The sequence below is a fragment of the Centroberyx affinis genome, unplaced genomic scaffold (genome assembly GCF_046629955.1).
Source record: "Centroberyx affinis isolate AG114_WGS23_722 - 3 ecotype Tasmania unplaced genomic scaffold, CSIRO-AGI_Caff_v1 ptg000168l_1, whole genome shotgun sequence".
NCBI classification, from domain to species: Eukaryota; Metazoa; Chordata; class Actinopteri; order Beryciformes; family Berycidae; genus Centroberyx; species Centroberyx affinis.
Genome location: NW_027278865.1, coordinates 41,245 through 325,485, shown reverse-complemented (window position 1 = coordinate 325,485; position 284,241 = coordinate 41,245). Strand labels below are relative to the sequence as shown.

Sequence of the window (284,241 nt, the reverse complement as noted above, 5' to 3'; positions counted from 1 at the left end):
ACGGTAACAAGGTCCCTTCAAAATGAGTTTCCAGGATCATAAGTTTAGAGGGTCAACATACCTTTGCAACTCTGAGGATTTTATTTTTCATTTTTGTATTTTCTCATATATAATGCATTGTAGATGGCACTGTACACATAAGACCACTGGACAAAAAGGTTTCTTCATCAAAAAGGGTTCTACTATGTACCTGGAAAATGACTGTTGTGATTATGTGCTTCCATCCCATCACTGGTATTGCTCACTGTAATATAAAAAAATCTGAAAAAGCAAATAAATAAATAAAACAGGTGACTCATGTGATGAGTCTCTCTTGTTAAAATAGACAAGGTAATTTACTTTAACATTTTTGTGGATTCATGCCATCCACCTGTCTTCTCACGCCAAAGGGCTTTAATCAAGGGATTACTTGGCAGTTTATGTCTTTCAGGGGTCATGAAAGGCCATTTTGAAAATGGGTGACCTCCTGCCACGCACAAAAATACAGTTCAAAATAGCTTCTAGTTGGGTGACATGGTTGTGCTTTGAATGTTTTTCACATCAGTTTTTGGAAAAACAGGGTTCAATGAGGATTGTAAAGGATCAAAGGCTCTCAAAGAAACTACCTCTCAAAGACTCAGACAGATGAAGTGAGTGGGTGAAAGACGATCTGTCTATCTATCTATCTATCTATCTATCTATCTATCTATCTATCGATCTATCCTCAGATACAGTGTAAAAGGACAGTGTAGACGTACAACAGACACTTTACAAGTCAGTCTACACATTTATGTATTCAGTAACTTTGCCAAGGTTTAGTTTAAAATCATTTAGTAAAGGTGAACTCACATCCTGATCTCCCTGAATGGGCTTGAAACAGATTTATTGTGCACAATATATGAAAGTGTGATGTGTTATCCACTTCCACTGCTCTATGTAACCTGTTACTGTCAGTTAGATGATAGGAGTTGGCACTTCTCTGGAAATGATTATATTGTAGAATTACAACATGTGGGTGGTGTGCACACATATTCACTTCATTTTCTGTATTTTGCATAATGCAAGATAAGATCCAGTTGATAAGTTATCCCTGCTGCTGTCACAGGATTACAGACAGCCAGTGGATGCGGTTTATAATCTCTAATATCAGTTCCTCTCTTACTGAATGCCGGTTTCCTTTTTTTGTGTTGAAATCTATACAGGGTAACTTGATGGGAAAATCTGCAGTCCAAAAACAATCTCCTGCATAAACCTCTCATTACAGCTTCATTGTCAGCCAGCACGTTTTCCCACACGTTATTAGCACGTTTCCTGAATGACATGTGATCTCTGCAGACAGGTGTGAGGCAGCATAGTCTTTGAAGAGCAGATTTTGATTGACATTTCATTGCAAAAACGTGATACTATGACACTGGAAGGTATTAGCTTAACACAAACATTTTCACACCTCTTACATTCACCCCTGCTATGGTTTTCCTGAAACAGCTCTCATAGATACATTTCTTCTCAGTGCAATCTATGGGCATCCTAAAATCTAATATTCCAACATTCCCAGCCAAGTGTTTATATGAATTCATTAGTTCATATCAGCAAAACACAAGTATTGTGGATGCTTATTTCTCTCCTTTATCATCACTGAAGTCACAGATTTTTAGATCAGTGTCTGTATCAGTGCTGTCAGAAAACAGGACATTTCTCTTTCCATGCACAAGGGGATGCTGTTACCACACATTACAACTCAAACCTTCTAATATGATGCAGCCCAAATCATATTTTCCAGACTATTGTGCCCAATGTGATGAATGTCTGTTCAAAGTAGACTCAGCAAAGTATGAAAAATGACCATAGAATTATATGTTTCCCCATCTCCTCTGCTTCAAGCATGTTTTTTGTTTTTTATTTTGGTGACTGCCTATTTCATAAGGTCCATTCATTTGAATACCAATAAACTTACTGTTACCACCCCTTCAACACTAGCAACACTATCTCGGAGACACTGAGAGGTGTTAACCGTTTATTTACATAAACCCCACTGGTGTCTGAGGGTGTGAATGGATGATGCATGTCAACATCGCACTTAAACAGTTATTATCATAATGATTGTTTAAATCAGCCACTGAGATTAGAAACAAAGCCCTGATTACTCCCCTTCCTGACATCTTAGAATGAATGAATGAATCAACAAACACATGGTTTTGGATTATGTGACCTTCCTCATTGTTTTCACAAAGGAAATGTTATCATAGATCCTACCATCATCATCATCATCAAAATCATCAAAATCATCATCATCATCATCATCATCACCACTACACCCCCCCCCCCACCATCAACTATACACACTGCTGTTAGCTGTGTTTAAGGTCTACTGCCTCTAGTCCTTGAACCTCATAGGAATGACATATGAATAGTTAAACTGTTTATAGTGTGCTATTCCCCTTCTGGTCCTCTATACCCCGTCGACCTCAACCCCCCTGTCCCACTCACACCCCAAATTTCAACTAACTTTGAATTACAAGCTAATAGGTTGCAAAACATGCTAATGAAATCAAAATGTTATGGTCTACTGCCGCCTCTATGAATGTAGGCTGCTGTATCTTAGGGCATGTATACCAAATTTCAAGAAATTTTGTCAAGCAGGTTACAGTAAGATATTTTTGGTAATTGGCCCCTTATGGTCAATTTGAAAACAGCTGAGCTAACAGCTTTTGCAGGTTCATGGTGACCTGATCAGCTGTTCCAAAGCAATGATAGGTTACATTACAGCAGCATTTCACAAGTTCATTGGTTAATAACAGCCTTGATGTTTGTCAAATTGCCCATGAACAAAAAAAACTCCATCTGTATGTTAATCTATTAAAGCCATGTTCTAAGTCTGGCATCAACAGGTTGAGATACAAACAAAATAACAACTTTTGGTAAGTAACACATAATCTAATATCCAGCAGGGCAGATTTGACCAGCTAAAGATATTTCTAGATTAATTTCAGTGGGGAATGTGTAAACTCACATCTGTTGGCTGCAGGTCAGGTGCAACATGCCTGAGGCACTGGACCACCACCAAAAGCCCCTACATTTGCAAAGTCTCACTAGTTTCAATGGGAATATGTGCAAAATGATGCGTTTGTTGTAAATAGTGCATCTCACCTACTTCAATAACAACTGTTTGGATAATATCCCCTAAATGTGCAAGTGACATCTTATCCTGGTCTGTTATTCAAAATGTGTTATTATTGGTGCTTTGTTGACGTTTTCCCATGCAAATCAACTACTGCGTGGACAAGCTGTAAAAGGAACGGGGACCTGCATAATGCAAAGTTTATTGTCTTGGTATCAGACATAAAAAAAATCAGCAGGGAAGAGAAGGAATGATAATGCCTACCAAAAAGGACAAAGAGAATTGAAACAGTTATTGAGGAACTTGAAAACAACTATTTCATTGTGGGCCTAAATATACTGGAATCCAAATGGCCAGATAAAGCAGAATTTTCCGAACAGCAGGTTAGATGCAGGCCTATTTCATAAACCAGTGACCTGCCACTGACTTAATCAAACGCTTGTGGGATCTGGATGAAATACACACCACTGTGGTTAAAAATATAACCGCACCAACTGGATTATCTCCCAAATGTGGGATATAGTGCCAAACGAGAAAAAAAAAACACAGATGCTGTCATTGGAATAAATTAAGAACCTTTTTTAACATAATTATGCACTAATATTTAAGTTTTTCTTATAAGCAATAATTGATAGTATCATCAGTCATTACAGATGTTAAAACGAGCGAGAGTATTTGCTCGCCTACGCGTCTTTACGCATTTGAAAGGGAGAGAGAGAGAGAGAGAGAGAGAGAGAGAGAGAGAGAGAGAGAGAGAGAGAGAGAGAGAGAGAGAGAGAGAGAGAGAGAGAGAGACTGCATGGAGGATTGTGGATCAGTCTATTGGCGCTCAAACGGGTTATTGCGCACACAGCAGGCTGAACTAGCAGCGGCTCCAACTAAGATCCAAGTGTGAAGGTGTCCTATTTCTGAGGGCTTCAGACAGAAATCAGAGCGGTTTTCAACGCTGCGTAAACTTGCATTTATATGGTTTCCTCCTCTAATTGGAAGCAGAAGTGATGCTCACCATGCGGATCGACTCTAACTCCGACAAAAGGTTGCCTGAACTGCGATTTTCTCATCTGAGAGCAGTTTAATGTGCTCTCCATCCATTTATTTCAGAGGATTAATCCTTCCTTCACTAACGATGGGTAAGCCATTATGTTTTACATAATTTATTGACACATTTTCTCCCTCTTGAGGCCCATTGCAGCCAAGACGACAGCTATGAGGTGATTTGATCAATTTATATTGCCATGGTTATTAGTTCCTAAAATTGGAGGCTTGGGCTTGTTTTATTTATTTATTTATTTTGCACGTAAAATTTGAATAAGTAGGACGAGTATTTATTTAAGTGGGCTATTCAAGTATCTATTTAAATATTTATTGAAGTCATATCTATTGCTTATGCCTTCTTATTGATTCAACACTATGTCTGAATATTTTCACACATCCATTAAAGTATGCCAGACTCCATTATCAATTCTTCATGCACTGAGACATCAGACTTAAAGCTGGTCTTCACTACAGACTCCTTCTGTTTGAAGAATGAATTTCCCAGCTTTACTTATTTATAAGTCTTTGAGCACACATTTTCTAACACTAGTCAGCCTTTTGATTGCCTCTCCCCCACTCTACCCCCAACAGGTTCTGTGATCTGGGACTGGAGGTTATCTTGTCTTCTTCTGCAGGCAGCTGTGTTGCTGCTGCTCAGCAAGGGGGAGAGGATGTGCCCCGCAAGTTGTCGCTGTGAAGGGAAGATTGTTTATTGCGAATCTGGCATTTTCCAAGACATCCCAGAGAACATCACCACCGGATGCCAGGGTCTGTCTCTGCGCTACAACAACCTGCTGGTTCTGTTGCCGTACCAGTTTGCTCATCTCAATCAGCTAATCTGGCTTTACCTGGACCACAACTCCATCGGTGTTATAGATGCTTTAGCCTTCCACGGTGTGCGCAGGCTCAAAGAGCTGATCCTCAGCTCCAACAAGATCACACATCTGCACAATAACACCTTCAGCGCCGTACCCAACCTGCGCAATCTTGACTTGTCCTACAATCAGCTACAGTCCCTGCAGCCAGGCCATTTCTACGGCCTGCGCAAGCTACAGAACCTCCACCTTCGGTCTAACGGTCTGAAACAGATCCTTGTTCGCACGTTTCTGGAATGCCGCAGCCTGGAGTTTCTAGATTTGGGTTATAATCGCTTGCGGAGCCTCACCCGCACAACATTCTTAGGGCTGTTCAAGTTGAAAGAGCTTCATTTAGAGCACAATCAATTTTCCAGGATTAATTTCTTTCTTTTCCCGCGCCTTACCAACCTCCAGGCCCTTTACTTGCAATGGAACCGCATACGATCCATCAATCAGGGCTCGCCTTGGACCTGGCATACACTACAGAAACTAGACCTTTCAGGGAATGAAATCCAAATGTTGGACCCAGCTGTTTTCCAGTGTATGCCAAACTTACAAATACTCAACCTTGAATCGAACAAGCTCAGCGGTGTGCCTATGGAAGCCGTAGCAGCGTGGACCTCCCTCACCGCTGTCAGCCTGGCCGGTAACGCCTGGGACTGCAGCCCCAGCATCTGCCCGCTCATGGGCTGGCTCAAAACCGCCAGAGATTCCAAGGACATCAGCATGATCTGCAGCAGTCCCAAGTCGGTGCAGGGAGAGCGGGTCGTGGATGTTGCAAGGAACCACTCGATATGTGTGGACATATTTGTGGTCTCCACCACTGCTCTGATCCTACTGACTTCAACCCCGGTTGTGAACATCACAACCCGCCCGCCGCCTCCCCCTGACCTTACAGACCCAGGTCATCCTGAGTCACCGGTGCAGAGATTAACCCCTCCGCCTGTCCCTCCCGGTGTGACGGACAGAAAGGCACAGACGGAGGCCACAGCCATGATCTCCACAGTGCCCATCTCCCCAGAAACCTCCACATCATTTATCCCAGAGCTACAGTTTGAACATATGGCCTTCCATAAAATCATTGCAGGCAGCGTAGCCCTGTTCCTGTCGGTGTCATTGATCCTTCTGGTTATTTATGTCTCGTGGAGGCGCTACCCCAACAGCATGAGGCAGCTGCAGGGGCACTCAGTCAACCACAAGCGCAGGAAAAAGACCCGGAAGCAAGAGCTGGACCTTAACTCTCAGTTGCAAGAGTACTATCTGAGTTACCATTCAAACTCAGAGACTATGGACTCTCTGGTGAATGAGACAAGGCCATGTACCTGTACTGTATCAGGATCCATTGAATGTGAGGTCTGAGCTGTCCACCTTTAAAGACAAAAAAAAGTGCAATTGCAAAGCAGAGGTAAATGGTTTTCCTTGACATTAAATGTTTTTACCTCCAAATGAGATGATTGATTCTGCAGTATTGAAGAAATACGTGTGTTTACACCTTTGGGGAATATTATGTGCACAGAAAAGCCGAATGGAGAATGGTGAGAACTAATTGCTACCCTGACTGATATACAAACAGTGGCAATGTCAGTCTGGTTAACTGTGTTTGATCTAACGTAACAACTGGAGCGCTGCTACAGTAAATTTCAACCTTGTAGAGAGTGTGACCTTATTCTTTCAAACTACAGTATATTGCCATAGAAGATATGAACCAACAAAAACACTTTCTACGTGTTAGTTTTGATTTGTATTATGTAGCTTGTAAAGCATTGAGGATGTATGTGTGTGTGTGTGTGTGTGTGTGTGTGTGTTGCAGGGGTGACCTCATGATCTGATGGTTAACTGAGTTCTGGTTGGAAGAATTGTGGCACCTTATTGTCACTGATACTGTATGTCCATAAATACTATTTACATTTCTCATACTAGTGCTGCATTTAAAAGGAGCACCACCACTGAAAAGCAGCAACGGAGGTATGAAAGCAGAGAGCATCTTGTCCTGAGATATTTTGCATGAGTTCATTGTCCTTAAATAAGATGCTACTCTCTCTTATACAATAAATTGTCCTAATTTCAATTCCATTTGGTATAGGCTACACAGACTAACAATATTTAAAACTCACTATTCTAATCTCAGGACTGATATTTTCCAAGCTGTAAAAAAAATCTGTTGTCAGGTCAAATGCAGGCCTAGATGTGTCCAATTAATGATGTTAATTTTCATAAAGAATTTTGTATTGACTATTCCTATCATTATGCATTGTTTGTGTAAAGACATAACAACATGGGTACTAGGCATTCTATGTAATAATGGCTGTGTAATTAAAAAAAACCCAACTATAATTTATGAGGAATGGTGTGCTGATGAATATATTAGTTTGTTATCGATGTAGAAAGTCTCATCCCTACATTTATTACTTGTGCTCTTGATATTGTAAATTTCACTGTATCTACTACAGCTGCAGCAGAGCGAAGCCAGCATTTTTTCCCATCACCGGTCTTGTCTACTGGCTGTCTTCTATTCTATCCTGTACTGGCACTAAGTGTGCTGTGTGTAGCTGTGCTGTATATCTCAGACTCAGGGTTGGGGCCCAGCGTCAGTCCCTGAGATACCACTGAGCAGCCCTCCGGATGGTTATCTGCTGTAGAAATCAGCTGTTTTCTGCGCTCAGTTTGAGCATAAACAGGTTTAGTTTTAATGTAAGTGGGGGGGTCAAGCAGGCGATGTCGTTCTTGCTGATCCACAAGAGAAAAAGACCACCGCATTCCAGTCCCTGAAACCAAAAAAGATTAAGAACCTCGGCTTTATATAATTCATGTATATGCTGTTGGTTCAGGAGTGTTGTTTTTCTGCTGCGAAAGGCAAGGAAGAAAAGAGGCAGGCTACTGAGAGACTGTGGGTGTTATGGGTCAAGGCAGTTTTTGCTGTGAGGATAATATCACCCACCTTGGTCTGTCTTCTTTCCCATCCCCTCCCTCTCTCCCTCCCTCCCTCTCGCCCTCGCCCTCCCTATTTTTTTCAGCTTGCTCACCGAGAGGAGAGAAAATTAAAGTGCGCGAGGGGACATATGTGCATGTGTTAAGCCAGGCAGGATTAGGCAGCTCCGGTGCCAGCATGTAAGACCCATTCTGCCTGTTTGTTATCCACCTAATCAAAAAGGTGCTTTTTTCTGTGCGAGACTCAATTGAAAACAATAATCCACTGCTTACTGCGATCCGTCTTCCTTTCAGAAGGCTCCTCCGCTAGACATTTATACCACAACTGTCAGTTACTCCTCAGGCCGCCGCTGTGAAGCTATATGCCAGTGTCAAGGTGTTTGCCTGTGAAGCAGTAGACCAGTAAACAGACACTTGATGCCATCTCCTTGTTATCAGTCATTAGCATGTGCACACGTCTTGTGCACAGCGTGTCTAAAGTATGTGACTGGTCAAAGGTTGGTCTGATGAGGATTTATGATCTCCATAATTCACTTTCTAAATATGACTCAGGATTTCTGTAGCCTCCAGGCAGGCATGAAGGCATGCTGCCAAGAGGATTTATATCCATATATTCTGTTTCCAGCACTTGCATATATGATGAATTTCTTTGGAGGGCCAATAGAAGCTTATGTCAGCCCATACAGCAATGTAATATGAATAGGACAAATGATTTGTTGATCTTATTTTGGCAGATATTGTAATTAGTATTTGATTTGTCATATTGTGACTGATGAAATGCAATTCTGTGTGTTTTGAAAACTTTGGGTGTTCTGCAGCTATGAAAAGAGTGCTGATTAGAGAACTGTGGACTGCGTCTCGCAGATCATTATTGAGGATATTGGGATGAAAAATTGTGAGAGTGCACAGTATTGACTTGGTACAACAGTAACACAAATACAAGCACATTCCACTGGCAGAAATGTAAAATGTGTACGCTAAAAGCGAAAAATGAAAAATGAAAAATGTCTTTTTGAGTTAATCGAGGTACCTGACCATAAGGTACTCCAAGGGAGATGATGGAGGCCAAAACAAATCACTGAAATCATGCCTACGAGAGGTTGCACTCAAAACATCCAACCGTATTTTTTTTCTCCATTCTTCCTGTAAACCCTCTGTGAAGGGGAACTGGCTCAACTCTCACTGGCAGACATAAAATTTTGATTCCCGTCTCTGGCTGGGGGCTCTTTTCCAAGGTAACATGTATACAAACTTCTGTTCATCTTTGCCACAGGTTAGTACGCGAGTGATTTCAAAAATGACACCATGATCCCAGTAAGCAAGATAAAATCTGAATCTGATTGGCTATAATCATCTTTCATCGCTGCTCCTTTGTTTTGTTATTGCCAGTACTTCAAATACAGAGCGGTCAAACTCTGATCGCCCGACTCCCGCCCATATTTCCTTTCTATCAGAGCCACAAAACATGAACTGAGCTCTGCTTTCCATTTTATGTCTTTAGAAGTAAGTAGGTTTAAAAAAAAAAAAATCATTGGCAAATCAATAGTACTAATGACTACAGCGTTCTATAGCTTCTAACTGCTTTCTTTAAGCAGACTTAATTACTCTACTCCCCATTGCTTTTGAAATGTAACTTACCAGTCTACCATCTAATGGAAGGGATTTTCATGGGTAATTGAGACGAAGAACTCCCAAATTGGACAAAATGAATTCACAAGAAGGATGAGAGTCATGAGAGTCATGAGAGTCATGAGAGTCATGAGAGTCACTTCTTTCTTTCTTTCTTTCTTTCTTTCTTTCTTTCTTTCTTTCTTTCTTCTGTTCTTTTGCAAAAATTAGCGTGTCATCACATCTACTTTTAACAGTGTATGAATTAGGGAATTCAACATGAAGCAGCATTAAAGCTATTACCTAGTCAAAATAATGTGTTCCAGACTGTTAAATCCAAAAGATTAACGTCAGTTGAAAATAGAGTCAGTGAAGTATGAAGAATGAGTATTCAAAGACAGTTGTCACATTCTGAAAAAGTTGCCCTGTCTCCTCAGCTGAAAAACAGGGGTTCTTTTTTTTTTTTTTACCTTTTGTGCAATGCATGTCACCTGTAAAATTAATTTGAATAGTAATGGTTTAAATCTATTGTTAGAAGGACTTCAAAAGTCCCCACAACCCCTCGGAGGACAGACAATTTTGCTCCTTTGCTTCTCTTTTGTTCAGGTCAAGGTGGGGATGGTAAGGAAGACCTTCCAGGCTGGATGGGTGTTGGAATCCCTGAATTTACCACTTTCTGACCATTTTGATATAAAAACCTCTTTTGGGTAATGTCATTGTCCCATAAGAGGACATTAGATATCTGGATGTTCCCTTAAAGCATCAGAAACAGCTTCCAAATGTTCAGTTGACACAAAGGTGAATCCCATGCTCAGATTATGTTCCATATCATAATCTTTCAGTCTCACCTTTCCTATTACTCCTCACTGTGCATAATCTACTGAAACAGAAATGTGAACATATATATAAAACAAAAGCAATAATTTAGATGTGTTTAGCATTTACCAAATGTTACGGGGTAAGTTATAGTTTGGAAGAAAGTAGTGGAATGTGGACATTTTCATCAGTCAACAAATATATTCATTGTCTGGCCACTCTGTGTATCTTTCTAACAATAGCGTTTTGTGTTCCTGTAACATTTCACAGATGGCGGTAATTAGTATTCACATGCAATGTGTGTCACAATAAAACACCTTTCTGATATGATTAAATCCTCTGTAAATTGCAGCGATATGACACTATAAGCACCAGTGTTGGCGAGGCTGCTTCAAAAAAGTAATTTATTCAATTTTAAATACTTTTCATTCAAATTAAGCTATATTGTTGTCAATTATGTTAAGGTGCATAAGGGAATGCAGTGATCTCAAAGCAGCTATCTTTCTTTGGCTTTATGCGTAACAATATCAAGAAATCATTTTCAGCATAAATTCAGTTTGACTTTTAAGATATGTATACATAGCACTATAAACAGAATAAATGTGATTCTGAAAGTTATTTTGCTATACTTTCACATGACTCATAGCTCATATGGAGTCACCTCCATCACTAATAAGCGCAGAAGCAACTAATCAAGTATCCATTTATTTAATATGCTGCTATTCATTTAGGAAAATATGTGAATCTTAAATGTAGTATCTTAAAGTTTGGCTCTAACAGATACTGTACATGCTGACTCTGTGATGCAACAGTGATACAGTGCTTTCTTTCAGATGTTACCTCATTATTTCATTATTTCTCTGATTTATTTCCCCTGTTTCTTCAACTGCTATGCTTCCCACACCAGGGAAATCAACCCAAAGCCAACACGAATTAAATGTATAAGATTTATAAGAAGCACATCTAGTCATATTGTTGTTTGCTGAGTAATAAAACATCACTCTGGTACATATAATAAAGACACTGTAGCAATTTCCATAGAGGATCCACTTTAGAGCTAAAAAAGAAAACTCATTTAATTCTAAAACAGAAGTTTCCACTCTTAGACAACGCCCCCGCCACACACACACACACACACACACACACACACACACACACACACACACACACACACACACCCTCTGCCCATCCCAAAGACAGTCTTGTGAGTTGACAGTATGTGACTGACAGATGAGCTGACTTGACACAAGTGAAATAAAAAAACAAACCAACAACAACAATGAACATCTCAAAAGCAAGAATGACACAACCTGCCCACGACCTTCTTGTATAACAAGCTAGTGGTTACCTGATCATTTCTGAATTATTATTACTATTTTTACAATGCATTATTCATAATTTGACATCAGATTAGGTATTATATTCGATTGTAGTAACCCCTAAACAGGTAAGGATCATCTCTCTGAATGTTTCAATCACAATATCCGCCCATTTAACAAGAGACATTGCTATTATAAATGCCTGTAAAATATTAGCATGATTATTTTCTCTACAGAAGTACCTCGGGCTCGTAGCTGTGGGCTATACTCCACTGCTGCATGAGTGATGCTAGTGTGTGTGCGGCGGGGGCATACAGTGCCACGGCGCTCTGAAACATCCTAATAAAGATAAAAAGCACCAAACCCGTCTTTATAACCATAGAGACTCTACAGTGAAGGTCGTTAAGGGGCAGGAAAGCAGTGGAACCAACTTGCAGAGTAATGAATGGATGGTGGATTGCCGTTGGTGGGATCACTGGAGTTTGACTGGCTTTTAAGACTGTAACCTCATGACTCTGGGATTTTCTCTACAATACGTGCCCTCTCTGTGACACCTGTGCAGCAGAATCTTCTACAGTGGTTTATTAAAGGGGCATTAAGTCATCTATGACTTTTATCAACCTCTACTGGCAACCGAGGATTTGTAACAACATTGACAGGCTGGCGCTTACTGGTGCTGCTTACGGTGGCCTGTAATTTACATAAATAATAAAGGCACAGTTTCGCAACGGGGATGAGTAAGCGGGCTAATGAGAGCAGCGATCCATCAGAAAACGTCTCGTGAAGAGGTGATATATCACCGGGTAACATAGTGCCATAGTAATACTGTGTTGTCATTTGTCATCTTTTGGCTTGAGAATGAAATGTCTTGAGACGCTGGTCAGTCACTCGTAGCACTGTCCTCTACTGCCGAACAGATGAGAATGAGAGTGGGTTGGTGGGAGAGAAGGAGGGAGGGAGGGGGGGAGGGGGGGGTTGTTCCAATACACAGTCAGGGCCGGGGAAGTGAGTTTTGAAAGGCAGCAGCACCTGGAGAAATAATCTTTGAGTCACTTGTATTGATCAACAACTCTATCAACCCCCGCAGGTATATTAGGGTCAGTTTGTGCTACGGGACAGTACAAATTGTACTAATAGCACCTTTGAAGTGAGTCAACATACACACACACACACACACACACACACACACACACACACTTATAGCACCTTTAAAGTGAGTTAACACACACACACACACACACACACACACACACACACACATACACACACCAGCTAACATATTGCCATTTCTCCAGTTTTTTTTAATGCTCCCTCTGTTGGAACAGAAAATGCTTCATTGATCCTCTTAAAAGCTAGATAACCATGGAAGATATGCCTTTCATTGAGAGTGCCTCTTTCCCTCTGATACACTGAAAACTCATAGTGCAATTTAGTGAAATCAACCCATCTTTATCCAGAAACACAATGTATATAGATGTGTTTATCAATTTCAACTTAAAAGTGCTAGTTATCTAGTTAGCTTCATGACTTAAAATCATGAGTTCACATCTTGTGACTTAAAATTATGAGTTGAAAGAACGCCTTATAAAGCATTCACTAAACTCAACACTGTTAGTTTATTAGCAGACTTCCCAGTATGCATTGCATTCGGTTTAACTCTCCAGAAACTCTTCCTTCTTCTGGTTTGAATGTTACAGGATAGAGACTTGTTATGTATGTATGTTTGGTGAATCATAGGTCAATTTCTGATAAAAAAATAAAAAATAAAACAAAAAAACATAATAAAATCTACTATCTATCTTATCTATGTATCTGGGAATTCACTATCAATTAAGTTTCTCTCTAATGCACATGGCAAGTACAATCCACTACACGTAAGTGTATTGCAGCTGCATGCTATATGCTGAACTGTGTATTAATCATATGATACAAGAGGAACTTCAACTTAAACCTAGCAAATGTTGTGAAAAAAATAAATAACACTGGATTTCAGTTCATCAATTAATGCATTCAACTTGGAAACACGAATCAGCATGACTTTTTGTTGATTGAACTTTTTGTCTTAAGTTCACTTAGTTAGCTTTTCTACATTAGAACAACTAACTGATGATCTTTGACCTAACTATTCAGTACTACTTCAGTCAACTCACAATTTTAAGGCAGCAAGGAAACTTATGTTTTTAAGTTGAACTGCCTTAATATTTTTTGCAGCAATGATTATCACCCTGTTTATTTTCTGTATGTGTGTAAATGTTTTTCATTGAGGGCTTCAGTCCCCAAATATCAAGCCAATTCCACACTGGAAAATGAGTTGCTATTCAAATGTCATCCATAGAATATGATTATTTCCCCAGAATTCAATGCTATATTTACATCCAGGGGAATAACACACTAATCAGTCTAAGTAATGATTTCTGTATAATCCTGTGGTATAATCTATAACTCATGAAATTTACATTTTGAATAAAGGACATTGCTGAAAAAGATGTACAGCATTCTCCTTCCCGTAGTCAATATAATCAACTAGATTTACAGTACATTATATACAGTTGTAAGCAACTGCAGATCATCATGAATTCAGCCATGACTGGGGCTTGAATTAGTTAATTAATGAATTAGTGGCAGGCTGATTAGATCCTTTCTTTTTGCTGTCTTCAGTTTACCCCTATTGTTCTGGAAATAATACCATTCGTCGCTGTTTTGAACTATTGAATGACATTATTTTGGTATAATTAACATGAATTCCATTTTAATATCTTATGCAATATGTAAATATGTTATGAAAATACATAATATTCATGCATTCTGTCCTTAATACGTTCATCTCAGTAATGTTATGATAATTTGTGTGGTCATGTGCTAGAAGTGTTGTCATAGCAAATTGCATTCCCTTGTTAGAATTTGGACCAGACATTAAAAGAAACAAGTGGCAAGTTTTAAACTGATTTTTGAATTTGGAATGAACTGTGCATGTTTGAAATGCCTGTGGCAGTAACCTTTATAGGCCAACTATGGAGCCTGGGAGTTGCTGTCCTGTAGGGAAAAAATTGTTTTGTGATAATGAAGTGTTAACTTGGGTGTACAACTATTACACCATATCTAGAATGTGCATTCAAATAGGATAAACAGCATGCAAATGATATAAAACATGCATGTAATAAATTCATATACAGTATGTGTAACTGCACCAACTGCTTCTCTGAGCTGTTGAGGAGTGTTGGGTAATACAAATCCTTTATCAGGTCTGTAAGATCCTCCAGTCTGAATATTTACGACGGTATAGCCTATTAGCTCTCAATATCCTTGTCATCCTTGTTGTTTCGTATTAACAATAACACCTTTAAATGTCAGTAGGCAGTGCAACTTTTGTACCTAAAGTAAAACCTGATTAAAGAATTTATTATGTCAAAATGGTTCAACTAAATACGTTTCTCTTCAATAAATCTGTAATTAACTAAATATATCAGTGCAATCAAGTAAAATAAATACCGTAAGTGGCACAGGTTAATTTGCTCACACAAATTATGAAATTGTGCTTAATAAATTACCACCGCAATTACAATCAATGCATACAATAAATAACTCCTCACCTAGACAAATATTTCATACATCAAAATAATACATTACATCTTCATTAAGTCCTTAAAGACAAAAGCACAGCGTTCTAAATAAAAAAGTTGTAACTTTGTGCTATTCAACCTTACAACCTCATCAAATCTTCTCACCATATGTGCACAATTAGTTATTAAAATACTTTATAATGAAGATTAACCCACGCAACTACTCAAGCACACTTCATTATCACACATCCACACACTTTTGATTGGAACTTATTTATAATAGCCATTACATTTCAGCTATAATATAATAATTGAGATCATCAGTATGTGTTGTTCTCTATGCTCTACTTATAAATCTTGCCACCCAGTTGTCATGATGTAATCCAACACTGTAAACATCTTCCACATTTTACTCCAAGCTCTTTGTTGTCTTAAGTGATGTTGCAAAAAGTGGTGTTGTGATTGCAAAGATTGGACATTCCTGCCCATCTATTACTTCTAATTGTGCGATATCTGGCATGTGTTTATCTTTTGTTTTTGGTGAAAATTGACAGCTCTCTTGATAATAGGCAGTCTACCCATGCTATACATTATATTGGATTATTGGTACAGGAAACAGTAGCAAGCATATGCAATGTAGTCGATGGAGGGTTCTCACAAGTGTAGTAATACAAACATGTGTGTGTCACTGCCCAGTGTTGACCATAATTGTCTGTATAGAAAAAAATCAAGTTCACTTAATTGTGACTCTGAACAAAGAACGAGGATAAACAGCATCAAAAGAATGCAACATTTACTCCACAAACTATTATTAATGTCTTGATGAAAATTGCCGCTACTGTTATGAAATATTATGTTGCTTTTAAGCATGTATGAGAATCCATTCGACTGGGCTTCAATTCTGCAGAAATAATTTCCTCTCCTCTCCAAAATGAATTTGTTGCTTTGTTTTTTGTTTTTTTTTCCTATTCTGTGTGATTGATCGTGGTACAACAGACAATAAAACATTACCTTACCCGCATTTTCATCATCACACTTTTTTCAAAATCTCACATCACAGTTGGTGGAGCGGGCTGTTAGTTGTTATTACAAGAACATTTTACTTAACTTTTACTTGAGAACAAAACAACGACTACAAAAAGAACACATCATTATAGAGAACTGTAATTTATTGAACTGACTGTCCATCTGCTACTACTATTACCTCTTGGGAATTATCCTCTATAATTCCCCACTTGCATGTGGGAAATAGCAGCTATCAGAGAGGCGGAGAGAGCAGAGAGAAAGAGAGAGCAGAGAGAGAGAGAGAGAGAGAGAGAGAGAGAGAGAGAGAGATCTGAAGTTCTTTATCACAGAATACAGTTTCCATCCCACTCCTCCTAGCCAGGCTTAGGGGACCGTGCTCTCCATGGACTCTCTCTGTGTGCCAGACTTCACTGGGTTTAGCACAAGAAGCACAACTTATTGGATTATGGGGTCCACCATCTATGCTCAAATTGCCGGCGGCTGTGTGTGTGTGTCCACGTGTTAGTGTGCCCGTGTGTGTGGTGCTTCTGACCGTATGTCTGTGTGTGTGTGTGTGGGGATATGTGGGTGGGTATCTAGTGCACAGGGGAGGGATGAGGGAGAAAATACATGATAAATTCCCTTTTAGTTTCCTATATTACATGCAGGATTTCTCATCCGGTGTTACCCTTTCATGTTCAGGGGTTAGAAGTTAAAGCAGGCCTAAGGATCATCTTTAGGGCAGAGCATCGTAAATGTAGCGCGGCTGTAAAGGTGTGTGAAGAAGACCTTTTTCTTGTTTGAAATGGCTGTAACTTCACCTGTCTAATTCCAGTCCTCGGGAAGTGTTTTGTCTGCGCGTGGCGGATAAGGGTTGGCACACATTCGTGGTGAGATGGACTCTACTGATGAAATAGCACTCCATCATTGTCCGTGCCTTGAGGGAATTTCACAGGGGAAGTCATTTACTGGCACCAAAAACACTCTCTATTTGTGTCCTTGGTTCTTATTCAATTGAGCAACCCCGCTCACCCTGCTTCACACATTTCAGCTTAGGTAGCACGGGGTGTTAATATTCTCTGAAAGCTTGTTCTGCGAAGTTGAAGTTAATCTTTCTTCTTCTTCGTCGTCTTCTGATTTCCAACCACAAAATATCACCTAGGAAACGACATCAATATGCTGTAAATGTCACATTAAAGCTGATGATAACATCAAATCCAGTGTCCCTAACCTTACTAGTTTTAATATGAATATTATTAGAGAATGAACGCATTAGGGGCAACCAATAGGAATTTTTCCCCTGCTGTGTCCAGCGCCATTCAGGCGTGTCCACATTGTGCTGTGCACCGCTTTCATGGCGGTGACTGGTAGATGTGCCCTTTCCTTAGTGAGTTACTCACTGAGATGAAGGATCATAGAGACTGGGGAGAATCTTTGCACTTGCCTCTTCATTATTTATTCTGCAGCGTGGCACATGGATAGCACGCTGGGTAGGCAGAGCTCCAAATGTTCCATGCCCGGAAAGAAGAAGTAATCGGTACCGTTAGACTGAACGCTAAGAGAACAATTAGAATGGAACGATGATTGGCAGCCAAAAATCCACCGACGCTGCTAACCCCGTACTCATTACTGGATGGTCGGTCTAAGTCTAGCACTACCCAGGCTGGTTACCATATGTTTATGATGGGTATAAGACATCTGTGAATAATGACCAATTGTAAAGGAGACGAAAAATCAATTTCACTGTCAGAGTGGCCGTTTAATTGAGAAGATTCAGAAGGGTATGAATATACAGTGTGGCCGAGAGCGAGCGAGCTGCATTCCGCTCACGTAGCTCTTTGAGGGGGTGAGTGACTGCCTCCCTCTGCCAGAAGCTCCATCCTTGTCCCAGTGGCGTTCCACCTTAAAAAGACGAATATATGTGCCTAACTGGCTCCCTGACATTGACACGCCGTGACTCACGCTGCCATGCTATTTCAGTATGACTGTTGGCAAGCCTTAGCTTTCCGTAGCCTCTCCCTTCCCTGCTTTGGTCATTTGTTTGCCTCCCCTGCTAGGCTGTTTACTTGTAATTTGGACATCTGTCAAGGTGGTTTGTTTGCTACCCTGTGGTGTGATTAGGGCCACCTTTGCCAAATCTAGGAAGATAGATGGGGTTATCACAAGTCTTGGCCGTGAGACAGAGCCAGAGTTTGGCCTCTTCTCATCTACTAAACTTAGTAGGACAATTAACAAAGCGTCGGGTGTCCAAAGGGATACTGCGAAAGAGGCACAACAAATTCAATAGATTCAGGTCAACGGTCACATATTTATTCATCACGCTTGTTAGTACTCTCCTTCCAACAGTCTTAATAGCAGTGTTTTGGTGCGTCCCAGCACGGCCTGTGTGCTTTCCACGCTCCCTCCTTGGCCTGTCGCATTCTGTTCAGCGCTGCGCTCTGCTGCCAGAACCTCGTTCTTACACCAGGGGGAGAGAGTGGGGCAATTAACCACCTGCTGGTAAAGAGGCCATACAGTATAGCCTCACACACACTCACACACTCACAATTGCAAACTGTAGTGCATGACGTGATGCCACTCATACTGGCTGCGTATTCATGAAGCTCAGGTATGAAGCTTGTATTCGCAAAGCGTGTGAGAGAGAAGCGGGCGGTGGTGATTTCAGATCTGCATTCTGATCGTGTTTTGTCTCGGGTGTTGCTAATTTGTTCAACTCCTTAATGAACATTATTGGCAGGATCGCATTAACCAAGCACTTAACTCTCCTAATGGTCTAAGTCATGCTCCAAGGATATCACGTGACCAAGTACATACACTCTCAGACGATCAATACTGAATAATTTCACATAGGATTTCTCCCCATCCAATTTATGCTCATTGGCAATCACCCTATTTCTGTTAATATTTGGATTGTCAGCCACCATGAAGTTTTGTAGTTTAATTAAGAAGTGACACAAATCACAACAGCCACTCATCTGGAGCTATAAAACGGCTTGAAAAAAATCTAATCTCTACATCTTGGTAAATCATTAAAAGCTGATAAGGAACTGTGGACTTGTGAACTGGTTCACATAGCACAACTCCTGACTTCTGTAATAAGTTTAATCATCAAAGAAAGGTTTTATTTAGAGCCTGAGCACTGCAGCGGCGGCAGTAGCTGCAGTGCTATTTGCAGCTCTGTCATTGTGTATTGTGCGGTTCAAATCAACATGTGTCTCGTTGTGCACTTTAATCTGTGAGCAGCAACCAGTGTGTTTTCATGGGTGTGACAAGAGGGTGTGTCAGGGAGGTGCTGGGAGAAATCTGCAGACTACTTCACACTGACAGAACTTAAACTGCTGTTGAACCACCACAAAGAATGTGCAAACGAACCACATACAAAACATTCAAACTATTTTGAAAATAGAGTGACGTCTAAACACAATTCCATAAATGAGATCATGGTACAGATACCTGGGTTTGTGGCAAAAGAAAAATATATATAGGCTATATAAACGATGGAAATGATGTGGTGGAATCAAGGGAAAAGATGAGAAACAGAGATAAAAAATAGAAAGTATGATTTTAAATTTATGACTTCTTGTAGTTTAAGCCATTCATGAATTAAAACTGTTGCCGACTAATTAACTTGTTGACTAGTTAAAAAAAAAAGTGGAACTTAAGAAATAGCTCAGTAACATAGTTGTTGATCTGCTCCCCAACACAGGCAGGTAATAATTAATCTCATTCATCAGCTACTGCACTTAAGCCTGTGATAACAAAAAAAAAAAAAAAAAAAAAAAAACAGACAAAAAATTTTTTCAAGTAACTATGCTAAATAACCTACATTATAACATGCTCCCATCTCCAAATACTTTTAAAAATGAGGTTAGAGGAATAAAACTTTTCATTAGGGCTGGCTTGATACTGAAGGCAGTTTGAAATGCTCTCAGCTTCAGGAGTGGCCAATCGACCAGCACTATGGACAGAGAGGGTGTGGCTGATAGTTACCTGTTCAGTTTCACCTGAGAGCAAAATAAATAAGCAAGCATTACCTGCACTGAAACACGGCCAAGCCTCAGGAGCTACACTGTCTTTGGATTATTTCTCTACTGAAAGGTAAATTGGAGTTACATTTATTTTCAACCTATATTTCACTATTGCTCAACAGAAGTCCATTTGGTATTCTTGGTAGTATGCAGCTGTCCTACTTGAGAATTAATTATTTTGTCTTACTGCTGCTCACTTTGCTCACATTGATATTCACATTCATTTTACCTCTGACTTGCTAATAACCTGGCAGGGAGAACCATTAAAACTTTAAGAGCAGTGCAGGTAATAATTCGACTGCCTTGTGCATGTTGGATTTTAGCCAAACAGGTGTAGCGTTATCATTACAGAACTGAGGTGCATGATAAAGACAACACAGCAGAAATGTTTTCATGGTCAGGAGATTAAATCAAAAAGAGAAAGCACAAACATTCAAATAAGGTAGACAGTTTCTGAAATCACATTCTGAGAATAATTTCCTCACTTTTACTTTGCATTTGCTCCCAGGGTCATAATGGAACATCTGTGCACAAGCGTGAGGCTTAAAGTGGCTGTGTTGTTTCTTTTAACAATTCATCTGAAAACAGGTGAGTCTGGTTTGATAACCAACGAGTGTGTTTGAGGTTTCTGCTAAATTTACTTGTTCTTTAATGTGTCTGTGTCTACATTAGGCCTTCAGGCAGGCCTATACATATTCTGAGCATGAAGAGTTGAGTGTATCTGCTCTCTAACACAATAGGTGTTTTACTATAAACGCCATAGTGTTGATGGGGCTTTGTTGGATCAAGTCAAATCTGTGATCCACACGGCAGATTGGCTTGTCTGACATGCTCTCAGTTATTGATGTGACAGTAATGCATCTGCCCTTGTGTGAACTGCATCACAGATGTCCAATGGACCATGGGCATAAAATGTGGCTGACAGCTACTGCTTTTAATATTCTTATTTCTTTCATGCCCACTGCTTGGTTGCAAAGGGTCAAAATGTTGTGTGCGTTCGTAAATTACTACTCTACGTGCCAGAGCGAATTCCCAATAGCATATTGAGAAGAGCATTATCTGAGCCCACTCTCTGACCAATGAGGAGGTGCAAAGGATTTGATTATTTGCAATGGTAGCTTAATGGTATCAAGCTTAGTGGTTGAGTGCGATGGCAAGCGAGCTGCAACTCCACATGGGAAATACAGTATGTCGTCCTTACTTCACAACTTGCCACTTTTTGCCAAAAGGGTTTATTAGTGTAAACATGTGACTGACTAATTTGAGTTTTTTTTATATTCCCATCATTATATCTGCCATCTGCACCCTTTTATAAATGCCTCTAACATATTTTGTTCTGTTCCAGTGGAATCAGAGGGATTTCAGAGTATTAAAATGAATTTACAAAAAAGACATAACAACTAAATTCTGTAGGGAATGTGTTGGATGTGAGATGGGCCAGGAGTAATGAATGGAGTCAACAAGGACGCTGACATGATTTACCAACATGGTCCATTAATGCTGCAAAGAAATTTAGCACCTATATGGGAAAACTGTGAGAGGAGGCTTGCTTCAGATGTCAGAGGTGTTTCCGTGACAGCACCACCAAGATAAACAACTGCAAGACTGTAAAATGTGTCATTGTGTTGCCACACAATGTTTTCAGCCTTGAGTTCTCCCTATAGAAACCAAGGCCTGTATGTGCCAAGCTTTCAGGAATGATGAACTGGGATTGCTGGTTAAAGTACATGACCACAACCAGTAACCACACATTTGAGGTCAAGGGTGTGAGTCGTATTGAACCAAATTCACACAGAGCGCTAACATACTGTCATTTGTCATCCAAGTACAACTTACATTTCACTTAATGTATTCGGTTTTGGTCCTGATTTTAGCGATGTACTCATAATTAATGAATCTCAAGAGTTTTAATTTTACACATAACTCTTTTTCACACAAAATAGCACTTTTATTTTTCTTCTGGCTCCAAACCCTCAAATAAAAATCTTCAGTCTTCACTTTGACTTAAGAGGCCAATTAGTCTCAGATCAGCACTCCTCCTCCACTCGGAGACTGTTTGTGAATACAGGCCTAGAGCTTGAATGCCATTGAGAGGGGAAAAAACATTAACATATTTGAGAAATTACTTTTTTTTCCCCCTTTTTTTTCTAATATCTTCTTTTGGTCAAAGTGGATGGTTATGTAAATTGCTTTCATTAGGACGGAGGAAGTGTATTATGAGGCTTGATTTGAATGTAATGTCCTCTGCGCCACTGAGATATCACAGAGGCGATGCAGGTGACGTCCACGGGCCCCCAGACCATCCAACGGGCCCAGGGGGAGAAAGTCGCTCTAGGGTGCACCTACACCCCCGGCTCCTCAGACACCGGAGAACTAGACATCGAATGGTCCAACGTCAGCCCGGACATGACCCAGAAAGACAAGCTGGTGAGTGAGGAAGGAGAGGAATGCTGTGAGAAACTTGTCTGGGAGGTTGGAGAACTGACTTAGGCATACATTGCTTCAGCATCTCAAACATTCGAGACTAGACTGATTAGACTTCGGGCTATGTTCTTACTAGCAATTCAGTGGAAAAACCTGCTCTGAAGGATTGTCCTCACTGAATGGGATCTTTGCATCTCAGATCTTATCGTACACAGGGGGCCAGACGCTACACTACGGTGACCCCGGCCTCTCCAAAAGGCTGAGCTTCACAGGAGACCCCAAGCTGGGAGACGCCTCCATCGCCATCTCGGATGTGAGGGTCTCGGACACGGCCACCTACCAGTGTAAAGTCAAGAAAGCGCCCGGTGTCGACATGCGAAAAGTCACTCTGGTGGTGATGGGTGAGGAAGAATTCCTTGACAGTCTGACACTCCTCCCTGACCGGTTTCTGTTTTACCCGTTCCTTCAGCTGCCCTCTTGTTCTTCTAAATATCGGTCTCACTCGTATGGAATGTTATTGCCTTTTGTAGTTTTCCTTCCCCTCTCGGTGATCATGCCCTTCTCTAGCCACACCTAGAGCTGCTTGTCTCTGTCACACGCCTAAAGTTCCCCCTGATGAGCTGAAAGCATTCCTCTGAAGAAATGCTATTTGATATGCTGGTGTTTATTTATATATTCGTGCTTTCTCTTCACTAGTTCGCCCATCTGTGCCAAAATGCTGGGTAGAAGGCGGTGAGGAGAAAGGCGGCACGGTCTCCCTGCGCTGCAAATCCTCTCAGGGATCCACCCCTTTGAGTTATGTGTGGAGGAGAGAGAGCGGAGGTGCCATCCCACCCACTGCAACGCAAGGTACAGAGGCAACCTGCTAGAAAAGCGACCTCTCCATAAGCAGGTGTACACATCAATAATGTAGTGTTTACTCTGGTATGTAATGTGCTAGTACTAAATGTTCTGTTCTTTCATTAAGACCCACAGACCGGGGAGTTGTTGATAAGGAATCATTCAGAGAGCAATGTGGGAAATTATGTGTGTGAGGTGAAAAATGCTGTTGGCAGAGAGCAGTGCAAATACACACTGCATGCATACAACGGTAAGTCTAATCCAACATCAATTATATCATAATTCCTAATTTTACTCTTCTTTACACTTTCATGCCCTAAAGTATCTTATTAGTTTCTCATGTATGAGTGTTTGCCATCTGCTGCAATTTTAAATTCCATGAAATGAAGCCAGTTGAAACCTCTATTTAAAGCTAGTATACAGTGCTGTGAACAAGGACAGCCGCAGTTGTTTGACACCTGTCTCTAAGCGTCATTTCTACTCTCCTAGCTACCAACAAAGCAGGTGTCATAGTTGGGGCAGTAATAGGTGCTTTGTTGCTGCTGCTGCTTCTCCTGCTTCTCATCTGGCTCCTGATTTGTTGCTGCCATAAGCGTCGCTATCAGAAGGAGGTTGCAAATGAAATCAGGTACAATATGAGAACTGATATGCATTTCAAACATCAATGAAAAACTTTAACACTTTATTTGGATATTCTAGTGTTGATACTCAACTATCAGGTGACAAAATGTAAATGTAGGTGACAAAACAAAGTGTCACTTGCCTATTTGCTGCATCTCCCAGACTATGTAACCCTGACCTTAGCTTAACTCCATTTTTAAACCTAAACCCAACCCTAACCTGACCCTATTTCTAACATTAACCCCAGCCCAGACACTGAATATCTATAGACTACCTCTCACACAATCACTTGAAACTCAGTAGACTTTTTAGTGACACATTACAGTCACTTGATAGGAAGTTGAGTATCAACATTAGCCTGTCAAAATTAAAGTGTGACCCTGAAAGAGGCTGCATCAGAAGAGCAGTATTTTGAGCGCTGTGCTGTTTCCTCAGGGAGGACGCCCCAGCCCCAGAGAGCCGGCCCTCCAGCAGAAACTCCAGCTTCCGCTCAGTGATGGGCTACCGCACCCACCCCGGGGTGGTCTACAGCTCAGTGAGGAAAGCCCTGCCCAGTAGGACTGAGTCTGGCCGCAGCGCCATCTACACAGACAGGAGCAACGGCACATCGCAGCCAAACTCTGCCGGGGAGAAACCTCCTCCCCTCAAATACGACAGCAGATATGGATACCCAGTGTAACAATGGGAGTTCAAATGCAAGCCCACCTGGGCTTGATAGACTTTTTTTCCTTCAATACAAAACTACATCTTGTAAAGAATACTGTATGTATGTGACAAATGGTGCAATACAATATACTGGAGTATAATGGTACAGACCCACTAGAGGCATTTTTTCAGCCGCAATTGCTAATTAGCTAGTTAATAGCAGAGTGCTGCTATAAGACTACTGGAAACTCGTAAAATCTTAACTCTGCCCTATGGACAAACATAATGCGCAACTGGCTGACTTTCATGATGCACTGTAAAACATATCATTGCCACTGTAAATAACAAGAGAAGGTTTGAAAAAATGCCTCCTCATACCCCAAGTCATTATTACACTGATTTTGCAAATGCTGTGTAAAGAGTGTGTGTGTATATAGCAAATAACATGATTTTTTCTTTTGATGCATATTGTTTTTTCCATGAGGCATAAGTAACTTGATATGTCATTTCTTTTTTTTTTTTTTAATTTGTACAATTAAATAAAAGTTTTTAAAATGAAAAACAAGTCAGTCAGCACGGCACCATCTGGCATGCCTTACAAAGCCCATCTAGGGTTCACTTTTGTTTCATGGCTCCGTCTCTAATTGTTTGAGCTTGTCTGGGTAGACAAAACATAATGTTTCAACGAGATACAAATACATCTCCTAGTATGTAGAATGTGACGTGTCACCTTTCTGGAAATGATTCAACTAAATGAGACTAAATTAGTTTTTATTTTTGCATCACCACAATGAAATCAGATAGAATTTCTAGGTTTGTACTTTACTAACACCTAATTTTTGTGTTAGTTAAGTAAAAAAAAAAAAAGATATATATAGGAATTTAATCTAAAACTTTACCAATGCACTGATTTTGTACAGATTGTTTACATCAACAACAGGGGAGGAGAATTATGTTTAAGGATCCATGGATGGTGCATGAAAAATTAAGACGGTGCTGAAACTTCATGTTCTGCTGTAGCCTAACCCTAATTTACAATTCAGATGAAAGTGCTTAAAAATAGTCTGAACAACAAGTACATCTAACAGTAACAACATCTTCACAGCCTATAGATGGAAGATGTATTTTCAGTAGTGTCACTGTGTAAATATGAATTCAAACTAAAAGCTACTCAGTCCGAATATCTGATTCTCTGATGGCCTTGTACAAGCAAATTCAGTTAAGACGAATTGTGGCCCCGATCTTATGTGCATTTGACTCCTTGCAAAGTTTTCATTTGAAGAACAAATAGCCACACACACACACACACTATACACACACCGTCATTGTAAATAAGAATTTGTTCTTAATTGACCTGCCTGGTTATATAAAGGTTAAATAAATAAAAAATAAAACACCCCACAAAGACACATACATTTTCTATCTGCCCACATCTCTGACTTTGCTTGCTTCACATGAAGACCCACTGAAAACTGTCAACATGTGTGTTAGTGTGAGTGTGTGTGTGTGTGTGTGTGTGTGTGTGTGTGTGTGTGTGTGTGTGTAAATATGTTTCTTCCTGTATGCCCAATTCAATTAAAGATGTGCTTATTCATCACAAGGAAAAGTTCTCTGCAGTACAAAGCCTTATCGTGCTTAATAGTTACACAAGCCTGTCATTTGATCCATGAATGAACTGGGAAAATAGATACAATGATTAATTACAAAAGCTTGACCAGCAACCTGAAAAGGAAACCAAGAAACTCAAGTTTTAACAGGGTTGGCATAGCAATTATTGAAAAAAAGCAAAGGCACTGTCCTCAGAGCCAAATGTACTTTCACATCTAGATTCAAAGAGCACTCTAGCTGGAAGGAGATATTTTTTTCATTGTGTCGAAAGGCAGAATCTGGCCTTGAATTTAGCTTTGCATTGTTTCGGTTCCACTGACATAAAATCAATTGGCTGTCATTCAGTAAACATGGTCATTTTAAGGAATTTAAGACCCCTTTGAGGGCAAAATGTGGTTTAGGAATTGGAAAGTCATATTCTTTGCTTACGTAATGAATGAATTACGACAATGCTCATTTTGATTACATAGTTTGTATGTAAAACAAGCAAGCAACACAAAAATAAAATGTAGACAGAGATTCTTAAAGTCAACATCTTGTTAAAAAATCCAAGTGAGTGCCCTCCATAGCAAAACTACAGTGATAAGGTGTTGCATTAGCAAGGCTCCTGAAGGTGATTCAAAGGTGATTGGCTTTCCTTATCAGGTAAATGTGTGTGATATGGTGTTTGTAAATATGTGGCCAAGCTTCAGGAATAACTATTTGCATGGGAAGGGCTTTAGAGTGTGATCTGTGAATTGGCTGTCATGGTGCGGTGATTGTCATACAGTAAAGTCACCGGATATTCATAATGAGCACACATCCTTCTCACCACATGCTGATGCAAATACATAACCACAACTACCTGTGGTAATTTCTGATGCAAAACATGTCTAATGCTTATGTATAAATCCCTCTCAGAGAACACAAAAATCATGCCATTCTTAGTCAACATCTTTAGGCAAGGGGTTAAAGCTAACATTTAAAAAAAAAAAAAGGTTTTCATCATCAACTACAGCCAAAGGTATTGAATCAGAAAAGCTATCGTAAGGTCTAGCAAGGAATAAGAATGAAAAGAGAAAGCTTGGGTGGGGTTTAAAGTGATGAAATGCTTCATCCGACCCAAGGGATCTTCCTCTGAGGTAAAGTTTGAACCTTTTCTTCCTCTAATTGCTTCAGCCCTCTTAACCCAGCTATATGCTTGACTTCATTTTACATATGATCACTCAAAATGCAGATTTTTACCTTTTTTATGTTTTTTCTATAACATAATGGCACATTTGAAATGAATTTATTTAGAACATTTCAAAAGCTTAGCGTGTGAATCTTTTCCCCATGCAGGCCGACTGACAAACTGTGGCTGATTCCATTCTGTGGTAGAAATGACGAATCGTGTAGTTTGGACTGTCTCTGGAATTATTGCATTCTTGTCTTTCAACACTACAAACAACACTTCAAAACACCACACTGAGCCGCTGAGTGGTACATAGAAAGGTATGAAGATTAAGTTATTCTAAAAAAAAAAACAAGAAAAAAGGTTTATATTCCAGCCATCTCCACAACATTGCTATAGGAAAAAGAATAGCATTATGCTGGGGAGAAATAAGTTGATCATCTGGGTCATGACGGGCTTCACGGCTGTCACGACTGTGTTCTTCAATCTATATATCTTCCTGATGAGTCTGTGGAGCTACAAGCAGAAGAAGCAGTGGACCCCCAGCGAGACCATCATCATCGCCCTGTCTGTGGCCAGCGGGGCCCACCAGCTGATCTGCTACTTCTGGATGACCATGGATGAGCTGGACATAGAGTGCCACATTGCCCAGAAGCCCTACTCAGTCATGCTCCTGTTGATCTTCAGCCTCAAGTTCACCATCATGTGGACCAGCGGCTTCCTCACCTTCTACTACAGCAACAAACTGGTGACCACACCCAATCAGTGCTACGCGAATTTCCAGGCTGCCATTCTCAAACACGTGACCCTTGTCGTTTTCCTCATGCCCCTGTGCGGCCTGGGGACCTGCTTGCCCATGCTAGTGGTACTCCACCCAGACAATCAAACCATAGAGAACAAAGACTGCGGGGTCATGATGCCGGACACCACCTCCGGCAAAGTCTACGAAACCATATATCTGGTGCTAGCCGACGTACTGCCGGGGCTGCTGATGATAAAGTGTTGCATCTCCATCTCTGCCCACCTGGCCGTCCATCTCCGCAACATGAAGGCCAGTACCAACGGAGCCCACGGCCCAAAGCTGGGCGCTCAGATGAGGGTGATCCGCATGGCTCTGTCCCTGGTGGCGGTCTTCCTCTGCTTCCTGGTGGTCGACCTGTACGTACACTGTCAGATAGCAATCAACCACGAGAACGCCATCGTGCTCAGCTTCTTCTTCACGTCCATCTACACAACAGTCAGCGCCATGGTGCTGGTCTACGGGAAAAAGACGTTCTGGAAAGCTCTGATCCAGGCCTACAACGTCTGCCTGGATGAGTATCCGTGTTTGTCTTGTCTAAAGGTGCCTGAAAAAAAGGCCAAGCCCAGCTCTCCTCCCAAAATTAAAAATTGAGTTCTGTGAAAAGTCGGTCTGTTGTGCTGAAATCAATTAACATTTGTCTGAAGTTGGACCAATTATTAACAACACTTTGAAATTGCTCTTTTGTTATGTGCCAGCAATTACAGCAATGAATATTGTACTGCTGTATCAACATTATTAAGATTACTGAGCAGCTTTGCATTTTGAACATATTGTCCAATTATTTTTTTCTTATATCAATATTTGTCTGACCTCACTGGTTGATGCTCCTCAGATTTTAAAGAGGGTTAGTTTAACTGTGCCAGCAATTTTAGCTAATTCAGAATGGGGAGGGCAGAGCTGTACGAGTCGAGTACTGGTCTTCACTGTGTGATCCTTGGCAGCCAGGTAACAACACACCACCTAAATGATGGGCTCATCAGACTGTACCTTGGCGTATGAATATTTCATGACAACAAATAATACCTGGGCCAGTAAAATAGATCCATAATAGCATGGTTGCATGGACATGATGTAACTCGGTACCCATCTGAAATGCTGAAAAATACATGTGACTGTGGTGAGAGTACAGAACATATTAATAAAACAAGAAAGTACTCACAACCTAAATTCTATTTTTTTTTTTTAGTTTTTTTAGTTTTTTCTCAGTCATGTTGCAGATGGTTTAAACTGCAAATAGGGGCGACAGTAGCCTGAACATTTGAAAGGCCAGCTAGTAACTGGAGGGTTGCCAGTTCAAATTCCTGCATCGGCTCAGAAAATCTCGCCGGGAAAGGCACTTAACCCCTGGCTGCTCCTGTGGAGCTGCTCAGTGGCCGGCAGCACCAGTGTGTGTGTGTGTGTGTGCTTGCGCTGGGCAGCTCCCAGGTGTGAATGTGTGTAACTGTGTGTGTGTGGGCGTGTAGCTGGGCGTTGCTGAAAAGTGCATTCAGGCCCAGCAAGCCTACCCTGAGTAAATAAAGGTTTTTAAAAAAATGCACCAGACCTCTTTGCAATGCTCCATTAGTTCATACCCTCTGGCACCACCTAGTGAGGTTCAAAGTGGAGATACAATAGTGCAGCTAATCCCACTCCACACAGAGGCTTGGGATCCCTCCAGCAGTTAAATGGACAAAGAAGGAAAGGGCATCTTTTCCTTTGATGCAGAGGAATTAAGTCATACCATTGCCTCTGGTTCTGTCCTCTCCCCCCCTCTCTCTCTCTCCCTCTCCCTCTCTCCCCCCCTCTCTCTCTCTCTCTCTCTCTCTCTCTCTCTCTCTCTGAGGAAGTTGTGTTTGGCATGACGGGCAAAAACAACTAAATGTGACTAATTAAATATTAGCTGACATGACAGCAAAACTCGCTATTGAATATCATCTATCTAGGGTCCTTTATTTATGAAATACTAATATTTGTGAGTTTGCAATCATCTGTATTTTGAAATTGCTGCAGAATGAACATCAGGTAACGTTTTGTCTCAAAGGACAAAATGTTTTCCACCAAGTGCCGTTTCCCATCCCAAGGTAATGGAAATTGTGTGAATATGACCTCGGAATTGGCACGCCAACCCAAAGTTACACACAGATGTTTTACTGGCCCCTGTCAGTTTGCAGGTCGCTGGAGAGACATCTGCACTGCTAATTAAAGTAAACTGGTTTCTCATGATGCAAAATATCCTTGGAGATTACAGTATAAACTCGTAAACATCCCTATCAAGCTACAGCTAAGTGTGGAGATTGTTTCCATGGAGACAAAAAAAAAGGATCCAACTAAACCTGGCAGTCGCAAAACTGCTTTCCATGCATGGGTGAACATCACAGTGCAGATCCTCAGACTGGGACCTCGACTAGTTTGCACTCCTGAGACTGTGCAGGGAGAGTGATATCCTGTTCTCCAGTATCTGACAGGAAGGAACAGACCATTAGCAGTCCAGATTAGCCCAACCAGCACCCACCACACTGCTGCTATAAACATCTCAAACTCCTCCCTGTAGACGCTCTCCCTAGATAACTGACTGCATGAGCATGAGCTATAGAGCCATTATTTTTCTGCTCCCAATTGTATTTCAGATACATCTATTGCCAGTTACATCTTTGAGCATGAATGGGTCATTTTTCACGCTATCAGCATCCAAATGACTGAGTTCCCCCTGAGAGCATTAAGACAAAAAATTATTCAGGATCATATTTAGGAGACCTTTCTAGAATAACGAATGTCACCTAAAATAAATAAAATACAAATTTTGTTGGTCTTTCAATGAGTCTTTATTTTTGTTTGGTCGACAGTCTCGGCTTGTTCATGAAAAGAACATATTATATTGTGTCATGCTAACATGACACAATATTTTGTATAAAGTTTCTATGATCCTTGTTAGGAAATGCATACTGTAAAAAAAGTTATTCCCTTGTAAACTTGCAATATCTAGAAATATAAAAGCTAAAATACTGGCAATTTCAAGGATTCAAATTGATCATTTTCAAAAGAGCTTGCATGCATAGATTTAGCATTCTGAAGGCACATAAGTTTTATTGCTTCTTAAAAAAAAAAATTAAATCGCAAATAATAAAACCGTATATTGAGATTAGATTCAAATTAATCTGCTTAAAAATAAACTATCTCTGTACACCTTGGGTGTGCAAAACAATGAAAATCTCAAAAGTCATTCAATAACAATAATTTAAAGTATTCAATAATGCATCAATAAAAAAAGAAAAAATGACATGTACCAGGACCTGAAATACAAAACTGATAAAGTGAACTCTGAAGGCATTTCTGCTTGTACCAGTGTTTAAGGTTATTTAAAAAGCAAAATTACTCCCACTGAACACATCAACGTGATGCAGCTGGGAAGCAAAACTCATTAGATCTAGTATTTTGTTCATCTGAAACATCAAAACAAATGCACAATCTGCATCACATTCATGTATGCCATCCAGTGTCTCTGAAACATCGCGGTTTAGAAAAATGGGTGCAGTCCTAATATTACCAAAGACCAGCATTGCTATGGATAAAATCAGTCAGTCACTGCCACAAAATAACTAAATCTTAAAATAACAATTACATTCTATACATTTTATTCCCTGCCCTTGCTCATTGTAAATAAAGGTTTGATAATGCCTAGTATCTAATGCAGCTCTCTCCTGTTCTATTATTGTGGAATGCCAGTGAACAGGTAGGGGGAAAATGAGTCATCCAGTGTCAATCCAACACATAAAAACAAAATACAACATTGCAGCATTGGTCATTCCTTTTCCCAGCAAGTGATATAGAAAAATACACCGTTTCATTGTACATCATTTTGACTTCTCTTGAGGAAAAAAATAAAGGATGGAATCACTGTTTTTCGTTACCTTTTCAAAAATATACAGAGCACCTCAATCCAAGGCTCTAGTGACCTTATGTACCACAGATGGTGTATCCATTCTTGTACTGTAGTACCGTCCTAAGACAATAACCCCACACATATCCTTCCTTGAGGCTTACAAACAAAACAAAAGCCGAATCCCTAGAACAAAGGACTTCTTGGAATTATTAGTAGCTTGTATCAGAATTATTTTACCGCTCTAAATCTCACATCCGTCCCACGTAGACGGTCCAGTATCTGTGCCGTATTGTGGTGCGCTACAATACCGCAAATTAAACCGTGCTTTCATCCCAGCCAGATGAGAGAATTAGCGAGACTTTGGGGCCTGTGAGTAGGTGTCTCCTTACTGGGGGCTGTGCTCGTACGAGGGGAACATAGACTTCCGCGTTTTAGGAGGCGGCGGCGGAGGCTTGCTCTCAATTTTCGTAGGTAGCGGAGGAATGAACTGAGGGGGAAAGGAGAGGAAGGAGAGAGTTCACGTTAGGGCTTTGGAAAAAAAAAAATATGAAAACAGAATATTTTAACGTTTACATGCCATTGAATATGCATTAGTGAGGGGGTGCTATTTTCTCGCTATTTTCTACCTCTGAAGAGAACTGGGGGTTGTCAATCTCGTGCGGGTGTTTCTTTGGAGGCATGGGTGGGGGTGTCCCTGGGGTGTCAATGATATTGGCGTCATTGTCACTCAGCAGCGACGAATAACCTGCGAGAGGAGAGGAAATAAAAGCATTTCAGATCGCACGTGTGTATGTGGGGATGTGTGTGTGTGTGTGTGTGTGTGTGTGTGTGTGTGTGTGTGTGTGTGTGTGACCTGATTAGCCAGGTAGACCAGGATGTGCTTAGACAGGGTTGGTAGGAATGTTACTTCTCCATTTGTGTGTGCAAGGTACATTTTTTAAAAGAGGAAATAAAATGATGATATTCCGTGAGGTGTTTGTTCAGATGTGTTACGCACTGGAGCTGCGCGGTGTGTGTGGAGAGGCAGGTAGCGGGCTGAGAGGGTTAGACAGGCTGAGCTGGGATGAGACGCCCTGGAACAGGGAGAGGGTAAGCCGCCGGTCTCCTAACTGTAAACTCTTGGGTCTCTGCTGCTTCTCTGGAGGAGTCTGGAATGAAGCCGGAGAACAAAAATACAGGCCCGCTTATAAAGCAGTCAAGCAAAATAGAGCTATTCCCAATTCACAACTGAATCACACGAAAAGCTTAATATCAGGATATGATCTCCGAGACTTGTAAACAACTTATGTATTCAGTTGCAGCATCCAGTGCCAGTTCTATGAGTGACAGTCTGTTGCACGCCGAGATGAAAAAAGCAGGAATTAAGTGTGCCTGAATCGAAGGTCTTACCTCATCTGCATCTGACTGCCTCTCCAGTAGGACCTGGGATTTGCTCACGCTCCACTCCTTCCTGTTCTTTCTACTGATCCTGTTGTCATCCTCTGAGCGGGATAAAACCGAGGCCCTGCGATCGTTGGGACGGGACAACAAGGAGCTGCTAGTGAATATCAGGGCAGAGAGAGATGCAAAAAGAAACACAATGAGAAAGACAAACAATACTGTTGGCATGCGCAAGACTTGGGAAAAATAACATATCACACTGTTTGAAGAAAGCGGTCCCTGTAGTGAAAGCAACACAGCAACTCAGGCAACAACTTGGAAAAGCACAAAAGCGTAAAGCAGCGGGGGGGGAAGGAGGCGGGGAGAGGACTGACTCTTGGGAGGAAATGCGGGACGGCCCGTCTGAGGACGCCGAGCCGCTGGAGAGGCCCGAGGAGGCGTTGGAGAGGGTGGAGACGGTGGACATGCGGCGCAGGGTAGAGGACAGGATGTAGGGCATCACCACCGAGCCCACGCGACTCTTCTTCCTCTCAGTGAGAGAGCAGGGCTGGGACACACAAATGGGATTAAGCATCATCGGGGGGGAAACTTGGCAGGGGAGATGCACAATGACAGGCAAAACACCGGTCGCAGTGGACTGGCTAAAGGAAGATTTATGGTCCTGCAGCAATATAATGTACACTCTGCTTTGAATGAGATGAGTTTGATAGGGAGGCAAGAGAGCCAATAGCTTAAGTTGGCACCCTCTTACATTAAATTGAGTTTGCGACTGGCAACTCACCAAGGTTATGACGCCATAATGCTTCTCCACTTTCTCCCGAAGGTCTTGGAAGCAAGTCACCAGGCGGTTGTGTAAGGGCTTCAGCTGCTCCGTTGACTTCTCTCCATGGAGGCGAATCCCATCTGCCAGGAGAGGGATCTAGAGGGGAGGAGGGCATTCAAATATTACAAAACGTGTCGTGCGTTCGAGGCCAGAGTCAATGACAATGACAGTCAAAGCATTCACCTGCAGGGCGATAAGATGTTTAAGGACCTCGATGCGCTCATGGTCCTCTGGGTGCTCATGGATGTAGGTGTCTGTAAAGAATGCCTACAGAGACACACACACACACAGGATGGCAATTGGGTAGCATTTGAATACACTCATCAAAGTAAATGCTTAAAGTATAGCTGCAAGCAACACTGAACAGGTTTCCACAGCATGACAAAGAGGCCAGTGGTTCCCTTACGGATACAATTACATAGCTCACATAGCAGGCCTGAGGCCAGTCAGACCTCCGGTTCATGAGAAAGAGATTTTCACATTTGTATTATTGTTAGCAGCTTTGTTATTCAGCAGTTATATTATTATTGTAGTTTAGCAGTTTTTAATAGCAGCAGCTTCTTCTCCAAAATAATGACCAAGTCCTGTAGAGCCAACTGCACTCCCCCTGAACTGTGTTTGGTAAGATATTTCAAGTAATGGCTTCTTTTCCAAATTTCACATAGGAATTAGTTGAAATGGCTATTTTCTGCAGACACTGAAATATCATCACTTGGCTTAACGGGTATTTTCAGTGGGATGATATTTACCCCAGTGATGAGTTTCAAGCATATTAATTGCTCTGTTGAAATTTGTATGGCAACTTGAAAAACTGGATGATAACTTGCCTCTTATTTGACCAATCTCTTAGCAGAGTATTGTATTTCTATTGTATTGCATATGTATTGTTAAGTATTTTATCTGTTTTGGGCAGTGAGCCCACACACCATGTGGTTGTTCATTATTTCCAGGTTACATCTGGCCTAGACCTGGACCTGGCCTGCTATGTGCCAAATTAGAAACAAAGTACTAATCTATACAATACTCCTACTCTTACTCCTACTACTAACTATTATAATACCACAGCACATTGTGTTAACCTCATTTGCTCAACAAATAAATGCAATGTACTCAAAAATGATCACTGAATTATTCTTGAAAATACAGGAAAGAGTCAAACCTTCTCATAGTTGGAGAAGCCGCCCATGACAGCAGGGTCAACGATGCCGCTGAGCATCATGGACAGCGGATGGATGGCCTGCGAGCGATCGCAGGCCTGCTGCTGCACCAGGTTGCTCAGCTTTTCATTGGCCATCTCCATGGTTTCTATGGCATTCTCCAAAGGACTGATTTCCTCCTGCCAAGTGAGACAAGGATTGCACAAGGATGTATAAAGGAGATATTTAAGAGGAAGAAAGGACGATAGAAAAGACAACAAAAGCAGCAAGATGGTGGTTCAAGTGAGCATCCAGGTTGCAGGACTTGCTTCTTACCACAGAGACAGATTTGACTTCGAACCATTTGAGAATTCCTGGGAAGCGATAGGCGGTGATGTAGGTTGTTCTCTCAATCCACATGGTCTGTAGGGCGGCATAAAACATGAAAATATATTAAGGGATGACATTTTAATATCTTTATTAGTCTTCAGCGTGAGGGAAGTGTAAACACAGGCCTGTTTATACTTGTAGAATTTATGAGTTCTGGGAGCCTGTTACTTAAACATAAAAATAAATTTAAAAAAACAGTGCTCACTGCAAATTCATTGTCTGGGTCCTTTTCACCTTTCCTGAAGGGCCTGGAATACTGGAACTGGTCCATTTCATTGGTTCTGTAATAGCTGGGAGAGAACAAGGAAGGACAGGAGTGAGTTAGCGATTCGACCAGGCGGAGTACAATAAATCCCAGGATCTTCATGAGAAAATAAATTAGCCATTAAGTGTTCTGGTCCGCACTTTAATATCTGCTCTGGAACCCCCTTGTCTTTAAACTGGTGCGGCACAGTGAGGACTGGCTTGACAGTAAAGCACTGGATGTCTGTGAAGTTCAGCTAAGGATAAAGACCACAGGCATTGTGGAATAGCAGTCAAAGACAAGTTGTATTGAATCATTTTGAATGCTTTATTCATCAAAAAACATCTCTTTGCACATGCAGACATTGTGCGACATATTATCTAAGGATACGCTGTCCTGGGGAGTTGCTGATGTTGTCCCCGGGGGGCGCGGTGCTGGTCATCCGGACTGCAATGGGGAACTGAGACAGCAGCTTCAAGCTGAAGTCTTCCAGCCACTCGTACTCCTTGCCGCGGTAGATGAAGATCTTGTTCTGTAACACAAAACGTGAAACACAATAAAATGGTAGCATTTCAATGATGCTCGAGATATACTGACTTATATTCCACATTATATGACAGGTGTGCTTCTGCAACGGCTCGTCAGGACGATATTTATTCTGACATTCTCTTGTGTCATCAAAAAGCTTTAACGTCTAGCTCTATGAAGCCAATAACCTTTATCAGCTTTATTGCACCTTGCCCCAAGAAACGTTTTAAAAAGCCAGCTCATTGCGTAAGCAGAGGTGCACGAGGGTTATTCTTACTCTAAATCTGTATTTATTGAAAGGGGTAATCATTTTCTTACCCTGAGGAAGGAGGGGAATCCAAGGCCATAATATCCCACAGCAAAGTACTCAGGCTGAGGCCGCATAGCATGCATTATATTTTCATAGAACTGGGCTTGCTGTTTCTGTGACAGTGGAGAAAGAGGATGGGAGGGATGTAGTATATCTTGCTTAACAGGCATATATGTTCCAATATATCAGCTAGTGGTAACAAAATGATGATATTATTCACAATGAATTCATTCCAATAACATTTTCAGAGAGTGGATCGCCTCATTGCGTTTTAGGTTATAATGAAAAAAAGGATTTAACGCGGCATAATCATAATAAACTATTTACAGTAAGAGTTTTATAAATAGATTGTTCATAATACATTCAGTGTGAGTAAACATCAAACACCAGTGCATCAGCAGGCACTGTCTGGGAGGAACTGAGTTGAGTAAAAGGGTTGACACTCTTATCTCTTCTCCATTTCCTCCAGTAGTTTTTTTCAACCAACTGTACGCAGGCTTGGAAAAGTTGGCAGGACATTCTTGTCTAAACCACAGTCAACGGACTAATTCTGTTACTATTAATGAGCTGCGATGTCATTTTGTTCACATCACAAAACAGTACGACTAATTACTATGAATAAGTCCTCTTACCAGCAGCTGGCTGAGCTCCATGAAGTCAAACATGTGGCTCTCGTGCATCTTGGCCAGCTGTTTGCCCAACTCAATGGCCTTCTCCCACATCTGAGAAGACGTGTGCATCACTCAATTAAAAACGGACATGAATCTTGAACATGAAAAGACAGCAGCACAGGCTAGACTTTGCCATCTGTCTCCAAGGGTTGTTCTGGGTGAAACCCCCCTCACTAGCTTTAGTCTATACTTTTATAGCAGCCCATGAGGGAGGTGAATAAACCAAAGTTTCCTATTCTGTGGCTGTGTGTGTTTAAGTTACTGCCTCACAAGTGTCACACTGCTAACAGTGAGGGGGGATTTCAAATGGAGAGGTTAATGCTCACTTTGCCCTTGTCCAGGTAACATATGATCTCCTGGAAGAGCCTCTCTTTCAGTTCCTGTTGGGTCCACACATGCTGCCCATCACGGGGAATCAGATGGGGTGCGCAGGGTTTGTCAGACCACTGAGGAAGAACATTACCATGAATCAACATCTCAAACAACAGCTCAAACATAAAATCTCCATTAAACTGCAAAAAAAAAACTGTGTATGACACCTCCAGTAATTCGGCATGTAGTATCAGAGTGTAGGCTGCCTCTGTGTAGTTCTCACAGTCCAGGTGCAAATCCCGAAGCTTGTACAAGTACCTAGTTACAAAAACATCACATCAGTTAGGCGCACAGTGGTCCAAAAATCAGTGCACAAACAGCATGTCTTCGGCTGACTCACCGGATGTAAATGTCCTCTCTCTTCTTTTCTTTGTAGAAATTCTGCACAAAAAAAAAAACAAAAGGTTTTTCTTCATTGCATATTCTTGAAAACATTTTGTCTCAAGCAATTTGCAGTGACAGCACAGGTGATAGTTATATGTAGATACCCCCCGAGCGTTAACCCTTCGGTCAGCTAATCTGGGTGCGGGACGTACCAGCACGTTGACGGTGCAGCTCATGCGGTGCTCGGGACTTTCGTCATGTGTGATGGTGCGGTACGCCAGGAGATTCTCCAGCAGGCTGCTGAGCAGCAGAGCCAGCTCCTCTCCCGACTGTGACAGGTATCTGTGGCGCCTGCAGTGCTCCAGTAACCTGCACACACAAACAATATGCTTCATAGACTACTCCCTAACTGTAACAGAGCTAATTCTGAGCTCTCAATTTCCCAAGGCCTGACTTTCTCCTGACGGGGATATTAGATTCTGGTGGAGGTCCTATAGGAGAAAAACATGGGATAGCAGCACTCCAAAAATCCCCAAAACAGCAATACCTGGTCTTAGTTTACCTTTTTTTTTTTTATTCTGGCCTTGCGTTTCGGCGTAAAGCCTTCATCAGAGCACCAAGGTCTTGCAGGGCTTTTACAATCATTTTGGATTCTACATCCCATCTCTGTGGGGTTTCTATTGATTAGAGATTTCTTGTATTTCCAACATCCATCTTGTTCAACTGGATCCTAGAGGACTGGTTTCAAAATACAACACAATCTGACAGAACTTTATTGTGTTTTAGAACCAATCCTATGTGGATTTCGTGTTACACAGGACTGGAGGATTTTTGATCGGTGCATAATACTACTAGAATCCGTTTTAGTATAAAGAAGTAGTGCATGTTTGATCTGCCTTACGTTTTCTCCAGCAGGACTTTGTACTGTTCGTCCCCTCGGCCTCCTTCTACCTCTTGATCCAATTTTGTTATCAGTTCGTTCTCAAACTGCAGATAAGAGGGGCATTAAAAACACATCACAAATGTCATATTTAGCCAGGAGTGAATTTAAACAATAATGCCAAAGCACTGAAATTTCGAGACAGCTCTTTACCATTTCAAATGTGCGTCCGGGGCTGAAGTTGTGCTCACACTGCATCATATCAAAGAAGATGGGGATGGTGGCTTTCCTCAGCTCGGGCTCCGGCACCAGCGTGGCCTCTAGAATGGGACCCACCATGGCAGGGATGAACTTCATTTTGTGGGGGCCTGAGGGACAAGCACAACATAATCATCCAGAAATATCATAGCATGATTTGAGAAGGCAATAAGCCGCGTCTTCATTTCTCAAACAGAAGACAAAACTAATAAAGCGGTAAACAAAAAAACAAGGCTCTGTGAAACTGGACAATAAAAAAATATTGTCTTGTTATTCTCCTTGTATTACCACCGGACACTGAATAAACAATTCCACAAAACTCTCTGATTATAGCAGTTTTACTGGGATGGTGCAAAACACTTACCGAGATTATACCACATATCTCTGATCTTAAAGCCAATGGCCTTCCTCATGTCTCCATATCTGTGGCAAATTAAATCAAATCACTTTGTAAATGCATGTTGAAGTGAAAGCAATGTTGATTTGTATAAAATCATACATTCTTCATTTAAATAATCCATTTAACGAATGTAAATGAACATACTTGTTCAGTATCTTATTTCGTTTCTCTTGAGAGAAGGACTCCAACTGCAGTGACTTGTGGATGAGGAACGCCACGGTCAAATGAAAGTAGTTATTCCACAGCTGCAAGGAGAGCAGGGTTTTCAAATATTAATAGCATAATTACCTTCTCATAACACTGGCTTTTGATTTTCTGTTGAATAAAAAATGTGACCTCTAACAAGGTGGAGGAGGAGGAGACCCACCTGTAGTTCGAAATGCGTCTGGTCCAGGAAATACATGTTGAGAACCTCGGAGTACTGGTTGATTGCCCTCAGGAAGACTTGCATCTGCAGCAGGTTCATGATCATCCAGTCAGCAGGGAATACATTTCCCATTAGGTCCTTAAACATGATGAATGTCTCCATCAGGAAGTCCTGAGGGCAGGAGCAGAGCAGTTGCATTACTGCATGTGTATGCACATTTTTGGTAAAAAAAAAATGTAATACCCAGAAGACCCACCAACAGATACCACCATGCTAACCAACCCAAGCCAATCCGAAGCACTGCTACTACATGTCAGGCCAATGTTATGTTACCACGGCTCAATGGAAGTCCAGTGACATCCTCATCATGTCAGTCCAATCCATTGCATGAAATGTCTATAATCAATATTCTCTTAAGGAGCCGTAAGTGGTCTGGCTGCTTTAATGCCTGTTATTGATGAGATGTTTCAGGACAAGATGTAGCCAAGAGGGGAGGAACCGGGACACTTACAATGATATCCTGTCTGGTCTTGAAGGTGCTGATATAGTGAGCGTAATGCATGTCATCCATTTGCTTCAGGATGGCCGTCATGCAGGCTAGATAGTGGCCCTGCCACAAAGGAGTCACACCATTACTCACAGGATTTCTCGGCGAAGTATCCCCTCAAAACACAGTATTTTACTCTTTGGTGTCTATTCACAGCACATATTCCTTGTTGTGTTGTTAGCAGATGAAGAACTAGGTGCACTCTGAGATTTGTGTATTAATAGTAACATTGCTATTGTTGATGTTTTTATTATTAATATTGAAATATATATAACCTTTATTTAACTAGGAAGTCACATTGAGATTAAAACCTGAAATCAGTAAGAATATGTTTCATCTGTATTGCCACTGTGCCTTACAATGAGAGGGGAGGATCTGTCCATGCTGATGACAGTGCGATTCACCCTGCGAAGAAGCCGTTCCATTATCAGCTGAACATGCCCCCGGGTCGGACCCTGCTCACACAAAACAACAGATACAGTTGCCACTAATTTCGTGGACATGTGGCAGAATACTGACAAATCAAACACATGATCCCTGTGTGTGTGTGTGTGTGTGTGTGTGTACTGGTTAATTCCAACTCCTCACCACGTCCTTGCGATCCAGGCTGTCCAACACAGTGCTGAGTAGTTGGACACAGGCTTCGTAGTCAGGCTTACTAGAGTGATCATCCAATTGCCCACTCAGCTGGTCAGTGACGAGTGGTAAAAGGACATCTCGACAATCTGCGGCAACAGAGGGGAGAAAACAGAGTGGCCATCATCTAGCTCATTGAAAACGTTGTATGTAGGTGTAATTTGGCGCTGGAGCTGCAATTTTTCCCTTTTCATCTCGTGTGAAATGTCATTATATTAAGTTGCCTGATCCACAAGAACGCCTACCTGGCTGCCTGAAAAGGTCACTCTCCACCATTTTACACATGCAGCCCAGCTTCTGACGCACAAGCTGCGAGTCAGGGATGCTCTCAATAAACTTGGTGAGAAGAACACTAGAAAATGTAAGAAAAGAGTTAAGACACAACAATGACAATTCTATAATTACATTTGACAACTAATAATTATTGTCATTTAGGACTAAGAAAAGCAAGCACGCATGCCAGGTTGATTTTATAGCAGCGAGAATTGAGAATAGCGCCTCCTTTACTGAAAAGTAAAAACATGATAATTTGCACTGAGACTTGACAGGTAATTATCATTTCCTATTTGTGCAAAAGCCTGGGGATAGTCACCTGAGCTCCACGGGATCAAAGACGCTCTGGATGTCATTAATGATGCTGGGGAGGTATTTCAATATCGCCCCCTGAAAAAGCCAAGCAGCAGGTCCCATCAGATCGAGGCATGGGGTAAAATATCACTCACTTCTCTTTGTTTTAGTTTTAGTTTTATTTCTTTAAAGCTCATTCTCTCGTAACATACAGTAAACCTGCAAATGTGAGCTGGCAACGTTTTCATCACCTTGCTCACACTGCCAAGTTCCTGCCAATAAAAGGTCAGGCAGCAAAAAAGCCAGTCAAACGTCCACAGTTTACCTTTATCTTCACTCCCTCGTCCAGCGGTCTGTCCATGAGAGTGTTGAAGGAGAGGAAGAGGGTGCGAATGGAGTTGAAGAAAGCATCTCCGTCCTCGCTGTTCCCGTAGAATCTGAGAAGCAACAAGGTCAGGCATCGCGTCACCCCAAACTACCCTTCTAATATCTGAGTGCGAACGGGATGCTTGCGCCGCGGCACCGCTCATACCTTAGGTAGAGGACCCGGGACTGTACAATGAACCTGAACAGGTACTTGAGAGCCTTGAGCGCCGCGTACAGCCTCTCGGTCAGGACTGGCTCCTCCGCGTGGCCCACGTAGTAGTTCAGCACCCGGGTCAGCTTCCTGAGAAAGCGAATGAGGCATCAGGCATCAAGGTCGGCCGGTAATTGTGTGCGTGGGCGGAGGAGGAGAGCAAGGAGAAAAGAAGCGATAAAAATACACAGCATGAAGGAGTGCGAGGTGGAAAAGTACAGAAGGGAGACTCACATGTAAGCCAAAGTGGCACTGAAGTGTTTGTTGATGTAGGTTTCCAGGACGGGGTTAAAGTGCTGGAACTTGATGTCCCCAATCAGTGTGATGATAAATACCTGATTAGAAAGAAAAAGAGGAAGCTATGTCAGAGTCTTATCTAATGATAGCATGGTGTGTTATCATGGCAGTGACACCTATGGGAAAAGGCATTGCCCACTGACAGTGTAGTATTACAGAACTAACCAAGGCATTGAACACAAGGGTATCATAGGTGTCCTTCTCTGAGGTCTCCATCATGATGTTGAAGAGGGCATCAAGTGTGTCCTGGAGAAACTGTGCATAAAACAGAAACCTATTATAAAAGGTGCCATTTAAAGGGCATTATAAAACATCTATAAAATATAGAAGCGCATTACATATTTAGTGCGCAATCTGGGAAGAAGAGGACTCACTTTGACGATCTCCCCTCCCTCGACCTCCATTAGCCTCTGCAGGTTCTGGTCCAGATCCTCAGGGTTAGACCTCCAGTTTAACAGGCCAAGTAGATCCACTGGACAACATCAACACATCAGAAAAGATAGATACAACAATTTGTCCATTAGAACATCATTTATGGTAATTAGGTTAAAAGCTTGAGATTTCAATATTGAAAGTCTAATCAAATCTGCTTCAATCAACATCAACACATCAGCAAAATTGATCAGCTAAATGAATTTCAAGGCAATCGGGGAGAGGGAAAGAACAAGAATGGTGGCATAGGACAACTTATCCACGGTAGAATCTGCTGCATTTCTTAAAGATGACTTGTGACGGGACGTCTCTTTTTAATTATCACAGATTCTATGCTCTGAGATTGGAAGATATAAATGGTGCCCTACGGTACCGTTCTGAGTGAGTTTAGTGGAGCAGGTGAGCGTGGCTATCTGGAAGCTGTCTTTAGTCATAGGAATCACTCCTGAATGGTGGAACTGCTTCCCTGTTTGCCTCTCCTTTTCCTCCACTTCAGCCCAGGTCCCTGGCAAGGTGAGATAAACCTTTGCATCCTCTGCCTTTTTCATGTCAACCTAAGAAATGCAGAAAATGGGGAATGAATCATGAAGCATATTGATCGATGGGGATGTAATTTCATATTTATTGATTGGGGGGAGATTCATGCATAATCCATCTACCCACTGTCAGCTATTCAAAGACACAATTTTTTGTGTAATTACATAAAAGCAATAAACAATACACTGCCCATTTTAAGGATGAGCTCAATGTATTAAAATGTATACAAATAGAAAAAGAGAGTTCTGCAAGCGCACCTTGTAGACGTTCAGGTCATGCCTGCCGTCTCGGAGAGTGGTCCCGTCTCCTTTCATGAGGCGGACGAAGGCCATGCCAAAGGGCTTCTCCGATTTGTCCCTAGCTGAAGGAAATACAGGAACATCACACCAGAACAGACCCACGCACAGCCCTTCTAGCCCTGTTTACCCTGGTGGAAGGATTACATGTAGCTGGTTGTCAGACAAATAAGGCACTCACAGTCCTGGGATGATCTGTGTCGAAACATCACCCTCAGGTGACAGCGGCACACATCTTCAATGGGAATTGTCACCTTGTTACCAGGGGGGAAGGGAAGAAAGTAAAGGGGATTGAGGAGAGTGTGAATACGGGATTATAAGCATACAAGAAGCACTATCTGGTGTGAGATTTGCATGAGTAGCACGTTCTGTGCCAATATCTACCCCAGAAGATTATTTCATTATATTTAGGCAAATCCATTTGAGGGAGTAATTGGAGAACTTGAGATATTACGGGCAAAGTACTGTGCTACTCTTGTCTTGTTCAAGCACGCGTGAGTCTTGTGCGTGAGCTTACCTTCACTGTTTCATTCCAACAAGGCTGCTTAACCTGGTAGTAGATGACAGACTTGTACTCTGTGATCCCATCATACCCGGCCCCAGGAAATATTGCTTTCTGCAAGAGTTTGCAAGAGGGAAGGAAATTTGTTTACATGATAACCAACAATATCAATTTACTCCAGGATTCTTTTGCAATCAACTTTGACCTACAAGAATACATATTTATATCAAATTTGCAAAAGATGTCTGAAAGGATAAATACAAACAAAATAAAAATCAACCCTGCAAAAGTATTATTAAGTCCAATAACAATGTATTTGGCATCGTACCTCCATTGGATTGCCTTCTTCATCATGCACACTCACTATGACCTCCACATTTTTCGGTGTCTTTTTTTTGCCACGATCAAACTCTCCCTGCAGCAAGGTCACATATATATCGTTCCTCACGTTTCCTGGAGAAGGAGCAACAGAAGATCAGGTGGATGTGTCGAGCCGTTTGTCGACCCTCACGGTTTTGTACGCAATTACAATGCACATGACACCCCACCCCCACCCCGCCCGCCCCCCCCGCCCCAGTGTCTGTAGTGCAATATCCGGCAATAAAGACTTTAGGCACCTGGGAGGATGATTTCTGGAAAGCCCATCTTCCTGACGATGGCCGTGGTGCGGTCCACAAAGTGCGGGTAGTCCTTCCTGACCTGACCGAGGTCTCCAGGGAGGAGTTTCAGGGTCACAAACAGCCCTGCCAGCAAAACACATGAAGAAACGCAATGAGGCAGACACAGAAAGCATAGACTCTGTAGACCCTCACGCATCATTTGTTTGCCCCAAAACAAAAAAAAGGTTGATGTAGAGCGAGCCTCTGTAAATCACAGGGGACGCAGTGTCTGTGCGCGCTTCATTTTACCCTGGCCTTTGTGATTGACCTCCCGAGTGGCAATGACTTTGTTGAAGACAGCAGTGAGCGGCTCGTTCTCTCCTATGACTCTAGATGGGATGAGCGGAGACATGATGAGCTGCCTCTGACGGATGTAGGTTTCCATAGCTATCCTGGGAGAGGTGAATCAGGATGAGAGAAAGAAAAATCTGCTGCTAACTCTGCTGACAGCTGACAAACAAATGGGTGGACAAGTAAGTTGCAGAGGCAATGCTAGGAAATCTGAGGTTAGGGACGATGGAACAGAGAGCAATAGGAACTGAGGCCTATAAAGTACAAACTTATTTATATGTACACATCAGTCTATACAATACAGGTTGGTTGAGTCATGCTATTACAAGAAAATATCAGTTTTCACCATATTTCACATCATAAAGGTTTTCACCATATTTCACATCATAAAACTTCCACCTTTCATTGTTCACTTTCCTTTGCATGGCCTTGTTGTTACCATTCGGGACTATTTTACCCATTCATGATAGAATGTATAAGTGGAACATAAGTTACAGAGTGTTGTGGCAATATATATACCAAGAGATTCACAAGATTGGAAACTTTGACAAGGTTTTCTGTGTTACAATGAGTCTCTGAGACACTCAGCAGAGGCAATGGGATTCTTAGACCCTTGCTATTTATTGTAGAGCAGAAAGAAAATTGCATGTCCAGGAAACTTTTACTCAAGCCTTTAGGGGACATAATTGAGTAGTACTATGCGTAAGCAGTGACTGTGCCAAAGTCTAGACTTGAGTACAGCCCTGCAGATGCAAAATGACTTCTGCATTTCAGGTCAGAAAAATGTCTCAAAAACCATGATTTAGCATTTAAAATAATCATTAAAACATTTGATGAACCTTGGCTGACGTTCATCAAAACATTCTATCCTACAGAAATATTTGTTTTGGTCTGTGACTTCTCCTGAGGTCACAGTGAACTCAGAAAGAGGTAAGAGTAAGCAAACATAGGTGAGGTGAAGGTTGCTGTCACCTCTGTGTGAATACGCTGACCACTGTGTTCATCTAATAGAGATGGATCTTGACTCAAACAGCAATAAGATGGACTTTCCACTGCTGACAAAGATGGATAGTGAAGTTTCACATGGGTCCTGAAATCATGGTTAAATGTGGTTTTGATGTTGACAATCAGTCAAGATATTTTGGGGCTCCTTCCATCTAGGGGCCCTGTGAAAGTGTATCATCCTCATCCCCCCACTGTGCGGCTGATAAGAACACACATCCTCGATGCCTGTCTTTGAGAAGCACCAACACACAGTATTGCAAAAGGTTTCATGCTCGTCCTTGAAATGTAACACAGGGAAGTTGAATTGCATCCCTTTAAAACAATGTGATGAAAAACAGCGAGCAAATGTAACTCAAATCCTATTCCAATTCCATTCCATTATTTGTAATCAATTGCATTAGGTTTCAAGGCAAGGTTGAGCCTGTTAACAGCATAAGCAGTGTGTGACAATATCAAAGGACTCACTGCTGAAAAGGAATGAAATGCTGTTTGTCCTCATCATCTGTCTTCCCATGGGCGATATCTGTTATGTCCATCACTGCAATGACAAAGACAATGGGAGCGTCACGGCATGGCAGCAGACTGTTGTCAAGGATAAGCTAATTTTCTAGTTGCAATGCAATTGTGTTGTTGTTGCCAAAACTACAGCAAGAGGAAGTTCCAAGTTTTAATATCTCAGAAATTTAATTTTCTCATTATAACTTTGGAGACTGTATTTTCTTCAATAGCAGAACCAGTTTTTGGATCTCACTCACCTGTTGCCTAGCACCATGGACAGCCAGAATAGTAAGACAGATTGAGGGTCCTTGATCTCCTGTCGGCAGTGGGTGACGCCGCTGAATTGTGCATTCCACCCAGCTCTTTTGTTAAATTGTTTTTTATTCCTGGCTACGAATAATGTGACTTCTGAGTTAAGCATTCCTACTGACTCTGGTTTCATTCCATTTGCTGGGACACCAGAGGAAACCATTTCTCATCAAACCCACTAATCATCTGGCCAAAAACAAAAAGACGGTTGCTAAACCAATTTCCACTGACTACTTTGCCAAGGCAGAGTTGGGGTATTTTCCAGGTCAGGAAGCAGGTGTTCCGATCTCATCCAGCACACAATCTTTCGTTTTTTTAGGCCTCAACATAACTACACATAAAATTGCAAGAATACATTTTTGTGTAGTTTGGTGATTTAATTTTTATGCAACTTTAACAGCTTTGCAAATATGGGGACATTTGAAAAGCATCTCACCAGCTACACCGAATGGTCTCCTTAGTCCTCCGGTGTGTTTCTTGCCCTCTTTGAGCTCCATGCAGCCCACTCTGATGATCTGACATACCAGGAAGAGCCGCTGTCTGATCAAGTCACTGCTACTCAGGTCCTGGACACAAACATGATGATTTATAGGAGGGATCCATGGACCAAATATACATTCAACATTCAATCTTTATGTGCATTCAGGCAATATGGCATATCATATGGCTGCAGCTGTAGAGGAGCCCAGTAATGTATTGGACCAATGTACCAAGAAGCAGTTAGTAATACAATGAAATGCATGAAATAAAGCCCTCAAACTTATCATTTCCAAACTGTTTATTGTTTATTGTCCTGGATGCTTGTGTAAGTCAACAGATTCTTGACCTATGAGCTCTGAGGAAGTAAATGCAATTATGTAATTCAAGCGTTTTGTCTTGATGAATGTGGTTTTTCATGTTTTGATTCACCATTTCCTGGCGGTAAACATGCAAGCTACTAGTTTTAGGAGGAGCACCCATCCATGCAAACAGCAGCAATATGCATTGGAGGCAAATGTATTAAAAATATCCAAGATGTGTCATGAATGTGAGCAACTCAGTAAAAACTCTATAAATTAGGTGCTATCCAGGGGCAAATTGTCTTCTTTGTCACAGATTTCAGGCAGCATTGCGACTGTTTTGCACTAAATCTAAAGCAGAGGGACTACAGTCAGTGCGGTGGGATTCAGTTACCGTGAAAAGTGCAGGCAGATTGTTGAGTTTCTCAATTTCTTTAGGCATGCCCATACTGTCCCAGCGCACCAGGAAGTTCTCACTGTATGAATTTAAATAACAATCACAGTTAGGAATCTGTCTATCCAATGCATATCTTATATAGAAATACAAAAATACAACAAAACTGACTCAAAAACCCATGCATTATTCTTGCTGGCGTATCTAGAGAAGAAATGCATAGCGTCAAGAAAATTTTGAGAAGCAATCATTTTTTTAATAATATGACAGTTCATTCATCCCTGTAGGGAGATTCTCTTTATGCTTGCTGCCCTCCAGGGAGGTCAGAGGTCATGGTCCGCTACAGAGCAGCAGCCTGCAGCTGGTAGGGATTCAGTGTCTTGAACAAGGACACTTCAGCAGGGTGGAAGCTTGCCAACATGGGGTTTGAAATGTTTTTTAACTGTGTTATTAACATGTTTTAAAACAAGCACGTAATCCCTGATAAAATGTGACCAGATTGGTGCAGGTTACCTTATTGGGGCTGTGGTAGCCTAAAGTCAGCCTATATTTGTTTAGATTGTGAAGTCACTAATAAGGATGTTCATGAATAGGCCTAATCAATGATCTGTTCATTTAGTCCTATTTCTGATCTTATATCAAATAGCATAATGTAAACATTCAGTGCTTGCTGGGTTTAAGAGTCAAACTCTGTTTGAATCTCTTGCCAACCCCCGGGTAAGAACCTGGGATCCCTGCATGAAGGTCCACTGCTGTACCAAGTGAGCTAAAGCACTGTGTGGCTGCCTCAGGTTCTGTATATCTGTATCCTGCGGCTCTATATGCGCAGTGGGGTTTCTAGAAATTTCTGGTCTGACCCTACCGACCGACAGAGTGACTTATAAATGTCCAACAATTAAACTAAGCTGAATCAAACTCAACTAAGATAAGCTAGTCATAGTTTAATCACTGAATAAAGAGAAAAGGGAGGAGCTAACCTGATGAATTCAGAGTGGTCAGGGTCGTAGAGAGACATGAGCAGCTCAGCATCTTCTCCGATGTTACATACAAAGTTTTTCAGGTTCATGAGGAGACTGTAGGTGTGGACTGTACTGAACAGGGACTGCCGCCTCATCTCCAGGTTTTGTAGCCGTGTCTGCAATAGACCATGGACACAGATGTTCATTGAAATGGACAGCTAACACTACGGAGGTAAGTGATTGATAGTATCAATAAAACACAATCATGCCTTCTCCTCCTGTATCCTGTCATCAATGCTGCGGGATGCGGTCTCGTGGGCCCGGAACAGACTGACCGTACTAGTGTAGTCCGGATCGAGTGTGTTTCCTGCTTCATCTCGCACCACCAGGTCCAACCCCAGAATCCTGAGCCACACAGAGCGTCAAATTGCCTCAGATGAGTTTACAAGGGCATAATCTTAGCGCCATGACTCAAGCACATAAAACTTTACAACAGCGTTTATGCCAGCATGCAATTCATTGCGGTACAGAAAGACAGTGGGATTCATACCGGTTTCCATAATCAATCTTAGCTGTGACTTTCTTTTTGAGCTCTACAAGGTCATCCTTGGGCAGCGTTCCTGACACTATCTGAGATCGATACTCGATGAGGCTGTAAGCCATCTGCTGAACATTCCTGAACAGCGTAGTCTTGTTCGCCTGTCAGGCAAACAGGTAGACACCATGCATTATCAACAATACATTCAAAACAACAATATCTTCAAGTAAAAGTGAGAGTCAAAGTGGTGAGGAGCAGAGTGGTGTACTGTATGGAAGCAGAGAGACTGATAAGAGAGAGGTAATCTACACATACCACATAGAGCTTGTGCCATATCTGTGCCCATTCCCGCAGAGTAGCCCCCAGCTCCTGCACCAGGGGTAAATCTGCTGGGATAATTATTTCCTGCTGGCTACCAGCCACAAGGAGAGAATAATAAGATGTTGGAAAAGTGGCGCATCACTCACAAATCATGTCATATCATTTGGACAAACTCAAGTGCATTCCTAAACATGATATAAATAGCTGGATCGTTTCCCTCCAAAAGCCAAGAAAAGCACTACTGAATCCTCACTTACTATAATTACAAGTGCGCTGTTACGTTATTGGCAAATGACAAGGTGGGGCGGCAAACCAAAAAGCAAAGTGGATTGTCATCATGCTGATATGATGTTTACTGATTCATGATCTCACCCTATTCCCTCAACGGTGGCCTCCTTTAAGTGGATGTAGGAAGCTGGGAAAATGCCCTAAGGAAAGAGTGAGTTAATAACAGTATATATTCTAACAATAAATCTTGTTATAGGATAATGTGGTGCTGATGATGCCCGTACCCTCTGTGATTTGTCCCGTAGTGTGTAGCCCCTATACCAGCCTGAGGAGATAAAAGATTGATACACATTACAGTGAGGGGGAGGGAGCGAAGGAGACAGGAGTGGTGACAGTACAGGCTGTCGTGAGCGCTATCTGCTAAATTGCAGACTCATTTACATTATGCATAACATATTGATCACAGTGCTGGTTAGTTCAGCATCTATTTTGAAGTTCCTGTGCCAGCTTGCTAGGAGAAGGAATAAGAGAGGGATATGTTGGGGCCTGTTGACTGTTCAGGCTCACTCACCTTCAAATGTCTCAAGTATGTGCACCGTGTCCCCCACCTGCAGACACAGCTCCTGCTCTCCTCTGGGATCATAATTGTAGATTGCTAAGGAACAAAGCAGGACTGTCTCATTATGTGCACCACACACACAAACATGCAGCAATTGTACTATTAACAAAAACTGTTTTGACTGACGTGTTTTGTTCCCCGTCTAGGTCCAGAAGATTAAGAAAAAGGCAAAATCCCATTTCAATCGCGGAATGCACAGAAGAGCGGGTCTGTTTTTTAAAAGGTTTTGGATCAGAGGTTTGCAGTCTCTCAGTGGAAAAGGAAACCAATTCATCCCCCTTTTTCCCAGAACCTGGACTTGCAAAAGGATCTTGATCTTTGATTTATTCCTGGTCTTATTCTTCTTAACTACCGGGTAAGTAGTGTGTTTGTGCAGCAGGCCTGTGCAACTCAAACTTCTAAAGCATTTTAATGATTCTAGATTGAAACTGATGCCCCGAGGCTGTGTTCAGCATTAGAGCAAATGGACTGTGCCGGAGCAGGTAGTTTCCAGGTTTGTCACAATATCGACAGTAAGGAACAGAGCTTTAAGGCAACTTACATCACATCTTTCCTTCTGCTATCACTGAGCCACTGAGGCCTCTGGTCAATAGTTACACTCTGCAGGGCCTGCTGCTGCCAACTGGGTCATCAGTGTGCCCTGCCCTTCCCTACATTCATACTCAGTTTGTTAACCTAAGAGCTTTCCTGGAGGCAGCTCTGTCTCCTTTTCAACTTTCCAAAGGACATGTATGGGAGGGATCACACAAGAATGTGTCTCATAGACACACATACACACACACACACACACAGCTAACCAGAAAGACGTTGCAAAAGAGAAACCCTCACAAACAATATTGTTGCAAAGGTCTTTGTCATGACTTGAGGGAGCTGCAATACCGCGCAGACACCCATTCTCACAGCAAGATAGAGGAAGTATGAGCAGAGCTCTGCCCTGACTTGCATGGTGATAATGCTTGTTGCTGGAGGCTAGATTTCACAGCACGCTTCAACTGGCTCAGCTTATCACACCTCCGTCTGAATACCAAAACTTGACGAAAAACTGAATATGACTAACCTTGTCTCTCCACGAGTTCCTCCTCATTGATAGATTTTTCCAGCTTTTCTAAACACACATTTGCACAGACAGGGATCTCCACAGGGAAACAATTATTAGTCTAAGACTATGCTTACTGCATGTTTGTGTAAGCAGCTTCTGGGCTCTTAAAATATTAGGCTAGGCCCATGCCTAGTACTGCATGTTGTTGGGACGATCCTCTGCACAGGTTCATCTGAATGACACCTTACTGTGAGATCCCTCATCCTCACAAGTTTTATATAAACAGAGATCAGAAACCTGGTTAAGGAGTTCAGAAACACCATAACACCATACGCTGGTTTTTGCTTGGTCAAAACGTACCTCACATCACTGGAATGGTAGCCTATGTCATATAATTAAAAACAAACAATATTGTGCCATTTTATGTCTTGTGCTTTGTTTTCCTTCCTTGTGTTTTATTTTATTGCATCATTTTGTGTGATGATTAATTGTTGATTAGTTAGACTTAGGTAGCCTCGTTCTCTGTAAAGTCCTTTGGCACATGCTTGTGATGAAGGGCTATATGAATAAATTAACTTGACTTAACTTGAGGAGAATGTTCAGGCCTTTAACACTAACATAATAATGTGAATGATTTATTTAATAGAGCTTATTGACATACTGTTAAATCTCATCAAAAAGAGTCTTCATTTTCACTTGGAAATCATTTGTGCTGCCAGAAACAATGCCTGAGTTAAATGCGCACTGAAGAAATGACATCTGCCTCTGGTCATGCCGAGAGTGACAATGGTCTATTCACCAAGTTGACACAGTGTCCGGGCCTGGCAACAGCATGGCAATATGCCAATGGCTAGAACCCAGTTGAGCATGTTGTGATGCCACACTGTCTAAACTAAAGGCAACAGTCTGGACCTTGGCAGCACAGCTCAGTGGTGCAACTCTATGACACACTATTTTCCACTTTAACTTGTAAACATCCGAGAAATACTGCGCTTAAAACTGTTCTTGTACGACTGCAATAAAACGTCCATCTTGGCAGGTTCGAGTTAATGTGCATACTAATGTTAAACCTGATTCACTGTGAATGGGTTATCATAGAACTGGATTAACCAATAATTAAAGAACACCACGGGTGAATGGTCTCAGCAGCCACTGGCAGCCCCTCAACATAAGAACAACTTAATGAGAAAGTATATGAAGAGAGACTGGGTGATGAAAACACAAAACAACACACAAAACAACTAGCCTATTGCAAATTCTGGCAAAGACAAAACACACAAATCACACAATTATGCTAGATGTAGAGTCTAGCAACCAACAGGAGCTTGAATATAACGTACTCTGTTTTCAAGGCTGATTCTCAATTATGAGTATGAAAAAAATAATCTTTAATTTAATAAATCAATGGATGAACAAAGCCAGAAGTGGGGCAGACATGTCTCATTGAAGGGTGCCATGCTGCAACCACAGATTTGGACTTTAAACAAAATAATAATAATCACCACCATCATCTTCATTGGCAGAAATTGTCAAACAAAGCACTTTACATACTAGATTATAAAACAAAGGCAAAGCAGAGAACATGAAAAGTGCCATAATGAAAAATGGCTTTAAGTTTTTAGGACTGAATCAATGAATGAGGAAGGCTATTACATGAAAACTGATTTGTCATGAATCAATATTCAAGAATGTACCATGTATCTGTTATGAAGCTTGTATTCAGGCATAATGGATTTTCAAATAATGTCATGTACTACCAAAAATGGGTAGAGGTATCTCTACACAAATCATTAGGTAAAAGCAAGTCTATTAAAATTAGTTTTTGAGCCAATTCTCCTCAGGCAGGCCATTCAAAACATAAAGGCCCTGATCGAAAAGCCTTTTGCCTTGCATCTACTGTCTAGACAGCCAAAAACGATCTGCACTAAGATCTTAAACTGTGCTCCAGCTCATAAGCCCTTATAGGTTATCAATAAATCATAAAGTCAATGATAAAATTCAAAGCTAATACAGTAAAAAGGCTAAAATTAGAACAATGTGGTCTCATCTTTTTATTCTGGTTAAAAACCTTGCCGCAACATTTTCACAGAAAGAGAGGAAATTACAATAGCCTTATCTAAATGAGGAAAAATAATAGCATAGATGTCTTTCTCCAGGTTGTAAAATGATTAAATCACCGTATTTTGAAATTATTTCTCAGCTTTCAAAAGCCTGACTGACCAACCATTTGGCCAGTTCATCAAAACGGAGAACAAGGTCAACACTTATCTCTAAATTACTGGCAGCAATCAGGTTTGACATTGGAAGATGAACAAACAGGAACATGATGATTGTGATCTATGGAGGCTGGGAAGCTGAACAATTTCAGATTGTTTTCATTGAGTTAGGAACAAATGAGATACCCGCTCAGCATGTACCATCTGCAGGGCGTACTTTAAGAGCTTTAAGCTGCAAGAATTTGTGGTTTTATTGGAAACTTATTTGGTATTGAGCATTTGTGTGAAAATGGACGTTGTGTTTTTTCTGCATGACATCATCAAGTGGAAGTTGTAACCCAATTAACACATCCACAATGCCTGATTATGAGCATAAGAGCTTCATGGCACATTCATGTAATGATGTTAAATAACATTCAATTCAATACAAGCCACTTAGACATTTTCAAGGCTTATCTCAAGGAATGTTTAGAAGGGCAAATTCTAGAACAAAACCCCATGATACAACATGCATTAAAACACACAATATGCAAACACTAGGGATTTACTACTGTCAGTTAAATGCAACAATAATAATAATGTCATATATATTAGCTTTATTGGCCCTCTCTATCAGTAACTGTGATAACTGGAAGTGACTTCCTGGAAAAATGTTTTGATCAATGTGCTCAATAAAGGTGGGGTCAAAATAAATACGGTGTATCACTGGTCCCTGATTGTACTGTTATGCTGATGCATTGTAAGTATTGTAGCTGTACTTTTATTTGACACTATTTTTAAACCTTTTTATACCATTATATGACCCCTTACAAAGCCATGGAATGTAGTTATGGATATGAATAATGTGAAAAAAGAGGTGCAATAAAGCAAACTAACCAAAGAGTGCACCGACCTTCATCTACTGATTATAGTACTTCACTTGAGCTTCTAGTACTTCATTTGTCTCCAGGAAGTGAAAACGGAGAAGCTATCCTGTTATGGTGGTGTCACAACATCACTATTAAAAATTGTGATATCTTAAGACCCATATTATCCACATTTCCCTGTTAGCTAGCATGATATAATTGATATTATCAGAAACCTTGGGATCTCCTCTGTCATCCAAAATTTAGTTGCCTGCATGTGAGCAGAGCTTGGCTTTACTAATCGGATTAAAAGCATAAGACCTGGTACAGGGTCCGATGGCGTTTAAAGGATTAAGTACAGTATTAGTGACACCAACCCTGTTTCTGAGGCGAATGGCAAGAGAATGGCATAGTCTACAGAAACAGAGCAACAGTTTTGAACGGCGTACCAGGATCTAAAAGGATTAAGACAGAAAACTCCCCAGCATAAGATGCTAAAAGAAGGTCATATATAACCAAGGGAGGAGTGTTTGTGCTGTGGAGTGCTCTATACACACCTGCAACATCTGAAAAAACATGTTTTCACTCATAACAGCAACTGAGCAGACTTTCTCTAAAAGCTGGGGTAAAGTCGCTGTGAGGATCCAGGTTCGATTACAGCCAAGACATTTTGAGACTAGGGCTCTGGTTCACGCCTATTCCAGCAGTCAGAGGATTAGCTGAATGCTAGGCGTATCCCCTGCATCCCTAGATACAGGGGTTTTCTTCATGTGAACTGCATCTGCTGCACACCAGGAAGCATGTTTGCCTGAAAGCAATAAAAGTGATTCCAGCTTTTCGACTGCACTCGGTGTTGAGTCAGTATGGTAACCACCCAACCTGCACCGACGACTGACTCACTACAGTACACTGGAAAGGGATTCCTCATATACCGTTGTACCGATTTACCTTGAGGGCGCGGAGGCCTACCTGATAGCATGCACACACACACACACACACAGGTGACTAGGCCACACCTCATTACAAGCCCTTGCAGCCCTAATAAAAAAAATCTTTCCCACTGTAAAGTTCTAAGGAAAACAAAACCAGTTTAATAACCATAATTCATTACCAACATGCACAAAAACCATTTCAGCCCTGTCTAATCACAGCCATTAGCATTGACACACCAATGCCCATACAAGTCACATTAGTCTCACAACAGCATGTGGGTCACAGCAGTGGTTGCCAAGCTGGGACCCCTGGGGGTCTTTGAGGGGCTTTCAGGGACCCTCCAGCAAAATGAGGATTCATTTAATTTCACTGTTACCCCATTCAACTCCATTCAAAGCTTAACTCAATGAGCGAGTGTATAAGACCCACTGTTATGTTGACTGGACTCCTGGTTTTAATGCCCCCACTTTTACCTCCCCACCTACAGTACAGTAGGCTAGGTGAAAAATCTTACAGGGTACCAGAAGGGGGTCTATAATGCGGATCTATTTCAGGGTCCTTGGCATGAAACAGTTTTTAAAGCCCTGCTTAGTTACAGTGTTTATCCCCCATGTATCAACAACAGAGTCGCACCCAACTTGACGCCACCAGAGCCCCCTTTCCCTTGAAGTTGGTGAAGTTGCAGAGAGCAGAGAAGTTGTTACTCACAGCGCAGCGAGGGTTCAAATAGCAAAACATCGCGGTCGAGCAAACTTACCGACGCCGTATTTCTCCTTTTTAGTTGGGATCCAGCGGGTCATTTCGGGGGAGAGAGAAAGTTGGCCGAATAAATAGATTAGTATATACAATTACGAAACGAGGACGGGCGGTGCACTCCTGCTCGTCCCGAAGTCTACAGTTCCGCCATCATGACTTAGAGACAGGGGGAGGGGAGAGGAGGGCAAACAAGGCTGGGAGAGGAGGGATAGGCGTAGACCAGACCGGAGCTTTCCAAACTTCCCCAAACACTTCCACATTACACCATGGAACTCATTTGGATAAAGAGCCTCACCCAAGCGAACCTGGCTGAGAAGTTTTTAGATGTTAGTGCAGAATTATGTAACTGTCTCTACTGTGGGTGGGGGGTCAGGAGAGTGGAAGCTCCCTACAAATCCTCTAAACTCAATGGAGGGAAATAAAAGTGAAATTTAAACTACTGCTCATTTTGCCTCCAGGACCCCCCGTGGTCCAAGCACCTCTCTTTGGGAAGCACTGGCAGCAGACAATGTGACAATCAAAAGCAGAATAATTAATTGACTCCTAAGCTCTAAATCGCTGACACTGTATAAATAAACAATTCCAAGGTTATTGTTTTTAATTTGAAATGTAATTGACTTGCAAACAGAACTCCAGGCTGCTGCTGTAGTTGGCTCCCATACATGTAATCCTTTCCAAAGTGAGAAAGCCTATATGCGCTAGGCCTGCTGGGACAGGTGTATATAAACCCATATGGGATTAGACCTATATTGTTCATACAAAGAACACAGTTACCTGTTCAGCATAGCATACTTATAACAGAAGTCTACCCAAAACAATTGTGTTCAACTTGATCTTGTTAATTGCTGGAATTTTCATGTCACTTCAACTGGGGGATTAATTGTCTAGACTATCATTAACTTTATGTGCTATTGTCCTGCATGCCTGGTCAGTATATCACAAATGATGCTCACCAGCCTTCCCCGCCCAATGAAGCCATTTACAGCTGCTGCCTGCGACCTGGTATCCCACTTAGCCTTTTGTCTGCCCATCATGTGTTTTTTTTTCTGGTGCCACTGGTCAGCCAAATGGTGCTGTCAATAATGTTCAGCCGTCCAGTGCTTTTGTTGTTCCCTCTGACAGCTTGATCTCTGTTCCTTTTCTTTGGGTGGCGTGAGTTTTGATGTGCCTGCTTTAAATCACAGCTTGCAGAGAATTAATAGTAACACAAGCGCATGGTTGGTGGTCAGTCGAACAGAAAGCTATTATTGAATCAAATTATTTTGCAAAGGACAAGGCTATTCAATGAACATATGGTAATTTGAAAAACAGCATAGGCTCACCAAGTGATAGCGGCCACAACCAAAATCAAGATTTTTAAAACCCTGCCTTTAGATAGTGTCGTCTTTGAATTATTATCTTTTCTGCCATAAAATGATATAATAAAAGGACTGTCGTATTTGACAGCTGTAGAATCTTCAAGGTTATGATTTGAGCTGGTGGACATGATTACTGTGACCTATTTTTGGTAGAGCTATAGGTGCTTACTGAGGCTTTCACTTCATTGTATGAGGCTTCAAATGTGCAGATGTCCTTTTCACCTCTGAGTGTCCTTATTCCATAGGAAATATATCTCACACTTCACGTCAGATGAGAAGAGATACTATTAGGCCATCAAAAGGGAAAACAATCAAATCTGCAAAAAGGAATACAATATTGCCATCATCTGACTGCTTTGTGCCATTGCATACAATATATTGTTATTCCTTGACAGAGCCTGAACATTTTATCACATCTTGTAGTGACAAAGGGTTTTAAATATATGCATATATGCAACAGCTTAATCTATTGCCTCAGTACAACTACTAAATCTTTAAAGATAAATATATTGAATTCAGCATTAGATTTACTGACCACCACCATGGTGTGTGTGTGTGCACACGTGCGCATGTGTGTGCGTGTGTGTGTGTGTGTGTGTGTGTGTGTGAGTGAATGTGTGTCTACTTGACAAGTAGAGTTCAACTCCAGAGTTCACCTAGAGTTGAATGTTCCACAAGCAATGGGAGTATAAGGCTGCGCCTTAGCAGAAACTCCCTGTTTCTGCTCTAATCTGTCATGCTCTAATGTAGATCAGGTTACGTTATGTCTCAGGCCTTATCATATTAAAACCCTCGACGAGGTGCAGCATTTTAATGATAGGGGAGCTTAGAAAGAGAGAGGCGCTTTGAATTCAGCACCCCTCTATCCAGTGCTGTTGCCTAGCAAAGCTCAGTGATTGATCTATCGGCTCAACTATGTGCAGATGCGTGAGGTTAACAGAAACAGGTGTACAAGTGGCTGCAGTGCCAGAATGGCTGAATATAAAGTCCAATTACTCTCACTTTCTGGCCACAAGTGAACAAGTGTCTTGTGATAATGGACTTTCATTGTTATTGAAATGAAGGTAGGTATGAAACTAGGGCATATAATAGATTAACATTAGCATTTTAGCATGATATACTTTGTTCAAATGATAATAAATGTGTTCCCTAAGTCCAATTATCGAATGACTAACATTACTGAATTTATTAAATTGGGATTTTCATGATGTGAGAAAGGACTTCTGAATGGTAGTATTGGTAATATTGGTCTCAGCCCTGCCTGAAGTGTTCGATTCCTGAGATAAAACAGACAAAAGGCCTAATGGATTGAAGGGTCCACTGCCAGGACTGCGTGATGCCAAAAGCAAATGGAAATGCCGCCTGCTAAATGAAGACCTCAGCATCCACCTGCCTGTCTAGCAGCAAAAACAGGTAATAGCCCTGGCCCTGCAATGCTGGGTAGACAGGTCATTGCACTCTCTACTGGGGCAGAATTTAATTCATGGTTTCACTCATTTTGGCGCAGGTATATCTAAACTCTCCTACTTTCCTGGTTTACAGCATGTTCTGTTTACATGTTTGTCCTCTGTCACTGTTTGCATATAGGAGGTCCTGTTGTCTATATGTGTGAGTATATACACATATACTGTGTAATAATGTCAGTTGTCAATATGTTTCTGCACTAATGCCACCAAGACAAAGCCCTGAAGTTAAAGGGGAATGCCACCCATTTTAAGAATTCACAAATATTATTTCTGTGCTCCAAGACAATTCAGTCAATGTCTATAAACTTGCACCACTCCTAAAGCTAGAAATCAGAGAGAAAACCCTTGAATGTGTCACGTCACCGGGATGTAAAATAATAATAAGAAAAAAGCTCCATAGACAATGAATGGGCCACTGAATTTGTGGAGCCATAAAATGGCAAGTTGAGTTGTGACCCTGAATAGAAATAAGCAGGTAAAGAAAATGAATGAAAATGATTCTGATTCTCATTTTGATGAGAGATACAGATTTTCAATATTATTTAGCACGGATATTTTTGTGTCTGTGCTTCACATCGGGACACAATATGGGTTGTCCATTGTTTGATAGAAGGAGAGGTTTCAAATACAGACATACACTGAGATGACATTGAAACATATGGTGTGTATGCATCTGTTCATGGGACCAGTCTTCTGCAGGTACAGCACACACACAAAGTCAGTCACATTTATGCACATTTATATTCATATTCACAACTATAACATCTCATTTCCAGATTTTAATGCATGAGAGAGGATGTGCCCTGGGGCTCCCTCATTTGTTTCCATCGACTCAGTGATGCATCCTTTGTTCCCCTTCAGTGGCCAGCTCAGTGCAGCGAGCTTGGATGGGAGCACAGAAGGCCATCTGAAAACTGTATGCTGTGTGTACACTAGAAACAAGCATCTATTTTTAGAGAGTGTAAAAGTTTTAAATGAAATGGGTGCTACTGTCTTCTCTCCTAAGCCAGTGCGAAGGCTCATTCGACACAGACTTTAATTGGGTGAGGGAGATTCCCGGAGATCAGCAGAGGGAGCCACAACTCTTATCTAACACTTCCTTTCTTTGTGGAAACAAACTGTTGGCTATGTGACAACCACAAAGGCTGACCACAGTGTGAAAACCCTCGCTGTCTGGAACGGGGCTGGAGCAGAGAGGAGTGGACGCCCACCTACATGTCCGGACCCATAATCAGGACGATGGCTTCTACTAACAAAGGTGCAACATCATTCCAGAGCTATGGGAAGCGTTGGTTTTCTGCTTTGTGATTCTACTCTCCCAATATCAATGCAGTTCCTGAATATCAATGTGTATTTGTCCTATGCAGGTACTACAGTGAGGCGCAAGGCTATGATGGACAGCTAGTCTGCTGTCACAGGACCCCTGGACACTATCAGCATTTCACATCAGCATCAACTTGATTATCTATTCAAAGGTTATCAGGTGGGCCAAAATACAAGACCAAACTTACAATCATTGTCTGACTTTCAGCCCAGAGCAGTGATGAAACACGGCGTATCATTCTGTCAGCTCCAGGAATATTATACCTCTTTTGTAGTAAGAGAAAGCTGATATTGTCCTTCTTCTGTAGATAATGTTTCATGAATCTGGGACCAAGCCAAACCATTGATATTGTATTGTAAAATGCTAGGAATACATGAATGCCAATAGGAAAATCAGTCATTTTTTATTAATCCCTGGAAGGCTGACTTTTAGGAAATACAAGGACTTAAGTTACAACATCATTGTCATTTTTAGGTGTGTGGGGATTTCATTTGCCAAGCCATCAAGTGCAAAACGACTAATGTGTTGATATTTTCCCTGTTTTCGATGCAAATGATCATCCCAAATGAGTCGTCTGCTGAAAATTTCATGTTGAACACAATCACAATAATCATATTTTATGTGGTGGGATTTTTGGCAAGTGTACAACACCGACACTCGTTTGTTTTGCCTCTTTACAGGAAACAAAGTTGCCGCCTACATCTCCTGCTGCACCCTCGATACTTTTTCATCAAAGTATCGTACTTTGGGGAGGTCTCAATGGGAGGCAGCGGCGGACCTGTTTCTCATATATCATTTTCCCACATGAGGGAGAGAGATTTATATACCGGTCCATTCACGGCAGATATGTGACAGATGAAGCTTGAATGAAACTCAATATGTGAGAAATAAATGTGATAGAAAAAAAAAACATCCTTCCTTTTGCTGGAGTCTGGGTCTGTGTCATGTGCCCAACACACACACACACACACACACACACATGCACAGCCCCACAAGCCTCCCCTACTGCTGCAAGCCATATGTGACATAAATGATGCATGCAGCAGGAACACCTGAGGCAACATCTATGTATCCCTCTGGTTCTTCTTCTGGTGATTTCTATTGTGCAGAGCTCTAACATGACTTCATCCTTCTGTCTGTCGCCTTGTGTTTGTCAAATTCAAACAACAAACCATCACTTCATCATTACAATCAATAAGAAAACATTTACAGTATTGTGACCTCTTTCAGCTGATACTGCGGTGTATATTTAAGTAAGTGTATATTTAAGCATAGCCTAAATTATTCCCATGAAGAAATTACAGTGATTAAATGGAGTGCTCCGTTGGACTCGCTCTACTGTTTCTGCGACAATAAGAGGGATAGAGGAAGGAGGATAATAGTCTAGCTAAGGGTGGGGTGAAGTGAGGACAGGGAGAATAGAGAGGGAGAGGGGAAGGAGACGGTAGCATCGCATAGTTTGGGGTGTTCCCTTCCTTTGACACATACAGGATAGGCTACATGTACAAAAGTGCAAGGATGTATGTGTACAAATAAAAAAAACATAAGATGATGCAATATTTCAAACACTCCACATCTATTCCTGTGTGTGCACGTGTGCGTGTAGATGTAGATGTAGATGTGTGTGTGTGTGTGTGGCGGGGTTGGGGGGCTCATTTGCGTGCCATAGGGATTGTATCTCTGCAGATGCCTGAAGGAAGCCCCTGGTCTCTCCACCTCTTTGCTGGAGGAAAGAAAGTCTGTCCTCTGTCAAGGTTTAGTGCAGTGAGATATTTCTCACTATGCTTCCCTCTCTCTCTCTCTCTCTCTGTCTCTCTCTCCCACTGTCTCTCTCTCTAATGAAATAATGAAATTGCTCTCTCCCGCTGTCCTCCATCAGTTGACACTTGGCCAGATTCTTTGGTGCAGCAGACTAGCTGAGTCATAAAGGTTTCAGTGGGCCCTGATTTATGAACAGTGATGTGGATGAGGGTGAGGCAGCAGGAAAAACACCGGTGTCAGCTCACTGATCACACACTGACTATAGGCAGAACGGGACAGAGACGACCTGCTGACTTATGAGATAAAGACAAGCACACCACACTAATTCTGCTTCCTACTCCCTTTTCATTTAGTCAATTCAAGAGAAATCCAATGAGGCTGCATGAGCAGTTAATGTTGTAAATCTGAGGGGTTATATTTCAGATTTGCTATGAAACTAAAATGACTCATAGTTGCTGATTTTGCCCGGTTTGCTGCAGCCCTCCCTCCCAGAAAATTGTGGACTGGCTTGTCAAGATGGATAGAACCAAAGGCTATTTGGCTGCCATCTACATACTTTCTCCATTAACCCCCATTAAAATTCTGGCTAGAGAGGAGCATTTTGTTCAAACCCAGACTGGAAAACAGCAGCCCCAGGCTAACTAGCAAGTAAAGAAAAGTCTACCCCTGCTTGTCAAAGTGAGACACAGAGCTTGGACACTGAATATAATTTTCTGTTAATGCTTTTATTTATGCTTAATGTTATTTGATTCGCCAGTTCATTGCAGTTGTGAGTGTTCAGACATATGAATAAAACAGCCTCGAGTCAGCATTAGTTTAACGTTTTTCAAGGCTTTATTGGAGTTCAATGCAGCACATCATGAATTCCACTCTCAGTGAGGATTTTAAGTAAGGCATTTCAAACTGGGTATTGCACATACTTGCTGTCTTATAGGCATATGTTGGTGACAGTAAAGCACACAGGTATTTGCAAACAAAACTCCACAAAGCAGAATTTGCACTCCAGACACTTCTCACATCCTGTCCTCTAAATCATTGTCTTCCATTGATTAGCTGTTTTATTGTTTGATTTCTTTGCTGGTACAGTATGCATGCTTGCGTACATGCACTGGCTCACTCATATTGATGATACAGAGGAAGTGTTCACCCACATTATTGCCCTCTGATTTCTAGAGATTTTCATCTGGCTTGCACTGGATGAACATTTCTGTATATAGAGCACCGAAGAAGACAAGACCCTTGAGATACAATGCTGTCAGGCATTATTCAGCATGTCAATCTAAACCTTTTTATCTTTTGCTTTTTCTTTTTTCTCTTCAGCCTCCGCCGCCTCTACTTCTTTACTGTCTTCGTCCTCTTTCTCACCTCCTGCATCATCCCCTTCCTCTTTGTGATCAGCTTCCTCTTCTCCTTCTGCAGGTTGACTCTCTTCTCCTCCTTCCTCCTCATCTTCTTTTGCTGCTTCTCCTGCCTCACCCTCTTCATTTGCATCATCAGTGGAGGAGGGATAAAAGTTAGAATTAGTTCACTACTTCTACACAAAAAATGCAAGTACAAATATCAACCAAACGTGAGAATAGCAATCAAATTGAAGTACCAAACTTACCTTCTCCATCTGCTTCTTCACCTCCCTCTTCCTGTTTTTCCTCCTGTTCCTCTTCTGCCTCCTTCTTCTCTTCCTCCTTCTCTCCCTCTGCCTCCTCCTTCTCTCCCTCCTGCTCCTCTTCCTCTGCCTCTTCCTTCTCTTCCTCCACCTCCTCTTCCTCCTCCTCCTTCTCTTCTCCCTCCTCCTCTTCTGCCTCCTCCTTCTCTTCTCCCTGCTCCTCTTCTACCTCCTCCTTCTCTTCCTCCTCCACCTCCTCTTCCTCCTCTTCCTGGGGAGGGCTGGCCTCTACCTGCAGTGCTTGGCTGGTAGATATTGTCTCCTCTGTGGAGAGCGGTGAACTGCGGAAGCGGGAGCTGAGTAGATAGGGGGCTGCGGAGCTCAGCTGAGAGTGCATGGAGAACTGAGGCCCTCCATACGATGGGGCAGTGTACATGGCTTGGGAGTAAACATTGATGGACCCTGGTCCTGCCACATTAAAACGGTTCTCTTCCCCTTCAAGCAGCTTCCTAATATAGATTAAGAAACACATTAGAAGAAAATAAAATGGTTAATTAGTTGTTTTAGAGGCAATCAGTCAAAGCCTTTATACAATGAAGATAAAATATATAAAGCATAGACACTGATAAGACACTGACCTATAAGCTGCAATCTCAATATCCAAAGCCATCTTCACATTCAGGAGGTCCTGATAATCTTTCAAGTAGCGAGCCATGTCGTTCTTGTTTGCCCTCAACTCGTCCTCCAGTTGACTTATTGTGTCCTGTAGAGAGAGAGAGATAAATTAATGTGTTAGTGGGAGATTATGGTGCTGGATGCTGAATGCATCTCAACTAATCTAACATCTTTTGGGTATTATTAACACTCTCAATTACAGTCAGATTACAAGTCAAACTGATTGGAATTGTCAAAAGATGTCAAAATTTACTGAAATCTCTTATTTTCATCATAGAGGCCAATGTTTACATGGAACCTATTCCTTTGTTTCAGTGCTCTCTGTTTCACTCTCTGACCTGCAGTGCAGAGATCTCAGCACTCTGTTTCTCCTCCACATCCTGCAGTTGGTTCTCCAGAGCTTGGTTCATCTGACGGCAGGCTTCAATCTCCAGCTCCCTGGCTTTGAGCAGCCGGCGGTACTCTCCAGCCTCATCTTTGGCATTGCGTGCACTGTCTGTGTTGCGAGCACTGTCTACTGTCATCACATTCATCTTGCCGCAGAACCATTCTTCGGCCGATTGGAGGTTGTGTTGTGCCAGTTTCTCATACTGCACTCGAATGTCGCGGAGGGCGACGGATAGGTCGGGTTTAGCCACCTCCATCTCCACTGACACCTGGGCGCTGTACTGTACTTGGACCTGCAGTTCCGCTATCTCGCTCTCATGGAGGCGCTTCAGGAAGGCCAGCTCGTCCAGCAGGGTCCCAACTCTTTTCTCCAGCTCGGCCTGGACCAGCGCGGCCTCATCTGACCCCTTCCTGGCATCCATGAGCCTGCCTTCCACTTCCTCCCTGGCAAGCACTTCGTCCTCATAGCGCCCCTGCAGGTTCTGCAGCACCCCCTCCATCTGGTCCTTGTGGTTCTGGGCAGCCTGCTTCTCATGACGGGCCTCTTCCACGGCGGCACGGAGCTGGCGGATCTCGTGCTCGTACAGCGCCCGGATGTTGGACGGCTCCACGTGCCTCTGCCTGAGGACCAGGAGTTCAGTCTCCAGCAACTTGTTCTGCTGCTCCAGTTCATGGACCCGCTCAATGAAGCTGGCGAAGCGGTCATTCAGGTCCTGCAGCTCAGCTTTTTCCTGAGTCCTCAAGGTTTTGAACTCAGAACTGACCTGTGCTGCCTGGTTAAGGTTTAGTTCGGCGGTAGTGGCAGACAGTGGAGCAGAAAACAGCATGGAGGAGCAGCTGGAGATGGCACGGCTGTGTGTCGGATAACTTCTGCGTGTAGACCCATAGGAAGTTAGTGGGGCAGAATGGCTGGAATATACGGACTTGGATCCTATTCCTCCACCTGCTCCATATCCTGCACTGCGCACCACCACTTTCCTCTTGTAGGAGGAAGGGAAATAAGGGTCGTAGCCAATGGAAGTCATGACTTGCGAGGCAGGCTGCTCTACGTCTAGGAATGAAGCCGGCTTGACTGCACAGTGGAATCTGCATTACTCTGGCTTTTATAGTGCCAGTAATGACTGTGACGTAAGCTGTTTTTTGTAGGCATGCTGACAGTAGAAATCGATAATGGTGCCAGGCAGCCAGTCTCAGCCAAGAGAGAGATGGAGGGAGGGGTGCGGAGGTGGGAGTGGGGGGTGGAGGGGGCGGGGATAAGTGTTGGAGCAACAAGGGACTGCAACAGACAGGGTCACTGAGGACAAATACAGTTTTGATGTATATTGTTCCCCTTGAAAAAAGCATAAGCTGTTACAACTGTCACCTTAAATCCTGACAAAGGCCTATCTCTGTCATGTACCAGTGCAAACTCCTTGAATAGTGCCTCTGCCAACTGACAGAGGAGGGGGGGAAAAACACCTTTTGTCAACAATGACACAGCTTTGCACCATTTTGCGTCAGCAGTCAGCTACAAGACAGAGAATTCATTAAAATATCATCATGATCAAAATATCCCAATAAAATGGCAGTTTATTTTTAGAACACTGCAACAGACCAAACAAATTCATCACAATAGGCCAATAAAAAACATTTCGAGACTCCAACATTTCAGTGATAAAAACTGCTCAGTCTTACAAAATAAAATGTTAAGCTCTGCACAATTTTACAGGATTCTAATCAAAGTTCGCCCCCTAGTGGTTGTCTGTTCACCATGCAAGTTACCCTGCATTAAATTATATTCTGACTCACTCACTAAATGTAGCTGAATATGAGATAGATTGTAAATTACAAAACACTGGTTGCTAGGGATCAACTTTATAGAAACATTTTCTGATTTACAGAAATGACATCTTAGTAAAAGTGATATCTGATAAACCCATTGACAGTCAAGTGCCCCACTGTACAAATAGCCTAGAGCATGGGATATGCTGTTTCATGGTTCAAAATCTTGATTTACAGGTTTTGGTTACCAAAGCCTGGGAATAAATGAATTCTTCCTTTCAGGATAGACTAGAAATCCTGGGATTGGTTGCAGAGAATAGACAGTCTCTTGAACAGGGAATTACGTTCCTTGTCTTCCTATTGGCCTTGATGTTGGCTACTGATGTGGTCACCTGTGCAGTCTCATCAGCCACAACACTGAGCGGTTAAAGGTGCTTTGCATAATCAAAATGCATATATGAAAGTCATATTTTCCAATTATACGTGATCTCTGTGTCACTGTAATGTGCTTTTATTTTTTAAATGCAACGACACAGTCATCAGAAGTATCGTGTTAAAAATTACATAGTTTTTCAGACCTGCCAAGTACAAATTTGAAAAGACAGAGATGGAATTAAATGCTTATTTTATATCCCTCCAATAAATAATGTGGTGTTGCTTTAGTCTGTTTTCATACACGCCAATCTTCAGAATGAGCAATATTTTTTCTCTCTTTAGTCTCGTACACATAACGAAATTAATGTTTGAATATGTGATATGAAATCAAAGACAAAGAGCAATGCCTTTTTGGTAAAAGACATTCAGTACGGCGTGCAGGATGTGTAGACGGCTCTGGGATGGTGTGGTTTCACGAAATATCAAAGTCTGTGATTGGCCACATGAATACACCCACAATGTATTGTCCAATAAGCGATGACCTTACTAAAGAGCGGGTAGCAGAAGCGTTGCTGTGATGCTGTGACGTTAAACAATACTAACGTTAACAACAACAAAGGATGATGTTATGAAGTTTTGAAATTACTTTGTGCCTCATTTCCCCATATAAACGCAGTTTTGTCACCGTTTACTGTCTTGTCAAAGTCACAGTATACACGTAATTACAATGAGGATGACCGGTAAGTCGTTTGAGCTTTACAAGTGATGGTCACCCGGTGAGGCTAACGTTACGTTAGCTAGCTCACGTTATCTGTCCAGCTGAGTTAATGTTAGCTTGCTAGCTAGGCTAGCCAACAAAATTGAACTATTTTATCACCAGGTGCCAGGTGTTCATTCTGTGTGTGTTTCATCAGGGATGAATCTGTTCGTTTGCTCAGGAGAGATTTGCAGGGCAGCGGAGAATCTAGCGTTAGAGCGGTTACCGCTGCAGAGCTAACCTGGCTAAGTTTTGACTGACATTTGGGCTAACGTTAAGGTTAGTCCCAAACACTTCTCGATCGATAAATGCTATCAAGTGACACGGCACCTTGCCCAATTCTCTGTCCAGATAGGGTTTCTTAGGAGACTCTCAAATACACGCAACTTAACGTTACATAAACTGAATTAGCATAAAACAGCAGGAGAATTGGTAGTCGAATGATATTGCTAAATGAAAGACTTGTCAATAACATTAGCTAGTCTCCGTAGGCAATTGTTGTCTGGCGATGGGACATTGAAAAGGCTATATTCAGCCTGTATATATTTTCTCTGTATATTTTCTTTTACATAAATTCAGTCATTGAATGGTCCATTTGCCTGCTTTCCACACACTCTCTCTCTGTGCCTAACTGTTACTACGCTTCCACACATTTCTGCAGATCCCGTGAAAAGTTGCTAAGCTTCAAGTTGGAAGATCAGCTTCATCGATATTAAAATGGTAAGGCCTCTTATTCAGCTAGACAGTGCATCCTCGGTGTGTTATGCATTTTACTTGTGCAGCCTATGGTTGCACTGACTATTCTTTAGCAGGCATTGCTCTTACTAGCTCCCTTTGCAATCAACCAATCCTGAGCTATATATCTTGCCTGGCCAAGGTTTTTGTCTTCTTTTCTTTCATGTATTTTTTTTTCCAGATCCGGATAGCAGCATTGAATGCTGCTTCAACAGCTGCTGATGAGTCTCAAGACCCGCTGAAAAGTAACAAGAGTCAGACTAAGGAGGCTCAGGTACAGACTGTTACAGACTATGCAAAATAATAATTTGTAATATTAGGCCTATCTAATTACGCAGACGTTTTCTTTCTTCAATTTGATAAAACGTTTTTTTATCCCTAATGGGTACTTAAAATAAGTTGTCTGTTTGTCGTCTGATTTGTTTTCTCTGTAGGAAGCCGAGGCTTTTGCTTTATATCACAAAGCTTTAGATCTTCAAAAACATGACAAGTTTGAGGATTCAGCCAAGGCCTATCATGAACTTCTCAAAACTCCACTGCTTAAAGAGGTAACATGTCACACAGCGTAAGCCCGATCCTCTTATCAGGGTGCCTGACAGATTGATCAAAATATTTACTTGCATTTACTTCAGTTTTTTCTCAGTTTTCATTTAATTGAAAAACAGTTTCACGATTTTGTAAACTCTACCCAATCTTTAAAAGCCATGATTTCAAATTTCCAATAAAACAAAGAAAGTTCAACTATTCACTGATCACCTATTCGGAACACAAAATTCAGTTGTCTGGTGGCACAATTCTTGCTCTATACAGGGGCCCTGTCTTTACATTCATATTTCTTGACAGCACTAAGATGAATCTGCATTGCACTTTGTTTGGTGCCGTATTTGATGCATCCTCTAATGTTTTAGGCCATGCCCTCAGATGATCAGAGAGTGGGTCTCAAGCATCCTGGGCTGATGTTGAAATACTCTACTTTTAAAAACTTGGCCAGTTTGGCTGCATTGCGAGATGACTTGGAGACGGCTATGGAATTTTACTTGGAGGTAAATCAATCAAAATACCAAAATAGCACCAGTTTAAGTGTCTATTGTCATACCTATGACTTGGACCATTTTGTGCAACAAAATGAAAATGCCTTTTTGACGCACATGAATTCCACTGTAGAGAGTGTTCCTATCCCATTTGCTGATGTGTTATTTTCCCAGGCTGTTATGTTGGATTCCACTGATGTGAACATGTGGTACAAGATTGGTCAGGTGGCTGTGCGACTGGTGCGCATACCTCTGGCCCGACATGCCTTTGAGGAGGGTCTGCATTGTAACTCAGACCACTGGCCTTGCCTGGACAACCTCATAACTATTCTCTACACACTCAGCGACTACACCTGTATGTCATACATCTTTATAAGCCTTTTTGCTGTGTATCCTCTCACTGCATTAGCAGTGTTCTTTTGAAGTTTGCAAATGGCTTAAATATTGAAAGGGGAGTACTATCATCTGTTTGTATTTTTCCAGGCTGTTTGTATTTCATCTCCAAAGCCCTAGAGAAGGATCACTGTTACACTAAAGGCCTGGTGTTGAAGGAGAAAATCTTTGAGGAGCAGCCCTGTTTGAAGAGGGACACCATGCAGATGTTCATGAAATGGTGAAGCCCGCTCACTCTGTATTCCTTAACTCCATCTTGAGAATTTACCCTAGCTGTATCTTTATACTTTCACATCAGTGAACCCGTCGAACCCTATTTTGTGTGCAGCGATATGTCTGTTCACTACGTGGATGTGGAGGAGGAGGAAAGCCGATCCATTGTGGACGAGGCTCTGGAGCTACGGAAACGCAGACAAGCTCTCTCTTACCGTGAACCGAAGCCTGACCTTGTCCTGGTTCAGCCCATACGCTGCTTCTCGTGAGTACTATCCAGCTTTACTCTCTGGTTGTGCTAATAGTTTTGAGCAGGGTATATAAATTAATTGGTGATATCTGCTTTTAATAAGAATTGAACTAATACGAATGAGCTCTTGTTTTGCTCCTCAGGTGGAAGCATGTGGGCGAAAGTCTTCTTGCAATGTACAGACATCAGACCACATGTGAGCCACCGCGCCCGAGTCTCGGCCGCAGGATTGACCTCTCAGAGTACCGCGACCCCAACTGCCTCCAGAACCTGCCCCAACCAAGCAGTCCAATCAGCACGGGCCAGACCACCGTGCCCAGCAGCAGCCCCAGCTCCTCCCTGCCCCCGGTGTCCCTCCCCCCGGTGTCCCTCCCTGAGCCAGCAGTTGTGCCCCAACCCAGCATTCAGCCTCAGATCGCCCCCAGCCAGGCCACTGTAGAGGTCACCACTACTGCTCCCCCTGTTGGTTAGTTGCTTGCAAAGGCAAATTACTAAATTGCTTTTTGTATGTATTGTTTTGTGTTATATTTGTAACTATAATCGTTGTATTACTGTCATACAGCGTCATGCATTTAATGATTTATTGTCTATACTGTACGTTCATAGCTATGGATACTTCACTGACAGAAAAAGTAAAGAAAGCGCCGAAGAGGAAACGCGTGATGGAAGATAGTGGCGAGACAGCCAAGCGACGCTCGGCACGTGTTCGAAATACAAAGTGCAAGAAGGAAGAGAAGATTGATTTTCAGGAGCTGCTTTTCAAATATCTACCGTCCAGGTAACCTCAAATCAAATATAGGTAGTTAACATCACTTCTTTGAGTTTAGCTTGGTTGGTAAAGCATAGGTTTGCCACGCCAGAGATCCTGCCGTCAATTCCATCTGAGCCGACACGCAGCCATTCTGTTCTTTTTACACTTTTCTATTTTTGCCGCAGCTGCTTGTGTCTGTGAAGTATGTAAATACACTATTTTGACTTGCGGGTGTATCTATACACAATGAAGACATAGAAAATCAATATATTTTAAGATTTCTTTATTTATTGCACCAAAATTTCAGTTTCCCAATTGAAACTAGTCAAATTCCTTCCACACTGTAAGTCAGAATGACCCTAAACAAGCTTCCAAATAATCTGCAGACACTGAACTGTTTGAATTTTTTTCAAAAACTAACAACCATTTCACATTTGCTTTTAGGCTAAAGAAATTTGATCCGGAGGATGATGATGAGAGCCTGAGTAATCTTGAGACACAGTGTAATGGGAAGGATGACGCACGGCTTCTCCATGGGAGTTGCTTGCCTGTGGACTCAATTGAATACATGGAATCTGGTATGTAGTGTATCATGGATATGTACGGACAATTCATTCTCTACTGGCATGTTGTGTTTTCTGTCATTATATTAACAAACTGTGCATTCCCTTTTGTAGAACAACAGGATGTTCACAACTTCCTGCTCAATAATATGGCCAATGGTGGCATACTGGACCTGATGATGCGCTATCTGAAAGCAGTGGGTCAGAAGTTCATGGAGGATTGGCCTCGGGGGCTGACTGCTGTGGTACTGGAGGTCTATCAGACCTGGAGGAAGCACAGCAGCGGCCTTCCTAACCCTCTGCTTCGGGACTGCAGCAACCAACACATTCGGGTAAAGGACAGAAGAAACAGTTGTTTAACTTCTTGATGAACTGAATTGGATTGGCAACATTTTCTGTTTCGGAGCCAATGAGCCAACTGAATTGGGTTGCAGATGTTAAAGGGCTTTGGTGCTATCTGGAGATCATTGGCTCATTGACTCCAAAACAGAAACATTTTGGGGCTCCATATTATAAGCAATAGACACAAAGTAACAAGATGGAATCTCTTTATTATGGTAGAGGTTGTTGCTTACTGTTGTTAATGTAGCTTATCCTGTCCCTGCAAGAGACAAACACTAGTGGATAAATGTAAATTCTCTCTCTAGCTGGAAGCCTCAGCAAAGACAATTGACTGTTCTGAACATCTCAGCATTGCAAAACATAGTTATTAGAATAATTCTTCAACTGTCTTATGGTTTTTCTCAGTATGTTCACCTATGAAAGAGCAATGTTTGTTTTACATGCACCTCATGTTGTTTTTGGCCTGGGTTAAAGTGGAAAGACACTTGATCCACATATTCCCAGCTACTCTGGGCTGTTTAAGGACTTAATCTGGACATCAGGATCCAGTTTTGAGCTGATCGGCAAACTCCCAGGGCCAATTCAGGTTTTTAGAACCATGGACCCAGACCTAGTTTTCAGTCAGATTGGACCTCATATTTTGCACCCATGATGACCTCTAATAAGTGATTACTTCTGTTACATATACAGGAAATGTTGGCAATGAGCTTAGCATGTATGGAGCTGCAGTTGGAGCAATGGTCACACAGCAAAGGGAAGACTGGTAAGTGCCAGTGAACTAGCCTTGACTTGGGCTTGCAACATCCATGTTACCCTGTGAATCAGGGCTTTACCCACGATGAAGTTTGGGGAGGGCTATGGAAGTCCAAAACTTGCATTGTATTTTTAAATATCAGTGATTAGTCTGAACGGGGTGCTGCAATTACAAAATAAGATAAAATATTTGTTACTGATTAGCTGAGAGGGGGAGCGTATAATTTGTGGGGGACGCCATGTTTACTGTTGCGTTGTTATAAATTTCTTTGGTCTTTTCTAGTGTCTCCGAGAAGGAACAGCATTGGTCCTGGCAGTGATGCAGCTGACACAGAGTTCCCTGGGCAGCACTTCCAGGGCGATCTGTTACTCCTGGCCTTAGGTTCTTCCCAGAGGGACCTTTTTGAGGATGACTGGCTGGATGTTATGGTGCGTGTCTACTGGCTCAAGGCACGATTCTTGGCCCTTCAGGTAAGGTTTTTGCTTGCCCTTTGATTCTGTGGGAGCTTACCTCTCAGCCATCTCAAGTTTGAGCTCACCTCAGATGGCCTGCTTCTCTGTGTGCTGCCTTGTTTTTTTCTCAGGGGGACATGGAGCTGGCCTTGGAGAGCTACGATGTCTGTACAGGCTTGTTGCAGAGCAAGCCGAAAACCCCAGAGGGAAAACATTACACCATCAACCTGCCTAACCTACGTGTAGATGCAGCAATCTCAGTGGAGGAGGTCAGTTTCCTGGCTGATAAAGAACTTTCAGATGCATAAAGTTGCAAATGTGTTTTTCTTTTGTCAATCTAATTCCCAATTCCTACACATTATAATAATACACTTTTGTCTAATTATTTTTTTCTTCATATTTTACTTGCAAATAACCTTACCATTGTACAAAGAAAAAGGAGGCAGTTCCACCTCTAGTATGGAGTGCACTATGCAGGATATGTTAACACTTTTGAGATGATGCTAACCAGCTTGTACTATCCACTAAACATACACAGTGTACTAAGCGTTAGTGTGCACCATAGCAAACTAATTCAATATCGTATACAACATGGTGACTGTGCAGCATTTTTTTGCATAACAGTAAATTCGTGAAAGAGATTATTTGCAAATATTAGTAAATTCCTTTAAGAGCTTCTCTGTAGCTGTTTTGGTTGTGGTTTCATGAAAGCTCTTCTGTCTCCATGGATAGATTGACAAGAGGCTGAAGTCTCTGGAGCGTTGTCAGTCTCTGGAGGAGATCCAGCGCCTCTTTGAGTCTGGGGACTTCGAGTCTGTTGTGCGCCTGTTGCAGCCCACTCTTAATTACGGCAGCAGGAGCAAACCCCTGGAGTTTGTCAGCTCAGCACCAGAGAGGCCTGCTCAGCTGATGCTTCTGCAGGTTAGATATGCTGCAAATCATAACCACAATAATATAAATTGATTCTCCATCACGTCTCCAGCACATGATATTGAATTGCACGGTTGACATTTTGTCATATTCTGCCCTACTCCCCTGTGGCATAGAACTCGCTGTTGAAGCAGAAGGACTACCAGCAGTGTCTGGAGTACACAGAGTTGGCTCTGAATGAAGCCCTACAGCAGCTCAACTCAATCCCAGCCAGCTCCCCCTCTGCTAAGGAGGAGTGGGTCAACACCATTGCACAGCTGCTGAATGGCATCGAGGTCTGCTTCACTGAAAAGCCAGAGCTTCTCAGCAGCGTCCCTCGCTTCTCCAGCATGGCCCGACTGGCTAACAACCTCATCCAGGTCAGGCGCGTGCTAAACACAACACTGTTCTTCGCTAAAGGAATAAATAAAGCTTTGTGGGATCTAAAACTAGTGTGTTGTTGTTGTTGTGTTTCCAGCTGATTGACCTTAGCATGGCCATTTCCGACGATCCCAAGGAGCCTTATTTCTTCTCAGTTCTGCCTTGGATTATCCTGCATCGCATTATCAAACATGAAGAGGCTGCTTTTGACTGCATGCTTCGACAGCACATCTCTGTAGGGGATGATGAAGGTTTGTTGGGTTCTCATTTTCAAGCCCACTGTTTATGTCTTGGTAGTTGTTACACTGGGTTGATACTGTTAAGTCTCATTCCCAGATGACTCGGACACTCCCATGCTGCCCTCCTCCCTGATGTTGCTGAATACAGCCCACGAGTACCTTGGCCGACGCTCCTGGTGCTGCAACTCAGACGGTGCACTCCTCAAGTTTTATGTGAGTCTGTTGTTACACTTTGGTTGAAGCCCTGATCAAGTAATGATGTGTATTGGGTTATAGTGCTGTCATTTTTTTCATAAATTAGTTTGAATGCAACCATTGCTTTTGAAAAAAATCCATATAATTTTCTTCACAACTCCCCCAGTTAAAAGAAAATAGGCTTGATTCATCGTTTTAATGCAGTGCTCACAGGGAAAGGCAGGTTCCACATTGAACAATAATGCAGCCTGCAACAGTTTCATGATAGTTTTATAAAGTTCTGCAAGTAATGTATTCTGCCTGAGTGCAGGGACCAAGATGCTCTTCTGAGAGTGCTGTTATATCTAGTGAAAACATTCCATGAAGCAATGCATTGCTTATATCATGTAGGCCTATATGCATATATGCCTTACATTTATTCAAAAATGGGATATTTTGATCACTGTTTCTCGTATGTTTTGTCAGTGCTTTCTCTGTTTATTGTACAGAGAAAATAGTGACAGCATTGTTATGAATTGCTATTGTTTCATTGTTATGCAGTGAAAGATAACTACCTCTATTGCAAACAGTAATCCCAAATCCCAATGCTTTGTAATTCCATTTGAGGATTTGGGAGGAAAGCAGGTCATATGAGGCTACAATAGCAGTAGTAGTTTAAATCATCTGTATGGATTATCTGAACACTTTCACCAAGCTGTATGCCATATGTTTGGTGTAGGTTCAAGTTCTGGAAAATGAGCTTGCAGCCTCCTCAAAGGAAGAGTCCCATCCCTACAAAGAGGAGCTGGAGATGGCATTGGAGCAGTGCTTTTTTTGCCTGTATGCCTACCCCAGTAAGAAGAGCAAGGCCCGCTACCTTGAGGACCACTCTTCTCCCCAGGTCAAACACACATCCTTCTTAATGTCACTAGTCATGCTTTTTGGTTCAGTGCATCATCATTTCTGACATGACAATTATATCCTTGCTGTCACAGCCATTCTACCATAGCTTGTTCCTGTAACGTTTGTGGCCTGCATGATATGGCGATAATATGCGATGTGCGATTCATTTGCTGCAGTAACCATATGACATGTAATATAACAATATCAGAGTGTACCATTCTTTATTCCCCCTGATTAGGTGTACTGCTAAGGCACATCTTGAAAATAAATATAGCCTATGACAGCTGTATCAAAAATGAAAGAAATTAAAAATTTTCATTAATATACATTAATATGTGTTTGGTCTGGCTACTACCAGAACATTCCCCCATTCCTTTGAGGCTTGGCTTCAAAGAAATGTGTCTTTCCTGGCCCCCTGGTCTCTTGTGTTTTTGCAGTGTATTTGTCCGGCCACTAGGTGGTTTTCATTCCCACAGTTGTTTGTTGGTACGTTTCTGACTAACGTTCTAACTGTAACGCAGTAATTGTGCAATAGCAGAACGCAAGAGAGTTCACTTGCCAACGCTGTTAGCTGGTTGAACATCTAAGTCATAGGATCCTGAGGAGCCGCAAAAACAACTCAGTGCACCATTAAACAAATTGATTCACTTTCAGAGAGCTTGAATTAGGTTAATTGTCTGTATCAAAATGTATCAGAAGTTCCCCTGGGCTTACACACTGGAGGGAAGTAGTAGGACCAAGTTCCTGTTTGGAACATTAAATCATAGTAGAAGTCGTAAAGATGTATTCACAAACACCTCCAGCTTTTTCATTGAACCCTTGTTCAGTATTTTTTGAATTTTCAGTGAAGATAGAAGAGTGACAACAGAGAGATTCAGTAGCCAAACAGGAGTTAGCAGTTGTGTCGTTCTGCATTAGGTATTAGACTAAATAACCAAGAGGCCCCATTACCACCCTTTTGCTCTGCCACTGTGTTTTACACTGTGATATACTGGACCGTGACATTAACATTTCCTGTGAAATTAATCTCTGTTTGGACTGCAGGTTGAACTGTTGTGGAGCAATACCCTGTTCATGTTCCAGTATTTCAAACCTAAGACACTGCCTGAGTTTGACAGCTACAAGACCAGCACAGTGTCTGCGGACCTGGCCAATCTACTGAGGAGATTCTCTGGCATCGCTCCCCAGAGTGACACTCCCACCCTCACCATGGACGAAGTGGCAGCCTACATCGAGGACACGACAACAAAGGTCAGTCACTGGGCCCACACCGAATGTTCAGAGCGCCAATGAGTTAGACATGCCAAATGAGTGGATGTTAAGTTAAGCTCTCTGTATTACCATGGTGTTTTTTTTAAAGTCATGCACGACCATTAAGTCACAGAATTGTACTTAAAGAAACATTGCATTTTGTTCTCTTTAAGGCCCCATGCCTTCCTGAGGGTGGTGCCCCTGCGCCTCCCATCATTAATGAGATCTACTACCTGCTGGCTGACTACCACTTCAAGAACAAGGAGCAGTCCAAAGCCATCAAGTTCTATATGCATGACATCTGTGTGTGTCCCAACAGGTTGGCATTCAGCTCATATCTCTAAACCAGTGTAAATACTTTAGCGGAAAAGAAATGCTTTGGTAATTCTATCCTATTTTCTTGCATCTTAAAAGTTTATATTTTATTTCTGCAATAAAGATTTGCAACATATGACCGATTTATATGAGTGTAAATGTGCATGTATCGGTCTGTCTGTTTTCTGGTATTACAATTCCAGATTAATAATCAGAATCAGCCAGAGTTGCCAAGTACAGTAAATGTTATGGAATCCATCTTGGTGGCATTGGTGCAGATGCAGTGTGTGTCTTCCATCAGGTTTGACTCCTGGGCTGGTATGGCTTTAGCCAGGGCCAGCCGTATCCAGGACAAGCTCAACTCCAACGAGCTGAAGAGTGACGGACCCATCTGGAAACACTCCCAAGCTGTGCTCAACTGCTTTAAGAGGGCCCTCGAGATAGACAGCTCCAACCTGTCTCTGTGGATCGAGTATGGTACCATATCATACGCCCTGCACTCCTTTGCCTCGCGACAGCTCAAGCAGTGGCGCAGCGAGCTGCCTCCAGAAGTGGTTAAACAGGTGAGGCGCATGTTAACGTCAGGCGTCAGGGAGTTTTTTTGTTGCTCCGCTGTCAGTTTGGGTTGCGTCCGATTTTGTGTCAGATTTTCCACCTCTGTGCGCTAAATAGATGTCACGTCCTGTCACTTCTGCTTGTTCCACATGTGAATTTGCTGTAGAGTAAATTGATCTGTCCCCTTGAGGTAGATCACTCATGAAGGCTCAACTGTGTGTGTGGTTTCAGATGGAGGAGAGGAGAGACTCCATGCTGGAGACAGCCTCCCAGTGTTTCCAGGGTGCTTCCCGTTGTGAGGGGGACAGTGATGAGGAAGAGTGGCTCATCCACTACATGCTGGGGAAGATAGCAGAGAAACGCAAACAGCCTCCGCGGGAATACCTGCAGCTTTACAAAAAGGTACACAACAGGGGTAACCCATGCAAAATGATATGAATTTCAGTGATGTGATACATAAGTGCCATAAACAAATATGTTGAGGATAATTCTGGTTATTTTCAACCTGGGTCTTATTTTCCTAGTTTTTGAAATTTTGAACATTATCAATCATCATGACGGCAAAAAAAAGGCCCAGGTTGAAAATAGCCTGAATTATCCTTTAATGTTGACATGATTGCAGACATTTCTCTAGCTCCCCCTGTGAGTGGTTTCATAACCCACCTACAGAAACAAAGATCACTACCCTCCCACCACCGCAAGATGTTTTCCATGATAGAAAAATGTATGAAGTTACTCATAGATCTTTTGTTCTGACTAGATCAGTGGAGGCAGCTGAACTTGTAAGAAACAGAGGGCCATGGAGGTCAGCAAAGGATGAGGGGGCAGTGTTAACACCGTGAACTCCCTATTGCAGTCATTTCCCTTAGTATTATCTATGTAAGGGTTATTTAGTATTGGCAATCAGATGAGTGTGTTGCTTTGTTGACTATCTCCTCTTATTTACAGGCAGCACATTATCTGCATGAGGAGGCAGCTAGGTACCCCCGGAAAATCCATTACCATAATCCTCCTGACCTGGCTATGGAAGCCCTGGAGGTGAGCTACCTGTAGCTGGTCATTCAAAGGGTTTCTAGTTGTGTCACATTGATGCAATGATTTATAAGATAAGTGTCAGAAACCATTCTAATTCAAATGAATGAATGAAAGACATAGACATGCACCTTTGGACCATTAACCCTCTCTCTCCAACGTCTCCCCTCCAGTTGTATTTCCGTCTGAGTGCCACCATCTTAAAACTGCTTGAGGCTGGTGAGCCTGACCTGGAGCACGAGGTCTTTTTCAGTATGCTGGTTGAGGCAGCCACAGGGCCATTTGCCAGGGGGGAGGAGAAGAGCATGCCAAGCTTGCCTAGGTCCCACGAAAAGTAAGCTACAGTAATATAACCCAGTAGGAATCAGAAAACACAACTGCCCATAAGGCCCAACATTCATCCTGGATCTTTCTGGTCCTTGATTCTTTCCAGGGAGAAGCCCCCCTCAATGATGGATGAAGACTCCCACTGTTCGTCAGTTTGCGCAGGAAATGTCCTCGGCTCCTCCCTTCCTTCAGTTGCCGCCCCAGGTCTGACATCCCCTCCTTACATGGCCACACCGGTCGACCACGATTACGCCAAACGCAAAACACTCCGGCGGCAGCAGTGGCAGCAGCAGCAGCAGCAGCAGCAGCAGCAGCAGCAGCATGAGGAGCAGCAGGCCGATGGTACAGTCCCAGTCCTAGACACTGCCTCTGGGGTTGGGCCCTTTGCCTTTTCTGCACTGGGACAGGAAGCCCACTGGGGGGTGCTAAGAAGGCTAATCACCACGCTAATGGCTTTGGTTTCAGTAATAATGATCCCCATATGCACTGGGTGATTGGGATGTGGTGAAATGGGCAATATGGCTACTGATTATTTGACTGCTTTGTTGCACCTAAAAAAGCAGTGGTGTTCACACAAACACAGGTATGAAGTCAGAGTTTGTCAGAGAGCATCCAGTGTGTGTGTGCTGGTATAACATCCATTTTAAGTCTCTGTTTTACTGTTGGTCTTTCTCCTTGTTTACTTTCCTTCCCACTCCTCTTGCTTCTTCTAATATTTTGCAATTGCTGTTTTGTTGTAATTTCCTCAGCTTGTATCATAGAGCAAATGCATCAGCTTTGATGAAACAGCATTGTCAGGTAGTACTGCAGGCTTGTGGGTTTTTGGTGCTAAAGGTTTGCCAATGACAGCCAAGCCTTGGTTACACTTGGCCAGTTACCGCACTAGACAATGATGACAGTAAACACAGATTTATCAAGAAGCACCTCTGCTGGATCATAGACTGACGAGTTCATCTAAGGTTGGTTTAAAAGTTGCAAAAGCCTGAAAATTTGGGATTTCATCTTTCTTTTACAAATCAGGATACTAGTTTCATGTGAACTATAAATTTTGGGTGTACTGGGTAAAATTACAGAACGTTTTTAGTATTACACAACCCACATAGAAATGTGTACATATCTCATAAAGCGGGACATGAAAGTTGGAAATGAACGCATTTGCATAATGGCTTCTTGACTTCATAGTTGCAAGCAATAATGTTTATCTAAAGCAAATTATGAGCTTTTTAAATTGTCGCACATTTACCATCCATTATGGAACCTCTTTTATATGCAGTGTTATCCAGTCATGACTGTCTTTTTTGCACATTAGAGACATTGTAAGTATACCTCAGAGCTTTTCAGTAGTGCCGCCAAGAAGTCAGAATGAACAGCAAGTGTTTGCTACATCTTTGATATTGAATGAGTATATTGCAGAGTCAATCATTTTATTCCAGTCTTAAGTCAATGCATCAAAGGTGATTGTGAAACAAAGATGCTGAGATGCTGTTGGAGATAACATAGCCCTGACCATTCTTTCCATGGAACAAAACTTAAGCCAGTGACATCCTTCCACCCACCCCATGCCCTGAATCATGTTTAGCTTGAATGTGCGAATAATGCAGCCATATTGCCCATGTTGCCAGTTTTGTCACCCTTTCCAGATTCCTTCCTACCTACCTACCTACCTGCCTGCTACCTCTCTGCCTGCTTGCTTCTACCACCTGCTTTGCCATTTATATATGCATGTAGATCTAATGGGGTGAATGTCTCCACTGTACTGGACAAATTCAGTCCTTTATCACAATCCACTAAATAGTGTGTCATGTGGTCACATTTTGTTTCGGTTTGGTGTTGGCTTAAACTTACAAAAAGACTTAAACTTCCTGGTGATATTTTAAATCTTGTGTGAATCCTGTGTTTGCCATTGCAATTATGTTCAATTAATGTGAAAATGCCATGTCAGGAAGAATGTGACTGGCCCCTTATTGGCACACATCTCTGAGACTGAAGGTAAAAAATAGACTACCATGCGCAGGTTTGCCTGTGGGTGACCAATCCCTCTGGCTTGAGGCCTGTTTGAAGCACATCATGGTGACAAAAAACTGTAGGGCCTGATTCAGACTCGAAGCATATCTACACCTGATTTACCTGAAACTGTGTATTTATCAAATCATTACGGTAGGAAACCCACCTTTAAAAGTTAATGTTATTGCCATAATACTGAGCAGTCCTGTCTTGATTTGTGAACATGAACTAGCATCCCCCAGAGCTAGAAACAAGAAAGCCAAGATGTTCTTGATGTTGCCGCTCCATTGACAGTGAAATGGGAGATCAGTAGTTAGACACAGTAACAGTAGCCAGGGTGATTTTCCAGAGGTATGAACACATTTCTGAGTGTCTTCATAGCCAGAGAAGCAGCTCTAGGTTTTGTCTGTTGATGATATCACAGATAATAATGGCCATTCTCCATTTTCTGGTTTGGGGGAGAGATGTTAATGTTCACAAATATTGATTGAGCTGTCTGAAAGCATCAGAATAACATTGTATTTTCTCATTTACTGGTCAGTCTACCAACAAATGTGGTGTAAATCGACAAATGTGCAAATCTGCCACTATGATCCACATACGATGCACTGCACATTTTGTGTGCTCTCAGAGAGAGATTGGTTTGAGTCTGAATCAGATTCTAGGTTATCAAGGGGAGTAGAATTAATTCTGTACTCAGTTGTCAAGAATGATATGTGATTTTTTTTTTTTTAAAGAAAATGTCATCATCTCAGTTTCTTGTCAATTCAGGGATACAGCTTTGCTTGATTATATTTTAAAACCAGCTCCCCATATCTTCAACAGCCTCCCCAGAGTTTGACCATGATTACTGCCTGCCCAGGTCTCCAATGTGGCTGGCTTCCCTGAATGGTACTGCTCTTAATACCCACCAAACAAGGCTATGTTTTCAGTCCAAAAACAGTTCTAAAAGAATACTGAAGTGCATTCCTATAGGAAGCACAGGTCACACAGTTATCAGTTTACATAAGTTCTTAAGTACCATAGTACCTACCAGTATCTTACCTCTGTAAACTATTATGTTGCTGCCATCTGTTTTGCACTGCCTTTTATAATTTACATTGGTGTTAATTTATTATTGTGAATCTTTCGAGTAGTCCCTTGTGTACATTCTCTGAAATTGCAGAGTCTTGTTGCCCTCCTGCTAATTCTGTTATTTACAGTCCCCTGCCAAGGACTTTTCTTGCTGAGGCTGCACAACGTGGCAATTAAGAGGAATGCTGGCATTTTGGTTTTGGGCTTGTTACAAAAACAAACCACCTCTCCTTCATAACAATTGAGTTTGTCATTAGTGATACAGTGATAGCGATGCACTAATAAGGATTTTTTTTCATTGCAATAAGGAATATTTTACATTTTTTGTATTTTAAAACAAGTCATCTATCAACAGTTTTAATAAGGCCCACACAGCATGCTGCCAAAGCATGCAGCTGTGCATACTGGATCATTGATTGAAATTCCCCACATGATACAATAATCTCTTATTTGGTAATACCACCACTATAAGCACTGATAGATTGAGCATCCCCACTAAATACTATCAAAATGTGAAGCTACATATACCCCCAATTGTTAGCAATGAAGATCACTTCACACATGAGTACCTTTTCCATGATATCCCAAAGGTTAAATTGTGTGTTTGGCCCTGGGGCCAGGCAGCTGGCCACATGACCCGTGTTGTTTTTGTGTTGCCTCCCTGGCAGAGCGCAGTCAGGACAGCGAGGTGGTGATGCTTTCTGACTCCAACTCCACCCAGGATGCCTTCACAGATCCTGCCAGCTCACAGGACAGCAGCCACAAGCTGGCTTCGGGGAAGGCCAGCTCCTCCTCATCAGAAAACACAACCCCTATGAAGGAAGGGCAGCCTGCAGCTGATGACACAGGTACACTGGCATGGGAATAGTAGACTTCACATTGATGCTTTGGTAGGTGATATTTGAATCATTCATAAATCTTTGATTTGAATCCTATATTAGCTTCACATGGAGAAAAAAGCAATGAGGGAGGACACGCTGGCATCCAGATGGAGGATAAAGTTATCCAGGAAGTAGTAGACCTATGTCGGTGACACTGCCTGAAGCTCCAGCCCCCAAGATTTCAATGGAACCCTGTCCTCATTCTCTGCCTGTCACAGCCACCCCTCCGAAGTCCGCCCCTTCTCAACAGGCCGCTCCTCAGACACCAGCCAGCGAGGGCAAGAGGAAACTAGAGCCACCCGTTGAGGTGGTGGAGGTGCCCAAAGCCCTACCTGCAGAGCGCACCGACCAGAGACGTATGTTAGTGGAAATGTGTGTCCGCGCTCTCTTCCTCTGCCTCGGCCGCTTCCCTCAGCACTACAAGAGTCTCTACCGCCTGGCCTTCTTCTACACCAATAGCAAGACCCATCAGGTCAGTCCACCCACAGAACTACCCTGCTAATTTACGGCACTAGCCCATTCTCATTGCTTTTCACAGGCCAACTCATCCATTAAACCCAGGCTATACACCTGTCATCAGTATCTCCTGCCATTAAGGCTGACATTTACAGAAGATATGTCTTTCTGTCTTTCTAAGAATTCTTACAATTCCATGAAAGTCACATTGACCTTTTGTGTAGCTTGTGTCAGGGACTTAAAGCTGCTGGGCCTACTAGTATTTTTTTTTTCTCTTGTATTTTCCTGTGTGCCTGTGGGCTCTCTGCAGTGGTACAGGAGGTGCTGAAACAGCATGTGTGTTGGCTATAAGGCTCTGTGGGCAGAGGTGTGTGTGGGTGGTAGCGCAGTGCTCTCTCAGCCAGTTTGGCACAGGGAGGTTTTGTTGAGCTTTACTGTGGTGGCATCCTTCTGTCAGCACTCTGTTTGTCAACCCGTTTTAATGCAGTCTTGGTCCCTACTCAATAAGGACGAGTTGGGGAGGGAAGGGTGCTAACAGTTTTTAGTTTAGTGTTTTATAATATCGGTATACATTTGACCCCAAAGTATATGCAGTGTCAGAGCATGTGTCTCATGGCTCCTGGCTGTAGCCTCTTCCTCGTTTGTTTGGACAAAATTGATTGAGAAAAGATGATCTCAGATCACAGTCAAGTGCTGTAGCTTTAAATGGTGGATAAAAGCTGATGTTTAGACCTCATTTAATGGCAGACAAAGAACAGATAACCTTGCTTGGTCCACTTTATAATGTTTGAGATTGAATCTTGAATCTTGAATCTTTTTCTTAATTAGCAGTCATGAGCACTACGGTTATTAAATTAAATTAAGATAATATAATCCCAGAGCGAAACCTTGATGTAGAATGACTTTTGATTGAAGCTTTTACAGTTGGTAAGGCTTTCCCCAATTTCTGCCTCCGGTGGAGTTCTCTACTGCCTAGATGAAAGCAAATGTGAAAGCACCCTGGCAGTAACTTGATGACACAATCGCTTGATGTGATTCTGTTGACACTGGTAGCTTAGCTACTCTCACAACTCCTCACATCCAGTGTTAAAAGCTTCTGCACCCCTTTTGTTCTCAGGGAAAATTGCTCTACCTGCATTGACTGGCCAGCGTAACTCTCACTACAAAGATGGAAGGAGAGAGAGCCTGTAATCTCATATTAGAAGATACCGGATTTGTGGCAGATAACATGAAGTGGTGTTAGCTTGCTATTTTTTTCATGCGTGGCACTGGTGTAGATACTGATTTGTGAGTCATCATACTGCGAAAAGATGTCTGCGTTTTCCTGATTGCAAATAAGCATAATTGTTTCATTTTCATTTTGCAGTAGTGCATGATTTAAATACTACATTGCTAATTTGCCTCGCTGTTGTCTATCAATCCTGACTCAGTCAGGGAGGGGTATCCCCTTGTTTTCCTATTTATATACATTTATATACATACAAATGTATGGGTTTTTTTTCTCCACAGAACCTACAGTGGGCCCGAGATGTGTTGCTAGGAAGCAGTGTCCCATGGCAACAGCTGAAGCACATGCCAGCACAAGGACTTTTCTGCGAAAGAAACAAGACAAACCTGTTCAATGTAAGTCATAGAGTTCACACCAGCATAGCTATTACTCTACTCTAAATATGTCATTATGTCACCACATATTGCTAAAGACGTTCGGAGACACCTGTCATCGCTGGGAGCATACGTGGCAGGCTAACAGTTACATTGTTAAAATCTCATTAACCACGTTTAGTGTTCTGCATAAAGCAGAGGTAATAGAGAAACAGGCCGTTTTTCCAAGTTTGCAGACCAACAAAGCTGTTGATATTGAGGATGTCCAGACCTTTTTTTGTTTATATTTCACAATGTGATGCATGCACTTGGGTGGCTTAAAAAACATAAAAAAAAAATGTCATACATTGTGAAGTCCTAACAATCCCCAGTCCTAGTTCATATTAATTTCCACTAACTCTCAAAACTGTAATTACTGCACAGCACTTGTATGGGTGCTGACAAATGCAGGGGGAAACACGTAGAGATTCTGTACAATCCCACGAGTCATTCATATCTATACCTAATGAATTATCTGTTTATTTGATTTAATCTCATCTCTCTGGCTCCCTAATTGATCAACAACCTTGATCTCTGTCATGGCTCATGCTATGCTACTTGGCTTGTTAACGTTGGCAACTGAACTGGTAGCAAACATATTAAATAGCTTATAGGATATTATATATTACAGTTATGTGAAAAACTCACTTCAATGGAAGGATTACCTGTTTCTCGATGGGATAAGAAATATTTGCCTATTTTGCCTAATTTGCTTATGAAACCCTTTCAAAACACACTGGAGAATGTCAAAACTGCATGGCGGTCATGCCAAAAACAAACTTGTTTTTCTTAGTTCCTAAAAAGTTGACATTTTGTAAGGTTTTCACCTGACCGCAACAATATACTCCTTGACACAGCACAAAAAGCCGTCTTTGAACCGGCTTCATGACTAGATGGGAAGGCGGCTTATTGGTGAAAAATGCTGGTCTGACCCTTTAACACAGAACTCAAAGCCACCGAAAAGCTGGCTTCAAGTCATCTTTTTTAATCTGTGTGAAAGCGGCTGTACATACACAGAAGCATTGCTTAATACAACAGTGTGCTTGATTGTAAAATGCCTATATGTGTTTTCTTACAATCATCAAAAGATTTAGCTATATATACCTCCATACATCACTATATGGTAGCAGTTCATGCAAACTAACAGATGAAAAACCCATGAACCAATGAAGTACATTCTTACATTCTTGGTTAATGATCTGTTTCTGTGTTCACTGTGAGTGCAGGCATAGAACATGGTTAGGTTTACTTTTTCACACAATTTGATGCACTAAAATCAGCCCTAATTGTGGATCACAAATACAAGCACTGCTATGAAAGGAGCCACACAGTGGGTGATTGTTGTATTGTCTGCCTCCCAGAATTACAAGGCCTCTGGTGGGTTCCAGGGGAGGAGATTACTGTCTGGATCTGTCATCTGTTCTGCATATCGGCTCATTTACCTCTTTTCACATTTACTTGAATGAAATCCATATGGAAGCACATATTACAGCTATTTCAGTGAGCACAAGAAATGTGTTTACTTTTGGATTTTGTTTAACTTGTGTGGTTTGTCATAGCCTGAATACTTTCACTTTTATTACAGAGCTGATAATACAGGCAGAGTCTCATATCAAGTCAGGACCTATGGCTATAGAGTCCAAAGCTGCCTCCAGAAAGCTTCTGGTAACAGATTGTAGATGCGGTGTGTGAGGGCCAGGCCTAACTAAGCTGGGGGAGAACTCTGCAGATCTCTGGCTCCCACTGGGTTCTCACAGAGCCCCTTCTGGAGGCAAACCTGCCGCCCTGGCATACCAACTGTTGGAGCTTTACTGTTCCCTTCAAACCAACTCCTCTCTCTCTACCACAGGGCACTGCAAACCGCCTTGAATATTAATCAAACGGGCCTGTTTTCTATGAGTCTAGTGTTTGTTCAGGACAGTCTATCAGTGACACTAACAGTAGAGTTGCTACAAGACAGGGCATAGCCTATATTTTCAACTTTAATTTTGTCTAGGGACATTTGACTGGGCATGCATCCTCTTCCAACAACACCCTGCTTCACACTCACACAGTTACTCACATTCACACCTGGGAGCTGCCCAGTACAACCAGTCTTCTACTGTTGGCTGCAAAGCAGCTCCACGAGCATAATAGGGGATTAAGTGCCTTGCACATGGGCGCCTCAATAGTAGTTGTTGAAGGAGGGGAACAGATTTTGCCAGCTGGAACAGGAATTGAGCCGACATCCTTCCAGTCACGAGTTCGGCAAGTCAATCTCAGCTGGGCCTACAGGTGAGTTTGACTTGTCTTTAGCATCACAATCACAATCAATCACTGTCAGTGTATGAATATATTGTGCGTTGAGCAGTCATCTCTGAGTGACAGAATGACCAAGTGAGTGCATGAGAGCTGGCACAAATTGACACAGACCGTGGATCACATCAACGATCTGAGAAGACACATGGCACCTTGATGTCAAGGAGACTTGTCTCAACAGAGTGCGCACCTCATTGAGCCTGTTGGTGAATACTCAGTTCCCTTATGTAGGTCATGACGCCCTACTTTCCTTCTTGTTTTGGCTGAGTTATATCAACTGGGCCTGCATAAAGTAACCTATATACTGCTGTTTTGAAATGATCCAGATCAGTTGAGGTTGTGTTGCATAATTTATTGCTGTTAGTCTTCAGCAGGAGGGCTTTTTAGGAGGGCTAGTGCACTCAGCTCACGATCAACTCACGATTGTTAGAGTACGGTTATTATTTGGAGTCTCAAATTGAAGTCATAGTAATTTGACAAATGTTTAGGGCTGTATTCAAGATGGTATGTGAATCAGTTTCTCTAAACGTGTAGGTGAGGTCTAGGTTAATATTACCACAGAGTCACAGGATAGCAAGGCTGGATCTGATGCTGTTGTAATGCTGGGCATAGTACTTGTCGGGGCAGGAAAACCATCCTCTTTGGTTTGGACCCTCTGGCTGTATAGGACTACTGCTGTCTGATCCTGCAGAGTCACTGTGTGCTTGTTCAGGCACGGTGTTGCCCCCACCCCCACCCCCCTTCCACACAGACATACACACGTGTGCTTACATATTCCTCCACCCACTCACACATTCACTCTCCTCCAAGCTCCAGAGAAAATGGATGTCCTTGTTGCTGCATTTCAGACAAACATTATCCCATCCTGGTCTTTTAACTTTTCAGAGAACGTGTTTTGAACTGTTACTGTCTCTTCAGGGCGAGCTTTCATGTTGGCTTTGACTACTTGAGTTTAACTTTGCTTGTAGGTAGGCCTCAGTGTCTTGTTATAGTAGGTTAGTGTAATCTTTTGGGGGACAGTTACACTTGCATTACTTGCATCACTTTGATGTATGACTCAAAACATTTTGTGTGTTCAGCTGTGCTATGTGCTGTAGGTGGAGCTCCACTCAGGAGAACCTTGTATTTTTTTTGTGAGGGGAGGAGTGTTAGCCAAATAAATACATGTGTTGAAGAAGTTGATATTTTGATTTGCATCTCAGAGGTTGACTCTGCCTGCCAGTATGTTCTCCTTGTCTCGTTCTACTCTGTTTTGTTGAGCTCAGCATTTTTCAGCATTTTTTTTTTGCCACTCGCACAACAGGAAGCAGGAAAAACAAGGTGTGTTTGCGTTTGCTTAGTATGTTTATGGTGACCAGCTGGAGAGACACAACCAGAGATGAAAGAGCGGAAAGGAAGGAGGTGAAGGCTGTTGTCAGTATGCTGCTGGCTGAGGAAATACTTTGTGTGTGCAGCACTATCTTGCCTGTACAGGCAGCACCTTTCTTCTCCAGCCTGCTTCGTTCTTGTTATTGGGGGATTTTACCTTTACAAACATGCTCTTTTTTTCCCCACTCTTAAACGTTTTTTTGTCCGTCCTCCTCTCTCTACATCACGCTACGTTGATCTGGTTTTGTTGAGCCCATTTTTCAGCCAGTTTGTGTTCTCTTGTTCTTTTCCTGTTGCTCTCTTGTCTTCAGGGTGATCATGCTCTACCCCTCCCCCTGGCTCTTATTCGCTCTACTCCTCTCCTCTATCTGTTGCACCCGCGTTGTTTCCTCATTACTCTCTCTCACTCCTCTGTTTGTGTATGTATTGTGTGGGTGTGCACTAATGGGCGGGAGTTACTCAGCCTGCCTCTGATTGGCTAGCAAAGACCTACAGGGATTGGCTGTATGCTGTGTATAGTGAGAGGGAAAAGAAGGGAGGAGGGGGAAAAGAACTCCAGCAGGCTGGGGTCAGGGGAGAGCGGAGATAGAGAGAGTGCGTGGGTGTTTTTGTTTTGAGATGGCAGGGTTTGAAAGCGGGAGAGGAACGAGTCAGCTTGTCTGTCAGTGGCATACTGAGCTTATAGGCCCTGACGCCAGCGCTGTTTCTCCTCTTGTCAACGCGGCTGCTATCCTCTCCTTCTTCTACTCCTGTTCTGCCGTGTGCAGCCGTGCTTCCCTCTTGCTCTCTCCTGCAGCTCTCGCAGCCCCAGCACCCAAATGCAGCCCACCCCTTGCTCTCTAAGCGTGAGCCGCTTTCAGGGTGGGGGCGCTGCCAGGGCTGCTGGTGCTGCTACCGCCAGCAGGAAACTGTCCAAAAGAATACTAACACAGGCGCCAGTGGAGTAGCTTTCCTTGGTGATGGTGAGTCGCTTTCTCTCTTTCCCACAGACCCTTGTGCTCACCGACTTGAGCACAAGATCATTTTAATCTGTTTGTATGAGTGGAGTTCCCCTGTGGTTTGCGAGAGTTGGTGTTATACTTGGAGTGGAGTATTTTTACTTGGCCTGTAGATGAGGAGAGGACTTCCCAGTGCTGGCAACACAGATGTGTATTTTCACTCTGCCTGGTTTTCGTCTGCAGTCAATAGCCTTAGGCGTTGTGTTGTTGCATAGAGATGGACCATAGGATCGCAGAACTAATTGATGCAAAAACAATTTCCTGTAGTAGTGTCAGCATTTTTCCTGATATATTCAGTGGTATTTTGCAGGGTAGTGTACCTTGATAGAAACTGACATGAGACGTTGGTCTGTGCAAGTGGTGATGTGAGTGTACTATGCACTCACATAGTGAGGTCAACAGGGGATTCATGGGTCATGTTCAGTGTTAGTGAGGGAAAGTGGTGCTCCAGCAGTATGATAAAGAACTGCAAAAGAAAATGACTTTTAAAGAGACTTCCTGGCGTTCCTGATCCATTGGTCCTGATTTTTCACATCAAGTAGCGTAGTAATGTTGAAGACGAATGTAGAAGGGTGGAAAATTAACACCAGCCACCTGCTGGTAATATCAGCAGGTAACCAGCTATCCTGGATGTTCTTCTCTTATCTAAAATTCTAGTTGGCAGGTAAAATAGTAAAATTGCATTTTGAATTTTGGAACTGGAGGGGCCTGTAGGGAAAACCGCTTCCTACTGTGGTTGTTAGGTTGGCAAAGAAAAAAACCCCCAATGTAATCTAATGTGAACTCATACTTGGCCCATATTTCTGCTTGTTGCCAACTTTTAGCTGAGGGCTGACAAGAGTGAAGCATTTCAGTGCAATTTATTTATAATAGCAGCCACAGTAATTTAGCTGCATTAGTCATTACTGGTTGCTACAAGACTCATTATCAGTAACTGTATGCAAAGCAGTTTCCTAGAGTTTATTAGTTATTCCATGGAGGAGGTTTTGAGCTTGTCTCTTCCCTGTCATCAGTGGCATACTGAGGGCTTCCCTGTGAGATGATGTTTGGGAAACACCCAGCATCTAGTCGTGGCTCAGGGTTTTACCCAGGGAACTAGAGGGAGAATCCCTTTTCTGTCCCTTCTTCTCTCTCACACTCTTCATCCTCTGTTTTGCTCCTCTTTCTATTATTTTTTCTTTTTATAAAAGATGGCCAGAGCATGAGAGTAGCACTAATGCTACCGTGGCATGCTGCAACAGTTATCCTAGTATGTTGCTGTTTGTAATGCTGGATTAAGTAAGCAATTAGGAACTGTGACATGTGAATATTCTAATCGCTTTCTTCATCTCCCACAACCAAACTGAAAACACAAATGCTTCCATTTGAACCTGAAAATTGGTTGGAGAAAGAGCAGATTTCTTTTTCCCCCAAGGATCCTCTTGTCACAAATTCATCACTTGTTCCTCCCACTTTTGCTATGCATCTAAATCTCTGTTTCCTAGGTCTAAGTCTCTGATTCCTAGGTGGTGTATCAGCCACATGTTTGTGCCAAAGCTGTTGCTCCAGATATCAACCAGTGGTCATATTTTCCTTTACAAAAAAGAAAAAAATATGCTTAAAATCATTGCGGTTAAAGTCTTACAAATCTGCTTTAGCTGTTGTGCTACAGCATAATCTGTGCAAAGCCATGGCTCTGCTCTCCCTAAACAGATTTGCTGTGGTTGGATGGTTCTCCGCTGAGGAACAACTCTCCTCCATTAGAGCTGTTTTTCTAAGTGAGCATAGCCCACCCTCGCCTTACTTGCCCTGCTCCTGTTGGAGGCTTTTGGTAATCTGTGCATTGAAAGGTTAGAACCTTCCCAAGCCCTGCCTGATTGCATCATATAATAATAAATCTTCTGTGTTTCACACAGGCGTTGTAGCCATGCTCTAGTTCTTGAGCATTTTTCTGACCACTGGCTCTGAAGCTGGATCATTCCACTAACCTGAATAGGATCCCAGTAACCCCTTCACTGAAATAATTAATGAACTTTCTGAGCAGGAAAGATGGAGTGCTGAATTATTCTGCTTTTTTGTTCAGGAACAAAAAAGTAGTAATCTCCTGTTAGAAACAAATGGGAGCAGCCAAAGAACTGAAAACCCTGAAAAATCACATCCCTGATTTATTATTTGTTAAGGAGAGAGGTATGATTTTGCCGGGATGTGAGATTGAGTGCCCATATTACATTTTGGATGGCCAGCTTTGACACCTTTTTGAGTGAATAGGCTCCAAGTCCATCCTCTGGAATGCGATTTGATTTGACAGATTTATTTAGCCTTTCTTTCCTGCTTGGCTCCTCTCCAGTGGCTTTGAAAATGTCATCTAACAATCTGGAGCTGTCGGTTAGGAGGAGGACTAGGCTCCCCAGTGCCTTCGATAGCTGAAAGAGCCATCTCATTTGTTTTGTTCCGTCCTGATATGGGTAGCTTTGCTCTGCCTCACACACACTTCTGAGGCCAGGAGCTCTACTCCGTACCATGTGCTTTATGACTGTACACAGCCTAGGCCACCATCTGCACTCACATCCATAGCTTTAGAGTGCAAAACCTCGCCCAGTTCACCTGCTGAGAGGACATGTGCTCGCTGAAAAGGTTGACTCGGCCGTCACAAAAACACCTCATCACTCTTTCTGCAAAGGAGGGGCTGTCTTTGTCGGCAGCAAGTCCGTTGTTCTGTTGCATTGCCTGGACAGAACTGTGCACTAATGAGGCTGCCTATCATGTCTGCCCAGAGAGAAAGCTCCCCAACCCTCCCCACCTCCCACACGGCCAGCCAGTCCACAGGATCTCTCCTGCAGCAAGTCTTTCCATCCCCTCATTAAGGCTTTCTTCGATGAATGCCATGTTTTTAGCTCACATTAATTCCTCTTGCCTTCTCTTCTCCTTTCTTTCCCTTCGGTTTTTCCATGTCTCCCTGTTAATTGTTTCCGTGTGTCATAGACTCCACGGTGCTTCGAAAACCTGCAATAATGGCAGAGCACAGGCTATAAAAATATAAATGTTGGGTATTGTCCAGATTAACCTGTTTGTTCGCTGATGGTCCAAGTAATACTGAATCGACGAGTCGCGTCTAGCCAATGACAGCTCGTCGTAGACTCCGTTCAGCCTCCTTGCCCACTGCAGGGTGATTTTATTAATGTTGGATGATGTTTTGAAACTGAGCCATGTTTTGAAATCAAGCTCCTGCTAAACTAAAAGTCAATGCCACACAAAAGCTTGAGTCTGTGCCATGTGCCGCTGTCAGTTTGTTGGAGATGCAATATTTTAGGTTATTCGGTTTTGGCACAGTGACAGTAAACTGATGATTTCGCTCTTCATTTGTTTCTCCTCCACCACCTCCAGGGCATCTGGCGTATTCCAGTGGATGAGATTGATCGCCCGGGAAGTTTTGCATCTCATATGAACCGATCCATCGTCCTCTTGCTGGAGGTGCTGTCTCAGCTCAAGGATCACGACACACTGCTGAAAGTCTCTTTCATGCTGCAGAGAACCCCTGACCAGGGAAAGTAAGGACCAATCTCTTAAAGTACTGCATTGGATTATATGTGTTTGTTCTATTACTTATCCTCTCTCTCTCGCTCCTTCTCTCTCTGTGCCTTGAAGGAAGTATTTACGGGATGTTGATCGCCAGGTTTTGGCCAAGAGAGCATTTTTCCTAACTGTAAAAGTCCTGGAGGACAGTCTGAACAGTCTCACAGGGGTAAGGAAGCAGAACTCACTATACACACTCTAAGAGCTGAGAGCAGCTCTGTGTTTTATGCTTTTGGCATGCACCCACTTTGTGTTGTGACAGGTTCTGTTCTCTCTCAGGTGTCTGAGCAGCCTTCCAAAGTGCCTGCGCCCTCCATGGGTGAGATGACCACAACGGATGCATCCAACAGGCCCAGTTCAGAGGACAGCAAACATGCGCTGCCTAAGAAGCCCGGGCTCACAGAGGGAGTCTGTGCCACAGGCCCTGACACCGGGCCCAGGGAGGCCTCCCAGGCACAGCTTGCCCCAGCCCCGCTGGCCACAGACAAGGGGGATAAGGCACAGGAGCTCCAGTCTGGGAAGGTGGAGGCTGCTGGGATTGAGAGCCTCAGAACAGGGCCAGAGGAACCCATGGAGCTGGACACTAGCCACTGGAGGAGGCCCTCTACTACTGCAGATTCTCAGGGCAGCCAAACGGAGGCTGAGGCCCCCCGGAGCGTTATGGAGCCTGGGGAGAAAGTGGCTGAGAGCAGCCGGACATCAGAGCTGTCTCTGGAGGAGCTAAGCATCAGCTCCAGGCAGCAGCAGCTCCAGGCCCCAGTACCGAAGGGTACAGTGACAGCCAGCGGGACTGATCAGGGCTTGTTGCGAAGGCCCAACAGGAAAAGAAAGCTACTGGAGGATGTGGAGTCAGGCAAAACCCTGCTGCTCGATGCCTACAGGGTGTGGCAGCAAGGCCAGAAAGTCATGACCTATGACCTGGGGCGCATTGAAAAGATCATGTCAGAGACTTACATGCTTATAAAACAGGTATACCGCTTTAAGATGTACAAGGTGTCTCTGGTATGCTTATATCAGATACAGGCCTGCAGGCAGACACGCGCATACACATATACGTACACAGAAGCTTGCTTATTTATTGCTGAGAACATAGGCTCTACTCTAATTTTTTAATAATTCTGCATTGTCATGCATGCTTGATATGAGCACTCCTAAAATAAAATGGGGAAACCCCTCTCTAAGCTGAATTAATAACATAACCCCCTCTGCAGAGTAGGGACTTTCCCTGCTTCATTCAGGTATCAGACACTACTGCAAACCAGGCTTATAAAGCATGGTTGTGTTATTACTCACAGTAAACCAAAGTCAACCTTTGCACATTGCTATTACTGTTTGAACAGATTGCCGACTCTGAACTCAGAAATGGTTCTGATACGTTGCCCCATTGTGTAGCATAATTTTTAAGAATATTATTGAAAGGCTTATTTTTGGAGACCCAGTAAGAGCCTCTCTCTGAATGAGTCACATTCAGTCACAAGGCTCCAGAGTGCTACCATTTGGTTGCATTTTGTGACTTTTCGTCAGGTGTTGATGCTAATCATTTTCTTTGGTCACGCCAGGGCCAGTGGCAAAAAGTACCCACTCTAAACATTTAATTCATTATCCACTCTGTTGTTGCATGCCCCATAGCCTCCAGTCCAATGATCCCCTCTTGGTGGGTTATCAGGTTTATGTAGACCATGTCATGAATGCATGTTTAGCAAGATCACATACATAAGCAAGGTTCCCAGTGGTTATGGAATTTCTATATCATGGAATTTAGAGAAGTGTATGCCACACAGGGAAAGTCAGGACATTTAATAAATTCTCTGGGGAAGTCATGGGATATTAGGGAACTGGATTACTTTACAAAAATATACCTGAATGCATTTTGCAACTTCTTTCACACATTCATAGCAATAGATGGTGTTTTTCTGCTGTTTTTATATATCGTATGGCCACTTCTCCGCAGCAAGCCCAATTTAAGTGGAAACCAGACTGTTTACCCCCCTGACAATTTTTCAGAGCTGAAAAACAACATTGACAAACTAGGAAGGAATTAAATTTTTAGGTTGGGAAAAGTCATGGAATTTTACATTGGGGCCACATAGGGAAACCTGTATGAGCTAGTGTTTGCTGAAATGTAAATCAAATTCCAAGTAGTAAATACTGCACTTAATACCAAATCTATGCTTCGGGCAAGGAATAGCCTTTAAAAATGAAGTAAAATCTTGTTGCAGAGATTTTGCTTTTTGCTATGTCAAGTATGTAAAAATGAGCCCCATCTCTACGAGATGATGAATTCGAGGTGGGGAATTTTGCCGAAACTTGAAAAAATTATGCATCTCACACCACTGCGTTTCCTCAATTGCAAAATGACAGTGATTGGACTAGGGGTTGCATCTTGCCTTTGGGTGCTAAATCAGCTTGCCAATGTCCATGTTAACCATTTTTGCCCCCATACAAAGCCTGTGTAATGGTGAAAGTCTCTATTTAATGTAATAGTGATGGTGGTGCCACAAAGTGAAAATGCTCAGTGGCATAGTGCCATCACATTGACAGGGATGCCTTCGTTATATTTCTCCGGAGCAAGCTTTCCATAGGAGTTTGAGTGTTTGGAAGTTACTCCAACTGCGCTTGCTGTGGCATTCATGGTGTCGTTACAGAGCAGCTCACATCAGCTTATATAGCCTTATTGAGCTGTAGATCAATGCTGACCCTAGGGAAGTTGCCATGTCATTGGCTATGTGTCATGTCAGAAAGCTGCAGCTGGAGTGGGAGGTAACAGGAAGGGCAATAGGCTAGGAAGAGTAGAGGAGGAGAGAGAAGAAAGCAGAGATAGGCCAGCTACTACAGCTTTTGTCCTATTTAGGTGCTTTCTTCCAGTTGCTATCATTTCTTGTTCACGTCAAGAGGTAACAAAGACAACATTTTCTCAGTCACATCCAGAAGAAAGAATAGCCAACCAGCTTGTTTTGCATGGCAGCTCTCTGTCATCAAATGAGCAAATCAAGTGCAATTAATTTGTCTGGGCATTTTCTTGCAGTAACTACAGATAGCTAATGAAATGTTTTCTCAGTCGGTTTTGTATTCTGTATGGTCTGCCGCATTTCATAGCTGCATGTAGTTATACTTTAGATCTGTCCCTTGCGTCTTGCCATTTAGATTTTTATTGTCATTTAGAATAGAACTCCTGCATATTTCAGTCTTTTTTCTTTCAGATCACTTTAGGGTACTAATCTTTCAAAGTCCCACTAAATCAGCACAGACGGAGCATTTTCTCCCATCAGAAAGTATTTGCAGCTTGATAAGTGAAGGATAAAAACTGCTCCAGCTCGCCCATTCAGAAGCTCAACCACACATCATCATGCTAAGAGCCCTTCCACATTTCACAACCCAAAGCATGGCCTCAGAATGTGTTCAAATGACAGCTCTCGGGCGTTATCAAACACTATCTGTTAATGACAGTGTAGCAGCTCCTCCACCATCTCTGAAAAGCCATGATGGTCTCCCAAATACTCCCCGAGGTTTCTCCAGGTCCAGCCTGTTGCAGCGTATCAGCTCCACTTCCATTCTGTAATAGTAGGAGAATTGCATTTAAAAACTGCATTAAAAGGTTATGTATGTCCAGTGACATTCCTGAGAGCTTAAGTGAAAGATTTTATTGTGGAGGAATACTAGAAAGATGTCTTCAGAAAATTAGCTATATTCAAACATGAATTATGTGATATTGATGTCACCACTGGCAAGTGGGTGTGGTTTGACGAGGAAGGTTTGCAGGGGGGATAGACATGAAGTCAAAACAGAGGGCTGCCCTCTGTGATACATCGAAGCTGGAGTCAGTCCATTTGACAGTTGCATAATTTGAAAAATAGCAGAATGGGGCTGCCGTGAAATCCCTCCCTGTGGGGCTCCCTGAACCACTGCATACAACAGGCTGCTTGAGGGAAAGTAACGGCTGTGTGAACAAGAGTACTACTAAGTGTATGATGTTCTGCTGTAGCTAAGCTCCCTAACTCCCACACAACACCACACATCTACTGGCTGTACCGGGTCCTAATGAGAGCCTTTCTCCACCGGTGCTATGATCAGTCAGCCATTTGCAGACTCTCAGAAGAGTTCCTGCTGGTTCCGACACAGTCAGAATCAGAAATTACAGGAATCTGTCTTGTTTGCATTGGTGCAGAGACTTGTTGACAAATCAGCACACGTGGTACATGGTCAACTGGACCACTCAAACAGTGCAAAGGGACTTATGATAGACCATAGGCTGCACATGTCACTCCAGAAATATACATATAAAATATACATTTTTCAAGCCGCATGAAATATAATATTTTTGCAGCTCTAGACCACGAGTATGCAGTAGTGCACTGGCTATACTGAATATAATGAGATGCATGAAATGATTTATGACATTGTGAATAATGAACATGTAGATATGTTGCTCTGCTCTCATCCTTTGCCCTAACTTCTTCATTCTGCCTGTTCTCCGGTCTCAGGTCGATGAGGATGTAGCTTTGGACCAAGCTGTCAAGTTCTGCCAGATACAGTTGGCCACTTCTGCCCAAAGACAGGTAAAACACTGTTAAACTCAGCTCCTCTGCTATCTTTCTCTGCCTCCACATTTTCCTTCTGATTTACACTTTCTTGTGCAGTGTAGCTGCATACTGTAGTGTCCATTTATGTCGAGAGCTAAATGTGTGTGCTATCTATCCTGGTTTATGCCAGATACTCTGATCTGTTTCATCTGTTTCCTCGTCTGACTGGAGTAGTCTTCCATAGCAGGGCTTTAAAAGAAGCTACTCAAAGGATGTTTATGCTGGTGGAGATGGTCCACAAAGCAAACAGAAACTTTGCTCTGATACTTATTTTAGCACCGGAATGGCAACTAGATTTATTCAATGACTGTCAACATCATGCATTACTTTTACATAGCCTTTATCCAAACTGCAGAAGAAAACATTCAGGATGACAGAATTTAATAAATGCTTTTTGTTCATGAAATTAGTTATAAAAAGAACATATTTTTGATTGTAATAGGTGAAAATTTAAAAAGGATAGCAGTGCTGCTTGTTTCCATTACCTTGGTTATGATTCAGCTGGGATCAGGAGCAGAATATCCAGAACAAACCTCAGTTATACACCTCAGTAGAATAGCAGTGTCAGCATTGTCCCCGCAACCTAGATAGTAATTTTAGATTACTGGACTTGCTTGTGATTAAAAGTTGTTGTTTTTTTTAACTTTACTCCTACAGCCAACAGCTATGTGGCTTCATCTTTGCTAAGAGTTGTATCTGAGAGGCTTGAATACAGTGTCTGTGGAGTGGTCCACTCCCCATGTTTAAGTTTGCCTTATTTGGGTGCAGTTGGCGCAGGAGACCTAAAGTATGGCTCTGTTGCTAGGAACAGTACAGGGTAGCTATTTAGTACAAACTGGGTCGAACAGTATTTGCAAATAATTCCTTTGTTTTAACCTATCTTGTGTACAAATCGGGTGGGGTTTGCCACATAGGAGAATACAATCAGCTCCAGAAAGTTTAGACGATCGGAATAAGGTACTGGAGTCAATTTAGTATACTTATCCGTGACTTTCCATACTTATCTTGACTTTCCAGGCACTATCTGAATTGTCCTGATGTAGTAAACCCCACCCATCTGGCATTCCAAGTAGATTAAAACAAACAATAAGAATCATGTGCGATTTCTATTTGACCCAGGATGCTATTTATCTCATAATATTGTTCATTTAGGGACAGGTATTGTTTTGTAATATCATAAATGTGGGGAATTAACCAGGCCGCATCTGTAGTAAAGTGTGCTAAACTGATGAGTAAGTGGGTAATTCCCAGACTTATTTAAGTCTTCCCTGCTCCAACCTGCCAGTGCTAAATATAGCCCAAAGGCTATGTGGCGTGAATGTTCCCTGTTGTCCTCTCCAGCCTCACTCCAGTAGTTGCCAAACTTGTTATTGGTTTCAACTGAGCATTGGTATGCTTGCTGTTTGTAATTTGCACATGAAATGCAAATCCACACATGATTTACATGGGAAGACGCCAGATAAAAGCATCTGAACTCATTAAACGAGGACGTGTCCGATTACACTGATAAAAGCTAATGGGAAATGCTCTGTTTGAATTTGCTGATTTAGCTAGTGCTAGACCAGTAATAATGACCACAGAGCTTTGTCTTTACTACTCATATTCCTTATCGAATCAGTTGCTCTGCCTCATCCTCTGTCACTGACTCCCCCCTTCCTCCCCTCCCTCCTCCTGCCCACACAGTCATCAAGGGTCTCTCTGCCCACATCCTGTTGTCACGGTGATGTTCCCTCAACCTCAGGCTTGTGAAAAGTCGCTGTGGGCAAAATAAATCTCTTTTTTCCCAGTTCAGTGATTATATGATTTTATTTTCTGCATGATTTATTTTTGTTTTCTTTGTTCTTTTTATTCTATTAATTTGTTTATCTACTTATTTTGAAGCATTTACACTTGGATAAGACACAACAAGGTTGCGTTTAGACTGGGCTCCTAGCCACTTTTATTAAACACGTGTAAGAACACCCACAAGGATTGGAACATGATTTTACTGAAACAGCTATGTGGGCAGTTTGGAAATCAGTTTCCAGTCAGTTTCCATTTTTTGTGTATTTACATTTATACTTAATTAAGACAGAATGTTGATGCATCTTCTATCTGCACTGTGATTTTCATGCCAGGTGTAAGTGAGGCCACAGTAGATTGGAAAAAATGATTTGAAGGCTTAACTGGACACACTCCAGATGCATCTTCAGGCTGCATTGAGAATTTACTGTCGGGTGTAAACGGCGTCATTGCTGACTGGTTTCAGATTATAAGTAATTTCCCAGTGGTCATTTGTGTTCTAAAATGACCTGGATACCCATAAGATATTGTGCTTCTACATGCAAGCTTGTTTTGAAGTCCATCAAATGGCTGCATTTGTGTGATTATTGTGCCGCCTACTCATGTTGGGGTTCGCATTGGGTTGTGCTTTTATGAAATGGGAACTGTGAGTTGGCACCCTGGAGTTCTCAGCTCGAAGATATGAAAAAGTCTTTGCCTGTGCCTCAAAAATTCAATAAACTACTTCATCCAGATTCGCACATTCCTTCAAGCCCCCGCAAGTGTAGAGCGAGGTCTAACTGTATGGTGCGGAAAATCAGCTGTGTTGTGCTCTCTGTTTTCATCCCTATTATTTGCTCCCTCAGCTAGATCTCATGTCAGGGAAGCATGTCAAATTTGAATGACCTGTGTGCTCATCATTGTCATGCCCTGAATCTTCAGAATCTGTCAATAATGGATTGAACATTCCAGAGTGATTTATTTTGAAAATCATTTTTCTTTGCTCCCATACTTTATTTGGGGAGATGGTGCAGTCTTTCGCCTGCTCTGCTGGCCCTCGTATAATTGGGCCTCCTCAGAGAGAGTTCATGGAGTCACTGTACTGCGACACTGGGCAAAGGCAGGCTTATGAATGCTGAGCTTTACTTATGGAAGAATATGGAGATTTAGCTTCACAAAGGAGCTCCATCATCAGTCTTATTTGGGGAGGCAATTTAATTAAAATGTTCGGTTGGCTGGTCTTTTCAATTGTGTTGGAAAGATGACCGAAACCGTAGATGACATCTACAGCGGTACTAATCTGATTTAAAGCCCCATCTCGATAATTGCAGAGAACCATTGTTTGATTCACATTTTCGGACCTCAGTCTTGCTGCCAGCAGCCTGCTCTTGCCACACAGTGAACGCTAGTGGAACCTACAGAGTGACTGCATGTAGTCCGCTGCAATGTTCTCAGGTACAGTGTTTCCTAATGCACAGGGTCCAACTGACTTGTTCGTGTCTTTGTTGCCGATGTTTAATTCATGAGATGTGAATCATCAAAGCTAGCGTTGGAACTCTGTGCATGCTTGTAGCTGCCGTGCCGGTCTGCTTTGAGCTGAGGGATCTGTTGCTGTCTAAGGTTTGGAAGGCTGCTCTGTTTGTTTGATTGTCTGTGCTCTGCTGTGTGAATCCCTCAGGGAGCTTCATCATACAGCTCTGACTCAGAGCACAATTTGACTTAAAATCCCAGCAGTGAGAGCCTGAGAAAAATGGTAAGAGAGCTCTGTTATTGCCAAATTATCTGGTGCTAGCATATTTGTTAAGCCTGCTTATCAGCTTTTACATGACAGTAGTAGACTATAGCCTTCAACATTGCCTATGGGCCTTTTGAAACCTTGACAAAACAATAGATCATTCAAATTAGATTTTGCTGCTGACATGGATCTCTCTGTGGAATATTTAGTATTGTCATTTACTGTCACTTCACAGTGTGTTTGGACTTGTATACATAATTATTGCAGTAGAATAATTCTGTATACTTCATTCTGATGCTATGAAGTAGGGTTGTCAAAAGTATCGATACTTCGATAAGTATCGATACCAAAAATTTGAAACGGATACAATACTCATTTGCAACGATACCAGCAGTGCTTTCTCTTAATGAAAAATCAAACATATTATTTCTCCACCTCCACTAGCCACACACACACACACACACACACACACACCCTGCACCGCTGCCCACAGCCCCTCCTCTCACTAGTAGCAGTCAGCTGGGTTGTTCCTCAGTCAGCAAACAATGCTACAGAGTGGTGCCGACGAAGGGGGGTAACATGTCAAACTTGGCGAAGCACCTTAAGGACCGACACGCCAGTCTATATAAAGAATTTCAAGAGGTTAGCGAAAGCTCCCGTTTCAACATCACTGAAGTATTAAACATTTATCATAAACGTTAACGTATCCTGCACATCATCCATTTTAGTTTAGCTAGCAAACCAAACATTAGCTATTAGATGCCCGGTTTTTGACCGGACTGTCCGGTTGTCCGGGCCCGGTCAGAAGGCTCGAGCGGACGTTGAAATGTCCGATTAAAATCATTCTGTCAAAAATAATCCACTAACTTCAGCCCTGCTGATTTTTCCCTGTCATTGGTGGGTATATATTGTTTTCATGTTAAAATTATATTTTAACATGAAAACAATATTTCAAAAAAAAGATTGAAAATTCATTTTTTTCCCCCGTGGTATCGAAAATGGTATCACATATCGATATTTTCCTGGTTATTGTATCGAAGTTAGAAATTCTAGTATTGTGACAACCCTACTATGAAGTCTACAATGCTTCTGTTTACTGGATGTTAAATTCATTCTTCCCTATTTCTTTAGCTAGGCCTACTTCTTAAATTTGGCCACTTTTCATACACAGAACAATATGAAGAAGAACTGGTTAAACGGGTTAGAAAGGCTAGTTCAACTTTCATCCATTTTAAAGGGAAAACTGTAGAGAAGGTGTATTCATTTCTTTTGACTGTGCTGCTCTGCGTTGCCATGACAGCGGCTGTGGGAGCAGGGCGGCTGTTGTCACAGGTTGTTTGTGCAGCTCTTGTGTTTATGAGTGGTCCTCAAAAGGACGCCCAGGAAAGTGGCACCGAGGGATGTAGTGTGGTCTAGTGCTGTTCTCCTCGCCAGCACCCCACACAGCCACTGAGTCCGGCGCACAAGTAAGCCTCCGAGCCCCTAGGGAAGACCTTGCAACATTGTAAAGGATATCATTGCTTCTAGCATAAAGAGCCAAGACTAAGATTGGTGGTGTGTACTGTGTGAAAAGTGCAGCGGTATCGACTGTGACTCATTCCATTTCTTCGAGTCCTGCAAAAGATTCTGCCTCCAGGGAAGAGGATGTGCAGTTCTCAGCTTTCTACCTGAGCAGGGGGAAGGTTGGCGCTGCAGATGGATCCCCAAGGTCAGTTGCACCTCTTCACCGCCACTACTCTCTCTCTGTCTCCAGCAGTCCACAGGCGATGCCCCGACCACACCTAAGTACACCAAGGAGCACCGCGACATCTTCTTCCCCGCCTCGCTGCCGACGCCGGTCCTGCTCAGCCACGCCGCCTGCCACCCGCTGTCCACCCAGGACGGCCAAGCCAAATCGGTGTACGAGCCCCTGAGCAAGTTGTCCAGACCTCCAGCCTCGGGCTTCCACGACCAGTCGCAGCACAGGAGAGCAGCCGGCCACCCTGCTGCAGCCATGGCCTTCCTACCACACACAGGTACAGTAGCCCACACTCTGCCATCTCTGACCGCCAGTTGGTTATTTTGGTGGTGTTTGCCATAATGTAATGTATAAAAACATGTGACCAGCAATCATTGCACTTTGGAAACCAAATGCTTTTTTTTTTTTAGTTGTAGTGCTGAGTCGTAGTTTAAAAGACATCTGTACTTCAGTTTATTTGTGTGTGTGGTGTTTTAATTCCCAGGTGTATCCTGTGGTAGGCTGATGCCTCTGCTTGAGTAGGAAGTGAGGCTTTGAAGGTGTCTGTGCAGTTTGTGAGGACTCTGCCTTGCTCTTAGTCTAAATGACCAGCAGGGGGCACCTGTGGCCTTTCACAGCTCGGTTACATAAACTCTAGACCCTGGCCTGGTTTTATTTTGCCTTTTGGGTTTTGTCAGTCCCCCAATTAAGAGTTTTAGAGAGCTGTCTCATCCAGATTGTGATTTTTTGTTTTGTTTATGTCTACATGAATTACTGGAGGGGTTGGAATAATCATCTCTGATGTTCATAATGAATATTTTGGTGGTGAATATGCATTTGCATTTAGTTTCATATTCACCACCTACAGTAAAGATGGAACCCTTAAAGCCAGTGTCTTCAGCCTGAGCTCCCCTAATATTCTAGTGGATTTGAAACATTTGGGGGAAAATAAAAATAATATACCAAGTTTACCTGTGATTTAGGGACCTTGAATCTACAATATGCATGCACAGTATTTGGTAGTGTTAGAAAACTCATTAACCTCTTTTTGAGCAAGCTTTCATTTCATTTCTGTTAGATGAGCACTGAGGAGCTATTGGTTTGGCTCTCTTTCAGCTCACAGTCATGGTCTTTCTAGGTTTACAGTGATATCTGGGAACTATGGGTTATTTAAAGCCCCTAACCCCTAGCTATAAGAGAGCCATGAATCTCTTAAACAGTGGATAACATGGCTAAAAGGAAGATATCAGGAATCTTGAAAGATTTATACATAGGTTGTTGATTTTGAGGGCTATGATCCAAAATAACCTTACATTACTTGAATTTACTCAAAATCTACCCCAATTCAAGCTCACCTGAATCTGGGCCATAATTTATATTTTTCCATGATGTATTACCATACAAACAAATAATGTAACATAAGCTTTTTCCACATCTGCAAACATAATCAAAAATACAAATTTAATAGAGATGTAACAATACATTCAGCTAACGGTTCAGTTCGATACACATACTGGGTTCACGGTTCAATATTATCAAAATCTTTGAGCAAAACCTTAATGAAGATAGTTACGACTTACATTTTTTTATTTCTTAGGGAAAACAAAAACAAAACAAAAGTTCTGTAAATGTAAAACTTTTTCACAGCTTTTTAATGCCAGCCAAAATAGAACTTAAGATCAAATTCATCCACAAATAAGCCCAAAGAGTAAAAAAAAAAAGTATACATCTGTGCAACCAGGGAAATTAGTCACTTGAAAAGTAGTACAAAGAGAAATAGTTACATTTATAAGACCTCTGAAACCATATTTATGATTCAAACTTGACATTTAACCATACAGAGGTGGCTGGAGTTTTTCATTGCGTTGTCATACATTGTGCAGCATGTTGCTAGTGTTACCTGTAAAGAAAGACTCTGGTACAGTTCTTGCCAACAGTTTTGTCTTGTTGTTGTTTTCTTCCTTAACTGGAAACCCACAATGTAGCCACACAGCAAACTTAAAACTTGATGAGACCTCTTATTTCTCAAGAGGTCCTTAAGTTTTAAAGTCTGAAGACCGTTGAAGGTTGTGCAAACACATATGCAAAAGGATGTGTGCATGACATGAACACACACACACACACATCAGGCATCAGGCAACACTGCACTGATGTGTACTATTGTAATGGTATAGGCAACGTTAAAGGAGATACTAGAGAGGTGGATTATTGTATTGTTGTAATATTCATTGATGTTAGACACATATATGCATACTCAACTCCTGTGCAGACTGTCAAAACAACTTTCCTCTTGGAGGATAAAGTATCTAAATAAAATCTAATCTAAAAAGCAGCATGACCCTCACCAATATGCTTAAAATGCTTAATTCTTGAATTCTACCTGAGGGGCAGAAGAAAGTCAAGCCTGTATAAGATAAAAATGAAGTAGCTTGTCTGATCACAATAGTTGTGTGTTTCAATTATTGCTTTTTGTGTGTGTATGTTTGATTTAGTTCACATAAACTAATTTCACATTGAAGATGGAAGTGAACTCAATACATTGAATCACTGCAACAGACCTTTAAGACCACTACTAGGAATCAAGGCTTGATACACATTATTTATTTGTGCTAAAACCATCAGCACTTATTCCACCATCTTTATGCTTATAGTCCATTGGATTCTACATCAATTACCAATAGTTAGGTTCTGCATATTTTGACTGTTTAATGTACAATAACTAGCAATTTTGTCACTGTTTATTTGCTGTGAAGTGCAAAGATAGCTTAAAAAAACAAATCCAAAGATAGTTTTGCTATCTTTGTTAGCGAGGGATCTGATTAGATCATTTATTAAAGTAAAATTGTGGTAATTTGTGACATTTGGGAGACCCATCTTTTGTATTCATTTTATAAAAAAAAAAAAACCAAATCCATACCATGTCCTACATGTATCACCTTGCCGTATTGTGACCGTGTGTTTTGTCCACAGAGGAGCGAGAGGAGCCCTCAGAGGGACTTTCATACCGACAGCAGGAGTCTCACCTTTGTCAACAAATGAAACTCGCCACTGTATCCCAAGGGCAAGAAATGACAGCAGGCTGGTACCAGGAGGAGCCTGCCACATGTAGCACCGCACAACTTTGCCCAGGTCAGAACCTCTCGGATTAGAGGTGGGGTAGGAAAAAGTGACAGGGGGATAAACGGATTGAATTAATATGACATTCCATTATCAAACGAATTCAATTGTCTAATTAGTAGAATTTTCGCTGACTTTCTAAACCTTCAAAATGTTCTGATATTTTGAAATGGCCTTCTTGTTTCATCTGTTTTCTTCTTCTGTTTTTTTTTGTTTGTTTTTTTTTCAGACCAGCCGCAGTATGCCAGCAATGAGCAGTCCAAGCTTCCAGACCCCAGCCGTATCCGCTCTCGTATCCCACCCAACATGCCAAAGCTTTTCATCCCTTCCACGGTTACCAAGTTCCCACCAGAGATCACAGTAACACCTCCTACGCCCACACTGCTCTCCCCCAAAGGCAGCATCTCAGAAGAAACCAAACAGAGACTTAAGGTATTCTGTCTGCCTCTAAAATGCAAATGCCTGTGGTTCTGTGTCTGTGTGTCCGTGTGTGTGCGCGTGTCTGCCTGTCTGTCTGTCTGTGTGTGTGTGTGTCTGCCTGTGTGTATGTGTATGTGTGTGACCATGCATAACCACATGCACAGCGCCGTCAGTCAGTCGAATGCCTGTCTGAGACCCAACAGTGCCCCCTGCTGTTTGTGCCCGTACAGAACGTCATCTTGTCCTCCCAGTCTGCAGCCACAGTCAAGAAGGACACGCTGAGCCAGCCGGCGCTGGAGGTGCAGGAGACGTCCAGCCAGGAGTCGTCTCTGGAGAGCGAGTCGGACGAGGAGGACGATTACATGGACATCTGAGCTTCCCGATGAAAAACCGACCGGCGCCCAGGCCGCGCTCCTCGCAGCTCGGCCTCTGACTTTGCCAACCCCCCCCCCCCCCCCGTGCCCCTGTCTTAAGATAACGGAATGGTACATGTCGCTGCAGCTAACGTGTCTTTGTTGATGCTATTGTTCTCTCTCGTGCATTAAGAAATGGTAAAAGAAAAAAAAATGTTAAAGAAAAAAGGCACTCCCGAACTGAGAAAATGCAGTATTCTCGTCGCCTGTCATGTCACTGTTTTGCTCTGGTTGTCAGCAGTGATGGTGGATGACAGGCGATGTCTTCGGTTTCACAGCATGTCTGTAACGTGCCATTTATGCGTATTGCACAGCAGCTAAAAGCGCTTTCCTGTACTCACTGAAAACGGGAAGCGCTATAAAAGAACAACTTATCATCTGTATGCTGGATCTGGCGAAGCGGACTTCTGGCCTGCGGAACCATCCAGTCCTTTGTTTATGCATCTTTTCTGATGTTGTATGCTAATTGTATCTCTAAGCTGCAGCTAAATCCTCGTCTTGAGAACTCTACATCTCCAATCTGAGGTGCTTCAATCCGGACTGATGCTCAGCAGCATGTACCTGCTGTCAACCACTTTGACCATTTACATAGGCATGATAATTTAATCTGCAAGGCACTTGCATTGATACATGACATATTTCAATGGACACAAAGGTGAAATGAGGACAATCAGCTGCATTCGAAGTTTGTCTGTGGGGCCGCTGCTCCACACAGCCTCCTAACCTGTAGCAGATTGGATATGTTTACACTTAACATTTGGGATGTCTTTCATTTGTCACTTAATTTTGTGCTATTTTTGTACTCACTGTATTTCTTGTAATATTTTGTCTGATATATATTTTTTCTTTTGTGTGCATTTGTAGCTAAGAGGAACAGTTCTTACCAGGAAGAAGTCCTGTCACCAGCATTGATCAGAATGATATGGAAAGGGAGTTGGTTTCAATTATTAGAAATTAGCTTTTGTACATATCATAATCCAAATATCTTTCCAATGTGACTGCTCTAATGGTCTGGGTATTGAGTTAAGCTGTGGAGGTGTGCGTGTGAGAGAGTGTGAAGGTTAGGGTTTGGGTCACTTCAATTCCAATCAACTCAGGAAACTATGGACAGGACTAGTTACTGGACACATTCATGTGATCTCTTTTATTTCCTGAATTCAGTGGAATTGAAATGCAGGCTGAGGAAAACCTTATAATACAGATGCCTTTCCAATGGAACCATTTTGGTAAATTCGTCAAAATTCTAGCTTAACTCAGAGGAAGACAACAGAATGTTTTTTTACAGATTGTTTTCTATAAAAAGAAGGATATTTACTGATTATGTTTCTTGAAAGCCGTCTAAAAAGACTTTTTAAAAAGGACACAAATGAATAACTAAACAGTATCACCCTTGACAAAACTGTTGGGAGTTTGTATTTTTTTGTTTATTTGTTTTTTTGTTGTTTTTTTTTGGTGTAAGATACTTTTATATTCTACTGCTGAGCTTCTTCTGGGAATGTATCATGGCTAAGAGGTGACTGGGCTCAAGGCTTTTGTTCTGCTCTGTCCCCTTAGCTCAGGCTACTGGAGGGGAACTGTTCTCTACATTTGGACTGAATGCATATAAGATGTCACAAACCAAAAATATATTTGAGAAACACGTACCTGTACTGTGTGCTGATTAAATTGCCCTCAAAGTCTGCAGAAAATCTTTCCCTGCAAGGGTCTTTTACATATATTTATCATGACTATTATTTAATTAATTTTGAGTTGGGTAAGATGCAAGTGTAATTTCCTTATGCCTCTGGCTGTTTCCATAGTAAATGTACTCTTTGAATTGTGTCTGCAACTCCCATCAGATGTGGATGGACAACATGGAAGGATCAAATTTCGTTCTATATAATCTAATCGAGTCACAGAGATGAAATACCTAACTTTTGGCCAACATATATTGCTATGCTATATTTGCCACATTCATTTTTAAATTTAGATCAGACAAATGCTTTGTTTTTTCCCCTCACTTGCCCATCAGAGAAGGCATTCATTGACAAAACTGTGACCTTAAAAAAGGTCTCTTCGTAGTCTACACTGTATAGTAACATCACTTCTTGATTTGCAAATTTCAGTAATGATCTTTTATGGCATGATATGAGCATGAAAGAAAACATTTTCTGACATTCATTTACAATTTTAGCTCATTTATTTCGGCATGATAATGATGGGTATAATATCCGTAGTCACAGTAGGGAAACGGTTATATGTAATTTGTCCATTTATGATACTGAAAGGACAAGAAAGTAATTGTGTTACCAAGACTACGTCGGATAAGATGCTGGTTTGTGTCTTAGCTTCTACTGCAAAATCTCTCCAGTGTGCCCAGGAGTGCGAGGAAAAACGTCTACGGCTGCCACAACTACAGTGCATTATAAGGGCTCTCATAAGGAATTATAATGCAATGCATCCATAATGCTTATGCTCATAAAACAGATATTTTGTAATCATGATGTCTTTACAAACATGGTCATAAGGAATTTTGAGTGAATTATAATTCCTTATGGGGGGAATGTGGTCGTCATAAAGTGTTAGTGCCAGTTTGACTATTTTCATCTATCAAACTTAAAAAAGTAGCAGTTAGAAAATTTCACAAACTAAGGAGCGTGATTTATGAGTAAATTATAGGGCTATTAAGGACCAGGAAAATAAATGGTATGTTTTCCCAACCACGGATGTAAGACCTGAGGTTTTTATTATGTTTTGAAATCATGAAAAGCAACATTCGGCTTCATTTATAGCCAAAGCAGAGTCTGGCATGTAAGCAGTGAGGTATGACATTATCTGAGCATGGCTTCAGTTCTTACAATATTAGAAACTCTTATAGTTTCACTTATTTGACAGCAGCATTCGTCTTTCAGTTCCGTTAGACTATGCTTTAGTCTGCTAATGCTCTCGTATCACCAAAGTGATTATGCCTGTGTGTGTGTGTGTGTCCTGATTTCACTTTCTGTCAGAAAAAAGGATATAGATTTCAAGAACTGGTTTGTAAAATTACAAGGCCTCAAATATGCTAATGACATTTGGCTGGAGGATTAATTTTGGATATTGTTGTTTTAAATTAACTTCAGTCAGGTGCAGCTCAGACCAATTGAGACTTTGTATAAAACTGAGAACCATGTTATTTAAATTCCATCAATAACATTAATATTTGATCCTGACAATGAATTCTCTATTAGCTGGAAGTAAAATACAGATAATATCCAAACAACATCATTTGTGTCAAGATGAAATAATCCTGATGATTAAAACTAAAATTAAGAACTATCCAAAAATGTTTCATTACAAGATGGGCATTACTGTAAGTTATCTTCCCCTTAGTTGTTTTTGAAACTTGAAAAATGAGGAAAAACATCCTCTTATTTCAGTCACCATGCCCCCCTATGGAGCTGTGGTGTTTTTCTTGTCCCCACTCGCCCCTGTAGCCGGCAGACCACCCTGTTGCCCACATTGACTTTGTGGTCAAAGGGCTTGTACACTCTGGTGTGAAGTCTCCGACACGAGGGAAGTCATTAGTCTTCATTAGCAACTTCCAGGAGTTTCTTATGAAGTGCTGTGAAATTGTCATTTGCCCCTTTGCCAGGCAAGCTAGATTTGAGGTTTGTTTTCTTATGTGGCAGACCAAATGTGTGTTCGCCCAACCCCTAGTTTCACTATGTGACATCACGCTCACTCCTAATTTGGGATGTCAGAGAGGGCATTTGAACACAATCTTTCTCAATTCTATCAACAAAAAGAGGTTTATTTTTATATCTGTTCTGCAAAGTCTAAATGGAATCTAAATGAATATAATAAAATCATATGAATTATAAAACATTGACCAAACTAGCTACTTTAGCTTGTGATTTCATCTTGTGAGCTCAAAAATTCATGCTGGTGTTTTTTGTTGCCAAATTATTTGTATTCATACCTTCAGAATCAAATACTGTGCTGTGCCAGTAGATTCACAGAAGATTGGACATGGGGCTATGAATCCGTTCTAATCACACCGCAGGATAGAAAAGCACAGGAACTGAAATTGTGATGGACCTGTGGTCAGGTAGACATTTCTCCTGTGATGTGTGATTGTTCGGTCTCCTGCGACATCAGGTTGTTTCCAGCCAGCGGCTGCTACCTCTACAAACCCCTCAAAGTGGCCAATTAAGCATCAAAAGGGCATGCTGCATGGCTAATGTGAGCGAAAGGTGTGAGATTTCTCGTCAGTCCACTCCAGGGGCTCTTTATTGGGCTGCTAGAGAGCCGTCTGATCCTTGGGACCTGGCTGTGTATTGGCAGCTGTTAACTGCTGAGCACAAGGGGATCTGTGCAGTTAAAGCAAATGGCCACAGACTGACACCTGGGAGGTAGACCATCCCTGCTGAAGGTGATCACTGAGCAGACAGGGAGAGACTCAGGTAAAATAGAGGAAAAAAGAGGCTTGTACAGCCATCAGTCATGGGGGTTTCATCTGAGTAGGGGTATCAGCTGAGCTTGTATCATTGCTTAATACTGAGGATATCTGTGGTTAGTTGTGAGTGTGCCATCTACTGTAGGAATCCTGCTATCATCCCTTTTCATTCACTCTTCCCTGGTAAACATTAGTAATGAGCAAAACTCATATACAGTATTTGACATCAGACAAGATATCGTCGTTGGCCCACTCAGTGTCTCACATGGGTGCGTCTGATACCCATAAAGAGGAGGAAATGAGTGAGGGCCTTAGACAAAATCCACCTGGTTTGTGGTTTGCCCTACCAGTCATAGTCAGTCTCAGAATAGAATAGAACAAAATAGGAAACTCTAATGTCCTCATTGAGGCAATTTGTTTCAAAACTTAAAAACAGTTACAGCAGACAACACTTATTTCAACATTCAGCACACAAAAGAATTACATGGTAAAAGTGGAATCACCTATTGAAATCAAATAGGCCTATTATACTGTATTATACTGTGTAGTAATAATACAGTTTCAGAGCTTCAGTGCTTTGTTGTCAACAACCCTCAGGTGACAAACACATATCAAGATAAAGTACATGCAATTTAAAACTGTACATGTCCAGATAAAATGCATACTATGAAGTGCACACTCCATAATGTAGCATCCTATTTAACTGCAGAATAGGTCAAAACATCATGAGTTAAATCATTTAAAAGTAGTAATGATCAAAATAAAAACAAGCAAGTTAAACAAGTTAAAGTGCATGTTGTTTGTAGTATGTAGGACTGGAGGGGATTAAATAGCAGTTTTTATGGCCCCAGCTTATCCACTGTGTAACGGCTGAAGGGATGAATGAGTTTCTGGTTGTATTTGTTTTAGTCTGTGGACATCTGAACCTGTGGCCAGATGGTAGAAACTCAAACTTGTGATTAAGGGAAAGGTTATGGGAAATGTCTATAGCCATCTCGTCTGCCATTTTGATCTCTCTGCTGCTCGCCTATGACTTTCCCACATATCTTTCCCATCCTACCCAGTCTTCTCCAGACTGCTATCTCTCTGACATGTCATCCAAGTCCAAATCCTCCGAGGCAAGCTGTTACATACGACAGCGGCCCCTGCCTTTGTCCCTGGGCCACGTACTGAAGCCTCACCAGTCCCACCTGTCACCTCCTGACTCGGCGTGTAATGGGATTGACACTGCCGCTGCTGAAATGTACACCTCGGCTCTGCCACTGACACACTCGCTCGCTAAAGCCGGACGGGTCATCTCCCGAGGATTTACCATCAAAATCTCTCAATTTCTTGTGTTATCTGTTCTCTCCTGAACACACAAAGAGCTGTGTGATCTCTTCTCCCCGTGAAAGGGTTGAAGGGGATCCCCAGACCCTGAGACCAGACCGCTCAGCGGTCTCTGGGAATCAGGAGTTTGCCCCTCAGAAGTGCTAAGTGAGGAGAGCCACACTGAACCTGTGATTAATAACTCCTCGACAACAATTGGCTTCACATAAGGAGGATAAAAACACATCGCACTTCCTCAAGGCCAAAGTTCTGCCACCAAGTTGGCTCTCCACACCAGGGGGGGATTACTGGGACAGTCCTGCAGCAGGGTTTTACCCCAATTCGGCATTTAACATGAGCTATGCCTTAGTATTAAAGTGGTTGTACAAGAGCTCTACATCTTTAAGTGCATCTTGTTGATGGCACCATTATTACCACTGTGCCATTATCCTGTTTTATTCTACATCGACCCAACACAGGACCCTTCAACAGACTAATCAATATTTTCACAGGCAAGACTCTCTGGTTGTAAACATCTCTTTATGCACACTTAACTGCTGATTCTTCAGATAGCTGCGCTCACTTAGAAAGTGGGGAAACATTCATCAGTCTATTTTGCTTTGTTGCACAAATTGCTGTTGAAGTGAAATTTTCGCTCTGGCAACCGAGCTGTTATCCATACAGTTGCTGGGAGACAAGCAGCAAAAGATGCCATTCTGTTAGAGAACTGAGAGCACAGAAGGTATTGTATGCAACATGCAAGCGTGAGAATACAATGAGAAAAGTAACTGGAAGTGTTGGGACTGTACTAGGAGAGGCGGCATGAGACATGAAAGTCATGCAAGTCAATTCAGATTTTGATGTCAAGAGTGGGAACTTGGTTCAGTTATTGTGAATGCAGGTCCTCTATGCTAATAGCTGCAGTGTTTAGCATTTGTTTTGCCTGTGGTAACAGGGTATGATACAGGCGGAGACAGCCTGTGAATGACACTCGTGGATTTGCCTGGCTGTGGATTGTGGGAGGATGGTTGGGTTGTTGTGGCAGGTCTTTATTCTCCCTCCCTCCTGTCCCATTCAAGGCTGACTTGGGCTTGTGGTGCTAACTGGCTGTTAATTGCTAGCCTATACACTGGCTTTCTCCACATTGAGAACCCAGGCCCTTCAGGGGAAACTAGCCTAATGAGATTATCTATCAGAGCAGGGGCTTGTCTAGACTCCCCAATACACAACCCCCGCTGCCGGCAGCCCACAGCCAGCACAAGACGCCCCCAGGTAAAAGTTACCTGGAGGAAGACTGCATGTTATCATCACGCCATTATGGGTTTACACAGAGTTTCCCACCCACTTCTCAATTTCTATGATGGAGAACAGGCTGAAGCTGAGTCATTTGGAAAAGTGTAAAGGTGATCAGATGTTAGGTTTTAGAAAATTTTGAAATTACTATAATTTTATGCAATTGGATTTGTACAATGATAAATGTGAGTGTTATGTTTCTATATTCAACAGACTCTCAGAGACAGAAAATACTCCTATTTTGAGAAAATAATGAATCCTTTCATGTAAAATGCAAAATAAAATGGATTATCTCACTTGAATGTGGCTTCTCCTGTATTTCTATCAGTTGTGTGAATGAATCATAATGGATATTTTACCACATTTCACGAAGACACTAAATGGGGGGTTTGTGTGCGGTTATGTCTGTGTGAATGATATTTAAGCTGATTTTGGTGCCGCTGGAAGCCCCGATCTGCAGCAGGGAAGCCCGTCCATATTTGTTTAAAAGTCTCTTAGCAGTTAATAAAGATGCATTTCCTCCGACCCCCTTCCTGTGGGGACGGTATCAAGGCTCTGTTAAGTCTCTTTGATTTCCAGCACCCTCCAATCACAGTGGGACACTGACTCATCATTGTGTCACTTCAAAGCCTGGGAATGGCTCTCCTGACCCCACCCACTGCAGGGCTCCCCTTAAAAGTCATGGACACCCCATCCTGCAGGACTGAAGATCTCTCACTTATCTGGTGCCACAAGACTGATTGACTTACACTCCCTGAACCACTGGATTTACACAGAAGGCAGATGAGCGAGGAGGGAGCGCAGACCTAAACCAACACTTTGGATATCATTGATAACTGGATTGCTGATCTGCACTCTGTGCATGAACCTTTTCCAGCTCTGCCTGTGCCGCCACTCAATCTGAAGAATGCAGTCCATCAGAGGTGAGTACAGTTTTCTGACCATCAAGACTTCATTGGATTTCCACTGGATTTTTCCATCAAAAGCCCCAATTTCCTAATTCGTTTTGGAAGGATTAGGCTGTAGTCTTCAGATTACTCAAATATCTTCACAGTTACTAAAGCATGGCTATGATGAATCTCGCTTCTTTACTAGACTTGAAGCCCAGCTTCAGCGGCCCCCCTCCATCCTCCATGGCTGCTGGCCCCGATGCCTATCTGCAAGGCAGCATCAGGATGACTCTGGAGGACCCCGACCTCTGGAAGTCCTTTCATGAGATAGGAACAGAGATGATCATCACTAAGCCGGGCAGGTAAGACGAGCAGGAAAATTACATTCACCAGTCAAAAATGTTGGAGAACTACTCCAGTGTCTAATGTGATTGTTTAAAACAGATATTTTATTGTCTGTGCTTATATTAACTCATGTATTCACTTCTGTTTTTTTCAGGAGAATGTTTCCACACTGTAAAATTAATCTCACCGGCCTGATTCCATGTGCCAAGTACATCTTATTGGTTGACATGGTTCCTGAGGATGGCTTCAGGTATAAGGTAAGACAACAAGAGATTTATCATTTATTTATAAAACACTAAAATCAGAATGTAATATTTGTAGTACTTTTTTACCACACAGTTCAAAAAGTGAAAACGAGTCAAAATTTTAGCCTTGATTTATAGCAACCATGGCATTGGCCATAGTTTCCCCTGAGTGCTTACTGGTATCCTCAGACAAGACTCAGCCCCATCCCCTGTTTATCACCCCCCCCACCCGACCCCCTCCCCTGACATTGCACATCAAAGGCTGTTATCTCTTCCTGTTTTTCTATCCCCTGCTGGGAGCCCACTGTACTAGCCCCCTATCTCCATGGGTGGTAGTGGCCAACCATCACTCTCCACTCCATCGTCCCCCTCGCACTGTGGGAAGGGAAGACGGTGCTCCTCCGTAAATCACCTTATTGTATGACAGATTAGCCTAATGATGCTTTGACTCTCTGTCTCCTTCCAGTGGAATAAAGAGAAATGGGAGGTGGCGGGAAAAGCAGAGCCCCAGCCTCCCTGCAGGACCTACCTCCACCCAGACTCTCCAGCCCCGGGGAGCCACTGGATGAAGCAGTCCGTCTCCTTCCTCAAGCTCAAGCTCACCAACAATACACTAGACCAGCACGGCCATGTAAGTAACATGAATCAAAATGGATTGCGCTAGCAGCCATTCCTCCTCATTTCCAAATTATATCCACCATGTACAGAAAGTGACTCACACAGAATGATTGACAGCAACAGATTTAAAAAAGCATGGTGCTTTTTAAAGGATAGTGGGTAATTTAAATCCTTGGTTGACAAATGATAACACTGCTACAGACTGGATTTTATTCCCCCACAAAATGGATACTTAAGGAAGTGTGCAGTGCACTTAAAAGTGGCTTAAAATGAAAGGACTCAGACCTTGATCCAACTCTTCCTCTCTTTGCAGATAATTTTGCACTCTATGCATCGCTACCACCCGCGCTTCCACATCATTCAGGCCGATGATCTGTTCAGCGTCCGCTGGAGTGTCTTCCAGACCTTCACCTTCCCCGAGACTTCCTTCACAGCAGTCACTGCCTACCAGAACACTAAGGTCAGTCTCCTTTTTAACTGCAAGCCAATGCCAGCTATTGGTGAGGAAATCACACATGACTGAGATTTACCTAACCTAATATAACAAGATAACTGAATTGATGTTGCCTCCCCTCAGATAACAAAGCTGAAGATCGATCACAACCCATTTGCGAAAGGTTTCCGGGATGAAGGAACGAATACAAAAAGGTTGGTATGGTAGTTTTCACATAGGCTGTTTTGTCTTGATGCTTGAATGACTATTAACCTGAGCATTCAAGTATTGCTTTAATAAACCTGATGTTTCTCTGCAGGCGTGCAAACAAGAACCCAGCCTGCCCTGAAAAGCGAGCCAAGACGACTGGCGCTCTGAACAGAGAGTCTGAAGAAGACAGTCCTCCAGGTACTGACTTTAGACTCTTCTTCTGCTCATGCTTTTTTGTGTTGTTGTGTTCTGTACTGTAAGTTGATCTGATGATTCGTGTCTGACATTTGTGTCTGATTTGTGTGTGGCAGATTTCTGCCGGTCGTCATATGAGGGTTACGAGGGGGAGGAAGGAGATCTGCCGAAAAGGAAAGAGGTTGATGCAGTCAAGGAGGAGCGCTACTCCCCTTGGACTGCTGAGAGGGAGCACAGTGTGAGGACTGAATCCCCTGCTGGGACAGACACCAGGGACATGTACAACACAGAGCAGCTTGTGCCGGCACCAGCCTCCTACCAGCCTTACAGGTGAGCACCACTGAAGTGATACACATCCTCTGACACATACAAGAACTTAGTCTCGTCACAGCAAACACGCCACAAATCACTGATGACATTCGCTTTGCTCTCCAGGTTCCATGAATACGGAAAGTCCCCGTCTCCCTCCTCCAGCATCGGCAGCAGTAACGGAGGATCGGGACGCAGCAGCTTTGAGTCCCGGGTCCCTGACGTCGCCACCGTCCCCGAGCACGAGTCTTCAAAGTCCCGCACGCACGAGATGGGCCCGTCCCCCTGCGGCCCCCAGCCCCTCCCCGGCCACCAGGACTACACCGGGGTGCTGAACATGACCATGGCCCAGGCCGGCAAGCCGGGGGTGCTGGGCCACCACATATATGGCCCCTACGGCGCCGAGCAGCCGCTGGGCCAGTGGAGCGGCCCCGGCCCCGCCCAGTACCCCCCTCCCCACCACCTGGCCGCCGACTACACCACGCAAGCCATGCACCACGGCTATCACCATGGCAACGTGGCCGAGTGGAGCCAGTACCCGCTCTTCTCCTATTCCTGCTGGTGAAGGAGTCTTCGGTGAGGAGAGATACTGTACTGACTGAGAGTGACTGTGCAGACGCTGCTGTGTGCCATCTTGCCACAATGTTGATCCAGTGCTCACAGCTATGAGAATGCATGCCCAGACACGGCCGAGGGCCAGACGCCTGCCTGTGTCAAGAACAGAAAGACTGAAAGATGAGAAGAAGTAAGGAGCAGCCTGTCACTGTCTTATGTCTTATGACTGGCTGCACTGACTGCTGCTGTCACAGCAGGTTTCAGTCTGCAGTGCTGACTGCAACTAGAGTGCAGTAGGCCTATGTCATGCTAATTGGTTGTCTTATTGTTGAATTGTCTATTTATTTTGTATTTGAATTGAAGTTCATCTCCAAGTTTAAATATTATTTTTGTAAAAAAAAAAAAAAGAAATTAAGAAAGAATGAATAAAAACATTGGTGTGCAATTAATTTCTGTCTTGAAATGTGATGTGATCTGAAAATAAAAACCTAAAAGTCACAATGATTTAGAGTTTTCTTTTGTGCACACAGACTTTCCACTGGATTTCCATATGTTTTCCATCACATTTTGATACACAGCTCCATTTACTGAACAATTAAAATCAATGAATGAATGAGAATAGAGTGCATGGTAACAGCTTTTCAGATCGTCCTGTGTTGAAGACAGCAGCGTCCTCTGCAGTAAACTTCTGAATGCCTGGTACTGGCCACCTCTGAAAACCAATACATCCTGTGGCTGTGTGTTTGTATTTCCTCTTTGTTGATCTAATGGGGACCACACTCTAGTTTCGACTGGCCCAGCATGCATTAAAGACCCTGCATTATTGTGGCTCTGGCAGGGGGAAAGGCTCACCTGCTGAGGTTTACCCACCGGCATCATAAAGCATTGCACGACTATCGTTCTCCATGTCAATGAGCGTTAAAAAGCATGAAAATGGGGGGCTGTTGGCTCCCTTTCACAACTGAAAAACACAAGGCTGCGCTCATCACCCCCACCCTGGGTGGATATGAGCTGCTAATGACTGTTGTAAAGGCCGGGGGGGGAGGTGGGGTGTCATCCTCCTGGTGTGATGTGGGCTTTTATTCAGCGCAATTCATTATCTTGCAGGCTTCTTGAACCATTAGAGCCATATGTCCGGCCCCTTTCTCCTTCGCCACAGGCTTCCCCCCAGCTGTATGATGCACACAGTTTTTATTTACACAGTTTAATGAGGAAAGAGAATGGAGATCCGTATTGGTTTCTGTGCCGCTCCGTCGCACTCAGGTCCCTCATTCTGGTGATTATTAGATGTGCTGATACAGTCTTGGGAGAGAAGGTCAGTGTAATGAAGTTCACATTCGGAGTAATTATATTGCTAAGATGTCAGCTCTTTCATGAAATCCAGTAAAAATAGGATCAGTTTGAAGGGAACTGGGAAGTTGAAATCCTGGTTCAGACATTAAAGAGCAGAGCGACTAGTGGTGCAGGATATTGTTTGGGGTTGAGCTGCAGCTACTGAGGACAATACAGAAAGGCTTGTCCCCAAGTTCTTAATGCACATAACCTGTATTTTGGTTTTGTCAGAACATGTGATCTTTCAGACAAAGAAGGGCTCAGTGTAAAATACAAGATTGTGTACAATTTCAGCTTGCTGAAACCAATAATAATATAAGCTGTGAATATTCAGGTGATACTCATGGAAAATGTAAAGGAGTTGTACTTCCCAAATATAACATTTAGGGTTAGACGAACTTGAGTTTTTTGGAACATCTGCACTCACAAATAAAGTGTACATTACTGTATTTCTTTCTGTGTGTATCCTAACCCTAACCCTAACCTGAACAATCTATTCTAATTTTACAGCCAAACCTCTATTAATGACAACATTCTCTACTATGTTTCTATGGTGATGCTCCTTGATCATACATAGCAGAATGTTACATACATCATTTGCACTCCAGAGTAAATTCATACTGATGCCAAGTAAGGACGCCTATAATGTTTTCTTACTGTTGCTCTCACCGTGAATCACTTAGAATTGGAGCATCAGCTAAATGCCTAAAAGGTGATGCAGCATGGAGGTTGAGCTGTGTCACAGACTGGGGCTGCGGGGTCAGCGCACTCCCCACATGGCCCGGAGGAATATGTCAAATGGTGAAGAGGAGCATTTCCGAGTGCAGAGCTCCTTCCACAGGTGACTCTTAACCTTCTTCGTTCATCGCTGCTCTGACTTCCTGCCCTGACAAGTTGACTCAGGCTCACCATATGCAGCCTACGCAGCAGGAGAAACAACACAAATGAAAGCAAGGGAGGGAGCACTCAGTAAAAAAAACTCCCTAGACACTCACATCCAAGACTCCATTGGGTTTAAACTGTGCAGCGCACACCAATGGGCAATTTAGGGCTTTTAATTGCTCTGATAATGGTCAAGCAAAGAGCAGCAGATCGACCTGCACTCAGATGTCTGTAAAGGCCGCTGACGAGGTTAAGTGCACGACATATGTCTTAACTATCCCCCAGGGGGTAATGGTTTCAGAATGAATAGATTGCTATTTACAGACGTATAAACATAAACATAAACATAAACATAGCAGATTGTTGAAGTAAGATGTCCAGCGCTGGTGTCAGCAGGCCCCAGCAGACAACTTGGAGGGGGCCGGCACAACAGTGTGAAAGAGAGAGTGGGGGCCACTCACTTAGGGCTTGTGGGGGGTAACAGATGTAGATGAAACAGTCTCAGAGAGGAAAGCAGCAGTCAAGCTTCATAAAGTAAATGGAGTGTAGGGCCAAATGGAGAGGAACTGGTGGAGACTGGGCGGGATAAAGGGCATAAGGCAGCAGCCGACACAGCCTGTTCCAGCCTGCTTAGTTACTGTCATTTCAGTCACAGCTCAAATGAGGAAGACAATGATCGCTGGGAATTTTCTTTTCAGTTGCATTCATGAAATTATGCTGAATTACACAAATATAAGACAGCTATGTGAAACATCAGTAAAGAGTAAAAGTACACTTTCTAGAACCCAATTAAAGCGCACACATGACAAATTCAATATATTACTAATTTTATTAAACTTCAAACTATGCCCATGGATAGGATAACTTAACTTGCATAATCTGACCCCATGTGTGACAGTGTGTTCCAATACATTATATTTTCCCGTTGAGACATAATTTTCATTATGTGAAAAAGAACATTTTGAAACTTTCCATAATTGTTACTTGAGTCTTCCCATGATACAGAAATAATGTATGCATAGTGGTATGGATGTCATAAAACTCTGCCAATACAAATATTCTAATGGAATTCTTTTGTGCGCTCTTTGGATTACGCCATGAAATGGCTTACATTAAAGTGATAGATCAATGAGAGGATAGCAATAAAAACCATTACCATAATGGTTTGGCTTCACCACACAAAACAGCTGTTGTAAATGTATATCATTAATTTACAAACATGGCAACATGTTGTGAGGTGACGTCTACAACCTGTAGCACCAATGCCTCATTATTCAGGTACCAACCATAATCAATTAAACAATGTTTTGAACTTAAACCTTGATATGAGAGGCACAATACCTAAGGCCCATCTCTATTAAAACAAAACAAAACAAAATGCACAATACAGGTTCAGTGTAGCCACAAAAACAAGGCACAATGTTAAAATTCACCACTTCATGAGTAACAGCTTAATGATTACTTTTAGGTGGATGTGTTAATACCTCCACTCTAGCTTTTGGCAAAAACCAGTAGTTGCCAGGCCCGAGATGTGAACAAAATAGTTTTAAAAAGTCATTAATGTCTATCCATTAATGTCAGAATTTGACAATTCAGTTATCTAGCTTAACGCTTTGATGGCCATTACAAAAGGTGGCAGCTGCAATTAACATTCTAAACACCAAGTCTGAAATAATTTTAGAAGAAAATCCTATATCAAAAATTGTATTTAAAAGAACAACCATGGGCAGCTCAGAGTTCTCCATGTTATCACATTATTGCATAGCCAGTATTGCTCACTGCCTCATTACTCAGTGACAAACAACGCAGGAACAGCTCCAGTGACAGAAAAGAAAATGAGGGATCAGCTATGAACAGCCATGTAAGCATTTACATGTGAGTAGGCCAAGGATTCATGGATTGAGTGTGATTATATAAGTACACATATTTGAGAAATAACAAATAAGTGTCTAAAGGCCATGAATGACACTTTGGTTCAGAGGCACTCAAAGTGGTCAACATGCAAGGAGGAAACAACGCTGCCAAAACCACTGTGACAAAAATGTGGGGAAAATATCCCCAAGGTACTTCTGCTTAGGACATGCTGAATAACAAAGTGCCTGATGGTCTCCAGTCCCCATAGATTTGTTTCCAACAATGCTGCCTCTCGACAGCTGAGACACAGATTAGTCCTCACTGGAGTCCTCCGAGTTGTCCATGTCCACGTCTTCCCATGAGGCCTTGGTGCGCTGATCCCAGCTTCTGGCCTGGCCAATCACAGCTGGGGGCAGCGGCACCACACAGGCTGCCAAGCCGGAGATGCGGTCCTCAAATTTTGTTCCGCTCTCCCAGTCATCTGTGTCGGTGTTGTACATGTGAACGTATTTCATCCTATTGCCTTTATCATGAGAGCGTCCTCCCAGTATGTAGATGCGACTGTCCAGCACCGCCACGCCTGGTTCTCCATGTCCAGCAGGGAGAGGGCTCATCAGAGACCAAGAGTTAGCTGCTGGGTTGAAGCATGCCACCTGAAAAAATGGGAAATGCATTACTCTCCATTACATAAAATTTAATCGACTTGATACATAAACAATAAATCGATCATTGATTTTTCTTGAACATCCCTAATCAATAATAAGCCTGTGAAAACGCGACACTCTGGCTCAAAATATACATTCAATAAATACATTCTTATTATTGTGTATTATTTAACCCACAAAGTTAGAAACATTGACTTTTCAGCCCACAAAGGCCTTCATCAGAATGTAAAATGACGTGGGACTAGACAGGCTATATTTTGTAGTTAGGGTTAATTAGAGACAGCTGTGAGTGATTTCCCCTAGAGATCAAGGCGTCCTGGTTGAGGGGGCACTGTGAGACAAAAATGAGAGCAAAAAATAAAAGGCATACCAAACACATTCAAATACAACAGCGTTATACAAAGAGAAATCTCTCACATAAAAACCCCAAGTATAAGAACTTGGGGGTTAAAGGAAAAATGACAAATAAGGCTATGAAACAAACAACAGGAATACAACATTTTAAATGTTGTTATCAAGTACACTGGGACTATTCGACTTTGTTTTTGGCTGCACCTTGGCTCACACCGGCGCGAGCGCTGCCTTTGGTCTGCAGCAGTAAACACTGGTGAAGAGATATTATACCTTAAGGACATCGCGCCGATATCCACGCTCATCATTGCTGCCGCCAATAACGTAGACTTGTCCGTTAACAGACGCCATGCCATGCCAGGCCCGCTCCACGGGCCCCTCTGCACATGGTGTCCACTGGTTGGCCGCAGGGTCAAAGCAGTAGGTCTCTCTCAGGTACGTCACGCCTCTGCGCCCGCACGTAATGTAAATTTTGCCGTCCACCACTGCTCCAGCATGGGCATAAACCTAGAGGAAAGGCTACACTAGTATTGAGGGAAATTTATGGCAAACCATTATGAAAAGGGGAATTATTCCTTATCACTGCTACCCAGCAGCAATGCCTCCAAGAGGAAAGCCCTTTAATCAACAACACATCAGTGGGTATGCAGCACCATCATGTGGATTGTGGCAGTATTACATTCATTTATTTTTTTACGTGGGCAATTGTTCCATCTTCACAGAATTTCTATTTTTCCATACCTCTCTCCTAAGGGCAGCTACGTATTCCCATGTGTTGGTGTGTGGGTCATAGCGCTCCACTGAGTCCAGTTCACAGCTGTAGTCCCGCCCTCCGATGGCATATATATGGCCGCCCACCACACAAACACAGTGGTCAGCATGCTGCTGCTGCAGAGGCTTGATAGAGCACCAGCTGTTGTGACGAGGGTCGTATCTGGGAAGAACAGACAAGTCTCAGAGCAATCCAGAAGAAATATGACTTGTCTACCTGCCCCTTCAATCAGCAGGAAGCAATCTGTGCACAAATAACAGCTCAAATCAAATCAAATCAACTGCGAGGAGCAACACAGAGCATGCTATCTGAATAAAACAAATCTGTTGATTACTTCTTATTTAAACAGTGTATGACATGTTTGTTTTTCACCCTCAGTAACGTCACTTTAACGTTAGTCGGTCCAAGATACAGACAAAAGGATACAAAATAATGTGATCACACCAACAGTTCAGATGTGCGATGGGACCTCACCTCCAGCAGCGGGTCTCGGCACGAAATCCACTGGTGTTCTTGTCTCCCCCGATCAGATAGACAAAGTTGTTGAGCACAGCGATACCCTGGTTGGACATTCGGGGGGCGTGAGCTGCGGTGAGGGTCCTCCACTCGCCCCAGCTCGGGTGGAACACCTGAAACAAGTCCTCGCTGTCGGTGAGGGAGCCCGAGGTGAACATCCCCCCAAAGCCCAGGATGCAGTGGAAGCTGGAGCGCGGCTGGGTGAGAGGATCCTGGAGGACGGGCTGCCAGATCTCCTGCTCGTGGTAACGCAGGGCGGCCGTGACCGACTCCTTTAGTGGACACTGGTTCAGTCTCCCGCACAGCCTTTGCAACACTTGTTTCTCCATCAGGCAGAAACGCACAGCCTCAAGCATCCTCAGATTGTCCTTTGAGACAGAAAGATAAGAAATTAGCTGAATGTGATTAGGGTAGATCAAGGTTAGACAAGTGTGGAATGCTGAAGAACACACCTCTCTCTTTCACAAATGTGCTAGCTCTGACAAATAACAGATTACGCTCAGTGGGACATGTCTACATTCATTCACTGGATTCTGTTTCCCTCACCTTTGTAATGAGGTTAAATTAGATCATTTTAAGTAATTCTGCGGCGATGTTACTGTCTCTCACATTGACTAAATGCATGACACTTAGCCATAACCCTTCTTTTCCCACGAGCTCAGAAAATGTGTTTCACTGGGGAATTGCTGACAAGAAAATATAAATGGATTATACTGCAGCAGAATCCCAGTCTCTTCACATCTACTTAAAAAGCAGGTGCATAGTCAAATAGAGTGGTTCCCTCCCTGTCCAGTGAATACTGTGAATCTGGGGAGCTGGAGAGATGAGTGCGATATGCAGACAAACCTTATGACCTACCTGCAAGCACACCTGGTCCGTCTCCACCTGCTCGGGACTGTAGTGGTAGTGCAGTGCCGCCTCATACACCTCATTCTCACTGTTCACCTCAAGCTCATCACTGCACAGCACTCTGAAGACTGTATCTGGGGGCAGCTGTCGGTACACCTCAGTCCGAGACAAAGTCTGGATGTTCCTAAGGATGTAGGAGTGGACCTTGGAATCAAGTTGCTGAAGCCCGTACAGATCGGCTAGTTTATGCATCTCCAAAATGTTGGTGTCATCCAGCCAGGAGAAGAGGAAGTCACAGCAGAAGTTAATGACATCCTCAATCTATAAAACACAGAAAGGGTACAGGTTAGCTCTGTGACCTCAAAAAGGGAACAACTTGACTTAAGTAGGCAAGAGGAGGAGAGCAAACAGCCTACCTGTACCAGAGTGGCAGCAACCAGGACTTCCTGCACATTGTCCAGGTCTAACTCGATCTCTGAGGTGTAGATGAAATCAAGTAGTTTTGTCATGGCCATATAGGTCACCCCATGTACCGGGATCTCCATCTGCTGTGTCTCCCGAAGCCCTCCAGCAAACATCCCCCTAGTGGAGAAACAATGCACTGTTATATGGCTTATGTTGAGAAGTGACACCATTAGAGCCACCTTTTTGATGGAAAGATTCAAGCAAGAAGCGGGCTGATACCGAAAGTAATCGCAGGAGGCAGCCAGAAGGATGCGGTGGGCTTGAATAGGCTGACCCTCTACCATCAGCACCACATCAAACAGGATGCCACTTTGCCTGAGAGACAGCAGGCCGTCAAGCAAGCTCCTGAAGTGGGCAGAGCTTCTGAAGGTCTGACGGCCGCGGTGGCTTGACGAGCCGGCGAGTCCTCTGATTGGACTCAGCTCACCATCCTCGGCCATTGCAGGATGCTGGTGTCTTGGCTTCATCACTTGTATCTAGCAAATGCTGACATCATCTTTAGTATTCTTCACATGCTAGTTATAGCTATAAGCAGTAGCTGTTGTTGTCATCTGACGTTAAAGAAAGACACAAGCAAGAAGGGGAGGATTAGGTTGGGTTGACATTCACTGACAAAGCAGCTAATGTTAACATAAAAGTAGCGTTAGATGGTTAGCGTGAAAGGTCAGTGCCTGATTTTTGAACTAGTCGCTGGACAGATCCATAATCAGTTATATACATGATTAACGTTATGCATTGATCTACAGTAATGTCAGAAAGACATGGAAATGGAGCGTTACATAAGCAACTAACGTTAGCTAGCCTGCTAGGTAGCTGATGTAACGTTAGCGTATTGCTTATGCAAAGAGCTAGGTTAGCTAGACAGTAGGAACTATAACAAAACGACTGAACGCAAATATCTAAAGCCTTCGTCAAGATAAGTTCTCAACAAACCCTTTTCACATTAAATGTTTGGTTGAAATAACACCACGTCCTTCGTAGAACGGTTAGCGGAGGGCCCAGGCATCTGGTTAGACAAATCAAAACAAGTATGTTTACTTTTTGTGTCAGGCTGTGGGCTGAAATGCTACTGGCTGTTGCTGTCACATTGTCCCGCCCAGCTACCCAGCAACAGCCAATCACGATGTTTATACTGTGTTGACGTTGGACATCATCTTCCCTTTATATTGTCTTGGGTTTCTGATCATGCACATAGACAAAATAAAGCTTTTGTTAAACAAATTTGGATACTGCGGCTCTCTCTGTCGAGCACAAGAGGACGCTGTTATCTGCTTGTATGCTGTCTTCCCTTAGGGCCATTTCAAAAGGGTCAGACAACTTAAATCTTGAAGACATTAGGCATAGACCTGTGGTGTCCAGTCATGTGTCATAGAGTTTTTCATTACCAATCAAACTCTAACTCTCTGCTGTTTTTTTTTACTGACTAGTTAACCCCTGCCTGGATGAAAGTGTGCTAGTGTGTGCCTGTGCATGTGTGTGTATGTGTGTTGTCACACTACGTATCATAAAAGTATACTGGCAAGGTTGTTAACCTATTTAAAAAAAAATGAATAAAAAATAAATAAATAAAATTGTGAAAATGACATTTACCAGATAATAAAATTAAGTTAATTTAATTCTTATCTAAAATATTAAAGATATAACTTTCATCTACTGATATGTCAGAATTGTTTTTATCAATCTTGTCCACTGTGTGTTATATTCATCATTTTTGCTCTTCTAATATTAGATAGGTCTACATCTAATCAGACTGTTCCCACATTGGTTTTCCACTGTTTGATAACCAGAACTCTGCGTGAGCTGCCAGATAGATTTCCTACGGCAGTCTGTCTTGATGCTCCTTTTTTATTGAGGCCTCCATATTGCTTTGCTTTTACAATCTCATTCATCTTCTGGCAAGATTTCAATTTGCATATATCATTTCCTGGCACAAAGGCTGGAGATGTTTCCACTTGCAAAAAAAAACTGTTGGAATTATCCATCACTTGATTTATTGTCTAGTCTAATATATATTGTATATAGTATCTCCCCAGTTTGGTTGTAAAGTTTCTTTTTTGCTTGGTTCCTCTCAGATCAAGTCTTTGGTTGGTTCAGAGTTTAACACTGTCACAACCTCTTTTGGGTGCTTTCTTTCTAATGTTAATATCACCCACTCTTTGTTATGTGTCCTACACTGAACTGACTATTTTAATTGTGGTACAATTGAAATAGTCATTAATCAGAAAAATAGGTCAGTCATTAGTCACCATCAAGAAAATTAATGCTGAACCTAATAACCTATTATAACCTAACATTTGTTTGATCCTGTGAAATTTGAAAATTCCATATACAGATACAAGATACAATATGTATTCAGTGAAGTTTCAGCTAAACTGGGTCTTGTACACCAAACTACTAAGCACTTAACATGGAAACAGGTTAATGTAACAGTGTTACATTGTGTATTTAAATCTCTCACCATCTCACTGAACCTACAGGACAGTTTTATAATGAATTTGATTACGATCACTACATAAACGCAAAGATATAGTCTACAAGCAGTATTTGAAGGCAGTATAAATAGGCAATTATGACAACAGTTATGATGAGTAGTATTTTTTCAAGATTGCTTTATTCCTTATAACACACCATGTTAACTACATGGATTTTTTTTCTGTTCATCAATCCCCATTTAAGTGAAAGGCAATATTGTCCAACGTTATCTGATGGTTATTGCTCTGTATCTCAGGAATAAATCCTCTAAAGTATTGCTATTTTGTAAGTTAAAGTGTTAAAATTGCTCATTAATCTGTTAAAGTCTCATAATGTGTTCTGCTTCCATGCCAGCAAACATCTTGTAATATAAGGTGTCACATTTTCCAGATGGTGGATATCTCATTTTGGAAAGACACAGTTCACTTGTTAATTGTTCAAGGAGAAAGTGAAATGATTTGTCACACATTACCTGCTGATGTGGGTGACGTCATCACACTAAAATATATAATAAATCATAAAGTTCGTAGGATTCTGCTGCTGTTGTTTCCGTTGTTGCTGTAACTTCGGTCAGTGAGTGAGAGTGAAACTGAGTTGTTTGTTTTTGCTGGACCTTCCTCAAGGTCACAGAGCGCCTGGTATTGCCATTATTGAGAGTGCAGCATTCCAGTACATTAGCAGCAGCAGTGGTCAGTCTGGTCTTATCAGGAAAAGGCCGTGCAGCCGCCGCACTGGTAGCTGAAGGAAGACATGACAAACAAATAAAAACAAAATGGGCTGCATTTGCACAATTAACTGTCACTCCACAATAGATTCTAAAAAGAGGATGTTGTCTAATGGCGGTTATCAAGACGTGAACTGGTCCATGACCTGAGCAGCATTTATTTTCTGGGGCAGACCTATTATGAGCGTCCAAATAAATGGCTGTTACATAAATCCAGCGATTGTTAAGAAAAGTTAACCTTTTCGGGCAAATAATTACTGAACAATGAGCCTGACTGTTTTACAATATCATGACTGACTATCCTTTATTAATGAGCGCCGCTGAGTCGCAGACAGGAGTACGCATGCTATGGGCACAACAGACACTAACAAGGACCGGGCTGGTGCAGCGGCTTGCTAAACAGCGAGTGTGGCAGCCATGCTCCGCAGCATGGCTCTTGTATGCTGCATCTGATAAGAGAAGGAACTGGCAGGCCAGAGGACAATGCAACTGATTAGTTTCGGACAGCTGAGCTCCAGTGGTGCCATTCATTCAGCCCACATCCCACCCAAGATGGTTTCCATGCCAACTACCTGCCATCTATGGTGTGGCAAGAGACTTGACTGGCTCCCTATGGCAGAGACGGCTTCATAATAGGATAAAGAAACTGTACTATTGATGTCACTGGTACAATTTTCCTGCATAGTGCTGAAATTTTACACCGGAGCCTTTGAATATATTTTCTTGTGTTCATTTGTTCTGCCGTTTAAAGTGCATCTGCGGCCAATGTACAAAGAGTGTATGTGAAAATTCAAATTTGGGCTGCTCATAAGGGACTGAGAGCTATGGAAGCAGGGTGAATGAACTGTGTCCAGCGTATTTCACAAACGCTCTGCTCTGTGAATAATAAGTTGAATGAATAGATGTATAGTGACTGAGGTATGACCCTGGAAGGTGTAATTTTGCTGTGGCTGCTTGGTGATTGCGAAGCATGCAATCAATTTTCCTCTGCGCCGAAATCCTATAACACAACAACTCCCCGGACTGCTGTTTGATGAAGCCTACCCTCACTCTAAGATGGCAGTATGGTGATTCATAATACTCCTCTAATGATAAACAGTGGGGTTTTTCTTCCTCCTTCACGATGCCGTATCAGTCAGGATTTTGGACAGATCTGCTGAGGAAATTTGGCATGATAATGAATCATTTTGGGGAAATTACAACTGCATACTACAGTGCATTTGTCTGGAAAAGAAAATATGGACTTCATACTGTGATTTGTATCCCTTCTCTATTCAGTGAGGAATCAGAAGAATTACAATTGCATGGGAAAGATTTGACATTGATGGCAATTTACAACCATAATGGTGGCTCCCAAGTGATGGGAGATCTAGGTTGCCTAGTCTCTGTCTTCCCTGGCCATGTTTCTTGCAAAGGTCAACAGCTTAGGCCAGAGTCATCTTTGGGGTTGGACATTTCCATGCCTCACAGGGGAGCTAAAGAAAAGAAACCAATGTCACTGAGCTTAAGAACACAAACATTTAACCCTCCCAGTGGAATGTGCTGTTCTGCAAGATGATCTAAACTAGGTGTTGACAAGTCAAAAAAGGAAGAAAACATGAAGTTAAACCACCCAATTACAACTAAAGTGATTTGAAAACACGTTTCTCTCTGTTTCAAGTCCTTTTTGAATATTGTTGGGAACCCTTTCCTTTTACCGGTGACCCCACCTGCTTATCCCTCAATGCTTATTTAAAGATTGGGTGGTTGGACATCTTTATGACTTCCTCTAGAGAGACAGTCTTGTGGAAGGCGGATGATCAGGTATTTTTTTCATGCATGTGGCAGGAAAATGACATTTCCCAGCGGACAATATTACACAAGACTGCAACAAGCGGCCTTGGTGGCTGCAGATAGCTGGGATGGACAGCTCTATGACAGCTATACTCAAAGGGGAGGTTTGGTCTGCATCATAGAATATATATGCCTACACTGCTGTAAATAATAGAATATGAGAGGCTATGGAAGTATTCTCATGTCTCATGCATTAGTACCTGCTATGCTATGCTTGTGTATCTGCACTGAAGGCTTTTACATTGTCTCTGAATTAATATATGCTTATCAAGGAATGTTCAGTTTGTCTTGCATTTTTTCTTGAGATTTCACACATTTTTCATAAACATGGCCATGTAACCCTGGTAACGACCATCCTCTCCAACACTTGCAGTGAGGCCAATTAGCTTGATATATGTGTATTTCACATCATCAGGTGCTAAAGTGAATAAGATTTTAATTTGGCTATTGCTAAACTGTGGCCAGGAGCCAGAGTCGGCAGCCGGTCATATCTGCCACATATCAGTGGATCTGGACTCATATTGAACAGGGCTTCAGGGGATCAATATCAACTTGCCCTCCTCCTTCTATCGCGTTATGCTGCCTCAGAAACCAGTTTTCACCCCTCCCCGTTGGGAAGCGCTCTATTTTGGGGTGTGACATCCACCACCTTATTCGCTGTGATGGCGTTAGTGTAAATTCTGAATCATAATGCCGACACCATGGAACACTGAGAAAGAGCGAGGCAGAAATACGAATTGTCTGTGGTACAAAGAGACGTGGCCGGAGCTGAGCAGAATACTTATGCGGCTTCAGAGAGCAGGAAGGGGATGCAGAACATTTATATGAATTAAAAGGAGGAGGGTCAGCAGGTCTAATGCACACTAGATTGATTCTACCTTTCCTTCGGCTAATGCAATTGTGTTTTAATAAACCCCTATCTCAGGTCTCTCTCTGTCCATTTCTCTCTCAATCGCTCTTTTCTCTTGCTTCCCCTTCAAATCAGTGAACTCCAAACGTTTTGTTGAATCGCCAGTAAACAAAATGTCACTCTTGAAGGGAGTTCTACGTCGCAGTGCCACAGCACGTACTCGGTCATGTAAACGGCGTCTTCTTTTTGTGCCAAATATTTGTACCGGATATCAAAAAGGACATTGAACTGAAATGGATTTTTTAGCTTCATTTCTTTTCACACCTGTCATGACTTCATGGGCCATAAACAGGAATGCAAGTGTGATTTAGACACGTATCAGGAATTAATGAGGAGAACAGTCGGAGGTGCCAAGACTGGGTTTAAATGGGTTTCTTCTGCCCACGCCAACTTTGAACACAGCTTATCATTTTCCAACCTAGTGGATGGAACTAAGACAGTCCAAGTCAAGTTTTGACCTAGTTAGGGAACAGTGTGGTTACTGATGTGGGTGAGCTTATAAAACTCTTTTAAACGTGCATTTTGAGGCTTTCTCAGAACTACTTCTTCAATTTTACAGTGGATGAACTGTGCTTCTGTTTCATATACTCACCAACAGGCGCTCGTCTCTTGCCTGCTCCAAAAGTCACATTTAAAACGAAGAGCATCAGGGTGAGCTCAATGTCAGATGTGATCTGTGCGGCTGAGGGGGTTGTTTGTCATCCCTGAGTACCAGCGGCATTGTGGCCTTTGTTCTCGGCGAGGGTTATTTAAAGCCTCAGGGGATTTATAGGACTGTGTTGCAGTGATGGTGTCAAGGATCACTTCAACTTAGGTTCATGTAAAAGGCTCTGCTACTGCCGGTCCTTCGTTAAATGAGTAGTTCCTTGGACAGAATGAGTATGGATTCAGGGCAGCAGTGAGAGAAGACTGGAGCCAAGTAGTCAATACGCTTTATATGCTTCAAAATTTAATTTCATTGACACAAAATGTCGAAGAGTTGAAAAGATGGATTAGACTCCAGCTATATTCTGATTTTGTATTCTTGGGAGCCAAGTTTGTAATGTCTTGGCATCAAATTCTGGGATAAATTTTGTTGGTTCGATGTGTCGCTCTGGGGGAACAGCATGGTCAAAGAGTACAATCTCCTCTCTTAGTTTTCTGTGACATCTAAAACTCTGTGTAGATTGCTGTGATACATTATGAACAGTAGTGATATTCTCCAAATTAACAAACAAAAATGGTCAGAATTGGTTTAATTTTGTTTTGATTTTCCCTTTCCCCTCCTTTGGATATTTTTTACAACGTAACCTTATCATCAAGAGGACTGTTGTATTGCACAGAAAGCAACATGTTTATGTCAGCCTAGAGTTAATAGATTACCTGTATGTGTCCACCTGACTTTTTGTGCACGGAAGGTGTTTCATGTATCTGTGTATTGTATCTGATGTCATGTAATGTGATGGGAATGTAAACACCAAGACAAAATGCCTTCAGCGTTGTGCATGACTTGGATTCTCATTTTTTTCAGTTGCATCCTAACCAGAACCAAACAAAGTGTGAAGTTACACAGTGTCTGGGTGACAAAGCCATCACTTCTTCCCTTGTTTTGGCTGGTTGGTGTTATTTTAGTCCGACATTTAAATCAGACAATCTGTTTTGAAGCACCACTGAACAGCGGAGGATATTAAGGCTCTGTTAAAACGGGAGTCGTCCTCAAGACAAATAAATCACACAAAAGCAGGCTGTGCACTTAGAATATAGAGGAGCAGTCGCTTTCCAAATACTGTGAAATATGGCTATCTTGAGCTACAGCTAGGGAACAATTTACTCTTTATGGGACAGAGTTCTTTATTAATTTACACTGCCAATGACACGTAAAACTATTAACAATTCCCACAAGAACCACTTGTACCGTTATTGGCTTATGTAATATGAGACTCATTCCAAACCCAAATATGGCCATAAGTCAGAGTATGTGTTGTCTAAATAGACATAGAATGGAAGACTAAACAGTTGATACAGTTTACCGAATCAAAGACCCATCAAATATTTCATGTGACAGAGTAAGATAATGCTTCAAAAATGTTTGGAACACCTAATCTGTTCTTGTTCTAACTTATCTCCTGTAAGATATAACAAAATCCATCTGTTTTGATAGCTGAAACTCATTTTTCTGCGTTTGCAGGGCTCTCTGACGGAGATTTTGCATTTAGAGACAATGTTCCCTTTCCATGAGAGGTATTTTTCCTTTCCATATTGCATAAGCCTCTCCGGCCACACTCTGCTAGTGAGTCCATCGCCTTGCAGCTTATGAATCCCATTAAACTGGTGCACCATGGTGTCAAAAAAAACAAAAAAAACACAATTCCGTGTCACCATGCTCCTCAACTGTCTAGACATTTAAGACTTATTTGCAGAAATGCTTTCCTCTATCCTCGCTTCACAGCAACAACAGTTGGTGGAGAAATCGAAATGACTGTGAGTGACAGTGGCGGAGATTGTGCAGGAGAGAGGTACAGCAGTCGTGCCATGTCTCAAGATACTGAATGGTTGCTCATTAGGGAAAGAAATAATCCATCTCTGCAGTACAGTCACATAGCCATTCTCGGTGTTCCCGTTCTCCCCCTTGCAAAATGAGTGCATAGATTAATCGTCTTGAGTGAGTTGACACCCGTGTCTCTGTGTCAAGTAAACACCCACAGTGCCATTGTTGTCGGTGGCAAGTCGTTTCACCGCTCCACCTTTCAGACAAAGCTATTATTGTTCCCTCAAAGAGCCTCCACTTAAAACAGAAGTGTGTGGGGACAGTGTGAAGACGCAGTGAACAATCTGTTGCACAAGCTAGAGGGAGGTGTGAAAACTGCTTTAAAATAGTGTTATTTGTCTGAGGGATCTGGACATGGGTGTGCTTGTGATGGTGTTTCAGTTTTGGGTGGATGCGAGACGTTATGCAAGGGATACACAGATGCCAGCAACGTGGCACCTGTTTCGTCAGTCTGCTGTGACCAGCTGTAGGTAAATCGACAGCCTGTGACATTTTCACACGCAGGCCAGGTTGATGACCTTTGTTGAAAAATATAGAACTTGCCTTGCTTGAATATGTGCATGTATCCATCAATAGTCTATCAATATTCATCATGAAACGCTGGCAGCAGGAAAATGATTTTGTAATGTCTTTTACATCACAGTGTGTTGGAGTGTGACAATATATGTTTCAAATAGAACAAACTCATAAACATGATTATAGATTGTTATGCCTTCTGTAACGGACATAGGGATTCTCCCTCAACAAAAACGTTATCTTCAAGAGCTTTGAACTTCTGAGTCTCACCCACAGCCTCACACAGGATGAGAAAGCCTGTGACTTTCTCTGAATACCATTGTTTCCAAGTTCATTCTCCCCAGCTAACTGTGTCCAAATTGTCTTGATAAAAACGATTAGCTGTGATGGCAGCCATTTGAAAACCATCCCATATAAGGAAAAAAGAACTATAGTTATCATATAATACATTTTAGTAGGATACTATAGAAATAACCACAGCAAAACTTTAAAAATAAAAAAATATACCACAGAAAATCCTATCTGAAATGTAATAAATAAATTTCAATATGATCATTATACTCAGTATTGAGCACAAGAGACACACTGCAAGTCCCTATAGGAATATTATATGAATATTACAGTGATTTTTCATGAGGGATGAAATGAAATGTGAAACCTCCTGATGCCCCTTTGCAAGAGACAAACCGAATACTAATGCCCCACACTAATACATTGCTGGGCTTCAGGTGGATGAAACAGGCCATGTGTACATTACTAAATTAGTCCAAATAACTCAATTTCCCCATAGGCCTGTGTGTGTGTATGTGTCCCCGTGCGTGCGTGGCTGCGTACGTGTGTGTACTTGTGCGTGCGTGCGTGCGTGTCATCGAGGAGTGCAGCCTATTATGTAACATGTTTCCAATCACATCCCTGCCTGAGTCTGAGTCTGAGGCATAAGGTCGCTTTAAGAGATAACTCGGCTCATATCAGTGATCCCAACAGGACGCCTCCTACCTTCTGCTCGCTCAAAAACTCGTCTCACCCGAACCACACCAATTGTTCCAAGTTCAAGGAGAGACAATATTTCGGTAAGTACAAGAAAAAAAAAAGAAGAAGAAGAAATTAGAAACTGGACAGCTGCTTAACATATGGCATTTCGTGTTTATAGCATGTAACTCTTTTATATGAGTGGCAGCTTACCTGAAAGTGAGGGAAACATGTTTATGTTGCGGATTCTTTCCTATATAGGGCCGGTTTATTTATTTTCATGGCATGCTGTGATTTATCCCTATAATGAAAAAATCTCACTAATATCTGTGATGTCTTAAATTGTATCTGTGGTACTACCAAGTGAATTTATAGCCTAGTGATCTTATCCGCGCTTAATGGCACGTTTAATCTCCTGTGTTGTCACTATAATATCCCCAATAGGACTTGTGGTATCCACTGGCCAGGCTGTTCCTTATGAAATGTTAAAAGTGCATGCAACCTGTGTTGTGTTGTTCAGTGGACACGCAGCGGGTCTTAAGCTGTTGTCACCGCTGGAAGTGTGTGTCAGGTGATGGATTTCCCCCTGACAGGAGAGCAGCGAGCATACAGAGTGGAGTTTGGTCGCCAGAGGGAGGGAGCAGAGAGGGGAGAGCGGCTCCTCTCGCTCGGTCTGGACTCCTACCTGTCCGGACCAGAAAGTCAGCCTCACTGCAAGCCGACAGCAGCGCGGCAGACCCCGGCATCGGCCAGACAGACAGTCGAAGGATAACGGGACCGCAGTGATCGAGGGTAGGATTCATATGGCACTTTCACACTTTTCATCCTGTCTCACTGTCGTTGTGGGGTGAGGTGTTTTTCCTCAGCCGGTGCGTGATTGCCATAATCAAGCCGGTTTTTTGCATGAGCGAATGCGGACTTGTGGCTCTTTTCATCTCACGTCAAAGTGGCTTTGTGAAGGATTTTAATTGGGGTTATATTAAGGATAAATCTAAAATGAGGCCCCCCCCCCCCACCCCCACCCCAAAAAAAAAACTTGTATATGTAGCCATGTAGAGGCATATAGCCTCAATAAGCTCCCATTTCTTCATCTGTGATTTTTCTTTTCAGTGACTTTATAGTTGTTCTTGTCCTCCAGTCTGATTCTGATGTTCGGGTCTCTGCATGTTGCATAATATCTAATTAGTATGCCTTGAGAATTGCGGATTAAGGCTGTAATCGCAGTCACATTTTGGTACTATTGTCCTTGTTTAATTTGGAAACATCTGGGTAAGCCTGCTCCGTTGCCTGAGCTGTCCTTTTCCAGCATATGGCCAGATAAGACATCCTGACAACACAAGGCAATGCATCACCTCAAGAAGCCAAGTTCTGCCATAAATAATCAGCATCAAGGCTGCTGGATGGGCAGGACATGCAGGCCACATAATATAACCAAAAATTCAGCCAGTCTTGATGTGGTTGACATCCAGGAAGGGTTGCACAGTCCAGAAGCTTATATGCTGAACATTATGGGATGCAAACTCTGGCCAGACTGTACCACATAAGAATTAATGTGGTACAACTCCCTCAGTTAGATCCAAGTCATTTTTTTAAACTTTTGTTGCCTTATGAATACTGTGGCTCTGTTTATAATCAGATGAAACAAAACATTGCATTAGGACATTACCAGTAAAACAGACTGTCATGAGCAATTACTGTCATTACCTGTCAATATGCATTATCACTGAGAACGCATTGGAAATTATAAATTTTTTTAGTCCTACAGATTCCATTCTGTTAGTGTAGCCCTATGACAGCAAACCTAATTTCTGGGGCATTGAGCCTGGGGCAAAACATCTTGGTTAATCAGTGCTGTTTTCATTGCTACACACACACACAAATGCACGCACACATGCACACATGCATGCACGCGTGCACACACTCTATGCTGATATTTATGGTCTTGGTGTAATGAAATTGTATTTCTGTTTTCCAGTACATTAGTTTGTTGGAGGTTGTAGGACCACATGTGCTTGGGAATCTGAAAACCATTGTGAATGCTCAGTGACAATGAGAGATGTCTGTTATTTTTATGGACAAAAACAGAATAAATCCCCACTGTCAGAAGGGGAGAAAACAGTGAGGGGGAATGATTGTCTCTGAAGGAGCAGTCATTAACACCGTTATTGTGATGGAAATTTAAATCATCTTGCCATTATAATGATGCCACAAAGTCTGGATCTGTGCTGTTTCCTTGATGATACCCCATCAGTGCATCATTTATTCTTATAGCCAATATTCAGGAAGATAGAAAATCTTTGTTTTTCTGCCACAGCCTCATGATATTTGCATACCGGCATTAATTATTCCCTTCATTATTCTCTGTTTTGTAATATTCAATCCATTGTCAGTGTTTACACAGCTGTAATTGTAGCACTGAACACATCTCAGCACCAAACAGATACTTATGGAATTACAGCCAAGAGCGTCGTGAATTTAAAACTTATCCTGCAGCAAGTGAACAGTAGCCATCCTATCAATTTGCCCTGCATGTCCTCATTTAAAAGAAGTAAGGGAGTAATGAGAAAATGAGTTTTTTCCAGTGTGTGAGGGTAGATTTCTTTTCCTGCTGCAGCTTCCATGGTGGTTACATTTTAATTTGAGTGAAAAACCAAGCTCATAATTTCTCTAGAATTTATAACTTTAAAAATGAGCTTTTCATGACATGGAATTAATTTAAGTTTATCCGTTTTGTTTTTTTTTCTTTCTTCCTTCTTCTTTTCTTAGGCAGCAAATGAAGACTACAACAAAGGAAAATAAAGGATGATGGAAACCTCTGAAAAATGCAAATATTATTCATGAAATAACTACAGCAGGTGTGACACGATAAAACCGTACAATTAGATCCCAGCCTATGAAATAAGTCCAGGACAAGGAGCATGGAGCTGCAGCAGAAAACCAATCACAACCAGGCCTCGTGGAAAGAGATACCGTGGGATTTGCCCGAGGTGTGCCCGTCCTCAGTGAGCGGCGCCACTTTCCTGATTGTCGCTTACAGCACGGTGATCGCAGTGGGCGTCATCGGCAACGCTTGCCTGGTGTTTGTCATCACGCGGCAGAAGGAGATGCGCAACGTCACCAACATCTTCATCGCCAACCTGTCCTGCTCCGACATCCTCATGTGCATCGTGTGCCTGCCTGTCACCATCATCTACACGCTGATGGACCACTGGATCCTAGGAGAGGCCCTCTGCAAGCTCACGCCCTTTGTCCAGTGTATATCGGTTACCGTTTCCATTTTTTCCCTCGTCCTCATTGCCATGGAACGCTACCAGCTCATCATCCACCCCACCGGATGGAAGCCCGTGGTGGGACAGTCCTACCTGGCTGTGGCCGTCACCTGGGTGGTGGCCTGCTTAATCTCCCTGCCTTTCCTCTCGTTCAGTATCCTCACCAACCAGCCTTTCCAGAACCTGAGCATCCCCCTCGTGCTCAACGACCACTTCGTCTGCATGGAGTGCTGGCCGTCGGAAAAAAAACGGCTGGCCTACACCACCTCCCTGCTGATGTTCCAGTACTTCCTCCCGCTCGCCCTCATCATGGTCTGCTACCTGCGCATCTTCCTGCGCCTCAGGAGGAGGAAGGACATGGTGGACCGCGCCAGGCACTCCAGCCAAAAGAAGAACAAGGGCTCCAAGAGGATCAACGCTATGCTCGGCTCCATAGTGGTGCTGTTCGCCCTCTGCTGGCTCCCGCTCAACGTCTTCAACGCGGTGTTCGACTGGAACCACGAGGTCATCCCGCCCTGCCAGCACGACGCCATATTCTCCGCCTGCCACCTCACCGCCATGGTCTCCACTTGTGTCAATCCCATCATCTACGGCTTCCTCAACAGCAACTTCCAGAAACAGCTCAAGTCCACCCTGCTGCGCTGTCGTTGCTGGGGGACGGCGGAGAGTTACGAGAGCTTCCCGCTGTCCATCGTCAGCACAGAGGTCACCAAGGGGTCCATCCTCAGCAAAGGATCTATCAGTATCAACACTTAAATCCGAGCCGTTCAGTGAGAGACAAAGAAATTATCGGGCCTCTTCAACCCCCATTGTTTTGATCATCCATGGGAGCTTTCCTTGCTTAGTTATGTGCAAGCAGGTTTGACATTTCCAAAGTTATAAACCTAGTAATGGTTGAGGAAGCAGACTGAAAACACTTACCCAGCTTGGCACGGTGCCCTCGATTTGGTATGACCTCACATGTAGGAGGAAGTAGATAACCAAAATGCTGGTGCAAAGGTTATACAGTTTAAGTGTTGTAGGGCAACCAAAGACACTTCACATGAGCACTTTTGCAACTACAGTCTGTATAGTGCATTCCCAGTGTGCTGTGGTGATGTGTGAGTGACAACATAACATCTAATCCAGTGACTCAAACACACATTTACTGTCAAGTTTCTTTCCAAAGCGTAGGGATCCACCCAGTAGTCAGGTTTGAATGAGTGTTGGCTGTTAGAGTGCGATTTTCACATATTTAACCACTGTAATTTACCGTGAGCATTGGAACCACCAGATAGTATTGAGAGGAGGGAGGGGGGCACTGCAAATGTACCTTTCAGGGGCTGTACAATTCACTGTTTTATGTTATTAGTATTGATGAAAACATAAGCAATTGTTAAGGGATTGTGAACCGTAATGTGTTAATGATTATCCATATAGACAATAGCTTATTACACAATGGAGAGAACATCAGTGCATTAAATGTGGCTCCAGGCATTCAGTGAACATTGTCAAATGATTTACTTGCATCATGTTAATGCATTTTTTATTATCTAAAAAAAGTGATTAAGTGATCTTTTTCAGAGAACCTTGACAAGGACTGAGATTGAGAACTACACACCTTTCATGCTGTCCACCAAGGTCTGTGCTCCAATATATTGCTGTGTGCAGGATGGTTTTTGTAATAAAATGTGCCATGCTACATCAATATAGTGCCATAAAACAAAGTATAAGAGGCCGTAAAGGACTATGTCAGCGCAGGGTTCTTCCACTGTATATAACCTCTCTAAATACATGTATGCCCTGTAAAAGGTGTGACACAGTTATAGTTCCTGGTGTGATTGGCAATAAACAGCACTCTGTAGCATTGCAGGTATCTCTCCTAGGAAACTTGTTGTTAGTAACTTTTCTTTGTGGTATACTGAATTAAAACATTTACTATTATCTTTAAAGTGTCTGTTGTAATATATTGCTATCGACGAAACACAACCTTACTGTCTGTTTGGCCTTCCCACACGAAAGCTTTATATTTACTCATACTAAAAATGATTTATACACTAAGATGAAACATTCATCGCCATCATAAAAGTTTGGCAAACTTCACATCTGCCTTGCTGTCTGAGTGTGCGTTACAGACTTGCATTATTGGTTTCTAGCTCAGAGTGCAACAACTCTTTCACCTTGAAGGTCACTGCATCCAAATCACAGAAAATATTTTGGTTCTGTGTTATAAGTCTCCCATTGAAGGCAAAATGATATATTGACACCAGACTGCACTGTTCCCACTACAGGAAACACTAGGGAGTCTGCAACCTCACTTTCTGGTAAAATACCCGTTCCCCAGAGTTTATATTTATAGTACCGATGTGTTTAAACATGAGCCATTCAACGCTCAATCTGTCTGTAACAATATAGTGTGCGGTGTACATTGGAGTAACCTCAACGTGACATTTAAACACCCAATATTTCAAAATCCTCATTTCTTTCGGAGGTCATATTCAGTGCACCGACTCTGTGTGCATTATTCAGGGGAAACGTCTGCGATCGCATCACATTTTAGATGTGCTCGTAGTGTTGGGTAAATCAGCGTTGTGTTTGATGCCGTAGATGTTAGACAGTACGGAGAAGAAAAATAAATTTGGAGGCGAGATCAATGAGGAGGCAACACAGCTAGTAGTTGCGTTAAATATTCATGCTGAGGGAACGCGCCAGTCACTTTTATCCGTTCGCATCTTGAGTGGGTCTGCCACCGGAGCTCCAGCCTGTCTCAAGCAGGAAGAGTGTCAACTAAATGCTGGATAGGAAAGGGAAAGTGAGATTTCTATCAGCTGTTTGATGATAACCTCATGAATTAAAGTGTAGGAATGTTCTTACATCTTACACAAAGCAAAATTGTGTGCTTGTGCTATTGGGGCCTGACCTGACCTTTATAGACTGCCTATGCCCTCCTTTTTTCCTCTCTCTCTCTCTCTCTCTCTCTCTCTCTCTCTCCAAAAACCTGCACAGCAAAGAATAGGCTAACTGACTGAATTTCTACTATAAAGAAGAGTTCTCGGATGTTACGCCTGGCACTATTACATCTATCTAGTCAGTATTTGCCTACATGAACAAGTCGCTCTAAACAGTAAATACAAGAGAGCCAGGACACTCAAGGCGGTGACATATTCCAGGAAACATTTTCTGGAGCTGCTCCATTGACAATGAGTGGGAGCTCGATTTTAAAGATGCTGTGACGCCACTAGCCAAGCCACTTTTAAGGGGCTATGGGGACATTTCTATGCTATCAAATAAAGCTCAGCTGGATACAATCACTCAGCAAACCACAAACCCAGACTCTCGCTGTCAGTGGAGCAGTTCCAGAAAGATTAGTATCTTGGCTCTCTGTATTTTAATTTAGAGAGCGAGATGCCCGTGTTAGCGGTATTGCACCATCACAGGAACAACATGAACTACATGGTTGGGTGGAGATTTCATTTGCCGAAGCTGTTGTTTTGAACATTTAAATTATATCCACTCATATATTTTGCCTGGGCAGCGGCTGGATGTAAGAGCACAGCACAGTTTAACCCTCTTTGTCTTGTTCCTTAATAATTATAATAGTAATAACAATAATAGCTCTCACTGTTTCCTGTTAATTTGTAGGAGAAAATCCTACATGTCTGAATCTTGCTCCCCAGCCCAAACCCTATCCCCTGACTTCCCTATTCAGCTCTTACGTGTAAGACTTCATATTATAGTGTCAGATATTAAAAGATTAAGTATACAAGTGACAATCACATATCTGAAACTGCAGTGTAAATATTGACCCTATCTGGTGTCAAATGGGAATTAAGAAGCATTAAAGTGTCACAAAAAAATCATGTATGCATACAGTTTTAACTGCCGTACAGGCAGTCATTATGGAATGAGTTCCCCATGTGTCCAAATGTTACTGATTTCTCAGTTTGAGGTCCTGTGTTGGATGACGTCACACCAAGTCGCTGGCCTTGTGCATCTTTGCTCCTTTGCGAGAGGGAACTAATCTTTTTTGTTTTGGCAGATGAAAAGGTCACAGAGAGTCGGTCTGCTGCCTCTGGAATTCTAATCGTGGTATTATACATATGAGCACCTGTAAGACGGCACCGACACGTGCAGGTAGACCTATGGGGTCAAACGCGTTTATCAGTATTTCCTGCTTCCGTCATTTCTCTATAGAGTCGCAATCTAATGCCCCTGCTTGGAGTCAGTCACTTCCTGATACACCACAGCTCTGGTGGATTTTTTTTTTCTTGGAGCATTTCCTAGTTTTACCACTTTGTTTTGTCATCGTAATAGTATGAATGCCCGTCCTGGGTCATACGCATATAATCCTCCAAAATGAAATCGAACAGTTGTCTGTGCCTCTGCTTTTGAAATAAATCTAGTAATATCCATCCTATAGTGGAGATATTGCTGGGTCTCATTTTCCTCAGTATCTCCTGTAGTATTAATAACGCGCGCGCGCGCACACACACACACACACACACTTTTGTCTTGCATAACACAAGCAGACTTGACAGCCGGGAATAGCAGTCCCCTGATTGGTGTCGGCCAGTTCTCCCTCAGGATTGGATTTGTCATAGCATGCATGTGCTTTCATTTACATGCTATCATTGATTTTTGGTCACAAAAAGAAATCTGGCCTTTACATCTTCATACAAGATGACATTCGACAGACAGATAGACAGATTAGATAGATAGATAGATAGATAGATAGATAGATACACAGATATATAGATACATAGATTGACAGTAGAGACAATAGCTATACTAGAATTTCTTTGATCTTTATAATCTTGCCCTTACAATTTAGGATCTGGCCTCTCCATCTGACCTTCCATTTTCTTTGATGAGAAGAAAGAGGTAGACCTCGGCCTGCTGCTGTAGTTGCCTGGTTACAGCTTCCTCAGGGGTTTCAATGGGTTTCCTTCAAGCTGAGGAGCACCAACCTATTAAAGGCAGTTTATTAAACACTGACAGAGGAGCTAGTCCAAGCTAAAGCACTGTCAGTGCAGCTAGTTCATTCTGATGGTTCACCTGCTTGTGTAATAAAACATCTTGCTTCGGTTACATGGGAAGGAGAAGAAGGCGAGGCAAATCATTTATAGCTGGGAACACTTGGTGACAAATCACAATTGGCTTGTCAAGACTGCATATCGTACACAGCAACGTTTATACGCCTGAACACTCGATGCAAAGTAAGTGGTAAAGAATTTGTCATCAATATTTCAGGTAGATCAATTAGATCCACCATGGCCTGTTAAAAGAAGCATCACTCAGGTGGAGATGTGAACGAAGACCCACAGATCTTAAATGGTGAAAATCGTTGTTGATTCATCCTCACAAATTCAAGATCCCCCGGACTGCAGGCATTAAACACACAGCATTTATTTTGGAGGCTCTTAGCCGCTGGCCTGCATCGTCACAGCATGCGGTGTTGTTGTGGTTCTTCTGTTCCACTGTAACACCGGGGCTTTTCCCCTGATGTTCACTTTTATTACTTCGATCTGCTTTAAGACCAGTCTCTCTGAGACCAATTAGAAGTAACCTGGTGGACCCACAAGCTTTTAGGAGTACAGGCTCAGCACGGTCTGGGTCTCCAACAGGTATTTTCTCGGTTACAGTCTTTGAAATCGTCTAGTGCCCCAATTCTCTTGTCTACATGTATCCTTTAATCACCAGAGCTGGAGCTGCTTTGATGTTTACACTTTTTAAAAATGTAAATAATATTCCTTGCCGCAAATAATGTGTTTCTGATATGACATCTCTGATTTTAAAATGGAGTGTAGATGGGCACCGGATGGTGGAGTTTTGGTTCACAACAGTCCTGAGTCCTGAGTAAATATTTTATGTCCTGCAGTACAACTGCCTATCATATATTTATTCCTTATCAATCAGTTTCAATAAAGGACAATACTTCATCCATATGGCGGGCAGGGTATGTTCAATGGAAGTGCTTGTAATTTCATCAACAAGATGAAGCCCATGGAAGTGATTATCTGTCTTGTGTGTTTGCTGAGTAGCAGCAGTGACAGACAGATTGAAATACTTTGAAAAACACACTTTCCATTGGAGATAAGAAAATGTCCAACCTATTCACTAGTCAGCAGGATATTACAGGGTGTTGTATCACTGTCAAATCTCCATGATGAATGCAATCCAATGTGTTATTCAATTTGTTTAAACTCCATACACATGGCAAACATGCACATGTACTGCTTAATCAAATAAGTTTCATGTTGCTTATCCAACCATGAATAAGCACTTTTATCACCCCAAAGAGATTGTGGAGTGTAGCTGAAGCAAGCCGGGCAAACATTGAGTTATCATAATGTGATAAACTGTCTTAAAACATGTCCTCATATTGAACAAATACAATAAAGTACAGTCAATTACAATAAATGACAGTATTGACAAGATCAGATCCAACCCATACACAGAAAGTACTGTAGATAATTCACATCAGTTATATTGGTTGTGTGCATAGATTGTACAAAATGTTCGATTATTTAATGAAACAGTCTGACATTGAGATGCTACAGCAAACCTTAATACTATTAGTACTAAAATCTGAAAGAGTACAAGGAAGCAGTTTCATGCTGTTTTCTAGCGCCCTCTGATGGCTCAGTACTGAGATCCTGAGCAGTCAGATGCATCTGCAACTGCAATGCAAGCCTCATTGTTAGTAAAGCGTATTGTGTGATACAATGTGCCTCTAAACTGAAATACCTCCATGACTTATAACATGAGGAAATCAGAGGGGGAGCAGAATAATAAAAACAGGCCTTGTGGCTTGTGTTCATGATTTGGATATAAATCATCTGAAGAAATGACCAAAACAACAATGATATGCCACTGTGGTATTTTATTGTAGAAGTTAGTAATCATTCATTATATGTTTTGTGTCCATTTTCCCTGTCGGTGACACTGCCCTAAAAGAGAATACAAAGATTTAAACTATTATCATATAGAGTAGACAATGAGTTCATAGAAATATGTGACAATGCTCTGACAATCTGATCATACATGACACAGATACACCCACTGACCACTGAACACAGAAACACAAAATGTCACAAATGAGAAAAACTTACAAGCAATCCTCTTATTCTGTAATGTTTGGCGAACGGTGATTCTTCAGCACAACCCACAACACTGCAGGGTGTGTCCATTTTTGGAAACTCCTCAACTATCTGCAGGGGAAACAAAACACAACAAACGTGTACAGTAGAAAAGAGGAGCTTCCAATGCTAAGATAGCCTACAAAGAGCTGTGAGTGTGACTGATTAAAGCTTACATTGCCCAGTGTGTCTGACAGGCTGTCCAGCTCCCTCTTGCCCCCCGGACTCAGGCCGTACGACCAGTGCTGACTACAACTCTGTGGTACAAATGTCCCCAAAAGCAGCAGCCACAGCCCCAAGGTTTTCCTCTCCATTCTGAAAACAAGCACTTTCACATTTACACACAAGCATGACATTACCCACATAGACGCCCAGATTTCTCATTTGGCCCCATTACTGAATTTTCTTTTACCTTTCTGTGCAGCTTCTCTGATTTGCTCTTGTCTGTAGTTGTTTGTGAATGGATGATGCTGCACACTATTTTCCAAGGCTTATATAGCCCAGCACTTCACTGCAGGGGGTCACAAAATTGGATTAAGCCACGTTTACTGGCAACCTGCAGAGCCTTTTAAAAGATTACATTTTGTGTGTGATTTTTGCACCAACAACTGACGTAAGGAAAGCTTTGTGTGTGGCCAAAAAATGAATCACAGGCTCAGCTATACTTGTTTCTCATTTTCAAGTACTATCATATATGTATCTAGAGGTACAATACATGCTCATTTATTTGCAAGTAAGACACACAATAATGATGACAGATGACAAACTTATTCATCTTCATAGCAGTTTATTTATAACAGTCATTTATGGAAATATATTTCCGTGGTCGAGTGCAATAATTATAGACAGGGAGGACTACACCACACCCTGTCTTAAAATAACTAACCTTTGCCCCATATCGAGTAAGATGTATCAAAATAAATAACCGTAGCTCTTACATTGATTTTCACACTCAAGGTGAAACACACTACATGATTGCCTTCATCGTTCATTCTCACAGGCAGGGTACCTAGTATTGAACTGAGTGAATAATATTGCATCTGAAAAGCTTGGAGCTACAGCTAGAGAAACTTCACCAGTCAAGGACGAGTACAGCTCTTCGAACATGCAAACAGACGTTTTCCAGCAAGAACTGAAATGAGATTGTTCTTTGACAAACACAGTGCAGCAACAAGTTACAACATCTGACGACTCCAATGACTTTTGGATGTTTTGGAAGCACTGGATTTGATTTACATTAGATTACAAGCACCATACATTTTTGGTGAAAAGGTATAACGTGTTACAATTTCAACACATCTGTGCAAAGCGGGAGTTGAAAGAGTGATTAAATGCTTTACATGGAGCATGTTTCCAGGCAATCACACTTATCCCGACTGGGTGGAACATGACTGACAAAATTAACATCTCACATTAACACTGCCTTCCGTTAAAAGCACAAAGAGTTGGATTATTTGCTCATATTTAGGTATAAGGAATAATGAATAACATATACATACTTGACAATAAGCAAAGCCACAGTGAAATGCATGCAATTATAGATCAGTCATACACAGGGTAAAAAAAGAGGTAGATTCACAGAGCGCAAAACGAGGGAAAGCTTTTCAAGTAAGCTATTTTCAAAAGTAGGAAAGGAGAAAACTCACAGCTGTAAATGATGTATTGCATACACAAGTTGCGCTGAAAACTAGTCCTGTAGCATAGTTTTGTGGTGCGCTAACAGCACTTTTAGCCATTCAGACTGTGCTATTGTATGGCTTTGGCTTGCATCGCTTCCTTTCAACACGTATCCAGCAAAAATAAATTACATAGTTTGAGAAGAACATACAGTTACACACTTATTGGTAACTGGACCCCTTCATTTCTGCAGCATCGAGTGAAGCTCGTTACATTGAACTTTACTGCACACAGATAATCCGATAATCTTTGCCTCCCAGTAATGTGTCAAGTAATACGAAATGAATATAAATTACGTAAAACATTAAATGAACATAGCTACTGGATTGCATCCAGACATCTTTACATACACTAGGAATATTACTTTGTTTTGGTGACGAATGCAGACGCAGTTGAACATTTAAACATATCCTACCGTAAAAACATACATGGATAACCCTGGATAAACTCTAGTGCAAGATATTTAAAGCTAACATAATATAGGTGGAATGCCAGGGATGTGCATACAACGACCTGTACTGCCAACAGGTACAGAGAGATTGATAGTAAGTGGGGAAGTGGGATAGGCTGACTAGAGAGTAGAGGAGCCAAGCATTAAAGAAGCCAGCTGGGGCCCAGACTGAACTTGCGGGCGTGTGTTGGAGTTATCTGACGCTCTGCGACATGTGTAGAGGCGTCAGCATCTCTTCAAATATGGCTCCTTTCACGTTGGACCCTCTCAGGTTGGCTTCTTGTAGATCACAGCCGGATAGGTCACAGTTCTGCAAAAAGCACGCAGGGACAAAATGATAAACCGGGATTAAATGGATTTAATTAGTTAGGGCACTCAAATGGACTCCTGTGCAATATACTCACAGACCCACCTTGCTTTAAAAGTTGCAACGTAACTGGAGAAAAGGCTTTCTGAAAGGCTGTCAATATTTTCCACTGCACATTCCACAAGCTGTTCAATGAATCATTTCCATTCCACTGAGATCATACAGAGAGCGCCTAAAATATATCTCTCCGTGGGGCTCAATTCAATAAATGAGCACTTACTGCAACTATGCCTTACAAGCCACTTCTGCCTTAAAATTTAAACTTTAGCGTATTCTATTATGAGCGTTGCACTGAAGTGGTTGGAAGGATATTTACAGCTTCACAGGCAATGTTTCCTGCCAAGGTACCGGGGCCAAGTGCTGTTCCTTTCTGTGGGATGCCCATGGCTTGTTTATACCCTCTTGACTTACGATTAAAAAAACACGATGTCATTTTATGCCAGAGAAATTAAGAAATGAAAATTTAGTATGAGAATTAACACTGAAATACACAAAGTTAACCTTTGGTTCAACAAACTATTCCTCAGAATGAAGAAGCGGTTAGGCTGATATGCACTCATCAAGGGAAAGTCCGCCCTAAAGTCCTCGAGCTAAAACTTACAGCCAAAATTTCCAATTACTTTTTTTAAACAGAAATTTTTTAGGGTTTTGTACTGTTATTTGTCATGCAGTATTTGCTGACTGCAAGACACAAGCAGTTTAGGGCTAGCTTTGTTTGATTGGTAAAAATATCTGTCTCATCTCTGGTTTAATAGAAGTTTATTTTCCTCCACCTCCTGCACAGAGGGGGTCCAGGCCTGCTTTTCAGTCATGGTGAAGCCAAGTTTAAATTGTCAGATATGCAACAGAATAAATTCAGGTTTTTTCCACATCCTAAAATTGACTGGAACACTTCCATTAATTCCTGAAATGAACCTCTTAAACAGGACAACTTAAGGCAGACAAGCCATTAAATTCCAATAAAGATACTAAAATTAAATCCATGTTATCCATTGTATTAATTGGTTATTTATTTAACAAGGATAGCGCATACTAATATATCGCACCAGAGTTAATAAAAGACAGTTTTTTCCTTTGCCCCTGGGCCTTGGGAAAGACATTGTTGCGTTCAACCTTGCGTAACTCAATATTGGAGATATTGCTTCTGAGCCATATTTGGTGAAGTTGTTTTTGGTAAACATCAGGGTTCACAAGCACAAAGATATCGCAAAATCTATAATCCAATTTATTCAGATCTACTTTGTTTAATCCTTTCTGTTCCCTGCAGCTACTCCCCAGGAGGTTGCTGTAAATAAGAATGTATTCTGAGTCAACCTGCCTGGTTAAATAAGGGTTTATCAACATAATCCCCCCTGATAGCCTCAACTTACCTCGAGATCAGTCCCTGCTAAAGTGGCGCCCCGCAGGTTACAGTTCTTCAGCTTGGCATTTTTGAGAGTGGCCACACGCAGGTTGATACCGGTCATCTGGCTTCCTTCCATGTCAACTCCTTTCAGATTAGCACCTAATTACAATAACATTTAGCTTAAAACAAGGTTATAACTGTGGGACCACCTCCTAAATTAAGCAATGTGATGGATTTACCCTCCAGGTTGGCCTTCAGTCCAGATGGATCCTCGAAATTGCATCCTTTGAGAGAAGCCCCCTCGGCATTGGAACAGAGCATCTTCACCCCTTGTAAGTTAGCACCCTTCAGCAGAGAAACCAAACATCAGTATTCACAGTGTCTTTCTTTATCTGGAAATGCTAAGCAACCCCCTACAGCAGATTCTGCTTCCCAGCGAAGTCATCAGGCAGAGGACAAAATAACAGGCTGCTTGATGGTTAATATATTTTTACAATATGGAGTGAATTTGAGAGTAGATGTGTGCCTTGAGCGATCAAGTTTGTCCAGTTACTGGGAAACGAGAGCAGTTCAAGAATAGAATGACTTCCTCCACGCCGATGAGAAGGCAGGAGGTGTGAAGTGGTCAAATACCAAAAACAATAGCAGTTGTTTACCAGGAGGGAGGCCAGGAATTAAAAGTAAAAAAAAGTTTTTGTGTGTCGCACCACAAAAATGACAGACAGAACTGTTCTCTTGCCTTAAATGAACCACTTTAAGAGTGCATTCCCCACTTGGTGCATGTCTGCTGGTATGAATGAATTATTCAGTGGTGGCGAGGAACGAGTTTTCAGACTCACATCCAGGTTGGCTCCAGACAGATCGGCCCGCTCCAGATTGGAACAGCATAGGTTGGCATGTGTCAGGTTGCAGCGGCTGAGGTTTGCCATCTTGAAATTGATGTAGCGCAGGTCGAGCCGAGAGAGATCAGCCCCGCTGAAATTAAGACCCTAAAAACGGTAATCAAAAGTGTCAAACATTAACTCGGCCTGATATTATCATGGTAGACATTGTATTTGGTGTCAAGTCTTATCTTTCACCAGCTGTACCTGGCAACGGAGCTCTGACTTGGTGGGTGTGGCCAGTAGAAAACGAACAAACTCCTTTCGGGAAATGGGAGAGTGGTCTTCAGGCGGTTGCGAGTTCTGTTTTAAAAAAAACCATCATGTGGCAAGTCAACACACAGTCAAGGGAGTATTCACATTACTAATGCATATTACCCCTCTTCCACACTTCAGATTACCTTTATTGCTACTTCCAGCTGTTCTGCAAGCTGCTCAATTCCAAAGAAGCGAGCCTCCTCTAGGACACCTGCAAGACAGTTCAGACAGTTTAGACAGTTCAGACAGTGCTACCAACCTGGACTCATTTTCAATTTTTTTATCAAGGAATTACTGTGGCATAAACCACAGGGGTGACTTCATTCAGTGAGTCTGCTCAGATGAATTCAGCAGACTTCTGTGAGTGTGATCAAGTCTCAGGACTAGGCATGTAAGACTGTAGAAATTAAAAAGGCTAGACTTACCCCGTATATTGATGCCTTCATTGACAATGAGCTGACCGTGTCTCAAGTAGTTGAGAATAGGCTCAAAGTATTCGGGGCTGCGGTCGATTAGGTAAGCCCCATGCTCGTCCTGCTTGTTCCCCCACACATCTAGAGCAAAGGTAGAGGCTCACATGACCCGTTCTAACAGATGGCTCACAGAAAAAAAAAAAGATAACTGATTGGCTGGTCAGCTCTGTAGTCTAGTAGTAACTTACCCTTCTCTCTGAACATGTGGGCAAGCATACTCTCTGGCTCCTTGCTGACCAAGGTGCTCCTGCACACGAGACAGAAAAGTTCTTATGAGGGCCAAGATTACCAAAGAGGAACAAAATCGATCCCATGAACATACGTAAATACTGTGGAACCAAAATCCTAAATTTACAGTGAGCACAGTGATTAGGACCAAACTTACCTGGTGGTGGTGAAGATACGACCACCGATATTAAGGGTCAGCCAATCAGTGTGTGCTCCAGGGTGATCGGATGTAACCTTGACTTCATTCTGAGGGTCTGAGATGAAAGAAGATGAAGAGCAAAAGACTCTGAGATGTGCATTATTTCATTATTCATTGGACTCAAGTGAGTTATTTTCAAGCAGACCAGGAGAAAAGATGACAACACTCACCAATAAATGGATCTCCCTCTGAGACGTACAGCACATCGTCATCTCTGTAAAAAGGACAGATTTCACAGGCACAATGAGTGAATATGTTCATAATGTGCTTAGCAACATATTAATCATCCTCTATGTTTAGGTTACCTGATCAGGGCAATGTCATCTATGAGACCACCCTTTCCATTGTATAAACAGGAGGCTCTGATTCCTAATTTATTGCTTGCTACTGATAATAGGTCGGACAAGGTCCCGTACACTGCTACAACCTAAAAGGAGAAGAGAAAATGACACTGGGGTTTGGGGGATTGAATCTGAATCTGACAAACTCTGAATATTATTGATTGGTTAAGTTAGCGTTGCAAGAAGGAGCAGCTACATTTATGGACACGCCATGTGAAAATATTTGTAAACAACATAATCTGTTATGTTATAATCTGCAGCGTTAAACTTCACTTAATATTGTTTATAACAGTTATGAAGTGTACAATGAAACGCTTCTGTAGAATAGGCCAGTCATTCTGCGGCCCAAGCTACATTTCGCAAACTAGCAAAATACTTACGCACCTTGCCATTTTTAGACGTCCCGTTAACAAATAAGGTAACTCTTCTCATTCTTTAGGCGCTTTGGCTGTGAGTAGCTTGTTACAATTTCAATGAAAACGTAACGTTTGCTAGCTAACCCTTGCTTGCCGGGGATCAAGCTGGCTAGCTAGCTGCACCAGACAACAACACGAGACTGATGCTGCCTTCAGGTGCTGTCGGAAGTACAACAATTGCTACTAGAGCGTATGGTAAAGGCGACTGAGAAAGTTTGAACAATATCCGAGTTGCCAATGTGTAACGTTCAGATGACAGAGAGCATGAGAGCTAACAACGAACAACTGGTGGTAAAGTGATGTGCAACAACTTCTAGATAATACATAACAAAAACGTCATTAAAAGCTTCGTGCGCATTTTCTTCTATCTTCTACCGCTGCAGCACAAATGAGCTCTGTGACACTTTATTTCTAAAAATAAAACAACAGCCGCCAAAATACAGTTTTGTTACAGAGTCCACTGTGTGACTATTTTTACAGACACTCGCATGAATCATAGGCATGAATGCGCGACAAGACTCTACGACGTCCGACCGCGGGGAACTCCTGAAGGCGGCATCGATATAGAAGGTACGTTCGTTTCATACGTCGGATCGCAGAAGGATCTGCAGACCGGTGCACACGTTTCCTACCACGAATAACCGGCGACAATGATTTTTTATTAGGATTTTATGCTTATATCAGAACTGCCCGCGTTGTTTTTAACGTTACATTATGTTACTTTATGCATTTATTGTCTTCCCAACTTCATGTATGACTTGGGCGTCGGCAAGCTAGTCCAGTTGGTGGTGGTAATGCACCAGCAAGTTACCGCCCACTGAAAATAGTAAAGGTAGAAGAAGAAACCCGGAAACCACACTATCCCCAACATAAGCAGCTACTTTTACACTTAAAAACTCACGTCCAGCTGCAGTTTATGTCTATTTTCGCCCTGTTTTTGTCAGTTACACCATGGCGTCTGATCGAGAGCATTGTTCGTGCTGCTCCCATCAAGTTTCCTCACCTAGTGTTCACCAGACGTTGAATGAAATGGACTTTGAAAGAGGTTAGCATTCATGCAAGCCAGGTGAGGTTGTCAGTCATGTTCCCAGGTGGCTGAACACACCTGTGTCTTCAGTAAACTCGTTCATCTTAACATTACCTCTTTATCATTCATGACACGCTGGACCTCCTCCCAATGCACACAGTAGCAGCGTCATTTCACTTTTGAGTTAATGAGTGGAGTACACTGCTTTGTTGTGATAACTAAACTGCCATCTACACATGCAGGTATCTGGTCTGCTGCCATGGATGGGGACTTGGAGAGGGTCAAGTCGTTGGTCCAGAGAGGCACAGACCCGAACCTGAGAGACTCGGCCAGATACACTGCTCTGGTGAGGGTGCTGGGAAGATGTTTAGATGTTTGACTGGATCTAACTTTCTGAGTCATTTTGTGTGTTTTTTTTTTCAGCACTATGCAAGTCGCAGCGGTCGTCTTGCTGTATGCAAGTTTCTTCTAGAGAGCGGTGCTTGTGCCTCTCCTCAGACACCAGGCGGTGCCACGCCACTCCATCGATCAGCCTACTGTGGTCACCTGGATGTGGTTAGACTCCTGTTGCACTACAGGGCAGATCCACTGCTCTGTGATGACGACGGAGCGTCCCCCTTACATAAGGTAGGCCTACTGTGGTTACAGCACGACAGCAATAGCAATATCACAATAAAACCTTTGCAGAGAACTATTATGATCATCATTTCACTGGTGCCTGTGTGTGTTGGATGAGCAGGCTGCAGAACGTGGTCATGAACAGGTGTGTGAGCTGCTTGTTGAGCGCTGCCCGTCCCTCCGGAGCCAGGTGAACAAGAAGCAGCAGCTGCCCTACCAGCTGGCACCCGAGGGTCCCCTGCAGGATCTCTTAAAACCACCACGGTGACGGGAGACACATTGTGAGTCTGTATTGAGTGAGACCAAACAAATGATGTGATCCCAAAAATGGACTGTAACAGCGTGGTCGTGATTACACCCAGATTGACTGGGATGCTGTCAGTGGTAAATTTGGCTGCTTTTTCCCACAACGGAGCTTCATCTGTGTGCCACGGAAGGGAACTGGGTACACACCACCATTTATAACCTTAACACCATGAGCTTCATCCCGTTATTTATTTCTGCTTAGTTTACTGCTTGTGTAATAAACATAACGCCTAAGCCATAGAAATGTGGAAAACTTACCAAATACCCACAAGTTCTAAGGTTTGTTACTGCTGCACTTTTGTACCAGATGACTCACAAAATGAATACTGTGGCCATGGTGCATACAGTAGTGCATTAATGCAAGTGAAATTGGTGGAGAAATGAAGGATAATACCATTTTCAAATTCTTCTTGATCATTGACCATCATGAAAAAGCCCTTCACATGAAAACAGAGCAACAGTATTTCAGCTTATATGGTAGAGAATGGCAACTGAAATGCTTAGGTTGTGCTTTGCGAGCCAAGTAGTGAACAGATGTGATCGATTTCTGTGGGAGAATGAAATGAATATTCCTCCCAGTCCCACGTTGCTGTTTTTTAAGGGTGGTGTTACTGGCTGAATCCCAGCGCCCAGACATTGGCAAACAATGTGCAGGCACACTGAGCTGTATTGTGCATTTGTTAATGATTTTTCTGTGGGGTGTGTTGGGCTGCCACATAAACAGATTCCCAAGTTCACTGCAAGTCTGCAATGGAGGAGCAGGCATAAAGATTCAGCTACCAGTTGACTAGGTGATTTATGGGAGGGAACTGCAGTCGAAGTCAAAAGGCACAGAGTCCTGACTCTTTGTGTGCTTGACTCTTTGGGAATTACTCCACTTACATGAACAATATGTAGATGAATTGATTCATAAAGGAACAAAATGAATAGAAATAAAAGTCTTAAGTGAATTTGTGTTTTCTGTTTCCTCAAGTGTATCAGCAGTGGGACAGTGGATATTTATGTTTTAGCTCCAACATATGGAGCCACATAGCATCTGAAAGAATGCTCAGTGTCTCACCAGCTGCTCACAGGTGCATAAAGGATGATGGCTTCCTGGGTTGATGTCGTTCGGTCCTCCCAGGCAATCCCACAGTGCATTTGCTCTGCCTCTTCCACTCTACCCAAAATAGCTTTGGAGAGCATTAATCATTGATTGCTTTGCAACATGGGACGAGTGTGAATTGTGTTTAAACAAGAGGCCGGCATCTTGCCTGCCTTTGGTTCGCTGTTAAATTTTGCATTGCAGCTTTAGAGTGATCCTGGGTATTTTTTTTACTCTGGTGCAGCAGGTCTCAACCTGCAGGGGGAGCCATTGTTTTAGAAGCAGCAATTGGTTTTCCTAGTCATCAGGTCTGTCTGCAATTTTCACAGGCTGCTATGCTAATAGACCATGTGAATAAAGCTGGCAGCTCCCATGGATTGACCTCATTCAGTCCTCCCAGCGCTCTGCTGGAACACTAAACAGAGGAACTGTTGGAAAGAGGGAAAGGCCTCAGTGTAGCTGTCACAGCTGATGGCAAGGCATCATGGTTAGGCAACACCAGGGTGCCAAATGATATGTGCCACTGTTCTTGGCAGTTAAGACTGTTGGTATTAAGCAATACAGAGTAGCAAACTTTCCATTGTTCCCAAGAACTGCTAATAAAACCAGTTCATCTTGGCACATCAGTATCATTAAACCTGACATGTTTTAATTTGTCTGTTAGAGAAGTTGGTGGCGTCTCAGCCTACATTCTTGCAAGCAACAACTGAAACATTCAACATGGATTCTGTAAAAAAAAAACTCACTTTGTCCATTTCAAGTGTGGTAACTTTCTGGATGACCAGTAACAAAGGTGCTGTCTCTTAGTATCTACTGTTGCTGGCAAAAGCACGTCTACTATTTCTAAACTGGCTAGAGCGAATGTTGATGGTTGACAGTCTTTCCATTTTTGGAGGGGTAATGACATCAAACCAGGCAAATGGCAGCTTTAAGCACATGGTCCATTAATCTGGAAACTCTGGCTCCTAATTTGTTTTAACTGCTGTTTCAGATACCGCTTTGTGTGTGTCATTTTGGCCTGTGAGGGAACATTTAGCACAATTAAATAATAGTTTCCCTAACACCTCAACGTGCTTCATAGGTCATTCTAAAGAAAATTGTTTTGTAGGAATACTACTGTACTAAATACTACTAAAGTTTAATTTAAACAAGGAATACCCAAGTTATTAGCTTCTCTCTTACTAATCTGACTGAGATGATTCATGCTCTCTCAGGTTATCAAAAGCAGGACACAAATATTTACATGCAGAGACCAGAAAGGATGGAAGCCTGGGGGCGAATGAATGAAGTTGATGTTTCAGTATCTGCTCAAACGGATGGGAAGACTTTCAACTATGTCTCACATACTTTCTCATTCAAAGCATGCTGAATGAGTAACACATGCATGCCCAGAGACAGATACCCTGTCTCTCATCCCCGCGCCGCTTCTCTCCAGTCGTCTCTGCAGTCGGCGTAAATGTGCGCTCGCGACAGAAACCGCTCGCTGCAGTCTGAGGAACTTTCATTGGGTCCGCTGGTGGGTGGTGTTTCCATTGCAACCTTCAAACCACATCCAGTGCCGTGACTGGAGGGGTGCCAGGCCACATCTGGAGCTCATTGCAGCTGACGCCACACAGCACAAGGAGATGGGGTGGGATGGGGTTGGGGGGGTTGGGGGGGTTGGGGGGGGGCGGCTCCGAGAACCAGGCCAAGAGAGCTGTTTACACTCAGTGACAAGCACCTCCTTCCACGCAGCTAAAGAGCTTTTGCTAAAACCACCCGACTTGAATGCCCCATGTCAGCAATATTAATTGCTGAGCCTTTTTTCATCGGTTAGTAGATATGACTGTTTGTTTGCTTTTTTTCAAATGGCATGAAAAACAAAGCATATTATGCTATTTGAATTAGCCCACTAATTTCGACTGGCGCTCAGGCTATCACACCCAATCACAGCACCCACCGACTGTTCCTCTGCCAGGTTCTATGTAATATAATCAAAGTTGATGTCTTAGATTTGCTAGCAGTGAGCAAGTTAATGAAAACCCTATGTGTCACTGGGTAAAACTGGAGGAATGTTAAAGGGCCTCAGTCTTTTTTGATATTTTTTCATGAGCTGGTTTGAATTTGAGAACTGCTTGCCCCCTTTATGTGGAAAAGCAATCAGAAACTGGCTTGTGTTGGGTGAAAATGAGCAGCTCTGTTGGAAAAAAAATAAAGACCTCCTTTCACCCTCTTTGTTTTCTTTCAAATGGCTATGCTACTTAAGCGGCGTATTGTCAATAGAGATGTTACTGCCAGTGATCTCCAGGATGTTTCATGCTGTATTTCTGAGAATGTGACCTGTGATTTTCATGCCGATAGCTTTTGAAAGCTTTCAAGTAATGTGAGGACTTAGGGAGGACTCCACAAGACGAGGAATTTGGATTACAGCTCTGTTTAGTGAGATTTATTTGGAAAGCAATGAAACTTCCTGGCCCTGGAACCCACTTCCACCATAATGAGCCCAAGTTAAACCAGGACTGGATGTTATTCCCCTCGAAAATAGAAGGTGGTCTGTGTGTGCCACGCTAGTGTGGAGTATTTGAAGTCAGTGCTACAACTCTATTTTAAACAGGGCTTTAGTCTGTTGCTGCTGCCAGAGATTTAAGAAAGACTGAACTTTGTATGATGGGAACATCTTGTCCTGTGTGCATACATCTTCAGTTTGAGAATTATTCTCAAGCAGACAAAATCTAATAAACAACAAAAAATGACTCTTACTGAGTATTTCTCTAAATATTTCATAACACAAAAAAATAATTAAAAGTCATATTCCACAGTGTATCCTGAAGATAATCATGTTTTATTGTGCCATATGTTGGTTTTCTTTGTTTTGGTTGCATTGTTGACGAGTAATACCTGAAGGTGTGTTTGCATGAATAAATGGGTATGGTCCTTGTGTCCACCTGTACAAGACTAGAGCCATTCCCTGGTCTCCCAGCTGCACTGGCAGAGCCCGAGTTCTCCTGAAGTAATCAGGTAAATGGCTGGCAGATGGGCACACATTAAGGAGTGGAGTTCCAGACACTGGCATGGAGGACCGCCCCATATTGTCTCATCTGCATTAGGTAGGTAGGAGTGTGTATGCGTGTGTGTGTGTGTGTCGGGGGAGGCGGAGGGGTCTTGCCATAATCAAATCTACGGGAGCTGCTCCTCGGAGATCCTGCATAATCCAATTTAGGTCCACTCCCACTTCAAAGCAGCATGTTGTCTGATGATTGAAGTGATGTCGCAGATCTTACGCTCCCACTTTCCAGGTCAGAGGGTGACGAGAGCCAAGAGTCCAGGCTGCAGCTCGTCTCTCCCAGCCAATCAGCTCCGTGACTGTCAGACATGTCGAGCTTATCTCCTGATCAAGCCAAGAGCCATAAAGACCTTGTGATGAATATTCTTTGAAGCCTCGATCAACATTTTGATTTATTTGCTTAATATTTTGATGATAAAAAACAGACACTTCCTTTTATCCGTATTAGGATCCTCCAACCCTCTCAGTCTTGCATGTGGAGGACATGTCAGTGGGATTTGTCGGAGATAACATGTTCCTGCAGCCAGTCCCTACATGCCAGGAATGAAATGGAAGTAGTTTATATCTGGACAATGTGCAAACTACCTTAGTTGCAGTTTCCCCCAAAGTTTTCTCCAACAAATTGTGTTTAGCGCTCAGCAAAGATGTTAGCTTTTATTTCGGTGTTATTTGCACCAAAAGCAGAGGATATATTTGATGATGAAAATCAATTTTCTTGGATGGATGCTAAGTTGGATTCTTAAACTCTGGGCTCTATGCATAAGTTTCTTTTTATTGATTATGGAGATGTAATCTTCTCAAAAGCATGGCCACACAAGCAACCCATAATCTCTACCATATATGTCAGAGGGCAATTAATGAATCTGTTGGGATCATATATCTAGGTCCCATCAAACAAGAGTATAATAATGACTCATCTTAACATGCATTAGCTGCTAAATCTGTAATACTTGGGAACTCTTAAGATCTATGTGCCACCTGTTTTAGCTGCACTTGTTGCGCTCCTTCACTATCCTTCACCCATTCTATTGAGCTTTTGTGTACATATTTTATTTTGCATGTTGTCTGTTTTACATGTTGTGTGTTTTGACTATGTGTTGTTTCTGACAATGGCTTGAGGATGCATGATGCAGCTGCTCACACACTAAGTCTTAGACAGTATTCTTTTGGGCATCGTACAGAACAAGACTTTGTTAATAAAGTTGACAGTAAAGTGGATTTTGCATGAGGAATGAGGGTTTAAGACTATAAGATCACATAATAAACAAAAAAGGCTACTGGAGCCCATCCTGAAAGTGCAATTTCTCTTTTATGTAACGTTTGTAGTTTTTGGCATAAACATAGTGATGTGGGTTCATGATGAGTCAGCCACCTATTATACTGGCTTAGTATTGGCGGATGACTCATATATTCTTAGTGATATTCTCAGTGTCCCTCAGCTTCATTGTGCTTTCATTAGTTTAAAATTCCTAATTCAAACATATATGTCAACTAAAACCGAGCAACAGTGATATGATTTTTTTCCCTAATTTCTCTATTTTTTTGTCATCATAGAGTGAGGTGGAAGAAACGCCAAATGCTGCTGGTGAACACACTGTGGGAAGAGCTAATGTCAGAGATGTAGTGTTAATTGAGGCATATTGAGGTGAGTGTTCTGGAAAATGTGCCAAAATCATGTGTAGTAAAATTAAAAAATACCAATAAAAGACACTCTTGGAACAAATTCAGAAGCCATAATGCAAAGAAAAGAAATTTTAGACATTTTAGGGTTGAAGATTTCCTTCAGGTGGTCAGAAAAACACTGGGGGGGGGGCAGGATAAGAGTTAAAACTTCAACAAAAACGGACATCTTTGGATTATCAGATTGGCTTTCATTCATGCACACTGTCAGAAATGGAGCACAATAGGTGAATAGCATGTATAGACAAGATGCAGGGTGGAAGTACTTGAAGACAAGCCTCTCTTCTCTCTCTTTTTTTTTTTTTTTTTACATACTCCTCATGCTGGGAGATTTGTCCTGCAGCTCTCTCTCTTCTGTTATTCAGACAAGGGAAATGTGGTTGGAATACAATAGAACGACAGAGCAAAATAGTTGCATCTAGTAATAATCATTCACAAGTGAAACAATGCAGCTGCTGGGTCACTTTCTACAGTAGCAAACAGCAAAACAGTCACAGCAGCAGAGGCAAGACTCTCTTTCTGAGTAAATGAGCAGGGAATGCAGCAGCACGCTGCACGTGTAATTGAACAAGATGATTACGCTGATGAACTAAGGCTCATGGAGGCGCACCGTCCCTCTGTCAGCAGGTGCCCGGCACACACTGGCCCATTCATATGCGCATTCCTTTCTCTCCACTCGCAGCCCAGCAGGTTCCTCCCGGGCCACTCAGGACAGGGGCTGACGCACACAAAGGGTCTTCAATCTGCCTCAGACAACAGCCAGCATAAAGGCCCGGAAAGCCACAACAGCGTTATGTCAAAGAGTGGGGTGGGGGTAGCGAGCGGAGCTTTGGGGGGGGCCCGGTGCAGGACTGGGGCACCGCTGATGGATGGATGAGGGCTGGGCTCAGGCAACGTAGTTGAAGGACTGTCTGAGGTTTTTGCGCATAAAGACGGATATTTGTACTTGCCCGGTAACAATGGAATGCAAACAAGAAAAGGAAGGACAATCAAACACCACTTTGGGCTGTGAAGAAGCTGCTAGGGAAATCATCATGCAAAGCGTCCCCGGGCCAGATATTGTTCATTCTGAGCATTGCATGACTCGCTGTTTGTTCCCATGCTGATGTGTGGGTTTGCCTCCCTTCAGTTTGCTTTTTGCATAAGGTATTCCTGGCTTTAACAGTGTCCGGCACATTTCCTTACAGTGAAAGGAAGAGAGGAGCGGTCAGAAATGCCCCACCTCATCTTGAAACAGACTGTGTGTCTAGGCTAAGCTTTTGTCTACTGTGTCTCAGTGAAGGTTCAACTGACTCTGAGGCCTGCACAGTACCAGGCCTATATCCCAAATAATGTACATGACTACACTCATTCAGCCCGTGTGAACAAACTGTGAAATATTTAACCCAACCCTTATCATTACAAGTTTAAAAAGTACCAGTCTGTTTAATTATTAAGAAATTCCATAAATTGCAAGGCTTTTATTTTATAGCTTTAGCTTAAGCCCCCTCAGTAAGTCAGCCTAGATGTTTCTTGAGCGACCATGGTATGTAAACACCACACAAACAGGTTAATGATTGATGATGCATGCTTTTTGAAATAAACCCTGGATAGTTTTTGTTCTTTTCCCACATGCTATCTTACAAATATAGCGATTTAAACCCTGTTTAACACCATGTGTCCCTTGTGTGTTGCTATAAACAGTTAAAGGCCATCTTTTATTGTTATATAATTAGCCTATTTTGCACAATTGTTACCAGCCTAAGCTGTCAGTGTTCAGACTGGGATTTTCCAGCATTTTTCAATCACACACTTTTTCATTCGGACCAGATCCACCAATGGCCTCCTCTCATCAGCCGACAACAATACGCGACCAACTGAAGAAATGAATACATCCAACACCATATGTTGTGAATTTTGCCTTTTGGCTTTCATGTCCATGTGTGTAATTTATTCATTTTCATCATTAACGACCTGATGCATAGCTCAAGGGACCGCTTTATCAGTGAGACCAAAAGAGCTGATGACACCAGAAATCTCTATAAAATATCTGGTGCGAAACTGTGCTGTTGCATCAAAGATCTGCTGTGTGTGCCGAGCCCAGTTTTGATGCTGTGAAATGGTAAGATGTGGTTGATTTCAGCACATGCACATTTAACTCTCACTATTAGTTGCCCTAATAAACATGCCTTGGTTTTTCCCTGGTATGTATGCGGTTGTCAGATTCACACTTCATCTGTTTCATAGTAACAGCTCTCTTTCAAGCTTCAACTTTATTTCAGTTCAAAGTGCATTTAACAAAACAGTCTCAGCAAACTTATAAAGGTTGGAAACACTCCAGACTGAGATATCCACCACTCATAAAGTGTGACACTCACTAAAATGTCCTCGAGCATCAAAATAAAAAATCGTTACTGAGTGCCACTGTAGATAATAGCTAACTTGAGCTCTGTGCTCACAAAACAGTAACATATAATCATTGTAAACATGAGGTAATAACTTCTTTCATATAGCATGTTGGAGAGAATCACTACAATGTAAGAAGATTCATTTAAACTGGAAAAGGGTTTTTGAACTAATGATAACAAATGACAAATAAAACAAACAGCACCAAAACGTATGTTTGTGTTTCTGTGTGTGTGTGTGTGTGTGTATGCAAGTTAGTATGTGAATACTTCTGCAGGATAAAGCTAAACAAAATTCTCCAAAGGCTGGAGTTTGATAGAATTCAGTATGTTGCTGCATTCAGTATAAGTGCTTTAGGTTTCTACACCCATCGAGACCCAAGGCTCTACTGGACCAAGGCGGTTCTTGGACTCAATGGCAATCTTCTTAATGCACTTCCTGGTATGAGTCAGAATTAGCTTTTTTATTTTGGTGTAATGTAGACTACATGGCAGCCAATGGATAGCGATGACTCAGTGATGTGATCAGACCTTACACTTCCAGCTTTGGATTGCAAAATTCAGATTTTAGAGGAGTTTTAGACTGACTGTAGTACGATACTGGCTAGACAGCAGCACACGACACTATATGTAACCTGGAAGAGGCAAAATCATAGATCCGTTTCTCAGCATCCTGTAAAGACACGCCAAGATCCTCCTTTGTTGATAGGAGCTAATATGGGGTTGGAGGGTATTGGACCTTTGCAGCAGAAACTCAGTTCCACGTGCCAAGAGGTTATAACCAATGTAACAGCTGTGAGATTATGTTTGTTCGCTCTCAGTAGAGAACAATAGAGCGACTACAAATGAGGAGCAGGAATATCTTTGTTTGAGACTGGTGCATAGAATTTGCACTGAGCCATAAAGTTGCCTCTTTTTGGTGGATATCCATACATAATAGAGGCTAACAATGCAATCATAATGAAAGACTATAGCACATGTTGAAATATAAATCCCTCTCTCCCCCGACTCCTTCTTTAATCTAAATTCCAAGCTGGGATTCATGTGTCTTCTCAGCTTCAGTCATCCGTCATTTGTCAACGGTGACATGAAATCAAAGACCATATGAGCTCTTCAGATATAAACTATGTGTTTGATCAGGCACAACAAACTTTCTTGTTTGTGCTGAATTGGCAGATGTATGTGAAATTGTGATCCTCTTTGAAATGCTGCCAATGCATATGATCTTTACTCCAACACAGTAAAGATATTTATAGGTGCCTCGAGCGGGAAGTTGATGAAAATGTACTTTCTGTCATAGCTTTGAAGTGATAAATTAGCATTAATTTCTCTTATCTGAAAGCCTATACAAAGAAAGCAAATGGTGCATGTTGATGTCATTGTGCACACTGTACTGCACTAGCTGCTGAATTCATACTTGACTGATTCATACTGAGGATTCTTTGGGTCTATTTACACTGATGAACATGTGTCTTCTTACATCTATCATCTGCTAGAGCTCTCTTGTTGGTGTAAACAGGGCTTTAAACAGTGAGAGGCCTCACCTAACACAATGTAAAAGTTGTATTAATTTCCCTCATGTTAGCCACCTATACTTTGTGACTTCTTTACGTGAGACCTAAAATAGTATAGCTAAAAAAAAAAATCACGTGGGCTGGGAGAGAGGCCTATTCAAGGAAACAAACTGAATCTGTCATTGAAGCTATTGTTGTCAAGAAGTTGACTTTTACACTGTAATGGCTTAACTAAGGTATAATTTGTTCTTGGCAGACATAATTTGAATGGTGGCTAATGAAGAAATGTCAGGCAAACTACACTCACTATGTCCTCCACCCCTATTGCTGCAAGAAATCTCTTACTGGCTATGAACTCTCTTTGAAGACACGTAAAAAGCCACAAACATACAGAGACCTGTAAGAAAAATATTTTAAGTAACTGGAATTTAAATTGTGTTGTAATTTTAAAAGTCCAGGCCTCAATATTTTATTTATCTCTCTTTGTAAAATGCAACAAATGGCTTAATTCATTCATTCATTATTGACTTTTCAAAGCCTACTTTAACTATCTGAGGTTATCCTAGCAAAAAAAATCTTGATATTTGTAATGTCTGTGGTGCTCAGTAGTGAATTTATAGTGACCTTGTTGCAATTTATGACATTCTTTACCTCGTGTGCTATTGAGACTTGCAATGATATTTGTTTAGTATTCCTCTAAAATGTATAATGTAGTTCTTTTTACTCGGGTTTTATCCGTGGTTTTCAATCCAGAGTAGCCTACTGCTGGTTTTCTACCAGTCTAGGTTTAGTCTGATTTTCTACCAGTTTCTGCAGTCAATTGCATTCACCTGGCTTCCCAGGTGTGAAATGGTCCCTGAGCAGGGCTCCGGAGCAGGACTGAAAACTACTGACCTGTGTGTTGTGTAGAACTACAATCCCACAATGCAAAGAGCGCGGTCACAGTTTTTGGTAGGCCTGCAGAGTTGGTGGAGGACGCTCTGCTGGAGAGGTGTTGTGGATGGCAGGGGGAGCCAGGTTTCTTCCAGCCGGAGACATGCGTCAAGCTGGACAGAGACAGACAGAATAATACCGGAATTTAGGCTTCTATAGTTGCCTTCAAAATAAAAGCATTACATTTGTCACTTAGGCATCAAAAATTGCATTAAATTTATTGCATTGCATTAAATTCGGAGTGAAACTATGGCTGTAGGATAGATGCTGCATATATATAATTTGCTGACATACTATAGACAAGCTTTAAAGGATACAGAAGGAATTCCAATGAGCAAGCTAGAAAGCTGTTATTATATGGCTACAGCATGGCAGAAACAAGTAACACACTGGAGTTGTGTTTAACATGCTCTTTTGAACTAGTCATACAAAAGAGGCAATTTAACTTTTTTTGCTTGAACAGTGAATGAAAGCAAAAACCAATCAACAGAGAGCACCTTCCACAAATGCCTCCACACAGAGAAATCCAATAGAAGCACTCTCTATCCTTTCCTCTTTAAATTAGGAAGTCTACTATCTAAAAAAAGGCATTTTGTCCCATAGTAGTGGCACAATTTCTTAAGGCTGTGGGATGGGAGTTTCTGTAGCCTACCTGGTGTTGGGTGTCAAGTCAGCGAGAATAAAACGTTGCAACACGTGTTCTTCAATAGGGGTTTTATTTTGAAAGCTGCACCCGGAAGTGTTATTTTGCATTGTATCTAGCTTGACACTGGTCCGGAGGATGCGCATATTCTCAGATTTAAGGGGGGGAGGCTTTGAGCAGCAGGACTCTCGTTGTTTTACAGCATTTATCCGCCCGGAATGGTCAAAATAGTCTTCAGGATTTGTTGAAATACCGATCTTTTGTAAGAATATAAACGGCACTTCTTTTTCGGATGTTTTGTTTGGTAAGTTGAACAACTTTAGGACACAGTTTTCGGAGGTGAATGGACTTTTTTCCATCGTAAGCGAAACGATTTGGGATAAAGCGACAACCAAAAACTACCGCATAGGCTGCCCTCGCTCAATTGCTTTGGTGTTTTTTGTAGGTTAGGTAAGGGAAAAGAAGTAGGCCGTAAAGGGAAAAACGGCGCCCATCGTTAAAACGTTCATATTTTCAAAGTGCAAGTTACTGAAAGAGTTTTTTCCGCTCTGTTGAGTATTTGGGTTTTACGGAGTGGGGGGACGCACATTCTTTTGATACGGGCGCTGTTCGCTACTTTCACACAAGTTTGGCCAAAACATGTTCAAACTTGCTATACGTTTCTAGTTTTGGAGTAGATAAACTCCTCTAACGGACCCACATTTTGAGCCTGGATATATTGTTTTTGGAAAAGTTTCTCCACATCCAACCTCAGCCCAGGAGTCTTCCCCATCTGGCGAACGGAGGTTAACGCTGGCTGTTCTGCAGCCCCCCACCAAAAAGGTGAGTTGGTATTTATTAGTCCTTTACTATTCGATTTGTTTCATTTTACTCTGTGTGTGTGTGTGTGTGCCAGGGGGTTGTTGGCTCCCATTATAATTGTCTTTGATTTTATTGATGAGCATCTAGAGGTGTAAATTAAAAAACGTGAATTGTGGCCCTCATGTGTGTCCCAGAGACTGCTTTCAGACATGAATCTCAACCACCTGTATCTTACTTTTTTTTTTTTTTAGCGCTAGAAATTGTGAAAATGGAAAACTGCCCGTTTATTTGTCTTGTTTAAGAAAGCACAGAGTGGTTGTGTGTGTATTAACACCTCCATCTCCATGCTTGAGAATGAAAGGGGACAAACACTGTAAGAGCAAGGCCCAGTATTGTCAGCACTCATGTTAAAACTGAATGCAAATACACAGAAAAGACCTTGCTCTATGTCAGTGCTTTTATATCCAAAGTCACAGCAGCAGCCTCTTAAGGTTAGACAAGTTATTATAATAAATACCACCCATAGTATCAAAGCTAAAAAGCAGAATGCAGATGTGTTATTATGTTCAGATGCACATTGTGGAGCTGCTCCTTTTGACCATGGAGTTAGGCTTTGTGAATGCATATTACTTGTCTGAACATGAACATCCTTTTGAGATTTATTGTGTTATATCTGTAGAAAAATAATCCTGGTCACTGCCACCATATCTGTCCTCATACATTTTTGCCAAGTGAGTCTTGGCTCTAGAGATTTCAGGCAAAACCCTGCTGTTCTGTGTCTAGTAGATACAGGCAATAAAACCATATGTCCACGAACAAAATGTGTTCTTTAATACAAACCAGGACACAGGAATAATTACTAATGCAGAAAGTCAGAGATGTTCCCATCTTAAATACTCTAAGGACAGACATCACATCGCGAAGGTCTACATCTGTCATGAAGTCTGGGGTTTGGAAGAGGTAGTCAGATGTTACATAGAGCTCTAAATGTTATGTTTTAAAATGAGAGGGAGAAGATGGATGGTCGAGAAAAGCAGCATGTCCACAGGGAGTTCACCAGGAAAAAAAGTTTTCTCTTGAACTGTAGAATGGGAAGTGAGGAATACTCTTGCCCTTTAATTTACTAGGCTGCTCCGCTGGCACAGAATTATTGTCACTTCAGCTGTATAATCATACCTACTCTTGGTAAATCCATAGAGAAATGTGGTGTGTCATCAACATTAAATTAAATATTTCCTAGCAAACTGTGTGTGTGTGGAAATTTGACTAGTAGGCTAAGTTTTACTAACCTATCTTTTAGATCAGGCTGTTTTGTAATCTGCCAGTCATATTAAAGGAAGGAATCTAAGCAGTTGTTTTCACCTTTTTGGTTTCAACCATTTTCCCCCCATTTTAATATAATGTCGAATGGTAACATGTGCTCAGTGAGTGTAGCATGGCACGAACACTGCCAGGGTTAGAGTTTTTTCCCCAGTTGAACCTCCCATGGGAAACCATATGCACTCATGGCATTGAAAGGCACTTTGGATGTAAGTGTCAACAAATGGCATACGTAATGCCGCCTGGCTTGACTGTGATTTCTTTGCATTTGAGTCAAATCTCAGCACACACGCGAGGCTCCGTCCACAGCACGCTGGTGGAGAACCAGTGATTCAAGCTGCGACACGGCTAAGAAAAACCTGAAGTTTTTGTTTTTCTGAAAACAGTAGCCTTAGGGGAATAGTCTGATGATGCAGTTACGTCCGCTGAACTGCACCCTCGTGGAGAAAAACTTTGCACCAGTAGACTGGCCCGTCGCCGGGAGTGCAGAGTTGACTGGGGTTGGGCTACAGAATCCGAGAGCTGAGGAATTTTATGCATGGATGGCAGTGAACAGTAATTATGGTGCAGGCCACGCTTTGGCTTAGGCCTGTAACCTTTGTCTTTGTATAATGAGAGCAGCAAAATGTGTCTTGCACGTTGTAATCTGTTAGTCTTAGCCCTCTGATTTGGCTGATTTTCAGCGAAATGCTGTCATCCCTTAAGAACTTAGAAAAACAACGAGGATTTGACTAAGCATATGATCTGTTTGGTGTTGGAATCCCTCTTTATACTCAGCTGTTGTTGTGATGCAGCGAAATGGCTTAAGCCTTTCAAATGTAATTACGTTTTGAGTGTTTTTGTAATTAATGAATTGATTTTTCACTTTGCTAGAACTCAGTCTCCATTATTGGTTCAAATAACCCACATTCTGTCTTTTTGTCCCATATCTCAATACATTTTATTTTAAAAGAAAGATTACTTCTTGAAAAGTATGAGCAAGGGCACAATGAAATTATATTTCCTGCATCTACCTCACAGTGTTTGTATGTTAAAAGTATAAGTTCTCATAATTCAAGTAGCTACACTTTCTGAAAGTGAGTAATGTAGGCCTACATTGTTTTACAGAAGTGTGCGCCAACTAAGAGCAAAAATGTAGTGCCAAAGTGATATTTAGGCCTTGGTTTAGCTATTTTGATTTGTATGAATTTCCCACTGCTAGGTGGTTTAGCCTCACCCCTTAGTCCTCCACATGGATTCTTGGACTTTGGGGAAGTGAATAAGAAGCATTTTATCCACCTTGGACAACAACCGGCATAATTCCCTTGAGCAAGGCACTGAACTGCCAACTGCTGTGGTAGAGCCACCCAGTGGGCAACAGGACAGGACTGTAGTATTGGGCGGCTCCCAGGTGTGAGATGTATCCGTGTGTAATCCTCCTTCATCTGCTCCCCTGGGCCGTTGCTCTAAAACAAAATGTATTCAGAGTCAGTTTGGCTGGTTGAAAAAAAACAAAAAAAAACAAAGGTAAAACTGTCAGTTTTTCTCCAATGTTCACAAACAATACAAATGTAAGCAATCTACTTACAGACTTCAAATTCATATTTAGGTGTCATATAAAATGTAAAAATGTACAAAAACATTTCTTCAAATAGGCTAGCAGTTAAACAGGGCTTGTAGTGGGGAGATACATTTCTGAGTGGGCCTTTAAATCCCATGACGAGTACCGCACAGTAAATATCTCTTCTTTTTTTTTAATCACTCTCTAATTTTGTTGTATTAAAGTATGTAGGCAAATGTATTAAATGTAATGCAGTTATTTTGGTACTATTGGCAAATTTCTTTGTATCCACAAAGCAGTCTAATCTAGCCAAGTATAGGAAAAGTAAATCTCAAGTAAGACGTGACTAAAACACAGTGGAACCTCAGAAATCCAAACTGACCATTAATAAAATATCCGAATGTGAGTAGGCCTACTTTCTGTGAATTTCTTTTCAGTTGTTTGAACTTCCTTTTGATGTATGCAAAGACGGGCATTTTAATTACAGAATTGAATATGATGTTTTGTAATGAGTGTCTTGTTATTTTGAAGTATTTGAACACTATTAATCTACAGTGTTTCAATTATCTGAACTGTTTGCTCCCAGCTACATCCATTTTCAAAAGAGGAGTTTGGATTAAATGAGGCTCTGTTGTGCTTTCATTGTTGTGAATAAGCCCACATCATCATTAGTAGTTTTGAATAAGATTAAGTAGACAGCTAAACAGTCACTCTGTGGTACTCATCACTATGGTATTCGCATGGCATTCAGAGCTGCCCACGAGCGAACGATGAGTGTGACTGTGTGAGAATAGTAAGACATACTGAAGGTTTAACTCTTGCTCCCGTGGGAGCAGAGTATGACAAAGCATTCTGTGTGTCACACTTTGAGGACGCTGTTTCCTTCTCCCTCAATTATGGACTGTTGTCTTAGTGGTCATGTAGTGATGAGAGCCCAGGGAACGTGGTCGGCTGCATGCTCTTTGGACTTCCTTCTGTCTGGCAGCAGAAGTAGATTCTTGGAGCCTTCCCAAAGACTGACTCACTGCTTACAGAGCCGGGATGACCAAGCTTCTTTATCCCCCCGGACCCCCCTGATCCAGCTCAGCTGCCGGAACACTAGACCATTCTTGGAAAGTGAAATTGAATTGGTTTTGAGGAGAGCACAATGAGCGTTTCAGTGATGAACACTCACACAAGCAATTACCTCTCAAAGAAAACCAAAGCTGCATCTGAAAGCGACTTTGCGTGAAAGCGCAACCAAGTTGGGGTTTCTTTGACCCGGTTGTGACAGTGTGCATGTATTGTTTACAGAATTAACTTATTTTGGATTGGTTTGTGACTCCATTGATTTTTTTTTTACATTTTTTTGGGGGTGTCTACATTGATGAGGCCTATGTAGTGTTTTCAAGCTTGACTTGTCAGGAGTGTAGGAACCCTACAACAAGCATTTGTTTCACACAACTTGACATGCATGGGAGCAAATGGTGGTTGGGGGGTCATGTTGGGGTTGGGACCAAAACCAACTGTTAGGCGATAGATCTCCGAGTGTGGAAATGATGGCCTGGCGGTCTCTCTACAGGGGTGTCACATAACAGGCCTTAGTTTTTTGGTCTTTAACAAATTCCTTGGGGGGGATTATGGGGGTTAGGGGTAAGTGTTAATCTCTATGGCCAGATGCTGCAGAGGTGATGATGCGAGCAGATGTGCATCTGAGGGTCACCCACTGCACCGTGCCCGTTTGGCGTGTACGTCCTCGACCCCTGTGTGTTATCAACAGCACCGACCGTAGAGCAACACGCCAATGTTGGTCTGAGCAGCAACAAGAAAGCTTTTGATTCTGTGTTTTTTCTGTGCGGTGACAGACTTCATGAGTTAATTCCATGCTGAGGTTTTGAAAACAAAACATTACATTCCCAAGAACAGTGTATATGTGATATATTCACAACCTGTTTGCTTGTGCTACCAGAGCAAGCCTGTGGTCTGCATTTTCTTATCACATAGTGTTTTTGTAAGTAAGCCAAAATGCTCCAGCAGTACCTACCTTGAACCTTGCGAACATACAAAATGTTTTGGGTTTTTTTTTAAGCTGCTTTGCCAACAAAACACTAATAGAGATTATTGAGTCACTTGGTTGGCTTCAGTTTTTAAAGGAACAAAGATCTTGTTGTACAGTAAATTGTACAATTATTTGAGCATTAGGATTGGCCTAATTCTCTACTTGCACATCATAACTTTATTTTCATCAAGCATAACCCAATTTTACTGATAAGAGATTTTTAAAGGCACGAGGTTTGCGTACGTGATCATGCAATTGTTTGTTTTATTCTTTTCAGTTTAGCACCGTGAATGACCCGGTGCTGATGCCCCAACCGTCTGAATGGAGTTCCACTCGCAGAAAAGCCAACAGTTGTAGCTCCCTCAGCAGGATGCTGGTGAGGCACAGTATACTTCTGTTTCTGGCTTTGCTCGCCCAGATTTTGCCGACCCAGTCCCGGCCCGCCAACACTGAAGGTAAGATGGTTTGATAACTTCAGTTTTCCCGTTAAATCTACTGGGACTCTATTTGTGCAGGAAAGCAGTTTTCCTAGCTCTTGCAGTGTTGTTAAATGTTTTGTGATTGAATGAACTTAAGTGATGGAATGAGTGATTAAATGTATGCCAGCATTTGATAGACTATCTTATCTTGGGAAGCAGTCCACTGATAATTAAAGCTTTGCTCTTTGTGTAGGAATGTAATCCTAACATTCTCCAGTCTTTGGTGAGGTCTGTCCCTTTGTAGTGTCAGTGATTCCCCACCACCCCATTTCCCTGTGTCTGGTGTTGTTTGAGTACACTTTACTGAGTCAGATGTAGCACAAACTTTCTAACTATTATTAGTAATGCTTTGGTTTTTTGTTTGGTTTTGGTAGCCAAATGGATTCATACTCATCAGCTTATTAGAAATAGGTTTTCTCCAATCCTGCTGATAGCAATAAGGGTTTCTTTTGCTTTTTTGTGTTTTTTTTTGTTTTTAAAAGGTGCTTTATAAATAAAGTCTTGCTTGCTTACTTACTTACTTATTTTGTTCTTAAACTGAACTGTATACTTTCAAGATTGCTTAGAAAAAAGTTAGCTTGGTCTGGTGGTTGCACAAGTTCAGTTCTCAAAAAGGGAAAGAGACATTGAAATTGAATCCTTAAAAATGTGTCTCTTGGATACAGTCCAACAGTGTAATAGCTGCCTGGACTTGTGGGTAGATAGATTTGGATGTTTACACTCGGCAGTCGGAAGTGGAGTGCAGCAAAAGAATATAATAAAGCTCAGCATTATAATTAGAGTAATTAAGCAAGAGGGTCTCTCTTGGGCAGTAAGCCCTAAAATAAACTTGGCACGGCTGTGTTTAAGCCAACAGTGGGACAGGGAGGAGTAAATGACTCCCATCTGTAGCCCAAGGGCAGCCCCACTACCTAGCAGTCCCTGCTCCTCTCCTCCTTTGTAATGAAAAGGTATTTGTTGTCACTGAGAGAGGAGTTAACTGCCAGGGAAACTATAAATTAGCCGGTTTTCGAAAAAAGGAAAGAAGATGCTACTTTGAGCCCTCCCTTATCCTCAAAGATAGGGTTTCTGAGGAGAATGTTTTTCTTCTCAGGCGAGCCTAGGCGATAAATTGCCGTGGGGTGGGGGAGTCTGATGCATTTACACTCCACCCCGTTCTCAATCACCAAATGGCCAGGTACTATCTATGCGCCTCTCTGCTTTTCCTCCTGCTCCCCCACTGACTTTTGCTTGGGAATACTTCACTTTCCCCCCGCTTCCCTGCTGGGTGACGGATGGCTTCAGCTGTCGACAAACAATCACAGCAGAAGCATTTGGTTGCATTCCTTTTGTCTCCGGTGGGGAAACAAAATAGTTATATGGAAATGGTCATGTTTTATGCGTGTTCCTTTTGTTTGTTTCGCTGTTTTTGTTGTGTGTTGTTGACATAAGAAAAGAATATTCCCTGATTCAATTCATTTAATTTGGCCTGGACCCACAAGGACAACCATTATAATGATTACAACCCCCATTTTCACCTCAGTGTGCTGATTCAGTGAAACCTGATTGTGTTTTTGTCGTAAGAATTATTTCAGTGTAGGAATTTTGAGTTGCTGGTGGTGCATCATGTGTGACAGTGAAGTGTCAAAGAGGGAAGTCATTCAAACATGGGGCCACATATATATATGGGGGTCCCAGTGGATTCCTTTGACTGTGCGATCTGCTGTCAGTCAAAGTAGAAAAGACACTGACCCTTCAGTGGAGGGCTGTAAAGATCTAGAGCTGCCACAGCCCCGAGGCAGACTGTTCTCAGACAGCAATGGGGGGCCCAGAGGAGCACGGCTCTGCTGAATTTCAGAGAGGGGATGAAACGAGTGAACTTGACTTGAAGGATAACACCGGTGTGACTTTAGTTTTTTTCCTATTGCCATTAATGCCTATGAAAAATCTAAACCCACCAAAATAAAAATGTATTTACCACAGTCAGAAGCTACGACTGTCTGTTTACTGCAGGTTTGCCCGACCTCCCAGAAGTCATAGGCTCCCATTGTTTTACAAAAATACATTAAAAACATCTCACAGAGACATACTGCTGCCTTAGGTAACATAATTCATCATTTTAAACATTTGTATTATCTTATTTCCTAACATGAGTTTCTAAGGCCACAATCACTACAGTATCGTATCAAAACTAGTTCCATTCCGCCAGAATTTAATGTTAAGAGATCATTGAGTGTTTCCAACTAGATGTTGCCTCCCATCATGTCTAAAGTATTGTTTTGCCTCTTCTGCCACCAGAAGTAACTGCGTGGTAATGGAAAAAGTGAAAATAGTCCTCAATTAATCTCGATAATAAACTGCATGATAAAGTCATGTTTGCAAAAAGGGAGGTCGGGCAAACCTGTAGTAGAACAGACAGTAGTAGTTCTGACTGTGGTAAATACATTGGTGGGTATAGACTTTTCATGGGCAATAATGGCGATAGGAAAACTAAAATTAGACCGGTGTTATTCTTTAAGAGGTCCTAGTCTTCCTGTTTATTTGTCCAATATTGTAGGCCTAAATGTTGCAAAACTCATTTGAATGACACAGGAATAATTTAAAGGTTAATTTTGCACTGCAGGGTAATCCTGTAGCCCCCAAGTGTTAATCCATGGTAATTGTCAATGGCTCATTTAGGAATGAAAAGGTCCCCTACTGGAGTGCTTTCAGAAGGGACACTTACTCAGTGAATTTTTTGGGCTTGCTAATAGGCACTGTGCTATTCTTTTGCTTCCTGCCAGTCCTGCCTATTGTCACTTATCAATCCCCCCCACCCGTCACCCACCCCTTCACTCTGATGTGGTCAAATAAGACGGGGAGACCGGCCATAGTGACTTTTCTCTGTGTGCCATCTCAGTGCCTCAACCAGCCTGACTTTACTGCACTCAACGATCGCTCCAGCGAGAGCAGGAAATCCCAGCAGTCATTCACGCGGCATATTGCTTCCTATCTTGAAGCCAGAGAAGGTTCCATAGACTGGCGCCAACTTGTTGATTTTTTTTTTTAAGTTGGTCTGGAACTCACAGACTCATGAGCTTTTCTTTTCTAGTTCAAAACCTTGGGTTGCATGCTTTCTTCTTCACCAAAATCCCTTTCATGATTTGTATAATTAGGCTGATTTTAAAGGATGTCAATCAATTTTTCCAAATGGTTGGAAGAACACATGAGAGCAAGACTATTCCAGCTGGGTTGCTTTCTGAAAATATGGTCCTTAATCCATTTTAATCCAATCATAGCGCCAGGAGGATTAATTCAACTGAAACATCCTAAAATTCAAAGGAAACGTTGGAAACTCAGCACTCATTGCTGTGTGAAGAGATTAAATAAAACTAGTACTGTGTTTCTATTTTCACAATCCTATGTATGTGTTTTGCTACACTTAACTACTACTTTCTACACTGACTTAGAGCTCCACTCTGAAGTCAGAAAAATGGTAGATCTCTATTGAAAGCCTAAGATGTGAAAGTAGTTGTCACCATTAAAATAATGCCTGTATTGGCTCTCTCTTTTTTTTTTTTTCTTTAGATGGGATGGGGTTAGGATTGAATGCACTACAATGTGTTTTGTCTTACTCCAGTTTTAAGTAGGTTGTCACAGAAGCACAAAGGATTCTGACTACGCTGTACAATAAAGCAACACGCAAATTTTTATGGCATTTATGGGCTTTTTATGATGTCTGCAGCCGGATTAATAGCTAGGATGTTGACACAGCCTTATCAGTGGCATCGACATTTAAAGGGCGAGGAGCAAAAACATACTGGACGGCCCCCACACAAAGCACAGAGACCTTGCGTTTAAGGCTGTGTCCAGGTTGGATAGCTCTAGTCCATCACTAAATGCCTCTTCTACTTTCCCCCCTTTGGTTTTGTTTTTGAGGAGAAAGTTGATCCTACCCCCTGGCCCCTTTTCCTGCTGGGATTAAGGGCCTGTCAGACATATGTGATCCAGGAAATACCTTTACTAGGCCCAACTGGGGTCACCATAGCAACTGGCACTAGAACCTGCCGCTGCAGGCCCTCTCTCGCTCGCTCTTGTGCACATGCTCGCTCACTCTCTCTCGCTCTCTTCGCTCCCTCTCCCCCTTTATTGTTTGGAGGCCTTTGTTGTGATGGAGGGAGGGATTACTGTGATCAGGTTTGCTGATGTTGTCCTGAGGTTATGCTATATGGGTGTGCTTCCTGTTGTGAGGAAGAACATTTACTGTGTTACAAACACAGAGCGTCCTACAGAGAAGAAGTTTGTATAGTTCAGAGTGTTCTCATCTTGAGGTTTTGTTCACCACTGTGGTGGCATTTGATTATAGAGGATGGTTATGCTTTTTTTCTTTTGGTTCTTCTAGGGTGGAAAATAGTGTGCATTTGTAAGAAATGAGAAGGGAGGATGAGTAAAAAGACTTTTGAATAGGCACATTATGACTGCCACTAGGGATTACTTTGGATATGCTACTTTGCTAAGTATATCACCAGGAGTGGGCTATTAATTTGCAGTTAATTGGAGCAATGTTCCTTGTGTGCCTTTTGGCATGGAAGTGTGATCATAGAGCAATAATCTCAAGCAAGTTAGCCAGTGACGATCTCTACCTTTTGTAACTGGACAAACAACACCATTGTGATGGACAATGTGTCAACATAATTGGGTTACCCCCTCCCCCTCTGGACTATGTAGTCATTTAGAACAGGGGGCTCAGGTGTCTCGCTGCGTGACGCCTCCCCACCCTCCTCATTCCTCTAATTGAATTTCACCTTCCTTTCCCAAGTAGCTCCTTGCCCGCCTGACGATAGGGCCTTGACTAATTTGGGATGCGATTTAATTTAGGGGAGAGGTTAGGCAGGCAGTGTGCTGAGAGCGGCTGTAGTTCGATTTTCAACACGGCAGAAGTAAACAAGGACTTGCATTCAAGAAGGAAGCCATGATTGTGCATGGTTGTACTTTCAGGGAAATCAAGGAAAGGGCCTCTCTTCTGTCTCTTTGGCCTTGCTTTATAATAGAAAATCTCAGAAATACTTTTTCATCCGAGTGTTTATGCTAGAGATGCTGTCCCTTTTGTATTGTAGTTTTCTGAACATTATAGACGCTATCTGTATCATATTATTTACTATTTACTCAATTAGAGATATTGTGAAATTTGTAAGTAGGGACAGTCCTGGTGGTTATCCTTTTGTATCATACGGTTATAGTTGGGCTCAAAGGTAGTATCCTTGTTTTCCTCGTTATTGTGTTCATAACAGCATCCTAGTTACTCAGTCTGAGTCTAGTTACTACTGTGCTACTCAAACCGCGCCATGTCCTATTGTTTCCGTCTGTAGTCCCGGTGGAAAACCAAGCAGAGATGTTCACCCTCTACCCCGGGGATCGGCTGGATCTGGGCTGCACTGCCAAGGACTCCCTACAGGCTGTCAACTGGACAAAGGACCATGTAGTGGTGGTGGACGGAGAACACACGCATATCCGCAACGGCCAGCTGGAGATTGAGGCCGTGGAGCTGGTGGACTCTGGCCTGTACGCATGCACCACCTTCGGCAACCACAGTGTCTACTTCAACGTCACAGGTAAGGTCATAGAAGTAGACCAACCAGTTTGTTTTTATAGTCTTTTTTAAAATAAATAAATTAAATGTTATTTATTTAAAGCTATCAATACTAAAAAGGGAAGATGTTCTATCAATGTAAAGGCAGTGTATGACAGGTCAACTTTTGTGTTCAACCATAATGGGCAGCAGCGCCCAGTGGATTGCCTTGGTTTTGTTGCTTTAAACAAAAAGGAACATCTTTTTGCCAGGAAACATTTGAATAGATTTCTGATTCTGTGTCTGACTGTTGCCATTTTTACATTTCCCCAAAAATCCATGTGTATCATTGACAAACTGCTTTCCTTAATTGCTTTAAACACAATTACAGCAGTTGTGTTTGGCTGACAATTAACTCTCTTTCTACTCTACTAGTTGATACCCTGGCATCATCTGAGGATGAAGATGAGGATGACGAGTCTTCATCAGAGGAAGCCAAACTGTTGGGCAGTCAAAAACTGCTGCGTAAGTGGCCTAATCTCCTTCCCAGTACTACTACAGATCAATAGTTACCTGGCTAGCTAATGGTCATAAGGTCATGAGTAACTTTCATGAATGGTCAGTGACTTATGATTCAGCTATAGACCTGCCATGTGTTTGTGAGTCACATTTGGGTGATTTCACTCTGGTGAATCAGAGGGCTTTCACTACCTCGACAACAACTCTTGCATCAGGAATGTGCCTGTGGTGACTAACCGTGGTCATCATCTGGTTCACTACTGCCTGCTCTGACCACAAGGAAACCAGCAGCCACCAAGCGTGGCAGGCATGCCGACCTTGACTTTGACTCCTACTGCCTTATCTAGCCCCTGACTAGATAAGGCAGTGACTTCACAACTTAGTTCAAACAATTTTGAAGAATTAAAAGAATCAAAAATCAAAATGGTTTTTAGTATTTGAAGAAACTTGAGGTCCTTGCCAATCCAGGACTGCCAAGTCCTGTGACTGTGATTTAAAAATTGGTTTTGGCTAAACATATATAATGTCATCCAAAAGGGGCTAGGACTTTTAGAGTACGTAGAATACATTAAACACACTCAGGAATGGGGTGTTTTGTGTTTTTTAGATGTGTTTTTTTAGTTTTCCCTTAATCATTTTGAATCTATATCAATTGCATAATTCCATGAATTACTCTCTCTGCTATGCTGCTTATAACTGCTTTCTCTCCCTCTCTTGTTTCTTAGCAATGGCCCCACAATGGGCTCATCCAGAAAAGATGGAGAAAAAGCTTCATGCTGTCCCAGCCAGTAAGACTGTCAAGTTTCGATGCCAGGCCAATGGCAACCCAACCCCCACTCTGAAATGGTACAAGAATGGCAAGGAGTTCAAGAGAGACCAACGCATCGGTGGCTTCAAGGTAAAAAATAGAATAAAAAAAAAAACCTGGTCCCCTCAACTTCTCTGTTGTGGCACCAAATAATCTGAGTCCCGCTTAGCAATCCTTATTGAATCACTCCTAGCTCATTGACTATGAGTGTAGATGTGTCAGTGATCTCATCATTACATTAGATCACCGGCCCCCTCCCTGCCTTCCACTTCTGCAAGTGGAAAGCAGAGGCAAGTTTCACATCTAACCTAGGAAACAATGCAAGATGAAATCCTATGCCACAAAGGGAAGGTTGTGCCACAATAACAATACCTCCAGGTGGGCAATCCTAGCCATCCGTTTGGAGGCAGGCTACTGTTGGCTGTCCTCATTTTGTACATCAGTGCGTCGTCTTTTCAGTAATGGCATCCGTACAACAGTAAATTTGACAGTCAATATACCTATGGTATATGGTGAGATATGATGACAATTTTTTTTGTTAACGTCTTCACAACTTCAGTCAGGCTGTGCTGAAATGTGACGCTAACTGTTGATAAACTGTGAGGCTATATCAGTTGATAAGGCCGTTTACTCCAGCCTCTGGGTTTGAGCCAGGTTCACTTAGGGGAAGTGAGACAGGGTAAACAGTTCACAGTGAAGGGTGTGGACCAGAGTTGGCATGCTTCAGCTTCCCCTCACCATAAATATAGCATCTCTGCAACCCAGGGATGAATACAATTAATCAATGTTTCCAATTTATCAGGAGACTTTTAGCTTGAGCTTTGACGCCACTGATCATTTGAGTTTTTTTGATAAGTGTGTTGAAAATCCAATGGGCAAGGAGTTTTTGTTCCAGAACAAGGTACGGGCCAGGAAGTGTGTTTTGAAAGCCAGAAATCTCACCTAATTGTTGAGTCATTATATTGATCAACAACCCTATCAAACCCCAGCAAATATATTGTGGTCATTTTGTGCTAGAGGGCACTAAAAATCTCACTTAGTGTACCTTAAGTTGAGTTTATCTATGGATGGCTGCACTGACTGGCAGCAGCCTCACAGGTGTATGATGCACATGGATGTTCACAGAGACTAAGACACAACCCCCCTCCTTCCCCTGCATCTGCTCTTCCCATCAAGGTGTAGGCCAGTCCAGCCTTGTCCTCTACTCCCCTTACCCCTCTCCCTCCCCAGCTGGGACACATTTAGGAGTTTCCTCTCAGCTGCCAGAGCCCCCCCCCCCCTCAGCCCAACCAGGCAGCACACTTCACCATCTGGCTGCTGTTTTTTCAGTCAAGGTGCAAAGGTCTGCATCGGCGGCTGGGGACGTCTCTCATCCCTCCCACACTCTGCTTTTATGACCAGGCCTCTATTGTTCATATCGTCTACATGGAGACGGGCAGGAGGCAGGGAATAATGCACACCACATGTATGAAGCCAAGCACAACACATCTGGCAACAGGCAGCTGGACTCCCTCATCACATTTTAGCTAAATGAGGGAAACCGTATGGCTCGGCCTGTGTATATGCATGTTTGATGTTGCCATTGCCTTAGAGGTTTGTTGGTTTAATCACACACTGCCGGTCTTGGCAGATTTATGGAAGAAAAATTATAACTTGTCTTGGAAAAGAGAGCCAGACTTCACCGGAGACATCAATTGACGCTAATAAGACAGGTTGGGGCATATGTACAGTACTGTGCAAAAGTCTTAGGCACCCAAGAGTTTTTATATAAATTGTGTCTTAGATGTTTATTCATTTTTTTTCTGCATTAGTGTGTCAGTAGTAGGCTTCGCTTTACTTTTTTTCTTTTACATGTGCCTAAGACCTTTGCACAGTACTGTATATAAAACATGTACCCCCTTTTTCCTTTTGGTATTTGGTTGGTACGACTAAATTACTGTGAACGCAACACATTTGAAATGCCAAATAGAGACGACAAATGAGAGTATGATCGATTTGGCTGACCAATACAGCAACTTGCAGACATAGTAAAGTTCCACCGCCTAAAACTTTGGACGGTGTTGATGGGGAGAGGGAATAGCGTTTTATCTTCTGATCAGCATCACACATCATTGAACTTGTTGGTCATTTGTACTTTTGTACATTTGTACAAAAAGTAACTATTATGCAAATGTGATATTGAGAGGTCAAGGTTTTGGCATGAAAATAGATGGGAATTTAAGCTTGAGCTCTGTCAAATATTCGCTATTGGTGGTCAAATTCACAATTGCAATTCTAGTCCCATCTGTGTTGCCATGATTGTCTCACTACTGGCCTTATTTTTGTTTATTTCATTTGACTGAAAACATTTTTTCAGGGTTGAATTGAATGACTGAGCCATTGATACAAGGACTGACTATATTTTGGTGCTAGAAATTGTTTTAAACATTTCTTTCTTTTGTGTACTGGAACTAAATTGAGAGATTCTTTGCAGTCTGAAAGTTGTACAGAAATCCTTGGGCACCAGCAAATTAAAGAACCTGTGTCCATATTCCCATTTAAAATCCTGATTTTGGATTTTATCTGCTTTGTCACACACAATACATTGTTTGGTAATGCTCAATATATCGCTTTCTCCAATCAAGGCTAACTACAGGATATATTTTACTGTGATTAAGAGTATCTGGATTATGTCACAAATATTTTTGTTTTTCATTACCCATTCTATATACAGCCACTATAACCTGTTTCTCCAACTTTCAGGTCCGAGACCATGTGTGGACCATCATCATGGAGTCTGTAGTGCCCTCTGACAAGGGGAACTATACCTGTGTAGTGGAAAACCAACATGGCAGCATCAATCACACCTACCAGCTAGACGTAGTCGGTAAGTGTTCTCTCTCCTGTTTCTTGCTGCTGGTGCATACCTTGCCAGGGTGATCCTGATCCTGGGCTGGCTTAATCATCTGTTGGATATTCATGAGGGTCTAGTGTCATGTTGGTTCAATATCACTAATGTTTCACACCACTAGACCTGATTAACCGACCTGATGTAATCCTCATCCTGAGAGCACAAGGGGAGTCACGTAGTGTTCGTCTAGGCTGAACTGGGAATGTCACGTCAGCCATTTGATAAATTAAGGCTGTTTACTTGCGGCCTGAGTGATGGAGAGATGTAGAGGAGTGAACTGATTACTCCCTCCAGGACCTGCCCTGTGACTCGCTCTGGCACCATTGGTTCTATAAATCACAGTCCCACTTCCTCCGTCACTGTTGTCCCCTGGGCTCGGCGTGACCTCACTACAGCCCCAGACCCTGATCAGCAGCGAGATCGCCTCAGTGACGGGAATGTATCCTCAAGAGCGCATGCTAAGTCCCCCACTGATGTCTGGGTCAGAAAAGCCCAGACATTTGTCACTCTGCCAGATGCTTTGCTCATTAGTTTACTTTGGAGAGTTATCAGTCATCAAAATGGAGCCTCAAGAACATTTCATTGTACAGTAACGGCTCCAGATCAGACTCTTAACTTGTCTGTCCATCTATTTTGGCCAAATGTCAGTAATTACACAGGCGGGATATAGTTGGGGAAACAGTCGTTTTAATTCTCCGGCTGAGAAATTGCTGTCTGTAACGTGTAAAATTACACAGTATCAGATCAGATTAAACTAGTGACCTTGTCTGCAATCAGCTGTAGCCATTTCCAGTAAGAAAGACTTAACATGATGGAGGTTTTATTTGGCTTGTGTTTGAGAATCAGTCAGTCATGTGTACTTTTGGATTATTGCGGTTGTGTTTATTTTTGATACGGTGTGTTTGCTTCACTGTTCACAAGACTTCCAAACTAACATTTGAGTGTCTGTCTATTGTGTTGCAGAGCGCTCTCCCCACAGGCCGATCCTGCAGGCTGGCCTGCCAGCTAACCGCACTGCAGTAGTGGGCAGCGATGTGGAGTTTGAGTGCAAAGTGTTCAGTGACCCTCAGCCTCACATCCAGTGGCTAAAACACATCGAGGTCAACGGGAGCCGCGTTGGCCCTGATGGCTTACCGTACGTCCGTGTTCTCAAGGTAGGAACTTGCTCTGAACAGTCTGCCACAAGCCTGACTCTATGGGTTTTGATTTTAGTTCAAGAAAAAAAGACAGTTTATTTGATGTGGTAACCTTTTTTTGTAATGCTAAATGGGGAAACACAACCAAACTGTTGGATTTTATTTAAATAGTTTCATTGATAAGCCCTGTTTTTGATGTTACTATTACGTTATTTGTGTTTGTTTTATGTTTTATTTTCCTTTCCTGCTATGCTATTTACAGTTTTATGTCCCCAACACTGTTAAAGAGGGGGGAAAAGTGTATACATGTTAATGATTTGATGTGAAAGTTTATTTTGCCTCAGCCCAACTCTGAAAATGATGAACCATACAAACAAATGCTTCTCCTTTAATATTGTTCAGCAGAGAAAAATGATTTTCCTTAATTCTTATAATGTGAGCATGTGCCTGTTACTTTTTTTTGTCTGTGCTGCACATGACTTGTTTTTATTTCCAGCATTCTGGGGTCAATAGCTCGGACACTCAGGTGCTGACCCTCTACAATGTGACTGAGGAGGAGAGCGGGGAGTATATATGTAAAGTGTCCAATTATATAGGAGAGGCCAATCAGTCGGCCTGGCTGACTGTCACCAGATATGAGCCCACAGGTAACCACCACGCAGCAGTACAGGACCGCATATAGGACCACACAGAGGAGGCGCTTCCAGGACCACCTGGAAAGCTAGGGCCATATACTAGAGACAACCTCAGCTGTTTCTCTCCTCCCTCCCTCCATTTTCCCTCCCTCTATCCTGCCTCAGTGCTCCTGACTGTAAATGACGCTATGGAAAATTCCCAGCAGAACAGTTGAAAGTGTTTAGTCTCAGGTTTATGTTGGACTCCTTTCTCATTCCTGCCCCATGCCTGTGCTGTGCCCTCCTAATAAGGGCCTCTCTTGCCATCCTCTTCTATTACTCTCGCTCCCTTGCCCTTCAAAGTCCTCCGCTCACATCTCAGAGACTCTCTCTCTCCCTCTATTAACTGCCTTTGGTTTTTTCCACACCTTTTCCAGCTGTCTTGCTCTGTTTACCTATCTTTCACTGACCCCCTGTTGTTTGTCTCATGCTCAGAACTGAGTGGTTGTGCAAGATGTGTGCGAGGCCTTGAAAGTTTGAGTGTGCCCTGTTCTGCTGTGGAGTTTTCCATGTTGCCCATCTCTTGCATGTAGAGATGAGACTGAGGTATTTGATGTCCGGTGATGGGATGATGCGATGGCCCAGTGATGGGTTCAGCAGTGCGGCCTCTACCTAACAAGCTCCTCCACTAACAGAGACTGGAGGGCTCTCCCTGACAGTGTCCTCCGCAGGGGCTCTGGGTGATACTTCTTGGGAAGATGGTGTTGGATCGAGGAGGAGAACGCTCCTCTGTCCCATTCCCTCTACTACAATGCCTTTCTCTTTCAGAATCCTTTACTCATGGCTCCCTTTTTCCTCTTGGGCCTCTTGTTGGGTCTGCTTCCTTTGTTATTTTCTAGACCGCTGGCCTTAACACCACGGACAAGGAAATGGAAGTCCTCCAACTGAGGAATGTGTCTTTTGATGACGCTGGGGAGTATACCTGCTTGGCGGGCAATTCTATCGGGTTCTCTCATCACTCTGCATGGTTGACCGTTTTTGAAGGTATCAGTGGTTCTGTCTCTCTCCTGAATTTCCATATCTCTCCCTTTCCTCCTATCCAGCCTGGCTATCCACCACATTGGCCAGAATGGGGTCTTGTCTGACTCCAGTTCTGTTGAGAAATGTGAGAGGAAGCCAGGGCAGGTTACCATTACTAAATCTCCTCCCTCCCTCTCTGTGCTCAGCATGGCTCCTGCTCCATCTAAACTCTCTGGATGGGAGAGTATGGGCCATGTTCTGCTCTGTCTTGTATGAAATCACAGAATGCCAAACAGCCCATGAACTATTCTCTATAGAGTCTACCATAAGAGTGAACTATGCAATTAAAAATAGGCCAATCAGTGTCTCAACCAAAGGTTATGTAGAAAGAGTGCTTGATGGTCTCACATTGATACAAGGGTTGTTTGGCAGCTCTGATCAGGTTTCACTCTAAACTGTGTCTCCCATTCTGCTCTTTAATTGGTGTTTACATTTGATTTGGTTTAAAGCTGATGTTCTTTGACAAGTGCTACAAATGACATGTATCCCTGATGTCATTTCCAGCTGTGAGCACAGCGCCTGGCTTTGATAATTGGCCCACTGTAGTGGATGTGTCTCATTCCTGAGGGTTGGAATGGGCATTTGTCCAATTATCAAGCTGCTTGTCAGTCAGCTTCTTCACACAAGTGCAGCTCACTTGTGTTGCTGGTGTTGGTTAGAGGTGTAACGGTACACTTAAAAACATTTTCCTATATACACCCTTGGTTTGGGATGCATTGCAGTTCAAATAGTTGGAAACGATTCAACATGTATGTGATAATGTTCCACTAATTAGGCAACAACATACCCTGTGCAATATTGTTCAGTTTTCATACTTTTTGTACTTGGGGGGAACTTTGACTTTGTTGAGTGAACATCGGACACGCATCTGTGTTCTTGATATAAAATATAAAACTTAACGTTTTAGTTCAAAGTTCAGGCTGGGCTCAGAAGTTCAAAGCCTGGGGTCTGAAATGGCAAATGGGCAACTAGAAAAATTCTCAGCATCACTTATGTCTACTGCTGGGCAGTTTAAGCTTCCTTGTTGAATGAAAATACATTCAACAGTGTCTTTTAGCAGTGAATCAAGTAGAATTATATAATAATTATGTAATTATATGATTATATAATTGTATGAATACTAGAGGCAATGCTTAACATGATACTGCATTTGATTTTCTATGAAAATGTCAAGAATATAATTAGATAATTCCTGTTATTTTTATCCTGAGCCTTATTTTCCTTGTTTTTGCCATCATGACGATTGATTGTGTTCAAAATTTGACTGCTGGAGTTCACATGGGCCCTATGGGTGTGTATTGGAGAGCAGCAAACTAGAGGTATGTAAAGCTCTACAGTGAAGTGACAAAATTTTGAACACAGTCAATCATGATGGCAAAAATAACCAGAATTATCCTTTAAAAATCTTCTCAGCAGGAGCTATGGTTGTGGACAAGCTTATGTTGTAACAAAAAACGCATTTGCAGCTGGTTTTACGTTTCTGTTATCTAGCTCTGATGCACTGAGCTGCATCCCAAACCAAGGAACACACAGAACCATATTTTTCTCAAAATTTCCGGATCCGTTATACCCCCTAGTATTGGTATGAATAAATGTTGGTGTTTTCACTGAATGGGAGGAAAAAAACATGATCTGAATTGGATGGTTAAATGAAAAGTGTCAACAATTATTACCACATAAATATGTCGGTTTTATGTGACAAGACATTGTTTGTATTACCAGCACCAACACACAATTCTTTTGAAAATGCATTAAAAAAATGAGGGAGTCAGAATGGGACATATCCATTTTATTAATCATGTTAAGCAGTTAAGCTTTTGAATTGAGCTCATGCTTTGTGGCATGCCTTCCTAGCTAGACATACACGTAGACATGCAATGTAAATGAGAGCATTTGATAAAGTAGAAATGATGTGCAGTGCTCTTACATGTTGAATGTATGACGTATCGATACTTTGTACAAAAATCAGAGCCTTTGCACACTATTTAACTAGTTAAATATCCATTAACTACTACATTAACAAAATACTTAATATTTGTAGTTTGTAGTAAACTTTGGATTATCTGAATCGGTAGAACATCCAAACACTGAGGCCATTAGGTTTGTCCTAACTGTTTCTCAGTGGGGTCTAGCATGCGCCTGTAGAGAACTTGGCTGCTCTCTGATTCAAGGGACTATGACCACTTCTCACACTGGCAAAGAATGTAGAGTGAAACCCTATGCTTCAAAGAAGTGATTATTGTGCCACAATAGGAGTTTGTGCCTAGGCCTCCTGTCCCGTGTGTGTCTGTGTCAAAGGCTCTGGTTTTTAGACATGGCAGCTGTGTGTGTGTGTGTTTGGGTGGGCCATCTGTTCTGTTTGTGTTGCTGCGTACCACAAAACATGGATATGTGTGGTGTGTTTGGGTATGTGCAGTCCCTCTGTGGTAGTTTTGATTTCATTCATGGTAGCTGACCACCCCATCCCACCCCTGACCCCCTTGCGTTCCCCCATCCAGCAGTCCCACACTACCCTCCAGCCAACCACACCTACTTGGAGGTGGTCATCTACTGTGTGGGTTTCTTTATCATCGCTGTCATGGTGGCCACCGCCGTTATCGTCAAGATGCGCACCTCCTCCAAGAAGAGTGACTTCAACAGTCAGCTGGCCGTCCACAAGCTGGCCAAGAGCATCCCCCTGCGCAGACAGGTAACAGAAAGTAGATAGGGGGTTTGGAATATTTATACCTTCTTCCTCTCTTCTCATCTCTTTATGTTTCCACATCCCATTTTCTCTCATACTAAATTTAAAGCTATTCATTATATTGAGCTATTAAATTCCATGGAATTTTTGTTACTGCCTGCTGTTAATTTTTGTTAATTTATGTTACTGCCAGTACAAATGGTGTTTAATATTTGGGAAAATGAAAAGCATTCATTCATAGAGCTTCCAGATTCCTTGTGAATCCTTGACGTCCTGTAAATCAGGTAGGTATGAGAAGTCGAGGTGTTCCTTCCCCATACTCACAGCTCAACAAAGTAGTTTTGGTCATTTTATACATGTTGCTATAAAACATGGTTTAGAAATTCAGCAGTATTCTGTAGTTTTCAATCTCTTCCCTTTTTAATCCGTGTCTTTTCCACTATGAGAAAGTAATGTCAGGCTTCTTTACCTCAGGTGTCTGTGGACTCGAGCTCCTCCATCCACTCTGGGGTGATGCTGGTTCGTCCCTCTCGCCTGTCCTCCAGTGGCTCTCCGATGCTGTCTGGGGTGTCTGAGTATGAACTGCCCCAGGACCCCCGCTGGGAGCTTCCCAGGGACAGGTATGTTCTGGACAAAACCTCCAGGTGGAGCGACACAAGCCTACAGGTTAGAGAAGTGGGCTTGTGACAGGAATGTTGCCGGTTTGAAATCCAGAACCAGGAAAATCTGGATGGAGAAAGTGAATGAGAAACACTTCTCTCACTGAAATAGAGCTTACATTCTCAGTCAACGTGAAGGTTAATTAAAGGTTAAAAAAGGCCAGCCTTCCACACACACAGATTTGGAGTTACAGTCCACTGACTGTCACTGACTCTCTCTCTTTTTCTTTTTCCCCACACAGACTGGTGCTTGGGAAGCCCCTGGGAGAAGGCTGCTTCGGTCAGGTGGTGATGGGAGAGGCGCTGGGTCTCGACAAAGAGAAGCCAAACCGTGTGACGAAAGTCGCAGTCAAAATGCTGAAATGTAAGTCAGCTGCCCTTTTTAAAGGTTCTCAGTCCATCGCGTGGGTATAGACTTGGGTGGATGGGTACTGAACCTAATGGGATCTGCTGGAATGCAGCTAGGATTTGTTACGAGGAAACTTCTTTAAAGCACAGAATAGTTTTTGCGTAAGCCTCAACTCCAGGCTCCAGGGAGAAGAACATTTCTGACACCAGAGCTGTGATGAACAGATATTAAGAGACATCTGCCACTGGCTCCCAGCCACTGTGCAACGGGAGAGCGGAGTAAAAATTTATGAGAACCCTTGACATCCGATATACGACAGTGTTCATAAAACTGCAACGAGTAGGGATGTAGGGAAAGTAGCATTTATTGCTTGGTACTTTTTAAGTGCCTTTCCCCAGGGAGCATTCCCTTCGACTAGCCTCAGCCCAACTCTAACTGTTGTGTCTGTGAAAGCTATCATGTTGGTATGCCTGCTTGGTCAAGGTGATTATTGTTGGGCCTTTTTGGGCCTTTTCACCAACAGAACATCAACTAATTGTCCTAATATGATTTATTTCCCTTCCCCTCCAGCTGACGCCACAGAGAAAGACCTGTCAGACTTGATCTCAGAGATGGAGATGATGAAGATCATTGGGAAGCACAAGAACATCATTAATCTGCTGGGAGCCTGCACACAGGATGGTAGGACCCAGACAGACGGGGGCCCACTACTGACCCGGGCCTGCTCTGTAACACACTCACACACGCTCGCATGCGCATGCACACGCACACACGCACACACAGAGGCATGCACCACACACACACCCATTCTGAGAAAATCTCAGAACCTGTTGTCCCTCAGACAAAGTGTTGCCGTGCGCCTTACATTGAGAGATGTGTAGAACGGCATGAATAAGCGATCCTGACACAAGCTTCCGAGCTCTCAGTTTGAAATGACCACAGCTGCTGCCAGGGTTGCCATATCTCTCAAATCATCCCTGACAAGGCCTGGCACTGTTCATCAGCCTCTGCTGTGGAGGAAAACTAACCTCTAATGACCCTATGGTGCATATTGCTCTGTTCCCCCCACACTAGAAACACTGCTAAACAAGCTCTTTGTTCGCTCCACTTCCTTGATAAGTAAATGACAACATTCCTTTAGCTTTATCTACCAACTGTTTTGACATTGAAATGTGTCTTATCTTGAGTAAACACTCTATGGATGCATTTAAGCATTGACTTCAAAGTATTTATGAGTGCAATGATTTTTTGATTTTTTTTTTGGTCCAGTCCTTAAACCTATGCTACAATTAGTTGTTCTTCCCTCTTACAAAAATGTAATGTAGCATTAAGATTCTCTCTGTGACCCAGCTGTCTGGTGTAACTCAAGAGTTCACATGACATGGCAGTGTTTACTACCATCCTGCAAGAATTCCTCTGTTTGCCACTTTTTAGAAAATTATTTTCATTTTATGGTGATGACAGGATTTATTGACACTTTTTTTCCCCCTTTTGTTTCCAGGTCCATTGTATGTGATTGTAGAATATGCCTCCAAGGGCAACCTGCGGGAATACTTGCGAGCTCGGCGCCCACCGGGCATGGAGTACTGCTACAACCCTGACCAGGTTCCCGTGGAGAACATGTCCATCAAAGACCTGGTGTCTTGTGCCTACCAGGTGGCCCGGGGCATGGAGTATCTGGCCTCCAAGAAGGTAACGCAACAATACAACCAGGGTCCAAAATTACACCCACCAAGCAATAAAATCTTTGGTGGATAAATCAATAAGGGAAACCCACCACACTAGCCACCGTAGCCGTTAACTTTTGAAATGATAACATTTGAATGCCTTGTATATAGTCTTGGGTGCTTGCCTGTTCTCACATAGCTAACTATCTTTATGTTACTTCAGCATTAATATAAAAATATCTTGTAATTTTGAATTCTGTTGCACATGAATTACAAACTTGATCCATTTTATACGTGAGTGAGCAAGTTTCAAATTAACACACAGTACCCGTTTTCACTGTTTCCATGTATAGAATCGGTTAGAGTGACATATTGCTATGAAAAATACACATCAATAATTTTGAAGGGTAAAAAGTATTCTTGGCAGGTAAATGTTTTTAGTTTATTAGCTCTTGGCAGATGAGACAGAATCCAACGGAATACTCTGTATATCAGCAGTGTTCCTCCTATCATTACAAGATAGGAGAGAGGACACTGGTTCAGCTCTGGTAAAGTCTGGTTGTATTTGTGCAGTGCATCCACAGAGATCTGGCGGCTCGTAATGTCTTGGTAACGGAGGACAATGTGATGAAGATAGCAGACTTTGGCCTGGCAAGAGATATCCACCACATTGATTACTACAAGAAGACCACCAATGTGAGTCACTTATCATTTGCCTACTGTTATTCATAGTTGGGTGAACATCTTCTACTATTCTGCATCCATACAGCTATCCATAACACGTACACCTTTCCCACAGGGTCGTTTACCAGTCAAGTGGATGGCTCCCGAGGCTCTGTTTGACCGGATATACACACACCAAAGTGATGTGTGAGTATTCTTTTAATGATTGATGATTTCAATACATTCTTGGAATGAATGTGAGGGGAAAATATTTAGTTGTGCAAAGCCTGACGCTCTTGTCTGTTTCTTTCTGCAGCTGGTCATTTGGGGTGCTGCTGTGGGAGATCTTCACCCTGGGAGGCTCCCCGTACCCCGGGGTCCCAGTGGAAGAGCTGTTTAAGCTGCTGAAGGAGGGTCACCGTATGGACAAGCCCTCCACCTGCACTCATGAGCTGTAAGGGAACGCAATACATGCTGAAAATCAAACACGTCACCCGAATGTTTCTGAGCACATTTTACAGACACACGTTCCCACTGCTTGAGACTCTGCATGGCCAATGCTAATTATGAATATCTAATTTCCAGCATTTCCTCATTTGGAAACACTGAAGTAACGAGGGAAACATAATTTCTTTATCAAAGAGTCTGGGGACTTTGTTTGATGGTTGCCTACAGCGATAGTGTCATTATTCCTGAGGCGGGTGGTGTTGTGATTGAAATATTTTCTTTCTGATTTGTCTTGTAATTGTCAAGAGAGAAAATGTCAACAGGAGCAAACAGCTGATTCAATTTTTAGAAGTGTATGTAGATTGTAAAGGCAGAACTTGAAAATACATGTCACTTTACAGCATGTAAAAAAACATTTTTTAAAAGTAACACAAGCTGCTCAGCTTCAAAGACGAGGCCAAGCTGGCTTACAGCTTCGTTTACTGCTTGGTCCAAATTATGGGCATTAATACTATATACCCTCTATTGTTGTACATCAGGTAAATTCCAGGTGCTTGGCAACTAAATGATGCTGCCTACCCTTGTTTGAGTGACATATCTGGCAACCAATAAAACTTAACACTCAAAAGTTGACTGTATTCCAATTGGAGCACATTGTTCAGCTCAGTCTCAGGTTGCTAGACCGCCACCTTCCAGCTACAGCTGGATGGGAGGTTTGGCTCACTGGGCTATTTCTGAGCCTTCTTTTAGAAGAATTTTACATACGTATACAAACATCTCATGCATTCTTTTACATAAGATTTGGCATTTTATACATTAATACAGAGAGGCATGAGGCAGTATGATCTTGACTGCTTTCAGTTAAAAATCACTCACATCTCTTCTCCCTCTCTGCAGGTACATGATGATGAGGGACTGCTGGCATGCTGTGCCCTCTCATAGACCCACGTTCAAACAGCTGGTGGAGGATCTAGACCGCTGCCTGGCCATGACATCCAACCAGGTCAGTCCTACTCTACTACTACACCATCAGATTGTAGCGAACCAACAAGCTTCTGCTTCTCTCACATACATTTCCGATATAATATTCAACCAATATTGTAACATAAGATGTATTTAATGAGAGAGAGTAAAACGAACATCACCTTTGGTCTCAACCAGATTTAACGGTTTTGGATGTCAAATGCCTAATTCTCTGTCCATTTGTGTGTGTATAGGAGTATCTGGAGCTGTCCGTGCCTCTGGACCAATATTCCCCCAGCTACCCCGACACCCGCAGCTCGACCTGCTCCTCGGGCGAGGACTCCGTCTTCTCCCATGACGCCGGAGCCGAGGAGCCCTGCCTGCCAAAGTTCCCTCCCCACTCCAACGGGGCAGCCATTAAGAAACGCTGATACCTCAACTCCTCTCAGACAAACGTTGTGACATATCCTCTCCCCGTCCTCCGCTCCCTGCCTCATGGGGTTGGACTCTTCCCCACATTCCCAGAGATGAAGCTAAAACACTGGTGCTCTGTGAGAAAGGAGGCTCGGAGGCACCTTCTGGAACTTGTTGGGTCACGTGGGCCGAAGAGTGCAGCCGTTTCCAGGTTCCTGGTGGCGAGGTGGCTACGATGTTTACGGGGCACTTTGTATTACCGGGAGTGGCAGTTTGTCACAGCGCTGGAAAAGAACAGACTCCCACTCTTCTCTCCACTTTGGGCATTCCACGGGTCAAGAGAATCGAAAGGACTGACTGCGATTGTGTCAGTTGTATTTTTCCACGGTTGTTCCATCAGTAGTGAAGGAAAGCATTCCGCTTTTCAGACCAAATCCAGAGAATATATTACCAAGGGACATGCATACCTTGTATATGTCAGCACAGTGGTCCACTGCATCATTCAAACTATCTTCTTGTAAATACAGTTAGAAAATTATAAATATGAATATATATTTACACTGTACTCTTATTTTTATTACCATATTTGATTTATTTTCTTTTTGTACAAGGATGCTTTTGTTTGATCCATTTTTGAATATAGTCCATAGGGGCAGTTGTTACATGAAACTATCTTAAAATTGTACTGAGGATTACTTGGCCAGTTTTTTGCTGTATCACAATTCTTTTCAGCTTCGCTTCCCCCTTTAATCTGCTACATAATCATCAATGGAAAAATATATTAGCTTTTGTTTTCAGGTACAAGTGGTTTTCATGACACAACCTGCAATACGACATAGCTCAGTGTTTGGAGTTTCTGTCCATCAGAAGTCAGCCATGCTCCCTTATGAAAAATCCATACTGTGGGTGGGTGTGTGTGTGTGTGCGCATGTGTGTGAGTGCTTGTGCAAACCAGCGTGTGTCTGTGCATATCAATGAGTGCTAGAATCAGCAGCGTGTGCAGAAAAATGTACTTCATTTATCTTGTCTCATTCAAGATTGTTGGTTTACTTCAAGGATGGTCACAACTGTAAATATTCCTGGTTGTTTGCCATGCTTGTTAAAAGAACCAGAGTAATTTGTTTCAGTCAACATCATGCACTTCCACTGTGCATGCCTCCCATGTGATGAACTGATCTTCTACTGTAAATGCTTTAACAGGAGTTACATTTGCAGCCGTATAACTTCTGTTAAAGGGTTGCAGAACACGTATGTCATCGTAAAAGGATTACATTAAATAAAATGCTATCGAAAAACAAACCGTTAAAGCTTTCAGAGTTTGAACTGAACTTAATAAACAGGTCCATAAATATCAAGATTCTCTTGTTTGTGATGTAAATCATGTTTACAGAGATGGAACGATGGCCACTTCAATCTCCCACCCATTTAACGCAGGTTGCTGGGGCCGATTAAATATGATAATGTGCTGCTGACATCAGAAGAAATGTCGACTAGTGCAGAGAGCCACAGCCAGCAGTAAACATGTAATTTATGGCGGTGTGAATGGCTTGGCAAGTGCTGGTGCTACACTTCCATTCATCAGCCCCGCCAACCTTGATGCCCGTGTCTGGCTCTGGCTTCCTGCCATTGGCTGATGCATCACCTGGATTGCAGTCTCCATGCAACAGGCTAAAATCAGCCACACGGCATGGCTTGCTCTCGACCCTTTTTAAAAGGTAGCTTTTACAACTAGGGTCAATGCAGTTAGCCCTTAGTGCCTATTTCACTTTTAAAGGAAAACAGTGGAGAGAGCTTAATTTGTGCATGCCGTCGATGGAGAATTGAGCCTTTTTTGTCCCAACAGTGATATGATTGCAAAAGTTGCTGGGATTTGTAAGGTGACACCGATATATCCTCGACAGCACATGCCATGGCCTTCAAGGTCATTTCTATCCTCTACCAGTCAACAGCCACTTCCAGATTTCCAGTTACTCTTCCAGAATGCAGACTGCACACATATGACCTTAATGTTTTTGGAGAAATTCCATCCATCCCTGGAAACGGGTAGTCATAAAAGTATCATCTGTGTGCTGTGGTTGAGGTGATGATGAAGGGCTCTATAGAAGAATAGAAAGCACAGGAGAAGCCTGGCTTTATAACCAGCTAATGGGGCAGAGCGTGGCTCACAGGTGCAATTAGGTGGAGGGTATTATCACTCCTGACAGATGGCACAGGAAGAGTTTGGTAGAGCAAAGTTCAAAAGCGATCGTCCAGTATAGCAACAGTGAGATAATCGATGCTCTACTAATAGGTACACCTGTGCTTTATGAACTTATGAGTTGTCAAAGAAAAACTCAAATTACTTCAGTGTATCTTTGTTTTGCATTGATAGCAACAAACTGGAAGAGCTCTTAGAGTGCGTTTATTGTCAGCAATCATGAGTGGGGAATGTGACAATGTCAAATTAAATGGTCTCTAATTGCTGAGATGCGAAAAAACATAAGTAGAAGGCACTCCTATCCTATATTTTAGTCTGCTCAGAAAAACTGATTTGGCAATACTTGTAAATCGATTTGGGAATAGTGGAATTTCAGCCATTTTAAGCATTGCCCAGCTGTAATTGGCAAGTTAAACCAGCAGCAGCAACACCCTTGTTGAATTCTTGTCAGCTTAAAGTACTGTGTGGATTTATAGCCTTGAAGAGCCATTATAGCAGCTACTAATTTCAAGACATTCATATGACACTGTAAAAAAAAGCTCAGTAAATCAATTCATTGTAGTTAAATCAAGTAGTGCACTAAACATGGTCACTGTTTTGGAAGTATAATTACTTCACCATTAGTTCTAAGAAAAACCTTTCTAATATTGATTGAGCTATGCTTTCACAAATTGAGTTGCAAAAGCATGACATTAAGTGACTTAATTTATAAAGGCTAATTGTAAACACTAAGGAACTAACTTTGATTTGTCCTGTCAGTGTGTGTTGTGCTCCAGAGAGGCTGGTCTATGTATTTAGGGGGTGATAGTTAAACATAAGGGTTTGAAATAATGGCAAACACAGACATGTTGGTATTCATTTTAATACTATCCACTTGCTAATATATTTTTTTTAAATAAAATAAAAAAGCCCTCTGACAAGACTGATGAAGATCAGTGAGACAGAATTTCCCAAAATGTAACTACCAATCAAAAACAGCACAAAGCACAATTGCTTTTTTGAAATATAAAATTTTTGCAATGTGTTTTGAAGTTGAAAGGATGAATTTTAAATGTGAAATGTGATGAATTTAATTACAGGCCAAAAGGCTTGTTAAGGCTTTAGTGTCAGCATCACTTTAGTTCATCTTTGGCAGCTGGTATTTTTGAAAAGACTGCCTTGAAAACAACAGCTTTTTGTTGCTTTGTGTTCTTGTTTACCAAAGATAGTTTGATTTATTGGAGTTTGGGATGATTATCTCCGGGTCTCCAGATCGGCCCGAGCCTCTCCATTACTCTCAACACTTTGCGGCCTGTCAGCGCTGACAGATGACCTGCCCTTCAACTTGCTGCCACCCCATGGAGGAGACACATCGTCAATCAGAGATCATTACTCTGCCTCAGTAGGGAGAGTGGGTCCAGGCAGGGTGACAGTGGTGGTGATAGGGTGATGATGATGGCACCGGTGATGTCGTGTGTGTGTGTGTGTGCGGCTGGGGTTCTGTTTATTTTAGCCTCCAGGAAAGAGGACCGGTGACATCAGCCTCCGTCACCTCACAAATGAACTGATTATTTATGGGAAAGAGAGAGGAGAGAGTAGCGGAGGGGAAGCTGTCGATGCACCCGAAAGCATAGAGACAAGGGTTACAGAAGACAGCGGAGCTATACTGGAACTCATGAATATGAATCTGGCCAGCGTCCATCTGCTAGATGAAGGAGACTTGTCTCTTGTCCTATAGGAGGCGAACAGAACAGAGGGGCGTTCAGACATTACAGCAATGCAGCTCGGCCCAGCGTGAGTGAGTGTGGGTAACCAGAACAGACAGGCTTGCCCCCAGTGCCATCCCACAGATTACAGCGTTGATTTCAAAACAGAGGAGGAATTTTAATTTTCTATTGTTCGCTCATTGTGATAGATTCTCCACCCTCGTTAACCGCAGTTAAACTGATGAGCAGCCGTTTTGCGTCTGAATGTGGCCACTGTGGTTTTGGGTGTAGTTCACTCCTGGCAAAAATATTTTTCAAAACAAAATATGTAATGTTTTAATGATGTAAACATTTTGTCAGCAGTATATGTTGCCGAAGTCTTCGTCTTCATGAAGTATCTGCTGGCATCCGGAGGTGGAAGTGACAGACGATGGCAGCGGGTGTCCTCTCCTCGTCCCTGCTCTTTGGTTGTTGATGTGTCTGTCTCCATTGAGGGCCGGGGCCCCTGTTTGTGAGATGGCTGTCTGTGACAGGTCCCGGTGCCCTGCCTGCTCTCTGGGACAGATATGACAGATGGGGTGAGCCTGGGGCAAGGCCTGTCACTCACTACACGTCTCACTATTGTCTGAGTTTCTGCCCCCCTCCTCCCTCTGTCCACATCATAAAAACCATAACTTCAGATATTTTTGCACACAGAATGACGCAGCAGTGGTATTCACAAGACTCACAAAAGCGAGTAATGTAGTGCAACAGTGTAGGCAACATTTGTAAATTGGTCAGCACATTCTCTGACAGCAAGATGAATACACCATAATCTGTGGAAAGAGTATTTATGGAGTCTGGAGGCATGGGTGTGGTCAGGTAAATGAGATGGGGAAGGGTGTTTTTGTTTGGTGTGTGTGGAGCTACCGGGGGGGGGGGGGGTGGAGCGGGCCGGCGGCAGCGGAGGGGGGGCTGCCTGTGTCTGCTTGACTAGGTGTGTGTTTGGCGTCCACACAAAAACTGACGCCTACAGGCATTGCCCCGCCTCTTTCCCACCAGATCGACTTTCTTCAGCGCAGGAATGAGACACAGACACCTCCTCCAGGCTGAGACATATAATCTGGGCCTGTCAGGGCCTTTATCAAACAGGATCAACTGGTGTGCCAAGCCTTTCTCCGCAGTCCCCACAGGCAGGAGGATACCTGCGCATGCATTCCTCCAGCACATCCCAGTCCCAAGAGGCATATCACCTATCTTTTTTTTTATGGCAAGGGGGAAGGGGGAAGTGGGTGTGTGTGTGGGGTGTGTGCGTAGGGGGGGGGGGGGGGGGGGGGGGGGGGGGGGGGGTACAGTAGCTCCTCTGCATTGTCCTGATTGAAAACTCAGATAGCAACACGGTCTTTGGTTGGGAGGATTTTCCTGATCCCCAGAGTCTCAAAATGTCAAAATGACGATCAACAAAAAAATTCCCTGTCCCTGCTGGCTTAGAAATGGTCGATTCTGATATCTGAAAGAGATTGATCGGTCCCGTCTTGCTCGACAACCGCCGCCTTGGTGATAGCAATCTGTTTTCAGCGCTAAACGATGACGATAATGCGTTATTGACTGTGTGACAGATTGGTGCGAATGGTGTTTCGTACCCCCCGGAAGGATGCTGCACCCCACCCGAGGGAGCTTTCCTCATGCAAGTCCAGCTCCCTCTGAGTGTCCCCGCTCTGAGGCTCTGCCCTGTGAGTGACGAGATAAGGCAGGGTATGAATCAAAGCTGGGTCGTTGTGGCACAGGACTCTAATCATATCACATGCCCCTGAGCCATATGTCTTTGTACTCTCTTTAATTGAATTGTGACCTTCCAGTGACTGAGCCACACTGAAAGAGCAGGCAAGAAATAAGAGTCATTTTGGATGGTTGTTTTCTTGGCAGAGTTTGGTACAAAATACAAGGCATCCTACAGCTAACGTTGCAGCCCACCTTTGTCCTCTAGTTACACTTCCACTGCTTTCATTGCTTTAGCAGACAGCTGTCAAGGGATCGTCCGAGGCCCCGACCTTTATTGTCTAATATGAAATAATTGTGAGCTTTATGGGCATGTTTGTGACACTGCAATTGCTTGTTAAAGACAGACTCATCAAACCTGACAGATTTGTGCTCAGCAAGGCTTGTTGTGACAAACACTTACCTTATTGAATTTCTCTGTCACGTGTTCCATCGCTGTGGCTGAATGCATTACTTGCTCCTGACTCACCAAGGCAGGACAGAGGTGCTGGCGGCCTGACGTCAACTTGTCCTCGATCTTGGCCGGCTGAATTAGTGGCATCTATCAGCCACCGGGCTGATGAGGAGAGATAGAGACGGAGTTAATGATTTAAGGTCTCACAATCACCTGTTTATTGCACCCTTGTCCACCTTTTGTAATCATTTTATCTAAAGAATGACTTCCATTCCAGTTGATTTCAGAGCAATGTGGATATATTACATTCAGTGGTGTTTCCGTACTATCTATAGAAAGACTATAACATGTGTGTACATGCCTGAGTGGAGTCTGAACATTGTTGTGACTCCTGTATGAATACGTTACCTGGGGCAGCTGGGATTTTCCCTGAAAATAACTGAGGTGAAAAAGATTTCATCTTTCTTCCTATGTTTTTTTTTTTTCTTTTTTTTTTTCTACTTCCAGTGCAGCCGAGAGGCCAAGCCGTGAAAACCAAACAGATGTGGAAGCAGGGACAGAGAGCCCTTTTCAGGCTCCTTGGCCCATACTCAGGATGGGATGTGGGTTTGAAGCCGAAGCGAACACGGTCAATGTTAAACAGTGTACAGCCTTTGCTTGTGACGTCAAGTCGAACGTATCCAAACACGGTCGATCCCCAGCAAAGCGGGGCAACGGGGGCAGTGGAGCTGGTCCAAAAGCAGAGGTGAATGGCTCTGATTTAGAGTGTGTATGTGCCAGACAGCAGAGGATATAGTGGGAGGGTCACAGTCTGGTACAGGAGAAAAGGAGGCTCTGTGGTGTTTGATGACTAATTTTTGCCAAACTCAGCATGGTGGGGTGCTACTTGTGATGTTAAGTGCTCAGGGTGAGTGGTAACTTGGCTGGACGTTCCTTTATTACCTGCAATGTGGAAATGAAACGGGGCCGCTCCAGAGGCACAGCTGTTAATGCTATATACCTGAGAGATGTGCTGAGGCTGCACTGCCTGTAGGAACACGTCGAATCTTCAAAGTTTCTCCTCAGCTCTCCATACTGGCCTCTTATGTTGCTCAGGGTGTGATGTGTTGTGACACATCACACCCTGATGTGTCACACTGAAAAGGCCTTTGACCTTTCCATGCTGGTATATTGTTTTCCTATTCACCTTCTCTTTGGTTTATCCAACAAATCAAAATATGTACAAATTTGTCTATATTTGAGGAGTTTCATTCCATAATGAGATATCCATCATTTGAAAATAAATGACACCTACTCTTACAAAAATGAAAATAAAGCACATTATGATTCACTATCAAAGTTGAGAGTCATAAGACCTTTGCTTACAAAATATTAGTGTTTTTGAGGATTGAATCATGTCGGTTTCGAGATATTAACAGATTAATGTCAGGCAATTTTTTCCCCCCAAAATTGATACATTTTGGAACGAAACATGCAATTTTGTTAATTTACTTGCAAAAGTAAGTATTTTGGGGATGAATGTCTCTTGAGCAATTGAAATGCTTGTGCCTTAAAGAGGGCATGTTAGGATCTCCAGCTGCTGTTTCATGCTCTGCTCTCCATGCCATGCAATTAAGCCGGTTCCCACCGGAGGTTTAGGTTGGGTGGAGTAAGCTCCAGCATTAGCAGGAATAAGCTGCTCTTCACCAAGCATAACTAACTTAAATCCACATATGGTCCGAACAAAAAAAACAACACAAAGACACACACAAACACACTGCGCCAAAGCCCAAAAGAAAATAAAGCATAAAAATAGCAGCTGCATAGAAGATGTCAACCCTTAACGGCAAAAGACACAAAGTGGCACCACCCATAATTGTGTTGTTGATTCAAATATGAATTCATTGTCTATGAAAACGTACATCAGTGTGACATCACATATTTGGGGGCTGGACTGTTTTCAGTTGCTCTCGGCCAAAAAAGACTCAAGAGTTGTTGTAGAAAATGTTCGCTAATATAGACCAAAACTGTCCCAAGGCAAAGAAATAACATTTTTCCAACATATTTGGAATATGTGATTCTATAGTATTCCCCTTCCATCCATCAAGATAATATACTTTATGGCGTAACTTGGCGTGACCGAGTCTGTTCCCCCTAAAAATACTTTTGTATCAGTCCTGCATAAAAATGAATGACTGAATGAATGAACAAATGAATGAATGAATGAATGACTTATTGTGGTAAACTACAAGTTAACCACAATAAGTATTTCAATCAATATTTTCACCTGCCAGTGCCTTTACATTTTACATTAGGGGTTATGGCAAAAACAAAATGATCAATTTCACATCATTTCCTGTAGGTACTGCTCTCCTGTTTCAATAATAGTAGCCTACAGAAACCTCTGCATTGGACCAGACATAACTGTTGAGAGGGAAATATGGTCATCATGTAATTACATTGAACAGAAAGATATTTTAGAAAGAGCAGTGTTTGCAGTGCAGCAGCCATCCTGTCCCAGCACTGAACGCCACATGGTGTCCCTGTCCTGCCTGTCTGGGCTGGAACAATGTGTGAGACCTAGGCAGTATGCTAATGCCAGACAGCATGTTGCTCACTGAAAGGTAGTGGCTATGTGCTTGTGACAACAGAGTTGTTGTGATGGAGGGCTGGCTGTGCCTGGCACTGAGGCCGTGGCCCTGCCAGTGGCCGTCCAGCTCCTCTCTGACCATGTGTCCGCCCTGATGGACTTCATGTTGTGGCCAACAGCGCCCTCCTGTGTCAGGAGTCGGTAGTGAGAGTCACTGGGCACAATGATTTCCAAGCCTCTCCCCAGTATCTGTTGTTAATCTGCTGTTAGTGTATGAAATAGTTCAATCCAAAAAGAATAAAAAGTATGTATTTGTTGACTGTTATGATCCTTTACATGTGTTCTGAACCAATATCATCCTATAAGGTGATGATTCATCCTTTACCAGCAAAAGTTGCATATGTATTGAGTATCAATGAAAGGATAAATGTATTATTAGTAATATGAGCCCGCTTACATCTCTGTTGGATGAATACAGAAGACACTGGGGCTCTCAGAAGTTGACCCTAAACAAGTCACTTTTCTTATTTTTGCCTATTCTTTCCTAAACAAATGTTCTTCCTGGCTTTACTGCCTCCAGCTCTGGGAAATTAAATGCCATGTATCAAGTAACCATGTACTCATATCCCAGAGAGGTGTTCTGGATCTTAAAGTCTGTGAAGACAAATAAACAGATTTTCATTTTCACCCTTTAAAGTAACTGTCAAAAGTCGCATATCACGAGTCAGAGATTTGCTTAGCATTATCAAAGATCTATGATGTTTAGCTCTAAAAACTATTAGTCAGAACATGAAACTGGTCCATCGTGGGCCATTTTCAAAAGCTGCAGGGATTAATTTGCAATGGCCATGTTTCATTGACTCCAAAATTGACAGGGTTACATAGTGGTATTAAGGCTTCAAGGCAATAATCTGAGAAATTTCATTTGCCTGAAATAATGCTCAATAACTGCAAATGTATAATCCATCTTCTGTGTCATGAATGCTGGTGTTTATATAGCCTAATATAGAAGTTGTTAAACTCCCGGGTCTTGTGGTTTTTCTGGTACAAAATTCATGCATATTGTCCCAGCATTAGGTATTTGACTTACAAACTACATTACATCATAGCTATATAAATGACTTGACTTCATCAATAGGTAGTGTCCACACACAGATTACAGCATCCTCCATGAGGTTTTTTTTTTTTTAAGTACCATAGTTCAGAAATAGCCAGATCATACACACACAGCCACGCACACATGCACACCTACACCCTTTATGCCTCTCTCTCTGGTCTCGTTCCCCCGGCTGCTTGGCATGCCTTCACACCTGATCAGAGGCTCAGACAGCAGTATGATCTTCAGAACAGGACACACTTGAGCCTCTGCCTTGATGCTCCCCCTCCCCCCCACGCTGCTTTCCTGCTGTCGTTTTAAGGTTTCTGTGTGTGCGATAGTAAATAATTCAGTGTCAGCGGCGCTGCATACAGGTCCTGGTGCGGAGAAAAGCAGCCTTGCTCGTCACTCCTGCAGTCTGCACTCTCACAGCAGCTCCCGAGAGAGAGAGAGGGAGGGAGGGAGAGAAAGAGAGAGAGAGAGAGAGAGAGAGAGAGAGAGAGGGAGAGAGATTGCACAGATCCAGGGAAGCTGCAGAGCACCCACACCCACAGAGGATACACGGGACTACCCTCGCTCTCCCCCCTCCCTCCTATTCCCTTCTCTCTCTCTCTCTCTCTCTCTCTCTCTCTCTCTCTCCCTCTCTCCCATCCCCTCTCTCTCTTGTTCTCTCTCTCTCCCTCAACTCTTCGCTCAGCATCATCAAAACTGCTGTTGCTGCTACTGGGGCTGCGGGCGGAGAGGGACCATTTGGCGTTCAACGAGCCACTTATCTCTTAGGGGAAAACCCAAACTTGTAGAAGCTGAGTCGCACGCCTTCCCCCTGTCCTCCTGTCCAAGCCTGAAGGAAGGATGCTGGACGTCGGATCCAGAGGGGCCCCGGGATGGCTGAGGCTGATCTGCTTGTCCAACTTGTGTCTGTTTCTCTGCCTGCTGGGGGAGTCGGACGCCCGGAGAGCCCCCAAGATCCCCCGCTGCCCCGCGACCTGCTCCTGCACCAAAGACAGTGCCTTCTGTGTGGACACCAAGGCTATCCCCAAGAGCTTTCCCCCTGGAATCATCTCTCTGTGAGTAAAACATCCACCTCTTGGTCTCTCACAGACCGAAGCAGGGACATAAAGGCAAAGCAAGTCCATCCTACCCAATCTATATGAAGAGAGAGTAGATCAGTGTGTGTGATGGTACAGATAGTGTTACACAGCTCCCATGATGTAATGCTGCATACAAAAATGTTGCTTCTCATTTAATTACATGAAATACTGTTCAAGCAGGAAATCATATAGATATGTATCTGCCATTTTTTCTTCTTCTGCCAAGATGCAATGTGTCTTTCCATTGGCAGAGAAATCCATACAAGACAGTATTACATAACAACAATGTACCCCTACCATATTGTTGAACTTAGAGGGAAGAAAAGAGATGTTATCCAGTGTTGGGATAGGAAAAGTACAGCATATACACACATGCCTTAATAGAACAGATGACAGAATGAGCACTAGCTGTCCCTGTGCCAGCAACCCCCTCTCGTCCCTGGACAGGAGTCAGGAGAGGAGGCAGAGTGGAGCCCTGTAGCAGTGGGAGCGCAGCAGTGAAATCCTCTAGAGCTCCAGAGAGGAATACTAACAATAGCTTTCCTATCTCACAGCTGAAGACCTGCTTCTCCTCTGAGAGGCTGGATCCGAAGCAGAGTAGATAGGTGCTCTCTGTAAATGGAGCACCTTCTATGAAATAGAAAGCTTTAACACCGGATGGGGAAAGGGTACGTTTTTGCTGAGAGAGTTACGGAGTGCTCGCTTTACGTTTTGGTGTTGAATATTGCGTTTGAACAGTCAAGGGAATTCAAGAGCACAGGCTGGTGGAGGTGGCCTCGTTTCACAATAGAGAAGAAGTGAACAAGTGAATACGGAAGTTGTGTGTCCTAGTTTTGAAAAGATTTCCCTGAAACTCAAACTGCAAGGACAGCCATGCCCTTAGTGAAGGGAGCTTTAGAGGGGACGGTGTGACACGTAAAGTGGTCAAAAGTTAGGTAAATTAATAGATTCTGCCCCAGTTCCTTCCATGTTTACCAATCGTATGCTCCCAGGTCTTCATGTTTCTTATCAAAATACAAAGATAAAGACATTTTCACCACAACATTGTTTACAACCATGAACCATGAGGTGTGATGTCATCACTGTGACATCACACCTCTGAGCTTTAGCACTGCCAGTGTCGTCCGCATCCTGACATCCAGAAGATGCATTTGATGATGGCTAACACCCTTGTGTATTTGAACAGGACGATGGTGAACGCAGCCTTCACCACGATCCCAGAAGGAGCGTTCTCCCACCTACACCTGCTGCAGTTCCTGTGAGTCAACTTCTGATTTAGTACACAGCTTTAATCTTTAATAGTCTTTCTCTAGCTGACAGAACTGTCTACTTGTTTTCTACATAGCCATTTATGTTCACAGTTGTCCTTTTTTAAAATATACTTACAACACTTCATGTCGAATGTATTTACACATATACACACACATATTACAATACTTGCAGACATCTATTGTTTTCAGTAACAATGAAAGGACTGCAACCACTAGACATGAATGGTTATTGAAAACAGTGGTGACATAGCAGTAATAAGAGTAAAGTGGTTCTGTATCAGTGTCATTGCCAATGACTGACTCCCTTCAGTTCTGCTCTATCAGACAAAGGGCCATTTGTCTCCTCAAATGCAATCGAGTGTGTTTGTGTGTGTGTGTTTGCGTGCATGTGTGTGTGTCTGTCTGAGCTTGTGTGTAGGTCTGCATGTGTGTATGTGCACAAGTAAATGCCTGATGTATTTATGTTTTATTCTTTTGAACTGCCTTTAGCCTTGTATTATGTTAGCCTTACATATTGTGAAAGTTTTCTGCGTTTGGGGCTAGAAGCATTCTTCACTTATTCACATTATTCACTTGTTTATAAAGCCTTTTGGTTTACCCAGTGACAGTTAGAAATAATAGTTATCAAATGCTGTAATGATTATAAATTGTTTAGATGTTTCTCCCTAGCTTCAGTGGACTTTGGGAACGTTAAGTGCATGATTTGGTCATTATTGCCTCTTTTTGCAGTCTGCTGAACTCCAACACATTCACCACGGTTGCTGATGATGCCTTTGCTGGTCTGTCTCACCTGCAGTACCTGTAAGTGTCACTTGATGCCCCTAAATGCAGCCTAATACACTGCAACATTATTTTGATGAAATTAAATCTTTGGCCATTTCACACAACTTGGTGTCCGGTGTGCTTGAGGAACAGTTTTAGAGCTGCAGTGTAATATTTCAAGGGTGGAGTCTGCAGTACGGCAGAAGTGGCCAAAAGTGATGTTGAATATAAACCCTCCTCCTACTACAGAGAGCATGCTGCCTCTGTGTCATCCGGTAGAGCTGAATATGCCATTCTGTGAATTGATGGGCCTTGAGAAAATATTGGTTTGCTGATGGCTTTGAGTTTGCAGCTTTCCATGAAGGCTATGCATCAGGCTGCACAAACTGACTGTGTGGCTCTGGCTGCAGCCCAGCATCAGGCCTCTGCATCACCGCCAGTACCCCCGCTACCCACTGTGAATGCTAATAAAGTCATATTTTCATATCCAGCCTCCTCCAGAGAGTCTGCTGGCTGAGCACATGCTGTGTTTCCTCCTCCATCTGTAGACGATACAAAGGCAGGCAGGATCAAATGATGCTGACAAACAGATAACCTTTGTAATACTCCTGCACTCAATGTCCCATTTTTAAGAAATTAATCACAGGCATGAAAATAGGTCTTCACATAATCAATTCTTTACTTTTGTTGACAGAAGTAAGTACATTTGCCTTATCAAATCAGCTGTGTTTCCCCTGCTAATACAATTGCTGAATTGATTGTATCAGTCAGTGGGAGATAAATGACAAATAACAAAAAAGAATTATCTATATCACTCTTTTGTTCTCAACTCATACCTAATATAACAACCATGATCCTGTTGTACTCTGCACTGACAAGACAAGCTCCTTTCCAAACAAGGATGACATTCTATAATATACAGTACTGGCTGTCATGATTAACGATTTTAAATTTGAAATGTGAGTGATTCGTTCTCTGAAAACTGCATCTCTTTCTCAGGTTCATCGAGAACAATGACATCCAGGCTCTGTCAAAGTATACCTTCAGAGGGCTCAAATCCCTGACTCACCTGTGAGTATCTTGTTGAGCCAATAAAATGAAGAAATAGCACATTAATCTGTCAGATGAATACTTTTCATTATATATACTATCAGTACCCCAGAAACCATGTATTAATGCTAAAGCACGTACCATGTTGCCTCGATGAATTCAATCATTCCTGCCACTTTGTTTCATATAGTCTAATTAAGCAAAAATGCCAGAAAGAAGGAGGCACAAAGTTTCTTCAGACTACATCAAAACCAGATATTTATAATGGTTTTTCCCTATGGAATTGTTCAGGTCTCTCTCAAACAACAACCTGCAGCTGCTGCCAAGAGATCTCTTCAAACATCTCGACATCCTGACAGATTTGTAAGTGTGCACACACTGAAAACCGCCCCAGTGTCTTGACATGCCGGGAGGTTTGGCCCTACAATCTGCCACGACAAAAACAGTGGTTTACTGGGCTTCCCTGGGGGTTTAGTGGACAACCGCACTCGTCTGCTAAACCGCCTGGTAGTATTGTCTGGTCTGAATCTGGCTCATGCTGGTGCACTTCTTTTTTTCCTCTTTTGTCTCCTGGTTTTTGTATTGAGAAACACAGAAAATGTGGAAATGTGGACTATCCAGACTACCCTTTAAAAACAGAGGTTTGGCAAAATTATGTTTGTGATTTAAACTGACAATTGTTCTCTTTTCCTGCCTGTTACTCAGAGACCTGCGGGGGAACTCTTTCCGCTGTGACTGTAAAATCAAGTGGCTGGTCGACTGGATGGAGAAGACCAACACCTCTGTTCCAGCCATCTACTGTGCCAGCCCGTTTGAATTCCAGGGACGCAGAATCCATGATCTCACCCCACGAGACTTCAATTGCATCAGCGCAGGTTGGATCAGAATCATTGCCCTTACTGAAAGTGATGCCAAAGGTGATGTCATGGCATAACTTCTTGGTTTACAATCCCTATTATCCCTGTCTCTCTCTTCCTATAGATTTTGCCGTTTATGAAACCTTCCCTTTCCACTCGGTGTCAGTGGAGACCTACGAATTCAATGGAGACCAGTTTGTGGCCTTTGCCCAGCCTGATTCAGGCTTCTGCACGCTGTACATTTGGGACCATGTGGAGATGGTCTTCAGGAATTTCCATAACATAACCTGTAAGTTGCTGGCTTTGTGAAAAGTGTTAGTAGTAGTGTTAGTTATGTTATGAATGAAATTAATTCTGAATGTTTTTTTGGTTTCTGCGTATTACTCTCAGCTCGCTCTGCTGTGTACTGCAAACCCGTGGTGATAAACAACACTCTTTACATGGTTGTGGCTCAACTTTTTGGAGGATCTCATATCTACAAGTGAGACTTTTGTATCTTCATCTTACATACAGCTAATGCCTTACTGAATTTCTCAACCACAGTTAAGAAGGAACATGTAAATTAGCAAAAGGTCTCCTTGTTATATTACAGGTGGGAAGAGGACCCACAGCGCTTTGTAAAGATCCAAGATATCGATACCACCCGGGTGAGAAAGCCCAACTTCGTGGAGACCTTCCAGCTGGATGGGGAGTGGTACTTTGTGGTAGCAGACAGCTCCAAGGCTGGCTCCACCAGCATCTATCGCTGGAACAGCAACGGGTTCTACTCTCACCAGTCCCTCCACCCCTGGCACCGGGACACCCATGTGGAGTTCCTTGACGTTGGGGGCAAGCAGCACCTCATCCTGTCCAGCGCCTCTCAGCCTCCAGTGGTTTACCAGTGGAACAGAAGCCAGAGGCAGTTCGCTTTCCATTCCCAAATCAGCGAGCTGGCCGACGTGCAGATGGTGAAGCACTTCTGGGTGCGGAAGGTCCTATACCTCTGCCTCACACGCTTCATTGGCGACTCCAAGATCCTGCGCTGGGAAGGACAACGCTTCGTCGAGATCCAGACCCTTCCCTCGCGCGGCTCCATGGCCGTGTATCCCTTCACAGTGGGCCTCCGCCATTACCTCCTCCTGGGAAGTGATTTCTCCTTCTCCAGAGTTTACCTGTGGGATGAGCTCACTCAGCGCTTTCAGCCCTTCCAGGAGCTCAACATGCGAGCGCCTCGCGCCTTCAGCTTGGTGTCTGTGGACAACAAGGACATCCTGCTGGCTGCCAGCTTCAAAGGCAACACCCTGGCCTACCAGCACCTGGTGGTGGATCTGAGTGCCAAGTAGACATCTTACAGTACAAGGCAGGGAGGGCGTTTCTGAGACCATTTATCAACATGTGCCATACAAGGAAAAGACTGCAAGTTGTTTAAGCCATGTGACTAAAAGTCTGCTATCTCACCGGATGTTTTAAGTGAGGCAACTAATTAAATGATTATTGTTTTTTCTATTTTTATGCAATATCCCTTAACATTGGAATTAAATCATATGATAATACACAGCATCAGTAACATGCCTACATAAATGTCATGTCACTGCAGCATCACTGCTTCTATTTAGCCAACCATGTGTCTTGGCCAATTGTTTTTTGAGACTGTTATGCTGTATACTGTACTTTACAAATGGTGTGAAAATGGTGTGCATGTGCATCTACTGAATTATTCACACTGAATGGGATTTGATATGGCAAATGAGTGAAATACCATGGAGATTTTATAGGTTACACTGTATAGGTTACCTGTGTAGCAATCTGCATGCCATGTTACAACTGGTATTTCATTGAACTCTAAACACAATATAAAACAAGCAATACTGATCTTAATAATACCTTATGTCCTTCATATGTTTATCCTTATTTATGAGATACCAATGCACCTATTTTGAATATAATCTGATATGATCCGCAGGAGACACGCCTATGGTCAACTGAAAAGGACTGTATAGTTTAAATAGCTAAGTTCTTAGTCACATTCAAAAGTGCATGAATGAATGAATCCTGATGTTTTTCTATGTCTTATATGTTTGACAGAGCTGATCTTCAAAAACCATGCATCAGTAACAAATAGACTAAAAGCATGACTCCTGTAGCCAAACTCAAGTCTCTCTGCAATACAAATGTGTCCAGCTGTGACTTTGGACCACATCAATCTGTCTTTGCAATTAAATCAATATGATAGTGTATGATGCCCTTTGACCTGTATAAAATGTAGGATATGCTAAAAAAAATAATGAAGCTGTTGGTTGCAATGTGGCCCTATTTCTGTCCTGCAGCTGTATGCCTATTCACCTTGGTAAGTCCTGTACCAGGGTTATTAGGGTTATTCACATGTATAGCAGTTTGTACTCGATAATGGCATAATATCGACCTAATACAAATTAGAATTATTAATCATACTCTACATTTTTGAGTTTACTCATTTCAAATTGGACGGATAATTACACTAACACTACTGAAACAACGTCAGGGATGTGTAAATTGGGGCAAAATGACTCAATTAAATCACTTGGATGCGCAGAAAGGACGCACATTTGATGCTCGACTTCCAAACTTGAAAGCTAAGTTCTGGGTACGCATGTTTTGATTTTCCAGGCTGCCTACGTGGGTGGAATATATATATATTTATGTATTTGCGCATTCGATGATAGGCTCCGCCCCATCGGACGGTTCTGAATTGAAAACGTGCGCAACCTTATGTTGTTGTTATGTTGAGGGTTAGTTAACGTGAGCTAGCCAAATTTCTGTGCATCGTAGTGAAGTGGGGGTTTGCTGGGTAGATGGCAATGACATGTGAGATCCTGCTGTGATTTTCCATCAGGAGTCGGTCATATGATACTTGAGCTCACAAGTTATATTTCTAAACGCTGTAATTTATTTCTGGTAAGAGTGACGTGATGGTGGATGTTGTCGCTAGCTAGCTACCAGCGACGAAGTTATAGCTAGCAGGCTGGACTGGCTGCTTGGCATAACAAACCGACAGCTAGTTAGCGTTCGGCTTAATTTACGGTTCAGACTTTGAGTAAAAATGTCGTATCCCTCTGAAACGACTTTGCCACCTGAGTGGGAGGACGACGAACGGATGAACTTTCTGTTCTCCGACTTCAAAGAAAACCGAGATGTCAACACGACGGACTGGGACAGTAAGATGGACTTCTGGACGACCCTCATCACACAGAGCTGTAAGGAGCGAGGAACCGTGTGTGTCAACTTACAGGAGCTGAACAAGATTTTTCGGAGGAAAGGAACTTCGCCGTTGGGCTTGGGTACTATCATTCAATCCATGGCCAGGTACTGTCACTGCTGACAGTTCATGTCTATCAGAATAATAATTCCTGTTTCAGTGTATGCATGTGCAGTCGGTGCAGTTACTCATTGTGTCTGTTTAACTTCTACCAGATGTGGGAAGATACAGAGGGAGTCAGAGTTTGCTGCCAATGTGGACTCTGGCTGGCTGTCCTGGGGTGTGGGCCTGTTGCTGGTGAAGCCTTTGAAATGGACCTTCTCCACTCTCCTAGGAAGCAGCCGGGTGCCTTTGGAGGAGTCCTTTGTTGTTATAGAACTAGTGAAGGTGTGTAGAGCAAAATACTTCAATAGGTCAGTAAAGGGTATGTGGGCCAACACTTGAATTTGAATAAAGCCATCTTGTGTCTTCCAGGAGAAAGCAGCAGAGTTGCTTGAGGTGTACCGGAGCAGCGAATTTGCAACCCGCTCTCTCCTGTCCTTCCAAGAGCTCTGTGCACTGTCCTCCCATGTCTGCACTGACGAGAGCACCCTGTGTATGGCTCTGCTGCAGCTGCAGAGGGAGAAGCAAGTGACGGTTTCATTGCACGAAGGCGAGAAGGTAAAGTGTAACCTGAACACCACTCACAAACCATGCATTCAAGGTCATTAGAGGTGTGTTACGCAAAAAAAATGTGTCAGGACAAAGCCTGTCGAGAGCGAAGATTTTCAAGATGGTGTACCCACTGATTGATGGTGTATCCTGAGTCGTCATGTTTAATCTCTCTCCGCTCTCCACAGATTGTGAAGTTTTCTCAGCCTGGGCAGGATCGTGTCTCTCCGGTCAGCGATGTGGATATAGGCATCTACCAGTTGCAGCGCAGTGAGAAGCTGCTGGGAGAACGGATGGAGGCCCTGGGTCTTGAGGCTGACAAGTATGTCAACCCAAATATGAGCTTGTAGAATGTTTTTATCGGATCATGACGTGTAATTAATCTGTCGTTATTTGGCTGGGATTTGTAAACGAGGGGACAAACCATTTGAGCAAAGCTGGTGGTCCTGTGCTTGTAAAAGGGTAAATCAAGCATGGAATAGATGGTCACATCATTTTTAGGGAATGACGTTGAGTTGGAGTGGTTTAGTCAGTGAAGTCATTGAATTAAATTGCTATTCCAATTCTGAAATAATAGATGCTATGGCTGCAACTGTGCAACAACCATGATTGTTGTTTTTGAGTTCTGCAGCATCACCAACTGAACAACTTAAATACTTAAACTTAAATAAATCTTATCAGATGGATAGGATCATTCAGTTGCTGCTTGGTCCATCCTTTGCCAGGCACTGGAAGTGTTAGTCTGGCCAGATGGATTGCATTGCATTCAGATGACTCACAAGGTCAGAAGTCGTTTGTGATTTCTGCTAACGCCAGATTGTGTTAACTCTGTGCAGGTGCAGAGAAGAAGCAAGGCTGCTGCTTCGGGAAGGGAAGAAATCTCAGGTTTGCTACTAAAACCCACTTTAATACATGCAACCACTTAGTCCCATTACCACTTAATTCAATGGTCTATCCCACAGGCACTAAGGTGTTTGAGAGGCTGCAAGAGGGTAGAAAAGAGAGCAGACAACCTGTTTGCCCAGCTGGAGACCATCAGAGGAATCCTGGACAGAATAGCCCAATCACAGACTGATAAACTGGTAAGAGACAGAATAAACATTAACCTTCAATGACAGTGTTATACCAAAAGCACTTGGTCAGTTATTACAGCCTACCTGATCCCAGCTTCACTGTTCAGTTCTTCTTAACCAAGTTGTTGTGTGTAGGTTATGCAAGCGTATCAGAGTGGAGTGGCAGCCCTGCGCCTCTCTCTGAAGGATGTGACTGTAGAACGTGCCGAGAGCCTTGTGGATCAAATCCAGGAGGTAGCTCTTTTTTTTTGAAGACACTGATTATTGTATTTTATCATTTTAACTGTTGAATGTGACACTTGCATAACTCTAAATGTATGTTTTCTATTGCATAACCAGTTATGTGACACTCAAGATGAGGTGAACCAAACTATAGCTGGTGGTGTGTCCAGCTCAGGTATGGCATTGCATTTGGTACTCTATTTGGTATCTGTAAAATATATTACTTGTTATCTAATTAACATTATTGATGAGCTTTGGATTTCTCAAATTATATTTTTTTCCCCTATTTTTTTTCATAGATGCAGACATGGATGAGTTGGAGGAAGAACTTAAGTCTTTGTTGGAAGACTCTAAGCCGGATGGCATCTCAGGTTTACCTGAAGTTCCATCAAACCCTCTGTCGCCTGCCAGGGAGCCGAGCCTCCCAGGTAAAGATCTGCTGAGCTCTTTGCCTGCTGTACCGCAAAGCTACTTAAATATTACCGACGAGGAACTGGAGGAAGAATTGAATCGCTTAACCCTCACAGATTCAGGTTCGCCTGCTGCTTTCTCAATTTTTTTCTTTCTCTCTACAATGAAGCAATGTAACATGAAGCGTCTGAAAGTAACACGTGGTCACCTCTCTCTCTCTCTCTCTCTCTCTCTCTCTCTCGCTCTCTCTCTAGGCTTTCAGCAGAAGAAAATGACTTCGCCAACTAAGAGGTTAGAGCCTGCACAGTGATGGCACAAGCAAAAAGATGCCAAGTTTGAGTCCTGGGCTGCAGAGAGTGCTTGGAAGAGGCTCTTCGTCAGCATTTCAACACAAGCTATATTTCTTAAAAAATGGCTAAGGATCTGAGTCCTTAAGAGTAAAAAAAAAACAACCTATAAAAGTAAATTAGCAATTAGATGGAACTAAATTGAGTGGTTGCTGAAATCAAAATCATGATGAAAAAACAAGGCACTTTTCTTCATTTAATGAAAATGAGAATGCCTTTACTGCGGAGGCATGCCAAAAATGATTTATTTTTATCTCTTTTCTTTCTTTTTTTTTTTGAGTTGACATGCGTTTCAGCTTGAAAGCTTTCAGCCCTTGTCAGGATTTGGAGGTTGTCAAGTCAAAACTTAACCTGTTTTAAATATGCTTTTTGGTATGCCACCACAGTGAATGCTTTTAATTTTGTGATATTTTTGACAAGAATTTGAACATCTATATTTGTCTTTTGCATAGAGTGTTTGTCAATGTTTGTAAATGTCCCGCATGGGCGATCCTTTAACAGATGTGTTTTAAGTGGCCTTCTGAACTGTAGATATGTCACTAAAATAAAGATAATAAGTCAACATGCCAAATCAATTATCAAAGCAAGTACAGTTAGGCTCGCTGCAGTGCCTGTGAGCACTGAGAAGCCTACCATAAGTGAGTTTAACCAAATATGTTTCTCAAAATAAAATTTATTTTAATCATTTGACTGTAGTAGTATTTGTACCACTGGATAAATAAGGTGTTGTGTTTGTTATGGGAAATTTCTCTGTTATCCTTAATGAAACCGTAACAAAACATACGTCGAGATTGGTAATGGTGGGCGGGTTACTACCTTAGGCCGTAAAATATGTTACTTTCTATCCGGACAACGCCGAGAAAAAAACCAAACACATCTTGACTGCGACTGCCACGTCACTCAGCGGAGACCTGCGACGGCTGTTGACGAAGAGAAGCTAGCTAACGTTAGGTAGCGGCTAGCAGCTGGCTGTCCGGTAATGCGACTTGTTCTCAAAAGGGAGGACTTTCGCTATGTCGAGAGTAAGTATGAAACATATTTTAAAGACTACATACAAGCCTATTTGTTGACATTGACAGTCATTAAAAATATGTCAGTCTCAGTTCGTTTATCTCCCGTAGCCAACGCATAGCCTAGTTGACGTTATTCCCCTGTGAAGCCTGAGCAGGCACAGTCCATGTTTCCGTATGAGGAAAACATGATTGTTTCTGTCTTTTCTTTTTAACCTGGTTAAGTTCTATTCACAGCTTAAATTAATAGGACTTTGCCCCACTGCAGCATCGATTTTCCTACAAAGCGAGGAATTTGACGTCCACAAGTGGGAGCACTCCGCCCAGGCCCTTTTCTAGCAAGACCTCTCAGACATCGCCATGCTAATGTAACTGTATGTTTCGACAGGTCATGATGATAAGTGAAGATAATGGGATGGAGCTCCGGAGCAAGCCAACACCCTTTCCATCAGTCGACTGTTATACGATTTTTATCAATTAAACTAGCAAGTTGAAGACAATCTGCATAATGGGAAGGTTGGTTTGTTGTCACTCCCAAGTATCCAATTTTACACTGATTAACATAGCTGAAATATTTTGCATTCAGACTCTCCCTCCGTACATCTCTTGACAGAATCAGCTTTTCGTGCCTTTTCCCAGCCTCATGGCATTTCAGCCTGTCATCCCAGGTTCTTCCTCGGCTCCTGGTCCCTTCCCTCAGACAGCTGCTCTTCATTAGCCTGGTGGTTTGCCTGGTGGGTCTGCTTTACCTGTTGCTTGTCACAGGAAAGGGGCATGCCAGCTGGATCAGAAAGGAAAGTCACTTCCACAGGTAAATTAACAGCTGCTCATGAAGATACTCTACTGTCAGATCTTGTGTTTTACTGAATACAGGCATGATTATCTTAATTTGAACTTTGTTGTTCAAAAGACACTTGGCAAGGGTGACTGATGTGGAGGCGACAGATACAAGCAATCCCAACCTGAACTACGGCCTGGTGGTGGACTGCGGCAGCAGTGGCTCCAGGGTGTTTGTGTACTGCTGGCCCCGGCACAATGGTAATCCCCATGAACTACTTGACATCCGGCAAATGAGAGATCAACATCGCAAGCCAGTGGTCATGAAGATCAAGCCAGGTGAGATGCACAGTGCTAGGCTTCTCATGACTCAAAACAGAATATGAGCATCTTGTTAAATACTTAACAATTCCTACTGGATGTTAAGACTCTCAATAGATTCAATTTTGTCAGAAATGTTGAATCAAAGTGTTTTGCTGGCATATCATTGTAAAAACGTAAGGATAAGTAAATAGTGAAGTAATTTCAATAGCCCTCCCTCTAAGCAAGCACCATCCAATGCACCGAGCTAGAATAATATAAAGGCTTTAGGATTTAGGATTGACAATACCAAGTCAGGGGGCTATAAAGGTTTTCAAAACTTGCCTGCTGTTAGCCCACTAGCCCACTTCAAACTAATCATTTTGTTGTTTATTATACAGTAAGCATAAGATCTCATTCCTTTGTGTTTTTGCATCTAGGCATCTCTGAATTGGCCACAACACCTGAGAAAGCCAGTGAATATATCTATCCGCTGCTGAGCTTTGCAGCCCAGCACATCCCCAAAAATAAGCATCAAGAAACACCCTTGTACATCCTATGCACGGCTGGAATGAGGATTCTGCCTGACAGGTACAGTTGGGCCTGCTGAACAGAACCTCATAATGTATACTCACATTACTTTTAGAAAGCCTCAGATATGAATATGGCTACAAGAAACGTTCAGACCCAGAGAGAGAAATAACACTGAATGATGCTGGGAGGTGGAATCTGTTCATGTTTAATATGCCATAGATTTGATGGTGAGATTGCCTTGTTTGTTAAATCTCAGTCAGCAGGAAGCACTTCTTGAGGATCTGCGGACAGACATCCCGGTCCACTTTAACTTCCTCTTCTCTGATTCGCATGTGGAAGTCATTTCTGGCAAGCAGGAAGGTAAGTAAAAGGACAAGAATAAGATTAGACCTGTATACAAAATCTATATATTGTAATTGCAGCTTTATTATATTTCATTACTTTACATAACAGTTTATGTCATTACATATTCAACATACTGCAGTAAGAATGTTAGCCTACTTCTTAAAGCTGCACTAGGCAACTTTGCACTTTGGTAAGTGGAAGCAGGAGATAAGGGTTTGAATTTTTGAAAGTTTGAGGGACTTCATCATTACCCAGAAATGATGTAATGTGACATCAGTGAACTACACACTCCTCTGACCTAAATTTCTTCGTCTTAGTGGCTGGTAGGGGTGGAGATGATGGGGGGGAAAAAATATTTTTGCAACCATCGTTAGTGAGTTCATCTTTCTGAACAGCACTCACTTGCTGCTGTTTAGGAGACAGTTTTGTAATTCTCATCACTCCCTGTGCGCCAAAAAGATTGCCCACCAGTCACCACCTGACACCTGAAATTAATTTGAGCAGATAAGGCAAATCTGCGGCATCTCAATAATGGGAGATGGGACGCTTTCCTCTAGTGTAGCCCCAATTTATGATGTGGACTAATAAGACGGGTGTCTTTTTCACAAAAAATCTTGCCTAGTGCAACTTGAAAGATGCAGGAGTTTCATAACATAACAACAGCAGGTAATTTGATAGAAAATATTTAAAATTGTTGTCGTTGGTTCTAGGGGTGTATGCATGGATTGGAATCAACTTTGTCCTTGGAAGGTTTAACCATGTGCACAACGGTAAGTTCCCAAGCAAATGGTCAGCAATCAGCAATGTACCATTTTCACAATTTGATTTGCATTGCTGTATGAGTCCCAATTATATTTTTTCACGTGCAATAGGCTGACAATTATCTCTCATCTCACATCTCAAAAAACACTTTGATATCAGTGTTTCCTCTGCCATTGAATAGGTGATGTGCCACTGCTATTACAAATGAATTTGTAATAGCAGTATTAGCAAATTTCAGTGTTGCATTGTCTAAGTGCTGTCTTAGCAACCTCTCCACCCAACCAAGAAAACTGTGGGAAAAACACAGCACTATAAAAGTTTTTTAACGCATGATGTGCCTTCCTTGCTGGTTACCTGTCACTTCTCTCCTGTCAATCTTACAGATGGGGAAGCTGTAATAGAGGTAAATGTCCCAGGCAGCGATCAGCAGGAGGCGCTGGTGAGGAAAAGGACTGCTGGTGTCCTGGACATGGGCGGGGTCTCCACGCAGATCGCATACGAAGTGCCCAAAACTGTAAGCTTTGCTTCTCCACAACAGGTTATTATCACCAACCAATTCTGTTTTTGTGCTGTCTTTGGTTTTGTCACTCACCCTTTGTTCTTCTCCCTCCCAACTTCTGTCATTCCCCGGTTAAACCTGTATGCACCATTTTTGTCCCGTGGAGATGAAGTACTCTCCATTCACCACTATTGAAGGCATCCTGTAAGCCTGCTGCATGACTCCATAGCAGGATTTAGGATTGAGAATACCAACTGTTTTCTGTAGAGATGATCAAACACAATGGAAGTTATCCATAATGCACTGGATCAGAATTTCAGTTTTTTTTCTATTCTTATCCATATGTAGTGTACCAGGTGATACATAAACTGCATGTCCTCCTTGCTTTCATTGTTTTTGCTTTACACCACATTCTGTTTCAAGTCCAGTTTGACTGTCGTCTTGTTAGGTAGTTTCAGCTTCTGTCTATTTTTGGTGTGTTGAGATATTAAATATTAGACTAGAGATATTATCTGAAGTATTAAACTTGCGGGCTTATGTGTCCTTAAATATAGGTTACCTGTAATCAACTGTAGATGTGGGGACAATGCATGGGTATATTAGGTAGAGCCCACCCTTCCCTATAGCTGATTTTTGTGTGTCCCGTAGGAGGAAGTTGCCAAGAACTTACTGGCAGAGTTCAACTTGGGGTGTGACGCACATCGCACAGAGCATGTTTATCGTGTGTATGTGTCCACCTTCCTGGGCTTTGGGGGAAATGCAGCGCGCCAAAGATATGAGGAGAGCCTCATCAGAAATACTGTCACTCGAAATAAGTGAGAGCCACTTCCTATTGTCTGATTTAAAAATGTTTAATATTTGATACAATTCAGTACCCACCATTGGTTGTACTTACTGAGTACATTGTGTTATTGATTTGTCCAGGTTGTTCGATCAGCATGTTGGTGAGACAGCAGACTCTCCCCTCCTGGACCCCTGTCTGCCCACGGACCTGCAGGACGGGGTCGGGCCGCCTACACAGAAGCTCTATCTGCGAGGCACAGGGGACTTTGACCAGTGTAGGCAGCTTCTCCAGCCGTTCCTCAACCGCACCAACGAGACTCAAACCTCCCTGAACGGCATTTACCAGCCATCCATCGACTACAACAACAGCCAGTTCTACGGCTTTTCTGAGTTCTACTACTGCACAGAGGACGTGCTGCGCATGGGCGGAGATTATAACTCTTCCAAATATGCCCGGGCTGCCAAGGTAAACGCTACATCTGAAAATCTGACATGTACTCTTAAGAAGCATGTCAGATTTAGCCTCGTTAAATTATTTGTTATTTGTGGTTGAGCTCCAAACTAACCCTAACCCTCATGAGATATTCTCTATTACAGAAATACAACACTTGTAAGTCATTGTTTTAAGCACAAATTCTTGCATTTTAGTGCCCCCCGTCAAAATGTTCCCATGTCACTGGATTTTAATGAATTGTATTAAGACACAAGTATGACATTTTTTCTCTCCCGCATTGATTCACTGAGCTTTTGACACAAGAACTGTGACAGCACCATGAGTGTTATATGTATTCTGAGGCTGTAGAAGGGTTGTTTACAACTTATTTAAGTGAGCATAGGTTATGGATTTTTCTCAAAGCTTATTTTCTAAGTCAAACTTGTCAAGAATCTTGCATGAACATATTTAAAATGTGTATGACCAAATAGATTCCTGATTGGCCTGTGACTTTCATTAGTGTAATATTCAGGGCCGAGCTCCTGGAGCAGCTCGGCCTTCCTTTTAATATTTGCTCATGTCTTATCACTTGGGAGAATTTTACAATATTACGGTTTTAAATTTCCACAGAGTTACTGCGCCACCCAGTGGAGGACTCTGAAGGAACGCTTCAACTCTGGCTTGTATGCCTCACATGCTGATCTTCACAGACTGAAGTAAGTCTCACAAGAAGATCAAACCCCTAGTAGATCTAGGCTAACTACTTCACCACACCTCAACAAAGACACTGTCTTCTTTGCCCAAGAATGTTTATTATTGGCATTATGTTTATATGTGTGTGCAGGTACCAGTGTTTTAAATCGGCATGGATGTATGAGGTATTCCACTCGGGCTTCTCTTTCCCAACCAATTATAAAAACCTGAAGACTGCCCTTTTGGTCTATGACAAGGAGGTCCAGTGGACGCTTGGAGCGATCCTTTACAGGACACGTTTTCTGCCTTTGAGGTAAGATGCAGCCTCTCTCTCTCTCATCAAGCCTTTATTTTGCCATAGCAGATACATCATCTCTCCCTTCCAAGCATGTCTAAAGAGCTTGTTTGATTTGCCTCTCCCAGGGACATCCAGCAGGAAAGCCTGAAAGGAGTGCACTCCCACTGGCGGCACAGCTTCTCCTTTGTCAACAACCACTACTTATTCCTGGCTTGTTTCTTCGTTGTGCTGTTGTCTATTCTGCTGTACTTGCTGCGCCTTCGCCGCATCCACCGGCGTACGGCGCAGCGCTGCACCCCCTCCTCTGTGGCTGGACCGTGGCTGGAAAAGGGCCTGGGCTCGCCCACACTTCCCATCAACCTCTAAACTTTTAGAGTGTAAAGTCTGGACAGCATGTCTGACTTTCCAAAGCCAGTCTCCACTCCTTTCCTCTCTTAGGCCATCTGCTTGTTCGATGAGTCTGTCTTCGTTTGTAGGCTGCCGCCCTGAAAACAGGGCTGCTGCCTTCTATGACTTGATCAAGCCCAGTAAACAGAGAGACATATTCATTAGGAAGATCTCGCATGATGAGTTTTCAGGCTTGACTCAGCCATGAGAATATTTGTGTGTTCATGTTAAGTTATTTCGTTTGATATTGAAATGACAGCCTTTTTATTTGCTCCACATGTGATTGAGGTACAAAAAGAATACATATTCTTCCCTGATGTGTTCCTACTTCATCAAGTTCAAATGGCAGCTGCCTCCAAGTGTCTATGAAAATTAATGTTAACAAGACAAACATACCGGCACTTTGCTGGCTAGGTAATATTCTATATCCAAATAAATATATGGATTGTCTGTTTTGTTGAATTTCACACAGTTGGACTCTGATATGCCATTTGGAGGCAATTTCTTTTGTTTTCTATTTATGTGTGTGCACTTGCCTTTCTCTTTGCCTTGTTAGGTGCATGATCACAGTATGGGGTTTTTTTTTGTTGTTGTTTTTTTTTTGTTTTTATAATTGATTAACGGTACAAGCACTTACCATTTCCACCGAAACCTCAAATGCAATACGATTATTAGGAAGGAGCACGTCATAATGCAGTAGAGAATGAGAATGTACAGTGCTGCCATGCTGGAATGGTCTTTTTTCTTTTCCATGTCTTTTTCCCAGGTCGTTCTGCGTAGTATTTATATTGCAGGACAGGTAGCCTGTAAGCTACACTAGTGCAATATTTGTTCATGTCTTTTCACTGTTAGGAAGTTCTCCATTACACATGAGCTCAATCTCTCTAAAAGCCCTGTTTAAATCAGTGTGCGGGGTTCATCCAAGTATTCATTTGGATACCTTTACATTTATTTACAGATACATTGGGCTTCATTTTCAGAAGCTGTCATATCACTGCTGTGAGGGGATAGTAAATGAAAGCACATCCCATTATTTATATGAAAACGACGGTGTAGTGAAATATTTGCACAGATGAATAAAAAATAGGTGTTGGCACATTGCAATTCCGTAATAAAAGTTTTATGGTACACTTCTTTGGCTGTTCATTTCCTGGAGAGGTGGTTAGACTCAACAGGCTGTGACTGTACTTCCTTGGAACAAATCTAAAATCTGTAGGCCTTTCTAAAAGTATTGTTAAAAGCTCTTCAAAACTGGAGTAGATGTGGTAAGCACTAGCCTCCCTACCTCACTGTTGAAAGGGACACAGTGTAACCCTAGTCAAGGTTTAAGCTAATAGTAATTGGGATTAGTGTTTAAGTGATGCGTGTGAACATCAATCAACAGCAGTAAGTGGCAGACCGCCACTAATCACATCAGCTCAGCACAGGTTTGCCTATTAGAGTGCATGTTGTTGTAGCTGCTCTGTCTCAGTACAGAGACATGCAGAGGGAGGTATTGGCATTCCACTGCCTGTCTGCCCTGTTTTCAGTGTCAGATCTGACCCAAGCCAAGGAAGAATGACGGAAGAACTGGTTAGTCTAAAATAGATGTTAACGACGCTAAACAACATCAGCTGACGTGGAAAAATCCACTGAAATTAGATGAGTAGACTTCTTCATTCTCAATTGGGCTCACCATTGTATAGAGTTGTCATAGCAGTTGTGGCAAATGTCCATTTGTTTAAGTGTGACACATTTCTAATAAATAGTAATCAACATATTATTATTGTCTCCATTTATAAGAGGAACAGCTTCTGGATGGGACACCTAAATGTTTGCTCTGCAAGTGGGACACATCAGCAATCAGCACTCTCCAAGTAGATTGTATTATTAGCCTTCAGACATTGCAGCTTAGACAACAGAAGATAACCATTTAAAATCAAGGTACTGTTGCAGTTATCTTTCTGGTTGACATGTTCTCAATCCCAATAATAATGCAATAAGTTTGGTCATCAATTCACATGTTTGCTTGTCCTGCCGCTACACCTCAATCACCTGAATTTAGACTGGACACAGGGTGAGCCATTTGCAATTGTTGCAAGTTAAGAATAATTATACCACTAAATGTATGAAATGGTGTAGTGGTGATCATATACAGTAATTATCTAGTATTACAAGGCTACTATAGCACTACTAGGAGGTTTTTGCAGTCAGTTTTACAGCAGAGACTGTTTCCTTGCAGTATACGTGAACACCAGCTGTAACAACACTGTGCTTGGACAAGTGGTGCTTTAAGACATCAAGCTCCTAATGCTGAGTCATCCAATTGTCACCCTGCTTCACTGACACGCCCACAGTGACACTGCAGTCTGCTTGGTCAATGGAGCTTATGTTTCAACCAATGGTGAGTGATACAGGATAGTGAACAGATCCTGCTCATGTCCCACTCATCCACTGTTAATAATATTAGCAATGTGTCTGCGTTAATAAACCAATATCATATAGAGATCAAATATTTTGACCAGCAGATATCAATTTGCAAATGGGAAGAAAAGAAGATCTCACTCTAATGTGGGAAATGGGTGAGAGGTTATTCATGGCGAAGCGCTGAATTATATGAGGTTTGTTCAGTTTTTTCAGATAATAGCTATTCAAATGCTATGATGCAAACACAAATGTTGCCGCCAGCATCCAATTTAATCTCAAGGTGAAATTTAAACTTCTGGCCTGCAACAAGAGCCAGGGGATGACACTGCCAAAAAAACAGATTATTAATTATTAAGAATAAGAGATGTAATGAGAAAAATGTGAAGAGCCATTCAAGATGTGCCGTCTCCAACAGGTTCCTTGAAAATAATTAGTTTGATGCCATATGGCAATAACATCTAATTATCATATTATCATCATTATCATGATTTCATATGACTACCATTCATTCACATGAGGAGAAGTAGGGTTCTCCACACCTTCCCATAATCACCCAAAGGTGCATGTCAATATAAAGAGATGCAGAGGAGGCTTTAAGAGGCAATAACATAAATGAGATGCTTCTTCTTCCTCCTTTTTTTAAATTAGGATCTCTTTTAGCCCAAGTGGGTTATTTTTCCAAGAGTCCTACATTTAAAACACATTTTATTTAATACAAGATAAAACACACTGGTGAAAATGTACCAAGATACACACAAATAAAAACATTCATTCAATTCAATACAAAAAAGGATCTTTATTTAAGACTGTCATGAGCTACACAAAATGCGTACAACTTCAGTGCATCCTTAACTTAAACGCATGGTTTTTTTTGTAGTCCTGGGTCTTGAGTGTGTGGTTACAACCAAATATATGGAGTTTTTCACTTTAGCTTTGATGACCTCCTTGTAGTCTCCAGCACCTCTTGACCTAGAGTATCTGTTGTGCATAGCCTTATGTTTTTTCATATATATATTTACTGTCTAAATTCATCATCTAAAAAAACATCTAAATTCTTTAGATGTTTTTCTTCTTTAGATGTTTTTAAAGTCCTCCTTAAAGTACTCCTTTTAAAGTCTCCTTTGGATAAGCACCAAGTAGCTTTTTAGGAAGCTTATTATATAAAAATACTGCTTGATATAAGGTTAGGAGTCTGTTGTGGACCACATGGTGCTCTGAAGAACCATCATAATTTGAACAATTATTGTAACCTCTAAATGTTTTTTCACTGCTACTTTTTAGGAACTAATGGTGGTACCTTACAGTAAGCACCTTGTGGTTTCACAGAGCTTATATGTTTTATATTTATCTCCAATTGATCTTTAATGCTTCCTTTGATAATTCTTCACTCCAACAGACCAAAAGGTGCCCAAGTAGTCTAAGCACCTGTCATTGCAAATTTGGCAACTACCCGACCTGTGTCTGAACCCTGCTCATACACATACTGTTGAGTCTTCACTGCACTGCCTGAGTAGCAGTTACATGTTTTTCAGTTGATGTGAACCAAGAGGCCCTAGATAGCACAAAAACTAGCTTCCTAAGCTTACAGGTCAAATAACCACTATTTGGTTTTGTTAAGCACCTTTCCTTTGTTACAGGGAGCAATAAATAAAAGAGACTTTGTCCTATTAACATGTGTTTAGATAAAGAAATAAGCAATAGGAAACAATTATTCATTAGTAATTGTTTGGTGTGTGTGTGTGTGTGTGTGTGTGTGGGGGGGGTGGGGGGGGGGGGGGGGTGGGTATAGATAAAACTATACTCTACACGAAGAAACCACAAAGTTTGAGACATGTCTACAAAAAGAGGAAGTTCTAAGGAGAGAGAGAGAGAGAGAGAGAGAGAGAGAGAGAGAGCGAGAGAGAGCTGAAATACTAGCAAGAGTCTGAACTGTCAGTTATGGGTTTCAGGGAAATGTACCAGGGAAACTTTTCATTGGCCAACTCAGACTAAGAGCCCGCCTTATTTTTGAGCATCTGGAATTTGATTGGTCATACTTCAGCCAGGCTCCAACTCATGCTGCTGACGTCACATGGGTGCTGGAACTCCAGTAGTGATGATGTTGTGGTTATCCATGCCGCCGCCGACGCTTCTGTGCCTGAGCGTTATCTTACAGAAGACCAACTAGACCTGCTCACCACGCATGGAGTTGAGTGCAGACCCTGTGGTGGCAACATTGGAGATGTCGGAGATCCAGAGTAAAGACGGTGAACCTTCTAATAGTGACAGTGACTACGAGAGCTTGCCACCTCATGTCTCAATGACGACCCACATGACAGCAGGAGCCGTGGCTGGTGTACTGGAGCACACGGTGATGTACCCAGTGGACTCTGTCAAGGTATACAGCTACAGCTTAGCACTATTTCACACTTGTTTTGCCACTAGTTTACTCACTTAAGCTCATTTTCTAACCAGCTATGATACCCTGTTGACTTAGCTGGCTTGCTAACTCTTGCTAACGTTAGCTGTAAAATTTCAAGCTGCCTGGTTAGCTAACCTCAATCTTAGCTAATTTAACAGTAGCCGAGCAGTACAGCATGCCTGCCTGCTTGCCACAAGTAGACTAACTAGTTAAGGAGCCAGTTAAGCAAGCTTAGCTAACATAAACTAAATTGAATTAACCATATCACGCGTTAGCCAAAGCACAGCTTTACATTTTTTCCGCTTGTTTCTTGATATAATTAACAGTCAACTTTGCTAAGTTAGCAAGCTCCCTCAACGCTGCAAGCTATTAAACGTAACCCAGTGTACTTTACCAAAGTCACATTGGTAGATAACCATACTGTAGGTATCATCAGACTCATCAGTTAAGCATGCGCCGCTCGTTTTCCTCTGTTCGCGCATTAACATGCCACTTAGTTACATATTGTTGTCAAAACTCTAGAGGTTTTCTCATGCACTGAAATGACTTTAGTTAGTTATCCTGACTTTACTTACCATTGACGCAACTGAAGGTCAAGTACATGGCTTAGCCATTAAAGTCGTCAGACTACTCTGATATTTACATCTAAGACTTATCACATAATGTTACGTTCAGTCTTTTCGGTCAAAAAACACTGGTACTTAAAATGTTGTGTAACTCCGCAGTGTACCCATATGTAGGTTAGTACACCAAATGAAGGGTGTCCACCCATAATAAGGTACATTGACCAATCAATGAAGGTTACATACCCGTTGCATTGACAATCTGAACAGAAATGTATGGGTTCAAGACTTACAAGTTTACTTGTAACTATTAAAAAGTGACTGCAGTTTTTATCCCAAAGCAACCTGTCAGGGCCGAGACTCAGAAGTCATAACACTATGCAATTTTAGCTGGAATTCTAACTGGTGTTGCTCAGACAAATCACCAGCATGCTCTTCTGGATGCCATAGTATTCATGGAGGTACACAGGTAATGGTTACAATCACTGGACCACCCTTTGTAATATTAATACTGTGTGGCACAACTCTGTCTACAGACAGAGGAACACAGGACATGACTACTCCTGAATCCAGCAGCATATTATGTGACTTGAGCTTGGCAAATTAATTAACTAATTTCTTCACTAATAAGTGTCATCTTGAAATTACAGTTTTTAGTTAATGTTCACTGTTGTGAGCGTAACCAAATGAGTTTGCTGGCTAGTTTTGAGCTTGTCAAAAATAGGCTTGTATGTGCAAATTGCAAACTATTGGCTTGATTGTGAACTTTGCCCCTCCAATCCCCTCTCTTTTGCTCAGCTATTGTTTTCTAACAATGTAGTGTTGTTTTGATAATTTGGCTTGCTGGACAACCCAAACAAGAATCTTGATGTGGCACAGACAAATCATTAATATACTGCACGAAAAAAAAGGTCATGATATCCTCTTTGCTTCAATGTGATGATCTTGACATCTTGCCAAATTAACCCATGTATGTATTCAATAGTATTACACAAGCCATTGTCGCCACTTCCTCCTAAAGTTTCTAAGTTTTCATAAGCACCATATAGTTGTAGATATGGTGTTCATTCAGTGTCAGTGTCGGGAGATTACGCAGGATCTGTTTTGAAATTTCAGTGAAGCCAAGTTGATGAAAGAATCTCATGGTTCTTCTTTCATTGTATTTATTTTGACAAATGTAAAAAATACAATGTAAACAGTGAATCTCAATCATTGTCAACGATGATGCATTAAAGTCAGAGACTCCAATGTGGTGGTTTTCTGATGTGGTCCTTGAGTGTAGAATGTACTGTTGAACTTTGTCTTACAGTAACAGTCTTGTCCTGATACAAATTGTTTTCCATAGTGAACCCAAATTTGTCTTTGAAGTAATGAACCAGTGTTGTAAATATAAAGATGTTGACCAGTCCATCTCAAGTTGACAAAATCAACTTGAGATTAGATGATCAAAATATATGCACTATTACCACATCTATTGCCATATAGCCTAGTTTATATTTTTCCTGTATGTGCTGCACCCTTGTGATAAATGAGACCTTTTTCATTACTTTTGCTTTTCACTTAGTGAGCATATTTTGTCTATTATTTACAGGAGTTTTTAACACAAGAATCCTTTCATTTAGGGCTGCAACTAACGATTATTTTCATTGTCGATTAATCTGTCGATTATTTTCTCGATTAATCGATTAGTTGTTTGCTCTATAAAATGTCAGAAAATGGTGAAAAATGTCGATTTCCCAAAGCCCAAGATGATGTCCTCAAATGTCTTGTTTTGTCCACAACCCAAAGATATTTAGTTTACTGTAATAGAGGAGTAAAGAAACCTGAAAATATTCACATTTAAGAAGCTGGAATCAGATAATTTTGACTTATTTTTCTTAAAGAATTACTCAAACCGATTAATCGATTATCAAAATAGTTGGCGATTAATTTAATAGTTGACAACTAATCGATTAATCGATTAATCGTTGCAGCTCTACTTTCATTAAGCCTCATTACTATTTCTTGTGGGACAACCCTCACATATGAGAAGGGACTGCTCTATGTGCATGCATTCAGCCAAGCTAATGGCTGAGGCTTGATGCGTTAATTTTGAATTTCAGAGTTTATGGATTACAGCACTGGTGGTAATAGTCCGTCGAACCTGTCCTATTATATCTAGGCCGAAACTTACATTTTACTCCAGCATAGAGCAAGGCAGAGCTACTCACAGAAGACACAGGGAGTAGCCTATAGGCTACCTTGTGATAATGCTAGGAGGGATCTTATCGGCAATTCGCACACTTGGAATCAGCCTCACGCAGAAAAGGGTGTGTGTGTGCAATCACTCTTCTGTATTGCTGATTAGTAAACTGTCATAGAGCTTCTTCTAGAATTGAATTGCAGAAAAAAGTAGCAGGATAGGACACAATCATTTTTTTAGTATCCCTGAAGGGTTTCCACAGAGTTTGGCTGTTGGGCCACTGGTGTTTACTGTCTGTTTTATTAACATGGAGTTGACTCTGAACAATGGTGTTGATTGCGTCTTTATGCAGATGATGCTATTGTTTAATCTAGTGCTACCCATAGTGCTCTCCCAGGCCATTGCTAGTCATCCCACATTATAAGTACATGAGAATCTTGATCAGTGATATACCTACTATTAAAACTCATGGTAATTGACTAAAATGTGGGAAGCTTTTTATATAGAAATAAATCATGTTTTAACTGGAAAAGTCAACTGCAACTGGATTGTTTAACCCTTCTACTCAGAACATAATGATGACCTAATCTACATGCTTCTGGTAAATCCAATCCTTAAACTGCCCCTAGGATGAATTGCAACCCTGCAATTCATCCTAGGGGCAGGCTTAAAATGTCTCATTCTAGTCCCCATTTAGGGCCACATATAATCTAAATCTTGCAGATGAAAATTTGAGCTTTCAAATAACGTTGTTACAAGGGGTTAGGTCAGCCGTTGTAGAGTATTTGATGATGCTTCTCTTACTTTTGAACTAGTTAGTTGGACAATAGTGACAGAATCCATCTTTTGCTGTTTCTGTGTTAGTTTTCTATTACCAAAAGACTAACATTAAGCTTCCCTGTTGGAACTCCTTAGGCCGTCACACAACCAGCTAATATTCCTTAAAATAATCATCTTATGTAACTTAGAAGTACCCATGCAACAGCAAGTGGTTTCTGTATGTTTTAATGATTTTTCAGTAACTATTTTTTTTGCATCTAACTGCCTCATGATTCATTTCTAAAAAATGTTCATTACCGTAAATCAACCTTATTATTCATAGGGATACTTTGAATATTACCTCACTGTAGAAGGCTGCTGTAGGAACTAGTACATAGGAGTCTTGTGTGCAAGGGAATGTCTTTTATCATCAGGCCTTAGTTCAAAATGTTGTCACTAAGGGGCTTGGTCCCGGTGCACAATTAAACTGCTGGTAGATTTCTTGCTTTACACACCTTAATTGAATTGTTTTTTCTATTTTAATTGACAATAAAGAACCAATATATAAACATGGAGATAAACACCCTCAGCGTAATTTATCAATAAGATTATCAGTAGAAGATTATCAGTAGAAGATTATTAGAAGAGAAAGGAGAATTTGATTGGTAGGCCTAATTATAAAATTCACACTATTACCTCTGTCTGGAACAGAGTAATGTGATTTGTACTATATTCAGTCACAGAAACTTAAAACATAAACTATGCTACCAAGTTTTTTGTCCCTCAAGCTCCCAAATCTGCATCAAACGGAAATGAAATTGATATTTTATTGTTAAGCAGAAGGAAGGAAACGCATGGAAATATGCTGAGGAAGATAGACTTGGCCTGTCTCCTGAAGCAGTCCCACAAGTCCTCGCAAATAAAAACATGCTTTGTGCTGTCCGGATAACTTGGCATGGTGGAGTATAACAAAGGGCTGCCATGGCCTCCCACGCCAGGCCTGGGAGAGACACGCATCACTCAGAGAGGACCTTACTGCTGCCAAGAGCACTTACTGACAGAAAAATGTGACAGCATTGCAGCGCACAATATGTGAACTCATCATGAGTTGGCCTACTCCAGGTGTCTGTGTGCCCACTTCTAGCCACTCACAGTCACATTCACATTGAGCTGAGTACTAACTTTAAGACTTGCAGCTCAACACAGCACACACCTGCCGTTAAACCTAACCAAACTAGAGCTAATTGTAAGGTATGTTCTGCAAACAATTTTTTTTTCAGACAAGGATGCAGAGCCTGCAGCCAGACCCTAATGCCCAGTACAGGAGTGTGTTTGAGGCTCTGAAAAGGATTATCCGAACAGAGGGGATCTTCAGACCGCTGAGGGGCCTCAACATCACCATGATGGGAGCAGGACCTGCCCATGCACTCTACTTCGCCTGCTACGAACGTGTCAAGCGCTCATTAAGCGACGTCATTCAGCATGGAGGCAACAGCCATTTAGCTAATGGTAGCCTACCAGCTCTCACACAAATCAGTTTAAATTAGTTTCATATTGACTACTTGTACCCTAGGCTAAGTGACATGACCTAGGAGTGCAGTCAAGGACAAGCCTTGTCATATGCGTGATATTCATCATTGTTGTTTATGATATGCCGACACAGTGACTCCCCACTTTCGCCGGCCTTTTCATCTATAAAACAGTTATTACTCATTTGTATTCCATTATTGTTTATGATATTCCTCATAACCAGTGAGTGCGTTTATGCACATATTGATATTCTGTTTATATTCGGAATATTCAAATAAAAATAATTTATGAGTTGCCGCATGTAAACACCATATCGCTTTTATTGTTGGGTTTGGAGAACAGCACAATCGTTTCCATTAAGGGCCGGTTTCACATGCCGTGTCTTTTGCACGCTCAAATCCATTCATTTCAATGGGGGCATGCGGCAGATGCGCGCAAATGTGCACACATTTCAAAGCGCCTTTTTACGGCCGCGACCATGGCGCACTGAGATAAAAACATCTCAACTTTTTGGAACTCCGCAAGTGCACCGCATGTCACATAGCCTGAAAGCGAAAGAGAGAGGGATGTATTCATGGCGAGATCTTTCTGCTCCACCAAAATAACATGCCATGAATGAACACAGAGGGAAAACTATAGCAGGCTAGACTATCTCCATGTAAACAGGTATATGAAAAAAAATGGTTACTGATGGATGTAACAATACCTAAGACCTTAGTCAGCATAAGGCTCATATTCGAAATTCTAATGTGCAGGTAAACTCACTCGATGTGTCATGTACACTTCACAAGTTCTGTTCATCTGTTTCATTTCAACAGGAATGGCGGGAAGTGTGGCCACTGTTCTCCATGATGCAGTCATGAACCCAGCTGAAGGTAAGATGCAGCTTATGATAGAGTGACTGTAAGACTTACTTAAAAAAAATAATATATACTTCCCTGACCCAAACATTCAATTAAAAACATGTTCTTGCCATGTTAGATGAGACATTTTTTGGTGTCAGCTGCAAGTGTGTACCCGTTTGTGTGTGCTAATATTATTCCCTGTGTTCCCTTGCATGGCTCAGTGGTGAAGCAGAGGATGCAAATGTATAACTCTCCATATCGGGGACTTTTGGACTGTGTTCGGACAGTAACGCGTACTGAGGGCATGGGGGCCTTCTACCGCAGCTACAGCACACAGCTGACCATGAACATCCCCTTCCAGGCAGTTCATTTCATCACTTACGAACTGATGCAGGAGCGGTTAAACCCCCACAGACATTACCACCCTGGCAGCCACATACTGTCAGGAGCGGCGGCGGGAGCTGTCTCCGCAGCCATAACCACTCCACTCGACGTATGTAAGACCCTGCTCAACACACAAGAGAACGTAGCACTCAACTCCATGCACATCAGTGGCCACTTGACAGGAATGGCTAATGCCTTCAGGACAGTGTACCGGCTTGGTGGTCTGGCAGCCTTCTTCAAAGGGGCCCAAGCTCGGATTATATACCAGATGCCCTCCACTGCCATTGCCTGGTCAGTCTATGAGTTCTTCAAGTACTTTCTGACCAAGCAGCAGCTGGAGCAAGGGGCAGGAACTGGCCCACTGTAATTGAAGGTGTGTTAGGACAACCCACCTTCCGACACGTAGACTGGAATTGATGCAAGGAGCCTCCAACCTGAGGCTGTTTGTGCTCACCATGAGTCATAACCTCAGGTTATTGTCTCAAAGGGAAGTCACTGTCACACCAGCAGGGCGTGGCACTGGCTAATTTTCCACTCACCTACCTAAGTCTTTGTGTGTTTTCTCCAAGCTATAAAACGTAACTCTTCAGAGGGGTGGTGTTGCACAAACAGGAAATGCAGCAGAGGGCAGAAGGCTATTCTTAAAGGATAGAAACATTCAGAAGAGTTCAACTTTGCAAGGCATCTTTTTTTTCTTCTTCCTCACTCATTGACTATGTACACAACACTCCAAACTCTTTTCTACATTTGGTGACTTAATGTTTGTCTTGATGTTTATAGTTCTAATATGGGAACTTTTTATTTATTTTATTAGCTTTCCGAGGCTTGTATTTTATGGATGCGGAAGAAACACATGGCTGTTTGCTTGTTTTATTTCCTTGTGTATTTATAAAGAACTATTACAACACATTCCTTATTTTCGCTGCACAGTAAACGGAACAATTGCGCTTTCCAAGTGCCTCTTAAATGTTGAAGGCTGCTTCAGCTTTTTTCTTCTTTGTTCTCTGGTTTTTGACAGAAATTGACAGAGCAATTCCTTATTTCCATATTTGTCCTTTTTGTTGCTATCAAAAAGGCTTGTCATTCTGTCGATGGCGATAAAATTTTATAGTGGCTTCTCAAATGATACTACAGGAACCATGATTTTTTTAAAATCAGATCTATAAGTTGTGAGTGTAGAAGTTGATCACTCATGTCATATCTCAATGTACAAAATAGGATGCTATTTTACTTTTTCCATTTATCATCTCTTTCACAAACTGCTTGAACGCCAGTCTGTGAATTATGAGTTTTATTTCTCTTTAAGTGTAAAAAAGCCTTTTTTTCCTCCTGAGAGATTTGCTGTCCCTCTCAGTATCAAAGTTGTGTAGGCCGTAACGGTCCAGTTATTTGCCTTGTTAAAGCGCAGCACTACAATGCTCTCAAATCACGCACAATAATAGTCTAATTTTAAGAATCTTGTATGTTGCAGACAGAAGGCAGCTTGTTTATATATAATATGTATATATACATGAATATATATTTTGTGAGTGGCTATTTCCAAGGCACTTCATTATGCAGGTCCAAAGATGGATCAAACTTTAAAGGCTGTTGCCCTTGATGATGGCCTTGTCTCAGCATTCAGATACATTTGTAGTGGTGTTCATATTTAGCTTTTGAGTGACCTGTTTTGCTTATATGTGACCTATTTACCTTGTACCTAAAGGTTGTGGATTCTACATTAAACATTTTAAGAGCAGGAGTTTTGCTGATACATTCAGCAAATGCTGTTGGTGTTCCAAAATGTAAGAACTTGGATCAGTCTGCATTAGTCTGTTACTGTATTTGGCAGCACCTTTAGCCAACTGACCAATGATGTTGGGCACACTTTGTCACCATGAGACCAGTAAAAGCCTGATCAAATCAGCTTGTTGGCAGGCAGTGATATTTTTTTTTTCTCTTGTCCCATTTTAGTTGCATACTTCCTGTGTGCTCTGCTCTCTCCAGCCTCTTGACTCTCTATTTTCCACTCGGTAGTTGAGACATTCCTCCAGATATTGATGCAATCCACCGAGCCACAAGATTTGTTTGTTTGTTTTCAATTATACACTTACTTCTTCTTTTCTTTCACTTGTGAAGTTCAGAGAGTTTGTCAGAATCAAATGGTCACGCAACCCTTTAGCAACAAGTTCATTATGGTTGTACGGTAGTGTAATTGTTAACATCCCAAAGATATGCATTGTATTCTATGCATCCTTTAAACCTGTAATTCTGAAAACTAGAGGAAGCTATGTGCCTGCCTGCTGTGAAATGTGAAAGTACTCATCTGTTTTCAGACTTTACATTCTACCCATTTTACTCTCCAGTTTCCATCCAAAGTAGTGTTAGCATTCATTCAGTGTTTGGGCTCTTAAATGTCTCTCATTTATCTCTAGAGGCTTATTTTCTTCAAATGTTTGGAATGTCACTGTGTTAAAAAAGGCTTTCTGCCTCAGCGTTATATGAAGGTTAGTAAATTTGTTCCTCCCAAGATTTTTCAATGAATACCAAAATACTTGAGCGAAGGCTATATAATTGGGAACAGTATGTTATTGTGGGTCACACCGCGGATGCTGCACTTATTTATTATGGATAAACAACGTTACAAGTTTGCATTGTAGACTTCATGTTTACTGTTCAATCCATGAGGTTTTAGAATATCTCAATTCATATGAACTTAAGTAGCACATGCAGTATGGATTTCACATGGCTGGATAAGTAGATGTTTTGTCAGCTTGAATATGATAATGGTAATAAAACAGGATAATTAGAATGGGCTAGGTCAAGTTCAGAGATTGAGCTCTAGTCTTTTACTCCATTATAATCCTAAACAACATAGACTATTAGTGCATGTCCCACATTGTACTAGGACTTTTTCAAATAGCAATACTGATCTAATTTATGAAGGTTAGAAACTGATATTTGATATGTGAATTGGATTAATACACTCCCCTGACTTAAACTTATTAATCAGATAGTGACAAAAGTAAAATGAAGAATAGTGTTTGATTGATTAAATTATACATGCAATCACCACTGCTTACCTTGCCCCCCTCCCCCACTCATTTCTGTGGTGTTAGTGAGAATTCATAATAGTAATTCATAATGCCCAAATTGTGTTGTGACACTTTGTCTCCAAGTTAACTTTTATCATTTCACAGTAGTCTTATGTTCCCAGTTACTGATGGATGCTTATTTTTTAAAGGAGACTGAAGAGTTGACATCTTATGTAGGGATGTCCATGATGTAAATATTTCTATGCCGTTTTGCGCACAAATAATTGACAGGGGAACTGGGATAACTTATGACTAGAGTGCCATCTACAGTACACGAATGTTTGGAATTAAGACCATGCAAATGTTTAATGATTGTGGTAATGCTGCTACAGTATGTAACACTGGAGCTGAAATAAAAATCCAAGTGATCAATGCTGTGTTTTCTTTCTGACTTAAATCGAGATTTGCTTTGGTATGTCCTGTCATTCAGAACCTTTAAATGTTGGGAAATTAAAGCTTGTTTTGATAGTTGCAGCATCAAAATACAACCTCAAGGGGTATTACATGGAACAAAATGCCAGTGGTAAACATTTTGGGGAAATCATTTGAAATTAGATCCTTCCGGTATAATCCTGAAATGTACATTTCTGCTCAAAGAGAAAAAACAAGGCAAAATTAGACCTCACTGTTAGTTAAAATATTAATTTGCTTTTATGATATAGAAATGCTTTAACGCAAGCTGGGGACTGATGGACCTGACCTGAGTAACCTGGGTGAGGATGTCTGATACCCAGTGACCTCAGATAACATCACTGATGATGGGTCCAAGTGCATCAGATGAGGTATAAACCATTACACCAGTCAAAACCCAATCTTTCCCCACCACTCATCATTTATATAGTCTTGAACTCACAAGGAAAACAGGAAGGAACCTCACTGCTGAAGTGACCTTGTATGACTTGAAGCATGGTAGCGTGTGGGCAATGCTTTCACATTAACAGAGAGCCTGGATGTTAAGGTGATCCATTTATTCAGCACTGTAGGACTGTAGGGCATAGTCCATTCTCCAGCTGGGATCCCAGTGTGATCAGGGTGGGAAATTAAAACTAAACACCAACCAAATGTTAGTAAATCTTTGGCTGGTGCTGGTAAGAGCATCTACTCTAAAAGCCACCTGAACAGGTAACCCATACTATTTGAGGCTTCTTTGTAATCTGAATATCAATTTGGCCAGAAAAATTGTTTAGATTGGATCTTTGAATCATCCATCAACTGTAACTGGTGAACACAAAAGGTAGTTTCCTGCCCCGACTGATGCTGTGGAATACAAGAGGCTGCATTTTGTCTTGAAAGGCAGGCAGGCAGACAGACAGGCATTACTGACAGTATTGTGGCATTATTCTGACATTATTATGACATTTTTCCTGACATTCTGACATTATTATGACATTTGTTCATGGCATTCTTACATTATTATGACATTTGTTCCTGACATTCATACATTATTATGACATAATGCTGACATTCTTACATTATTATGACATTATGCTGACAATCTCACATTATTATGACATTATTCTGACATTCTTACATTATTATGACATTTGTTCCTGACATTCTTACATTATTATGACATTATGCTGACATTCTTACATTACTATGACATTATTCTGACAGTATATGACATTATTGTTACATTATAATGACATTATTCTAACATTATTCTGACATTCTGACAGAGACCTACTGAGAAAGCTGCAGGAGTCGTGCAGGGCCAGTAGAGGGCAGTATAATACTACCTACAGGTTGGCATGGAGGACAGGTAGACAGGAATGATGTAGACAAGTGCTGTTACTGGTTTGGGATTAGCACCCAATGATCAGATGAATGTTGGTGGAGTTTTGATTTCAATTATGTTTTCATGGTAGTTTTCAGACATATTGACATTGATTGGTTTCATCTATTTCATGTTAGTTTTAATTTGTCATACAGCAGCAGACAGCAACCAGTCCCCACTGTTGGCTTTATGCTTATTCTTGACACCAAGAAAGGAAAACAATGATTTCAGGACAGAACACTTCCCTGTGCATATTGTTTGTAGTACCAGCTTAGGCTATTTAGGTTTACTGGTTTTAAAATGATTTAGCAGGCAATTTCTTGTGCCAGGATGTTTCACTACTCTACTGGTTTTGATGGAATTGACATCTGCAAAATACTAACCAGAAATTTAAACAACTACCCATAAATCTGTGCGACATAAGTTCCCCTAATATTTTATGCCTTCAGTGTGTATATTTTGACATACCATTGGTCTCACATTGCTCACAGTAATTCATGTAACATCAGTTTGTTTCCCCCCAGTGTTATTTAGAGCATTTCTACTGTTGATATGAAGGTGAATATGGCAAAAAAAAGAAGAGCGTGGTGTGCATTGTACAGGGCAAAATAATAGAAAAAGAAGACTGATTTGATGTTTTATCGAGATACAGACAGAGCAGAGCTTTATTCAAAACCAACATGCCTCTGGACACGTACACTTGTGTCGCAGCGTTGTTGTCTCCAGCGTGTTTAGTTTTTGCCCTGGTCCATGAGTAGGTTGTTTATCTGAAGCGCACAATGAACAGCCCCTTTGCCCATGTCCTCTGTCCCTGTCATACTGTCCTCTAATCACTCTATCTGCAGTAAACTGTCCCACCACTTCATGTCTTTATCCCATAGATAAGCCCACTGGAAGATTACAACTGACTCTCCTCTCTCTGCCTGCCTGTCTCCCTCTGTTTCTTTCTCTTTCTCACACACACACATACACAGAGTTGGATGCTGTGGCGCTTCTGCCACACACACTGTTCACAGTCACATAGCACAATCAACGTTAACCATCGCATAAAGTTGGATGCGGCGGTATATCTGTTGATGGGAGAAGAAAGGGAGCTGGTCTACTGGTACCGTAACATGAGGGATCCAGTTACACTATCCAAGGAAGTTTATGAGTCTTCCCATGTGAAAAGATCGGGGCTGTTTTAAACCACCTTATCAACTCCCGACAAATTTGTCAGCCAGTCACGGCATATTGGAGCACTGACAAAGGCTGTCTTTGTGGTTTGAGTTTGATTTTCCCTCCATCTGTAAAGACGATCTGCTTGTTTTTCCAAAGCATCGCTGGGCAGCCTGAAGAGCAGCATGATGGCTCCATGACCACACAAACCCACCAGATTCCTAAAAACATACTTTAGATTTTCCTACCAGACCATCCATTTTTACCTTTATTTCCATGCATAATATCATATCCCATAAAACCTCAATGTAGCTGAAAAGCAAGTGTACCAGAACATAAAACAAATGATGGTTAGGAATGTGGTTGATGTGATTATTTGGCATTTCTTGAATGTTCCTTCCCATTAGAGGAGATAATTCTTCTATCAAAGGCAGTTATGTAGTAACCTCCTCCTAACAGCTTTTCATCTTAAACTCGGAAAAGCCAGTTAATCCAGGCGGTGCAGAGAGAGGCACTCCCTGAGCCTGCAGAAGGAAGGAGCAAGCAATAAGACAAGAGGAGGTTGTTTTTACTCTTCTGCATTTGTGAATCAATGTACCGTGTCTCTTTGAGCCTGCGGAAGTGCAGGTATTACAATGGTAAGTAGAATAATAATAGTTCTAACCTTCAGCTTCACCCATCAACAAGCTGCTTTATCTGATGGCCATGTTCTTATAGAGCCGGGCGGCTGAGAGACACTGAGAGATACTGTCAGATTCTCAATGCCGTCAAAACAGATGCTATCTGCCCTCTTCATGTCTAATTACCTGTTTACTCCAAAGGCCTAGATTGGAAGATTCAGCTGTTGCCATTGTTGATAACAGCTCACTTGAGTTTTAGCAACTCATTGAGATTTACTTTTTCTTTAATTTCCTTATTTTTTTTACATTATAAGATGTGACCAAATCTGTTACATTTTTCTCTGTGTTTTGTGAACCAGCATTCAGTGTGTTGTAACAGGCATATGGTATTTGAAATGTTCTTTCCAAGGAGTAATGTATAGGACAAGGTCACCATTTTTGCTCAATGGCTGTCATGATGTTGATGCTCTGTTGGATGGGACAGTACAATTTAGGCTTGAATCAACCCATAGACACATGGAGCACAATGGATGATGATGAAAACCCCCAACTTGCCTTTGAGTTGAATGTGCACAAAAGAAAGGACTTAACTAAATGCTTTTTGAAAGGGTGCGATGCAATTTGGATATCTTTATGTTACGATAATAAATTGAGCACCAGCCACAAAACGAAGGTATTTGTTATAGAAAGATTAAAGGAATTAAAAGTCTCATTTACTTTTTCTAAAAATAGGAGAATGTGGAGACTTATTGTATTTTTCTCAATAAAAAATATGTTATGGTACATATAAGATAATGATATGCCTTTGACACTTGCTGAGGACAAATCCCTAAGGTCAGTTGAGTTAACAGTGGCAGACAGGTTACTGGCGTGAGAGCTCTCAAACCTTCTATCTCAGTTCCATCAGACCTCTGCTCACACTTCAGTTATGCTACTGTAAACTTGCCCTTCCTAAATATGTAAAGCCCTAAATCCCTCATGCCATCTTATCAGCACTGTTAGCAGAACACTGTACTAAGTCAGCCTGGCATGTCAGCCTGCATGTCTAGCTAAGCACACTTGACCACACTGTTGGTATTTTGCTTTCATATAAATAGTTTCTTCTCGTAAAAAAAAAGAAATAAGAAAAAAAGATTTTCATACTATCCAAAAAAATTCACTTCATCTAGGACTCAGCAATCATACTGCATTGCCCACTGATTTCAAAGTAGTTGAATTCTAATGAATTCCTAAATCATTTTCCTATCAGATTCCTGTAGAGTGACATTTCCATTTGTGAGTGAGACGGAGATAGCAATCTCTCAAGGAAATGGTTCAAGCACTTGCACAAAGTGTCACGCTTGACAAATGGTGAGCTTGAGGTTCCAACTTTAATAATCAAGTCAGTTTTGAAGCACATTGAGACTAGACTGCATCAAATGAAATCAATTTTCTATCAGTCAATCAATCTAAAGAACCTAGAAAGACACCATTATGTGAAATTTGCTTTAGCTCTTTAGGCTATTAGTATTTTTCAGATATGTTGTAAACAAACTGTCATGTTAATATCACAACAAGCTATAACAGAAGTGATTTTTATGTTGATTTAGCAATCCCCACCCCCAGAAAAAAAGAATAAATAAATAAAATGTAGCCTATGTTTGGCTACTGTTAGGCCTACTTGCCCCAAAGTAAGATTTTCATCTACCTCCTTTCTGGTGATAGGGTGCTGACTCAACACTGTCACTGGAACAGTTTCTGTCCAGACAGCAGGTCGGCTTTGGTCGGGCATATTGCGCTGCTGGAGTTGTTGTTTATATCTTTCCCTTTGAGTGGAATATCACATTTTGGAAGAGACCTTTGAGTTACTTAAAGTAGGTTCTTTAAAAAAATAGACATTTCACCATCTCTACCCAAGAAATATGCCTTAAGAATGGTGCACATATTGTGTTTATTTTCTGCTGCTGCTCAAGCCAAAAATAATAATAAACAACGCCTTGAGCGCCGTACTTCCTCACAGAAACCCCTGGCTTGGGAGAATGACTCTTCAATGTTAGCTTCCAATTCAGTGTTTCTTCCTTTCGTATCTCACACACCACACACATAAGCAAAATTATCATTTAGTTTCCATTTTTTAATCTTGTTTATCATTTATCATTCATCTCCCCAAATTCAGCTTTCTCCCCACCATTTTAAGGTCCAATCAAAATGTTGTAGATGTGGTGGTCTGAGAAACAATAGAAAGGGTTAATGTGCTTGTGCATCATGTTTTTTTTTTTTCGATCTCAAAAAACACATTTCAATGGAAATGACTGTGCTGCACCTATGCACACTGTGAATTTGTCATTGTGTGGATGCCATGTCTTTACTGTATCATGAGTGTATATTTTAGTGTTTCAGTGTGAAGCAGAATAAAGAGTAAACCAGGACAAGGGGATATATAGAGAGAAAAATATGTTTCAGAGGACATTTACTATAACAGCCAGATGACAATCAAATTCCATTGAAATCGAGTTAAACAGGTTCTGCCTTAAGAAGGCAGTTGCCCTGTTTCAGTTGATAAGGGCAACATACAAGATACCATATGATAAAGAGAGGAGGCTCTATATTCAAGTCATTGATAATATCAATATCCTCAAAGACAACTTCTGAACAAAGTGCATTCCATAGCTATTTGTGCCAGTAGTTGGGCAGCTCAGGGTCACATGTTGCACTATAAAGAAAACAACTGGCACACAGCTATGGGAGGTAAACAGAGGGGATGGTCTCTCTAACTACTAAGACTGGTGACATTTAAAAACATTTTTTTTTTTATTATATGCTAAATTATGTGGAAAAAGTACCCATAAATCTTTACTTCTGAGTTTTCATCTTTAGTTTGCCTACAGTTAAATGTTGGTGCTAAAGCACACTGGGATATTGGTGGAATAGGAGGAAGTAATAAAAAAAATACTTCCAGTTATCTACCCCCTATGAAATTAATTTATTTGTGATTTACACACAATAAAACGGCAGATGTCTTGCAGCATATTCTGAGTGGCAGACAGAGTATACCAGCATAGATATTAATATGGGTTATGAAGCACTACTGATCAAAACACTACTGAACTACTGATGAAGAATAAGCAAAAGTATAATGCTGTAGGTATTTTTCTGGCATAGTTCCACACATTATGTGTCATGATGGCACCAATTTCAAATGGTTGTCACAGAGTCTATAGACAAAGTGTGTAGTGGACCTCTAGATAAAATGTTCCTTCAGATCACCTTACATTCATGTAGTATTTATGTGCACCATGGCTCCTGCATCACATCGCTAGCTTGTCTGGGAAGCTAAGCAGGTCTGGCTGTGGTTAGTCCTTGGATGGGAGACCACCTGGTGCTGGAAGTGGTGTTGGAGGACTAGTAGGAGGTGCTCTTCCCTCTGGTCTCATGAATAGTATCCCCTATACCCCAGGGCAGAGACAGGGACTCTGTCCTGTGAATAAGCACCATCCTTCGGATGAGACGTTAAACCAAGGTCCTGACTCTGTGGTCAATAAAGATCCCATCGGCACTCATCGCAAGAGTAGGGGTGTAACCCCGGTGCCCTGGCAAAATTCCCAAAACAGGCCTTCCATCCATCATGGCCACCTAATCATCCCCCATTACCAAACTGGCTCTTTCAGTCCTCTACTCTCCACTGAGATAGCTGATGTGTGGTGAGCGTTCTGCTGCAAACTGGATGGAGTGCTTAGAAAAGCGCTACATAAATGTAATCTATTATAATTATTATTATTATAATTATATTTGGTGATGCCTTCATCAAATGCACATTTCTCCTTAGCTAGGGCGCTGAGCCTCTCTGTTGCAAGGTCAGGTGGCATTCCAATTTCTCTTTCAAAACAACTTCTCTACAACGTGACAGTTTGAGTGGATCTGTTTAATTTATTGCTTCATGCCAGTGGCTAAAGCAAAGGTGATATCTTTTGTATCCAGTTTGATGTTCAGATAAGTGAGAGACAACTTTCAGTGTGTGAAAGAGATCTCTGATAAATGTCTTGCAGACATAAAAAAAATAAACAAAATCTTGCACTATTTCCTGGAACTACTGAAAATGTTTATTCACTGTCAAACAGTTTTACTATCTGGGTCTTCAGGTGTTGAACTTTTCATGTCATTTGCTGTATTCATGATTATAGATTTTATTTCATATTTAGTTTCTGCTGTATCTTATTACTTTTTGCTGCTTCAATGACCCAGTTTACACACGGGGATCATTCAAGTTTCGTGTTATCCTGTCTTATGCACTGTCACATAAAACTTTGTCAGTTGAAATCAGAAGGAAGATTGTGACAATGGCCACTTTGCCGATATACTGTGGTTTCTACAGCTAAACATATTTTCTATAATTTTTGTTTGATTAACAAACTAATTTCCATTTGGTGGAATCATTTTGCATTGAATTCCCTAAATGCCTTAGATAAGAAATTACAGTTTCTGTGCATGCTTGTAAAGTTCATACTTTTCCTCATGATGTCACCAAAAAGAAGTTGAGGAGCGACGGTGCAGATGGGTTACCTCCATTTAAACTGATGGATAGGGGTAGGGGCTCTTTGAAGGAATCATGTCTCATTCTTTGGAAAGGGCCCTCATTTATTCCTCAGATAGCCTTATCTGCTCATGCAATTCTACAGCATTATCAGAGTTTAACTCCACATAGATAGTTTGTTTCTCTTTTGAAACATACTTCTACCTAGAATCTGTAGCCTACAGTACAGTGGACGAAAGATTGTGACGTGTTTCAATTTTCAAAGACAACAGCAGGAATTATTATATTCCAGTGTGAAACTTTTAAATCATCAATTTTAGGGAAGCTACTCTTACAGTGTAGTATACCAACTAGCTACTTCCCAGTTAAAGAAGTTAAACTGCTCATTTAAAATAGTTAACTATATCCAAACTACATTTGATGCATTGACAACATGGTAACAATTTGAAAGCTTCCTACTACATACTATTTTGCTAAAATGTATGAAACTAGGCTACATGGCAAAAAATGTTAACTAAGTTTTTCTGAAAATTACTATGATTAGGCATATTACAATTAAGCTATAGTGTGGTGTTACTAGGTTATTCCTCAACACTGCAAATATCCTATCTTCTATTCAGTTTTAAACACAAAGCTTTAAGCAGAAAGTAAACTTTATCAACATGGATTTAATAATGAATTAATTAACAGTGTTACAACTAAATTCAGTGATCAAATAAGACCATCATTCATTGTGCAAGCCCTACACATGTAGGCCAGTACCACTAAATTTTTTAGATTTCCTATATGGCCTTTTAAGCCAATGTGACAGGTTTGGCATGAAAAGTATGAAAAAAATATAGGATGTTGTTATGAGCAATACTGTTTGAAACAGGGTATTGTGCAAATTGTAATATATGGGCATATGTCAGATTCAAAATCAAGATAAAATAAAACAGAATAAAGTGTGATATTGAACACAGGATATCAGTAAGGGGAACAGGGACAATAAACAATCAAAAGCTTTATGATCATAAACCAAGCGTTGTGCATGTTGGGTCCGTGCTGCATGTCCAATTCACCATAACATTGGCCTCCAGGGGCCACTGAAGTCCCACAGGTAGGGCCGGTATTGATATTCTTTGCAGAAGGTGGTGAGTAGCGACGCTCTGACTAAATCGTCCCCCAGGCCCAGTCCCTCAAACTTGCACATGTCCTTACACAACTCCGAGGTTTGCTGCCTTCTTTTTGTCTTATACCTCCTGTTCTGAAACCAGATTTTCACCTGGGTCTCAGTTAGTCTCAAGGAGCTGGCCAGATGAGCCCTCTCCGGGGCCGACAGGTATTTCTGGTGGTTAAACTTCTTCTCCAGTTCAAGCACTTGGAGGTGTGTAAATGCGGCTCGGGAGCGCTTCTGTTTCCCTGTGGATGTAAAACTGCTGGACTCTGAGGTGCTGGGATAGGATGTGTCGAGGGACTCTGAAATACAGATGGGGTTAGGTCAATAAATGGGAAAATGCAGTGTTGGTGGAGGTCAGTATGGTCTACATATTGGGCAGTGATGTAGCGGTACATAAAAAGGTGGGTAAACTATGACTTGCATTCAGTGATCATCATAAGGCAAACAACCACCAGTATGAAGAAAATATACTTTCAGAAAAGTTGTTTTTTTCCTTAAAAGAGTCAGTCTTTGTAGCACTTACATCAGTTTGATAATATTTACTGTAATATATACTATGAATTTATGGCATTAAGATTAATGCCATCTTAAAGAAGCTGGTGAACTTAATTCTATACACTGTATATTCAGTTTAGCTGGGTTTACCCTCCATTACATCCCTGATATCGGCAGACTGTAGATTCTCACCTTTCTGCGCTCCAAACACTGTCTCCTGTGGGCAGAGTTGCTCTGATGACTCTTCACACTCTTCTTTCCACTGTGAACACATTTCTGTCTTCTGTGTAGAGCATTTTCCATTAAATCTTGTGTTTTCCTTAATGGAGAGAATGTCCTCTATGAGGAAGGATGTCAGAGGTTTGACCGTCTCAGACATCTCTGTCCAGTAGTCCACAAATGAAAAGGCTCTCAGTGCCAAAGGCTACAGCCTGTGACTTGGTGGCTCCAGTGTGAGTCTTCTCACACACACAGACTGAAGCACCAATTTATACAAGAGCAGGGGCGGGTCCAGTCTGACTGCGCTGACAAGTGAAAGAGGCGGGCCAAGGAGCTCTGTTTACCCTGTTAACCCTACCTTCAGTAACTCTGTTTCCATCTGTTTGTCTATTCATCTCTAATGCATGTCAGTGAACTTCATGGAAAGTTCTATAGGCTAATAATGTCTGACTAGCATGTTTTTTTGGGGGTAAATCTATGATAGCAGCTAAATGTAGTCCAAGCTACTAATCAAAAGCGGTAGTGCCAATGTACCCTTATGAAAAAGAACTATTAATAATAAATGTAATACATTTTAGATTGGTACACACATATTAGAGCAAAACTATAAGTCTCTGTAGGAATATTAAAGTAGAGATGCTATAAACTTATTGAGTACCACAGACACACTACAAGTCCCTATAGGGGACTTACGGTGATTTCTCCAGAGGGTAATGTATCTTACTAGATCTGTCGGTTCAGTTTGTAGATCCCTAATGGATCGACTAATTGTGCTGATTTTTAACTCATTCATGAGTTCCATGCCCCCTCAGCTCAGGCAGTAGCCCTGCTGTCTGCTCCTGCAGGGGGGCTGCTCAGTCTGCTGTCGGGGGTCAGAGTGGGTGGCCATACCTAGTGGAGGGCTAATGTGTTCAGCACATTTAGGTCGGCTCCTAAACCGACACATTCATTGTTCAGTGGCTGTTTATTTGTTGTTCTCTGTGGTTCAGCCTGACCTTTTTCCTGGGAATGGGACATTTTCTAGTGTCTGCAGTCCTCGGGGAATTCATGCTTCATTTGGAAGGACATGAATCTAGGGATGACAAATATTATCCCTTCCATGCCCCCTGCCCCTGCCGACTCCATCAGCTTCCCTGCACTAACCACACACTGAGGAGTGACCAGCACTTCCATGTCACATTGTTGTAGTGGTCACATTATTTCTGTTCTCATTTGATTAGCTTTTACATGAGGTCTTAATATCCAAGTGTTGTGTGTTGTAATTTATCTCTTACATATTGTGATTTCATTTTCTTATTTATAATTGTTTTATTGCCTTAATGTTAAGCACCTTGTGTTGCAATCTTACACAGAAAGTGCTGTCCTATATTATGGACAATCATATAATGTCTGTGAAGCAGTACAGAAGTAATTCTGTTTTAAGTATCTTAGTTCCTCTTAAGCATTAGCTGCTGTCTTGTCAACACAGTATTAAGATGTTCAGTATGATACGTTTCACCTTGAATTCTTTGTCTGGGGCCAACTCTGAAAGTATGTTGAACTGTACGCAGATAATACCTTCATCCCTCGCATACAGTCTAGACTCAGTTCCTCTTTCTGTGTCACAACCCTTATGTTGATTTTGTGATCATACTGTATTGAATATATAATATATAATATAAAAACAGAGCTTGCTGCTGAAAAAAAAATTCTGATTCCACCAAAAATCAACTCATTTACCATTTCAAAATACATCTCACACTCATGATTAGCTGTCACATACTGCTAAATCTGCTTCAAAAGCCTATTCACTCAATTGAATGATAAAATATATGCATGCAATCTAGCAACAAGAGCATAAACAAATAGTGAGGCAACTGTGGTGCGATGTGTGGCACTATCATCCAGTCCAAAATGAGTCTTTTAAGGTTCCACTGATCTCTATCTTAACTGTTAAAACCACCAGTTTATCAAGCATGCTGTCATCCTCTGCCCTTATTCTTAGACAATCTTCATGATTGCTCATAGTTATGCAGACAATGAAATGTCTCTTCTGCATCTTTATTGTACGCCAAGCATTCCCTGAATCGTACAGATATACAGTTGCATAGTGCACTTAACTCGTTTTGCACCAGACGTGACTTTACAGAACCTCTGACACTTTAGCCTAGAAAGGCATTAGTCTTCCACAGTGCAGAGTATGTGATACTGCTGTTTTGCTTGTGCCATGGCAAGATTCCGCGCAGTAAACCATCAATCTTCTGTTGTTTTCCATTCAGAACTGTTGCAATTTCTTTGTCTGAGATGAGTAGAGAGACAATGTGTTGTAACAGTATATTTGTCAGACTTCCATCCTATTATCTGTTTAGCATCAGTGTTGTTTTACATTATATCCTTCACCTGTGTGTGTGTTATTGCACAAGGCCTTAGACTTGGTGAATGATAAATATGTTGTCAGGTTGAACAGTTCAATCTGAGGTTTATACCCAAACCTTTGCTGAAACAAAATGGCGCATTTTTGAACAGAAGACATTTTTATATTGGACCTACATCCATACAGTATCTGCAAGATTTGACCAAACAGCTAGAGTCTCTGGTTATGCTGTGCAGCAGAAGTTGACTAACTTACTTTAGGCTTTATGTGAAGGTTACTGCTGTCATCAGGTATGTAGAAAATATCATCTCAAACTAATTTTATTTAATGAATGTGAACAAACTTTTAGTTATTTCAAATCATCCTTTTTCATCAGAGCACATTAGATTTATGTTTGCTCACAGTCTGACACAACAAATACCTTCACATTAGTCTTCCTATCTTGGCAGAGACTTGAATAGCACATCTTGATTCAGTATTGAACTGCTGCACTAAAATAGTTTATTAACTCCAGTTTTACATGTCTGGCGTGTTGTAGCCTTTTTATGTACTCACATTTTTATCTTAGCAATGGCTTAGTGAATGCAATTTAGCACAATAACATACAATATACAGTATATGATTTGTGTGAGACATAATGGTGTTATTTCCCCATGTGGGATCATGTGGAGTCTTCCAGTAGAGGGTGCTACAAAGCAATAGATCAACTCTCCACAAACTAATGTTCACCAGCCAGCAGCCACTTCAAAGTACACAGACATGGACTGCTGCCAGTGGACTCATTTGACTTTATTTTTTCTCCACATAATGAGATATTTTGCAGAAGGTTGGGTTTGTTTGAGAAGAGTCATAGTGCACAAGTGCTGGTTGTCTTGGGAAGTTTCATCTCCATTCAGACTGCAACCAGAGAATCAACCTTTTCTTATGACTGGCTGGCAGCTGAGTGATTTCTTACTGGGCAGATGGTCAGACAGAGGAACACTGCTCCTTGGTTTTTACTTTTACAATGATCTCAGCACTAATCATAAACACCACATTATCAGATTGGAATTCCAACGATGTGATCACAGAGTTACAGATTAGACATCTGCCTTTCCTTTCTGCAGCTGACGTAAGGCTATCTATGAATTAAAGCCTTTTTGAGAAACCATAATGGGTCTTTCAAAAAAGGCTCACGTCATCGTCTGCCTAAACTGAGCCACACAAAATGTGAACCGCAACACTGTAATCAAACATTTTTGGATTTTCCCCTCTTTCACACATTGAAAATCATATCTTTGTCCCTTTTTTCTGGCTTCTCTCTCTCGCTCTCTCTCTCTCTCTCTCTCTCTCTCTCTCTCTCTCTCTCTCTCTCTCTTACACACACACACACACACACAGACACACACGCAACCTGTCATTTCACACCTCTCTTGGCCCACTGCCCACCCCATTAGCACCCCAAATGCCCACTCCCAACAAAACATACTGTAATTCAAACCATGCATACATGTATGTAAAAAAAAAACATTTTATCAAAATATACCCTAAATATCCTGACTACACACAAAGCTACACTACAAAAAAATCAACAGATTTGGCCATGCTACAATGAAACTTTTGTTCCTGCTCCATATCCAGACATGATGTACATATCGCTCATTTTATGCTTTGAAAATCAGATTTATTTCTCCCTTGGGGCTTCAAATCTCAAATCTTCCTTTGGAATCGTAATATTTTGTCTTAACCACCTCTGCTTTAGTCTCTGCAACAAATGCTTCCTCCATTTGTGCATCTTCCAAACTGGCAAGGGTTCAGAAAACAGCCAAACCCAGGGCTGATATCATTCTTTAAACTCTCACATCATTCAGTCAGACCTATCTGAAATCTGAACCACAACATCTTATCACACCGGTTTCTATTTCTTTCATGTGATTTCACACATTCTGAGTCACATCTCCCTCTCACTCCCTTTCTAAATCTCTCCTTCTCTCACTGTAGACCTAATGAAGAATTAAGATTATTTTTGAGCAAGAGGGAACAGTCAGGTTATATACCAGTATGAAAGGAAATATATTCTACATTTTCCGTTTCCATATTTCTAGCCTATTTCATGGACTAGCTTCTACAGACAAAACAGTTTGTAAAATGTATGTGAACTCTGGATTTTGACAGATAATCTGTTGATATCAATTTGACTTGGGCCAATAAAGCCACTCGTCTTGCACACATTACCAGTATTTACTGTAAAACTGCATGAAGTGCAGGGGAAACCCACCTAAACTCACTTTACCCACATTTATTTACAGAATACAGTTGTATCCACCTTTTCAGGCTGGCATAAATCTTTACAACCTAAATTCAACAACATAATCAAATGGAAGATAAGAAGGTACGGTCTTTAAATGGAAATAGGCTTTTTTTCTGAAAATGTGGTTGATTTTTGTTAACAGTTCTCCTTGTTTGACTATTGCCTATTGAAGATAGAACTTATCCACCTTTCTATTTACCACTACATAACTGCTCTAATGTGTTTATATTTCTGATAATGGAGATTAAATAATGTTAAATGACTGGACTGCCGCATTGATATTGTTTTGCAAACGCTGTAAACAAGTGAAACCAGGACCTCTCCAACATTGGCATGAATTTGTAAAAAATGGCCAGAGTTCATGCATATTCTCTCTCTCTCTCTCTCTCTCTCTCTCTCACACACACACACACACACACACACACACACACAAACACACAGGCTTTATCTGATCTCCTCAAGTGGCCCTGGTCTCCTTTCTGTCTGCAGCTACATTTCAGAGCCGCGGAGTCTGTCCTTATCTGAGCAATGCGCCTTCACCTCGTCGGGATCCGCGTCCCCATGGGGCCTCTGACAACCTCAGGCCCTCCACCTGAGTGGACTAATGGATTAAGGATGATACACTGAACAATTCGTCGATGTAATGGATGAATCGGCCGCTTTATTTTTTTGTTCAAAGAATTCATTTATTCAGTTGTTTACTCATTGGAGTTCCCCCCCCACCGAATAAAAAGCATCTAACGAAAATTCTCTATAATATTCCTATAATGTTCCTATATGGGTTTATAGTGTGTCTGTGGTACTCAAAAGTGAGGGCAGTGAATTTATCTTACTTTATGGTAGTTTTATCTCCTATGGTTTCACAGTTTTGGTGTAACATTTTTTAGTAGGTATCCCTCTAAATGTTATTGTATGATTACTTTTTCCGCAGAAGAGCTCGTTTATTCTATTATTTTAATCTAACTGGATTAATTTAATTCCATAGCCTGAAATGTAGGCTATTTGAAGTGAGGAATACTATAAATAAAGAGTATTACTGTATTACTTCGTGCAAATCCCATAGTAGCCTACAAGACAAGTTAGGCCTATCTCTGTAGTATCGATGAGTGACAGGTTAGATTGGAAGCTGTTTCCCGTTTGATTGAAAGTTGAAAAAAAGTAAAAGAGCCACTCTGTCTGCGAGTTTGTTTACCCAGCAAAGCTCCGGGACAGGACAAGCTCTCCAGCCTTATCAGCGGATTTCTCGATGGGACAATAATGAGGCCAGTTTGATAGAGCAGCGCTGTCAGGTCAGATGTCACCTCAGCCATTAGCATGTGATGGGGCTCTTTGATAAACGGTGTGCTTGAAATATGCAGACGACAGCTCAGCGGCCAATTAGAGGCTATCTAATTAGGCATTTTGTTTGTAATTGGGCTTTAAGAAGAAAATTACACATTTTAACAGGGAGTAATGGCTCGAGACTGTGTTTGCACTCAAAATTTAGATGCATTAAAGCCTACGAGTGGAATTTTATTCTGAAAGATTAATGGCCAACAAAAGCTTTGTTAATATTCGTTTAAAATTAACTGAGCTCATGAGCAGATGTGAACTTAAAAATATTTCATTTTATTTCTAAACACGATGGATGCATTTTTTTTTTTACAAGATATTTTAAATTAAAAAAAACAAACAAACAATATAAGTCAACCAACTAAAGAAATAGCCTATTCGTTTTTTCGCCTTTAGAGAGATCAGTAACCTTTTAATTTAAACCTTTGATGTAAACTTTAGACATACCTAATTTTAAGAAAGATTAGAAAATAGATATTATATTATTACAGATTGCTTCCAAGATTTGTAGCTACTTTTATACAGTGATATATACTTTATATAATTCGAAAATTTTAGAAGAAAATAACAAATATAGGCTACTTTTTAAGGCAGTGGGCTGTAAACCAATTGGACATTTTCATCATGATTTTATTCGCATCTGACTTACAAAACATTAAAAGGACTGCATTGGCACCTAAGTCGCATTCCAGGAATAAAAAGAAATAATGATAATTACATGAGATGAATCGCTTGATTGTTTTTCTCCTATAGACCCTTTTCGTCCCTTTAATTACCAACCTCTTACACTCTGTAAAGAAGCCTGGAAGTGTCCGTGGCTGAAGGGCCCCTCGGTGTTACTTATTATATCAACCAGCTGGTTATTAGGCATCTGAGTGGCAGTCATACCGGCTGAAGGTGACACATTATAATTGCAACCGTAGACGCTGCTGTTTCCATATCCAAACACGGGATTATAGGGTCCAATTGTCACGTTGTATGGAGCAGAGTGGGACGCTGCGGTGCAGAGCCTCCCGTCCCGCACCAGGACCGGCACCGCCACCCTCCTCGGCGCAGGTGGATACCCCGCCAGCTCCAACGATTTGTCCTGTCTTTGGCGCTTGCATTTGTACCTCCTGTTCTGAAACCAGATTTTGACCTGGGTGGTGGTGAGTTTGAGGATGTGGGCCAGGTGCTCTCTCTCCGGGGCGGACAGGTAGCGCTGCTGCTTGAAGCGCCTCTCCAGCTCGGACACCTGGGCCTGGGAGAACAGGACCCGGGGCTTTCTGCGTAGCCTGGCTTTGCTTTTCTCCGGGGTTTGGTCACAGTCAGGCGAGCTGTCAAAACCGCACATTTCTACAAGAGAATAAAAAATATATAATAACAAAAACGAAACTCTTTAAATTGACTGGACTGGATTGTTAAACGGTTTGTTTTTAGTAGCCTAATACCCCATGAGCGTCAGTCACTGAAGAAATGGCTAATTTAGTCTGTTGGACTACTGAGTCTTAATCTTTCTTAAATAAAATAAAATAAAATAAATGCCGATGGGGTGAGATAATTTCACTTGTTTATATGCAAATGTTTTCTTGAGTCAAGTGATATTATCTTGATAGTGGAAGAGGAATCCTTGCTTCCAGATATTATTTCAATAAAATTCTCGGCAAAGGCAAAGTTGCATTGGAAGTTAAATTATCTGCATTGGAAAGAAGTGAAAATAGGCTATACTTTTTTTCGTTTTCAAGAAAACATGATTTTAAAGATTCAATACTAGACTAAATGATTGATATTTGCCACACTTTAATCATTTTTTATCATTATAATAGCGAAAATAAAGCAAAACTCGCATATTTATATGGAAGCCACATCTAAAAAATCAGGAGCATTGAACAGGAGCAGTGTTCCCCTTAAGCTGTGCGCGCCTGTGTCAGATAGTTTAGTGACCTACATCTAATAATTTATCACTCTTACCAAATAATAATATATTGTCAGTCATCCATCATTGCTCCTTTTTGTCCTCAAAAATATAGTCGATCAGATTTGGGGGTTTTGGTGGCAAATGAATTTAGATGTAACTTTCTGAATGAATAAATGGGGCCCCTGTTAAAAGCCTTGACGCTTTTGCTGTCGTTTTCAAATATTTACATAGCAATAAAAAAGGATAGGGAAAATAGATTTACTAGTATAGGGCCAGTGGTGTTAGCTGTGATACTGTCATGCGTCAAAGGCCGTAGGCGGCCTATAACCACAGCCAACCTACACCAGTATCCAGACTATATTAAAACTGCCATTGGTTTCGTTATGATGTGTGTGTCAACTCACCCTGGTCATTTATTTCCTCTTCTGCCGCTAAGTTGCCTTTCTGGATGTCGTGGTTGATGGTGTGTTTCTCCTGCATCCCTGCGACGCACGGCTTCAGCTGGCAGTCATAAAGGTCCAGGGTCCGAGGCGCACTGTGTGTGTGTTGAGAATGCATTGGTGCAAGTTGATCAGGCATCACGAATTCATTTTCAAAGGCATGATGGTGCTCCAGCTTCAAAATATCCTTGACTGAAAATGGCGTCGAGGTCGATGAAGTGGGATTCATCTCCCCCTCTTAGTTCGATCCTGTTCACAAAGTTGCGCCTTGAGCCGCTGGTGATGCTGCTCGACTTATCCCTTCACTGGCCGATGACTGGTAAAATCACTCCAGGTCTGACTGAAGAGCAGGTAGGGACACCTCGCACCCCTCTCCAAAACCTCTCCAAACCATTGGTCAACACCCAGCCTGCGCGCAAAGAGTTTGGCCTGTGGACTGCTGCTGCTCTTATTCTCAGTTTACACAGAACACTTCAGATCATATTCAGTGTCTTTGTGCTTAGGAGCTGAAAATGAGCTAATTCATAAGTGAGATTGCTCTTGGCAACATCATCGAAATTCTTCAGTGCTACAAAACTACTTGAGCTATAAACCTGGAATATGAACTAATCTCTAAATCATTAGATAGTCTACAGACTAAATTGGTTTTGTCCATTACTGAGTGTTATTTCTACAGGGGACATTTAGCCTCTCTGCAAAAATGTCCATTTCCATACTTAGTCTTAAACTCTTGTTACTGCCAAAACTGCCAGTGGGGTGAGATACTTTCACTGGTCTCCAATGCAGTTCCACTTGTTTCACGGATTTTCTAGAAACACGTGTCAGTAAACGAGGGATAACAGGCCTAAGGCAGATCACCACCTATCAAGAAAATGTCACTCGATTCAAGAAAATTCCTGAAACAAACTTATTTGCATCGGAAACAAGTGAAACTATCTCACCTAATTTTTTGCTTGTTTTAAGAAAAATATTTTTTAAGATTCATTACCATATTAATTAACTTGATCTAAAACAGATAATTTACGCAGTGTATACCCAAACCACGCTTCTGGTTAACCTATAGCCACTTAGTCAGCACGCAGGTCCTGGGGGGTGAGTGATCTTTTGGTGATGTTGAACAGGTTTACCACCGGCATTGTTTTCCAACCACATTATTAGTGTTCCCAGGCCACAACAAACAGTAACATTACACCTGATGTTGTGGAAGTGGAGAGGCGGCGGCGCCAGCCTGCAATGCATGACTGATGCCAAGACGCGCGTCTATATAGACCGGAACAAGGACAGACACAGGCTCTCCATCTGCAGGTCATCACTAACATCTATGTAGGTCACATAAGTCTAAGCACGACATTTCTTTTAAGAGCGTTTGAAATCATTGTGATAGCAGATGACATTCCGTGACTTATGTGGCAATAAGGCTTATTATCACTGATGTAGTGGTAATAAAAGGCGGGTTGTTGATCATCATAAGTTAAACAGGCACTATCATGAACAAAAATAAGTTACATTTTAAGAAAACATTAGTTTATACCTTCCCCACTTAAAAGAATCAGTAAAAGTATCAGTTTGATTTACTATGATGTATACAAAAAAATATATCATAAGGATTTATGTCAGCCTAAAAACTCTATTCTGCAAATAAAAAGATAGGTTAAATGTTTTTCAGTGATGTTCAAAGAGAGATATAAATGAAAACTAAGTTATTTAATTGCATTCAGTTTCATTATGTGAATTTTTTTGGTAATTATAGGCTAGTACCATCCATTAATATGTATGCATTGATGATACAAATTCGTATAGTCAATTTTCAGACTAGATTTCAGTATGAAAGTTCAATTATGGTTATATTCTTTGATTGTGAAAGCTAGTGCCTTCATAGTGACTTGTTTCATGACTGAACTGAATTCGGCAAAAGTAGCTTCATATACTCTGCTGCTTTGTGGCACACTGAATAAGGAGCTGCCTTTGCTTTGATTAATCATTATTTAAATAGGTTGAGTATACTGGTTTGGTATTTGGCTACTGTCTTTTGGAGTGCTTACCAAAATTATGGATTGTATGTTGTACATTGTTTTATTTGGTCTGTCTGCAACTTGTATGTTTGCCTGGATGCTGCTTTCTTGGCCAAGTCTCCCCTGAAGAAGACATTCTTACTCTCACTGGGACTGTAATTGTTAAATAAAATATTAAGAGAAAGTATATGATTATACATCATGCTTGCGTTCTTAAAGATGATATTGCAGGAAACAAGCCCTCCCTGTACTGGGCAAACTGAGAAACCTGAACTTCAAAAGGAGAGAAAAACACTCAGAAGTCATCTGGGAATTGTTTGGCGAGTTTTTTTTAAGTGAAGACAGGAGGCTAGCTTGGGGATTTCAAGGTGTCCAGTTTGATGGGTAAATTACTTAATCACTACACCAGTGTTCTCTGAAGGCTTGGAGCAATGCTCTCGCTGAGTTTCTGTGACTCCTGTACCTCCAAATCAAAGCCTTTCCCATTGATTCCACCATTTGTCCCCTCACTGTAACATAAGAAGCTAGCTAAGTGCCGTTTACCACAAAATACCCCTAATTCATCATACAGAAAAATAGAAGGGTGATAGCAGCTGAAAGAAGAGACAGAGTCGTCCTCCACTGTGTGAAACTGAGCCCAGTCTTGCTATGACCAATATGCCACTAAAGATAGTCATCAAAATGTTATGTGAGATTGACATTCCCGTCAATGAGAGTGGGACACTTTTGAATTAGAGAGTGCTGTAATCCCATCCATGGGATATGAACAAAGTCATGGGATATGGGAATGTTTCCTTACAGAGGTTCAGCTGCATGCTCTCAGGTGTGTGTTGTGGTTTGTCCATACATGGGACGGACAGAGGGAGGTTGATAACAACTGGCAGCGGGCAGCACTGGTGGTTAGAAAGACCATTGCTGACCTCTGACTTCTGACCTCTATAAATGAGATTAAGGACAAGATCACTGAATTTATGAAAAAGAACAAGGCAAACCCACATCACATCACACATCTTAACATTTCAGGATTCTGGGATATAATAATTCTGGGATATAATTAATGTTATTTGTATTTGTATGTCTGACCCCGATTCCCCTATGAATTATATCAGCCACTCTCCTGATCCTCAAACTGCTACACTCTTACATGACTGGGTCAAAAATTACCCGTATTTGAATCAATGTTGGGGTTTTTTAAGAATAAACGTATGCTATCTTGGTATGATTTGAGTCATTTTGGTCTTCACAAGAATGATTGAGCATGTTTGAAATATGTTTACTTTGTCACTTTAGCCCCACCCACCTGCTTCAGAACTGTTCTGATGCATCTTCCCCGATGAATACTACTCCACCTAACCTGTTATGTACCATCTCCTCCTTTCCTCCCCTCCAGTCAATTTAAATAAAATCAAATGCTCTCTTCTTTCCATTTGACTTCATTTGAACATACATCTATTTTCCCCATCGCAGGCACTCACTGCTGAATTTGTAAACCTTGGTGAGTCTTGTAATCTGGTCTAGTCTGAGGCATGCACACCTGAGGGGACGGACCTGTCATTGTAGTCTGCTGTTATCCTAACTAGAGGCAAATTACATTAGTATATCTGACCACTGACATCTTATTTAAACCACTATTGCTGTATTTGTGTTTTTGTTTTTTTATTTTGTTCTTTCTGATAATTTTGTTCTTTCTGATAATTTTGTTCTTTCTGATAATGATAATGTGAAGCCTGCTACTAGAAATGTAGGGGTGATTTTTGATCCAGATCTTAGTGAACTGAACCGGTTGGTTGTTCAGGTTTAGATTACTCTCATGTCTAACACAGAGATCTGTTTTCTGTCTGTATTGCAAGGCTTTAAGTTGAACCAGGAGATTTCACCACAAACAACACTGCCTCAATTTTTTCACTGCCTATGAGTTTTAGAATTGATTTTAACATTACTTTTAGCATTACTTATTAGGTTTGAATGTGTCTGCCGCCATAACGTTTTGTCAATGTGTTTGTCTATATTGTATTCAAAGGCATTAATCCTGTTTACATTCCTGACATTACTGTGCATATGACATTTTTTTTTGTACAAACTCAACCATGTTTCTCAAATAGTTTAAATCTGTCTTTGGTATTTTTGTGTAGTTGTGTGCTTTTTGTATAGATTATGCAGCTGTAGGGGTGGAACAGTGGCTCAGTGGTTAGCGCTTTCGCCTCATAGCAAGAAGATCTGCCGTTTGAATCTCAGCCCCAGTCCTTTTAGTGTGGAGTTTGCATGTTCTCCCTGTGTTTGTGTGGGTTTCCTCCCACAGTCCAAAGACATGCAGGTCAGTAGGATTAGAGAGTCTAAATTGCCCCTAGGTGTGAATGTGAATGTGTTTGTCTATCTATCTGTGTTTGACTGGCAGCCTGTCCAAGGTGTTTCCCTGCTTTCCTCCCAATGCATGCCGGGATAGGCTCCAGCCCTCCTGACCCTGAATAGGAAAAAGTGGGTATGGAAAATGGATAAATGGATATGGATATAGAAGTAGATGTAGGAGTTACTGCACCCGCTCTTTGTAGAAGCACACTATAAAAATGGTTCTGGAGTGTTTATGGGCAAACCTTAAAGAATCACTATTACTTAAAGAACCCCTTTGACCTATGTTACTTCCCTTCTATTACCATTATAAGGTGTTCCCATGTAGCACCATAGGTTCTAGATAGTGCCTAAAAACGAGCCTCTAAATGAAGGTCCCCTATGATAAGGTTGTCAGTTTGAATCCGAGCTGGGAAAACATTGGTGGGGAATGTGAATGAATAATGTTTTCCCTTTGCTTCCCACAGTTACCATCCAAATGCCCCTAAGTAAGGCACATAACACATCTGCTCCTGAATAGCTGCTCAGTAAAAGACAGTGATTGGACCAGGAAGCTTCCAGGTGCAAATGTGAAGCATGCCGGTGGTGAAAAAGAGCATGTATTCTCAGTCAATGTTCCCTGGATAAATAAAAAGGTTAAAAAAAAGTGCCTTTCTTCATTAGAGAGCATTTCACTTTTGAAGAGCTGAGTTGTGTATTCTCCAGGTTCAACTGTGTTTTCTGTTCAAATGTAACTGTTGCAACTTGTATTCAGCCACTAGATGTTGCTACCACACTGTGTTAATACCAGGGGCCTCAATAAAAGGATGAATTCAGCTCTACTTAGTGATCAATAAATGAGGGGTTTTTATTTATTGTTATTTATTGTGCACTAAAATTTACCTGAATTTACCTTTTTGTTCAGTTCACAAATTAATTCAAGCAGCTTGGAGGAACTGCAAGTTTGCAACAGATTCTGTATCCTGCTATAATACAAGAGGCTTCTTTTCAGATTAACACAAAACAACATAGGCATAAATTATAATTTTCTATCGCATTATATCATACTATGTATTAAAACAGGAGTAGCTGTTAATCAGAGTATCTATAAACTAACATTACAACACATTCAGTAGCACTGATATTACACAGTAAATGAGTAACTTTGGCATAATATAACCCTGATGTGGTGAAAATGAAGGATTTGAATTGAACTCATACAATGTTGTTCTTTAAGATTCTATAAGTGAGTTTCACAGCCATGGCCTAGCCTTGTGTAGGCATGAGTTACTATTCCTCACAAGAAAGACTGGGGCCATGTCTAAGCCAAGTGTAATGGGTCCCACGAGGGAAGCCATAAATGATCTCTGTTGAAATAAAAAATAAAATAAAAAATAAAAACTGTGTTGGACATGGCTCAATCCATGTTTGTGAAACCTGCCCTATGTTTTACAATATTCTGTGAGAAAATAGCCAGGTGCTGTATGTAAAAAGAATATTTGAGAGGATTCAAGCATTCAACTTTAATGGTGAAGTGGTTGAATATGATGCTTGATTGGCTATATCAATTTGACAGGCTATGATACATGTACACAGATAGCATAATGTATAGTGCAAGTGATGCAAATTGAAAAAGGTAAAATTGCCGGTGATGAACTGCGCTGGACTGAATACTTACTGTTCATTTATCCGCCTATATACCTCAGATCCAACTGTACAGCCAGAGTGATGTTTAGCGTAATGCACTTATCCAGGACCAGAAATTGCGTTGCATTTTTGATTCCAAGACAAATCTATGAGAGACGCTTTGGCAGAAATGGAGAATGCTCTATTTCATCTCTTTACCCTGCCACTCCGGCTTTCTTCAGTAAAATTTGATCTAATTTTCTCTCCCATCCTAGGGTATTTCCCCACAGAAATGAAGGGATAGTGGAAAGATTGCTGGTAAGATTGGAGTGGATCTAATCCTCCGCTGCTCTCAGTCATACTCCATTTCACTGCACATCTAATTTGTCACGCTGCTGATGAATATGCCACAAGTTTCATGGGAAAGAGAAGGACATAATGAATATAAAATACACTGGGAGAGGAGAGAGGCAATTGCCGTACCACACTAACCACAGCGCATTGTTCATTTGTCCCATCAAATTGCTGACACTATGCATGCACTGTGGATGCATTGTTTTCCTACCCCAGAATTTGATCAAGAGGTTAAAAGAAATAACTAACTCAAACAATGGTGGATCCGCTGGTTGCCTGCAGTTTGTAGACCGAAGGTCAGTGGTCATTTATGATCGCCCACTCCGGGTCATTCTGTTTGTCCAAGGAGAGAAGGCCTCACCCTAACCACCCAGCCACACCCACCCACCTCCCCATTGTAAAAATCAGAGGATTTTTCAAGGCTGTTTCTAAAAATACATGTAGGTGTCTTGAAAATTCAAAAGGTGTAATGCATGTATTTGTTGCTCATGTTTGGGTGAACATTGTGGGTGTGTTTGCCAATAATTGGATCTACGTAGGCAGATGTGTTTTACAGACTTGCTTGTGTAGCGGGTTTATAAGACATTGTTTTGAAGCAGAAGGTACCATAATGCTTTATCTGATGGCTCAAATGGAGTAGTGTCTCATTACCAATGTCTTAAAATCAATATTGAATTAAAAACAGCAGCAGATGGTATGAATTGCATCTGCATAATGATATTCTAATTTCTTCATTATTCATTATTACTCTCGTTGTGACTGTCAGGGTGGTGATACACTCGGCAGCAGTCCAAGCAACAGGCAACAAAGTGAGACACAGGGTCAAAAATCTGCTCAAATGTTTCCTGGCAACAAGATGCTCCTGTGTGATAAAAACAGCAATTCTTAGGCAACTCCCTGGGCACGAGTTGCTTTTAAAAGTTGCCCAGCGTATAAATGCTGAGTTCTTCTACACTTTCAATTCTAAGAACCCCTTCCTCTTTTACAGTGTGTGTTGAAGTGAAAATTCACCAATAGCCCTCCTCTCCCTCAGTCATTAAAGGACTACAGTCATGTAAAGCATTCAGGAATGTGGCAAGAAAATGTGGCATGCATATTGCCACACCATAGATGAGAAACATAGATTTCTAAACCGACCATATGGAAACATTCAGAACGCTTTTGTCCATCGTGCTTGTGCTAGAGTGAATTCATTGATGAGTCGAGTGTGAATGTCTCTTTAAAGAAGAAGATGATAGAATCTCTATGCAGAGCTGCTGCATCACCTATCCATGAGACTGGAGAGCGGCTGATGAGAAAGCCCTTCAGGACTCTTCTCTAAATAGGCATGAAATTATATCTCCCTCTGACTGAGATTAGCGTCCATGGAGCCTCTTGCGTTCTGCTCCCTCTTTTCCTCAGGCTCTCCATCCAAACAGGCACTTTGCAGTTTCAGCTCGTTTGTGCTCAAGTTTAAGAAAGTTCATTTTCATCAGGAGGTGCTCTCTATGTCCTTGATCTTACTTCGTGGGTCCTGCTGGATTTGTCACACGCACCAAGCACTCAGGGGATGTGGTAAGCCATGGGAATATTGTGTGCTGATGATTTGCATTTAATAGACCAGCTACTTTATATTCAGTGGGAAGAATTGGACGCACTGTTCGTCTCAAAGCACAAAATGTATTGTACAGTACTTATTGATAAATGATTATTCTTTGGGAATCTCATTTTTCACACAGAGTATGCACAGAGCAGGCCAAACCCCAAGAGACTGATATATAAAATTGTTTAGAAGCAGCTGAAATAGATAGATTTTAATTCAAACTTTAGGGTGGCTCAGCAATCATGGGCCAGGGTTATTCATTATTGACGTGGTTATGCTGGGTTATTCTCCCACAAAACTGCTTCTAATTGTTAATTTATTGTCAGTTGTCACAGGGTATATTGATAACTTGTACAATGATATAAGGGACTTTGCAGAGGGGCTATTGCTCGGGTGCAGGTCAGGCTATCTTAGATGTACTCCACTCCACTGAATAAATAGGTCCTCTGGGATCACTGAGCTCGTCACTCTTATGGAGAGTGAGTCCAGTCACAGTTGGAGAAACCTCACTTTCACCTACTGCAGCTGCTGCACCTAACAGGCGGTCAATCGCAGAATCCCTTTTAACCTTGAGAATAAGACCCCCAGATCGCTAAACTCCTCCACTTGGGGTAGCTGCTCACTCCCCCCCTAAATGCGACAGGCCACCTTTTGGACTCCCATGGTCTCCCAAGGAACTATGGTCTCAGACTCGGAGCTGCTGACACCCATCTTGACCACGTCACGCTCAGCAGCAAACTGCTTCAGTGCACGTAAGGGATGACAGTCAGATGAGGCTAACAGGATGACATCATCTGTAAACAGAAGAGATGCCACCCTAACGTCACCAAACTGGACAGTCTCGAAGCCTCAGCTGAGCCTTAATATCCTGTCCATGAACATCATGAACAGATGAGATCCTTGTTAGAGTTCGACGCCCACTTTAAACGAGCTTGACTTAATGCCAAGCATGCGAACACAGCGCTCACTCCAAGGGACCAAATAGAAATGGTCCTGGGAACTGTGCTGTTGGGAGCCTTGTGACTCTGAGCTGGTTGGAAATGCCTACCAACTCGATAGTTTTGCTGGGAGACAACTGGCAATCGAGGGGTCATGGCAGTTTGCTAACCCTGCCTATGTGTGTTCTGTGGTTTTGGAAAAAGCCAATGACCGTGTTCCTGAGGTATCCTGTGAGAGGTGCTGTGGTTATATGGGGTGCCAGGGCCTTTGCTGCGAGCCATTCGGTCTCACAGAACATAAATGCATCAAAAAGCTTATCTAACAAGAAAGGGAAGAAATGGTAAAACTTCACTCACTTTTGACCAACTTTCATTCATTAAACAATACATTTTGGAATGTGTTGATAGAGGAACTGACAGAGTTATTAATATTTAAACTCACTGAAGGCAGTAGCACTTTATGAAATTCTTAGGGGGGCTGATGGAGAAGAATATAGAGGCAATAAAGCCCTTTTACATTGAGCCTGGTAACACCATTATGTATGTGTAGATGTTGATGTTGCATGAGAATGATTCAAAATCAGTGAAATAACAGCAGGCAACACATTTCATACCATATGCCAGATATGATAAATATTTTATTTCTGATCAGCAAAAGACACACAATTGATGCATTTGTATCTTTCATGACTTTTCAGTACAGAGGAAAAACCCAAACATATACACAGTATGGGTATATATGTATATGGGTATATTTTAAAGTGCAAGTGATTCACAAGGATCAATCATGCGTAACATAGCATCTGTATCGGGAACTTCAGCAATCTCATCAAATCCTCGCTAACTTTTGAATTTGATAGTAAAATAATTGTCACTTATATGAATACAAAATAAATTTTACTAGTCACTGAAGCTTTTTGATTTTGTTTAAGCACGACGACATTTATCGATCTATTTCAAGTCTTGAGAGGAAAGAGTACCATGAAGTTCCAGAATTGAGGGAGTCTTTAGTCTCTAGTTTGCCCTATGAGAATAGAATATTGACAGGAGAGACAGGTTCACAGATCTCACCGTGGGTCTACTTAACAATACTCCAGTACCACCATAAGCACCCTATACTTTAATTAAAATGAATCTAGAATAGAAAGAAACCAGTTTTCCCACTTTGTTTTTTCCTAATAGCCTTCATGGGTCATCTTAGCTTGGGCATGTCCTCGTCAAAACAGACATTCAATATACAGGTACATTCTCTGAAGTTACCATTACATTTGACTTGTAATCAAAAGGTGAGGAGATAGATAACTTGCCCTTGCCAAATAGATTTGACACAAGGAATGTTCAAAGAAAATAAATATGAGAACATGAATGGACAATTAAATGTTAAAATGCACATGTGGACTGATGCTGAGTTCATTGAGTGTTGATAGATCAAAATAGCCACAGTATTGGGGCTTCTGAAGTTGGACAGCATCATACAGGGAGATAACAGGCTATAGTTTAGCAGCAGCTGTTGGGTTTTGGATTTACCCATGGACAACAAAGATACAGACATATCAATAGTACATGAAGAAGCCCCCACCCTCCAGGATGCAAAATATTCAAACTGATTTCTATTCACTGGGTAAATAAAACATGTTTCAATTGCACATGTGCTGAATGTTTCAATGCCCTTTATAGTGGTTAAGATGCAAAGTGCATATTTAACATAAAGTAGTAAGCTAGGATATACTACAGTGTGAATACAGCTCTTAACTTCCCGAGTGATTCCTTCAAAACTGCTCTCTTTTCACACCAAATGACATAAAAGAAATGATCATATTCACAGAACCGAAGAAACACCAGTTAACAAAAACCACAGAAACAGGAAGGGATATACAGGAACATTGCCTTCATACTGTGAGTATGAGAGCGTACATGCTGTTGCTTTATTCATACAGCATCAGCCGGCACTGAATGAAATAAAGGTCAATTTCTGTGTTGCTGTGAATCCTTTGTATGTGAGATTATTGCATAGTTTGGAATTCTTAACATTGCTAATAATTTTACACTGAAAAAAACAACACATCTCTTTTTCTGGTCTATAGTGCTTCACTCCTAAAGATGGTCCCGCATGACAATATATAAATTCACTTTTCCAAGCAGGACTGGGGTCAATTCCCTTTCAATCTTCTCAGTTCAAAGCATAAACTAAAATAGATAGAACCTTTGGGCTCAATAACTCCTTACAGATTGTTTAAAAAACCTTTTTATGGTGAAAGATTTGCACGGTTTGAATTTGGAAGAAAATCTACTTTCTGAGTTGAACGGATTTGAAGTGAACTGACCCCAACCCTAGTTAATCCCTATATTGTATTCTCCAGTCAACATAGACTTTGGCTGCTGTGCACAAACATTTGCATTTCAGTCCCAAACAAAAGCTAATTTGAGCCATTGAGTTTCTCATTGAAACCAAAGGCTCCACACCACCACCCATCTACCAGGTACGGGTAAAACAAAGGAAACATCAGCATAAAGCCCTATCTCAGTCTTAGTGGCTCTGCACTTATGTATTGATTTTGAATGATTGTCTGGGCAGCTCATCTTGATCTTTGATGACAGTCTTAGATGTTTTATTATCTCGCAAAAATGTTCAGATCAGACTTTATATGTGGTTGGGAAGAGACTCATTAATGGATGAAGTCATTGCAGTGCTTTTGGCATTTTTTGTTACAGTAGTGGGGAGGAAACCTGGTGTATAATTACTGATATCCCCCACTGCATACATACACTATCCCAGGCTACTGACATGGCCGACCTGCAAACTTCCTCTAGCAAGCTGGTTAGTGAGACAGTATTGTGCATGAGCGGCATTTAAACTCAACTCAGCGGACATTTGTAACAACACAAAGCAAACAAAGTGAGAGAAATCATTGAGGTTACATCAAGATTGCGTTAAATAACTTGGCAACAGCTGCATCTAGTTACTTAACGCTCTGACTGGTCCTGCTGTTTTGTGTCTGCGGCTAAATCCCAGTGCACTCTGAACAAAAATGCTTCAGCCAAGTGCATAAAGGTACTGGACTTTGGGTACTGGGATTTATACAGTTTAAGCGAATATATTGATGCTTCCCTCATTTTGCTTTCTCAGTGCAGAGTAACAGAGAGAGAGAGACTGTTACGCTCTTCAACCCACTGGGTGACCACTTATGCCTTCTTGATAGGAGCATTGCCGTCCTGTAAGATGTCACCCTCAATAAGAAAAGACCCTGGGGTGCTCTTTAGAACAGCAGGCCAAAGCACACACCATGTACTTTAGTGACGCATGACACCCTTTCTCTCACATCATTCTTATCTCTCTCTCTCTCTCTACTGTATAATATTAGATAGAACTGACACAGCAAAAATAAATAAATAAATAATTAAAAAAGGAATGAAATGTAAGGGATGAAGATCGTCATTGATACTAGTTGTGATTAGAATTTGCCTAGCCCTGTTAAGGATAATTGCTTTCATCCCATGCCAGAAGAAGCACTGCAGAGTAGAGCAGAACCACCAGAACCCTTCACTATGGACGTACTTTATATTGGTGTTTCCTTTATTTTGATCATACCTTGTACATCTTTGACTTTGTTTGGAAAGTAATGTACTGTACACAAACCCCCAGCACTCAACAAATACATCTAACGGCTGCAATTGTGCCTTTTTTTTTTTTTACCAGAATATGTGTCAAAATTATGCTATCTTGTGTTGGATGTGGTCCCTTATAACACCCATAAAGTAGATCACCTGATTTGAATGAGCAACTTGTTCCCCTATGGCCAGCACAGAGTCATGACATGGGTCCCATTCAGTCACCAAAGAGTGGCAGCTCACCTATTTGGCATAGAGCTCATGTTCAAATAGGAGCCATGACCAAAACTGCATTTTAAATGTCTATCTCTAAACTAACTAAAACTACAATAACGCCATAAAATAAAAAATTAAATAATATAGTAGGAAAATAAATATCATTCCAACAAGGCTTTTAAATAGTCATTCTCAATCTTGACACTGGAAGCCAGTGTGTATGAAGGAAACCCTCTATGTCATGTTATTCACCTCAGAGAATGATGATCATCAGTCCAAGAAAATGGCTGCTCTCAATCTCAATGGTGAACTCGCTAATCAGCCACACACATGACTGCTTCACACTCAATTAAGAACATGGATACAGATTCCACCAAACATGGTCCCACGTATACTGTAGAGCTCAACAGTCGTATGCATTAAGAGTGTCTGGAGACAAGATATGCAAAATGGATTTTTTCTGATAGAAAGACTTGGCCATGTCCTGGGCCATCCTTACGTGGAGGATGGTGAATTGAAACGCATTTCAGTTGAGGATCATGGCTTGATCTGCCATCAGAAAAACAAATATAAGTGCTATAGCTCTACACTATTTTGGTATTTCATGAATAGCATTCAGGGCAGTTTGAAGTTTTTTGGTCAGTTTAAGGTAACCTCTCAAAGGTTATCATGAAACCTCTACAGACCCCTCTCCTTATGAGCGCTCTCTTTTAGAGGGCTAGCTATGGCTGTCTCAGATAACTTAGTATACAGTACATTAAAGTATTATGTTAGTGTCAGAAAATAGATACGAAACTCATTTCCACAGCTCATGCTCACAATTTGATTGGTCACTGAAATATTAGATACGTCTAGCAATAATTTTCCATTCCTATCAATGAACTAACAATCCAACTGCTGATCCCTAGTAACGGACAAATGTCTGCATTATTATATCATGTTTTTGTCTTTTAAAGTATGGACCACTTGTGCTCTAGAGGCGCGAACCACTATGGCTGTTTTGTGCTTGGCATCAAAAGACCTCTTAAGGATTCATCTCTGTTGGAGGAGGTGAAGAGGACCATGTTGCACAGATGCAACAGCCACAAGTTCAACACTAACTGTGAGTGAATGCGTTTGAAAATAGTCGATGGAAGGGGGTCCTCTCAAGCCTAAAGTGTAGGATATACAATATAACAACAATCAAACTCTGATATCAACTTGGAACTCTATGGGCATTCCCTAGAGGTGCATATTTCTGTAACTTCCAGTCTAGTGGAGGAATGGATTTTGTCACCCCTAGGGAATAGAGGAGCTTTTTCATGATTCTGAGGAGTGTGTGGAGTTTCTGAATCTGAGTGGAAGTTAGGAGCTGTCACTGGCCGAGCGCTTCTTGCCAAAATGACTGGCAGAGTCTCTGTTTCGCAGATTAGGCTGGATCTTGTACATGTGGGGACCCATGGACCAGCGCCAGCTCCCACGGCCCTCGACTCCAGTTGGAACTGCAGCAGCTGCAGCCACAGCGGTGGATGGGCAGGGCTTGTTCTGCAGCAGCTGAATAAGCATGGTCATCTCTGGGCCGAGCCGCGACACCATGCTGGTCCTAACGCGGTCCACCGTGTCCTCATCACAGTCCATCAGGCTCTGTAGCAGCTTACCATAGAACCTAAAACAACACAACAAAGCATGATTAAATGTCGTTTTAGGAGCTCAAAGTCTAATAGGACATTTTCAGCTGAACAGCAACAGATTTTGGCCACGCTATTGTGAAAGACGCCACTTTGTAAAGATCCACAGATTGTTGCACCCCCTAGTTTTTCAAATCTCCCTTTGGTATTTTGATGTACTTGCATACTTTCTATATAGCCTCATGTCATGGATGTGGGAGTTGTCACTACTAAGCCTTGCGCTCCACCCTCCTCTCCCTTTGTGCCAACTGGCCAACTGCACTGCTACATGTATTATAATGGCAGAGGGAAGGAGAACATCCAAACTTTACATTCACTCACACTTTAAAGGGTAATTTAAAGTTCTGTTGTTTTGTTTTGTTTTCATGTGACAGTCAGAACGTTCTTTGGCTTCAAAGCAGTGGATGAAACTGGAATACATGGTTTGGTTTCCTCGTAATCACAACATAGAAGTCAATACCAATTTGGCCCTTCCTTATGCCAAATGAATCAGGATAATAGGGGCAGCTACAGAGTGTCCATATAGTTTTGTCAAATCAAAACTTTGTGTCATCTCTGAGGATGATTTTGCCAAATACATGACTAAGACTCTCATTCATTTAAAATTAACAGCAGCTACATTTCACTGATGTGTGAGTGGCTGAGATTCAGATTGTCAGACTACTCTTTGGTCAAAGAGCCAATTGAACATAACAAAGTTTATCGTTTAAGCCACTTGCAATATTTGGGATTCAAACATTTCTGCTACTGTACCGAGAATACTGATTGCCTTCTGTTTAATGTGCATAAGCCTATTTGTATATGGAATAATAGTAGGAGAGCTCACCTATTGGGGAAGTGACTTGGTAGCTGTGCCACTTCGCCAATAGCATCTGGATTAGATCGGGCGACAGTGCAGATATCCAGCTTGCTGTAACACTCCTCTTGGACTTCGGATATCATTCTTTGGAAGGTGGAGCAGCGGCGGATGGTGGGGAATGCCTTCGAGGTGATGCCATTGGCAATGCACTTAAGGCTCTCCTTCACAAATGCTTTACCCTGTAGGAAAAAAATGTGCATTTCCTAACACATTCTTGCCCAAAACAATTACCCCAGTATAAGCTTACTCAGTTTATATACACATAGAAATATAGAAAATAACATATGTGATCTTTGCAAGACGACTTAAAGAATAACTATACCTGAGTGTCAAATTTAGCAGCACTGTATAGGAAGGACTTGCAGATGTCATGCATGCCATCTGTGTCACAAGTTGAGTTTTCCAGGCAGGCGAAGGCTCCACAGCCAACTTGGAGGGCACCGTTGAGACAGCGTGCCACATCTGCTGTGGGCACAGAGAATGAAGCATCAGCAGGGGAGCCAACAGCGGGTTCACTGGGAATCACTGGACACTCACTGAGCTCATTACACAAGTGTTGCCAGGGCTGCAGCTCAAAAATGAGCCCATCAAAAGAGAATTTTCATACTTTGGTGATTCACTAAAGACATACAGTCACTTGGGGCAGATAGTGACTTGACTGGAGATTGGACACCTTACAACTTTGGAAGTCTGGGACAATATTTGGCATTACTGCACTTTTCTCTTGGCAAGGACCTATATTTCACTGTTTGGCTCTTTTCAGCAGAACTTGGATGAATAGCAGCAAAAATACCAAAGTATTTCCTGAAAATTGATGCATGTACACACACACAAACATACACATGTACAATGGCACACACAGACTGGCACCGGACTCCTTGTCTTCAAAACTGTTGCACACAACAAGACACAATTGTTGTAATTGTCATAATTGTCAAATGCTGAATTTGAAGGCACTGTATACAACCAACTACAATATTTTTCACCATGAGCTACACACACTTCACAATCCAGTGAAATGTCCAGAATTGCTCCATCGCCCAGCAACATAAAGCAATATAGATTTGGAAAATGCTGCCATATTCATCACAGGGGCATCAGATGACTAGAATGGTTATTAGGCTGATTACCCCACTAGTAACCCTGATCCCATCCCTCCCTCTCTCACACACACACACACACACACACACACACACACACACACACACACACACTTGTACCTTTGTAAAACCTGAAACAGCTACACTGCAACAACATTCATGCCATTCTGCCAAAAACTGATCTTGGCCAAAAGGGATACAGCTCCATGCGACCAACTTGAAATTTTATACCGAGGGAGAGCTTTAAACATAATCTGTAAATCAATGTATCCCGATAGTTGGCTTCCCTTATTCTCCATCCAAGAATGCACTGTGATGGCAACAGGCCTAAGTCAAATCCTTTGTGATAACCATTAAGAAATATCACAGAGGAGTCTAAGCCTACTTGGCAGACTTCAGATCTGGGGCCCCATGTTGACCTGCGCAACAAGATAAAGACTGGCTAACGTCAGGGGCGAGAGATATTTCTCAAAATGCTGAGATTGGGCTGCAAATCTTTGTTATGATGATGAAGCAATTCTTGCAGAAGAAGGGATCAGCATCCCTATCACCCAGTAGCTTCTGTCTCTGTGGTGTACCTTTTTGTCAAAAAGGAAAAGTCAACATGGGGCCCCACATTTGAATTGGGCCAAGTAGGCTTACGCTTGTTCAATGACATTTCTTACGGTTACTACAAAGGATTTGACTCAGGCCTGATGCCATCACAGTGGAGTTTTGGATGGAGAAGGAAAGTAAACTATTTGGATACACTGATTAATGGGGCTGCATTTTTTTTTCTTGTCCAAAAGACACAGCCCCACTGACAAAAGGTACAACAGTGTATCTTTTTTTCTGACAGTGTAATGGGGGGTGGTGACAAAAGGTACAACGGTGCACCTTTTTTTTTCTAACAGTGCACTTGTAGGCGACACAGGAAGGCGATTGGAGCTTTTGTGCCCACTGAAGCCCCGAGAGCAAGTCCACTACAGAAAGCAGGGCTGAACAGTGGGACCTATGCAGCAGCCAAGGCACGAGAGAGAACGAGCCCGTCCAGCATGACACAGCCTGCGCTCTCAGGTGTCAGCACCAAGCTCCGTGCTCATCTGTTGCCGGCAGGACACCGGCAAAACCACAGCGCTAATCCCGCAGCCTGCTCCGCGGATCAAGGCGTTCGTTTAGAAAGAAAAGGCTGCATAGGCCAAAAAAAAAAAAAAAAAAAATCTCCATAGAGTAAGCATGCAAGGTAAGGCTGCACATTGTATAAATCGTGTGTAACAAGCAAGCAGTGCACTCTGAGAGATAGAGATGGAAGCATGTTACTTACAAGGGCTATTGGCAGAAAAGCGTGCTCTCCTGGGCGAATAGGACTCGTTCTGATCCAGTTCATATGCAGATGCGCTCAGCACCATCAGGAGAAAAAGTCCGGTCCTCAAAGGCATCGTCCCCTCAACACAGATAATAGAACTAAATGTAAAGAAACGTCTCCTGGTTGGTTGATAATTCATAAGAATAGCGCTCCAAAGCTTCTGTAACGCCGTAATAGGATCAATGTAGGCTATCACAAGTAGGCTACCATCTACCCAACGCTGCAATTTCTCTACATTGGACTCTACACTATGCTTTTGACTTGCATGACAGATAGCACCGATGTCAAGTCTGCATGGGTTTATATGGAAGCGCTGAACATTACGAGTCCCTCGTTTGGACCAATCAGAGCGCAGTATTCAAGACCGTGGTCTACGTCTTCCACTACTAATTGATAAAATCATCAGTAGGCAACATTGTCGATCCTGGAGATCAATTGTACCTTTGTAAAACCTAAGTACTGAATTGAATTGAATTGAATTGAACAGCGAGGTCTTGGGCACTATCTTTGTAATGACAAATCACAAAACCAAACCCAGTATAATATTCCTATAATAATTCTATAGGGAGTTATATCTCTTGGTATTACTATAGGATTCTCTATGGGATATATGCAGTAGCTACATTACATATCGGATATTTCCATAACACATATTTTTTGTTACATATACTGAGTTTCCAAGGACCTCCTCTCTGATATTGAGTTGCATCCCCTTTTGCACCAAATCCTTCAGCCTGTCTCTTCAGCTTCAATTACACCTCCCTCATGACTGAAGTGGATTCAATAGGTGAAATCAGCAAAAAAGGATCATAACTTTCACCTGGATTCAACTGATCTGTGTATTTCACTCAAGCAGCAGGCTGTTTGAGTATTTTGGTGCACTGTGTATATTCCCTCTACTGAGCTACACCAAGCATGAGGTGATCTGATGCAAAACTAATATGTCAGTAGTGATGAGCTTTGCAATAAGGGTCATACCTCTGATATATGTGATATATGATAGTTCGTATGAGTTCATATGTTGAAATAGTAGGTCTTACGCCGACTCAGATAACCAAGAGTAACATAATCAGGGTTTACACCTGTCGAATGCATATATTCTTTCTGTTCCTTACTGTCCAATACACCAGCCTCCTATTCTGTGTTGCTTTATAATAGGCCAGCTGACTGACAGACCATGCTTTCATTAATAATACATCAACACATGAAAAGCAATTGGGTTGAGCTCATATCCGCACTAATAGACCAATGTGTATTTTACCAACCTGTATTTTAGTCAAATGTGGTACGCACTTGGTCGTACTTAAATGGCTTTGTCCAAATATCAACTCAGAATATTCAAATGATATGTCTTTTATCACTCTGGCATTTTGCTGAACCATGCTTAATAACGAGACCATTGTTGCTTTAGGTGGGGGAATCTACTTAGCGCTGAGATAAACTACCTGCCTTATTGACATAAAGTGTGTAATGTGTGGATAATGACTGCTGTTGACGTTATGCTCTATTCTCTATTTCCCAAGACTGTGAAATGTTGGCGCAGAGTCAAACTACTTGCAGCTGCACGTGCCGGGGTGCAGAGGGTGATGTGTGGGACTCTAACGATGTAAGTCATCATTTGTCATGGAGGCCTCACGCCTCTTCACTCAGTGCAACTCTCAGCCATTACACACATCATCGACTCACTAGAAAAGGAAGCTGTATTGTCCTAATAATAGGAGTGAGGAACGGCAGTAAATCATTAAGCGTAAAGCAATTATCTGTAAAAGGCTTTCTTTGACTTCTTAAGATTTGCAGCAGATAATTCTGTAAATAGACTTCCTTCCCTGAAATCGTTTTTTAATGTTCTGAAATCAAACACTACTCGACCAAGTAAACAGTACTCACAGGCTCCTGAAATTGTTTCATGCCTTTCCACTTGTTTTCAGACATACAGGTCAGTAGGTGTCCTTGAGTGCTAAAATCAAACCATCACATCAGCTAAGAAAACAGTTCTTCTGTTTGCCTAGCATGTTCTGTCAAATGACTCGCTCTCTCCTCTGGTATGTCAAAGAGCAGCGACTGCCGTTTTTATGTCTCTCCGCTCTGTTCTGATAGTCTTTGGCAATCGTTATGCTGTAGCCCTAATTTCTCGCAGAGCATTGTCAGGAGTTGGGCATGATGTCAAGCTGCTGGCATCTTATCTTCGTTGGGTAATCCAAACATGGCAATACAGTCTCTGGGCCCGTGCCAGCCGCCTCAATAGCCTTTGTAATGGTAAGATGATATGAATATAACAGCTTAATGAATGAGCCGTCAACTATTATCAAAGTCCCAGTCCTTAAAGGGAATTAGCACTTGTTATTCCAGTGGTGTTGGATAATTCAATCAATTCAAATTCAACATGAACTCTCTTCCAAAGCCATGAGTCTGTGTGATTTCATTAAGACACTGAAATGTAGCCGTTTCATTGGCAATGAATTAGGAACATACTTTGTAGATGCATTCACTGATTGTTTGAGATTTAAAATGAGGTTTATTTCATTGCAGTGCTAAGAATTGACATCTGCTTCAGGATTTGTCTATTGATGGCACCAGTGAGGGAGTGTTGGTTTTCTTGTTTCTATAGCTTTGGAGAAACTTGTTTATGTCCACAAATCCAGACTGAACTGTCCGACATGAGTTTCGACTTTTATCATCCCTTTGTTGGACAGAAAGGGAGTGTACCGAGTCATGACTGGTTCTCCACCCCTTAAATTAGGTATGGAAAACAATACGTCAAAGACTAACATACTTGGTTATTGGTTATGTCAGCATTCCTAAGAATTTCAAGAAAACAATGTGAACAATGTATGATTTGAGGCAGATGTAGAGCTGACATTCATGCTTTCCATGAATATGAAGCTGCTTTTGCATTTATTGCTTTCCTATGGTTCTCCATCACGTGGCGGGGGTGCAGTGTGTCTCAGCTGAAACTGAAGATGTGAGTTGAGAGTTTATTCATGAGCCTGGAAGTCAGTCAGTCTCGTCCTTGTTAGCACGTCACTGCAGACTCTTCCTTTGGGAATGTAGCCATACCACAAACACATCTGAGAAGACCATTTCTGTGTCCTTTGGGTAAAGGATAATGAATTCCTTTGTCAAGTTGAAGAAGGTGCTTCACCTTGTTTTCAGAATAAAACAGGTAACACTGGCATGGTGCTGGAGATAGAGGGCAGAGTTCACTGAAAGGACAAATCTGCTCCGGAGAATGGACATATAACGGCCCACTGCAACGTGAGCGTTTTGCATTCATTTACATTGAGGAGGTTGAACTGATTCTCTGATTACAGCTCACTTTGCATCTAAGTTGAATTTTGCCCCGAGCTCATTACTGATTGCCAGGGTGAAAATTCCCTTACAATTATAAGATTACAAGATTGCTCATTATGAGAGAATATTGGCAAGAGATTTGATATTGGGATTTAGTCTCACAAATGGGAGTTTTATCTCTTAGCAGGCACACCTGAGTCTCGCATATTGCTAATGTCTACACTCATCTTTTAGCTCGTTTATATTTCCATCTTCTTGCAGAGCTACACAGGCGTCAGTGCAGGCATCTGTCTTTACAAATCTGTCTCCACAGCTTGTGAGATGCCACCTGAAGGACATTGCTAGTCTACCTGTGTCCACAAGAGGGACTTTTGTCAGATGTGACTGACATGAAGTATTAAAGCCACACTTCTAAACACACTGGTGTGTCTGAGGTCAGAGGGGCCATGCTCCCCTAAAACAACCAAAACAACCTTATTTCTAGTGAGTTTTGAGAGGAGGATGAGGATGAATTTTAAAAAGATGCAAAGCACCTTGTAGAATTATTAATACAGCCAAGTGAGCCACATTTAAAATCAATCAATGTGATGTGCTTTATTACATTTTTGTCATTATTTTGGTTATTAGATGTGTTATATTAGCTTAAGGGACAGTATATGTTAATGGCAGGATAGTGCATGTTGTTTGCTGGTGGTAGATACTTGTGTTGTTTACATGAGAATTATGTTTTCTCTGTGATATTGTCAGGAGGTGTGGCACTTCTGTGGACAGCAGCTCTGTACAGTGATGGCAGATAGCAGCAGGATCTCTCCATGAGATACAACTCTGCCATCAGCAGTCAGATAACTGAGAGAGGCTCCAGAGTATAAGGATATCCATTTGAGTTGGTTTCAGTGTCACTTTCCAGACCTCAAGCTTCAGGCTGCAGCCAGAGAAAAAAAAAACATTCTGCTATGTTCCCAAGCCAGCTTGCATAGTCATACAGTCATATCTATTTTCCACATTCTGAAATAAATACACAGCCATATAAAACTCTTACCACTTTGAGTAATTTGATTAATTGTATTGGCAAATAAAATCTGTTAACAACCTTTTAAAATCACTTTCTTAAATTGAATTATCCAGCATGAGTGTCCAATTATAGGAACCACAGGCATTATTTACATTGTTAGAGGAAATAATTGTCCAAGCTGGGATCTATTTTTTGTGGGTGAGCTGAACAGCTAAACCCAGTCAGTAATGTAAGTGCCATTTAAAACACCACTGAAAAATGTTGGAATCAGCAGATACAACTGTACATAGAGCTTTCATTTTGTTGGAGCCTTTGAGTTAGAAAATATTGAAAAATCACATCACCAGAATACCTTGTGATATACTCAGTGCCTAACTTGTTCAAGTTAGGCCCACAGCCTCAGTCATAAAAGGTGCAATGTTTCATTTTTTTTCCTGAGTGTAAAGTTAAATACTTCCTCAGTAATATCCTGATGGATGGTATTTTTCCTCAAACAGATGTCTGCATCTCTTAAACATAACGTAAGAACTCAGGGGATCTGCATTCCTGAATGTGTATCCAACAAGAGTAGCATAGCGGGGTTATACATCTGGAGGTTAGAATGAAAACATACTGCACAGCTCTGGAGCCTGATGCATTATGGCCAGTACATTAGATACAAACTTATTATAGCCTATAATAGCATATGTTTGACTTAGTTCTCATCTTCTCAAAGCACTGATGACAGAGGAATGCTATATCATGTAGAGCGCTGGACTGTGAAAGAGGCAGGATTTCAAGGAATGTGGAATCACCATATTTGAAGAATATGGATTGCAAATTATGGAAATTAACAAATTGTATCTGTACAGTGCAAGTGTAACATTCTTGTAATCTTGCTGTAGTGGTGTGGTAAAGGATGCAGAGACATTTTTCTCTAAACAAACTGATTTCAGCTGCAAAGACAGTATGAAATACTCTTACACCTATTGCTATGTTCATTTCAACATAAGAAGTGCTATTGCTGTATGACTGCTGAAGCTTATTGTATCACTGACTCTAAGGACAAACAGACATCCAGTTTCATGGAATTATACATACTTGTAAAGGTTGATGTAAATGTATAGTAGGTCTTCACTCCACTGACAGAACATTTTCAGTCTTGCCTGGGCTACTCAGTGGATGTTCTCAACCTTGTGGAAATAGTGTGCAGATAAAACCTTAAAGATACAATGCACATTTATTGCCTTTATTTCACCATTTAAATTTTGGGTATATTCACATTTGTTCAACAAATATGCTGATCATTTTTATAATTTCTAGCTCATCATAACTCATAATATAGGTCTGTTTTACTGTTTTTGCAGTGTTTACACTGCAGTAAAACACTAAACACTACAAAAATACATGTATAAAAAAACGTACAGACTATAAAAATCATGTCAACCTGTCATACTGAGTTGCTGTCAGTTTTATTAAAAGTGTAGACAATAAATTACATTGAAAAATCCACTGTATTCAAATCAATAAGTAATAATCAATAAGTGGGGTGGCAGTCTTTCAACAGGGGGCCTGCAATTTAGGCCGGGGCTTTAAAACTAGAATCCTAAATCCTAAATCTTTGTAAATTGTCTGAAATGACTACCATGACAGATGACAGATGTAGCTATCTGGCATTGACACATTTGTCCCTGTAACCAGTTTTACAGGCAAGATTTGCTGTTTAAGTATGAGGGAATAATGTTTTCCGATCTTTGGTACTGAGCACTGAAGCGTTTTACACAGATCTATGATGTTTGTTCTTGGTGAGTTTCCTTTCCCAGAGTTTTTGAGCTCTCTCATCACTGGCCAGCGGAGCACCCATGGTTTCAGTATGTCTTCTTCTTGTAGCATTAGGGTGACGTAGTGAGAAGGGAGATGGCCCTTCAACTTGAAGGCCTGTGTTCATCCACGCTGCTGAAGTGTCCTTGAGCAAGACACTGCATCTCAGCTCCCAGGTCCATGGGTGCTGCTCTGTAGCTGACCCTGACCTTTGACCCCCCCTGTGGGGCAAGTGAAAAGACAAACTTCTCCTTCGGGAATGAGGGGAATACCACAAAAAAGTGTCGCTCACCCTCTGTTGACATTGGGAGGCCAAATCATCTTACAAATAGAAAAAAGAAGTGTGCTTTTGATGCTATGTCTGCTTGTTATGTGGTGCCTTGCTGCAGCTTCCTGCAGGCAGAACCTAAGCTGAACCTAATTGGAAACATTTTTATTTTTGATGAGAATGCATTTGAAGTGAGATGGTAAAAATAAGTTTTGTCTTATTGCGTGAGCCATGCAGTTGGAGATGCATTTGAAGTGCATTAATTTATCAGGCCCACACTATTCCCCAAAGGGCACAGCACTTCACAAAGCTCTGTGAATGACTGTGACTGTGCAATATCATTCCCAGAGCGTCCCAGGCTCCATCCCCCGTGATAATACAGAGTAAAGGGGCACTAACTGAAACTTGGTTTAAATATTTATGTAATAAGATTATCAAAATACAGGTTAAACATTAAGATATTACTCAGGCATGGTGTCTGTTTTACAGTCAGCCTGTAGCCAGTTCATGAAATCTTTTACATTAGCTGTTCTCAACACTCGGTGTTATGTAGGTCTTTCCCGGGAAAGGAAGTGGAAGACACAGGAAGTGATGCACTTTATGTTTCCAGCAGCAGTAACAGTGGTTTGTTTGCAATAACCAGAAGAAGAACTGGATGGTTAGCATGAGCAGTGATAGCCACCATGACTGAACACACAAAGAAAAAAGCGCCACCTACAGAAACTCAAACTGCATCAACAGAAAGTCCAAGGAGCCCACTGTTTGACTGATACGTGATCTCTGGGAAGTGCAGTGCAGAAACACCACACCTCATTAAGATGTCAAAAAATAAAACAAGAAAACAAGAATAGCCCATTGAGATTTACCACTTTAACAATAATCTATTCGTCATGTCAAAGTTTTCAAATGAAATGTCACGGTACCTCAGTTCAACATTAAATGCTAGTGGTTCAAATCAATTCGAGTTTTTGAAATGCCACAAAATCTGGAATCTGTTGCAACCAAAATGATTTGCTGAAGAGTTGCAGAGTATTGTGCTTACAGCATGTATTCAAGTGCCAAAATTACACAATGGATAAGGATTTATAATGACTATCTACTTTTTATGTGATTTTGATTGTATTTTTTGCTAATGTGCAGTGTTTGTAACTTGTAGGTTTGACATTGATGCTGCTTTCTTGTCTCTCTTCGAAAACTACCTGGTTAAATAAAGGCATGAAGGTGCAACAAAACCTAAAATAAACGTCATCAGATTATTTTATTCCAATTCTGGATTTTAGAGACACAAGTTGTCATCACATCCCACCTTCCAGACACACGCTTGCATACACGCAAATGCATGCACACGCACACACACACACCAACCAAAAACACATTGCCATACCTTAGGAGTCAGTCTGTATGCAGGCAGTAGTACCTAGGCTCTGCTCCCCTTCACCCAGCCATCTGGTTTCAGTTCAGACCCATCTGGATCTGTCTCCAGCCCAGGCATCTCAGGAATACATTTTGGAGTGGTGCCCACATCCGTTCACACAGACAAGTGTTTTCAATTACTCAACTTTAAATGTCTCTAAAACCCAAGTGATTGGGCTTTTTTTAGGCGGCAGTGGTGGTAAACACTACTTTAAAAGAGCGGCTTCAAAGGGAGAAGGCCGACCAATACATAAGACACAGACCGTCTTACACCTTGATGACTCGGAGTAAACACACAGAAATAGTATCTCACCGCCCGGCCCGGCAAACCAAAGCACAGCCACAGCTCATGTACTCTTCACTATATATAGATCATAATGCATATTTTTTTTGCTGATTTAAATATGCTGGGTAAGCTACCGCAAATATCCTTTCAGCCAATCTGAATCAACTAAAGAGCTGAAAAATGAGAACCATGCAAGGAGCTCATCTTATATTATAACTGACAGGACTATTCCACAAGTTCCCACACCAAACAGAAAGAGTGAGCTTGATGTTTGGTTGAGGTTTGTATCATGAAAAACAGAAGAAATTCATATGGGCCCTATGTTCACATTAATGCATACTGATGCATTTCTGGCGTATAACACATTATAATAATCTTAAATCATGGTCATTGCTTTCGCCAACTGTAATCCACCACATTAATAAAAAAAAATTGAAATTGGATTAAGGATATTTTTTATATTTCTCGTGATTACTCTTGTGATTTCAATTATTTTGAAACATTTTCCTAGGAAAAAATGTTTTGTGGTATTTCTGTTTTGATAGACAGTGAACAGTGAAGAGAGGATGGAGGAATGGAAAATAAGATGACGTGCAGCAAAGGTCAACTTTGGATCCACAACTGTGTGATGTGTGTATGAAACTTAGCCAGCTGAGTCACATATTTCACTTTGATATTCTATCTCTAATAGAGAATTTTCCCATTTTTAGACAGGTAGGTGCTTTCGTAAGGGAGAAAATGTGTGCGCGTGTGTGTGTGTGTGCGTGTGTGAATGTGTGCACATCACTTTCTCACGCATTAAAGGTAATGTCCTTTTTCCATCCTAATGAATTCTGTCAGAGTGATGCCTGTACCTGAATCTATTTTAGGTTGTGACCAACAGCTCATTTTAATGACTTCTATGACTAAACCAGTGGAGACCATCCTCAAGATGCCCATGGGCATGTACCCGCACAGCCACAGTATTTCACATGGGCGTGTGATAAGGCCTATACATTGTCACAGGCAGTGGCAGTTAATCCAAAAGAAATACTGCCCCTTTTTTCAATTTGCATGCTAATACTATTCCTGATTTAATCTGATACGAGCTGCACAGTGGTAGCAACTCATAGAAGTTCCCCATCAGGCATCCAGTCCCCATCTATCATGTCTATCCTGCATTAGTGCTGCACCAGCCCACTGCATCCTATTCTTTGTCAAATACTGTAACGTAGAACCATCTAGTCATATTATGATACAAAATACTGGGTCTCTCAATGGACAAAAAAGTTAAAGTGAAAAGTGAATTGAATTTGAATTCCAAATAATTTGTCTCCAACAAGGAAGCTACAGGGCAGAAAGCACTTTCTCTACTGCAGCAAGCTTCTTTTTTTATAATGTGTACATCTCAGTTTGAACCTTGTCTGCATGAATGTGGGAGGTTAAGGTGTGGGACGTTTCTGGTTGCAGTCCTCTCTGTGATTAAATGGTTTTCTATTAAGAAGCATTACATTGGTAGAAATGACCTAATTTAATGCATAATTCCCTAACCTCAGTTCTTAGTGCAGTTCTTGTTGTCTACCAGTGTTATATGGATGTAAACTAATGCACTGTAACAACAGTCAGTCACACTCTGTAGGGATCAGATCCACAGACTCACACTTGGGGACAGCGGTAGCCTAAAGATTGGAGAGTCAAGCTTGTGGAGGGAAAGTCACAGTACCAGGAAACTAAAAAAGTGAGTGAGTACTGCTGTCTCCCCCTTGACAGCTAGTGCCTATGTGCTCTTGAGCAAGGCTCCTAACCCCCAACTTCTACTGTGGAGTGAAGTTGCTCAATAGTCAACAGCGGAGGACGCTGTGCTGAGGCTGTGTCCACGTGTGAATGTGTGCAAATTTGTGCAAATTTGTGAGTGTGTTGGCAGTGAATTCCTGAAAAAGTAAATAAAGGCTTGAAAATCCCCATATACACCAACATGCCATAATTCTCACCATTAGACTAATTCCCATATTGTTAAATGTTTTTTATGTAGAGTTTTTTCTTCTAATGGCCAGAACTGAGCAGAGCTTGAATTCTGGAGAATCGTTGTGGTTTTGATTTATGATGCTGGAGTGTTTCTCAATGGTCTAGTGGCATTCGCCACATCTATGCATAATCCCTAATCAGGGCTATGTACATAGCACTCCATCACGAGCCCTTCAACATCGCTCAGAGAATGTTGGCTTGGTAATTGAATTTGAGCATTTCTTATGATGGGAACACAAGCCAGATGCTGGGATGTTTATGGAGTTGTTGCTTTGTGGGCAGCACTGTACACAACCTCTGCCTCTCACTGCAGCCAGATTTTCCATGCCCACTACATCCTTTTGGACAAAAACATCTCATGTAATGTATAGTAATGAAATCGCCCTTAGCGGTGGTATGCCTCATGTACATTCATTACTGCACTTTGTCAGATGCTGGTAAAGCAAACATGATCGGTTATTGTTCTTGCTGTATGTAGTTCCCTTTAGTATACAGTATTGAAATAAGGGTTGGTAAACTGTAAAATGGAAAAATCAGGTGTAAGAATTGCTAAGTAGCTCATGCATAACCAACTGGTATGATGTGCAGCACTGTACACTGAGGTGGGTAAATAAATGCCTGGCCAATAAATGCCCTGAATAATGAGAGACACAGAGTCTTTAAAAGGTTGAAAGAGACACATAGCTTGCGGCTGGAGGCGGTGTGGCAGTAATCTTGACCATGCTGTTCTAAAAGGGCCATAGCCATGTGCCCATAAAAAAACCCATCAGACTTTTATTTATAGATGCCAGCGCCTGAACTGATTTAACTACACTTGTGGGGCCCTTATGTACATCCAATGTGCATATATTAGGTATTATTGGAAAGGGCTTCTTCTTATCTTTCATTTGAGCCTACTTACACTTTGCCTTGTTTATTTTATCTACCTGATATACTCATCTAAATCATATGCCCTGTCAGGGTTTATTTTGTTTGTTGTTCTTTCTGTCTATCTATCTATCTATCTATCTATCTATCTATCTATCTATCTATCTATCTATCTATCTATCATAAACAATCTTGTCTTATGCTGTGTTTTACTTTAATACCAACAAACCACAAAAAGATACACGTGCAACCTGTTATTTACCTATCAATCAATTACTATGATGTTATTATCCTCATTTTCATCAAATATAATAGATGAAAATGAGGATAATAACATCTCAAGGATGGGTCCCGTGCCCATGGAGGTGTTACCGTGACAACCGCAAATTGCACCTCAAGAAATGCCACATAGACCTTAGCAACTGAGAAGCTCTGCTGCTTGATAGACCATCGAGGAAAGATAAAAACCAACAACAGAACTCAACTTTTTGCATATACTACTAGCCAAAAAAGAGCTTGACACAAAACACAAAAGACGATAAAACATCCTGACCCAGGATAGACCAATCCCATGCCCACAGCAACTAAATCTGCAGGTCATGCATCAGTCCCAGCAGCCACCTCTGCTCTCATTTGTTTGTTGTTTGTCTTTGCATTGCATCTTCTTATGTAGCTGAGTTGCTTGAACTAAATGTGTGGGTTTCATTTTCCCAAGGCTCAATTAAGACTGATTACATAACTTGTTTTGGATTATGCAGACTGCTTAGACGAGGAGAATTTGATAGTAACAATGTTGATAATTACAATAGGACAATTATTCACTCACTTGCAACATAAGCCAATTTTCTACTGAGCCACAGCCATCTAGCCCTGTGCAGCAGTTCAGACAGCCTTGACCTGCCTGTACGACGTTGAGCTTGAAGCAAAAAAGGCAAGAAGCATTATTTTGTCTAGATACCAAGCCACAGCCGCAGCAGTTTCATGGCAGACACCCTAACCACACAACCGCTGAGATGGATAATGGAGAGAGCAATGGGATTTGTAGTAAAAGCACTGTGCATCCTCACTGAAATACAGCCTCCATGTCTTCCAGAGCCTCGGCAGCTTGGCCGATCACTGTGAGTGAACGCAGATGGGAGCGATGCCCAGCAGTGGAAAACGGGGAATAAACTAGCTTAATGAAAGCATCATGGCACAGTGAAAAGCCAGTCCAAGCCATCAGTGAGAATGCCCCGGGGGTAGGAAGATGGGCTGGTGTGCGTGCTGGGGGCTGGAAGCCTGCCCAGATCCAGGAGCTCTGTTGGCCCTCTGTGGGCTCATGGCAGTCCTCTCCCTCACCATACAGCCCCTCCTGGGAGCAGGCAGAAAGCTGATATGCCATGTTACAGGTTAGGCCCCGAGGTAAGCACCGTATCAGGAAAATTAGATGCTTAGTTGAGAATGGCAGCTGCCCAAGCTCGTCTTTTACAGATGGAGTTGCATCTGCATTCGACGCCCTTGAGAGTGTCAGGGAGGGGAAGGCGCTCTGAAGGCACATGTTTTTCAGGAATCCAGTGCATGTTAGAATAACTTTGTCAGTGTATGTGCACACACTGGTTTATCGCTTGACTCTGTGGAGTTGCATGACTTAAGTGTGTCATCAGCTGTTAAGAACAAGTTCAACTCACAGATATATTTCCCAGCTGTTCAAAGTTGCGTGCAATTAAAGTCGCAGGATTTTATTTTTCTTTTTACTTCAAAGTTAATGCCTCCAGGGGTGTAAGTGTGTGGTGTCACATTAACATATGTATTATTGGGGGAAGCACATGCTTGAGTTAACAGTTTTACTGTCACCTTTGGTAACACTCAGCTGGGTGCCTCATTTCAAAAGCCACATCTTCCAGTTTGTGTGGACGGCAGGGAAACTTTCTGTGAATTGCTTGTAAGTGGGCGGGGCTCCAAATAATAAAAAGGTATTTTAATTGCTAAACTCGGAAAGCTGCACGCAACTTTTACAAACACAGCTGACTGTTCAAATCAGTTTTGGTTGGTCATGTATAAAACCCTTGCATTTCATGATACTTGTGGTTATTGTGGACTAAAATGTAAAGTCAGTGAGTGTGTACACAGTGTACAAACAGTATGTACAAATGTAATAGACCTTTATAGAATTTGACAGAGAAGGTAATGCCTGCTCAGCCTTTATCCAACCAACTCATTACTTTCTCTTCAGTTCACTCATAAACTTTTTGTTAAGAGTTATATAATTTCCATTCACAATCCTAGATAAAGATCTTATTCAGTGGAAAAGGATCTCACATCTATTAGTTCCGGTCAAGAGCCTTTTAATTCAGTATACTTGGTTTAAAGTTTTTTCTCCCCTCTTCTCATCGACTTT

The 284,241-nt window shown here is 41.9% G+C and overlaps 20 protein-coding genes across 30 annotated transcripts; 12 read left to right on the top strand and 8 right to left on the bottom strand.

The window, feature by feature from the left end:
• The first annotated feature begins 4,104 nt into the window (after positions 1-4,104).
• Positions 4,105-6,348, top strand: lrrtm4l2 (leucine rich repeat transmembrane neuronal 4 like 2). Its single transcript, XM_071534218.1, has 3 exons — positions 4,105-4,133; positions 4,199-4,227; positions 4,724-6,348. The coding sequence occupies exons 1-3, from the start codon at positions 4,105-4,107 to the stop codon at positions 6,346-6,348; spliced, it is 1,683 nt and encodes a 560-aa protein (XP_071390319.1).
• Positions 6,349-20,241: 13,893 nt separating this feature from the next.
• On the top strand, positions 20,242-26,204 carry vsig8b (V-set and immunoglobulin domain containing 8b). 2 transcript variants are annotated; one of them, XM_071533960.1, is made up of 8 exons: positions 20,242-20,323; positions 20,762-20,841; positions 22,520-22,680; positions 22,877-23,078; positions 23,374-23,526; positions 23,645-23,767; positions 24,007-24,145; positions 24,574-26,204. In XM_071533960.1, the coding sequence occupies exons 2-8, from the start codon at positions 20,769-20,771 to the stop codon at positions 24,815-24,817; spliced, it is 1,095 nt and encodes a 364-aa protein (XP_071390061.1). In that variant the 5' UTR covers positions 20,242-20,323; positions 20,762-20,768; the 3' UTR covers positions 24,818-26,204. The 2 variants fall into 2 exon arrangements, with proteins under 2 accessions (XP_071390061.1, XP_071390053.1); XM_071533952.1 differs by having other exon boundaries at positions 22,511-22,680; positions 24,574-26,203.
• A 1,755-nt stretch (positions 26,205-27,959) lies between these two features.
• Positions 27,960-28,965, top strand: tas2r202 (taste receptor, type 2, member 202). The gene has a single exon (XM_071533712.1). It carries the CDS (start codon positions 27,960-27,962, stop codon positions 28,935-28,937), a length of 978 nt encoding a protein of 325 aa, XP_071389813.1. The 3' UTR covers positions 28,938-28,965.
• A 2,171-nt stretch (positions 28,966-31,136) lies between these two features.
• dock5 (dedicator of cytokinesis 5) lies at positions 31,137-57,219 on the bottom strand. 3 transcript variants are annotated; one of them, XM_071533732.1, is made up of 51 exons: positions 57,070-57,219; positions 51,232-51,315; positions 50,945-50,985; positions 50,805-50,860; positions 50,427-50,523; positions 50,124-50,272; positions 49,843-49,978; positions 49,592-49,749; positions 48,615-48,696; positions 47,878-48,007; positions 47,100-47,172; positions 45,588-45,730; positions 45,297-45,422; positions 45,008-45,132; positions 44,695-44,793; positions 44,359-44,431; positions 44,139-44,242; positions 43,718-43,898; positions 43,287-43,384; positions 43,078-43,167; positions 42,850-42,950; positions 42,571-42,705; positions 42,364-42,475; positions 42,064-42,134; positions 41,717-41,823; positions 41,424-41,560; positions 41,195-41,290; positions 40,800-40,898; positions 40,289-40,459; positions 40,066-40,166; positions 39,886-39,944; positions 39,477-39,631; positions 39,285-39,370; positions 38,596-38,752; positions 38,400-38,440; positions 38,227-38,317; positions 38,014-38,133; positions 37,649-37,738; positions 37,025-37,129; positions 36,569-36,710; positions 36,340-36,421; positions 36,140-36,224; positions 35,881-35,967; positions 35,568-35,744; positions 34,592-34,675; positions 34,367-34,504; positions 33,960-34,132; positions 33,595-33,742; positions 33,203-33,353; positions 32,832-32,950; positions 31,137-32,692 (listed from the first exon to the last, which is right to left on the bottom strand). In XM_071533732.1, exons 1-51 carry the CDS (start codon positions 57,110-57,112, stop codon positions 32,591-32,593), a joined length of 5,610 nt encoding a protein of 1,869 aa, XP_071389833.1. In that variant the 5' UTR covers positions 57,113-57,219; the 3' UTR covers positions 31,137-32,590. The 3 variants fall into 3 exon arrangements, with proteins under 3 accessions (XP_071389833.1, XP_071389842.1, XP_071389849.1); XM_071533741.1 differs by having other exon boundaries at positions 33,595-33,739; XM_071533748.1 differs by having other exon boundaries at positions 33,595-33,739; positions 33,996-34,132.
• A 7,037-nt stretch (positions 57,220-64,256) lies between these two features.
• Positions 64,257-66,667, bottom strand: neflb (neurofilament light chain b). Its single transcript, XM_071534217.1, has 4 exons — positions 65,594-66,667; positions 65,219-65,343; positions 64,584-65,089; positions 64,257-64,384 (listed from the first exon to the last, which is right to left on the bottom strand). Exons 1-4 carry the CDS (start codon positions 66,665-66,667, stop codon positions 64,257-64,259), a joined length of 1,833 nt encoding a protein of 610 aa, XP_071390318.1.
• Positions 66,668-68,387: 1,720 nt separating this feature from the next.
• On the top strand, positions 68,388-110,526 carry cabin1 (calcineurin binding protein 1). The gene is given in 40 exon segments (XM_071533812.1): positions 68,388-68,518; positions 69,197-69,255; positions 69,452-69,544; positions 69,705-69,818; positions 70,179-70,313; positions 70,476-70,656; positions 70,785-70,914; positions 71,023-71,172; positions 71,301-71,623; positions 71,764-71,935; positions 72,353-72,486; positions 72,586-72,803; positions 73,504-73,576; positions 73,850-74,037; positions 74,151-74,288; positions 74,752-74,940; positions 75,066-75,308; positions 75,407-75,560; positions 75,646-75,761; positions 76,462-76,623; positions 77,670-77,876; positions 78,050-78,195; positions 78,493-78,754; positions 78,978-79,148; positions 79,695-79,784; positions 79,952-80,112; positions 80,212-80,447; positions 82,935-83,000; positions 83,852-84,031; positions 84,125-84,199; positions 84,202-84,536; positions 86,030-86,143; positions 94,189-94,352; positions 94,450-94,546; positions 94,657-95,346; positions 98,859-98,933; positions 104,207-104,468; positions 107,141-107,299; positions 107,517-107,719; positions 107,938-110,526. Coding segments are annotated over 39 exon segments (6,753 nt in total). The 5' UTR covers positions 68,388-68,518; positions 69,197-69,252; the 3' UTR covers positions 108,082-110,526.
• A 5,519-nt stretch (positions 110,527-116,045) lies between these two features.
• tbx16 (T-box transcription factor 16) lies at positions 116,046-118,948 on the top strand. Its single transcript, XM_071534216.1, has 9 exons — positions 116,046-116,061; positions 116,234-116,390; positions 116,528-116,630; positions 117,085-117,249; positions 117,550-117,696; positions 117,814-117,884; positions 117,989-118,077; positions 118,191-118,404; positions 118,510-118,948. Exons 1-9 carry the CDS (start codon positions 116,046-116,048, stop codon positions 118,946-118,948), a joined length of 1,401 nt encoding a protein of 466 aa, XP_071390317.1.
• A 3,040-nt stretch (positions 118,949-121,988) lies between these two features.
• Positions 121,989-127,657, bottom strand: klhl22 (kelch-like family member 22). Of its 2 annotated transcripts, XM_071533912.1 has the most exons (8): positions 127,558-127,657; positions 126,844-127,175; positions 126,576-126,741; positions 126,169-126,480; positions 125,269-125,678; positions 124,764-124,956; positions 124,296-124,529; positions 121,989-123,659 (listed from the first exon to the last, which is right to left on the bottom strand). In XM_071533912.1, exons 2-8 carry the CDS (start codon positions 127,089-127,091, stop codon positions 123,318-123,320), a joined length of 1,905 nt encoding a protein of 634 aa, XP_071390013.1. In that variant the 5' UTR covers positions 127,092-127,175; positions 127,558-127,657; the 3' UTR covers positions 121,989-123,317. The 2 variants fall into 2 exon arrangements, with proteins under 2 accessions (XP_071390013.1, XP_071390019.1); XM_071533918.1 differs by having other exon boundaries at positions 126,844-127,626.
• An 11,836-nt stretch (positions 127,658-139,493) lies between these two features.
• On the top strand, positions 139,494-140,600 carry npy8br (neuropeptide Y receptor Y8b). The gene has a single exon (XM_071534202.1). It carries the CDS (start codon positions 139,494-139,496, stop codon positions 140,598-140,600), a length of 1,107 nt encoding a protein of 368 aa, XP_071390303.1.
• A 6,125-nt stretch (positions 140,601-146,725) lies between these two features.
• On the bottom strand, positions 146,726-147,413 carry LOC139656466 (progonadoliberin-1-like). Its single transcript, XM_071534062.1, has 4 exons — positions 147,375-147,413; positions 147,139-147,277; positions 146,936-147,034; positions 146,726-146,773 (listed from the first exon to the last, which is right to left on the bottom strand). Exons 2-4 carry the CDS (start codon positions 147,274-147,276, stop codon positions 146,726-146,728), a joined length of 285 nt encoding a protein of 94 aa, XP_071390163.1. The 5' UTR covers position 147,277; positions 147,375-147,413.
• Positions 147,414-147,739: 326 nt separating this feature from the next.
• Positions 147,740-153,726, bottom strand: kctd9a (potassium channel tetramerization domain containing 9a). Its single transcript, XM_071533991.1, has 12 exons — positions 153,567-153,726; positions 153,147-153,268; positions 153,012-153,055; positions 152,800-152,896; positions 152,603-152,661; positions 152,367-152,495; positions 152,085-152,152; positions 151,891-151,986; positions 151,642-151,791; positions 151,042-151,147; positions 150,828-150,961; positions 147,740-149,400 (listed from the first exon to the last, which is right to left on the bottom strand). Exons 1-12 carry the CDS (start codon positions 153,612-153,614, stop codon positions 149,284-149,286), a joined length of 1,170 nt encoding a protein of 389 aa, XP_071390092.1. The 5' UTR covers positions 153,615-153,726; the 3' UTR covers positions 147,740-149,283.
• Positions 153,727-154,359: 633 nt separating this feature from the next.
• ankrd39 (ankyrin repeat domain 39) lies at positions 154,360-156,701 on the top strand. Its single transcript, XM_071534215.1, has 4 exons — positions 154,360-154,643; positions 154,868-154,971; positions 155,049-155,252; positions 155,365-156,701. Exons 1-4 carry the CDS (start codon positions 154,550-154,552, stop codon positions 155,509-155,511), a joined length of 549 nt encoding a protein of 182 aa, XP_071390316.1. The 5' UTR covers positions 154,360-154,549; the 3' UTR covers positions 155,512-156,701.
• A 10,296-nt stretch (positions 156,702-166,997) lies between these two features.
• fgfr1a (fibroblast growth factor receptor 1a) lies at positions 166,998-194,782 on the top strand. 2 transcript variants are annotated; one of them, XM_071533977.1, is made up of 18 exons: positions 166,998-167,652; positions 172,807-172,984; positions 178,336-178,578; positions 178,971-179,060; positions 179,780-179,952; positions 182,605-182,728; positions 183,716-183,906; positions 185,402-185,546; positions 188,081-188,271; positions 188,740-188,885; positions 189,167-189,288; positions 189,844-189,954; positions 190,775-190,965; positions 191,514-191,636; positions 191,740-191,810; positions 191,920-192,057; positions 192,948-193,053; positions 193,268-194,782. In XM_071533977.1, exons 2-18 carry the CDS (start codon positions 172,834-172,836, stop codon positions 193,442-193,444), a joined length of 2,493 nt encoding a protein of 830 aa, XP_071390078.1. In that variant the 5' UTR covers positions 166,998-167,652; positions 172,807-172,833; the 3' UTR covers positions 193,445-194,782. The 2 variants fall into 2 exon arrangements, with proteins under 2 accessions (XP_071390078.1, XP_071390071.1); XM_071533970.1 differs by lacking the exon at positions 185,402-185,546 and adding an exon at positions 184,385-184,535.
• Positions 194,783-203,978: 9,196 nt separating this feature from the next.
• On the top strand, positions 203,979-209,479 carry lgi3 (leucine-rich repeat LGI family, member 3). The gene is made up of 9 exons (XM_071534094.1): positions 203,979-204,193; positions 205,404-205,475; positions 206,218-206,289; positions 207,250-207,321; positions 207,592-207,663; positions 208,006-208,175; positions 208,282-208,446; positions 208,548-208,638; positions 208,750-209,479. Exons 1-9 carry the CDS (start codon positions 203,979-203,981, stop codon positions 209,477-209,479), a joined length of 1,659 nt encoding a protein of 552 aa, XP_071390195.1.
• Positions 209,480-210,916: 1,437 nt separating this feature from the next.
• Positions 210,917-214,740, top strand: chmp7 (charged multivesicular body protein 7). Of its 4 annotated transcripts, none has more exons than XM_071534038.1 (10): positions 210,917-211,478; positions 211,587-211,758; positions 211,846-212,031; positions 212,211-212,344; positions 212,859-212,907; positions 212,985-213,104; positions 213,231-213,329; positions 213,435-213,492; positions 213,617-213,745; positions 213,983-214,740. In XM_071534038.1, exons 1-10 carry the CDS (start codon positions 211,216-211,218, stop codon positions 214,036-214,038), a joined length of 1,266 nt encoding a protein of 421 aa, XP_071390139.1. In that variant the 5' UTR covers positions 210,917-211,215; the 3' UTR covers positions 214,039-214,740. The 4 variants fall into 4 exon arrangements, with proteins under 4 accessions (XP_071390139.1, XP_071390117.1, XP_071390132.1 ...); XM_071534016.1 differs by having other exon boundaries at positions 213,617-213,850; XM_071534031.1 differs by having other exon boundaries at positions 213,617-213,858; positions 213,994-214,740.
• A 245-nt stretch (positions 214,741-214,985) lies between these two features.
• entpd4 (ectonucleoside triphosphate diphosphohydrolase 4) lies at positions 214,986-222,561 on the top strand. 3 transcript variants are annotated; one of them, XM_071533853.1, is made up of 13 exons: positions 214,986-215,097; positions 215,474-215,601; positions 215,699-215,896; positions 215,996-216,201; positions 216,603-216,753; positions 216,953-217,056; positions 217,752-217,811; positions 218,187-218,341; positions 218,951-219,117; positions 219,227-219,551; positions 220,149-220,234; positions 220,363-220,524; positions 220,635-222,561. In XM_071533853.1, the coding sequence occupies exons 2-13, from the start codon at positions 215,594-215,596 to the stop codon at positions 220,873-220,875; spliced, it is 1,863 nt and encodes a 620-aa protein (XP_071389954.1). In that variant the 5' UTR covers positions 214,986-215,097; positions 215,474-215,593; the 3' UTR covers positions 220,876-222,561. The 3 variants fall into 3 exon arrangements, with proteins under 3 accessions (XP_071389954.1, XP_071389946.1, XP_071389938.1); XM_071533845.1 differs by having other exon boundaries at positions 215,672-215,896; positions 218,187-218,317; XM_071533837.1 differs by having other exon boundaries at positions 215,672-215,896.
• Positions 222,562-225,408: 2,847 nt separating this feature from the next.
• slc25a37 (solute carrier family 25 member 37) lies at positions 225,409-235,382 on the top strand. Its single transcript, XM_071533930.1, has 4 exons — positions 225,409-225,679; positions 230,488-230,716; positions 231,556-231,612; positions 231,804-235,382. The coding sequence occupies exons 1-4, from the start codon at positions 225,485-225,487 to the stop codon at positions 232,331-232,333; spliced, it is 1,011 nt and encodes a 336-aa protein (XP_071390031.1). The 5' UTR covers positions 225,409-225,484; the 3' UTR covers positions 232,334-235,382.
• Positions 235,383-243,289: 7,907 nt separating this feature from the next.
• Positions 243,290-245,206, bottom strand: nkx3-1 (NK3 homeobox 1). The gene is made up of 2 exons (XM_071534188.1): positions 244,952-245,206; positions 243,290-244,563 (listed from the first exon to the last, which is right to left on the bottom strand). The coding sequence occupies exons 1-2, from the start codon at positions 245,136-245,138 to the stop codon at positions 244,163-244,165; spliced, it is 588 nt and encodes a 195-aa protein (XP_071390289.1). The 5' UTR covers positions 245,139-245,206; the 3' UTR covers positions 243,290-244,162.
• A 6,519-nt stretch (positions 245,207-251,725) lies between these two features.
• On the bottom strand, positions 251,726-253,522 carry nkx2.7 (NK2 transcription factor related 7). The gene is made up of 2 exons (XM_071534232.1): positions 253,255-253,522; positions 251,726-252,288 (listed from the first exon to the last, which is right to left on the bottom strand). The coding sequence occupies exons 1-2, from the start codon at positions 253,517-253,519 to the stop codon at positions 251,726-251,728; spliced, it is 828 nt and encodes a 275-aa protein (XP_071390333.1). The 5' UTR covers positions 253,520-253,522.
• A 9,211-nt stretch (positions 253,523-262,733) lies between these two features.
• Positions 262,734-271,126, bottom strand: stc1 (stanniocalcin 1). The gene is made up of 4 exons (XM_071533825.1): positions 270,882-271,126; positions 268,801-268,943; positions 268,446-268,657; positions 262,734-267,597 (listed from the first exon to the last, which is right to left on the bottom strand). The coding sequence occupies exons 1-4, from the start codon at positions 271,060-271,062 to the stop codon at positions 267,297-267,299; spliced, it is 837 nt and encodes a 278-aa protein (XP_071389926.1). The 5' UTR covers positions 271,063-271,126; the 3' UTR covers positions 262,734-267,296.
• Positions 271,127-284,241: the final 13,115 nt, after the last annotated feature.

What these genes read in the sequence shown, in the direction of transcription:
- lrrtm4l2 (XM_071534218.1), top strand. Translation starts at nt 4,105, where the DNA reads ATGCGGATCGACTCTAACTCCGACAAAAG. An exon ending in GACTCTAACTCCGACAAAAG is followed by an intron (nt 4,134 to 4,198) that starts GTTGCCTGAACT and finishes CATTTATTTCAG; the next exon opens with AGGATTAATCCTTCCTTCAC. An exon ending in CCTTCCTTCACTAACGATGG is followed by an intron (nt 4,228 to 4,723) that starts GTAAGCCATTAT and finishes TACCCCCAACAG; the next exon opens with GTTCTGTGATCTGGGACTGG.
- vsig8b (XM_071533952.1), top strand. Translation starts at nt 20,769, where the DNA reads ATGGAACATCTGTGCACAAGCGTGAGGCTTAAAGTGGCTGTGTTGTTT. An exon ending in AGTCACTCTGGTGGTGATGG is followed by an intron (nt 23,079 to 23,373) that starts GTGAGGAAGAAT and finishes TCTCTTCACTAG; the next exon opens with TTCGCCCATCTGTGCCAAAA. An exon ending in CACACTGCATGCATACAACG is followed by an intron (nt 23,768 to 24,006) that starts GTAAGTCTAATC and finishes CTACTCTCCTAG; the next exon opens with CTACCAACAAAGCAGGTGTC.
- tas2r202 (XM_071533712.1), top strand. Translation starts at nt 27,960, where the DNA reads ATGCTGGGGAGAAATAAGTTGATCATCTGGGTCATGACGGGCTTCACG.
- dock5 (XM_071533732.1), bottom strand. Translation starts at nt 57,112, where the DNA reads ATGACCCGCTGGATCCCAACTAAAAAGGAGAAATACGGCGTCG. An exon ending in CATACTTGAGACATTTGAAG is followed by an intron (nt 50,986 to 51,231) that starts GTGAGTGAGCCT and finishes TTATCTCCTCAG; the next exon opens with GCTGGTATAGGGGCTACACA. An exon ending in AGATATGTGGTATAATCTCG is followed by an intron (nt 39,632 to 39,885) that starts GTAAGTGTTTTG and finishes CTTGTCCCTCAG; the next exon opens with GCCCCCACAAAATGAAGTTC.
- neflb (XM_071534217.1), bottom strand. Translation starts at nt 66,667, where the DNA reads ATGACTTCCATTGGCTACGACCCTTATTTCCCTTCCTCCTACAAGAGG. An exon ending in CTGAGATCTCTGCACTGCAG is followed by an intron (nt 65,344 to 65,593) that starts GTCAGAGAGTGA and finishes CTCTCTCTACAG; the next exon opens with GACACAATAAGTCAACTGGA. An exon ending in ATTGAGATTGCAGCTTATAG is followed by an intron (nt 65,090 to 65,218) that starts GTCAGTGTCTTA and finishes AATCTATATTAG; the next exon opens with GAAGCTGCTTGAAGGGGAAG.
- tbx16 (XM_071534216.1), top strand. An exon ending in CACTAGACCAGCACGGCCAT is followed by an intron (nt 117,250 to 117,549) that starts GTAAGTAACATG and finishes CTCTCTTTGCAG; the next exon opens with ATAATTTTGCACTCTATGCA. An exon ending in TGAAGAAGACAGTCCTCCAG is followed by an intron (nt 118,078 to 118,190) that starts GTACTGACTTTA and finishes TGTGTGTGGCAG; the next exon opens with ATTTCTGCCGGTCGTCATAT.
- klhl22 (XM_071533912.1), bottom strand. Translation starts at nt 127,091, where the DNA reads ATGAAGCCAAGACACCAGCATCCTGCAATGGCCGAGGATGGTGAGCTG. An exon ending in GCCGAGACCCGCTGCTGGAG is followed by an intron (nt 124,957 to 125,268) that starts GTGAGGTCCCAT and finishes TGTTCTTCCCAG; the next exon opens with ATACGACCCTCGTCACAACA. An exon ending in ATCGGCGCGATGTCCTTAAG is followed by an intron (nt 123,660 to 124,295) that starts GTATAATATCTC and finishes CCATTTTTTCAG; the next exon opens with GTGGCATGCTTCAACCCAGC.
- npy8br (XM_071534202.1), top strand. Translation starts at nt 139,494, where the DNA reads ATGGAGCTGCAGCAGAAAACCAATCACAACCAGGCCTCGTGGAAAGAG.
- LOC139656466 (XM_071534062.1), bottom strand. Translation starts at nt 147,276, where the DNA reads ATGGAGAGGAAAACCTTGGGGCTGTGGCTGCTGCTTTTGGGGACATTT. An exon ending in TGTCAGACACACTGGGCAAT is followed by an intron (nt 147,035 to 147,138) that starts GTAAGCTTTAAT and finishes TTTCCCCTGCAG; the next exon opens with ATAGTTGAGGAGTTTCCAAA. An exon ending in ACAGAATAAGAGGATTGCTT is followed by an intron (nt 146,774 to 146,935) that starts GTAAGTTTTTCT and finishes ATTCTCTTTTAG; the next exon opens with GGCAGTGTCACCGACAGGGA.
- kctd9a (XM_071533991.1), bottom strand. Translation starts at nt 153,614, where the DNA reads ATGAGAAGAGTTACCTTATTTGTTAACGGGACGTCTAAAAATGGCAAG. An exon ending in TGTCTGGAGCCAACCTGGAT is followed by an intron (nt 151,148 to 151,641) that starts GTGAGTCTGAAA and finishes TCTCTGCTGAAG; the next exon opens with GGTGCTAACTTACAAGGGGT. An exon ending in ACTGAAGGCCAACCTGGAGG is followed by an intron (nt 150,962 to 151,041) that starts GTAAATCCATCA and finishes TATTGTAATTAG; the next exon opens with GTGCTAATCTGAAAGGAGTT.
- ankrd39 (XM_071534215.1), top strand. Translation starts at nt 154,550, where the DNA reads ATGGCGTCTGATCGAGAGCATTGTTCGTGCTGCTCCCATCAAGTTTCC. An exon ending in TGAAATGGACTTTGAAAGAG is followed by an intron (nt 154,644 to 154,867) that starts GTTAGCATTCAT and finishes CTACACATGCAG; the next exon opens with GTATCTGGTCTGCTGCCATG. An exon ending in GAGCGTCCCCCTTACATAAG is followed by an intron (nt 155,253 to 155,364) that starts GTAGGCCTACTG and finishes TTGGATGAGCAG; the next exon opens with GCTGCAGAACGTGGTCATGA.
- fgfr1a (XM_071533970.1), top strand. Translation starts at nt 172,834, where the DNA reads ATGCCCCAACCGTCTGAATGGAGTTCCACTCGCAGAAAAGCCAACAGT. An exon ending in AACGCATCGGTGGCTTCAAG is followed by an intron (nt 179,953 to 182,604) that starts GTAAAAAATAGA and finishes TCCAACTTTCAG; the next exon opens with GTCCGAGACCATGTGTGGAC. An exon ending in GGGAGCCTGCACACAGGATG is followed by an intron (nt 189,955 to 190,774) that starts GTAGGACCCAGA and finishes TTTTGTTTCCAG; the next exon opens with GTCCATTGTATGTGATTGTA.
- lgi3 (XM_071534094.1), top strand. Translation starts at nt 203,979, where the DNA reads ATGCTGGACGTCGGATCCAGAGGGGCCCCGGGATGGCTGAGGCTGATC. An exon ending in CTCGACATCCTGACAGATTT is followed by an intron (nt 207,664 to 208,005) that starts GTAAGTGTGCAC and finishes CCTGTTACTCAG; the next exon opens with AGACCTGCGGGGGAACTCTT. An exon ending in GAATTTCCATAACATAACCT is followed by an intron (nt 208,447 to 208,547) that starts GTAAGTTGCTGG and finishes TATTACTCTCAG; the next exon opens with CTCGCTCTGCTGTGTACTGC.
- chmp7 (XM_071534016.1), top strand. Translation starts at nt 211,216, where the DNA reads ATGTCGTATCCCTCTGAAACGACTTTGCCACCTGAGTGGGAGGACGAC. An exon ending in GGGAAGGGAAGAAATCTCAG is followed by an intron (nt 212,908 to 212,984) that starts GTTTGCTACTAA and finishes TCTATCCCACAG; the next exon opens with GCACTAAGGTGTTTGAGAGG. An exon ending in AATCACAGACTGATAAACTG is followed by an intron (nt 213,105 to 213,230) that starts GTAAGAGACAGA and finishes TGTTGTGTGTAG; the next exon opens with GTTATGCAAGCGTATCAGAG.
- entpd4 (XM_071533837.1), top strand. An exon ending in AATACTGTCACTCGAAATAA is followed by an intron (nt 219,118 to 219,226) that starts GTGAGAGCCACT and finishes TGATTTGTCCAG; the next exon opens with GTTGTTCGATCAGCATGTTG. An exon ending in GCTGATCTTCACAGACTGAA is followed by an intron (nt 220,235 to 220,362) that starts GTAAGTCTCACA and finishes ATGTGTGTGCAG; the next exon opens with GTACCAGTGTTTTAAATCGG.
- slc25a37 (XM_071533930.1), top strand. Translation starts at nt 225,485, where the DNA reads ATGGAGTTGAGTGCAGACCCTGTGGTGGCAACATTGGAGATGTCGGAG. An exon ending in ACCCAGTGGACTCTGTCAAG is followed by an intron (nt 225,680 to 230,487) that starts GTATACAGCTAC and finishes TTTTTTTTTCAG; the next exon opens with ACAAGGATGCAGAGCCTGCA. An exon ending in AGTCATGAACCCAGCTGAAG is followed by an intron (nt 231,613 to 231,803) that starts GTAAGATGCAGC and finishes TGCATGGCTCAG; the next exon opens with TGGTGAAGCAGAGGATGCAA.
- nkx3-1 (XM_071534188.1), bottom strand. Translation starts at nt 245,138, where the DNA reads ATGTCTGAGACGGTCAAACCTCTGACATCCTTCCTCATAGAGGACATT. An exon ending in AGTGTTTGGAGCGCAGAAAG is followed by an intron (nt 244,564 to 244,951) that starts GTGAGAATCTAC and finishes TCTGTATTTCAG; the next exon opens with AGTCCCTCGACACATCCTAT.
- nkx2.7 (XM_071534232.1), bottom strand. Translation starts at nt 253,519, where the DNA reads ATGAATCCCACTTCATCGACCTCGACGCCATTTTCAGTCAAGGATATT. An exon ending in AGAGGAAATAAATGACCAGG is followed by an intron (nt 252,289 to 253,254) that starts GTGAGTTGACAC and finishes ATTCTCTTGTAG; the next exon opens with AAATGTGCGGTTTTGACAGC.
- stc1 (XM_071533825.1), bottom strand. Translation starts at nt 271,062, where the DNA reads ATGAATTATCAACCAACCAGGAGACGTTTCTTTACATTTAGTTCTATT. An exon ending in CTGCTAAATTTGACACTCAG is followed by an intron (nt 268,658 to 268,800) that starts GTATAGTTATTC and finishes TTTTTCCTACAG; the next exon opens with GGTAAAGCATTTGTGAAGGA. An exon ending in CCAAGTCACTTCCCCAATAG is followed by an intron (nt 267,598 to 268,445) that starts GTGAGCTCTCCT and finishes GTGTTGTTTTAG; the next exon opens with GTTCTATGGTAAGCTGCTAC.